At 39.3% G+C, this 288,358-nt stretch overlaps 4 protein-coding genes across 12 annotated transcripts; all 4 read left to right on the forward strand.

Annotated features, from left to right (window-relative positions):
• The first annotated feature begins 58,221 nt into the window (after positions 1 to 58,221).
• Positions 58,222 to 120,683, forward strand: ATP2B1 (ATPase plasma membrane Ca2+ transporting 1). Of its 8 annotated transcripts, none has more exons than XM_027732946.2 (22): positions 58,222 to 58,301; positions 84,650 to 85,059; positions 90,200 to 90,397; positions 91,255 to 91,509; positions 91,590 to 91,715; positions 92,084 to 92,227; positions 94,986 to 95,024; positions 95,347 to 95,508; positions 96,858 to 97,072; positions 98,229 to 98,471; positions 100,886 to 101,127; positions 104,683 to 104,920; positions 105,813 to 105,992; positions 106,076 to 106,163; positions 106,466 to 106,572; positions 108,331 to 108,522; positions 108,726 to 108,939; positions 109,069 to 109,280; positions 111,125 to 111,232; positions 113,031 to 113,213; positions 113,456 to 113,614; positions 117,775 to 120,683. In XM_027732946.2, the coding sequence occupies exons 2-22, from the start codon at positions 84,855 to 84,857 to the stop codon at positions 118,084 to 118,086; spliced, it is 3,822 nt and encodes a 1,273-aa protein (XP_027588747.1). In that variant the 5' UTR covers positions 58,222 to 58,301; positions 84,650 to 84,854; the 3' UTR covers positions 118,087 to 120,683. The 8 variants fall into 8 exon arrangements, with proteins under 8 accessions (XP_027588747.1, XP_027588750.1, XP_027588744.1 ...); XM_027732949.2 differs by lacking the exon at positions 58,222 to 58,301 and adding an exon at positions 58,466 to 58,608 and having other exon boundaries at positions 113,456 to 113,679; XM_027732943.2 differs by lacking the exon at positions 58,222 to 58,301 and adding an exon at positions 58,467 to 58,608.
• Positions 120,684 to 138,293: 17,610 nt separating this feature from the next.
• On the forward strand, positions 138,294 to 182,400 carry POC1B (POC1 centriolar protein B). 2 transcript variants are annotated; one of them, XM_027732925.2, is made up of 12 exons: positions 138,294 to 138,403; positions 138,625 to 138,709; positions 147,252 to 147,423; positions 148,207 to 148,386; positions 149,504 to 149,611; positions 150,493 to 150,608; positions 150,989 to 151,122; positions 151,876 to 151,944; positions 154,629 to 154,781; positions 161,960 to 162,046; positions 165,204 to 165,404; positions 180,871 to 180,953. In XM_027732925.2, the coding sequence occupies exons 1-11, from the start codon at positions 138,389 to 138,391 to the stop codon at positions 165,363 to 165,365; spliced, it is 1,281 nt and encodes a 426-aa protein (XP_027588726.1). In that variant the 5' UTR covers positions 138,294 to 138,388; the 3' UTR covers positions 165,366 to 165,404; positions 180,871 to 180,953. The 2 variants fall into 2 exon arrangements, with proteins under 2 accessions (XP_027588726.1, XP_027588725.1); XM_027732924.2 differs by lacking the exon at positions 165,204 to 165,404 and adding an exon at positions 182,280 to 182,400 and having other exon boundaries at positions 138,295 to 138,403; positions 180,871 to 181,053.
• Positions 138,805 to 141,202, forward strand: GALNT4 (polypeptide N-acetylgalactosaminyltransferase 4). The gene has a single exon (XM_027732923.2). The coding sequence runs from the start codon at positions 139,213 to 139,215 to the stop codon at positions 140,962 to 140,964; it is 1,752 nt and encodes a 583-aa protein (XP_027588724.1). The 5' UTR covers positions 138,805 to 139,212; the 3' UTR covers positions 140,965 to 141,202.
• A 39,766-nt stretch (positions 182,401 to 222,166) lies between the features above and the next one.
• DUSP6 (dual specificity phosphatase 6) lies at positions 222,167 to 227,008 on the forward strand. The gene is made up of 3 exons (XM_027732940.2): positions 222,167 to 223,045; positions 223,646 to 224,083; positions 225,493 to 227,008. The coding sequence occupies exons 1-3, from the start codon at positions 222,643 to 222,645 to the stop codon at positions 225,798 to 225,800; spliced, it is 1,149 nt and encodes a 382-aa protein (XP_027588741.1). The 5' UTR covers positions 222,167 to 222,642; the 3' UTR covers positions 225,801 to 227,008.
• The last annotated feature ends 61,350 nt before the right edge of the window (positions 227,009 to 288,358 follow it).

A 288,358-nucleotide genomic window follows, 5' to 3' on the forward strand; every position in this document is an offset into this window, starting at 1 on the left:
ATGAGCCTATGTGGTTTTAAAGAAAGACTACAGTTTATCATGAAAAGTAGTGTATAGCAAGTCCAGGGCTTCTTATTCTATGTACACAGACACTTGAATTCCTGTATTTGTGATGTAGGTGTCCATACATTGAAAATCATTCTCTCTGAATTTTGTATATATGTACACAATTTATAACACAACCTGAGCACTAAATCATGGAGATAGATACCCATTTTCTTCTTCACCCTGAGATCATCTAGTTGTCAGTCTAAGATGAGTTAACCTAAAGATTCCCAGATGCAGTTGCAGAAGATACTTCAGCCTTGGTCTTTCTGTTACAAAAACCAACGAATCACTCTTAGCTGAAGATCTGGAAACCTCTGGGCCTAAGTTTTTAATTTTTCTTTATGTGAAACTCCATCCTTCACTGTAACAGAAATAACAAGTTCATTCTTTATGTGCTTATCACAAGCATTAGGTGGGTCTCAGCAATACACTTTCCCTTCCTTGGCTTAGATTACTTTCTCCTTCCAAGTATTAGACATTCAGGAAGATTCCTAGTTTATTTTGTTCCAAGTCATAACTTGGAGTTAAATATATACTAAAATCACTGAGAGTTTTAGTATATATTCCTTGTGCACATATAATTCCTTATGTATGAAAATTACACATAGTCACAGAAGCCAAAATGAAGTCTTGCAGATGTAAACTCTTTAAGGAGGGCATTTTTGACCAAGTACACAAAACTCCAGCTCTTCTATAAACCACTCATATTAGTGAAAGTTCTGAAAAACGAGGAAATGTATGTATATATTATATATATATATAAGGCTAAAATTTTTGCTTCCCTCCCCCCCTCTCTAAAAATTATGTTTCTAAGCAGTTAAGGCTTGTTAGCCAGTTGTGGAAGAGCTGAATTTTGAATTGTCTTCTAGCAAGAAGCCAGTGAGCAGAGAAGTTCTGGAAAGACCACCTTAATTGGCCCAGCTCAGGACAGCCTTTGGTTCATTCTAAGTCCCGAGCTAACTGGAAAATTTTTCTCTTCCTATTTCAATTTCTGCAACAAGTACAATTCAGCAAATATGACAGTCTGGTCAAGGAAGATAAATAAAGGTTTTAAAAATAAAATTCCTCTGCCAAATTCCTTGTCAGAGAAAAATCTTTTTATATAAGAGACATTCCTAGATTGAAAATCAGCATCATGCTTAATCCAAGATTTCTAGATTTTTAAAAGCTGGAATAATATATAATAATGAGAAAGACTGTGGATCTCTGTGCAACATATAAAAATGTCAAAGCTGGTATTTCAGTTTTGAAATAACAGCATGATATCTTAGGATAAAGCTGGTGTGAGTCATCCACATGCTAAACATTTAGAAAGCCCAGATGCTCTTGGGAAATTCATTTTTAATAACAGGAAAGATTTTATTTCCTTTAATTTTTTTAGAAGTGGATATAAGAATGATTCCCTTGCCTCCAGGTTCTTAACCTGGTTCACTGAATTGCTAATTTTTTCCTGAGATATCCCAAGTACCTTCCACCAACGCTTGAGCAGGAACCGAAGCCATGATGAAGTCTGTCTACCAACTGGATTTTTTCACACTCACTTTGAGAAGAATAACATCAGCACTCAGTCTGAACTAAAACAACATAATTATTTTGCTGTTCTTTAGATAGTGTTCCCGCTTAATAATAGGGAGTCCTAAAGATCCAATTATTCACAGGGAATGGATCTTCTGGTGCTACCTGCAACACTGTCACTTCAGTAATCATGTTTATGACTTACCACACATCTTTCACACTGATAAAAATGTAATTGTAATATTGTAGGACTCATAGGTTTTGGATGATACTTACCCAATTCTTGATTTGGCAGTTTATCCAATTAATATCAGAGATGTACAGATGGTGAGAAATAAAATAAACTTGTTAACCTCGGTACCTATGCTGTGCTTCTGTTACATTCATCATTAATTATTTCAGCCTTCATTAATAAGTTACTCGAGACAGAAACATAACGTACAGTATTTCTGGTGCATAGGTTTAATACAAGCAGGTAGGCACAGCCTCACGGGGCTGTGCTCAAGAGGTTACGCAACCAGCGCATCGTTTTTTCAGGTGACTCCCATTCTGCTGCACAGCATGTCATTATATTATGTTACGTGGCTGGTGTGTGCCTGGCATTGCCAGAAAGATAAATAAGTTTTGAACTGAAACATTTTCTTATTGCATTTATCATGGAAAGTTTATTGCCTCTATGGTAAACTATTTCTTAGATTACAAGAAAGAGGAAAATAATCAAGGAAGAGATATATATTCAGTGGAATGGAAGCAGTACACAGGTTGTCTAAATTAAGGAGATATACTGGGTTGTCATTCAGGCACATTTTTCACTCACTCATAACTAAGCCTTGATTAACATGAACTTTTAAAATAGATGTTTTGCAACCATAACCCCAAGAAATGCTTCAAGTGGCATTTCAGGATTTACAGGCATTTTATACTATTTGTAGGACTAACAATCAGCATATGAAGAGTTTGCTCCAATCCATTTTGGAAAAAAAAAATGCACAAGTCTTTCAAACAACCTTTAGATTTTCTCAGATTACTCACAATTATTTTGGTTAACGGTCCAGGACTTCTCAGCCACCTATTCACCAAGAAATCTAGCCAACATTTTCTAATAACAGTAGATGAATTAACTACTTTCAGATGTTCATCACCATTTACTTTTTGCATTACCAAATTAGCATTTTGGAAATTAACACAGAAGGGATCACCATATTTATACAATGTCATTAGACTTAGTATCTTCAAACACCAAAGATTAAAATGAAACCTTATCTCTCCAAATACACTGTAAGTGATATCAGTGTCTCTCCTGTACCCTTAGGATACAGTTAGAGGGAATTGTTTTCCCTGTTAAGTATGAAACACAGTAAAGGTTAAATTGGTTAGTGGCTTGAGGTGACACATTTTTCAGATGTTCTGGATGAGATCGTCCCTGAAATTCTATTCTAGAGGTCAAAGTCCTTCTGTTTTCTCCTTATGGTAAATAGGCAGTGACTAAATGAAGCACAAGGATAACACTCCGGTTTATTAGATGTTCCACAACTATTTGGAAAATGTTTACAGCTTTATTTTACATGGGTTTGATGGTGACTGAAGCCAGTGATCAAGCAGAGGGTTTGGTAATGCAGAGTGCACTCTGAATGAAGGCACTGAATGAAGAACTGCAGTGGCTGGAACATAAGTGATCACTTGTGATTCTAGCAGAGGAACTGCAGTCATCATTTAGTCAATGATGTTTATTATTAACTGTGAAGAATGAGCCTTAGGCAGCAGAGTGGGAAACCACTGTGGGTGCAGTGGAAGTAAATGAAGATTTTTGTCCACTCAAGTTAGGTTCTTAGCTGTTTGAGTTAGACATCGATTTTTATCCTGAATAGAATAAATCATATTAAATTCACACTGGCTTCCCATAAATAACATAGCTGCTGTGCAGTTCTGTTCCTGTCCTCTATCAGCCCTTTATTGCTCACAAACTTATGTGCAAAATAGCATTGATACATGAAGTTTAGCAATTATGAAACGGTAAAAAAGGAAAAATTTTCCTGAATGTTACTGTTAACAAGAAAACATAAGATGGTCTCTGCTTTGGTGACACTGTCAGCTGTTTACCATATCAAAAATAAGTTTTGCAAAGATATCTTTTTTTTTTTTGCATCTTTCCTAAGCTGTATGCTATCCACATCTAGTTCACTGGAGTGCAATCCATGGGTCTTGGAGGGCTTCCAGACATTTCCAGAGAGCAAACACAAACCAACAAAGATGATGTTCCACACTTTCCTTGAGCCTCTGTCCTTAGGAAGCGTGAAAGTCGACTTGTGCCTGTGCCTCAGAATCATTTTTCTTTTATGCTCCATTGTACTCTAAACAATTTCAGTTATAATGTGATACATTTTCTCAAAGTCAAAGTGACATAAAACAGTAAGCTTGTTTCATAATAGATAAATCCTGTCCACTATAATGTCATATTAGCATTTTCATTATGTACCTGAAGTTCAGGGACCTATTTAAATTGAAATGAACCACCTAATGAGATATTAATCAGTGGAGAAAAGATATCAGGATCTCATACCATTCCAATTATTTTATGTTATAGCAGCTTTATTACAGGAAGTATTTTAACTGTAAAGGTGATGGTCTCAGCTAAAATTTTGTATAAAAGTTTTTCTGTTTATGTTTCAAATATAAATACATTTTACAACAAAGATGATTGATAGCATTACAGCTTCACAATTACTAAGCTGCCATGGTCGCAAACACTCTAAAGCCATATACAAGCTACATAAATATAAAAAAATTATAAGATTCAGCCTTAATATTTCTAAATTATTCATCAGAAAAACAAAATTACCTCTACTTCAGGTTTGTATAAAGAAATATTACCCTGAAAGGAATCACAGGGTTTGCCATGGAGTGCTATAAGTGGATCTTAAAGCAGATGGTTTCTTTAAGTTGCACCCAAAATCATATGAGTTCTCATGCTGGCATGTGATTCTCTCACAAAAGAACAAAGCTAGATATTTATAAAAAACTTGGGAATTACTTAAAGTCTACAGTCTCAGGACTTACAAATCTCAATCTTTATATGAAACACATGATCAGAATAAAAATATATCAGATGTTTCTCAAGCACGTGTTTGACAGGCACCATATGGGAAGTGGGCTTGCTCATGTTCCCATTAGCTTCAATGGGTGTTTTGTCCCTTGGTTTCAACTCAGCAGGAGGAGAGCCTGCTTGAATAAGAGCAAGAAGCAGAAACACAGCACTTGGGACACTTGTTGTTGCTGCCTGGAGTTAGGCAACAGTGATGTGAAAGTGATGTCTAAAGCAGGAGCCTGAGGTTTCTCAGTCATGGCATCTGCTAATGAAGAAGTACAGAGAAGCCAGCCACAGTAAGCCATGGTAGCCTTCAGCAGACCCTTCACACTTCACACACCACACAGGTTTTGTGACTGACTCCTGCCTAGCAGCGAGCATGATCTGCTGTGCCTCATTTATGCAGCACAAAGCCAAGGTCTCCATTCCATTCCAACATTCTGTGCCACGGCTGGTAAGTCTACTTTGTGCTTGCTGTCCAGCCACCGGTATCACTGACCAGAAGTAGACATGCTGCCCTGATCAGTACATGCATATTTATGAAATTCAACAAGGTCAAGTGCAAGGTCCTACATGTGATTTGGGGCAATTCCAAGAACAAATACAGACTGGACAGAGACTGAGAGCAACCCTGAGGAGAAGGACTTGAGGATGTCACAACCTGTCAATGTGTGTGTGCAGCTCAGAAAGCCAACCGTGTCCTGGGTTGCAGCAAAAAAAGTGTGACCAGCAGGCTGAGGGAGGTGATTTTCCCAGTCTACTCTGCTCCCATGAGTTCCTACCTGAAGTACTGAATCCAGTTCTGAGGTCTTCAATGTAAGAAGATAAGAAGGACATGGACCTGCTGGAGCAAGTCCAGAAGAGGGCCATAAGGATAATCAGAGGGCTGGAGCACCTCTCCTATGAGAGTTAGGGTTGTTCAGTCTGGAGAAGAGAAGGCTTTAGGGTGACCTCATAGCAGCCTTCTAGTACCTGGAGACCTACGGGAAGGCTGGAGAAGGACGAAGGGAAACAGCTTTAGATATTAGGAAAAAATTCTCTATTCTGAGGGTGATGAGGAACAGGTTTCCCAGAGAAATTGTGGATCCCCCATCCCTGGAAATGTTGAAGGACAAGTTGAATGGGGCTTTGAGCAACATGGGCGTATGGACAGCATCCCTGTCTATGGCAGGGGAGTTGGAACTAGGTGATCTTCAAGGTCACTTCCAAGGTCCTAAACCAATCTATGATTCTGTGCCTGGACACCTGCACAGAGTGCCTGGCAGGCAACTGTGTGGATGCCACCTTACCTGTGGCCACCCACTAAATAGAGCCGAGATTTTCCATACTATTAAGGCAGAATCTTTTTTTTTTTTTTTAGGATACACCAGTGTGCTTAGAACCCTTGATGCAAACTCTTGAAATGTGTCTTGAAATGCCAGCTTTCATTCCATTCATCAAAACAGTACCTATAAAAAATTTTATGTTTGTTCAAGATGTATAGCTGCAGTAAGCAAAACTTGCTTGGTTTGCCAGGAGACAGCTCAAAGCAATAAGAGCAAAAGTGACAAAATGTATTTCGTCAAAGACTAGAGACCCTAGTAGATCTACCTCTTTTTCTCAAAGAGATTGTAGAACACTTTGTCTTGTTTTATAAATTTATTCAATATCAGAATTGCTTTTCCTTTCCAGAAATAATACTGTTGAGCATATAGTTGCCAAGTATGTTTTTGCCTTCAGTTTGGTTTCTGAGAAATAATGCTTCAAATATGAGGGCTAGGCTAGAAAGGCAGGCATTTGTACAGGCAGCTATTGTTTCCCTCCCTCTTTTAAAGAATAGCCTATGGAAAATACATTTGGCTTCTATTTGCTTGGACCTTGAGTGCTTAATCATAGAGGAGGCTCAGGTTTTATTAGACAGCTTCCTGGAGGAAATGTGTTGGCACAACATAGGTAGAAGGGGATAGTAGGAAAGGGACAGATTTTATAGCATTTTAAGAGAACTGAGACAGTCATAGTGACTATCAGATACTTTCACTCAGGTTGTTAAAAGTCCTTCTGCAGCTGAATTCCTTTTGGTTTCTGATCTGCCCTTCTACTCTCCTTTCTTGATCTCATACACTTGTGATTCCTGCTGAGGGGACTTCTGGCCTTAAACAAGGTGTTTAAGTTCTGATGTATCTAACTGTGGTGAGCCAATGCATATGGCCTAGGTAGAAGCCACACCACTCTTCAACTTGGTCTGAGTTTTGTACAGTCTTGGAGTAGCATACTGAGGGCAAGGCACAGCAAACACAGTTTTTGCTCATCTATAGTCATCTGCATGTCATGCGGCTTCAAGCCTGCAGCAGAAGAAAAGAAGCTTATATAAACCTTTCTGGGTTTGTGTCCCTTCTTAAGGATGCTGAGGTAGGTACCGTTGTGGTCCATGGGAGGTGATCTCTTCAGCACAGGGAGATTCCTCAGGAGACTTACTGCAGTGATGCTTGCCAGCTCATTTTTCATTCATGTGATAGCTTCATAATACATACATGTACATCTCATGCTTCACTGTCTTAAATAATTTCTATCTTTTTCACCATTCGTCATTAATGTACAATGTCTACCCTCTGAAGTCCCTGTAGGGCTGGAAGAAAATCTTTAGCCGGATGGTAAACTCCGTGAGTAGCAGACAGGCAGTTACAGTGCAAAGGAGGTTTCTGGAAGGCTGCCAACAAAATAACACTGAGGCTTCTTCCTGTGCATATGCTTAGATTTGCTTCCCACAAGGCAGTACAAGCAGTGGTGGAGTGGGCTGGATTAAGAATGAGCAACGGTGAGTCACTAATCATTGTCAATTCACTGATAATCGCCAGAGCACCACTCCACAATGACAACCTGGCACTGCCATTGATGTCTTGCTGTCGAGGAGGGGATCCTTCACAGCATTGCAGGCAGCTTTACTGCAAAAATTGGGTAGCTGCATAGTAAGATTAAAAAAAAAAAAAAAGACTGGCACTTTTTCTAGCCAATTACTATTCAATTATAATGAGTTCACTTTGTGTGCCATTGCTAAAGGAAGGAACGGCCGGCAATGTGACACATGCTGTATCCTACTTAGCAGCCTAAGATTTCTGGTTAGTCGTCTCTTTTGGTTTTTTTGCTGTTGTCTACTGATTTTACAGTAAGTGCATCATGAATAGATCCTAATTAAGCACTTTTTAAATACCCCACAAAAAAAATTGACCACTCTTTGAAAAAGATTTTCCTAGGATCCTAGCCTTTACCCACTTTGAATTTAGCATAAACTCCAATCTCCCTGATGTCATCTACTAAACAGTGTCAGACTGGGGCAATGCTTTAGTGAGAAACTTCCAAGAAAAATGTAAGAACTGCAGTGACTCATTCTATTCCCTCTGACTCAGTACTAAATTGCTCTCCTAAGATGCTCTCCTGGAGGTGTTATCTTTCAGATGAGATAAAAAACTTAGGTCCTGACCACATAAAGGATTTTTTTTAAAGAAGGGGAGGATATGTATGCTGCTTTTTGCTATACATCCCCCATACCCCAACGGAAATTAACTCAGAAAGTGTCTGGAGTGGATATGACACTATCAGTCCCACCTCAGTTGTTTGTTCCCACTCCTCTGTTGGAGGGTTAGCGGACAGAGGGATAGCTCACATGCTTCTTAATCTGCTTCAGCCAGAAGCAGCTTTAAAAAACAAGAGTAGATGGTTATTAGCTATCACAGCTGACTTCGGGTGAGTCAGATAGGGAGAGCACTCACAATTCCTCTCACCAAGGAAGACGAGGGCAGGATGACACCAATGCTACTGAGCACTGATAATGGGGCAGAACAGTGCTGTGAGAGAGATGTGGGGATGAATGTTGCTCTGCAGTCTCCTGGCTGCATCCCAGAGAAGAGCTTCTACTATTTTTAATTAGTTTGTGATAGTGCATCACACTGTTAACATAATTTCTTTCCAGAGGCAATCTGTGAGTGAGGAGTTGCCTGATCAGCTAAATCATAATAACTAAATAGATTTAATTTTTACCTTCTCAACCCATCTTTTTTCCTTACCATTTCTAATTTGCTTTTCACCTAAGCCCTCATAAAGTGTTTTGCTACAAGCTTAAAGCTTCCAGAGCAGACTAAATGAGCAGGATCACAATACATCAATGAGCTAGAGTTCAGTGAAGATTCTATTTCATGTTCCCAGATATTTTCCTTAAAAAAAAAAAATAAAATAAATTTTAAAAAAAGCCACAAGCAACCTTTTCTCCACCATCCCAGAGATACTCAATAAACCTCCAGCCCTCAGAGTTATGGAAAAAAACTCATGGTCATTTTAGAAGTCAACTGATAAACTGATACCTTTAATTGTTGCTAATAGGTTGAAAAAAACCCCACCCTGAAAATGGATCGAACTACTCAAGCTGTGACAATAGGTGGTGATGATAATGTCTGGACTTTTCAACCTCTGTTTGCTAATCGTTGTTCATGCATGCGGGAAGAAAAAAAAAAAACAAACTCCACAAGTGCGCATAGTCTCTAGAACCTCCCAGAACTTTCTGTGCTTGAGCAAGCATTACCATTTTCCTTTACCGCCTAAAAATTTTACACAAGGCAGCAGTGCAAGTGGACAGCCAGGTTCATAGGGGCTGCAGCGCTCTAGAAAAGGGAACAATACTGATGAACTCCATTCCCTCTCAGTACCTCAGGGATCAGTCTCTGCCCTACTGAAAAGCAGCCAGAGTATCTGTTCACCTTGTTGCGTGTGACTTCTTAAGCAGGTAGAAAATAGAGAGCAAGCAGAGTTTGACAGGGTAACCTTGCCATTTGCACCTCTCCCAGTTCAAACTCGGTAATTATGGATGCTGCATTTCTGCAGTGAGTAATGGAGACTGTGCTGTACACAATGATTCATTCCTTAAGTCTGCTTGCAGCCTTGAATTCTTTCATTAACAATGCAATATGCATTCAACAGATTAGCTAAATTATCTAAATATTATACAATTAATCAGCAGAGTGCAGGGTATCCCATCTGACATTTAGTTGGGAGCATTTAGCTTGTACTTTATGGCCTTGTACAGGCAACTGAAAGCAAATATTCACTAAATGAATAAAATACCTTACGTAATTAAACAGCTCTGGTAGAACTCCTAATGTACCACATTGCATCAGCCTGATGTCAAACACAAGACTAATGTGATGTAATGGTACACCACAGAACACCATAGATGCAAAATAATTAATTGTATCCAAGGCAAATAATAGGAATGCATTCAGATAAATACAGCTATACCGTGTGGGTAGGCAGAGACCTTTTCCAGTTCTGCATTTAAGCAAGCTCCTAGCAGCTTCACTGGTCTCCAAGGAGCCTGGAAAAAAGTGTTTCTCTCATCTGCCTCCAGTTTTTCTAATTACAATTTTATGAATAATAGTCTTTTAGGTATGGAGGAAAAGATTGGTTCAGACTGGTTCAGAAACCAAATATATTGTTTATGTTTTTGCTTATGGAATCTCTTTTATTTGAATAAAAATATCTTTAAAATAATTGCAAAATAAGAGATCTTTACAGACTGGAAAGGTGGTATACATAATTCTTTAACTATTGAAACAAATATTTTGGACTTTTCTGCCACCTCTGAGACTATTCTGTGAATTTGACCCATAATTTAATTCTCACCAAAATTTCCATAGTGGTTTTTGTGTCACAGACACACAAAATAGTAATAATTAATTAATTAATCCCTAAAATATATAATCTTTAATATTGATCATTATATTAGATTCAGGCATCTTTGAGTGAGTGAGAGAGAGAGAGACATTGAGAAAGAGAGAACCATGAAGGATTTACTCTTCACAAGGAGCAAGTGACAGTCAGGAATTAACTGTTCCCATATCCCTCAAGCCACATCCCACCTCTGAGATTAGTTATTTAAATGACAAGAAGGTCCTTAAATAGAACTACGTTTCTGAAGGGAAGTAAATTCCTTCACAATATTTCATTTCCTTCATTCCTAAGGGAGGCAGATGCCTGCCTGTATTATCTTCCACTAATTAGCCACTTATCACAGTCTTTCAAGTAAATGGCAAATAAAAACTGCAGCTGGACAGAGGACAAAGGAAAGAGGACTTATCCATGAGAACACCTGATCTCGAAGCAGGTTTTCCTCTTATCTTCTCAGGCCAAAACTAGCTCATGTCAGAAACACCAAAAGCAGCAACCAACAGAGGTGTCAGAAAGGCCACGGGCTCAGAGCATCACTTCCAGGTGCCAGAGGGCTGGAGATTAGGCTGCCTGCTGCAGACAGGGGAAGTGTCAGAGCAAGTGGTGCTGCAAGGACAGCTGAGAGGAGTGAGATGGTGGGACCATTAAACCAAGTCCTCCAGATTTTCCATACTTGCCCTGTTCCTTCTTGTGCTGCACACCGTGCTCTGACTATCCTTCCCATTCCCAGAAAGTAATTCAGTTTTGCTTCAAACTCAGAAGCCATGACTCAGCTCTGCTCCAAGCCTGGCGTGCACAAAAGGAGCAATGTGTGCATATTGAGTGAGGCCTTTCAGAAGATGCATTTTCTTCACTCCTTACAGACCTGACACTAAAAAAAATTACTCGGTTGACAAAATGCAAATATCTATAATGTAAACATCCTCATCTGAGCTTGTAGGCTAAGTGGCCTTTATAGTCAAGAGGGAGAAATAGGCCCTTACAGAGTGTAATCTATCTCATCTGAAAGGAAATGGCTAAAATAAGGCAGTTCTTTCCATTGACTATAAAAGGAGTAGCATAACTTGCTCAAAGGAGATATCTACAGTGTGGGTATTTACCGTTAGGTGAGATGTCTCATATATCCATAAAATAAAGAAGGTAGTAGAGTTGCATCAAATTGAGTTGCAAAAATCATCCACACTTACATTCCCCTTCCATGTGAATAAGTACACTAGCATGCCACATTTATGTGGCTATTTTTTATTATATTGCCCAGGCTAAAGCTTTCCACAAAAAATTTGCAGTTGGGAGAACAGTAGCAGCCACTGTCATGAACATCAAGCAACAAAAATCTTCTGTGACATCTCACCACCCATATAAAATTCTGATAAAAAGCTGGTATTAGTGTATTAAAGTAGTATCCCATGTAAAGATAGAAAAATAGATGCTAACAAGAAAAACAAGAAAAAAAAATCAAAGCAAAACCAGAAAAATAAACTGTCTTGTCTCCAAAAAGTTACATTGTAAATTTGCATATTCTGTTTTTTAACTATTCCTTCATGTGATATGTTATTTTAAACACTAATTTCTTGACATGTTTCTCTTATCATTTCTGTCATCAGTCCTGCAAGGGCACACAACTTGCCACACTATAATAGTCCTTTTGCTTAGTTTCTTGATAATATTTAGCTGTTGTTAAAAAATATATATTTTGTAAGGAAAAAAAGTGGGTGGAATTGCAGAAGGCAATGAAATAGTAAGGTTGTGCTGAAGCATTATTCACAATGAGTATTCTGGTCTGTCGCTGCTTTATTTGTATTGGTAGGGGCTAGGAAAGACAATCTCATTAAGAACAGGCACATTTTTACAATACCACACTTAATTGAAATGCCTTTCTTATTATGGTAATGCCTGAGGACAGACCAAGTTTGGGTCTCTATTATTTGTACAGCACTTAGCTGAAAACAGTGCTCAGAGTTTACAGTCTAAGTAGACAATACAAAGAGGAAAAGTATGCAGTATGTAAGTGGAGTTAGCAGCAGTAGCAAAAATCAGGTGGGGTTTTTTTTGTCTTTTTTTTCTTTTTTTGTGATAATGATAAACAAAATGAAAATATGTTCAAGAACCGAAGGAAAGAAACCAACGAAATATAGCAGGTCAAGAAGGGAAAAATAAGGACTGTGAAGGCAATAGCAGGGGAAGTTTGGATCATAACATCATTCAGCACAGGGCACAGCAGGACAAGGTCTCAGCAAGCCCTCAGTTTTCTTCATCAGTTGCTCCTACAGCATGCTGCTGATATCTAGAATACTCTGCCTTCATATTTCCATCAGAGGCTTTACTGGAAGGGGAAAGGAACACTGGGACCCTAATGCCACTTTAGGGTCACTTTAACTCTTCCACATCTTATGGAGTGGTTATTGCTTTAATTGCTTCAGAGCAACTCCAGCAGGTTAAATATACCTATTTAACCAGGCGCTTGTTGGCAGGTTTGAGTACTTTAGCTAGCATAAATTAGCATAGCTTTACTGACATTAACAAGGTGGGACTGATTTACAGCCACTAAGGAGGCTTGGCTTTGTATCCAAGTAGCCAGTAACACTCTGGAACCTTTCCATAGGAAAAGAAGACTTCTCTGCAAGAACTCCTTCAGATAGCATTTGTCAGAAAAGAATTGTTTCAAATCTTAAAACATCTGGTTTGCATTCAGAGCTGCAGGGAGGAGTGATTAAGCAAATAGATGTACAGCATTTTTTTCTATCCTCAGTGTTCTGTTAGATCATTTTGTATGAAAGATGTAGGTGATGGGGTTACAATGTCCTCATGGTCATGCGGATTTGAATTAATGAGATTTCAACTTTCATCCTAACATATGGATGTTTTCATAGTTTTTGCAAGCACTCGAAAAACAATAGCAATTTCTCTCCCTTCATTTACCCGCTCACCCTACATTTAACACAGAGAAGAGCTTCAGCATCTCTCCGCCTGTGTGCTTATTCCAACAGATGAAGTGTCATAACAGGCTAATTGCATAGCAAATTTACAATTGCTAGGATAAGTACAATGCTTTAAGAAACATTGCATGGTGAGCCTCAAGGACCAGCTAGCCGTCTATTGGTACAATACAAATGAAGTTGTATAAACATCCCCATGCTAACTTGCAATAGCTGCCCCACGTGGACCAAGTAGCAAAGTCTCTGGAAGGAAACAAACATTATTGGGTAAGGATTCTCTTCTTGCATTTTGCACAGGTATGAAGGTGTCTTAACTCTGCATTAGGATAAAAACAAAGGAAGAATAAGACTTTATGGATTTAGAGATAAGACCATTAATTTATTGATTCCATTAACACTAGTGGGCAACATGTGCCAGTAAATAATGATCTTTGTTCTTCCATAGCAGCAAGAAAAAATATTCAGAGCAGTGCCATACAGATAGTATATTTCATAAACAAACATGGTAACTTACTAAAAAAAGACATTTAATCCATTACTGTTGGTACTATGAAACAAGAAAGAGCAATGTGTAGACACATTAAAGATTAAAACATCAGACACTCAAGGAGTTAGAAGGCAGAATAATGATTCCTGAGAGTGGATAGCAGAGAAGAGAGAGACAGGCTAGGGGAGCATGCAGCGTGTCTTTTGCTACTCAGTAGTTTGTGTGGGTGTCTGTGACACTCAATAATTTGCGAGTCCCAGAGATAAGCTAAGGCCAAGACATGTTAGAACCTATTGCTATTATTGTGTCATTCCTATTTATTTGACAGTCACAGCAGTTTCCTATCTCTTTGTAAATTAGCAGTTAGCATCTGAAAAACCCTTGAGCACAGTCTCAGTGCCTGTATGATTCTGAAGAGACAGGAACAGGATTGACAGGCTCCAATTCCTCTTTATCCATTCATGGGAGCCACTGGGTTCCCATGCTTATTGGATAGGAGAGGTTAGCATTAAACTTATGGCAGCCACTGAGTATATCAGAGCCCACGTCATGCGTTTGTACTGCCAGTTATCAGTCTAGCCCTTAATTTGGCACTTGTATCACAGCAGGCATGAGTTCCTCTGACTTTGGAGTCCATTCAAGTTATCTAAGGATGCTCAGTGCTATGAACGCACATGTGCTTCTTGGTCTCACATTGCTCTAGCTTTAACTCTGGTACTTGTAGACACATTTCACATGTGAGCACAAAATGGATCAGAGCAGCTCTGCAACTGAAGCACAAAATTCAGTGTTTCACACATACCTCAAACACATCGCTGCTTGGAGGTCTTGGCAGCCAGCCAGTTCCTTCCACGGCATTCACACATCACGCAACTGCCTACACTGCTGACACCTGCCATTCAGAAGTTGTCTTATCTCACTTGTGTGAGCTTGGCCAGTCACTGCAGAGTCTTAGCCAACAGTGCCGCTTGAGAAAAGGCATTCGTGTTAATAGGATATTGATACAGGAAGAAGTGAAATTCCTCTAACAGACCTTCATCATTAAATGAGTTCTATGCAAACACAACATTTCGTAGCCTGTAACAAAGTAGTTGCGTAACAGTTTTGTTTTGTGCTCAGTAGCCTAAAGTAATGTTGGAAAGCTCAGTCAGTTCACTGGATGGGTTTACAAAATACTCCCTTACTGATTTACTCACAAAAAAAAAGGGAGTTTCTTTTCAACCTATGTCCCTTTACCCTTGGCACTTTTTCTGTAATGCTATTATATACATTATACATATATAATTTCTTGTTTTCTGCATATAGAATAAACCATTTTTGCATGTTTGCACTTCCTAGAGGACAATTTAACATATTTAGGACACTTCTGCAACTAAGACTCCTGAATCATTATAGAACTGATTGCCAGGGAGCTGCAATTGGTCAGGCAGTACTCACCCATCTAGAATGCAAAGTGTTAGTGATTTCTTGCTTCAGTCATTGTATTATTTGAAATTTTTACAGCCCACATTAGTCAAACAAAACTGTGTACCTATAGAGTTTGAAATTAAAGAGGGGACTGTATTTAAGACTGCCATTACTTTTATCTGATTTGGATAAAAAATGGAAACTTTTTATCTCTATACATCAACCTTCTCCAAGTACAGTAGACTGATAGCATTATACAGCCACAACAAACTGCCAAGTAGCGGTAGAGGAGAAGACTGACAGTTTATATCAGCCCACAGCATTTCGCTTCGTTAGAGGATCTTTGACTGCACAGTCCTGAGTGATATATTTCAAAGAATTATTTTGTCCATCTGCTCATCACCTTTTTTTCAGGTGTTCATTCAGGGGAAAATAGCTTTCAGGGACCCAAAGCATTACAAGGCAAGGTCTCAGCTATCACTTTACTACGAGCAAATAGAAAGTATTTATCTCCCAGGACATCAAGGTGCAGTGTGATTATAGATCAGGCAATTTCATGACATTATCAACAATGATGTCTCTGAACCTAGTAGGCATCAGTCTTTCCATGTTGAGTCATCTACCCCAATGAAGTGTCGATCTATGATCTTCTCTACACTCCACATCCACCCTGCTTGGAAGACTGTTAGGGTTATCTGTACTCTATGTGAGAACCCAGAAAGCAGTTTTCTATTCTACTCTTTACCTCTTCCACTATAGAAAAATTCTAACTCCACATGGTTAGATCTTTACTATTTGCTACTGCAAGTGCTTGATGCCTGTGCATGAAGTGCAGTGTAGGATATAGGTTAAAATTTCAGAAAGATGACTTGAGTAAAATGTCTGAAAACTGCTTTCCTGCCAGCTTTCAGTGTCATAGGTTGTCATTTAGTCCCAGTAAGGACTAGGAAACACCTTGTTGCCAAAGCCAAGTTTGATTTGTTCATTCATTTTATAGCAGTGCCCATCAGTTTTTGGAAGAAGATGCACAGCATTGTAAACCTATAAAGCCAGCAACGATCTCTCAGTTAATGCAGGAAGAAAAGCATGGTTTAGAAAAGAACTTACTCTGCATAAATTCTAGGAAAGTTTTTAACCTTCTGTATCCACCATCTTCCTTAATGCTTGGCTTATCTTTTGACTTGATTACACATGGATCCATTATCAACAGGTTTTAGCTACCAGACTGACTGTCTGGTTTGCAGGCATTGAGGTAAAAGGTATGTTAATAATTTTGTCTTTCATAGCGTGTGCTTGCTTTATCAGAAACATACCTTGATTAACTGATTTCAATATTGTCATCACATGAAGCTCATGAAAATAAGGTTCCAAATTTCACTTCATGTCCTTATTTTTCTTCAGTAGTCTGTTAGTGGCCCAAAATCCAAGTCTATTTTGCATAAATTGGAGTAAACTGAAGATACTTTTCATACTGTTAAAATTATAAAAGTTATGTTTCTAAATCCAGCAAATGGTCTAACACTGATCCTTGATTACAAGTCTCATGTATGCAGCAGGTACTGAGAGCATTGGTATAGCATGAGTCTCACCTTGGAAGGAGAAATGAAAAGGACAAGTCAGTTTGTAGACATTCACAGGCAGCTTTTGGACCATTCCTCATGAAAGCATACCAACTAATGCTACTTAATCTTCAAATGGTACAAGAAAATTCTTCTAAACACTCAGTGTGTGTTAAACGGCTCCTCCTCTTTAGATGTACTTTATTTATGGAATAAGACAAAATCACCCTGGATCAGCATAGATGTTGAAACTCTGGGATGTCATTAAATATCTGCAATATTAAATGCTTTGAAGACAAGTTTATGTATCAGGTATTCTGTTGTTAGTAATAGACAATCTCTATAACAGGTAACCATACAAAACAAAATAAATTATTCTTTTCATTAAACCACCTTATTGAAAAATTTGACAAATCATATGTTGATGACACACTGATGTTCTAGTTGCTCAGTAGTGCTCACATTAAGTCACAGACTTTTTAATTTCCCATGCTCTGCTGTGGAGCAAGTGCATAAAAAAGCCAGGAGAGAGTACGGCCAAGGCAGCTGGCTTGAACTAGCCAGAGGGATATTCCATACCACAGAACACATACTCAGTATATAAACTGGAGGGAATTAGCAGGAGGGGCTGAACACTGCTCAGGGGATGGCTGGGCATCAATCAGCAGGCAGTGAGCAATTTTGCTGTGCATCATTTGATTTTCTTGGGTTTTATTCCTTTTGTTTTGTTATCTCCTTTTTCATTACTGTTATTATTCGTTTTACTATTATTATTTTTGGTTTTAATATCATTATTATTATTTTTTTAATATATATTTTGTTTTATTTAAATTATTAAACTGTTCTTAACTCACAGATTTTACCTTTTTCCAATTCTCCTCCCCATCCTACTGTGGGGGTGGGGAAGTGAGCAAGCAGCTGTATGGTACTTAGCTGCTAGCTGGAGTTAAACCATGACATCACATTTTATTGCTATGATTATAAGAAATACATACTTTTATTGCAAAAATAATTTATTTCATGATATCAACCATCTCAAAAAACGTAGGACTATTTAAATCATATAATCATCTTGTCATACTTTTCAAACTGAAGCATTAGTAGCTTGATCAAGGGTTTGAATGCAGCTGAGACTTTCAGCCTTGATTTAATCTGACTCCCTGCTGACATTGAATGGAAACACATAAATCTTATTAGGCTTATAGTGATTTCCTTCAATCATGAATTTAATAAAGCAGGTTGGATTCTTTTAGTGTGCCAAAAACCATAAAGCTCCAAAAGCTAAATACCTTTCTACTAGGTAAACAGAAAGTCAGTATGAAGGAGTATAAAAGTACAGAAAGTATAAAAATATATAACACTAGACAGAAACTTGAGGGATCATTTGCAAAACCTCTTATGAAATTAACTTCTTGAAGTGAAATACTTCTGCACTGGCAATAAAATCGTGTTATCATATTTGGAAAGACATGAATTTTTAATTAAAAGTGCAAAGTCAGTTTAACATTAGACTATAGTCTGGCCTATACAATTGCATGCACCATTAGGAGAACAGACACACAGATGCTACATCTGCAGATGTGATGCAGGAAGTAGTAGAAGAGGTTGTGCATTCAGTGATCCCAACTCACTCCACTACAATGTGGGACAGGTTTTTCCTTAGCTCTTGGCCCGTGCTATCAATGCCTCTGTAGCATAAAAGGTCTTGTAAACACACAAGAAGATGCTGACTTAAATTGAGCTGAAATTTCCTATTGAAAACCAAAGCCAACCTTCCTACAAGTGCAGCAGTGAGGAGGTAGAGAAATTATATTTAATGTATTTTCCCCTTTAACATGAGCAGAGAGTTGCTATGCGTGTACCTGTGACTACTATAGCAGGTGACAAAAGAGACCGATGCCTTTCTGCTGCTCAGTCTGTTACTATAAATCGTTCTGCATTTGAACTTTTAACTGGAACAATTTAAAGTTAACCTAAAAATCCTTACAATTAATTATTAGAGGACTCTTTTAGTCCTTAAGTACAACTTCATAAGCTCCACTGAAATCAGACAAAGTGGTATGTGTGTGTCCCAGAGGAAATCTGTGTCCTTAACTAAATACTGCTTTTATTTTCTAGAAGAGCAGACCTACTGACAGCCACAAGGAACAAATTCTTCACAGTTCATGACCTCAGAAAAAATGTATGGTAAATTTACCATTAAAACTTGTGACCTATTTGAATAGATAGCAGAAATTTTATCAAATCTGACATAAATGCCCTGTGCAGTTTTCTTCATCGTGAGTTGCTGGAGCCACTGTGGATTCAAGTGGGTGAATCCTATGATGTGTAGTCATACTAGAAGATTGCTTCCATAACCTGGGCTGCATAAAGTGTGGCCACCAGGCTGAGGAAGGTGATTCTGCCCCTCTGTTCTGCTCTTCTGAGACCGCACCTGGAGTATTGCATCCAGATCCAGGGTGCTAAGCACAGGAACAACACAGACCTGTTAGATGCACACAAATGATCAGAGGGATGGAGCACTTCTTCTGTGAGGAAACTCTGATAGAATTTGGGTTGTTCAGCCTGAAGAAGAGGAGGTTCCAGGGAGACCCCATTGCAGCCTGTCAATACTTAAAGGGAGCACATAAGAAAGATGGGTGCAGACATTTTAATAGGGTCTGTAGCAACAGGACAAGGGCTAATGATTTTAAAGTAAAAGAGGGTCGATTCAGACTAGATATAAGGAAGAAATTTTATATAATGAGGGAGGTGAAACACTGGAACAGGTTTCCCAGAGAGGTAGATCTGTCCTAAAATTTTGAATTTTTTCCTATCAGATATCTCAGAAGACATATTCATAACAAATATACGTGAAAACAGTCCTGTTATTAACAAAGCACTGCATAAAAATCCTTGTAGTCTCGAGTGAGAAGGCAGATTGGTGAGTGATGAAAACTTGAATTCAATAAAGAGTGCATTAGACACATTTAAAAAGACTGCATATATTGCATTGGAACATGATTTATAAAACATTGCAGACACTTTAAGTGTATATAAATTATGACTCCATTGTTAAAATGGGGTACATGCTTTTGATGACCAGTGAAGCTAGTATTATTTTTAATGGCATCTTCAGTGAAGGGAAGTGGCACATATTGCAGAAGCTATCTGTAAGTGTAGGTAGGACCTAATGAAAAATGCTAGATGAAAAAAAAATCAATACAATTTTTTGAAAGTCAAAATACTTTTACAATTTTCATTTTGGAAAGGCCAAAATCTTTCTTTTCTTTCTATGCTTTCAAGACAGAAGTATTGTTCACAGTACATTAAAATTAGGAAGGAAGTGTTATAAAACTTAAATAGCCCACAATCAAATAATATTTTATTTTATACTCAGCTTTTTTTTTTTACTTATGTGACAATGAAGCAGCATTGGATTTGCTTCTTCATTTTGCAGAAATCCTCTCTTATCATGCAAAATTTGTTTTGACTAGAACTGGTCTAATTTTTTTAGTGTTGAGGGTTCAATGGCTACATTTATTCATAACAGTAAGACATATCACAGCATTAGCATCACAAGACAACAGTAACTGAGTAGTAAATTCAATATCTTTGAGTCCAAAGATTAAGGAACTATATATTCTTCATTCTCTTTTCTACTGTTTTCCATGGACTACAGACTTTTTTTTGTTTTATTTGCTGTTTTATAATGTGAGAAATAAGTAGTTCAGACAGTTTTTGGATCCTAATCCTTTTTAAAATATATATGTATTAATTTTCATGAGATGCTAAGCCCACTGCCATCATCCAGAAATAGTTGAATGCTATTCCAAGATACTTACAATCAAACAGCCAAGAAGACAGAGAGGAGGGAGGGGAAAAGAAATGCTACTTTAAAAGGAAAATTAGTGGACATATTAGAAGTGAACATATGAGAAAGTTGCATTATATAAATATTTTCTCACTTTACATATGAATGGCCAAACATCTAGTGCCAGTGAACAGGTATCACTGAACACATAGGTATCAAAGAACTCAAGATGATACATAGACAAAACTGCTCTCAAGTTGGAGAAAAGAAAAATGAGAATAACCTCATTTATTCTTCTGCTGTGAGGATTATGCAAGTTATACTGTTAGAGAGCTAGAACCACACTCAGGCACACAGCTCCTCTGACACAGTACGGCTTGACAGAGTGAGGAAAAAAATAGCCAGTGACTTAAATGGGATATGTGTTTGTGAGCACGAGCAGATACAATGCCTCAGTGACTCACACACACACCATATGTGCATGCGCACACGTGCGCACACACACACACAGAGTGTGTAAGTCCCAGGCCAGATCCAACTGCAGTAGCTGTGTGCATGCCATCAGTCACCACACCATTTTAGTCCCAAGGCATTTCACAAACTGTGCCCATCAGATCTGTGTAGGTAGTCCATGTGGAGGAGGTTCTTTTTCTTCCTACTTATTGGTATGACAACAGTTAGCTATATCTTGGTTGCATTCAGAAAATGATAAAAATTCTTTGGCTGGATCATAAACAGGCAAAAAAATGTAACAAATGTTAAAAAGTGTTTTTATCAGATCATTTTTAATTGGATAATAGCCTACTGCATTATGGTAGGGAACTATGTTTTTTTCTTCCCAAATGGGTTTAACTGCTTGCTGAATAACGTCACCCCTGTGATAGAAAAAGAAATGTCAACCATGTACTGTCTTTAGAGCTCCTATTGCTAGATTAGGTTTACTTCATACAGACAGTTTCTTTCTAAGATTTACAAAAAAATAAAATTAGATAACTTTTCCCCTTTGAACTTTAGCACCTCTTGGAAACCATGGAAGAGAGCACCTTAGCAGAGTGAAAACTGAGTTTCAGCTTCTTCTCTTCCTCCTGCTAATGAACTGGAGCAAATCCAAAAGTTCCAAAGTTATAAGAAGCTGAGAACTTTTTTTTTAGGCCTGCAGTAACATAAAAATCTTCACAGTATCATAGCAGATATATGGTTTAGCAATAAGGTCTCGGAAAGAAGTGTGCTGTACATCGTTCTCCCTGAAGATTTGATATTTCTAAAACATCTCTGTTCAAGCAGTCTTTTGACCACCCCAGTCTGAGACAACAACTTAAAATACGTGATTGTCATCAGCTGTATTAAATTGAAACAAAACTGCCATGAACTCTCCCCGAAAGCCAGTACCCTAATTATTGCCCAGCCATGCACTGATGGCCACTCTACTGTAAACTGCAGAGCTTATGCAAGGCTACCTTCCCTTGCCTGTCAGGACATTTATCTACTTCCATCTTATAACACTTTGAGAAAGCTGCCTCTTTTCCACTGATTACATCCTGAATCTTGGGATACATCCAAGATGCATGGGCATGTATGTGTGTATAAGACATTTAATCTTAATCCCACAAGCTGTTCCAAAAATCCTTTCTTAAGACCATGTTCCATCTACAGGGAATGGTCTTGCTTTCTGATTCATTCTGTGAAACACAGATTGGCTAATCAAACTGTTGATTTTTATTATATGATTAATGAAACAGTTCCTTGTTATTTATGCCTAATAGCACTCTTTTAGATGATACTTAGAATGAATCAGGAAAGAATGAGAAATCTTCTGCAATTAAATTCTTGTTCTGAAACAAGATATCTTTAGCATTATATATCTTTTGAACTATATGGCCTTCAGAAACAAACATAGATTTATTTTCTTCTTCCATAGCATCCAGCATTACACCTCACTGGGTAAATTCCAGGCTTACTGATACTGTTTCTAGCATCACTTCCTTATTGGAAAATATATTTGTTAGATGTTATTTCCTAGACAAAATGGTGCTGATCTGCTACCATCAGTCAAAATCATGAACATTGACATAATTAGTTAGAATTCCCAACTTTCTTAATTAATCTTCCCAAAATACGTGAGAAGGATGTATTATTTTTGAGGAACATTTTTCAGCATATCTAGATACTCAAAATATCAGAGACTAAAACTCAAATAAAAAATAATCCCGTATTTCTGGGAGACAGATAGTGAAGTCTAGATAGGAGTGATCAGGACAAATAAAAGCTATGTTTAGAGAATGTTTTATTTTCTGTAGAACACTCAGTCATCTCTAGTTATAATAGTAATTTAACCAGTCATCTGCAATGGTCTTCAGTCATAGTTTGCAAAGTATTTGTTGAATAGATCATTGCTCATAGTATATGACAGAGCATGATTTTGGAAAGCTTGTGGTGAACAAAAGCTATTTACTGAGCAGAGTGGAAATCATAGAGAGGTGATTCCTCAGATATGATTTTTCAGATTATTAGGTCCTTAACTACACATACTGACAAATATAACTTCATGAGACAAGAAAACAAAATTAGACTTAAGGGCACTGATCATGGAGGATGGTGTTGTTTTGGTGACAAAAAGTGTTGGTGAGGTCTTTACATACTTCTCACATAGAAAAGTTGTCCCCAGTTCTCACAGACTTTAGTGACAGATCTAAGGAAGGTTTCTGAAGTGAGTAAAAACCAGATGTTTTCTGTGTAACCCAGACAAAGGAAAATCTAAAACAGCTTCACATGTGTAGTGTTGCTTATAAAGATATTCTGAGATACACACACTTTGATTTACATCACATCTGAAAATGACATTGTTTTGAAAACAGCTTGGGAGAATAGTCAGGTAACTGCAACTGATACGCATATGCTTATAAAGGATTTCTCTCTTATTCCTTTTGAAAATCTTCACTGATTGGTCTCTTGCAGACCTGGTTGGGAAACAAAATTTTGTTCCATGGGAAATTAGTTTCTACTTCAAAGTAGAATGAAAAATTGGACTATCAAAAAAATTAGGACAAAAAAACTATAAGAAGTTTCAAAATGGAAATGTCAAAGTGAAAAATTACCGCACCTGTGATTGCAATAAAAGTTCCTGAGTAAATTCAGCTGGGTTTTTTTGTTTGTTTTTTTCATTCAAACAATTATTTGGAACTGTAAAGTATCTTTGTTTCAAACTGTCACTTTGAAAATGTAGAGGGCTTTGTTTTGATTACCCCAATTGTAAAATAAAAAAATATACATTGAAACTGACATTTTCCCACAGAAAGTTCTTATTTCAGCAAAGCTACATTTTCCAAAAGGAAAACTTTTCAACTTGCTTTACTTGCTTGCCAGGAAATACGAAGTTGTCTAAAACCAGTATCTTACTAAAATTTTTCCAACATGAAAGCTGGTACAATTTTGCAGTCAAAATTTTTAAAATGTTCTGTTGATGAAGAGAATTTGGCCATGAAACAGAACAGTGCTTTTTATAGCACCAACGCACAGAAGTCAGTTAGCACACTTCATGGCTGTCACATGTTCAATTACAGTGGCAAATTCTAAGCATGGGTCAAATGCAAATAAACCTAAGAGTTTAAATTTCTGCTTCTTTAAACATTCCAGATGTAGGAGTTTTCCATTTACTTCACCTCAGCCAGCCGAGTTCAATGTGGTGTGATAATTAATCCCCTCAAGTGTTCTGCAAATATTTCAGTCCATATATAGCTTTACCTCTTTGTGGTGTAGATACACTTTCTAACAAAGGTATAAGAATAAAGTGATGTAAATCCAGTTAACAGATTAGAAACAATACAAATTTTTACCAAAAATCTGTACAAAAGCAGAATGTAAATAACATGCTTTAGAAATGTTTGCTGTTACTACAAAATACAATGATATATGAGCAAGATTGTTATGCAGTCTTATGTGCAATAATTTTCTGGGCACTAATTCTAATCAAACAGAAATTGATGCTTTGGGATATCTCAGTGTTTTGATATCCACACTGAAAAGTTTTACAGATGCTAGTTTTCTGCAAAGTCATGAAGATCTACTCTCAAAAAAATAGGCCTATGTAAGGATTTGAAAGTAGTCACTTTGAAATTACAAACAGCATCATTCTTCCCTTTTTAAAGCCTTGTTTCTTCCTTAGTACCTTAGCTCCGTAAAATTGACTGACCAATACTGGTGTAAAGGACTTAATTTTAAAAATTATGCTAGTATTGGAAAATTTAAATTTTGAATTAAACATTTCAGTAATTACTTAGGTACACTTAAATCCATCAGTCTCCTTTGTATCAAGGTTTATTATTCCACCACTATTCAAAAGTATATGAGTATCTTAATTTGCACATGCATATATTTACAAACAATTCAGCTAGTACGAATTACAAATCCAGCACTTAGGACACTGGTATAGGAAAGAAATATATATTTCAAAACCAAGCTATGATATTTCTGGATAGAAGCACAATTGTCTCCTACATAAAAAATCTGCCTTTATGCCATGTTAACATATAAAGTTAAACAAGGGCTTCTCACAGTCCTATAACACATTTCTTGTGGTCAAAGCATAATTAGATGGGCAATTCAATTGTATATTACTGGGAATACTATGTGTGATGAAGTGACATCCTGCCTTGGAAGAGATCTTAAAACAAGAATTCTATGCAGGATAGAATATGAAGAATCCTTTTTGTATACTGAGACTGCTCTGAACCAATTCTTTCCACACAGTTACCTCAATTCTCTCTCTCTCTCTCTCTCTCTCCTGTGAAGTCCTTAGAGTAACCTTTACAACATGAATAGAGGAAGGAGTGATCTTTGTTTGACAGCGATAATAAGCACAGACCTTTAATTTCAATTATGTGAAGAAAACCACAGAAAGGGAAGGCACAAAGCAACCTTAGTCTGGGTGATGTCAAGGTCAGTTGGTACCAAAAGCGTTCAATTTCTGCTTCTGTAAAATTAAGAACCTCACAAGGAAAAGTCTGGAAAAGCAACAGCAATGGAGTACAGCATACTAGAGGGATGCTGACTGGTCTCTCAACTGGTCTAGAATTACTTAAAGAATTAGAATATCTTCAATGGCACTACAGTTGGGGCAAGTTCTACATACAGGTAAAGGAGTAAGTTGTCCGCAGTAGTAGAGCCAGGGACAACAAATGGCTGCTCGAGTCCTAGAAAGCCAGGTCTGCAGCTGCCGCTGAGAAGGATGGAGAACCTGGGAAGAGAAGGGTTAGTAGCACCTTTTCCAGGCAGAAGCAGGCACCAGCAGAACTCAGATTTTATAATACTCCTTGCATTAAAAAAAGTGTGCTGACTTCAAAGCACTTCTCTGGCATCTTGCCTTCATATGAAAGAACTGTCGAAGCTTAAATGCTCCCAGGGAATACAACTCCGATATTTCCACATTGCTGAAGAATTTTGAGCTACTTGTGACTGTGGTTTACACAAGAATAAACTCCTAAATTTCCTTTTTGGGCTTCCTCAATCTGGGATCACCTTAGGAATAACGTTTCTCTGGTTGCCCAAGGCTCCACAGGCTTTTGGCTACAGCAGATTCATGAGGACCACTCCACCTGTCCAGAATAAGATGAATTCATAAGGTTTTCCTCATAGTCCAAGTCTCCAATTAAGACAGTTCACTTAGGCAGAACCATGTGGATGAGTGCTGTAAAAGCTGTCTGTTCCTGATTTAGCATCTTGTGGTCAGAAGGAGAAGGGACCAGAAGTCTCTAACAACAGGGGTTTGATCGTTGTAAGAGCAGATTCCTTGCTGTCTTGCATTGCTTAAAAACCTTAGGGCAACTGGACATGAGGCCAGGGACCTGACCTTTGAGCAAGATGGATATCATATAATTACTGCTCTGTGTAAGTCCACTGCTAATCTCCTCCCAACTTTTTCACAAGTTTGGCTGACTAAGGATCTACTTTGAGATTTAACATATTTTAAAAATATCGTACGGTATCTTACACAGAAGTTGATTAACTCACTTTGACTACTTTATGTTCATATTGTCAGTTTGAGGTCCCAAACTATCACCTATCTGCTAGCCAGACTTCTTTTTAGGGATCATGCATTTCCAGTTGGAGTACAAACTAGTTTGCAATTAATGACTAATGATTGTATATATATAAGTAATAGTACAAAATAAATTGTTCAGACTTTGCTAGCTCTGAGCAGCTGAGTATACCAAGATAGGTCCTGCCCACAACAGACAAGAATTTAAAAAAATCTACTCAAAAAAACAAGCACACAAATAACTTGAAAACATTAAGAAGAACATTCGGAAATTAACAACTCAGAAAACTAAAATTGAATTAAATTACTATTCATTGAAAAAAAATTATTTGAAATGTCTTTAAATTTTTAAATCTTATTTAATATCCAAAGATAATTAAGAGAAATAAAAAAGAAACATTATTTAAAATTGTAATTAAGAGTTAAAACTCAATGTATTGTCACCTCAATGAACTAAGATAAGGAATATTTTCTACATGAACAATAGCAAAGGACCAAGTAAGGTACTTGTGGTTCAAGTCTCATCCTTAGTTCATCTTGATTGCTAATAAACTCCATAGGTCTCTAACTCATCTGAGAAGCCCATATCCCTAAGAACTGGCTTCTTGTTGAATTACTAAACAGCCTTAGGAAGCCATTACCTTAGTTTATGAGTCCAGGTTGAAGCATAAGAAGCAAACATGCAGTGAAAATTTTTGGACTTATTCAGACTTAATGAGTGCTGTATGCAAGCTTTCTTGCAAGCCCTAGGTGAAAACACCATTAAGGACAGAAGGCAGTGGAAGGCAGCAGGCAGTGTTTGAAGGAGCCTAACCCTTCTGCTAGAATCCACCCTTTGCCTCCTGCTATATTGGCTGCTCATAGCCTCAACATGATTTAGAAACTTTGTCTAGAGCCTTTTTCTGTAGTTTGCAATTGAATGACACTCACAGACATTAAAAAAAAAAAAAAAGAACCCACCAGGAATCCTAAGTGATTTTAGGATTTAATGCTACTTTGTTGAGCCACAGCAATGTCCTGTTTATGTGATCTGAACTGGATGGCATCTGCTATTTTCCACGTTCTCCAAAGATGAAGCACAGGACATAGTGTCTAGAGTACTCAGATCAGTGTATTAATCTATTAATCAAGTGTATGAGTGATAGCACTACCAACCTAAAATATATAAAATTTATGAATCACTTACCTCAAAAAAAAAAGACTTTTTTTAATTATGTATATGCATGCTTTTATCTATCACTTTCTGAACCTTGTTTTCAAGTGTCTCTTTGAAAGGAGAAGGTTAGGAAGATACTGTTTTTTCTGTTTTAAGAAAAGTTGAAATGAGTCATTGGCTTTCAAGAATCATACTTCTAAGAAAAATACATCCAATGTCACTCAGGCCCATGATGAAATATTAATACTTGCCATTGCTTTTGTAGTAATAGCAATTAGTGGCTGACGCGTCTTCCTATTCTTTAGTTCCATCACCCCTGTGAGCTGAGTAAGGACAGGATTAAGATCCCTCTTTACCCCCACATTTCCCCTTAGTGTAATCAGAAATTATGCAGATTAGCAATTGTACAACAGTCAGTAAGTGTGATGACTGATATTTCTGATCTCTGCTGGGCAACAGGACTTTTCCCAAATTGCTCCTGTTTGAGCTACAGCATGTTTAAAAACAAAAACAAACAAAAAAAACCACAAACAATCCCTCTCAAAAACTATTTTATATTTAAGCATTTCTGACAAAGAATCCACCTTGGTAAATGATTCTGATGTCTAATTTTCTTTTGGGAAAAAAAAAAACCACAAACAAACACAAAAGGCAACAACAAAAAAAAAAGAAGAAGAACAAAAACCATATATTCCTTAGTTCAGGATTGAACTTCAAATGCAGACGATGTGTCTGCTGAAAACTGCTTTGTTAACACATCCTCCCAATAACTCTTCCTTTCACTTATTCTCACTTTTCAATACTTCTCTTAACCTCTGGACACACAGAATGGATACATTACTCCAGTAGACATTGCTTGCACATGCAGGGAGGTGATAGAGCCTCCATGTTTATGGGTTTTGTTTCTACTGTTAAAAGCTACACCAGAGCCTTTAGCTACACTGTCATATTGGGGGTTCATCTTCAATGCCTATAATTCCACATAAACAAAGTCCCCTGTCCCTCCTCTCCCTCCACCTCTGCCTCCACCCACGATATCAAAGTAATCTCCAGGACCATTCTAATAGTTTCTTATATTCATTAGTCTTCAAACACAATATGATTCTGTTACACATTATCTTTAATTTGAATTTCAAGGGTAGGTTTTCAATAACAAAATCAAGACAACAATACTGTTCCTGTCATGAAAAAGTGCCTTTGCACAAAAAGAAAACCTCTAAATTGTAAGTTTTATTTTGTCCAAAGAGTTGTTGCATGAGTGGCTAACATAATCAACCGGTTTGCACCTGAAATTGTAGCTTTGAAGTTATTTTGCAAAGTATATGGAGAAATTGTTTTGCATAGCTCCCCATAATTACTTTGTTAATTTCTAAGACAGAAGCCATGAAGTGTTGTAACAAAGGTAATTGTTATCATAGTTCTTTTCAGTTTGGGTAGGACTCATTCTTCAAATTGAAAAAGAAAAGAAAGATCACATCGGGTATTTTGGAAGTTGAATGACATAACATATATTAGCACAGCACCTCCATTGCACTGTAAAAACTTGTCTTTAAGCCAGCATTAACCTACTACCTATTTTAGTTGACAGTAGTCACCTCAATAGAGTAGCATGGGGCTCAACATGGGACTCTTGATAAGGTAATTAGATTATTCTGTGATAGGTTTTACAAGAATAGGAGCAAATACCTGATGAGGCAAATAGAAGAAAAGTCATTCTGTGGCAATATATAGGTCAACAGAATAGAAGATGTTGTGGATCAGCTGTAATAATAATAATAAGAAGAAGAAACACCAACAAACTAGGGTTTTCTCAATCTCAGCACTTGTGAGGAGGAGGTTCTACAGATTCTATGCAGAATAAAAATGATCAGCATGGTATCTGTGCTATCTGCTATTTCTCTGATGAAAATAAAATGGACAGGAATAGTTGTCAAGTAATCAGGCCCTGACATGAGGACAGCTGAAAGAGGAAACTAATTCCCTACTACAATGGGTAAATGACAAGACCTTGAGTATTATTGGAGCTCTAATGAAGCTCTAATAGAGCTCATATAATTGGAGAGAACTCAGTTAATAAACAAGAAACAATTGAAATTCTGTTTTGCTGCATTCTTTTACATATGGCTTTCAGATGATGTGAGGTGAAGAAAGGTTTTTTTCAGTGAATTTTGAAACTAAACAAAGGTTAACACATATGAACCCAAAGTCCTCTATGGAGAGTTACCTCTAAAGAATGTCAGCTGGTGAATTTAAAGGCTTGACTTGAAATATAAACATCATATGTCTCTAATAACCAGACATCTAGCTAATCATAAAAACTCTCCACAGGCAGAACGATCTTTTCTATTTGTTCGCACCTACATAGAAACAATCTTATTTGAAGTGCACATATTATTGTAATAACTAACCATAAATAAATACGATACTCACCCAGAGTAAGAATAAATTGCAAGCAATGTTTTGATGATATGGCTATCACAAATGAGATTACATGAATGATTGGCGGAAGGTAGCCCTTCTCTAAAAGAGAATGTGGTTTGATCCTATTGCTGAATCAGTCTATGTATTTTTTTAAAAAAGGAGTGAAAGCCTTTTCTATTAAAACAAAATATTTATTTAAAGATGGTTGTTTTTAGTGTGGCATTTTAAGCATAAGTGTGTGTATTACAGAATGAGAGAATTCAAAACCTGCGAGGCCCATGTCTTCACAGCTAAATTCAAAATAGGGTGGGGTCCAAGAGATCTGAGCTAACTCCTTGTGCCACAGATTCGTTGAGCAACCTTGAGCACTTAACATCACTCTGACCTGTTTAGTGATGCAAGTAGCATGCAAGTATAGATGTTTGTTCAGAAAGAAATCTCCTCCAAGAAACATCTGGAATCACAGACAAGAATAGTCTCACATTATTCCTTTGCTTAAATAAGGCTTAATTTAGAGTTCAAGATAGTAAATGTGTTCATCCATGTAGAATCAAAGAACCATAAAATCACAGAATAATTTCAGTTGGAAGGGATCTCAGGAAGTCTACTAGTACAAACTCTCACTCAAAGCAGATTCATCTTTGAGATCGGACTAGATTACTCAGAGCCCTATATCCAGTCAGCTCTTGGCACCCTCAAAGGATAGAGACTGCACAGCTTCTGTAGGCAACCACTGTTTGACTGTCCTCAGGGTAAAAAAAATATTTATCAGGTAGGAACCCTTGATAAATTCCCACTGTTTTTTGTCCACCCACCATACATCACTTGACTCTGTCTTCTTGATACCTTGTAGGTACTGGGCATTGTGGGGGTAAAGGGTAGCTATTAGGTCTCCCCGAAACCTTTTATTCGGCTGAGCCAGCCAAACTAGGTTCTTTTGTCTCTCCTCACAGGCCAGGTGCTCTAGCCCCAAACAACTTGATGGTCTTCTGCTGAACTTGCTTGACTCACTGAAGTCTTTCCTGTATTGGGAGGCCTAAAACTGAGTGAAATATCTAGATGTGGTCTCATGAGTAAAGGGGAAAAATCAGTTCCATCTATCTACTGCTTGTGCTTCTATTAGCACAACCCAGGGTGCTGATGACCTTCCTTGCAGGCAGGGCATTCTGCCTGCTTATGCTCAATCCTTAACGGTTTGATGCTGCTAAATGTTTTCATCTGTCAGCCTGATATATCTTCTCATATATGCAAGAATGTATATGCAAATATGAAAACAAGTATGCATCTATAGGTTTCCATCTTTCTGGTACTTCCAGTATTGACTCTCTTAGCAGCATCAGTAGTGCCAGTGGAGGTCCATGGGATTCTACAAAGATAATATGAAACAGTTTCTGTTTGCATATCTGAACTACCTAAGACAGGATAGAGCTAGTAAATATAATCAACTGCTCTTAGGCATGGAAAAGGAAAATCCTGCAGCAGCAACAGGATTTCATTATCCCTTTGGCTGGCTATAGGTATCATCAGCCAAACTAGAAGCAAATAAAACATGATTTGCTTGAGTCAGTGTCCATCTTCAGTTGGATGATGGTTTTGTTAAACTTCACTATTGACCATTTAACATCCAATTGCTCACTGTCAACCCAGTCCAGTGATAACCTATCACAATATTTCTTTGTTCCACTGGATTTATTCTTTAGGCATGAGTGGTTCAATTCCCTTTTAGCATAGTTTCAATGAACCCAGCTACTAATTGGGCTTGAGGAATTTATGTTCACATGTTTAAGGATTGTATACACTTCTGAATAGTTCAAGTTGCTGACCATTGCAAAAATAATAATAAAAAAGCCAGTAAGGGGAATTACAACTTTGCATGAAACTCCAGTGTTCATGCCTGTCTCGTCCATAGACAATGCTGTTAATGTTAGCAGAAAAAATAAACAGGGAAGTGAGGATGAAAATAAGAGGAAGAGAATGTTGGGTAAAAATGAGATAAGTATTGAACTACTGTGTTTATACATAGGCCATATGGTGCGGACATAAACAATGTGAGCTTACTTTATCAACATTATTCAGTCTGTAACCTCCCTTTCAGATAACTCCTCTCTGCCAAATGTTTTTCTTGTCTTTAATACTGCAGATTCTACAGACATGCATGCTTACATATACTAGAGCTAGATTCAGCAGACAAGCTTTTCCTAAATTACTTCCATTTTCTGCTAAGAGCACCAGTAACAGCTGGATTGCCTTAAAAAACCCCAACTAAACAAAAAATCCCAAGGAAAAAAAACCCTTTTACCACATTTTCAAAAACTAAAACATTAACTTTTACTGAACTTCAAGTGTAATATCTCTTAAAGGTGTAAATTTTGCAGGCCAAAAATATTTCCATTACCATATAACCATTGCCAGACCTGTAGTTTGAAATGGATTACAGCTGCAGGGACACATTAAGATTTTTATCTCTTTTTAGGATACCTATGAGTTTGAAAATCCATGCCCAGCTATTTGGCAGCCTATCTTTGATCTCTAAACTTTTGTTGCTAATTTGCTTTAATGGCTTCTGAAGACCCAAGGACTGCAGGAGAATACTTTCAGAAGCACATTACATGCCATCTCAGTCACTATGCTGATAAATATATGGATGATGATGATGAAATATCAAGTGTTCTTAATGTAGCAAGCACCTGGTTTTAATCTATCATCTAATATATCATTTTGCCGTCAGTCTATCTTTCACAACTCATTTTAGCAGTATGTATATTGATACTTTGTAAAATTAATGTAATAATCTTAAAATGTTTGGGCCTTTTTTTTCTATTGGCCTGCTTGCATTTTTTCCCATGAGTTTTAGCAGCAGTGCAGACTTCTGCAAGAATATTTTCTTTTTCAAATAACACCTTCTGCATAAATGAGCCTATTTCCATTTCAGTCAATGAATGTTGTGCCAGTTTGCATAAATGCTGCAAAAATGACCTTTTAGGATTGTCTGAGAAAAGTAGTATCCTCCATTTACTGTGCTTGTCCCTACTAAGAATGAGAGGACAGTTCTAGCTGAGTACCATGTTATTACTGTCTCTCTCCAGACAAGTTGAATAAATAGATGCCTTCATCCGAAGTCCACTAGCTGTATGGTTGAACAACACATTATGACAACTGGAAAACAAGTCAGCATTTTCCCTGCTAGGAAGCAAATTGTAGGGATCTAGCAAGGCTTTGTGCAGCTCAAAGCCTCACAAATTAAAGCCAAAGTAGAAGTAAAGTTCTGCTAGACGGGCTCAGTACTTGCACATTCAGATCGCTTCTATTTATCCTGAGAGCAACCAACAAAGTTATCAGTGACTGCAACGAGGGTAAAAACAATCTGGGAATACCATTAGGATTTACACAACAGCTCCTGCTCTGTTTGTTTCTAAATCCACAGCACATTGTTTGAAGGATTACTATATCATCTGTTTCCAGGAAACTTTCTGAATTTTACATTACTTTTTATTCCTGCAATGTACCCAGTAGGGAGCTGAAGCTGAGTAGCCCCTTCCCCCTCACAGGATATTGTGTTAATCACCAAACTGCCTGCATGGGACTTTTTCCAAGAAACTTAGGTTCATAAATAATTGGAGGACCCTGTCCAGGTCGTTCAGGTCTATTTCTATATTTGTTATTTTAATTTATTCTGTTTTAAAGACTGGATGCTTCTACTTCTTATATTGTTCTTTGTGCCTAATTTTTTTTTAAGGTGCTCAATCTATTTTCAGATTGTGAAACAATTGTAAGTGGAAGTAGCTGTATCATGTATACTGAATGCTAAGCACATCCAAATCAGGTTAGCCTAAGTGCAGGTATGCTCTAAAGATATGGTAACTCTGTCCTGCAAAGAAAGCTCAAGATACTTAGAATATTGTAGGACAGTTCTGCACAGTTTATGTTCTGTAATTGCTACTTTAAGACATCTTTCGTTCTCTTTTCCCCTAAAAAATGCAGAGCCAAATCCCATTGATACCCCAATGAAATTACAGTACGATGTAAATATTATTTTCAGTCATTCTTTTTCCTTTTTGACCAAACTCAGCAGTTTTTCATCAAAACACTAACTGTTGTTTAAGTTTGTTGACCTACACAACCGTTTCTAGAAAGTATACCTAGAAATAACCTCACAAAACACTGGGAGCTGATAACAATGTAAATCCATTTACCCTAACAGATATTGTATGCTTACAGCCTGTAACCATGCAACCAAACAAGTGTTGTCAGTTTCTAACCACAAGTCCTCGTTTATATTTTTAGGTTTTTTTAGAAGACAGGAAAGGTGTGGTCAACACTGATCAAACAGCATTTTGCAGAAAAGAGTTCACACATCTGTAAAATGAATTCTCAGTTGATCCATGTTTTCTCTATTCTTTCTAGCGCCAGTGCTCAGGACTAAAGAAACCATTAGAGCTCTTGAAGTCTTAGTAACTTGGATTTTTTTTGCTTATGATCATGCGGTGTAGTCTTATTTTAAACCCAGTTCCCCCTCCCCTCCTCCATGCTGCCCTGGAGAGGCCATAAACCACGGACTTTAGGTCTCATGGTAGAGATCACAGATCTTATTGCAATCAAGAAATTATACCAACTTGTATATGACTTAGTGTATACTGTTGTAGATGAAGCTGTATTGATCATTCAGAGGTCACTCAAACTCACGATTCTGTGTCAGCTGAAGTCTCACTTCTTTCTTCATAGCTTTTATTATGACATGTAAATTGTGCCAGAAACGAAGAGTGTTCCCCTTGAGCATCCATCAATTAGACAGACTATGCCAGTCAAACATAACGGCTATAAATATATAAATATCTCTTGACTCTAGTGCTGCTTTCTCACCACTCTTTTCTCTCAAGTCTAAACAAAATTATGTGATCTCTTCAGCAATGCACACAGTAATTGAAATTCCCATTGCCATCACATGGTTTAGGATGCATTTCTGAGAGTAGAGAAATACACAGACACTAAGATAATAGGGGAAAATGTGTCCTGCTACAACTTTTATACAATTATCTGATATATTGGTTTTTATCAAATCTAGCTTTATTTTATTTGGCAATATGAAGCAGTGTAAATCCAGATTAATCAACTGGGTTTGCATTATTGAGGAGTAGTGGTCAAGCTGACTTTGTATATTAATTTCCATACTTTGCTGCTATCAGGGTGGCACAATTCACATGCACATACAGAAAAATTATCTAATTCACTATTAAAGGTCATCAAAAACATAGTCGAGGTTTTTTCCATTCGGCTGAAAAGAAACTAGAACCACATCAATATCAAAACTCTCTTTTCAGACTAATTCCTGCCCTGTCATTGTACAGATCTGAATGATGCTGTGTGACATTTCAGGAAAGCATGAGAAGAAGAGAAGCTGAGCTGCTGAGTTTGCAGTTTACATGCAGTCAGGGGGGGATTCTCTCAGCACAAAACATTCAACTTAAGTAACAGATACAAGATATCTCCCAGAAGTGCTAAACAGAAGGGGGGGGTGGAGTACAGGGGGGAAATGACCTAATTAATGAACCTAGAGCCACAGGCTAACATGCAAACAAACCAAGCACACAGAATGTATGACAGGCAAGCTAGACTTGTCTGCACCGTGCATGATACTCCAGCTCTCATCCTGCCTTTGATTCTCCCCATCAGACACATATCAACAAGTGTAAGGGATGGTGGTGTTCTTCAGGGCATTAGCTGTATCAGTTATTTAGTCCAGTGGAAAGACACTCAACAACCAATTCCCTCTGTGTTTGGATGCCCAGATTTCTGTGACTCCTAGGAAGCTTAATTCATTTATTGCCCATTCTTCCTGGTACAGAAGATCCAGGCTTCACTCAGCATTCTTTCTCTTGCTTTTCTCAGATCTGCTGACTGACACAATTGGCATTCAAATGTTGGGCTTCTGTTTGCACCCATAAGATTTGGTGCATGTGATGGACACTAAGGCCCAATCTGGAGCCTTGGGCAGGAGTAACCCCCTGACAGCAGGGAGTAACCCCCTGGGATGCTTCCTCACATGGTGGCCCAGCAGAGCTCAGTTCCATGCAGTGGTAGGTACATATATCTACCTCTACCCTGAGCCTACCAGTGGCCTGCAATCTCAGAAGCCATTTTACAACTCATTGCATCTTTGATTGCTATGTGTGGGCATAAAACATACAAGGGAAAATCTTACTCATGAAAAACTATTAAATAATTTTTTCCCTCCCTAGCCAGTCATTGCTATGATAAAAAAAATGAGCTGGTGATAGTAACTCACCTTTACCCCTTGCTTTAGATATTAATATTCCATATATCTTCTTTCTTCTTGAAACAGTATTTATTACTTGCTTGTGATTCACTGCAAACCTGTGCCAGTTTACATCAGAATAGGTTTACTGACTTCAGGGCTGATTTTTCCCGTTTGCATTTACGCTTAGATTTACTTTCTTTCAATTATGTTGATGCCTGCCTATTCTTTGCAGCTAGATATAAGCAGATTATTGTGTGGACTCTGTTTACAAAACAAATATATTCACTGTGATAATCTAGGTCATCAGCTTTAATCCAACTAATTTCTGGATGGAGCCCATAACTTCTGACTGAACTACAGTATCTCTATGAAAGAGAAAAACAGTCTGTAAGAGTTGAACAGAGAATCCACTATCTCCTTTGATAAATTATTCTAATGTCCATCAAGCTTGCTTAACATGTAACTCTGTATCTTGCATACACTTAGTTTTGCCCTCTTAAGTTAGTTTACTTTACGTTTGTTTTGAGGGTCATCAATCCCAGTGTAGGGGGGAAAACTAGTGGATCCCGTCCAGCAGAGTGCAGAAAGTGGACAGTGGTTGGAGTAATCTGAGTGCCTTCTGAAAGGGGGTTGGTAGGGAGGCTGTGATTGTATAATCTGGGTGTTTCTCCATAACATGAGACAAGAAGATTCAACCAGCTTCCTTTTAGAAAGTGGATGATATCTGCCAGGATCTTTCATATATAAGAGGTGTTTATATGTGATATGACATAGGTGCCTCTAGTGCTACAGATTACAATTCGAGATTTGGAAAACCAAAATTACTTCATGCATAGAGTGGAAGCAAGAAGAGCTCTGAGCGGGTGACTATGGGAAGATGTAAAATGGAGTTACCCTATTCCTATACCTTCTAACATGCTTTTTGGTGTCATATTATTCTTGCAGTAGGTATTCATTATAGAGCTCCATGCTCTCATCTGCTCTGTGTGGCAGTAAGGACCACTTAAATCTAGGCTGATTTAGCAATATACAAACTTTATCACCATGACACATCCATCGTCTCTTGAATCGCTGACTGAGTAGGTATCCTGAACTTTCCATTCCCATGAACTCACAGGGTACTGATATCACTGAGAAGTTAAAAAGTGCTGAAACATGAGGAAGTGGAGGCAGCCCTTCCCCTTTCCACTGTACCCCAAGCAAATTCTGCTTTCAGTCACGTTATGAGTGATTTTGGTTGTGCGGTTGTGCAGTTCCTGCACATCCATCCACAGGGCGGCAATAGCCAACAGCAGCCAACTTACCCTATTGTAACCACCCCAAGGAAGGATCTGACCCTGATTTGGGAATCTAACATGTAAGCAGGACCTTGCTTATCTTCACAATAGTGAAGTACCAATAAAAATGGTACTTCTAAACAGCTTAAAATTGTTTCTTCTCAGCCTCCTTTATGCCTTTCCCTAGACCCTGATAGAAATACAAAAGAAAATATAGTAATTTACTGAAAACAGGAAAATCAAACTTAAGAACTGTACACACAGGCATTTTTTTCTTATTTAAATCATCAGAATATGTTTCACTAGAAAGCAAATACAATGCAAACAACTGGAACAAGACTGCAGATCAAATTGACTTCAAATGTTGATGTCCTAGATCTCACCCTAGTGCATAGACCAAACCTAGCATTACATTTACGCAGATTATTTATTAGACTATGACTGCTTTAATTAAAAGCATTCTCTAAGGTTGCTGGAGTCAGAAATCTGATATCACAAAACCTACAATTTTTAAGCATCATTCACAACACCTGAAAATATTCATATTGTTCAATATACACTGACAAACTCCTAAATAAGTAAAGTTGTTATGAACTTCTGACTTCAACACTATCTGCAAAAAATCCGCCTTGTTTAAAACCTAGAGGAAGCAGCATGCAGTGTGAACAAAGATGATGTTTGAGTATCAATATTTAATGAAAATGTAAAACCTGCCAAGCCAAGTCTCAGATCAGCGTATTTTTTTTTTCCAGCTAAAAAGGAGTTGCTATTCCAGTTCTCAGTCACAAGTCTCAGCACTCAACCTTGTTCATTTGGGCTTCACAAACAGACTTAAAATTGCCTTTAAGTTTCCTTCCGCTATCAGAATAGGGGAAAGAGGGAGTAGAATTGGTACTGCCTAGTGGCTTTAAACACAAACATATTGAAATTAATGTTTAGTACATAAATAATTCCAAAAGGAAAGGAAAGTGGAGAAAAACACTGAAAAGTTAGATGACTGAAGAGATGGAGATTCTGATAGGGTAAAAAAAAGTAAGTGTAACACAACTGTAAAACTTCAAGTGACCCTTTCTGTCCCTACGTTAAGCTTTGACTTCTTTCTTCATTTCTTTTATCCTTCTGCCTCTTTCAGCTTTTACATTCTTTAATGTTGCTTCCTATGTTTGGAAGCCACCCACTCATTGTCAGTCAAGCATCTTTCTTTGCTTTCAAGCCCTATTTAAAACTCAATACCTCACTGCACCTTTATTACCTTACCCAGTTTTTGTTCATGCCTTCCTCTCCTCGAACTTTTTCCATGCTCTGTGCTGTCCAAAGCTTACCTTTGGAAGATCTTCATGCTTGGAACCATGTTTTGGTTTGGTTTTTTTGGGGTTTTTTGTGGTTTTTGCATAGCATGGAAGAACAAAACAGTTATTCAACCTTCTGTGGTGCTTTAGGGTTTCTTGTGAAAGCATTCTGCTACTCACAGCATCTTCCTGAAGTTACTCTGTCAATAAAGGAGGAGGGGAAATCAACTGGTGCACATTTTTGGCAGGTAAAATAGTCATTCATCCAGACCAGCTAATGACCTTGTTTCCCATTTCTTTGTTGTTTTCATAATGAGCAAATTGACAGCAGCTACCCTGTGGTCTTACCAGAACCTTTACACAGGCTATAAAAGATATGTTGTTTGCTCCTTCCCCACCCTTGTCTGTCTTCTACAACCATGTAAGGAAGAGCAAGACTTGCCTCTTTCTCATCTTCCTTCCTCCTACCCATATTAAGTAGTTTTGAAACACAGTTGAGATAATACTTACAATATGTTGCCAGAAACTAAATACTGCTTTAGTACCCCACAGAGTATGCTTAGAACTTTTCTGTTTTCAATCATTCCACTAAATCTAGCCAGAATACAAAAGTACATAGAATAAGTGAAACAATGACACCATATACGGTGGTGGGAACTTAGCAACAAATTAAACTCAAAGGAAAAAAAAGAAAAGAAACAAAAAAAAAATAACAAAAAAGACAGCTCTGCAATACTTTGAATTTGGCAGAGTAGCAACACAAAAGGTCAGTGACAAATAATTTCTGTGTAGACTAAATCTCCATTTTTAGGAATGTTATCCTAAACTTGAAAGAAATGCCAGTTGAAATGAACATAGAGTCTCCCTAAGAATCTCACTTAACAAGAAAGAATGAAGTCCAATCAAGCCCTTAAAGTTTACAGTCTGATAAGTCTACGACAAAATATGGTTTGAAATATAAATTTTATAAAAATATAAAATTAACATAAAGGAAACTAAAGCTTAAAATAAAATTGGGACACTCATGAATGTTTAAAAAAAGTATGAAATATTCAGTAAAAGTGAAACAAAACCAAAGCAAGCAGAACAAAGCAGACAGTCAAGGTGTCACCAAAATAGCCAAGGGCCTTTACCAATCTTTCTGTCCTTATTACCCTATGATCAGATATATTTTTATGTTACGTAAGGCACAATAAAAGGCACAGTGCAGTTTTCCAGTTGTGCTGTATAACAGTAATTTTTCCTTATTTCTGACTCTTAAAAAGATGTTTTCTACTTTGCAGTACAATGCATATTGAAAAACATATGTGATTTGCAATGCAAAGCATCATATGTGAGGATTTACAAGATCATAATATGATTTATGTCTCAGAAGCTAAGAATTTGACCCATTGAACAGAAATAAAGAGTTTTAATAGAGCCATGTACTGTTTAAAACTGTGAAAGTGTGTTCTGATCCAACTGAAAGCCACAAGACTATATTTATGCAGTCTGGTTCATTATCTAGCTTAAGGTTAACAAGCACAGTTCATTTACTAACTTTAACTTGAATAAAAATGTAATCATTTTTTTTCTCCTATAACAGAAGATTTAGGTTACATCATTGATAACAATTGATGACAATTCTCAAATAGCAGCCTTCTGCTGCTATATGGACTAAGATTATGAGCAGGTTTTCTTCAGGACCCACCACATGACACTCCCTGCATTCCTTCCAAACTTTCTATGCTTTGCACCATCATCTCAGTTCTTAAGGAGTAGTTACTACGCTCTGCAATCTACAAAAGCTCTAAACCATGTCAAAACCTAATCTTGACTGATTCAACTACTCAGTAAAGCTGGGAGCTGTAGCACAAACAGAGCACAGACAGCCACTAATATTTTAAGGAGCATTGATTAGGTATACTCTAAATAGATAACAATGTTGAAAATGTTGGCAGCTTTGTTTACCCCAATGCTCTAAATGCTGCCAGCACCTGAGGAGCAAAACAGTATGGCCAACAGGGCTCGATGCTGTCCTTACCTACCCTAAAAATTACATTTAAAACAGATTTCATTATCTTTTCACTTTTCTATTGGCCCTTCTCAATGATCTCAGCTATTGTGTTCATTTCATTTTGTATCGAAGTTGTAAAGAAGAGTATGTCCTCCCCCTCCAATCTCTTATTTCAGTCAAACCTGTATTTCAGAGTTCTGTCTCAATTTCTTCTTCAGGATACAAATTTTAGGCTTTTTTTTTCCCATCAGTACATAAATATGTCACAGATATTCAATTGCACTGATCTAAAATAAATGTTACTAGATAGATGGACAAAACATTGAAGAAAAATATATAGATCTTTAAAATTATTTTTTATCAATACCACAAAGTTATCGTTATTTTATAATTGCATGTCCCATCTTACATCTCAAACTTTTTTCCATAATTTCATGTTCAAAAGAATATTAGATTTCTTTTACTATGATATGACTGGAGGAGGCTATGAAGTCTTGGTCTAGAACCCAAACTTCCTAAAGGCTTTGCTCATCTTTGAGTATTTACACATTTGAGTTGTGATTGTTTGCCTAATTTTCTGCAAGTTATTTTTTAAGGCACTTAAGCTGGTGACATGCTTCTTCTTGGGAGTGGTTCACAAACAGACATTGAGGAGCAGGTCCTTGCTAAAGAAGATACTACAGGAGCAAAACCTGTATTGTTCTCCAGTATAGCACCTGATAAAGCATTCAGTTATGGACACTCTCATGTAATTAAGGAAATTCACTTAGTGACTCCCATTTTGAGACCTCCACCATCTGTTTGGAATCCAAGCACTACTTTCCTAATGAAAGAACACAGATCAACATCTAACATTTCCCCTAAAAGCCAAACCCATGATTCAGCTATGTCTATATAAGATCCAGTTCCCACTACCACCATAAGCCTAAACATATCTTTTCTCAGAAAAAAAAATATGCACAATAACTATGATCAACTGTCCTTCTGCATGACCTTTCAAGAGTATAGTTTCACTTACCCAAAGGAGAAAATAAAGATAATCGGAGGTTCTGTATAAGTAGCAGGACTAAATACAGGACTTCCAAGCCCATTCATCTTGGGGTCTAGATGTCAGCAAAAACACAGGAATATTTCCTCTTCCTTCAAACTGATCTTGTAGACAATTTCTCCTTAAGTAGGATGACAAAAAAAGAAAAGGTGTATATATTTACTTTAGTTCCTTCTGTTCTAAGATTTCCAATCTGTCTGTCAGACAAGACCCATTACATGACCATAAAACCCTGCTGCACAAATCTGTTGACCAAGTGATCTGTACAGTTCTACTTCATTTCATAAAGATCGACTCCTTCCTCTATGACTATGATGTTTCAATTAGCTACACAGACTAACTATACAGATAATTCCACTGAAATTTATTTTCACTAAAAAAGTGAAGCACTGTGGAAAAACAAAGTATGACCATACAATCCCTATGGGCAAAACAGAGTTGTAGTCTGCAATCCAGTTGTGTATACCTTACAAGATCAACTAGTATCAATCAGCTACATATAGACACAAATCATCACAGATCTATGCTTATATATTTGTACTTGAAAATTAAATGCAGAAAAAAAGGAACCAAAAAAACCAAGGACATATATGACTATTGGAGGTACTAACATAAAACTGAGATCCCAAAGGGAATTTCATAAGCCCAGTGATAGAAGAAGCAGAATATATGGTACAGTGAGAGTTCTCACAAAGGACTGCTTATCCAATTTAAGTGCTTTATTGTACCTTGTAGAGGAACTGTCAATCAACCTTTATTTCTATAAAAATTGTAAGAAAGGTAAAAGAAGACATAGCTTTCTTGCAGTAGCAAAGATTGTGCAGATCCAAGCTGCTTGCTCTTTTCCAGGAAAATTGATCTTAGTATTGCTGTGAAATAGCAACAATACAGAAGAATTTGGGAAGTGGCAAGCAACCAAGCACACAATGTAGCCCACTTTGCTTTGTAATCACAGTATCTAGATGATTAAGAATAACTAACATCAGAATAGGCTTTAAAAAGCAGGTTGGCAAAGTTATCCTATTAAAGAATTAGTGATGCAGAACTCAGAACGAGGTATACTATCCTCCAGATGAAAAGTACAATGGTTTTGCCTGCCATGCTATCAATAAAAAATTGTCCAATTTTATGAAGTTATTTGTGAAGTTATTTTTAGCACATTGTGGTGAGAAGTATTTTTCATTGCCACAGAAGTATTGTTTCCATGGCAATTTTCTCACTAAACATCTGTTTTATTTGCCTTTACACAGAAGAACAATTCTTTTAATGTCTAGTTATATAGTTAAAATCAATTAAGAAATCTCACTGAATTCTTTAGTGGTTCTACAGACAGGGAAGGAGAGAAAGAAAAAAAAGAAGAGAGGAAGGATGGGACGGAAAGGGAGAAAGAAGAAGAAGAACAAGAACAAGAAGAAGAACAAGAAGAAGAACAAGAAGAAGAACAAGAACAAGAAAGGAAAGGAGGGAGGCCTTCTTCTTTTAGACACAATTGATTAAGTTCCAACACCTTTCTTCAATATCTACAAATGAAAAAAAAAGGCTACAACTTGTGGCTTTAGTTGTGGCTACAACTGAACAGTCTTCTCTGTCCTAATGGTCCCAATGCTACACTGGAGAATAACCCCATTGGAAAAAAACACAAGCAGGAAGCAGGTAGGTAGTGGCTGGAAGACAATGTTAAACCAAATAAGAAATAAGATCCTGAGACTCAAAAAATGCAGAAGTTAAAAATGAAACCTTAAAGACAGGAAGGTCACAGAACTAATATAAGGCTTATCAAGAAGATCATTACATAAAGACTTGAAGTCTTTCCTCCCTAATGTTGTTTTGTTTACTGAAACTATAAAAACTTGCAGGTCAACAAGTTCAGAGAACTATGGTTTCAAGTACCTGCTATGCAGTGAAGTACTGTAGGGAAAAGAGTGATAGTACCGGCATGGTTCAACAGCCTCTGTACAAGTTTAGGATTTTTTTGTCATACTCCTTTCCAAAAGCTGGGAAAATAAAACTCATTATCACAGCCAGACCTGAGTGGCAAGCATTCTTAACATGGGTGTGCACCAGCCTAGAAGAAGGGCTGAGTCTGTGACTTGCTAGGTGGGCAGCCCTGCACGAAAGATTTATGCCTGTATGGCTGTGGTGGGTTGACCCCATCTGGATGTCAGGTGCTCACCAAGCTGCTCTATCATCCGGGCAGAGAGAGGCGGGAAAAAAAAGAAAGCAGAAAAAAACCTCACAGGTCAGATAAAGGCAGTTTAACACAGAATATTCTGAGTGGGAAGGGACCCACAAGGATCACTGAGTCCAGCACCCAAGTGAATGGCCCATACAGGGGTCAAAGCCACAACCTGGGCATTATTAGCACCATGCTTTAACCAACTGAGCTAACCTCAGAGTTAATAACGCGAAAGTAAAGGCCATGCACAGAAGCAAGGGAAAACAAAATATTTCTTCTCTAATTCCCATTAGCAGGACATGTCCAGTCACTTCCTAGGAAGTAGGGCTTCTGTATGTGTAGTTGTTGCTCCAAAAGACAAACACCATACTTATGAATGCCACCCATCCCCTTTCTCTTAGCTTTCAGTGCTGAGCAGATGCCATAGGTTATGGAATGTCCCTTAGATCAGCTTGGGTCAGCTGTCCTGGCTATGTCCCCTCACAAGAACTTGCCCACTCTCAGTCTACTGGTGAGGGCAAAGTGTTGGAAAGACGGCCTTGCTACTGTGCCAGCACTGCTCAGTAGTAGCCAAACACTGGTGTGTTGTCAACATCTTTCTGTCACCAACACACAGCACGGCACCATGAGGGCTGCCATGGGGAAAAGTAACTCCATATCAGCCTGACCCCATACAGCGGTAGAGCCTGTTCCCTCATATGTACTGATCGGTCAGACTGCGTCTTGCACAGCTGAAACACTGTAGGCAAGAGTGGGAACTTTTGGCTGGGAACATATTTAATGCCTTAAAACACAAGAATGTTACATAAAGAACAATTGTATCAGGCCAAGGATACATAAGCACAGGTTATATTTCTACATTTCACTAGCTTCAAGTTCTTAAGGTTTCCTGTGTGTTAAAGTGTCTCAGTAGTTCAGACGTGCTTTTCATATTTCTTTTTTTTTACCTGCAGCCACCCATCACACAAGACAATTAATTTAAAAGTGATCTAAAAGGGTTTCCAACAAGACCTATTAGAACTTTGGCAATTCGGAAAAATTAGCAAGAACATCTGGATTTTGCTTTCCAAATTAACAAGGAAATGAAATGAGAATGAAATGAACCGAAGACGATATATTACAAAACAAGTAATTTGAGAAATGTTTAAATTAGAAGTAGTATTTCATGGGTAAATAGTAACTATCCTAAGCTGCATGTAACAAAAGTACAAAAATCTCATGAGTGAGACTTCTGTTTTTTTCACTGTCTATTTTAAATATATGATGAACAGTGACAGGGCCATGGTTTGTATGGAAATTTTGAGGTGTGCTGGTTAGTTAAGTATGTAATAAAGAGGTTATGAATTCCCAACAGGCTGACAGAAATTTAGGTGTCTGAAAAATACATTGCAGATCTGTGGCTATGAGAGAGTTTTCATTTCAGTTTTTTTTTTTTTTTTTTTTTTTTTTTTTTTCACTGTGTGATAACTGAACATATGGAGATTAATTTAAGTGTGGGAGTGACAGTGCAGATGTCTAATTAATTGCCCTAGAAAATAAAAAATGTTTCTGCCTTACCCATAGAGGCCATTTGGCTGAAGTAGTGTCTTACATTATCAAAATCTGGATGCAATATGCAATATTTGATGTAAAAACTGAACAGAAGGCAGGAAAACTTAGTCAAGAACCCATCTTAGCCATTAGCCAAGATTTCAAGTTGGAGTAGGTAAGCTGTGCTGACATGTATGTGTTCTGGTTATTGCTCGTCAGCCACCAAGGAACTACAAATATGAGTGGGTACAAGTAAAAGAATGATGAATTTATAAATAAACAAATGGTATGGTCAAATAGACAAGTTTTTCTTCTCACCTCTAGCAGAGAATGTTTTCAGAAGAGATATGGGTGAAACAGAATGTGGTTTGCTTCCCTCACATAGCTCAAGTAGAGACTGGATTTACATTTTCAGGATTTGGAGATTTATGCTTTGTTAATTCTCGCCTTATTCTTTCCTTACCATTTGTTTCCCCATAGCATAAACCATCTGGCAGATAATTTTTAGTAAAGAATTTCCTGAAACTCTTCAGTGCCATATTACTTACAGTATGGGGGGGAGGTGTTGTTTAGTTGTTTTTCTTTTTTTTTCTGAAGAAGAGCTGATGGATGTTGTCATCAGATTGTGTGCAAGTCCCCTCTTCTAATAGGAGTACGCTTTAAGGATTTTCAAGCTGCTAGGGGAGAGAAAGGTGTTTCAAGGATAAAGCAGCTCTGACAACAAACAAGAAGAGAGTGTCTGATGAAAATACATCAGAAATATGCAGTGGTCTCTGTCAGATAGGCTGTAATGCTGATGTAAAAACTCAGTTGTGCCACAGTGCTTCAGACCATTATACAAGTTGTGCCTGATTGCAGGTTTGATGAGTAGACTCCGGAATGACTACGTAAGTTAGCAGTGAGAGACTACAAAACTCAGTAGTAAAAGATCACATAATTTATTTTATGTCAGGTACAATTAAAGGAAGACAACCATCTAGCGAAAACAGAAACTCCAATTATTGTCCTTGTAAGCATCTCCATCATTATCCTGCAGAGGCATAGCCCTCATAGGTTTATATTGGCCATGAAAGACAATTTATATTCCATTAAAGTCTTCAGAGGCAACACTACTTTTACTTACGTGTTTTCTTCTGTGTTTTTCATTTCCAAACGGCAGTGCCTAACAAATCAAATGTTTTGAATCTTGCAAACCTGCCATCAAACATTCAAAGTTCATGAGAAAACTTAAGTGCAATAAATAAAGGTGTAAGAGAACGTGATGAAAAGGCAAATAGTTTCACCTAAGAACTGACAGCAATTCAGTGGACTGAAAAAAAAAAGATATATCATGGAAACCTTTTGTAAGGGTAAAGCAAATTGTTTAATTGCAAGGTTATACTATCATTAAATAGGGAGTAGCAATTATATCAAACTATATTCATAAAAATATAGCCCTGTTATTAACTTGTATAATTAAATTTAATGAGTGAACAATATATGAAATTTAAAGTCTAACAAAGGATAACAAATCTCGCTTTGTAGATTAGATTTATCTTTAAAAATAAGGATTGTAAACTTTATTAAGGACATTAGAATTTTATAATTTAGAGAACAATCTGATAGCATATATGGTTGATACATATTTTCTTTCACTATATCATTTTTTTCTCAATGCAGTATTAAACCCATCGTTAGAATAAATATTAACTATGGAGGACAGCAAATATCAGAGGAGACAAGAATAAAATGTGGATATTTTCCCTCAGCAGTTCTTTAGACAATTAGAAGCTTGACTTTGTCACGCTCATTTTGAGTGATAATTGCTTTTTCTATTTACTAACTAAACTGGTACTATCCAGCAATTAGTGAATTAGTTTTTTAAAAAGCTCTTGCATTGATAGTCCATCAGAAGGCTGTTCCCATTTTAACCACAATAAAAAGTAAGCATATTTTCTTATCAATGTACACAAACATTATTTTAGTTCATTTGAACTCTCATTAAACTTTGATATGTCTTCCACAATTTTCACAAATACCATCTTTAACATGAAACTCCTCCTTCTTCAGGGAAATCTGATTATGGTTTGAATATTTTTGCTTTTTAATCAGATTTATGCATAACATGTATCATAGTATAAGAACACTGTGGAAGAATAAAATGAAAGCAACAAATACTAAAAATTATTTCTCCCAAGACATTTAATATACAGCAAAATATGGCAACTATTCTGTAATCATTGTATTAATTAAACAGATCCTCTAGTCATCAACTAAATGTACATAATCTAGAAATAACAATGGAAAAGCAAGCCAAAAGTAGAGAACAGATAGCCACTGCCAGGAAGGAAGAAGTATTGTGTAAGCTGCATAGAGAAACCTCATAAGTCATGTTTGACAAAACAAAAAATAAACAACAACAACAACAAAACAACAATACCCCAAAACTGGTGTGACTAAAACCAAATGGAAACAGACCATACCACTGACGTTCATATAGATTATGGTATACAAATGCAATATTTGTCTTAACCACTAATAAAATATCCTTGAAATATTATTTAGATACATTTGCATTTGTTACACCTCATTTCATTCGTGGTTCAAAACACAGATTGAAGGAATTGGAACACAGGTGAATGCATTTTATATGATTAATTAATTGTATTTTTGTGCTCAGTTAGTTTTTAATTCCTATTGACTGACAGAATTCCTCTAAAGACAGCCCTGAAAAATAGGATGTGAATGGATTGCACCAATCCACTAATGAATATCTGATATACAATGACTCAGAGGCTTCTGCTTGAGATCTATTACCCCTTTAATTTCTCTTTATTCTGAACAATTAATAAATGTCTTTCTCAATCTCTATATTCTAATAGGTCAACATATACAAAGTGGAACCAGGACTTCGTTGTTTAATTTTCTTCCTTCCTCCCTCCCTCCTACCACTTCAGGAAAGAGGTGAACACTCAGCAATGTCATTCCTCCTTTTCACCCAGTGGGCCATAAAAAAAGCTGGGGAAATTTGAACAACAAAATAAATTGGACCTGCCTGGTGATTTCTATTTAAAAACTACTTTGCGATCCTTGTAACTCTGCTGAAAATGACACAGATTTTGAGGCTTCAGATCAGATGCTTCTTTGATGTACTTCAGGACTGAAATAAAGCTGAAACATACTAAGAAAAAAATTCTTTTTCTCACAATAATGGAAAATAAGTGCACTTGTTAAAGTTTTCAAAGGACAGACTGGACATCTGGCAAATACTTTTTAATATTGCACATAGAAAATAATGACTATACTGACACAATGCAAGTAACATATTTTCATGAGTTCCTTTAGACAGTTTATGTGCTAAACCTACAAAGGCATGCACAAGTTCAACTTAATATGCATACATATTCTATTTGGAGCTCGTGACAGAATGATTAAAAAAAAGCCCCATGTAACACAGGTATGAGATATATATTATATTCCTTGTTTTTTCTCACATCACTGTATTTACTTTAGTCAACTGTAAAACCAAAAATATAATAAGAATACATTCTAATGTGCAGAACACATTGAAGGAGAAAATAGAAATGTTGAAGTATGCTCTTTGAAAACTCCACCCCTCAACCAACCTCAAAAACAAAATTTTTGAGGAAAGGCAAAAAATTATCTGTATTCCTATCTATCTCAGTCAAAAATGAGAAACTCCATGCAGCAAAAGTACTGCAGTATGGGGTAAGAGTAATGTTGTAACTTCATCTCTGGATTTATGGATTTAAGAGAGGTGCTTTATCTTAGCTTTACTTGTCTGCCAATTTAATGTTTGATAGTTTTTTATTTAATTTAGGAAAGAGGAATAGACTATAGGGGGAAAAAACCCAAAACAAACAAACAGACCTTATCTGTACACACTATCTGTTTTCTGGCTATAAAGGTCTTAACTTTTGCTGGTTTCATTTCTTATTGTTAACATCCATTGCTTATCATAAAAGTTCTGGTTCTTTTTCTTAAAAAAAGAACGAACTTTTGTATGGTTCCCATATAAAACCATCAGACCTCCTAACTTATTCTCTAAAATGGATATTTTCGCTTGTCTTTGCAGCAAAGTTAAAACAGATAGCGATATGCCTGAGAAAATGACCAACAATAAGGAAAGGAAACATTTTTTTAGGTAACAAGGTGGACTTTCTAATACCAACAGAATTTATGGTCATTTTACTATTAGCTTATAATTTTTAAATTTTTATTAGTTTTGCTAATTATAGAACTGTTTTAGAGTTTTGGCTGGACGTATTTTTAGATTAGTTTCCTTTTAAAGTAAGTTCTCCTTATGAATATGCATATTTTTATATTTATTTATACACACAACAAAATTTTAGAGGGTATTTTTGACCCTTTTCTGAGTGCTTACATTTCCCTGTACTTTGACAGAGCATCACAAACGTCAACAGAACCACAAAAAGGTGGGAGGCAAATAAACATATAGTGATTAGAAAGGTCTAAGCTTAAGTCTCAATGTCATTTTCGAAACAGGTTGTGATAGCGCTGGCACTTCACCTCTGCAACTCAAACGTTATTCCTAAGAAACTCCATGCACTACATCCATTATGGGACCTGCAGTCATTTTCTTCCTACAGCTGGCTAGTCTAGCAACAAAGTATGCCATCTCAGAGGAGTTTAGTCTAAACTGAGTCTTCTATCAGGACATGATTGACCAGCTCAGTGGAATTCAAGCCAGGAATGTCCTGCAAGCGTTCTGTACACCAGTATCCCTTTCCTCACAGATAGCTCTACTGGACTCCAACTTATTTCATTCATGTCATTACTTAAGATCATGTCATTTATTTGATCAAGATTATTCATCTTAATTGGAGTTAATTACTAAAAGTCACTAACAAAAATTGCACTAGTTAAAAAAGTTTCATTCATTAAAAATCACTAGCAATGGATTGTTTTAAAACCTAGTTATCCTGGTGTATTTTCCTCCTTTTAACATCTTGGCATACATTCTCCAGATCAAGGGCCACTTAAAAGTAATGGCTGGTAGATGAAGAGAATCAAAAAAATCAGGCAGACTGAAATAGAAGTTCATCTCATGCACCCACTGTTATCCTTTTAAGAGACAGACATTTAAATTTAAACTGCATACCCTTCTTTACCTCCAGAATTAAAGAAGAAATAGGAACTACAGACTTATCTTAAACATTTAACTTAGAATACATACACTGTCTTCTAGAGCCTGTAGCTTCTCAGCACTGTCTATAAAAGTTTATCAGTACAGGTCTAGATTTGTTCCTTTTAGATGCCCATGTGAAAACAAACAATCCCATAGCACTGGCAAGGGAAGAAATAACACACATGAACAGTACAAACTGCAAATTCATCATCTGGTTCATTAATTCCACAGGATGTTCTTGGAGTTCAGTTCGGTTTGGTTTGATTTGGTTGGCAGGAAGCATGGAAGAGGTGCTACTTGGGAAACAAAGCTAAACAGAAGGCAAAGTGAAGGAAAGAGTACACAAAATGAAAAGAGACAACGGGAGTTGGGCAGAGAAACAAATAGAGTGGAAGAGTGTGGCTCATGAACTTAGTGCAGGGCTGGGCAAGTCCTAAAGGAAGATCTCCAGAAGATTCCAAATGACTACCTCAACTGTTTCTGAAAATGTGATTGAATTCTTCACTGGTCCACCTCTGCATTTTCCCTGCATACAGCAGGGAAGTATGAGCACTTGTGTCATCCCCATTATGCAATAAAAGTCTCCTCTCTACTACCTTAGTCTGGACCAGATGACAGGGAGAGGTGATTCTAGCTGAGCTTGATTTAAACCTCCCACCCTCCAGTGCCATTACAAGTCCTTCTGCAATGACCTGTAGAGCAAGTATTCCTGTAGAGTGATTCATTAACAGTAAGTAAATATGTGTTTTCAATGTAGATAGCAAAAAACTGCACAAATATGCTAGGATAGTGATTCTCAGATGCTTTCAACCAGTGGATTATCACTAGACCTTACATATGCTGTCAAAGACATCTCATACAATTATTCCTAACTATAGTCTCACAGACCAGCTGTGGGCCTTTTCTGGTCTCCTAGTGAACCATTCTCAGTGCATGGCTTGCAGTTTAAAAGTGTGGCCAGGACCGGGAGGCTTGAATGTGAAAGGCACTGAGAACTGGTTGAACAGTGAAACAAAGTGGTTGTTTTCAACATCAAGCTGAGTGAAACACAAAAGATAAACAAATCTAAGTTTTACTGTAAATCTAAAATTGAATAGATCTAAAAGCCTTTAATGTGTATTCATTTTGAAACCCCTTTTAGTAATCCAGTACATTTTTAGTAACATAGGTATCAGATTTAGTAATTATTAGGCATGTGCAGCTCTCACTGAATCCAATCAGAGCTGAAGATAACAGAACTGCTAATGTTTGGACTGCTGTCACGTACAAAATATTCTTCTATCTTTTAATCCACTTCCGTCCTAAAACAAACTGCCCTTACTGCTGCATAATATGTCATAGCCTGAAGAAAACCTGCAGCAGTACTATCACTAGATGTGCCCATAACATCATATATTCAAGCTCTGGTGGGTCAATACAAAGGTGCCATGGTATGAGATTGGCAAAAGGGAACTTAGGCAGAGGAAAATCCTATTTATATTTTCTACTAGTACATAATAGAAATACAGTTGATGTTACAAGGACTTAGTTATTTTTCCTTGGTTTTATGAGCTAACAAGCAACATTCTGAATTATTTTTAAAAGTTTGTTTCTACTCACCTTAATGACTGTGCTATTACCTGATAATACAGACAGTGCCTTAGTCAAGACTTTCTTCTTTTGGCTGCTCGTAGTCTATGCTTAAACATTATAAGCATATTTGATTTTATGTATACACAAATATCAACATTTTATGTAATACTTTTGCTATAATTTATATTACTATGGAGAGGTGTTTGTTTTGAAGCTTTGGTGCTAGATATTTTATTTCCACACTTTTTCATAGATATCCAAATTTTGATCTTGATAATTTTCAGATCCGTTATTTGTAATTTGAAAAGATTATTCCTGAATAAGGCTTGCAAAGCTGAGTTCAGAGTTTTAAATCATGCATGTGAAATAGGACATTAGTAATATTCTTTAAATGCAAATTTATATAGGTGGGATATTTTTCTTGGTATCTTAAAAACAGCCAAGATGATTTAGAGCAGTATCTGATCAACAAGAAGAAATAATTTATTTGGCTATGTTCTGGTCATCGTTTATCATTTTAATGATTAATTCTTGACTGAGGTAGTACGGTAGTACGGATAGGTAGTACGGACTGAGGTAGTGCATTTTTTCTGTTCGTCCTACCTGAAGGAAATGTAAAATGGGAACTATTAGCTCTGATGACTCTTAAATGTTTCAAAACCATCTTGAACAATCGCCAAGGGGCAGAAATGCTAATGTTTGCTGAAGGAACTAAGGCTTAACTGAATTATCTATTTTCTTATCCAAAGGACTTTGAAGTAGCATTGCTAAGAGATTTATTGTTCTCCTGAAGACAATTACCCAGCACTGATGAGAGAGGGAGGGGCTACATTCACTCTTCCTAAAACCAATTTTTTTTGAGTCAGGAGCATGAGTCTGACTGGCCAGCGATGTTGATGCTAGCCTCAGAGAGAGATAGCACGGTTACCCGTTGTTTCTTATCTTGGGGAGAAGAGGAAAAATAAACAAGGCCCTTGGCACTCAATCACAGAGGAGAGGATCACAACATCACAATTTACAAACCAGCTATTCAGTCAGCATTAATGGGAATAGGTTCACAAAAGGAGTGAAATCGTTGAAGCCCCACAAACATCAGCTGAGAAGAGGCTCTCAAAGATAAGGCCACAAGTTCAGCACACAAGTTCAGCAGAGAAGCCTTAAAAAGCAACACATCTAAACATACCCACAGTATCACAAACCAAGAACTAACACTTTTATTTCAGTCCAGAATTGTACATACCATGAAACCCCACAAAAGCACTTTTGCACTTTAGTAAGTATAATAGACACTGCCACATTTTGAGTTCTGAGATGATAGGTGAGTGCATGAGCAATACATATCCATACTGAGGACAGACACCAAGAGATGATGGCTAACAGCAGGTCCAGGGAGACAGCAACAGCAGTGTATTTTTAACAAACACTCCTAGTGAACTGGACCAAATTGCTTCCAGGACAGCCTTGCTTAAAACTTTGGCCACCCTTTAGGACTTCAAGAATTAATTGGCACGTGTCTGGCCACGGGGGGAAAGTATCAGCTCTAAACTGGGGAAGTGTTATGTAGGAAAAGTCACTTCCATGCAGGTCACTGGGTGTTCACTTTATGCATTTTTCAGTAGTTATTTACGGATTGATAGCATACATGCATTCACCAGTCATTTCTCAGAGGCAGCTATGGTCATACTGTCTCATCACCATCCATACTTGGTTTTATTATTTTTTTTTTGTTTTATCATGAAAAGCTTCCCAAACATGTTTTTTTCCCCCTGCTCTTAACAGTAATGTAAATTATTGCTATCCTACTCTACTCTGTTTTTTCCCTTCTACTCTCTCATGCCTGATCAAACTCTTTTAATTGGTCAGATTCTCCATCAATTCCAGGATTTATGTTTTGGGTTGTTTTTTCTTTGCATGTAGACATTGTGCCCTTGTTCATGAAACCTTTTCCGCTCTTTCATCTTGTCTAGGACTGTAATGGTGCTGGGCTGCAGTGGTACCTGAAAAGAACATGTAAAGAAAAAACAGTTAACATATTAAATTCAGCGCAATAACTATTACTTCTCACATATCTTTGGTTATTCTTTTAACCTTTAACCCTTCTGATCCTGCAGTATCACAAGACTATCACAGCAGAAGAACATAAAAGTAGAAGCAAAAAAAATAATAATTAAAAAATGTTGGGAGGGAAACTGAATAGAGAAAATAAAATCAGCTATTTTAAGTTATCATATGCATTCACAAGAGGAAACATATCATGCACAAATCCTGAGCTCCTGAACAATCAAGAAAAAGAATTTTGAGCTGATAAAAGTGCAAATGTTTACAGATAGGCCTCTTTCCTAAGGGTGGGGTGAACGATTTCAGGGTGAAATGGTGATATTGTTTTGTTTCACCAGGTCATTGCTAGGTTGCAGGGGTGGACAATAGAGCAACTTGGTCATTGTGGCACCTACAAGACAGTGAGTGGTCTATTGCTTGCTTATCTAGATGGCTGTTTAGTCTTTTAGGCAACAGATTGATCTTTTAGGATGTAGGATAGTGGAAACATCACAAGATGCAGCCTTCAGGGCCTGTCGGGAATCAGGGCAGGACCTCAGCCAGGAGCATGGAGAACAGCAATCTTCTCTAGGGCGGACTGCAGAACGTGGTCAAACAGTGGTCACAGCCGAGAAAGCCGACTGGGAAAAGTGTAGCTTGTATGGAAAACATTTGGTTCTGTAAAACCCGTGGAAACTTTAGGCACTCATCTCTCCCTGCTCAAACGCAAATATTTTCCTGACTTCTCACACTTTCTCTGTGCTCTCCACTTTCATCCAATTTAATAAATTGACTGAGTTTGAACGGGATCAGGACTAGCAGAATAGCCGAGAAAACAGTTTCCAAAAAGTTAAGATCTATACACAAAGTATGAAAAGTCTGTTTTCTACTTTCTCTTCTCAGATCACACCCATCATGAGATTTGGCCAAAAGGCCCCTAGTTGATATGGAATGGTGAGGTCGTCCCTCAGACCTTTCACCACCTTATTAATTTTTCACCAAATACTGTAACAGTCCAAATTCTCCAAATTCATAATCTCTATGTTAAAAGTCTCATAGTAAGTAGATCAGATACAGGTAACCCACTTAAATTCTCTGTGACACATTTTCTTCATCTGTTAAAATGTATGATGATTGTGTTTGTAGAGCGGTGGTCATGGAATAAGGTGAAGTGTTGGCACTGATTTGTCAAGCCTGGCCTTTTCAAAATGTCTGCAAAACCACCCTGAATCTTCCTGAAACGGTAATGTTTCCTCAAAAGTTAAATGAAAGACCTCCAGAAATATGCCTTTGTGCATCTTGGTTTTGCTTGTTTTATACCACTGGTGACCTATATTACATGGAATATTTTCTGTTAGTCAATTACACATATTAACCTTTAGAAATAGCAGGAACACCTATTTTCTCACAAAAAAACCCAAACAAACACATTAAGAGTGTGGGAGATGGAGTATTAATTTGGGAAACATTTTTAAATCCTCGGGAAGAAGATTCTGTGGAGATAGAAGAAATTTCTTACTTTCAGTCAAGGTGCTGCATGTTTTTATGCTAATCCTGTATAACAGTGAAAGGGGAGCATTAAGTAACTATTATGCCTTAAAAAATGTATCCACTTGGAGAATGCTAGTATAACAGTATCTCAAAAAGTTGATGTTGATATGTACCCTTCCCACCTTTCTTCCTTCCTGTGAAGAAAATAGGACAGTATTCCTATTTCATAGACAAAGAACTTAAGCACAATATACCTACCTTTTCTCGAGACAAGCAGAAGCAGGTACAGACACGTACCCAAACTGCAATGTGTTAAACACATCATCTCCTTTAGCTGTACCACAGCTAGTTTTATCTGCCTTAGAGCTAGGAGAGGACAGAACTGTGCAGAACACATCTGCCAGTCTTACAAAGCTGTCTCGAGAAATGCAATTTCCAAGTGCCTGGGGAAGCCTCCCTGAGCTACAGCCATCAGTGCAGAGGAGGGTGCTGAACTGCAGACAGAAGGAAAGAAAATTTCTTTTATATATGTTCAGATAGTTTTATATTCTCCTTTTGGGAAGAAATGCAAGAAATCTCAACAGAACAGTCACAGGATTGCTTACCTCATTATTTTGATTTTTCAATTGACCTCTGGATATGGAGAGGTAAGGTAGTATTTTTAGCAACATCCAAAATGGGCAGGAGCCATTTAGTGCTCACAGTCTCCTTTGATTACCTCTCTTGAACAAGGAGAAAAATGTAACAGAGATTCAGGTAAGAAAGAAAGAGACAATGAACCTCAGGCAAGTCATAATAATAACATAATTAGGATGATTTATTTATTTGCCAGTCTTTGTGGGCTGCTTTGTGCTGACTTCATCCTGTTGCTTTAACCCTCTAGGCTCTGCACCATCTCGGGTCTGCCACTGTAGTGATACATAAGCTTCTCCGTTTCCTTTGCAGCACTGTTTCTGACAGCGGTGGGATTTGAACGGTAACAAAAGCGAAGAAAGGTATTACTTATGCAGGCTCAAAGAACCTGACAGCCTGGGACACAGCTGGCCAGTCACTCCACCGAGATGCCCAACAGAGGGGTGCGGAATGTGTCAAAACACAGCTCAAAAAACCACACAAAGGGGTTATGGAATGACATACAGCTTATGCATGGCTATTTTTCTTCGCAGGGGCGGGGGAAGATCTACTGCACTGGAAGGGGAGAACTTAAATCAGGGTTTTCATTTCCAGTTTAATTCCCAGCCCTGTTATTCACTTCACGCATCTCCCCGGAGAACTGACTTGGGCTCAAACGTTGATAACCCCATTTGTTTTTCTCTCCCCAGTCGAAGAGCCTTCGTCTGGAGACTGGGAGGCGTTGAACACCTGCGGCCTCCACAACTTCCCCGTTCTCCCAAGGGAGCTGCCAGGGTTCCCCCAGAGGCGGGCACGCCTGACGGGAGGTTGGACCCGGAGGTCCCCAGTCCCCACCACGGGCAGCGAGCGACACGCTCGTTCCTGCCGCTCCAGACCCGCCCGGCGGCCCCACGCGCAGGAACCTCCCGCCGCAGCACACCCCGGCAGCTCCAGCAGAGTCTCGCCCAGGCTCCGCTGTGCCCCCCGCGCCCGCTGCTCAGCTGCCGCCAGCGTGGCTCCCACCGGCACCGCCCGGCGGCTCTCAGGAGGGGGAGGCCGTGGGGCGACACCATCCCAGGCCCCTGCGGTCCGGGCACGGCACGGCGGGCATAGAACAGCATTGCGGGCACAGCGCCCCCGCGCCCCCTGGGGCAGGGGAGGACCACGCCCCGGGCACCCGGCGGTCCCTTCGGGCGGCTCCGCCTCCCCCCCGGCCCCGGCCCCGCCCCCGCCCCCGGGACGAGCCCGGCCCCGCGCACGGCCCCCGCCCACCGGGGCAACCGGCGCGCCTCGGTCGGGCCCGGCGGCCGCCCCTCCATCACAGGCCCGCGGCCTCTCCCGCCGCCGGGGGATCCCCGCCCCCGCGAGGCAGCCCCGTCCCCGCTGGCGGCGGCCCCCGGCCCACGGGCGGAGGGGCGCGACGCCCCGTGTGGCCCCGCCCCCGCCCCGCCCCGCAGGAGCCGCTCGTGGCAAAGTCACCGACCCCCGAAGCCCGCCGGGCTCCATCAAACGACGCGGCCCCGCCCGCCGACGTCATGGAAACAACCGCGTCAGCCTCCCGCCCGCCAGTGGCGGCGGCGGCGGGCGGGCAACGCCGCGGGGCCCCGCCCCCGTGGGCGCCGTGCCTACCGGGGCCCCGCCTCCGCCTCCCCCATTGAAGACGCTGCACGCCGGGACCCCCCTTCCTCGGCCGGGCGAGGGGCCCCGGTCACGTGGCCGGCGCTCCGCGGGCGGTGAGGGGGGCGCCGCGAACCGGCGGGCGCGGCGCCGGGAGGGGAGGGGGCGGTGGGCGCGGGCAAGTGAGTGACCGCCGCGGGCGGAGGCGGGAGGCGGGCGGATCGCCGCGCTCCGCCCCGCCCCGCCCCGCCCTGCCCTGCCCGGTGGCGCCCGGCTCCTGTAGCGGGTGCTCTGCGGCGCAGGGGCTCGGCGGCGCGCTCGGCACTGCCCGGTGCGTGCGGGGGAAAGCAGGCGGGCGGTCGCCGGGGAGCGGCCGCGGCGGCGGGAGCGCCCGCGAAGAGGGCAAATCGCCGATTCCTGCCGGTGAGGCGACGGGGGCGGGGCGGGCGGTCCGCGCCCCCCCTCCTTCCTCCTCCTCCTCCTCCTCCTCCTCCTCCTCCTCCCCCTCCCCCGGCTCTCCCCGCGCCGGTGCCCCCTCCCTCCCTCCTTCCCTCCCCAATTCGGTCGCCGCTTCCCCCCCCGCCCCCTCTCCCGCCCTCCGCCCGCGGCCGCAGGGCGGGGGCGGCGCGGCGGGGCCGGCCAGGGCGGGGAGCGCGGGGACCTTGTGCGCTCGGCGAGCGAGCGAGCGAACGGCGGCAGGTTCACGGGCGCCTCGTCCCGGCCCCTGGCTGGCTGCTGGTCGGCCCCACGGCGCCGAGGTAAGCGCGGCGGCGGTGGCGGCGGCTCGGGACGGCTAAGCTCCCGGCTGGCCGGCCGGGGCGGACGGCAGCGTGGCGGCAGGTGCAGCGCTGCTCCGCTTCCCCCGCGGGGCTGCGGGCCGGGCTCGCCAGGGGGACGGCGCGACCGGAGGGGCTCCGTGCCGCGCTCCCAGGCTTTCGCCGCTTCTCCGCGCAGGTAACCGGAGCGCGCACCTGGACGCTGCCGTGCAGCCGGGGCACGGCGTGACCTTGAGGGCAGCAGATGCGGAGCTGAGCCTCCACGGGAGCGCAGCGCCGCGCCGTCGGGGACCCCGCGGCCGGACACGGCCGGCACGCCACGGCCCCGCAGCCCCCGGCGGGCGGGCGGGCGGGCGCGCTCACGCCGCGGATTAAGGTGGTGCTCAGCCCCCGCCGCCCGCCGGGTTAAGTAGCCGGGATTAGCCCGCTGCGGCAGCACGACACCGACATCCCTGGCGCTTCTTCGCCGCCCCGCGGGGGCTGGGAGCCCGGCACCCGCCCCCGCGCAGCCTCCCCCGCCGCCTCTCTACGTCCCTCGCCCGCCCGCCCGCCGCGCCCCCAGGGCGGTGTTTTTGGCCGTGGCTGAGTCGTACGCCGCTCTCCGTCGGAGCGGGCGGGCTGATTTGATTTATCGATGCCTGGCCGGGCTGCTCATCGACCGGTGTGCGTGGACGGGGAAGGGATGCGGCATCGCTTCGGGTGCTGGGAAAGAGAAGCCCTCGCGGGCGTTGCTCCGCGGGTGAGCCTGACCCCGCGCGGGGCCGCTTCGCGATGGGAAGCGCCTCTCACGGCGGTGTCATCCTCGTCCTGGCGGTGCGTGTAACCTTTGATGTAGCACCACGTGAGTTTGGGAGCTGGCTGGAGCCTCCGCCGGGGGATGGCTGGCCGCTGCCGAGCGCAGTCGGTGCTCGCCGCTCGAGGGGGAGCGGAGTGGGGCGAGTGTCCGAGCTTCCCCCCGAGCCCCTCGGTCTGTCGGTAAAGGCTGAGGTCGGAAGGATTTAGGATTTGGGGAGGAAGGTCTCATGGAAAGCTGACGGGCAGAGGTGGTCTGTGGTCCTGGGGAGCGTTTCCTTTAGTGTGGCGGTGCGAGCGGTGTTTACCGGGGGCAGGAGGGGGCTCGGCCTGAGCTCGGAGGCGCGTTTGGAAACCGAGAGCTGTGGGTGAGTCTGTCCCAGGGTTCGCAGCCTGAGGGGCAGCGTATTAGCACAGCTGTAACAGGAGTCTGTGCCGTGCTATGACTGTTCCATACTCCACATAAATCTTTTTTACGTTTGACTTTTTAAACTGTAGTGGGCGGGTGAAAAGAAAGATGCACAGTAGCAAAATGTCAGTGGCTTTTTTCTTGTCACTTTAAGATCCACATTAGAGAAATCTTTAACTATCCGTTATATACGGCATTCTTGAATTTGTAAATTCAGGCGCTGAGGCTTTCCTCTCAAGGTATGTTCAGAAGGAAGTGGCGGTAGTACCTTATGCTGTGTCCGAAACCGTCATTCTGAGAATGTGGTAGCTGGTAGCTGCCCTTACAGTGCTTGAGGGGTGACTAGCTAGGTGAATATTCAACTCATGTCCCTTCTTAGAAATCAAGTTTCAAGTCCACTGTACTTGTGAAATATCCTCCATCATTAGTGGTTGGCAGTCTTGATTTGCTGGGGAATGAAATGAGTGTGCCTTTGGAAAACCACTGCCTGTGGAAAAGCTTCTCCATCTTCAAAACATTCATGGGTCCTAATGAATTTGAGTTGAAATAGTGTTTTTTCAGGTGGTTGAAAAGGTGTTTGTTAGATAACTTGGCAACTCCTTGGTTCATGATACAATATTCAGAAGGTGGTAGCTGTAGCTACAGCCAGGGCCATGTTTTTTCCCTGTTTGTTGGAGCATTTCAAGGATTTGTTCCAAACACCACAAATAATGAATTCCAATAGAAGTCAACTTGTGTATCTTTAAACTGTTGGCTATTTTGGCAGGAATAGCTTCCAGTGTACTAGGACTTTAATACTTATGGCATAATGAATGGAAACTTTTGGTGTCAGTGGAAAAAGTGGTCACTGAATTCAGTGAGGAAAGAAAACTTGTACATTTGAATGTGAAATTTTTGGTCTGGAACAGCATCGTGGTGTGGTTCGGTTGATTGGTGTTCCTACTGTTGATTATGGTAACCCACCATGGTTGGATTATTTGATGGAAATGTGGATCCTGTGTTATATACAGCCACTTGCAGGTCTTCCCAATCAATGCTGCTCAGTGCTGAATTGCAACATTATTACTTCAATTCGTTCAAAGAAAAATGCTGCTTTCCGTGTAGGTTACTAAAATGATACCTGTCAAAACTAATTTTAAAGGGAATTGTGGCTGTGGTCTTTGTATGCGCACATATGGTGACTTACTCTTGCATATTAAACAGTTGTCTTTGGGAACTTAAGGCAGAAAACAAGACTTGTGTCACAATAGCATTGACTAAACTGTGTATTGGTTTCTTACACAAAGTTGCATTACATACAGATAACGATTTAAGGAAAGGATTTGTGAAGTGTACATTCAGCTAATAATCTGGGAGTGATCCTACCAATTAAAATGCACTACAGTCTAAAGGAGTTAGTCTCATTTAGAAGGTCACTCTTGTGGACCTCAATATAAAGAACTTCTGTTTGTTTTTGTTTTTTTTACTGTTTGAATTTATTCAGAAAAGAAGAATATGGTAAACAGGAGACAGTCATAAGATGAAGATACTAAGAAGGGAGGAACATAGACTGAATCTGCTGAAGCCACCTCAAAAACAGATGGTTTGGAAGAATTGACTTTGCCAATATTTAAGATTTTAGAGCTGGGAACTTAATATTAACTGACAAGTTCAAAATGGACCTGGCAAAACAAGTCTCCCTTGACATAAGGGTGGACAAGATAACCTAAAGTATCTTCTAACTCAAATTTCTTCCATTAAGGTAGACTAAATATTAATGGCACTGAGCATTCTTTACCGCTGAAATGTGACCTCAGAAATGTCTTTCAGTGTTTGGACTGTTTATTTCCGTATATGTTCTCTTCTGTTTTTAAAGAGAAAATAATACTAGTGCAGCAAGGGAAGGGATTTGCATTTTAGTCAGAGTTGAAGTCGGGTTTCAGTTAGCAAAATTTAATCTAATGCAGAATAACGAACAGCCATTATTAGTCCAGGGCATTTAAAACTGAATATATTTTGAGAAATAAGGAAGACTGCTTGAATCTGTAAGATTTTTGTTATAGAAATGCAGGCTTACTTTCTTCCAAAAGGATCAATAAAACTGCAATAATAGTCTTAAAATTGTATCATCTAGTGTTTGCAACTAGACTTAAAATTAATAATAATAATAATAAAACTTGTTAAAAGTTGCAGTTTGGGAGATAAGGATCTTTCTCTGTAGAGTATTTTAATTAAATATTAGATAAAATCTAGGGATTGCAGTATTTTGCTTAAAAAGCTAAGATTAGCTCTGTCTACTGGCTTGCTATAGTGTGTGCCACAGTCTCGAGTAGGTTTATCTGTTTTTTTAATTCAAACCTGTTAAATTTTCTTTGAAGGCATAATTTTTATTCCTCCTTACAAAATTAACATATTGAAGACAAGGAAGGCAGCAGACACGAAGTGATGTTGCTGATTAGGAAAAGTGAACCTGTGATGGTTTATGTAGAGAGTGGGTATTTCTCACAAGCATTAAGAATTACTAATCTAATTCAAAATAGATTGTCTTTATAAAGATTAGATTTCTTAACTTTTCAATAACTAATGTTAGTGTTCCCCTAGCTTAGGCTTCAATTAGGTGAAAAGACTGTGTTCACTAGTTGAAAAGCAGAGTGATAAAAAAATAAGGAAGAAAGGATTTTTGTTCATAAAACAGGGCAATTTCATAGAGGAGATGTAAGCAATGCTAATACACATTATAGAAGGATGATTTCCTGGAGGTAACATGCATCATGAAATCAACAGGCAAAATACTACACTAACCCATCTTGGAACAGTTATGCCTATTAATACTGAATGTAATTTCAGCACAAGTACATGATATTGTCCAATATGCCTTTTATTTCTAAATTATCAGGCTTTCAAGTAGAGTTCATAAAAATGACTTTCTAGTTTTCATGACAAATTTCTCTTTATGTGAGCAGTAACTTTGAAGGATCTGTCTGTTCAAGCTATTCATATTCTAATAAACATTATGAAGATTATTTCTGCTGCCATTTAAAAATCTTACTCTAAATGACAGATGGTGTTATGGGGGTGTTATTAGTTTAATTTTGGTGAATTGCAAAATAGGCATAAGGCTTTCTCCATTGGTATTTCAAAGGTCTGGTGGGAGAAGAAATGTAAAGAAAATGTAGGAGTCAGTTTGAAAAGTCCAGAAATAGCTCAGAAAATAAATACAAATTCTTTTTGTACCCTAAGACATAAAATGTAATATGCTATTACAAGACAGACAAATAACAAAGCTTTACCTTTGAAGGGGAGTGGACCGAGGAAGAGAGTATATCTACCTTGGCTGCTGTTTGCAATTGTACTGTGCAGTTAGAGTGCATGGATGCATTTTAAGGATGACAGTTGATAAACTTTGGTGCTGGCCACTCAGTCTGGCTGGTTTTGCCTTATAAAACATGACCAGTCTTAGCACTAGGGGTAGTGCTGGCTTATTGCTGGCAATTTTCTGATGCTGCTTTGGAGGAGAGAGTTAGGTAAGTACCTGCATGGCCTCCTACTTGTGATGGACTTCAGTGGTTCACATGTCTCCTTTTTTTCTTCATAGTGCAGATGAGCTGGATATTGCCTTAATTCCCAGTGAGCACAGGAAACACCATGTTCTTAAAACACACTTCTGGGAGCCTATCACTTGTAATCTGCTACCCTTACTTGTGCCCTTATATTCACAGAAAGATAAGGTGGCAGCAGGGAAAACAACACTATTGGGTTCTCACCACTTGGTGTACAGTGTCTGGTCAGAGGAGGCCTGGGATGTACCATACTCTGCATAGTTGATAGCAACAAACCCCATCTGGAGGAAGAAAAGATGATTCAGCCGCTCTGCTTTAAGCAACTAACTTCCTGGGACTCAACCTAAGGTTCACAGTGGTGTGCTCTTTTTCTACTGATGTCTTCATTGAAACTCAAACTTTAGTATTAATTTTAAGATTTTGAATCAAAGATGATCTTAATCACCTTTACATTACATACACCAGTGAAAGAAAAATCAAGTGCTCTTTTTGCTGGAGAGTTACAGAAGTGCCCTTACATAGAGATCGTACAACTTTTTTTTTTGCACTTGTTATTTCAACAGTGACTGGTGGCTTGTCCATGTGGTTCTTTCAGGGTTGCCTCTGTGTCTGCAAATATAAGGATGTCACTCTCCAAAAGCTTGGAAAACATTTGGTTTTGTATGGTAGGTGTTTTAAGAGATGAGAGTGTTTTAAGTCCTCATCAAAAGATTTTTTTTTCTGTTAATATGTTTGATGCTTTTTTAATATCCAAAGTTATGTCAGACTTTTATGATGACCTTCTGGAAATACTGGGTTTATCAGCATAATTCAGGAGACTGTGAGGACAGAATCAACTTCATTTGTAATTTCCTATTTGGCTTGTCACTCTGAGTGTGAAGTTTCATGGGTTGGTTGAGATGGCCTCATGGCTACTTGCATTTCCACCCTGTCTTAGACTACTCAGTAACTGCCCCCTCCTTTGTGCCATCTCTGCCCCTTTGCATCTACTCATTGCACCAGTAGGTGCTTTGTTACAAAATCCTTGGGCACAAACTTGGCTCTCCAAGGTGAGAAGCAAGGCTTGCATGAGGGAAGCAGCACAAGTCTTTGGATTGGTGGTGTGGAAATGGTCCTCCTTGTGCAGTTGTCATGTGAAACCATTCCCTAGAGAGTATTAACCTTTTGACATAGGAGAACTTGAAGCTATTATTCTGACTGTACACGGGGGAGAGGTTTGAGTGCCAGCCTTCAACTAAGGATGTTCCAGAAGAGTTAATGTCTATGCATATGCATCTCTGCACTAAGTATAATATTAAAAATGTTAGAACACGTGAGCTATATTCCTAGGTGGTTTCTGATACTACAGTGGAGAAAAATAAAATGTGCTTGTATTGTGTGTCTAGATTTGCTTCCTGAAGGTTTTACATAGATAAGACTGAGTAGATAGTAACAAGAAATGGGTGGAAAAGATTACAGGTATGGTTAGTCCTTAAACTATCTGAGAAAGGGTGGTGTTTTTTAATCTCTTTTGGTTATTTAGATACAGTAGAGACTAAATCAGGATCTTAATATGCATATTGAGCAGGAGTTTTTCACTTCCATCCAGGTGCTGCTGCAGTTAGCATTGATATGGCACTTCAAATTGCTTTACGTTGCTTGGGTCTGCCAATTTTTCTTCACTTAGGAATGAAGCTGGTGCAAAATTTCATGGAGCCTATTGAATACAGTGCAAATCAATACTTAAATTAGAGCAGTGTCTAGCAGCCTCATTCTGGTGAGGTTGTGTGAAACATGAAATGATTTAAACTGGCTGTCAGGATCTGTGCCAGATGGCTTTCAAATATACATAGTTGAGAGTGACAGCTGGGGAGGGTAGGAAAGGTGCTTTACCACTGCTTATACAACTACTTTACTTCTGCTTTATTAATAACGCAAATAGTTTCAGCTTGTGTTCACCTACTTCTGCTCTGAAATCCACATAGTTAACAGTGACGGTGATTTTTCACGTTCTAAAATGAGCTTGCTTTGCACAGTGAAACATCTTAACATCTTCACATCTTCGCAGAGTCTGATTTCAAATGTGTTTTGTTAATAGGTAGATCTGGCTGTGGTGACTGCAAATCTAAGGAATTGTTCCTAAATTAGAGCTGTATTTCTAAAGCGAGTTAAGATTTGGTAGTAAAGGGCTATATTCTCTAGGATTTGAGGAAAGCATGATCTCTTGCTTTCTGGATTTGTGTGTTGGTTACTATTAGTGGAGTTATCTTTCAGATAGGCAGCCACTCGCGTTGCATACCAGGTTATGGGAACCTTTTGAAAGAGCTTTAGTACGCATACACATCCAAAATGAAATACTAGCATATAAAGCAGTGGTACATGCTCAGTCTGCTTGTGAGCGAACAATTCACATATGGCATTCTTTTTCCTGTGTTGATCCTGGTGTTGCTGGGCACTGGACAGCAACTTCTCAAACTGTATTAGCAGAATTGTTTAGAAAAGATTTTCTTGGTTGTATGAAGTCTTGACACCCTAAAGCTGTGTTGTAAACTTAAGCAACCTCCTAGCACAGTAAATTGGTTTACCAGATGGAAAAATACAAGGAGTGGATGCTTGAGGGGAGTACTTTGTTTTCTGGGAAGATACAGTAGTAACATCTTTGGTAAAGTGGGCATCTCCAGAACTGCAATGGTGAATCTTCATAGGCTCCTTCTATTGTCAAATCTAAAGCTACAGAAATGAATATGGAGAATAAAGCTATGTAAATAACCATGGGCAAAATGCTTTGAACTGCATGAAGTAAATGTCACTTTGAGGCACTGATCATAAAACAGGCCAGTTTCATGCTTCTGTGAGGAGTTGCCAAAGGCTCCTCTGAGTACCATTGAGCTGGCAAAGTAAAAACCCTTCTGATGGACTTTCGTCTTTACTGCCGCAGTTGGCAGTAGCTGAAAATGGTGACATGGGGTTAGGACTGCTGTGTGGTCTAAATTCCTGGGTTGAGGGTGAAAAGGAGAGCTGGGGCTGCTTCTGCCACCTGGCACATCTACTGGTGGAGTGGAGTGGAGGAGTTCTGTAGGAAAGGTATTGGTCACCCTGTGGGGCAGGGAGCTTGAGCCAGCTGAAGGGCTCTCCTGTGCTGGCAAGGACTGGCCCATACTGGACTGCTTGAGCAAGAGTGTGACCAGTGGGTTATTGCCCTCAGTCATGCTCTTGAGGCCACATCCAAAATGGTGCCTGACAGAGAGAGGCTGGCAGAGACATAACTAAGTTGATAAGTGTGTGGTGTGTGGGGAGAGGTGAAGAGAGATGGCTTTGCTTGACCTGGAAGGGGGAAGGCTAAAGTGGGACCCTGGTGACGGCTCTGGAGTGGGGCCTTGCAGAGAAGGTACAGTTAGGCACTTCTGTTTCCCAGGATGAATGTGGGGGTGTGGAGAAGAGCTTCCGTGATTGACTTGAGCTGGTGAGGCCTGTGCTGGCTGGAAGGGGACAGTCCTCATCACCGTGTGACCTTCAGGAGGAACTGCAGGTGTTGCTACTGTCGTCTTCCTTGTCACTGGTTCTCATCTAGGGCTGTCCCCTGACCTTGAGGTCAGGTGAGCAGCAGTGCTGGCGTAGGGCTGTACTTTCTGGCTGGAGCACAGGCTTGGATATTCCTAAACTAACTGTAAAGCCACATCCTTCCTCTTGCATGTGCCTGCTCTGACATGGTAGTGCAGCTGCTTGATATGTGAGTTCAGCCCAGCCGACTGGCAGAGCAATTCTGGCCGCTTACATAAGCATCTTAAAAACTGAAGCTGGTCACTCTGGGCCTCTTCTGTTGCTGAAGTGACACAAGCACATCTAAGATGAGATTCATGTAACTATTTTAGATCTTGTCCTAAGTGGCTAAATTTAATGTTTTGGTATAGAAGTTATAATGTATCCATTGCCTATTTAAAAAAAAAAAGGGCTGAAGTGCCTGTCTTAAATGTAGGTGTTTCCATTTGGTCAGGTGAATCTTGCATATGATGGGAGGAATGTAAACTTGAACCATGGAATGCACACAGTCGTCAGAACTTCAGATAGGCCCTCCAGGTGGTGAAAGCAGGGCATGGAGAAGGGCACAATTTCAATATTGACTTCTAAAAAACTCTTGCATCTGCTGCATGCTGTCTGTTACTAACTGTTGAAGTACTAAATCTTGGGGAGTGATTAATACTGGAATCAGTAATTGTTCAGCTGTGTACTAAATGAAAGGTATTTAGCTTTTCAGGTTAAAAATGGAGATAACAACAAGCCTCTGTAGATCCATAAAGGCAGCTCTAGTAATTTTAAAGTGTAAAGTTCTGTGGAATTTGCTGTAGGCACTTAACTGAGAAGAAGGATTCTTCAAATATACTCAGATTTGAAGGGACTTTTCATCCCCTTTCCCCCCCACCCCACTTAGTCTATATAAATGGATCGTATGTTTTAACTTGCTGATTAGAAGCCTAATGTCAGCCTCTCAAATGTAAAGGGTGTTAAAAACATAATTATTTGGGAGATTAACAAGGCTCCAGTTGTAGGATGAATTAGAATTGTGGTATATTTCCTGTAAGTATGGTTTCGTATTTCTTTGTCTCAAGTAGGTTCAGTGCAGTTCTGTGCCATGTTTTGAGTTGGCACTTGTTTTGGATTATCTGTATGGTGAGTCTGGTTAGATAACCAGTCTGCTCAAAAACCAGCTTTTTTCCTATCTGGATAAGCTTCTCATATACCTGCAGAAACAGTCACAAGAGACTGCAATAACTTGGAGAAGGGACGGATGATCAGAGTGGTTTGGATGCATCTGGATACTTGATCATCACCATGTTTGTGATGAAAAAAGCATGGCTTTTCTTGCTGTGGTTGCTCTACATAAAATGTACTGAGCAGCCTGGCCAGAGTCCTGGGAACCAACCAAGCACAGCACACAGATAGAGAACACTGCTGGAAGGAACCCTGATATTCAACAGCAAAACTGTGAGGTGGTCTCATTGCATGCTAGGGGTAAAACAACTATAAAATATCATGTAAGCTCTGTAAGATGGGAACCAGTTCAGAATGGACTGACTTACTAATTTTGTGAATCTACTGTTTGAAAAGCTGAGAAGTGAACACCACTTTCCTGTAGATGGGGATTAGAAGCAGCCATCTAACTTGCTGAAGGGTGGTTCTTCTATTTTTAAAACTTAAAACAAGTGAAGGCTAAATTACGTAGCTCCAGGCACATTTTTTTTCTGGTAAGTAGTAATCAAAATCTAATGATTCAAGCTGTGAAAGCTTTTTAAAGTTCATATGAAGTTTAAGATGATGGAAATTTCTCTTTTCTTTAGGAAGAGGAGTGTTTTGCTGCTCTTCAAGAGGAAACTTTGAGACAAAGGCATTTATTTGACTTGTGTGTTTTTCATATGCAGACTTTTAAATAGTGAAACTTAGCCACCCAATAAAATGATTCCAAAAAAGCTGAAGATTTGCAAGAATTTTGTATTAGCCTAGCTTCTTACCAACAGGTTGGGATATGCTGATTTTATTTAAAAAAAAATCTCTGTAATTTTGCAGTCTAAAAAAGAAGGGAGTGTCTGTTTGTGGAGCTTTTGCCAGGAAGGTATGTTGTCTCATGTTGGCCTAGAGCTTTGCACTTACCTCCATGAGATGGCAAAAAGCTATCAGTCTGTCTGCTTAAAGCCTGTTCCTCTTGCAAAAACCATTTCCACAGCCGCCACTGTGTCAACACCATTCAGTCGTAAGTGCCAACTCCAAAGCAGGCTGATCAATGGAAATGCTAAATAAAGCACAGAGCTCTTGCCTCAGAGGATGTGTAAAACCAGCTTTGCCAGTAGATGTGTGCCTCTGTTAATGCCAGCAGAAAGGTTTGCTGTTTGTTACCTTCTAGTCCAACACTGCTCTGTGCCTTCCTGGCTCCTTTGCTTGTGGGTCATCTTAAACTCTGAGTTTCTCAGCTTGTCTTCTAGATGAAGCTGCTTTTTAAGAAATGAATAAGCGAAAGGGTTTAGCTTTTCTGAAACTGAGAGAAGAATCCATAGGAATAAAAACTTCATTGTCTTAAATTGTAACTAAATAACAGTTTTGGTTGTTGGTTTTTTTTAATGTGTTTTAGTTTGTTTGTTTTTCTTTTTACATATAAGGCATCAAGTTTATGGTACTTTTTAGTACTGTTAGAATTGCTCCTGCCTCAGGTATGAGATTTTGAGATGTGGAAGCTGGTTGAGGATCAGAAACAAAACGCCAAGTCTACTGCCCATTGACATACATGTCTGTGAAAGCCTGAGGAAGTTCTTGGCATGCCTTAAATTAAGCGCATTAGGTTTGCAGGCACAGCTCTTTTAGTGCTTTCTTACAAGGTATCTCTTTCACAGCTGATAAGTAAAATGATGTCTGTACTCCCTCTGCTGGCTCTGCAAAAGTAGCTTTCATGAGCCTAAATCATCAAGTATCACCTCTTACAAATATGCCTATGTGAAATTCTGAGTTAAGAACAGTTAAATGAATGGAGGAGGGATTTTCCTGAAAAATGGGTCAACAAATAGTTACTGAAAGCTAATCAGGTGTCTCAGATGCTATCTCCTGCTATAATGGTAAACACTGGTGTTGTATATACCTTTGTAATTGTAGTCTGGTCTGTTTTTGTGTATCAACAATTGGATGTGGCTATCCAAATTAAGATACCAAATACTTGTACATCTGGTCATACGTCTGAGCCCTGTTTTTGTAGGCATTGTATGCTAAATGTACGTAGAGGTATGATACCTGGAAGCCTCCCACGGGGGAAGAAAACTTATATACTTCCATAAATTACAGTGCTCCGTACATTTATTTGCTTATTCTGAGACTATTTGTTTTTTCTATGTGAAGAGAGAAAAATTCTGAGCCAGAATGGAAGAAGTTCGGGGCTTGAACAAAGTCTTGGTATAGATAGGTGTTATGTACGTAATCAAAACAATTGCTCTTGGAAGTCAGTAGACATCTTTACATGCCAATGTAGTTAATTCTGTTTTCTTGCTTTCTGATATGATTACTCTATTATACTACTGTTCTAGTTGATTTTGGTTTGTGAAATTCAGTGATGTTTAACAGCTTCAGTGGACTGAAAGGATAACCTACCCTGATATACTGGTTAGTAACTAGATAAGGGCAATAACAAGCCAAACTGCCTTTTTACCACCCCGAGCCTTGTGGAGAGTCTGGCTCCTTCCTGGTTGCAAAGTCTGATGACATTTTCTGGATTTTTGTTCCTTCAAGGTACATTTCCTGGAAAGCACAGCCTTTTGTCCAGATGTTTTACTTGTATAATTCATGACTATTAAATGTTCCAGAACAGTAGGACTACTGTGCAAACCCAATTTAAGAATTCAGTAAACACAATTTAAGAATTCAGTGCAGCCAAACACTGCGGTTCCTCCTGTTGAATTTCTCTTTGGGTATGCTTGTGGCTGTCTGCAGATGTCTTTAGGCACTGCTGTACTCAGATGGGACTTTTTAGCTGTATAAAAATAGGCCAGAGGTTAGAACAAGTCTTCCTCTCACAGCAAGTGTGTTCCTCCTACTGAATATCCTCTTCTTCCACATGCTATTGTGGATTAAGGTCTTGAAGTTTATCCCTATGACTTGGTTATCCTCCACTTAGTATTTTTTTAATTTCCAAAACTGTATTTTATAAATGTTCATCAAATAAATAAAAAATTGTGGACCTCTGTAATGTAGGCCAGAAAATATAGCTTAACAATGTCTGCCTTCGACCCTAGTCTTGTCAAGCAAGAACAACTGACGATTCTTAGTGCACAGGGAAATGCTTCCATTTTCTAGGAAAACCTAGTAGTGTATTTCAGAAACCTCCAAATTCAGGAGTCAGAGATTCCTGATCTTAATATATCTTAAAATAATAAAATAGCTTAAAATAGCTTGGTTTAGGCTTCCATTGGACAGGTTTGCCATGATGCAATTGTTTAAATACTTGAAAATATTTGCTCTGTGAAAAATACTTTGTGACAGCTAATGGCTTATTTTAATAATAGTTGCTCAACAACGTGGTGTTTTGGTAACTACACACTACTTCAGTTTTAAGGAAGAAAGCTGTCTTGAAAGCTGTTTAGCTTAATTATGTGCATAAAGCATTGCACATCAAACTTGATTGTGATTTTGACAGACAGCTGTTTAACTGCCTAAAATTGTTTGTCCTTTTACACTTTGATTCTGGATTCTGACTATATATTGCTTGATCACTTTGCTGAGCTCCTCTAATTAGATAACTGCTCTAAACTGTTCAAATACCGATAAAATGAGTTATTCCACACCCTCTGCCCCCAACCTCCCCCCCCCAAAAAAATGCCAACCCCCCCAAAAAAACAAGAAGAAAACCCAAACAAAACCAACCTCCACTCCAATTTCATGCTGTATTGGTTAGAGTGAAAGATTTCAAAGGGAATGGATACATACTGAAAAATCTCACCCCAGTAGCAAGGCTAGAGCAACTTGCTATTAATAATCTAGAGAAAGCTACTACTGGTATCAAGTATATGAGTACAACATACAAAAGTGCATATAAATATTAAGTGTAACGCATGTTTGTTCTGAAGGGGAACTGGGAGCATTGTTTATAAGATGTGCTGTTATATCTGTGAATAAACATGAAGGATAATTAGGATTCTGCTGGTGTAAATTTTTTTGTCTATTTTGAATCATCCCTTTTCTTTAGAAAAGGAAGAAACGTAAAATAATTGAAATAAAATAAAACTAAGAAGTTAATAGGTTAGAGAGCATGGTAGAACTTGGCTGTCAACCTGCTTGTCATGGTGTACAGACTTGAATATGTGTGTAACTTAAGGGAGCCACATTCATAACATAACTTTGAAATGAGGTGTATGGTTGGTTTTCAATGTGTAGAACTCCTCAGTAAGAGGTTTCACTTCATCTTCCTGACCAGTGTTTGGTACCATCAGGTCTGAAAGTGTGAAAAACAAGTCTGTTGTTACTAGCAGACTTCATTTTTGCACCAGTTTCTAAATCTTGTCTCTCTCAGGTAGGGTTTTTTTGGAAATGCTGCTAAAGTTATCCTCAATTATAAAGATTTTCAGATACTTCTTCCTGTATTTCCTGTGACAAACTAATTTAAGTAAATAATCCTTAATGGGACTGACAAGCAGGTTTTTGGAGAACAGTCCTAGCACAGCTGCTTCCTAGTAGTCTACTTTCTCTTCTCCATCAGAATTGGAGATAGAATGCTCCTTTAAGCTACAGAGTGTATTGAAAGTGCTGAGAAACCAGGTGATGGTATACTGTGAGAAAAACAAATACAGACTTTGCTTAGGAAAGTGGAGCACTGGGAACAGAGAAACTTCTATGCATCTTTCAAAATTTCCTCTAGAAAAACTAAATCCCTGTCTGTGGGAGTTTTGGTAATTCTTGCTATCTTTTGTTTCACGGTGCTGTGTTCACTTTCGTTTTTGTGATGTTCTTCTCAGTCACTTCCCTCCAGTGGGGAAACAGGTATTTCCCTGAGTCTTGCTAATCTCAGGCTAGCTGAAGCTCTTGTCTTCCATACTCTGCTTAAAACTGCATTCTACAATAAGAGAAACTTGTGAGTTGCAGGGTTTTGATTAAAAATGTAATTGGCTTCTGCCTTAACAAGGTGTGGTCTGTGAGCCCCTACTTGGCTCTAGGGGGAAAGTAAGTCATGCTGAGCTGAGGTGTGCTACAGTGAGATGTGCAATGGCACTGATCCTTTAAAGAAGTTCATTGGCAGCCATGAGCTGGCCATACAAATCTTGGTTATTTAAAGAGTTTGTTTCTTCAGCAGAGACCAGTTGGAATTAGTAAGACATGCATAAATGCAGCAGGATGCTTGAAGTTTGTCACTTGAGTGGAGAAGCTGATATTGCCCTTCCCAATTCCCTCTCTTCAGAGATACTGTATGCTATTGGTATTGCTAGAAACAATGTGATTGCAAATGGTGCACAATGTTACTATGTGCCACTGTAAAACAAACATTTGTGGGAAAAAGCTTTATGTAAAAGAAACAAAATAGGTCTGAATTTGCTGAGTCAGAATGATGATCTGTAGTCTTCATGGTTAGGTAGACGTGGCCCTGAGGCAATTAGTTCAGCTGCAGCTGAACTAATTGCATTAGGCTCCCCATTCAGAGGCCATTTTTGGAAGGAGGAGTATTAAGCTTATCGAACTAGCCGCTAGCAATTACTGCTGAGAATTCAGAGCTGCCTTAGCAGAAGACTGACGCCTTGCTATGTATGTCAGTGGTAGTTATGCTTCAGGTGCCTGCTGGTTTCCCATGTTAGTTCTGATAGCCTTGTGCTTTGATAGGCCAGGGGAGTTAGGGGAAACAAATATCCAGTCCTCAGCACTGGAGAAGTCCAGCTGGTTGGTATGAAGATTTTCAAGGCATGGCCTTTCCCTTCCTAGGGTAGCATTGTGCCAGAGCTAAATTAGACACCTAGTTCACCTCATAATTTTAATGCTTGCTGATTAAACTGGAAGCAGAGCTGTCTGCAAATTGCATTAGGATCCACTGAGGCTAGTGAAGACTTAAGACCTTTGGTTTATGGGAAACTGGAGAAAGGATTTCCTTTACTGGGTGGAATAGCAGTTTTAAATATTATCATGGAGCATTGTTTCGTTGGAATTTTTCCCCAGTCACTTTTTTCAAATTAACTAATCATGCAGCTGATGTCTTTGTAATCTCAAAAACCTAAAGAGTTATGCGCAATACAGTTCTTCACACCTGAAGACTTCAGAAATGAAGCTGCAATTGTTAATTGCACATAGCCAGTTTGTACAGCAATTTTAAATAGCCTACCAAAACTGAGAAAGGAATTAAACTTACTAAATCTGCTTGAGCCGTTATTTGACAGTCAGGTGAACTTGCTGTTCAGTTCAAATGGTGTTCACCCTTGACCAAAAAGTGTTGTATCGTGATACTTGTTAAGTGGCATGTCACTTTATGTGAAATAACAGAGAGAAGATGAACCTTTCCTTGAATGGAGATTAATGTTATCTTAAAGGAACTAGCAACATAGTTCCATGATGAAGGTGCTTCCAGCATTAGCTGAATGTGTGTTGCTTAAGTTGGCATATCCGAATTGTTTGTATAACTTCTACAAATAAATCAGCAATTCTGGCATCTTGTGAAAAAACTTCTTTAGACAGTAGAAATGCTGATACTTAAGGTTTTTTTGGCTGAAGGAAAGAGATCCTTTTTGGACAACTGCTTTCTGCACCAAGCTGCTGTGAGTAGCCTGCTCACAGATGAGATGTGAAATGCATAGCTACCATCACAGCTAGCAGAAGGGTGGAGACTTGGGAACATGCATGGTACGTATTTACTTCTTGGATCTGGAGGGGCAGGTTTCAGGGCTGAGAACAAAAATTGTTCTAAAGATCATGGAAGTGCAGGGAGAAGGCAAGAGCAGTGGAAAAAAAAAGTATTAGTAAAGGAAGAAGTGCTAAAACGGTTTAGAGTGTTGCATGTTCCATGAGAGATGGATTTAGAGCAGGACTGAAAATGAAATGCCATCTCTCAGTGACTGAGATGCTGTAAAGAAAAATAGAAAAGCACACGAGAAGTTACGGCTCTGAGCCTCGGGTTGCCTGTGTGACTGTTGTGACGACAGACTTTCCACAGTCTATTACTTCATTAACACAGTTGCCAATTAATGTAGGTGGCTTTTTCCAGTGCAAAAGGATAAGGGTGGCAGGTGTAAGCTGTAGTGTCAAATAATGAGAGCTGCTTCAGGACCTCTGTGGGCGGAAGTGTTATGCCTTTAAATGTAGTACAGCCATACCTTTGGTCACCTGAGGATGTGACAGACTTGCTGCTTTCATTGTTAGACTTACAAAGTACTATGATGAGAATCTCAGCTTTGTGCATCCTGTCTACTGACGCTGCTTTAGCATTCCCTATGTTAAAGAAACTACCCAGAGAAGTATTTATTACCTTATATTGAGTGGTGGATGTATACTGATCACAGAGCATTTAATTTAACATCATTCTACAGGCAGATAACAGTATCTATATTGCAGTAATGATAAAATGTGTGCAAAAAAACAACCCTGCATAAATGAGAAAGTTTGGAGTAGCTAAAAGTGTGTGACAGTGCAGGGAGCACGACAACTTAGTTTTTAAGTGGGTGTCAGACTTCAGAAAGATCGAAAAGTATAATTGTTCGGAAGGACCAGTTTTGAAACTGGAGATGTGCCTGAGGGATAAAGTCGTTTGTAACCTCACTAAATGGCAAAACACATCAGATAATACCATGAGGCATGACCTACTGAAGATACTTCTTATACTGTATAGGAGAGAAGGCCCAGTAGAATGGATTAGTGCACTAACGTCTCAAAATTTACCAAAAAGAACTAAAAGGAGGACCAGTATAATCATAATGAAAATTTTGCAAGAAATTCCACACTTGTGTTTCTGCAAATCTGTGCAGTGGTTCTCAAATTCAAATACTGAGGTAAAAAACCCAACCAACCAAAAACCCCACAAACAAAAAAGAACCCCTGAATCTCTTGCCACCACCAGCAGAAGCAGTAAACTTGTGCAGTAGTTCGGAAAGTGCTACTCAAGTGTATAGAGTCGTTATGATATTTGAATTGAAATCCCTCTGGTTTCTTATGAATAGAATATGGCAAAAATAACTACCATTTCTGAAAGGAGTTTTTTCAGAATGGCTCTTTAGCCAGTTTACTTGGTGTATTTCTGGCAGGCAGGGATTAATAACATGCAGGGAAAGCTAAGATAGTTTTCAAAATACAGATTTTTCAAGAAGTAAGGGTTTTTAAGGGTTTGAGGATAAGGATAAATTGTGTTCTTTTATTTCTGGAAGGCTTGTGAAAAATATGAATATGAAGGTTCTTAAACTGGCTTGTTACATGCCACGAGAGAAGCTTCTTAAACTTTGGCCACAAGAGGAGAAAACAGACATCCAGCTTAGCATCAGAGTGTGTGCTCACTGAGATGGGTGACCACAGCTGATGTTTGTTTTATTTTTTTTTTTTACATTCCAAACCATTGCTTGGTGGGGATGGTGATTTTGAGGATCATAAGGGGAACCTTTACCACACTATCACTATTTGTATATAGTCTGTTTACAGTTCAATGAGCATATAGGATATTTTGTGGTACTGTTTATATATAGCAGTAAATTAGTGCCAAGTAGCAAGAAAAGCCTTAACACTTACCTAAGTTAATTTCACTTACCTAATAGAAAGGAAATGGTCATGTTCAGCGTGACTTTATGGAAGTAATTAGGCTTAATCTCATAAGTATAAATATTTCCTAGTAGTTTTAAAACTACTTTTAAATTTCTCTTGCAGTTTTTTCAATACAAGAAGAGTCAGGTAGGGATGGACTTTTGCCCTTTGCTCTGGGGAGCTTTTGGCACCTCTGATATCAGGAGACATGGTCACAGTCAAAAGCATACTGCTCTGCTTATATGGATATTAGCATAAAAGAATAGTTTCTGGAAGAAAGAAAGGGGGAGTGTTCAAATCAGGAGGAAATGGTAAATGTCTAGTTCTGGATGAAGTGCCATATGCAATTTAGCTCAAAAGGTATTGGAAGCAAGGTTAAGAAGAAGTAGCAAAAATAAGAGGCTTTGTGAAAAAATGTGAAAAGATTTCTGAAGACTAGTAAAGTTTCTCAAGTAAGAGAAAGTAAGATTTCTCATGACCTGTAGGAATAACCGATGAAGTCAGCTGCTGTTCTGCTCTGAGTCATAATTATTGTCAGACCTGACCAGCTGGATGCATTGCTTTCAGACATGTACTAAGCTTTAAATGCAACAAGTAACTGAAATCCAGGAATCCAATTCCATCTCTGTTGGATGAAATTTGGTACCATCTCACTTTACCTTATCTTGAAACTTAGTTGTGTATAGTGATGTCGTATGCCTCATTTAACATGCACCTCTCAGATTTTGTGACCAGAACACATCTTGCAGTTTTTGGAATGCCAGTAAACTCTGCTGTAGTCTCATGATGCAAAATTTTAGTAAGTAGTTTGCTATGCTACCATCCTACCATCCTTTTTTTTTTTTTTTTTTGAAAAAGTTCAGCTTTTTGTCTTGTCATTTTTGCCAAAGTGGTTTTGATAAATATTGATGAGAAAAGTGTGGTAAGTTGTTCCTGAATTTATTAATGTGAATATTTGTCAATAGATAACTTACTGCACACTTTAAAAAAAATCCACTTTTAGGCTTATATATTAAACAGCGTTATTATCCTAAATAAACATCTTTATCCCAAACTGTGCAGGATTAAGTGACTTTAAATACTCAGTCATCTTATTTAGGACTCAGTGGATCTGAAGTAAAGGAAAGTATCAATGGGCATTGGGAAAACACTTTTTTTTTTTCTTTCACTTTAAACACCAGCAGGTTTGCCTTCAACCATCAGCTACCTTAGTGTAAATTTTGGCAAGTCTACTCACCTCAAGTTAGCTGAAGTAGCTGACACACCTAGTAAATGCATTTTAGGTACTTGAACACGTTTAAAATTATGCTGGATGGGACAGAGTCCTATCTAGAGGTTAAAACTTTTTTTCTCCTGGGATTATAGTCTTAACTTGGAATAACCTGTTATTGCAAGCAGTCCTGTCAAATTTAGCCTTAGTTTAGTTTGATGTCATCACAGAGCAAAAAGTAGATGAGCCTAGTAGAAGGAAGTTCCAGGGCCTATGGGTGGAGAAAGGAGAAACTGCCCGAGTGTTGATGAGAGCTGTGGACTGCGGAGACCCTTCGAGACATGGCTCTGTTAATGAATGTCTGGAATAAGTAATTCCAGTTTCCAGAAAAGTGTTTTAAGTAGTTAAAAACTTAGCTCTTTTGCATGATTTTGTGTCTTGAAATGTTTAGCTTCCTATGGACAACTCAGCATTGTAATATAAAATAGGAGATGATGAAAGCCTAGTATTTCAAATGCATGGGAGACTCAATGCTTTCTCTAATGATCACATTGGTTTTGTGCTCTTGGGTTTTCCAGTATCTCTCAAAGTCTGATGTTCCTTGAAAGCGTTCACAGGTTTTTCTGAAGCCCTTCTTGTTGGATCGATTTGTCTGTTGTTGGATCAGTAATATCTGTTTAGTTATCTCAGAAAGCTAATGATTAGTTTAAGCTTTTGATAAAATAGTTTTCCTACTCAGAGTATTCTATACAGCACATTCTGATCTTGTTTCTTAATCCAGCTGCCATTCAACTGGAGTTGAGTTGTGTTGTGAGTGTGGAAAGGCTGTGGCTTGGACAAGGCAGGGCAGTATGGACCTGTGCAGCTGGTTGACAGCATAACACAATGTCTGCTTGCTTGCTGGGCTCCTTGCAGAGGCTGTGGAGCAAGCCGCTGCATAAGAGGAGATCATTTTCTTCATGCCATAATAACTCACCTTCAATACTTAAATGATTTTTTTTTTTCTTACTGGTACCAAAATAGGAGGGAAATTATGCAGAAACCTGTGTGGGAACACTGCTGATTTGTATTACTACCAAACTGACTTCAGACTACTGAAGTCCTAATTTGTTAGCCATCATTTCAATAAGAAAAAAAATTTGGGGTCTTAAAGCCAGGAAACCACTGCTGGATGAAACTGCTACTACAAGTCTCAATCACAGTAGGCAGCAGCAATCCATAAGTGCCGTAAATCACAGAGTATTTTCGGTTGCAGGGGACCTTTGAGGGTCATCTGGTCCAACCTCCCTACAATGAGCAGGAACAATACCAGTGTTTACATCCACTGGAGAATCTAAGCCAATTTTTATTTCAGATAGGTAAGTGCATCTGCTCCCAAGAGATTAAGCTTCAGAATGAAGTCAGATTTCTCTTTGAAAACTAAGGAAAAGTCATGACCTTTGGTGAATTTACCATTTATAACACATAAGCTGTAATAAGGGAAACTTGTCATTACAACACATTGGGCACATTTGAGGCTGAAGATGATATGTTAAACTTTGTTTGTGCCCTCACCCTCTTAGCTCTTCAATCTACTTTTACTCGTCTCTTCATAAGCTGAGCTGTCTGAGATGCTTGCACTAAAACAACAGCATGCCACTTAAATGATTTAACTCCTAGTTGTTCAGTTAGGCACATTTTAACTTATGGGATAGTGACCTGTAAATGCATACTGTTTTGTATTAACATTTTGTTTTGTTAGCATTCATTCATATTTCTTGTGAAACAGGTGGTGAGTTTCTGTAGCCTGTCAAGTCAGTGTGAGGGTGTGTCTTCTACACTAAGACCCTCTAGAGCAGAAGACATCAGTCATTTTCAGTGTGATTCCCAGGTTACTTTCTAAGTTACAATTACTTTCCATTATAATACTATTCTATTTTAATAGTATTCCGTACAACTTCTTCCCCTTGTCTTTCCTCCCTCACCCACAACGTTATGTGATGGCTTGAAGCTGTGGAGCATACCTGCACTAAAGTCTGCCAAGGCATATTATATATTTTTGGTATCTTAAAAGCTGTATTTTGAAACAGGTTAAAAGGCATGACAACTGAAACATATGGGGCAGCTTTTATCACAGCAACCTTTTGGTATGCAGATCTGTCTGGTACTCATTGAACTAATTAGATTAAACAAAGGCTTTCCTGAGATAATCACTTTGCAAGCCCTTTCCTATATTACAGTGCCCAGCTTTTTTAGTGTGTTGTTGAGGGTCAAATGCTAGTAGCAGCTAATGCTTAATATCTGAATGCATAGTGTTTGAGCAGATGTATAAATTAAATTGAATTACACAAGATCTATAGCTACCCAAGCTTTGACTTTTGAGGTATAAGTTTGCCTTGTTTTAATATTGATTAAGAAAATTGCATTTCCTATAGGTTGGTGAAGTATTACATGTAAATTTAACTATAGGAAAGGCTTGGGTAGGGGTCCAAGGTATGCTAGGTCCTGTGCATCTGGGTAATAGTAATTGTGCCACTCTTAAACTCTACACTTGTCAGTGCATGGCCTCTGCGAACTGTCTCTTCAAGGCAGCCTTAATTTTAATGACTGTAAAACACATAGCTTTCTTTCAAATAGATGGAATGACTAAATACTAAATCACTAATTATTAAATACTTTTACCTGTTATGGACTCCTTTTTGAAGCCTAATTAATGTTCAAAACTGTCTTGATGGTAGCTGCTTTTTGGGGCAGGAGGTTAATGTTTAAAGTGTCATTACAGGAACGCTTTAAGAAACATGTTGCAGCTTCTAGCTTGATCAACACAGTGGAACTAAATAGGCTTGTAATCTATAGTCTCTTCATGCTTTGGTATGTTTAGAGCTTGTCCTTTCTCCAGTCCAACTACAGAGGCTTACGAGGTAGTCAAACTTCTAATATTGACAAAATTATCTAACCTTTGTTTCATGGGTTATGGTTTTGAATTATTATCTTTGTCTGGTAACAAAGCACACTCCCTTAGCAATAAATATTAATTTGATTTGGATAGGAAAGTTAAGCTGCAGTATTCCTCATAAGCAATTGCAATGACATGATATGTTGCGAAGTTATTACAGCCACAGAGCAGCAGGGTCTTTTCGGAGAGATTTGCATAAGTAGCCAAATCCTGCCTATGGGAGTAGGTGCTGCTGCTCAAAGGTGCCTCTGCAGCTTAAGTTTTTTAGTCACTTGAGTGCGAGAGACAATAGCTTTAAAGTTGTTCCTTGTCTCAGTGGTATATAGACAAAGGATTATCCAAAAGTTGATGTGTCTAATGAAAGACTCCTCTAAGTCATCCTGTGTGCAGCTTGTTAAAGCTGGACACTAACACATAATTTCAACTGAATTAAACTTTAAATAGACTGGAACTTCAGCTAAATGACTTTTAACTTGATAACTGTTCTTTGAATTTAAAATTTGAGATATTAGCAGATTGGAATTTAAGAGGTGAATTGCTTTGAACTCTAGTGCTCCAGAGCTCATGCTACTCAAATAATGTATTTCAAATGGCTGATGCAAGAATTGAGAACTGGAACAGTGGTCAAAACAAATAAAGTATTTCATTAGTTGATAAGGTAAATGCTATTAGATGATCTATGTATCTTAAAAACCACTTTCTTTTATGATACTTGAATTTCACTGTGATGGTTTCATTATGCATCGCCACTAATGTTACAAAAGTGGACTGTTGAAAGTTGCTTCACAGGAAGTGATTGGGTGTTGCAAGATTTTACATCAAACTGCTTTAAGAATATTTCTTAAATAAAGTTTCTTTGCTGTTTCCTACAGAAAAATGCATGTTAAACTAAGTCCATTCTGTACCTGTGTGACAAGAAGCTATTGTATTGTCTGCTGAAATGCTTGGTGAAAACGGGCTACCGAAGCAGATTTCTTCTGGAATTATTTCATGTAACAATTGATAATGTTTAAACAACTTTTATGATTTGGAGCAAAACTGCTCTTACTCAGTATTAAGAATTTGAAGAGTCTTCATGCTGTTCTTTTCAATTTTCCACAGCTCTTTCCTAATAATATGTGCCAAATAATCTGTAACACTGCTAGCACTGATCTGCAGAACCACACTTTTTTGTGGTGTTGATGTAAGCTTACTGAATTTGTCTGTGAACCTTAAGGGTTCATTGGTATGTTAGGGTGCTGTTGAGGTGCTTTGGAACATCTGAGAAGCCCTTTCAGTATAAACTTAGTAATAGCTAATCACTGTACTATAACTAATAAAAATGGATTTAGATGCATAGAGAGGCTAGAAATTGGAGTGCAAAGCAAATTGAGTTATGATTAGGCAGTGTTACTGCTCTCAAGTTTACTTGCATATGAAAGCAAGTCTTGTCCACTCGATATACATACAGAGAGTGAGAGAATAAGTCTCAGAACTTTTTGATGACATGTGAGCAGTGACTAGAGCTGTAGCTTTTCCTATCCTCATCTCTTGGATTTGGGTGTATTTGGGCATCAAGTGCAGGGCTCCTGCTAGAGGCTTGAACAGAGCTTTTCTTAATTGAAGTTGAATCAAATGTGATGTAATTGGTTGTGGGGCATTCTGCTTGGTCTATTTTTGCCTAATTAGCAGCTGCAGCATCTTCTCCATAGCTATACAAATTCATTTGCCTGATCTGCTTCTTGTACTGTCATAGCTTATGATCAGATGCAAGCTGATAAATCCTCCTAGGCTACCAGCTGGCCAACAGCATCCAGCTTTTGGGCATTAGATAACAATGTGGTACATCTTTAAAGAAAAATCTTTCATACATGATTCGCATGAATTTCTTCACTTGCAGGTTACTCTAATAGGACACATTAGAGTCAGCTACGTATTAATCAAAACTACATCCTAGCATGCAGGTTAACACCATCATCGTGGACTCTTCAGCTTGTTGTAATATTTTTTGGCAATTAACAGAGAAAACAATTAAGATTTAAAATTAATTTTTAAATTAGTTACTTTGATGTTATAGGATGTTGAAGTTTTTTGTGTATTAATATGGGTTGCTTTATCCTTTTTGTCACTCTTCAGAAAATGGCCATAGACAGTGCTTTTCTCAGAGTCTCCTGTGATGGGAAGAGAAGAGCAGTTTTAGTTCTGCTGGAGACGAGACTGTCACTTGTGGTCAGAGGACATCAGTTCAGGGTCTTCCAGCATCAGTGGTTGTCCTCAGTGAAAATGAAGTACTGTGATATGGTGCTTTAAATGGTAGATTTACTGTAGCTGAAACTGATTGTTTCCAGAGCACAGATCTGAGTTGTTCCTGGAACCAAGGCCTTAAATTTCAGGTAATTAGGTGCTTATACCTGGACTTAGCATAGACACAGTGGTTCAGCTGAACAGTCCCCTAACTCAGCAGGGCAATAGCTAGGAATTTTTTGTTTGACTCTTTACCTTTATAAAGCAATGCAGTCAGTGGTAACTATTTCCCTTTGCTAGGTATATGACACCTGAGGGTCTTGTTGACCTGGAAGTGTCTGAGTTATTGTTCATCTGAGCCTGTCACTCATAATGTTTTGCAGGGCAATATATTGTTACATGTGCTCATCATGCACCATTATGTCGATAAAGCTGACTTACACAATCAGATGTCTGTCTTTGGCACACAGCAGATCTTTATATAGGCATGAAGAGTTTGTGTGTGCATTGTACTACTGTACTATTGTGTAGATACATGTGTACATGTAAGGTGTGTCAGCCGAGCAGGAATTATATATAGAATGCCTGTGCAAGTTTCGAGTCCTGTGGGTAGATGTTAATTTCTCAGCTACAGTGCATTGATAATCAGACAGAAGAGCTGCTCTCAGTCTCCTTATCCCTTCTTTAGGAAGGTGGCAGATATTATGCAATTTCCCGCTCTGTTCAGAGAACTAAATGCGGATACTATGGGAAGCTTGACTTGGGATGAAATGGGCTGGAGCAAGGCTAAAACTGTCTGGACGTGAAAATGTATTAAGACTTAGGTCTGCCTGAAGATATAATCCTACTTATAATACAAGAGTACTGCATGGGCTAGCTTAGTGTTGAAATGGTTTTTCTTGAGGTTTGCACAAATGAATTAATGGGAACACACAAAAGCTTGCTCTTCCCAAACTATGAGGCGAAAGCCTCATTGAAAACTGGGGATTTTTAACTTGAGTATGTTCTTACCCTATGTGATATCAGTTGTGGATGCTACAAACTCTATTTCCATGGAAATGGATTTAATTTTAGGTGATTTTAAAGGCTTCCTCTTGATGATGGACTATATGGACATACCAAGGAAAATGCAAGTCTTAAAGACAACAGTTGTTCTAAGAAGTTAATGGTTTAAGGAAATAAAATAATGCAAGGTTGTTTTGGTATGGGAAACGTCCATTTTATACCTTGTCACTCTTGCCAGCTGAATGCAAACTAAAAATATTATAGGAAATTAAGAAATTTGTTCTGTATCCTCAATACAATGAGTAGGGTTGTTTTAGGTATTTCAGTATAGCTGTTATGTAACTGAATATGTGTTTATTCTTTCCCTAGATTGTACATGCCTTTTGGTTTTGGGGAACAGAACGCGCCATGGGACAACCTCAAAGATCTCTCCAGACGGAGTCTCTTACTTGGGTGATGTGTCTGCTCTCCTGACTGTCTTAATACCCAAAGGATTTATTTTCCTTTTGGAAATATTTTAAGTTGAAATCTTGTTCCTTACTGGAAATCGTCTACACTAAAGACTGCATGCATCATGGGTGACATGGCAAACAACTCGGTTGCATATAGTGGTGTAAAAAATGCTGTAAAAGAAGCTAATCATGGAGATTTTGGAGTTACTCTTACAGAGCTCCGTTCTCTTATGGAACTTCGAGCTGCAGATGCACTGCATAAAATACAGGAATGCTATGGAGATGTACATGGCATCTGCACAAAGTTGAAAACTTCACCAAATGAAGGTAAGCCAATTTTAACACTATTATTGAGGAAACTCCATTTAGGAAAAACCTTAGTCAGCAAACTACTTGTTTTAATATAACCAAGTTTAGTTACCATAAGAAAATATTACTTCTTATTCCTCTAAGGCAGAGGTATTCCACAGTAATAAATGAGAGTTTTTTTCGATTGGTCTAAATGCATGTGAGATGCTGTATTAGTGGTGAAGTTGCACTTTGGAACAAAGTTCATTGGTGTAGGCATCCACGTATGAAGTAGCAATGCAACATAGCGATGTTCATCTTACTGTGAAAGCATAAATTTTGTGAATAGCTCGTATGACCTATAGTTCACAATTCAGATCATGCTGTTATAGAGGCCAAGGTTTTAATAGTCTAATGCAGGACTTATTAATACTTTGGTGTTGCCACCTAGTTCTTGCATTCCCTATTGCAACAATTTTTAAAACTGGTGGCATCTGTTTTCTATTTGTGCTACACTGAGTTCTTAATAGCAGGATCTAGTTTTTAAATCTATAGTATTTCTGTAACTTTCATTTGAGCTGTCCGAAATAACTATCAATACAGCTTTAAGCATTAACATGTACTGTCACTCTTAGTTGAAGGCTTACAAAGTGATTACACAATCTTATTCTCTAGAAATAAGCATCTTTAAAGTCTTTGCCGTGTTTGACTGAAGTAGCCTTCTGTTGTGTGGCTACCTGATGCTTTTGCTCTCTAGAGTTACTACTCCAAGACAGACTGTACAAATGTGAATAAATTAATAAATATATCAAGTCTCCTTCCTGAGAACCTTCCAGAAGTTTTCCTTAAGGACCTGACCATCTCTTACTACTTTCTTCCAAGTTCTAAGTGTCAACTTGTGAAAAATGCAAGTCACACTTCATAAAATATTTAAACTGTAATATCTACAGTAAACTGTAGATAGATAAAAGTACTTAAAAGTAACTGGAACTTATTGTGAAGTCCTGCTGTTGGGAGCGATTGAGAATTACCAAAATCAAGATGTCAGCAGATTGTGGTGTCTCTGCATTTAAGCACTCACATAGCTTTTAACCAATGTATTGTCATGTTGGTGGCAATAAAATACCTGCTGTCTTAATCCTGGAGAGCCATTGCTTTCTGTTCTTCACAAATGCTATGGAAAGATTTGTCTCCTTGGACCAAGAACAGCCTACTAATGCCGTAAGGTACCTCTGGGTACATTTGCATTTAGCATGTTTTGTCTTGATCTGCTTCTGAAACCAGATTTCCAGACTCCTGAAATTATATCAGTACATGAACTGGGTTTCTCTTACCAAACTGAAAGTAGCCAGCTGACATGGCTGACCTACCAGTGAATGGGAGTAGACCAATTTCAGGATGAGGAAGTTTGTAAAATATAAGATAAGGAGTGCAAAATTCTGTTCCTTGGCATCGGTGGAGTTGTGAAGTATGTGTGTGAAGCACTGCAGTGTACAAGCAGCGTAACACGTTAGATAGGACCAGTAGTCTCCTGTTACCCTGTCGACCTGCTGCATAATACTGAAAGGCGGTTTCTTTTCTCAGTGGAAAGGGATATAGTTTTCTATAATCAGGATTTTAACCGAGAGTTGAATCCTGTTTTACAGTGATCTGCAAGGTTTAAGATTCATTATTACTAGGCGGGCATACAATTTTAGATAGTCATGATGCACTAAGCACTAAATACCTTGTAAACTGCAGGTTTCACTTTGTCTCTTAATGTAACTAACAAGTTGACACATGGGAATGATGAGTCTCAGCGTACTAAAACTAGAAAGGGTTAGATGACCTTTCCTGCAGATTGATTGGGCAGTACCAAGGACTGCGTGATCAAGGCCTTTCCCTTTCAAAAGGATTTGACATTTAGATGTACGCTGCAATCAGTTAAATACAACAACTGACTTGATAAAAGGGCACCATCTTTTTAAGTGTGAGAGAAGTTCATAAACACACCGAGGCCTCAGCAGTTGAATATGTTAATTAGCTCCGAAAAGGTTAAGTAAGATGAGTTAGAGCAGTGTCCTCTACAGAGGTGTCATTTTGACTCTGAATCACTGCATGAATCTTTGGAGAACCAGCCTCTCTGTCAGGTAAGCTGCTATAAATTTCTCAGGGAGAGTACTGGAGAGATCTTGTAAAGGTAGAACTAGGTCTCCACTTTGTCAAATTCAAGTTGTAAGTATAGAAAGGGAGACATTTCTAATGGAAAAAAATCTAGGCAAGATCTGTGCAGAAAACTGCTATGTGTTATATTAGTGTTACACTAGAACTGTGTTACACTAGTTCTAACTCTTTGTAATCTTCAAGGCCCTGTGACACTTCTTCCTACTTAGATGCTTTCCTTATGATATGAAACACTGACCACTATGCAATTACTAGTGGCTTCATAGGAAAAATACAGGTAGTTCTGATGTGCTACACAGTGGATGAGTTCATCTTGTTGCTATGAAGTTGTTGACAATGTGAGGCAATATCTGTTTTCAGACAAAATTTGGGTCAGACCAATCTGATTTGAAATGAGAAATGGGAGCAGTCCTTTACCAGTATTACTTAAAAAAAGGACACTGAGCAGACTTTACTGCTTACATGTATACTAATGTGCAAAGTGAATGTTTGACATATCTTTAATGGCAAAAGCCCGTCTTATATTCTGGACAGATAAACCACCATCAGTATTTCCACAGGTCTACATAGTTTTGATTGTCTAGTAACTTCTAGATTTCTAATAAAAATTGTATATAAATATTGTATATTAACTAGTCCCTTGCCTACACCATCTATAACGCTGCTGATGCTTTTGAGAAAGCACGCAGGATCACCCTTGAGGAGAAAAGGCAACGCAGAAAGAATTGTGTCTTGCAGAATATACCATCTAAGGAGTCTTTCTGTTGTGCCTTTTGCAACCGGACATGCCTGTCTCGTATTGGCCTTTTCAGCCACCAACGCGCTTGTAACAAACGTGGGTAGAGCCCTTCCCAAATCTTCGTTCGCGAAGCCCAGCCATGAGTCCCTTGCCTAATATTTTTCACACTTGACATCAAATAGCATAAATTGCCGTAGTTAAGACACATAATGAACAATATAATGGCAGTAGTTTTGACCTCAGGACTGTAGAGCGTTAATTGTGAAATTGCCAACTGTGTGTTAAATGCAGCAAGTTCATTAATGGTGCATGGTGTATTATGGTGTATACTAAAATTACAAATGATTTTTGTCTTTGCTAGACTTACTAATATTTGCTAAGTGGTTCTGATAGTAGCCTAGACGTTATATGGCCTTGTTGAGAAATGCTTTTCATTCTTCATAGACCAGTGCTGTATTTCCAATGTTCTACACTGTGGTACCCTGCAAAGGGAGGAGGAAAGTGATGCTGCTGACACTATGTAAATAATCTTCCAAACTTTGCCATGTTAAAAGGAATAGAGAAGTGATATCTATTGCAAAATCACAATATGGCCCAGCCTTTTGGAATGGCCAAACTGTCCTGAGTTTCTGTAACATATAGCTTGATTTTGAAAATAGTCTTGTGGTGCTCTTTGAGCTGAAAGTATGCACCTTAAAGCTTGAATTGCAAGAAGTGTAGTGTTATGGCTGATGAGGACAATTGCTCCTTTGTATTAAACCTTCAAAGGCATGAATGCAGGGTGAATCGAAGAGTGTTAGAATAAATCTAATGTATTATACACACAAAGAGTATGATTAATACATTTCACTTTTGAAAAGATCTGCCCATAATATTTTGCTTTTCAGTTAAGTGATTACATAGCAGTTGTTAGCTTTTAAAAGTGAGTTTTGCAATTCAGTAGTCTTATCAAGGTGTCTTCACAGAATCACAGAATATACCAAGTTAAAAGGGACCCACAAGGATCTTTGAATCCCGCTCCTTGAAATATCTTGTGATGTCATGAAATATCGTGTGATGATTCTAGTAAATGTCCATTACAGATGTTAAGTACACCACTTATTGTTGAGAGCAAGTTGCAGTGGCTACTGTTCTTATTGACTACCTAGTACATTTGCAATGCCTGTATCAATAAGCAGTTGGGTTAACTATTAAAAAAATTGTTTCTAAGAGAATAGTTGCCTTTAAGCAGGTACTGATAATCTTGGGGGCAATATGGTTGAAGTATTGAGATCTTTGGTCTGAAAAGCATGGCTGGATGTTTGACCATTTTGCTTTGAAAAATATGCCAGTGGCTTCATTCTGAATGGTGAGCGAGACAACTGTTACAGAAGTAAACAGGAGGGGTACTTACAGAAGACCTTGAGTGCATGACCTTGCACTGAATATTCTTGGTATTCCTTTATTTTTAAGGTCTTGGCATGCAGTACCCTTTAGTGAAAGACCCTTACTCTTGCCTGCTAGTGTCTCTTAAGGTTGGTACAAGAATTGAGATAGAAGAGGACTCAAAGAAGTATGCTATATAAGAAAGAGGATAGGTACAGAACTGAGGTGACAGACCCTGCACAGTGCTAAATATAGTGCTCTCTGTGTGAGAGAAGATAGAAAGTGAAGCTTCAGAAGAGCAAAAAACTACTGTCCAGGTGAGAGTAGCATCATAAAATAGTTGCCTCTTTCCACATGATGCCTGGAGAGCTTCAACAACTGTTAATAGTATTTTATATAATAAATAATACACTAATATAATAGTATATTATTATAATATGTGATTATAAATGTTACATTAATTTTAGGATCCTAGGATGCTGTCTCCTAATACAGAATCCCTGTAGTGGGAAACAGTACTACCTTCACAGGCTGTGGTCTTGCTAAAGCTTTATGGTGCTACTCAGTCTCAATAGTTGTAACTACTAATGATCTTGTCTTGCAAACTTTTTTACTTTGAACAAAGGTATGAGTGTTACTATTACTCTGTTACTGTGTCATATTAAGTGACATACTAAGCAGGTAGACCATCAACTTTGTTTTGGCAAGGTGAGAATTATAAAATATAGCTGTTTTTCTAAAGTGACTGACTTAAAGGTAATACATACATAATTATATTTGAGATATGGCTTTTTGGTATTGTTACTGAAATATGGAGTGGGACTTGATTCCATGAATGGGAACCATCAGTCACTTCTAGTGGGAGGGAGAAATGCATAAAGTGTCAACTAACTTTGTCTTATTGTTAAATAGGTTTAAGTGGAAATCCAGCAGATATAGAAAGGAGAGAAGCAGTTTTTGGGAAGAACTTTATACCTCCTAAAAAGCCAAAAACATTTCTTCAGTTAGTATGGGAAGCACTACAGGATGTTACATTAATTATATTAGAAATTGCAGCCGTAGTATCCTTGGGCCTTTCTTTTTACCAGCCTCCAGGAGGAAATGAATCATGTAAGTAAACTTTTTTTTAAAAGTAGGTATCTACTTTATTATACTACTGACTTTCCTGGTCCAATGTGCCTGTACTGTAAATCTGATGGGAGACAGTAAGTCAGTGGAAAAGCAGCTTATTGTTCCTTATTTGAGAGCATACTGCTAAAACTCTAGCTTGCCTTAAAAGGGCTACATGAGATTTCCCTGGTCATGATCTGATATCATTCTGACCAGAATAATGCCAGAGGTAAATTGCAAGCAGCAGGAGCAAGGACTTTTCTTAAATCCAGCAATGTTTCTGTGCAAGTGGGTTTTTTTTAGCTTTGCCTCAAATATTTAAGGAATTTATAATTTGCAGTCATGGGCTTTCTCTGAGGAGTCAGCAAGTCTTAAATTTTCCTTGATTTGCAATATGACACTGGTAACTTTCTAATTTAAGAAATGAAGATATATTTATGCTTCTAAACAGAAAATAAAGGGATCAGGCCTTCATTGAACTGAATTTTTGCAATGATATCTGACTTGTTAAGACAAAGATAAAGTGGGATATGTTAAGAAAGCAGAAGGTGATTAACTAGTCTGGCATTCTTATGCATCACTTAACAAGATAATAAGGACAGGTAACTTTCTATATTGACTTCTCTTGTGTTCAGATAAGCAGGGTGGTTTAAATTCCTCAAGTTGCTCTAGCTTTCAGGTTCTTTAGCTTCTTTATGTGTTACCCTTATGGAAAATAAAGGTAAAATCGTGAAGAAGGCTAGCACAGAAAATGTTTAGCAACTATTAGTAGTTTCTTTGTTTTGGCAATTTTTTTTTTTATTGTTGAAATAACTATCCATTTGGACTTTGTTAAATCTAAAACCTCTTTTCTGCAGTATGTGGATCAGTAAATGTTGGTGAAGAAGAGGAGGAATCTGAAGCAGGTTGGATTGAAGGAGCAGCAATCCTCCTATCTGTAGTTTGTGTGGTATTAGTAACAGCTTTCAATGACTGGAGCAAGGAGAAACAATTTCGGGGATTGCAGAGCCGTATTGAACAAGAACAGAAATTCACAGTCATCAGAGGTGGTCAAGTCATCCAAATACCAGTAGCTGACATAATTGTTGGAGATATTGCACAAGTGAAATATGGTAAACATATTTTTAAAGTTGAACTTTCTTTTAGTTTTAAAAAAGGAACAGCAGTCAACATACCCAGTGATCTTTTGTAGGTGACCTTTTGCCAGCTGATGGTGTACTCATTCAAGGAAATGACCTCAAAATTGATGAAAGCTCACTGACTGGAGAATCTGATCATGTTAAGAAATCGCTGGACAGAGATCCTATGCTGCTATCAGGTGTGTAGCATATGACAATGCTTGAAGAAAGTGGCTTTTTTCTAGGGTAAACTAGTTTTTTAAAATGTTGAGGTTAAAATCTAGCGAACTGTACCTTGTTGACTCCTAAAAGTATCCCAACCCAGTGTTACTGCTACAAAACTGTCAGAGGGAACAGACTCTTAAAACTGACAAACATTTTGTGTAGCTGCTAATGATTTTCCTTTTCAGATAGCTTTGGCGATTAAAGCTTTAGAGGAGCACAGTGGTGTATATACACATTTTCATTTTGTTAATGTGAAGTTTGAATACTTATTTCCTTAAAGTACTTATGTGGTCTGCCATATAACTGCTGAAGTCATGGTGGAAAACCTGATTTAATCTTTCAGGTACACATGTGATGGAAGGCTCTGGAAGAATGGTGGTAACTGCTGTAGGTGTTAACTCTCAGACTGGAATCATCTTCACCTTACTTGGGGCTGGAGGAGATGAAGAGGAGAAGGAGAAGGAAAAAGAGAAGAAGGACAAGAAAAGTAGGCATCATAATCTCAAATTCCTTGGGAAGGAGGGGTGAACTCTTGAATGTTACTAGATAAAAACTATTTTTTTAGTTATCTGGAGCCAGAAATCATTTTTTAAAATTCATACTTTCCGTAGGTTTCACAGGAAAAAAGACCAACTCGAGTCCAGTACCTAAGAGTGCTACTTCGAACTCTTGTCACGTGGATTTTTAATTAAACTTCAAATCTCATTGATCAAATAGAGTTTGGAAAGTTTACAACTCCTAATCAGCCATGCTATTTATAAATAGTTAAACTGTCATCTTTTGTAACTTCAAAGTACATTCATGTTTAATGGCAAATATTTGTTTATGGCAAACAGGTTATTATATAATTCAACCTAGTAAGGATCTAGTTCTGCATTTGACAGATAGAAAATGCCCCTTTTAGGGCATTCTTCTGGGACACTTGAAGGGAAAAATGTATCTTTTATACTGCTGTGGATAGTTTAAGCATATATGAGACTGATTTTAATAAAAGATGAGCAGATGGCTTCTCCTGCTGCTCCTTTTCTTCCAGAGGTGAAGTTTTGAATGCTCAGAGGCAAATCCCTGGTGGCACTTTTCTTTAATCCTTATTTTCGGAGCGATGAGGGGCTTATAACTGAGTGTATTTTGGAGCCCTTCCGTGAAGAGTGGAGTGGGCTGTCTTCCTTATTATAAGCTTACTTATCTAAACTGTAGCCTTTACCCTTAGAATCAAAGCTTAGAAATGTTAAGCTTTTAAGTAATGTTTTGATAATAATGCTGACAAGGCATGTTCAGGACTGAGTTTCACCACGGTACAAATTTTTCAAGAAACTGCTATGAGGTCTACTGGATGGGACTGAGTCTGAGGGTTCTTGACAGCAGAACCAAAAACCATAAATATAAATCAAAATATACTTTTTCATCAAAGGAATATGAAACAATAATGGAAATTATACAGAAATGTGATTAAGAATCTCAAGGGTCTTCAAACTAAGGAGTCAATTGTTGAAGTGTGTGCTCTGTGCAAGAATTGGGATTGAACTCTTGTTATCTTGACCTAACACACAAATACTTTTCAAGTTTCTAGAAGGATCAGAATTGTAAAAAGTAGTAAATTTCTTCAGAAGGTAGGAAAATGGTTACAAGAAGAATTGTAAGTTCTAAATGAGTTTCAAGCATGATAGTGAAGACCTGCAACACTTCCAGGGATTAGTGTGAAACAGTTGCCCTCCTTTGCTCTTCCCCTTACAGAGGGGACAAAGCGAATGACGGTACTGGCTGCTATGTCTGATATGGAGAGGATTATAATTTTTATTAATATTCTGTCAGTGTTTATTATTCTATAAGCAGAAGTCTCTTTGACAAGTGGTGTTTTGGTGTATCCTAAGGCCTCAACGCTTGCAGGTTTTTTTTTTTTTGTTTCCCAAGATAGATAGCTTCCTCTTTCCCTTAAGTTAGGTGCATAATAAGATTCTCCTTGGTAAAATTCAGGTTAAACTAAATTAGCCTCTCTGTGAATGTTAAGGAGATTAAAGGGACTATATTTAGTTGGCTGTGTATGGCTTGGTGCAGAGTGAAAGCAAATGTACAAGGAGATAATGTATGAACAAGGAGCTACAAGTAACTCAAGTGTAGAACTTTGCTCTTGTAAGAGAGAGAGGGTACCTAGGAAGGAAAAAATACTAAATTAGGAAACAATGACAAGTTCTTTAGAAGTCTGAAGTGGCATCTTCTGGAGAAAATGAACATGCTATTTTTTTTTCCTCGGCAGTTGAGGGAATGCTTGGGGGGAAGTCTTAGTTATAGAAATCAGACTATGTGTCTACAGTAATAGTGTAATGGAGGTGTTCAAAGTCATGCCACACACACTTGATAACTTGATTTTCTTCTACCTGAGTACTCTTGTAAATTTCAGTCTACATAACCTAGGGCCAAAATTTGGTGAGTTATCAAAGCTACTGAAAATTTCTGGGTTTTGTTCTAAGTTCCTCAATTAGCCTTAAAAGTAAAGTTTGTCACTTGCCAAGCCCCCCAAACAACATAAGATGTGTTGGTCTTCCAGTTACCTTTAATGTTTCACTTGTTAAATTCTTTCATTATTTTGCCGTCCTTCTTTATGATCTCTTGTTGAACTCAGTTTCTGAACACAGGTAGGAGTGATATTTTATTATGAACTCAAGCTAGTCTTATAGTGGTGTATCATATTTGCTTACAGATTATGTTCATGTAAATAGGGTTAGCATAGATCAGTAATCCAGTGATATGCCTCTGTTAAACTTGGCTGTAGATTTATAAATATTTTATACTATGGTAGCTTCTGCAATGTTGTACAAAAAAAAGCACTGATTCTGGAAGTGAGATCCTGCAGTTCATTTGCAGTAGTAATCAGATACTGGTGGCAAGTGTTAGAAGAACAGAGCAAGATGGAGGCAACCAGAATCACTTTAATATAACAAATATATTTCATAGAAAAACGTGTCAACAATCTTTTGAAAGCTTTCCTCACAAGCAATAAGTGTCTGTGTCAGTAATTTGTGCAAACTTAACCATGGTAGATTAACATTGCAGCAGTTTTGTATGGGAAAAGTAAAGTCCAGAAAACTGATGTGAGCTGTTTCTCTGAGCTGACTTATGTTTTACTTTTTTTTTTAAATGCAGTTGCTTGTTTCAGCAGATTAATGTAGTCATTATATATAAACATAAACTTTAAAATGAATTCTGCGCAGCCAATTTAAAACACAACTTGTTCCTCTCTCTGACAGGTAAAAAGCAAGATGGAGCTGTTGAAAACCGTAACAAAGGTAAATGCAGGTTCTCTGATCCTTTCTTGCAAGTCTCTATTTTCTGAGTGTGTATGTAATGAATACAGACTTTCCTATAAAAATACATATTGAATCCTTAGATCCAGAGTGCTTATGCTAAGGATGGCATTAAGTTAAACTGCCCAAAACAAATGCTTAACTGAACTTTGGATTCCAGCACCTACACCCAATACACTTCTTTAAACATTCACATGTAGTATGGCCTGTCTGGATACAAGAATACACAATACTGGTGTTAAACTCTTTAAGTACCACTGATTTGGGGGACTCCTCAATGGCTAATTTTTTTCCTACCTTCTAGCTAAAGCTCAAGATGGTGCAGCCATGGAAATGCAACCACTGAAGAGTGAGGATGGTGGGGATGGAGATGAGAAAGACAAGAAGAAAGCAAACTTGCCAAAGAAAGAAAAGTCAGTTCTCCAAGGCAAACTCACAAAGCTTGCAGTTCAGATTGGCAAAGCAGGTATGATGTCTCAGTACCCTCCTTATGCTGATGCTATGTTGGAATTAAGTTTGAACATGCATAGTTTGTGAGGAGATAAAATAATCAAAGCACTCGGGGCTAGCTACTTACCTTAAGTGCAAAGTTCTAATGCATGGAAGTATTCTGTTCTGCCTGAGTATGCTTATGGCCTCTCAAACTGTGTCATGTGGATGGCTTTTATTTTTCCTTGATTTAAATAGATTCAGGCTTTCAAGTGCCAGCTTCCAGGAGAGAAAATTCCAGCTTCATAACATTAGACAACTGTTAGGAGTGATCTTTTTCGATAGGATATGGCAATTAGCAATGTATCTAGAGAATTATAGATTGAGTGAAATCTAGGAAATGTGGTAGGGTCAACTAGGTTATCTCTGGTACTTTCAGAGGCTTAGGAATTTCCACTTAACATACGCCTTGCTGATATGTAACTTTTTTTTTCTATGAGATAATATTCAGCTGTCTTGTCAAAATATTTGGTAGATTGTTGCTGCTTGAAAGTAGACTAAAAGAACAGTGAAGTTCAGTGTAAATTTTAGGCTATATTATCTAGTGTGTGGTAGTTTCATTCAAATATTTCAGGATTTATTTTTGTTCAGTAGAATTATTGAATGATTCAGGCCAGAAGCAACTTTTAGAACCTCAAGAAGGGCTGACTTCAGCATCTGTGTCATTAAACTGCTACAGTCTGTGGACGAAGCAATTAAACTTACAGCTGTAGCACTCCATAGTTATGTATAGCAATGTTAATTTTTCAGAGGAACTTGTACTAACAAATGGTGAATAAAGCTTCCATGGTATGTTTAGTATAAACTACTGTTCTTGTCAAATGTGTTTTTTTCATATATTTCAAAAGCTCTTGTTTTCCTTTATGTACCTTTTGACCCATTGTAATTACCATGTACCCTTAATACCCATATACTTCATGCATGGATTTTTCTATCCTGCTGCTTTGAGACAGTGCATGCACTGAAGCGCTCTTCTGAATCAATTAGCAGTACAATCGTTGAAGGCCTGCTGAATTTTTTCACTTCTTATTTCTGCTTAGTCAATTGACTTTATGTATCCTGCTCATAATTAGCTGTATGCTTTTCAATTAAATGGAAGAAAAAATGATTTTAGAAATTGCTAGGTGAAATGCATGAGGAAATACATGCTTTGGAAGTTGGAACATCCATGAGAACTACCTCAATGTTTTGACTTGACTGTTTAAAATCTTAGTTATAAACTAGCTTCTATAAAGGTAGAAGTATTTTGTACTTGACTTACCTACAGTCTGTCTTGCCAAATATTTGAGATAATTTCTGAAAAATTTTTATTCTCTTTTTAACAAGGTTTGTTGATGTCTGCAATCACAGTCATTATCCTTGTGTTATATTTTGTAATTGATACCTTCTGGGTTCAGAAGAGACCTTGGCTTGCTGAATGTACACCAATTTATATTCAGTATTTTGTGAAGTTCTTCATTATTGGAGTTACAGTCTTGGTGGTGGCAGTACCAGAAGGTCTTCCACTTGCAGTCACTATATCTCTGGCTTACTCTGTTAAGGTAAGTGGATAGAGGGGGAATAGATATTAAAGGTAGATCGGTGTATTCATCAGCTCTTAAATCTAAACTGACTTATGCTGCATCACACAGATATAATAGACTGGGAAGAAGCTTTTCTTGTTGCCATAAACTACAAAGAATTCTACTGCAGTACTTCTCATCTCTGAATACAGGCTAACTTGAACAGTGAGGATTGCCAGCCTATTGTCACCAACTAAAGATGAATGGGTTCAGTACATAGCATTGTACCATTTATTTACAATAAATAGATGTTTAAGAGTTTGCAAATAACATTCTTCTGTAAGCTTGAACTTCTACCTAGCTGAACTGTTAAGCAGCTGCTACAAAAGCTTCCAGATAGATTCTCCGTGAAGATGGAATATTGTAAAACACTTAGCTTTCTGTTTATTATACAGCATGTTTTTTAACTTAAGGTCTTTGTTTTCTTAATTTTCTTACTGTTTCAGCATGCTGAGACTATTTGAAAATCTAATTATAAAGACAATCAGTGCTTAGGGTATGTCCTAAAACTTAACTTATATCACTGACTAGTAGCGGCCTTGTTGTATCACTTGAACTTAATCTGCCTCTTGGAACTGAAAATACTATACAAGCCTGTTAAGTAAAGAATTTAAAGCAATATTTAACCTATGAAACTTGTGTAGTCCTCACTGTTTTAGTTGAAACGTTAGGCTCCTGGTTTGTATTTTGGTTTAAGTCTGAACCTAGTATCTCGGTAGTCTATTATCTGTGGTTCACATAAGTCTAACACAGCTTATTTGATCTTTCTTGTAAGCAGAAAGACTTTTTAAACATTGTATCTGGTAAAGCTCAAACTTTACCTCTCTTTCTAAATGTCATCATAAACTATTTGCTCGTAACAGTTGGAATAGTATCAGTAGTCTGTGTGACATGCAGATACGTGAGATTAAGACTGTCTTTATGTACTTTGTTCAAAATGAAGTTTACTGCGACCTAATAGACTTAAAGGAATCTGTAGTGAATGTGGCAGCTGCAAATTCTTCCTCTGAAAGATGCCAGATAACTTACTGAGTGTTTTCTGAAACTGCTGTGTAAGACTGGACTTCTTAAATGAGAATTTCTGAAGTGTGAAGTAATGGTTATGAATCGCTGCTAACTGCTTTTATTTCCTTAGAAAATGATGAAAGATAATAACTTGGTGAGACATCTGGATGCATGTGAAACAATGGGCAATGCAACAGCGATTTGCTCAGATAAAACAGGAACATTGACCATGAACAGAATGACAGTGGTCCAAGCCTACATCAATGAAAAACATTATAAAAAAATTCCAGAACCAGAAGCTATTCCAGAGAAAACCATGGCTTACCTTGTGACAGGAATTTCTGTTAATTGTGCTTATACTTCCAAAATACTGGTAAGTGGATTTCTTCATTCCAGTCAAGATAACTAAACTTCCTCAAAAGATGCAAATTGTCTGGGGGCCACGTGGTAGGCAGTTAAGTTGTGGCACAATGCAGCATAAGGTGTTTTGTACCTGCTGTAAATTTCTGAACTCTTCATTTGAGACTAAATGGAAGAAAAATAGCTTATTAAAAAATATTAAAAAATAGTTAGAATTGGTAATTCAAAGATACAGTCTCAGGAAGATAACTTCCTCTAAGTTCACAGTTGTGTCTAAGTTTGTTTTTATAAATGAGACTCTTTTTACCTTACTTGAAGAGTGTCTTGGCTGGATTTGAGTGCTACTTCAAAATAAATATATAAGAGTAGTACAACATTAAGCAGACTGTAATGAAAAAAAGTAAGTATAGTTGAGGATCTACATGGATTTTTTTTTTTCCAGATACCATTGTATAAGTTTGTAGGCTTTAGAATTGTACTGTATTTGCTCAAATCTTGAAACTTGCAAAATATTTGGAAATTTAAAAAAATTTTTGAAAATTTTTGAAATTTAAATACTGGACTATTTAGCATTTTTGTGTGCATTATTTTCTGAAACTTTGAACATAGCTTTATTGCTGTAAATATTCCAATATATTACCTAACATTTTTTAAGGCAGTAAAAAGTAAAAGTAGTAATTAGGATTTAGTAAATAAATTAGTACTTCAAGATTTAGTAGAAGCCTCCACTATGAATGCTTTGTATACAAACTGCAGCAAAAACTCTGCCCAAAAGCTGCTTTTCAGCCAATAAAAATGGTACTTCTGTAAGAATTTCCTCAATAGCTGTACTTGAGATAGCAAGTCAAGTTTAACAGCACTGATTTTTCTGAAACAAGATGGAAATACTACTGATGAGTTTATAGCATGTGAAGAGTTTCACAATCTGTTTTCTAAAGCCAGGGAAAAAAAAAAAGGTAGCTGCATGTAAACTGACCGAGTCCCTTACTGCTATCATTTTAACCAAATTATGTCCAATGCAGTCAGAGTTAGTCTGCTTTACAAAATAAGAGAGGACTAAAAGAGACTGCTTGAGATCCTCTGTTCCAGTCCCCCTGATCAAAGCAGGATCACCCAGGGCATGTTGCTCAGGGCTATGCTTAGTCAGGCTCTAAGAATCTCAAAGGATGGAGACTCTGCAATCTTTGGGCAGCCTGGTCAAGTACTTGACTACTCTTAGAGTAAAAAAGTATTTCCTTATGTTAAAATGGAATTTCAAGAGCTTCGGTTTGTAACCATTGCCTGTTGTCCTCTCACTGGGCACTACTAGGAAGTCTAGCTTGGCTGTCTTTACATTGTTTCACCCACCTGCCTTATTCAGGCATTTAATACATTCTCATACGTTTCTTCCCCAGAGTCTTCTTCAGACTGAACAGTCTTGGCCCTTTCAGGTTCTCCTCATATGCCAGGTGCCCTAGTCCCTCCCTGTATTATCTTTGTGTGCCATGGGTGTACTTGTGCCTGGATGTTGATACCTCTCATACTGGGGAGCCCAGAACTGGATACTTTAAACTGCATGTTAAAGTGAAAATTTTGAAAGTGCAAGTATTCAGTATTGCCAAATTCAAAATCTTGCAGCTCTGAACAATGCAAATGAATCACTGACTTACGATTAATATAGTTCAGCTCTAGCTGCCTGAGGCATGTCAAACTGAGTAAGCGCTTCTCCCTTTTTTGCTGCAAACTATACTGCAGTGTTATAGCTATATAAGCTCAAATATCTCAAAAGAAATACTCCTTTACTTATAGGACTAGTATGTGCATATCCCACATTGTTGAGATAAGAAACTTGTTCTGGTATTAAAGGGTTGGAAACTTGATTCTGAACTCTTTCCAGTTAAGTAGGCCATGGCCTGGAAAACAGAACTTGTAGTGAGACTTAAGAAGCTTAAAGACTTAGTTTGTTCAGAAGAAGGCTAACCGGTGATGTGATCGTAGTCTAAGTCATTGAGGAAGAATTATTACAGGAGAGGATACTTTAATTTAGCAGAAATAATGCAATTTAACTTGCTTAAATTAGTTCATGTGAACTTACCTGTATTTTTAGAATTGAAAATAATTGTTCAGGGCCTACAGTTGATCCGATAAGTATTTCAAGTAATAGAAAATGCCTTTTAGAAAGATTGTGTTGATTGATACAAATTTAATGGGTGATTTTTGAGTCTGAGAAACAGACTGAAGGATCCTAAACAGGTATGGAAGTTACTTTTAAAAAAGCAGCAGTACAACTTTGGATCATGACTCATAGAAATTTATAAAGTAATCATTGAAAAAGTAAAACTTCTCCATCCCAGAGCTGAACTTGGCCTTCCTTGTTTTCTGAATCCTGTGCTTCAGTGGTTTATAAGTTAACTTCCTATTCAATGATGGCTCTTGTTCTTCTCACAGCCTCCTGAAAAAGAAGGTGGCCTACCACGTCATGTTGGAAATAAAACTGAATGTGCCTTGCTGGGATTGCTCTTGGATTTAAAACGTGATTATCAGGACGTAAGAAATGAGATACCAGAAGAGGATTTGTACAAAGTGTACACCTTCAACTCTGTTAGAAAATCTATGAGTACTGTGTTAAAAAATTCTGATGGCAGTTTCCGGATATTCAGTAAAGGTGCCTCTGAGATAGTTCTTAAAAAGTAAGAACAACTACTACTGTGATTCAGCACTTAAATTTGGCTAAATGTTGTGATAGGTGAGGAGACTGACCTGACGTGCTAAACAACATTGTGCCATAGTCTGTGAAATATTTATCTCCCTAATCACAAACAAGTGCAGCAGTCCTATACCCTTAGGGTTGCAGCCAGCATCATAGCTTGTCTCCTTCGATTGTTTGACTTGCTACAGTAAGGTGGGCAATTAGCACTTCAAAACCCAAAAAAAACCTGGTGGTGATTAATTTGAACTTGTAAACTCTTCTCTGATAGCATCTATGAATTGATCTATTCTTTTGTTAACCTATTTTACTTTTAGGTGTGGTTGGTCAAAATGCTCACCTGTCTTCTAGTAAAATCCCAACAGCTGATTCTAACAGTCCTAAATTCCAGGAAGGACTTGTACCTTTGAACAGTGATTACTTTTAGCATACTATTAGTTAGACTGTGCAAGTTGATGTCCAAGTTGATAATTTTAATGGGAGGTTGAACATGAATGAAGAAACTTGAGGGGCTTTAATGTGACAAAGCAAATTGCTTCCTTATCCATCTGCCCATCTATGGAGGATTTATTAGAATGAGATTAGACTTAGTGAGTGATTAGACAGCACTGAGACAAACCTGTATAGATGTGAAGGCAGCTGTGGTAACTCCTAACTAGGTGAAGAGAGACATCAAACATGTATGCCTCATGTCTCTAGGAACAGCAGTTTGTAAGGAGGCTGGTTTTGGTTCTAAGGTCGAACTATTTCTAGTCTGAGTAGCACATTGATTATGTTATCAGTTCAATGTACCTTTTTGCTTGCTAGTAACTCTCCAAATCTTTATCTAGGAAAGTTGTAATGCACTTAAGAGAAAAGATTAATTCTTCCTTCTCCTCAAATTAGTGCTCAGAATAAAATGTCAATCTGGAAAGGACTCTTGTTCCTTTTGATGTGGAACTTAAAGTCCATGCATTTTTTTGCATAGCTAGGTTTTAAGCCAGATCTCATTGGTGAATAAGCATGCCTATATTTGCATTACTTCTACCTTCAGAACTATTTTGTAAGTTATTATATTGAGCAGTTGAACTGTAGAAGTTGCTAGATGTCATTCATCCCAGACTCACGTGGCCCACTAAACTTCATAACTGAGTTAAAAAATAAATAATAAGGGCATTTGTCAAAGAACAAGAAAACCTAGACTGATTTGAATACTATTGGAATAGTATCCAAACTACTTCAGAGTATGTATCAAATAGGAAAAAGTCTTGTCATCATAAGCCACTTGCTATGTGGTGCTTGTAGCCTGGTTTGTCAGTTGTGCTGGTCCATCTTTATTATAACAAGTATGACTTCTTGAACACTGAAACTTAAACATGAGCATTTATAAGATGTAAATTAGTTACTAGTGAGAGTAGAAGAAATGCAGAAATTCTTTCAAGTAGAGCACTTTTCTTTTTTCTTTCCTTAACATGAAGTCAAATGTTTCATAGAATATCCTGAGTTGGAAGAGACCCACAAGGATCATCAAGTCCAACTCCTGTCCCCTCACAGGACAACCCTAAGAATTACACCATGTGCTTAAGAATGTTGTCCAAATGCTTATTGGGCAGGTTTGGTGCTGTGACCACTTCCTTGGGCAGCCTGTTCCAGTGCCTAACCACTCTCTGGGTGAAAAACCTTTTTCTGATATCCAGCCTAAACCTCCCCTGACTCAGCTTCAGGCCATTTTCTCGAGTCCTGTCACTAGTCACCACAGAGAAGAGATTAGTGCCTACCCTTCCGGCTTCCCATCAGGGGGAAGCTGTAGACCATGATGAAGGCTCTCCTCTCTTCCCCAGGCTGAACAAAAGCAATGTCCTCAGCCACTCTTTGTACGGCTTCCAAACTTTCACTTCAACATATCCAGTTTATGGCTGCTTTTTCACATAGCTAATGAACAGTAGTTCTCTGATATAAAACTGTTTACTTAAGCCTCTGATTCTGCAAAAGGTTTCACTAGATGCTTTAGTTAACTACTGAACTACTAGACTACTACTGGCACCTGTTTCTGTAAGTGCTGTGCTAATTAGGGCCTAATTGCTCATTTCTACATGATCTGAAGACACAAAGACATCTCTGTCTCCATCTCAACCTGTAACATCAGATAATAGTTTTCTAAAAACTGAGCCAGACACCTACTGAAGAAAAATTTGGCCCAAGAAAGTTTTTTTTCTGAACAAAACCACTTCCTTCTTAGAAAGCCAAGAACTGAAGGCATCTTACCAGGCCAGAAGAATTTGTGGCACACGGAGTTTATAGTGAGGATGTGATTCAGGTGAACATAGCAGTAATCAATGGGTGCTTCTGGCTCAGCCTTCCACTTAAAATCATTCTTATGTTGAATATGCCCGTGTTTCTTCCAGCAGCCTGAGTTTTGGGGACTTTGTCTCATAATTACGCCTGATGTAAGGTTTCAGGACCACTACATTTGAACAGATAACCAAAATCAGGAAATTCAGATGGACTTCAAATTTCAGTTATAATGGATATTTTAAAACTCTAAGGGACTGCTTCATTTTAATTTCCTGTATGAGGTGGAAACATTCTAGGGAATTCCCTAACTCCTTGGACTAAACACTTAAATGTAATTGTAGTCATCTTTGCAGATCTGCCAGGTCTGAACTTTTTTTTGTTCAGTGCTGCATTAGTACTAATTTGTAAAACAAATATGTATTGTGTTGCTTTATGGCAAAACTTTGCAAAGGGCGCATGAACAAGACTAATTTTCTTGTTCAAAATATTTGATAGTGTTATATTCATGGCACCAATATAGATAAAGTATATATGCTGTCTATGAAAGCAGTGGCATCTTTGGCATGAAGAAGCGTAACTTAAAGAACATGTGCTGAAATGCTAGAGTCCATAGTGTTAAATCTAGTCTCTTATACAAACATTTAAATCAGTTTAAATATTTGTTTTTAATTTAATGTTTCACATTACCACATATGCCAGATGCTTTCTGAATTCTCTGCATTTAAACAGGGGGGAGGAGGGGTGCAAACCTTTCTACTCTTAAAGGTTAGCAGTACCAGAGTTTGCTTTTAGTGCTGTAAGTTTAGTGTTTACAGCTGTTAAGCAGCATGTGCATGTTCTAGAATCGTGCTGTACTTCTGAGACTTGCATAGCTGTTAACAAGGTGAGATTATTTTGTTGAACTGGATTGCCTGACTCAACCAGCGCAAACACCGCTCTGTTTATATGCAATACAGAAGTGGATACTTCTGGGAGGTAACTAATGTTTGTATCCTGAAGTCATTAGCTTTACTTTCATCCTAGGATGACTGGCTCAGTTCACTTTCTACAGAAAGTACGTTTTGCATTTGGGAAGAAATTACGTGCGTATGAAGAAGATTACCTTACAGATGCCACTACTGGCTTTTTTTTTCTGTGTATGTGTGTGTGTGTGTGTCTTAATGAAAACAAAGCTTATGGAGACTTACTGGACTTGAGTAATAAGCCATTGAATAGGCTGAACTTCTGGTTAAAATTTGATAACTCTTTAAATCTTTCTTTCCAGGTGCTTCAAAATACTGAGTGCTAATGGAGAACCAAAGGTATTTAGACCTAGGGACCGTGATGATATTGTGAAAACTGTAATTGAGCCAATGGCTTCTGAAGGTCTCAGAACCATCTGCCTGGCATTCAGAGACTTCCCAGCAGGGGAACCTGAGCCAGAGTGGGACAACGAAAATGATATTGTTACTGGTCTGACATGCATTGCTGTTGTTGGGATTGAAGATCCTGTGAGACCTGAGGTAGGGTCACTAACTAAGCTGGAGTAGTTCTGTTACAAGAGATTCATGTTTTTCATCATGCGGAGAGTACAAGAAAATGAACTGCTATTGTATGCCTTAAGCATAGTTAATAAATGAAAATCTAATTTCTTGAGGGGAAAGTTAATGGAGCTATAAAAGCAGATTAAAACTACTTAATGTCACTTATGCTGTGTTACTGAAGCTCTGTAGAAACTAATAACTTAAGGTGCTTACTATGCAGGGTCTCAGTAAATGGAACAACTTGACATTTTTTTTACCTCTTGGAATATTAGGACTATTTGGTTAGGATAATACTGGTCTTTGTGCTGGTTGCCAGCTTCTCATGGGAGATGATGGAGAGAGGTGAGTTTGTCGCCTGAGAACTGTGGGTAAGGAGTTTGGCTTGTGGTTGAGGTCTAAGGAGGTTTTTCAATAGTGAAAGCTTTTATGCCACATATAAGTGGAACTCCAGGCTGATCTGCACTGTTGTCACTTTACAGTACAAGTCGCGCGTGAAGTAGTGGAGTATGAGCTGTAGTTTATTTCACAGAATCGTAAATGAAATGCCAATACTCAGTACAGCTTAACATATTGTGAAGATTTTTGTAGTATTTCTGAATACTGCAGTATTTGAAAAATTGCAGGGGGGAAGGGGAACTGACATGATAGAAACACAAAACCTCTTTGCCAGAATTGCTATTTGTGTGTTTTCAGGAAAAGAATTGTGATGTGCTACTTAATTTTTTAAAAAATTTCCATAACTACAGTCTTCATTTTAAAATAAGAGTTATCCTGGCCTGAACCATAAACATTTTTTTCACTCACATGTCTAGATTTATTCAGCTAATGTACAATCTCTGAGCCTGTGGGTTTTTTTTTTTATTTTTTACAGGTACCTGATGCAATAAAGAAGTGTCAACGTGCAGGCATAACTGTACGTATGGTCACAGGCGATAACATTAACACTGCTCGTGCTATTGCATTAAAATGTGGTATTCTGAATCCTGGTGAAGACTTCCTGTGTTTAGAGGGCAAAGACTTTAACAGGAGAATACGCAATGAAAAAGGAGAGGTAAGCATACTGACTATGTCAAGTACATCAACAGATATTTTAAGTGTCCTAACTGTAAAATATAACCAATGCTTTTTTTGCAGATAGAGCAAGAGCGAATAGATAAAATTTGGCCAAAGCTTCGTGTTCTTGCAAGATCTTCTCCCACTGACAAACACACTCTAGTAAAAGGCAAGTAAAAACTCTGAGCTTCTAAGTAAAGCTAGACTTTTTTTTTTCCTGCTTCTAGGGGAAAAAGATAGGACTAAGTGGTGGGAAACACCTGTTAAGGTGTTGCCAACTGATTTTTTTTCTGCTTGAGAAATATAGCCAAGTATAGAACTATCTTTTGTGATTGTTATTTTTTTGTTAGGGGTTTTGATGTGTTTGTTTTTTTTGAGACTGAAGAAGACAAAAACTGGCTTTCTCTTTCAGGTTTAATCTTTGCTGTGTTGTCAATTTAGAGCTGTAACACTGCTGTCATTTTACTTCAGGTATAATTGACAGCACTGTCTTTGACCAGAGGCAAGTTGTAGCAGTAACTGGTGATGGTACCAATGATGGTCCAGCTCTGAAGAAGGCAGATGTTGGATTTGCTATGGTATGATTTTTTAAAAATCTTCAATATTTTATCAGTAACTTACCAAATCCACTTAAGATTAAGAGCTTAACATACAACGAAGTTAATGGAGTCAACTTCTCTCTCACCTAATATTAATTAGTTTTTCTTCCAACTTTAACATGTTTTTAGTTGATGGAAAATGTCCTTGTGGCATTTGCCATTGAATAAAATTTTAAAAATGCAGATTTGCAGTTACTTGCAAATCAAAAACCTTTTACACCAAAGCTTGTTACAAAGTGTCGGAACAGAATTACAGATACTGAAGATATCTGAAATGAGATATGTTCAACATAAAGGGACTTCCAGCAGTAAATAGCATACTGTGTTGACTTTAAGTTAAGCTTATATGCAATATGGAATGAGCTTAATCATCTTTCCCATGAAATGATACATAGGAACAGGGAGACTACCAGCTGATGTTTAAACTGGCTTTGGAGGCCATATCGAGTACATCTGAAGCTGCAGCATTTTATGACAATTTAGGATCTACATTTGTCTGGATGATTCCTTAGATTACGTGGCTTTCTCAGTTTAAATTCTCAACTACCCTTTTACGTGGTTGCTAAACCATGTCTTGGCTTTTAAGTGCTGATACTAGATAGACTCATGCCTTAAGTATGTAGGTTTCATCTTTCTTGTGCTTCTTTCAAGATACAGTAAGATAGATTCCTCAACCTTCCCTTTGCCACAAGATTCCGTCTCAGTCTTAAACTGAAGACGTGCAGTTTGGTGCTAGCAGGTTACTGTAGTCTTTAAAAAGGCATTATTAAGCATTTGAAGGGAAACAAAATGAAGACCACACTCCTCCTACACCACATGCAGATGCACTGACTCAGATTCTAATCTTGAGAGAAAAAAAATGGGAAGAGGAAGAGCTTCACATCATTCTCAAGGAGCATTTTTCAAAAGCATGACTTAGAAATTTGACAACTGCATCTGAAATTTTCTCTAAACTGTAACAGTGTTGTCTTAATGAGTGTTCTGCAACTGTATAGCTGTTGTATTTGCCACTGTCAGGGGCCAATTTGTTTTCCTCTTCTAGAACTTAAATGTTTCCTGCAGTTGCTGTCTGTGTTCATCTGTGTAAGAAACTGTTTTCCATAACTGCTTATCTAAATAGCACTTAAAGTATACCATCCACTGTATGAAAGCAACATAAAGATCTTTGAAGTAGGTGTTACACAGAAGTCATCTTAATTGTTTGGATACTGTAGGAGACTACAGGTGCTTAAAATTTAAGAATGTCATATTGCATTGCAATGCATATGCAATAACATTGTATATTCCACTGTTTAATGCTAATGTTCTTCTGCAAAAGGTTTTTTGTAATGTTTATCATTCTACTGTGTTCCGAGCACATGTGTTGCCTGCTGCTGGAATCCATACGGGAAACCGTTTAGGGCAGAGCCTGAACTGTGTAGCACTGCACCATCTGGTGGCGTTCAGCTTGAACAGGGTTCAGCAGTATTTCTTTGGGGAATGGGTGTTTCTTTATCATCAACTTGGGGATTTCTATTAAGGTCTTTATTTTAAAGACATGACTTCTTTTGTTTGTTTGTTCAGATTTTCCCATGCTTGAGTAGAACTTAATTCAGTAGGCCTTTAGATACTTACGTTAAAGGGATCCTTCCAACATGGTGCATCAAAGTGAATGCTGACCAAGGATGTAATAATAGCTTTTATCACATAGGTCAGTGCATCTCGTTATATTTCATGGTGTTTTTCTTTTTCTACCAGGGTATTGCTGGAACAGACGTAGCTAAAGAAGCTTCTGATATTATCCTTACGGACGACAACTTCACAAGTATTGTTAAAGCAGTTATGTGGGGACGAAATGTCTATGACAGCATCTCCAAATTTCTTCAGTTCCAGCTTACTGTCAATGTAGTAGCAGTAATTGTTGCTTTTACAGGAGCATGCATAACACAAGTACGTACCAGTAGTGGATTGTTTCGGCTAATAAATATTGAAAATGTCATGACTGATTAACTCTTGTCAAACTTTCAGTTTGACAATTTTGTAGTCCAAAGAACATAATGCTTTCCAGATCATGCCAATGTTGTATAATAAATGCCTTTAATGGTTGAAACTTGTGCACTTCTACTGGAGGGTTTATGTATCTATCTTTATAGGATTCTCCTCTCAAAGCTGTGCAGATGCTGTGGGTAAATCTCATAATGGACACATTAGCTTCGCTTGCCCTGGCAACAGAACCGCCCACTGAAGCTCTTCTGTTGCGAAAGCCTTATGGTAGAAACAAACCTTTGATTTCTCGTACAATGATGAAGAACATTTTGGGTCATGCATTCTACCAACTTGTTGTGGTATTCACACTCCTGTTTGCTGGTAAGAATACTGAGGCTTTATGAAGTTATTCTCAATGTTGTAGAGAGATGTGATTTTTTAAAACTATTTTTTGTTGTAGTGTGTGTAAAGACACTAATTAAGCTGCTGATAAATGCCTTTTATACACAGGTGAGAAAATTTTTGATATCGATAGTGGAAGAAATGCACCTCTGCATGCTCCTCCTTCAGAGCATTATACTATAGTATTTAATACATTTGTGATGATGCAGCTTTTTAATGAAATTAATGCCCGAAAAATTCATGGTGAAAGAAACGTTTTTGAAGGAATCTTTAACAACGCTATCTTCTGTTCTATTGTTCTGGGGACATTTGTTGTGCAGGTAAGTAAATTCTTGGAGGGCCGGGGAAAATGCATCTAGTACACTGATGTACTTGCTTACCTGAAATGCCAGTCAGCTAGTGCCAGGGATTTAATTTCTGCAATGTGAAAAAACTTCGGTGTTACACTTGCTGTAAGTCACTTGCAGCTTCATGGTGTTTTCAGGTAAGACCTCTTTGAAATTGGTAAAACCAGAATGTAAAAGTACTTGTACCTTTTGAATTTTCTAGTCCTTCAATTTGACTTTAGGGTTCTAGTCTCTTGGCAAAATATGAAGTTGTGTGTGTCATCTATCCGTTCATCCCCTGCCCCCAAATCTTCCTTATAGTATCTGCCTGTGCATCTGAATGAGAGTCCATTTAAACAAGCATAGAAAAGGTACAACTTATATTTTCTTAATGAGATTAGGACATGAATAAGCTTTAGAAACTTAAATATCAGTCTTTATCTTACTAGTGCAAAAATCAGTTATATGTATTGGTATATATTTTAGAGTTATCTGTAGAGGTGCTGTTTTAGGTGAAGAAAACTGATGTCCAGGTGCATGTAGGGGGATTTGTAAAAGCTAAATAGTTAACTCAGTATATGCTAACAAATGAAATGAAATTATCTTAAATTGATTTGGTTAACAAGCTGGTGTTGAGAAACACCAAGTTAAAATTCAATCTAAAGAAAATAGTTTACAAGAAATAGTTTCACCTTCTAAAGGGCCTTAACTTTAATTAATCAGAAGAAATTCTAACAAATCAGTATACTACTTTATTTCAGAACGCTTTCATTTTAAATTAACTTATTGCAGATGTAAGATTTAACCTACCCATTACGCTTCTCCGTAGATGTGGGATTCCATGAAGTTGATGGAATTCATAGCAGTCCAAGCATTGCAAATGTATGCACTGTTGCTTCATGTAAAGTTAGGGCACTTACTCTCTCAGGTTTAGGTTTTTTTAGATGACACTTCTACAGAAGCTACTCTTATTTTTAGGGTTGCATATGCAGCAGATTGACTGTTGTTGTGCAACAAAGCCAAACATTTAGAAATTGCTCATACAACTGTGTTTCCTTTATAAACTTGGTGGCCTTCCCAAGTCCTGAGTTTTTGTCTGTGTTTTATTCTGTGTTAATAAAAGAAGATACTCTTTGGCTGTCATGTGTCCTACTTAATGGTCAATACTGTCTCCTTTTCATGCCTGCCCTGTTACTTTAAATTGTTGATTCTCCAGGGCAGACTTTCATGCATATAGTTCCTATACAGAGGGATACCTTGCTTATTAGAGTTCATACAGCTTGTTATAATAGGTAAGTCAGTAGGAACTCAATTAAACTTTTGAGATCTCTGCCCCCTTCCCCCACAATTCCTATGTAGTTGTCACACTGTGGTGATTTAAATCTGACATTTAACACTGATGGGATACATAGTAATATCCTGTAGATTTACTTCTGAAATATTTCATGTCTTACACATCTGTGATTTCTATTAATACAAGTTTATTAATCAAATTAGTTCTGAGATGGGTGTTTATAGGAGAAATAATCACTGTAAATTTGTAGCATCAAATACATGCTGTAATTGTGAAATGAAAAAACTGCAAGCAATATGAAGGACTCAACAGGTTTCTGTGAGTGTGACGTTTGAAGAATGAGTAGTTCTTGAAAGACTGAAAAGCCTAAAAGATGGCTTAGGTTTGGAAACCTGCTCAAACTGCTGAGATAGTGGAAGAGTATGCTTAATAAGATGAGAAATCTTACGTTCTAATGCAGAGTTGCCTGTAGTGATCTTGCCACATTAGGGAATTTTTTAGTAACAGGTCACTGATACATGTTTAATGATGTTGCTCTTCACAGATAGTTATTGTGCAGTTTGGTGGGAAGCCTTTCAGTTGCTCAGAACTCTCAATTGAACAGTGGCTGTGGTCCATTTTCCTGGGCATGGGCACACTACTCTGGGGCCAGGTAAATTAGCATTTTTCAAAATGCCAAATATCTGCTTGTATTAGTATACTTTACATAGAAAATACAAATACACTAGCATTCAGATCTTTCAAGTGTACTGTATGTGGGTATATGGGATTAATGGTAAATGCTGATGAAAACTGACTAGTTCAATAGCTAGAAATTCCTTAGTTTAAATACATTTCATAACTAGGTTCTGTGGCTGATTTGTTGAGTATTTTTAAACTAGAATCAGCTGTAGTTACCTTTTAGATATGAAATTATATCTTCAGCCAGATTAGTACCAGAAAGTTTTGTAAGAATACAAGATGGAATGAACATGTTAATGTTGAAATATGTTTAACTTGGTGTTAAATTTTTTTTTTTTGAAAAATCAGAGTTGTTAAACTTGCTAATATTTTCTTGATTTCAAAATGTCCTGGAGTAGCAAGAAAGGCAGCAAAACTCAAAACAACTTTCTCTTTAATCTTCATTTGCATAATTGTGAAATAATTGGAAAGTCTTTCTATCTATTAAGCTATTACATATTGACTTACCCCCTCTTCCCCAGGGTTTCATTACTATTGCATGTATGACAGTGCTTGTAAGCAGCAAGCTTATTTACATGAAACTTTAGAGCTATGGAGTTTTCTGTTATTTAATGACAGTTGTTTAAACTTTTCATACCACATGAAGAGTTTTTCATTACAGTTTATTTCCTTCTGTTATGTAAAAGAGACTCCATGTTTCAACATAATATTGGTAGGGTGTGTTTTAGTTGTAAATACATACATAGATGCATATTCTAAAAGTGGGTACGCTTTTTAAGAAGGTTCTCTGGAAAATTAATTATTTAAAAAATCAAATAGAGTCACTCTGAGGTTTAAAAGTAGCCTAGAAGAGAATTGAGACGGCTTGAAATACCTTTGACCCAAAATGTCTTGCGAGGGCAGAGCTTCCCTACTGCAGTTCATTCTGCTCTAGCATCTCATTAAAGTCAAAGAGCTGAGAGCATTCATAGTAGCAGTTTCAGCATGAAGGGCTGTTTATCTTGCTTTTGGAGCAGTCTTTTTTCCTCTGCAGCTGTGGAAATGGTCCTAAGTTTGCGATGATCAAGGAAAGCAGACTTGGAATTCCTGTGAAGCTGCTAGATGGGATGTATGAAAAGATGACGCCCCCTAACTACATAGTTCACCAGATTAGCCCTGAAGGTGGGGATGAAAAGGAAAGCTGGAACAGCCAGATGCAGCTTTTGATTAGCTTAAGATAAATAAAGTGCTATACCCCAAGTAGCAAAGTAACAGTTTGGGATACATACAATTTTGAAAACATCACTCGCCTTGAAAATGGATTCATAACTTCCAGGTCACAAATGAATGAATGTCTGTTCTGTATTTCTGAATTAATTGTGGCTACTTTAGGTGATGTAGGTCTCATTTGAGGTAACACATCATGCTCGTTAAACTGGTGGAGCTCTGAAAGCTCTAGATACAAGTATAAGCTACAGAATTAATGACTTTTTAGCTTCAGTATTGTTCCTTCCTGGCATTGTCAGGTAACGTTAACATGGAATTCTTTGTCCCTGGCAAGGTTTTTTTGTAGTCCAAGTTTAATTTCACACCTCATTTGAGTTGGTAAAGATATTCACAGCTTTGCAGCTATTCAGCTGGAGTGATCGCTCTACGTTGATGCATTTATGTAATTGCTGTTTTCAACTTTGCTAATTGTATGCAGGATATCATGCTAAGCCTTTTTTTGTTGTTGTTGTTGTTAAAAAAAAAAAGAACAATCCTGATTTATATATTTCATTCACTGTTAGTTGATTTCAACAATTCCAACCAGCCGTCTGAAATTCCTCAAAGAAGCTGGTCATGGAACACAAAAGGAAGAGATTCCTGAAGAAGAACTAGCAGAAGATGTAGAGGAGATTGATCATGCTGAGAGAGAATTGCGTCGTGGTCAGATCTTGTGGTTTAGAGGCCTAAACAGAATACAAACTCAGGTATGGTCTTGAAAAAGGTAGGACACAGTGGGTTTTATGAGGGAAATCTCTCCATCTCCAGCCCTTTTGACTAAGGTGGCAGTTCTAAGTGGTGTGACTGAGACTGTCAAAAGGGGGTATGGGTGGATGCGTAATCCCTCAGGGTCCTCTGTTTTCTTCAGCTTTAAATGCAACTCTTGCCTATATATCTGCTCTATTTTTAAAAAAGTGCCTTTTTTTCTTTACTTTTTTGTGTGTTATAGATGGGATGGTCCTTTCTCTTGTTCTCTCTCTCTCTTGCTGAGCAAGCTGTCACAATCTCTGATTCCTTGCAGATGGATGTAGTGAATGCTTTCCAGAGTGGAAGTACCATTCAGGGGGCTCTAAGGCGGCAACCCTCCATCGCCAGCCAGCACCATGATGTAACAAATATTTCTACCCCTACACATGTAGTGTTTTCCTCTACTACTGCTTCTACTACTGTGGGGTGTGAGTGTGTGTTCCTAAAGTGCATGAAATTAACATTTCCTAATCCACGTACCTAACGTTTCTCATTTTCTCCTTAGTACTTAAAATCATCGTTCAGGCTTTTATAGAGCTCTTCCACAAAGTGGAGTCCTCGAGACTTTTTTTTTCTTAGAGGGCTGAGAACAGGTGGAACAATTTCAACAAGACTTTAATGTGAAAGCTGTGAGCCTGCGCATCCTGTGCCTTCATCCATTCGTGTACAGAGGGATTTTTAAGATAAACAGGGAAAACTGTTGTAAATTTTCGAGTATATGCCTCATAGGGTGACTTACATTGTATAAGTGAATTAACTGTATAATCGTGGACCCAGGCCAACAAAAATAGATCTCTTGCACTGCAGTACAATACTTAAATAAGCAAGCTGATTTGGAAGCAAATGATATGTTGAAAATATGAATGTAGTTAGAGCATGGAGCACTAAATGCATTTTCGTTGTAGCGTGTGAGGAACTTTATGAATCTCTGCTTTCGTTGGACCTTATTTACTGAATAACAGCTTTCTCAACATCAGGATTCAGGTGGCAAAACAAGGCTTCTAAAATACATACAAATCAGAAGAAATATGTAATTAGCTAATATAAGAAGAAAAAAATGTTTAAGCATTAAATGGGGAAACTTCCATTCAAATCTGAAGGGTTTTTTTTCCTCTCTAGGTTCTTCGGGGAGCAGTTCATAAGCCATCAGTGAAAGAGAAGTTTGTGTCACCTTAATTCTGCCCTCTCTATATTGTGCTATTAAGTGGCGTTTCAGTTTCAGCCTTCCTCTCTGTAGAGGCTAGAGATTTAATTACTCTTGGATGTAGGCCTAAACTCTGGAGCCTGAAGATGCATAGCAGTTGTAGTTAAATACTGATAGCCAATATCTTTGCTGAAAGAATTTTCCATCTTAATTATATCTCACATTTAACTTCCTTCTTTTAACTTCCTTCTCTAACTTCCTAGAGATCTGGTAAATAATTGTTTTTTAAAATAGCTCTGAGAGGGCTTCTTCTCCCTCTTCCCCTACCCACTTAATCTTTCAGATTACCAGGTGGATGAAGACCCTTAATTTCAGGAGCTGTCTCAAATGAAATAGTCTTTTCAGATTTTTTTTTTAATTTGTTGGTTTTTATGTTTGGGCTTGGCCAGAATTTGCGTGTGAGCTTGCACAAGTGTTTAACACTGTATTTGTTCTCCATTGGTGAGACAGCTATTTCCCTACCTTGCAGTATTATTGAGAAGCTCTGCTCACAAATTTGCATGCCTCAAGAACACAAAATGAAGCACAGGATTGCATCTCCTAGTTAAAATGCTAATTAGTAACCTGTATCCCTAACTACACTCCAGAACATTAATTAGACATTCAGAATTCTCTAGAGAGCAATGTCATTCCATGCTGCTATTTGAGCAGAATCTATTGGGCACTGCAGCATCTCATTGCATCAAATGACCAATGCAGATACAGAGCTACCATAGGAGAGAACTAGTTTTTTATCCTCACGAAGTAGTACAGCCTTCTGCTACGCTCTCTAGAAGGACAACTTTTGATAGCTAATATATGTATTAATGGGAAGCAGATGTGTTACTGTCTCTCTTTTGGAACTGTTTGTTGGAAGAAAGTTCAGCTTTTCCTATGAAGGTTGCAACTCTTAAGCAGCTGTCTGGCTAGGACGACTTGGAGTGCTTACTGCATTCCATGCTATTCTGGTACTTAAATGAGCAAGGCCTGATGACAGTATAAATTACACTTAACAAATTGTCTTGTTTGCTCCTCACTTATGCAATTTATTTATAGTTATCCCTCTAGTCTAATTATTGTGAGTAGTTGAAAAGAAAGCCTTAAAAATGCTAGATTTACCCTTTTAAAATATAGCTTAAAATGCTGATAGTTTGATTTCTGCCTTTACGGCTGGACTCTTTGATGGTCCTAGGTTTGCTATAGTGTCTAGTCCACTTAGGTAGTATGCATTTTGCATGGAAACTGAACTTTTATTGTGGGTATGTTTATATTCTATGATAATTACAGCTGTCCTGTTAAGCCAAAAATTGTTTTCCATTATTGCTGATGTTCTAACTTCTCGTCTGTTAGCAATAAAAAACCGTCCCAGGAGACATTCATATTTCATGTTGCCATATAAATGGCACAGTGGGATGCAACATGCCAAATAAAGGCATTGCAAACTTTCAGTCTGACACTGTCACTGCTAATTTTCTTGGTAAGTGCCAAGACAGTTTTGCAGCTGGCTGGACTTGTTTAAACCTCATGTAACGCGCCAACTCCTTGACAGCGTGCTCAATTTTTTCATGGGATGAACAGTTAAGTACTAGCTGCTCTTGTAATCTTTTCTCTAGCACATTCAGCCTATTACCTGTCATCCCTTTAGTGATAGTTATGTCCTCCCCCTTGCGTGCGTGCCCCACCCCTGTATTGTCCCCGCACCCCCTGTGCTCTCTTCCCCGTCTCCATGGTGAATTGGGCTCAGCGTGTACCTGTAGTATAAAAATGGGGACACGATAGCTTTTGAGTAAAATTCTTTGTGCAAGTGGTCTGAGGGAGGAGCCGTGGGGAAACAATGCTATTTCTAGAGGTCAGGACATAAGACTTTATCATGTGCAGTGATTCTGTTTAACAAATTTGATTTAATGCATTGCTTTTGAGGATCCCTTCTCTGTTTACAGTGAACTTCCTTGTTTTATCTTAGCTGCTTTGAAGTCTGTGCTCTTGATCTGCTTGACCTTCCAGTCTCATTCCTTCGCCTGGAAGTCACTTTATTTTTACTATCACGGAACAGTATGGAAGTACTAGTCATGACATATTTCTCAGCTTGAAACAGGTCATCTTGGATGTGCTAAAAAAAGCTTTAAATTTGACTTGCTGTTTGTAACAGTAAGTTCTTATTTACTACGGAGTTGCTCTGCTGCTTACTGTTTAACACTATTTGACACTGCTTTGCTGGAGACTTAAGGATGTTGAGATTGAATGGGGAGTTAACAGAAGGCGGAAACTGTATATTGGCAGAAGTGTTGGACAAAGAGGTCACGGACTTGGTTTATCAGTTCAAGAATGAATCCTGAATTCCTGTAGTTGGTCAGGGAGATGTGGGACTTTAGAGAAGGGGGGTGTGGGCAGCTGGTTTGATCATTCAAATTACAGTTTGAAATTCAAGTCAACCTAGACGTGCACAATTAGTAAAATGAAGCTGTTCTTTTAACTATGAAAGGTTTAGCTATGAATCTGTAAGCTTTCGGATTTGAAAACTATTAAACAATATAAAGATACAAAACAATACTCAGCCTGGGAATTTCATCCATGAATTCAAGGTAAATTGAAGACTCGAGCAAAGGCTGATCACCCTGCTTTTCTCATACTTGTTGGCACTTAAGTAGTCTCTTCAAAGTTACAACCTGTCCTGCCTACTAAACTGTACAATACACTGTTCAATTTCATAGTGCTGGTCTTAAGTTTCCAAAGCACTATTCACTAAGGAACTTTCTATAGTGTGGTAAATGGGTATATACTCGAATTTTTACAGCTGTTATAGTGGTATCCTTTTTTGCATGACTTCGTTAATGTTCAGTCATTGTGACATTGGCTTACACTTGCTTGGCTTTTTCATAGTCAGTTGACATCCTAATTCCTAGCATGAGAATTAGTAACCCTTTTTATCCCCTAACTTATTTTCAGCATATCCCTCCTTCTGTCCCTCCAATCTCCCCCAAGTATTCAATAAAACACTCATTAAGATTTATGTAATTTGTAAAGAAGTAAATAATTGTTGGCCTCACTTCTGAAAAATGCTTAGCCCATGTTAAATAATTGAACAATTCTAGTGCCACGTCTGAATTTTTAGGGCCCTTCAGCTTTTTGCAATACTTTCACAATTTTTATTCCTACTGTGTAGACTGGCAGTGCTCTACTGAAATGCTCTTCATTTTTTACAGTTTATTGCAAGTTCCACTGCATCATACAAATTCGATTCACTCATGTCTAGCTGTTTGTGGATTCAAACTCATAAGAACCATGCCATTACCAGTAAATCTGCAGCATTTTAACAAGCTTTTTTTCTTTGTTTACAGATCCGAGTGGTGAATGCATTTCGTAGCTCCTTGTACGAGGGGCTAGAGAAACCTGAGACACGAAGTTCAATTCACAATTTTATGACGCATCCTGAGTTTAGAATAGAAGACTCCGAACCTCATATTCCCCTTATTGATGATACTGATGCTGAAGATGATGCGCCAACAAAACGCAATTCTACTCCCCCACCCTCTCCCAATAAAAATAACAATGCGGTTGACAGTGGAATTCACCTTACAACAGACATGAACAAGTCTGCTACCTCTTCATCCCCAGGAAGCCCACTACATAGTTTGGAAACATCACTCTGATTGTAAGCTGAATGTTAACACACTAGCTGCTTTGTAAAGAAATTGAAACTGGGTCTCTTCACACATTATGATGGACAAGATGATATTCTTGTCTTGGACTTCAACAGAAGACACACTTGTACGAATGTAGATTTATTTTTTTAAAAAAAGCTTTCTGCCAGACTGGAGGGTGCTTTTCTGGGGGTGGGAGTAATAATGAACTCTGACAGATAAACAGTAACTCGGCATAAGTGACCTGTGGATCATCTGTTGTACTTAAGAATGATCCTGAAGAGTGTGTTAGCAGAGCTTTAGTTTATCATGATCCTTTTCTGAGGGGAAGGCTGGGAAGGTCAAGGAGGCCCTGGATCATTGAATTGATACTTTAATTTCTGCTGTTGGCTGTTAATAATTTGGATTATTTATGTTTATAAATGATACAGATCTGTTTACAAGGTTTGTAGATACTTTTTTGTTCCTGTTCATAGATGGGAAGCTTCCTTATAAATGATGCAGAGAAGAAAACAAAAGAAAACAAAAAAATAAAAAAACAACAAAAAAAAAACTAGTCCTTCAAATACTGCTGTATTTTCAGGAAAAGGGTGTTTCTATTGAAACTGTACTAAATTTTGCCTGCAATTTACCTTGTTAAATATTGTAGATAAATTGCTACTACTAATAGCCAAATAGATAACACTAATGCTTTGTAAAAACATGAGCAGTGGTGTTCTAATGAAGTTATGGCCTCTGTCCTAATTAGTTTCTTAAATACATTTACTACTTAATGGTTTTGAAACAACTGTTTAATTTTTAAAAATTTTGAGAAACTTAATGAATAACTTTTGTTCAGAACTTAGGATTGTTTAATGCAGGACATCAATATGTGATGGAACTTGCTTGAAATATTTCTGTTATCTCGGGCAAAATGGATTAAATCAAAATACATCAGAATCTTAGTCCTTTGTTTTTGTCTAATCATGTTAGTTTAGTGCTGTCTTGGTGAACTGTGAGTGGAACTGTGATTTTTTTCTAATCTATAGAATCCTTCATGCAGCATGAGGGCTGTTGGCATTTTGAAAGGTTGTTAGTGGGTAGCATACATGTTCTCCTTTTTGTTTTTGAAACTTGTTTGTAAACATGAATAAATCTGCCCTTTTGTTAAAATAAAATTGCAGCAATGGTTTCTTACAGATCTTTTTTTCTCAGCTCCTTCACTGGAAGTATGGAAAAGTACTCTTCTGTATTACTGGTTAACTTTAAACTGCAATTTCAAGATGGTAACAGCCCCACTCCAGATAGTGCTTTGGGTAAATGGAATCATGGCGGCTGCTTCCAGAATGAATGTGTAAGCTAAGATACTCAAAAGTCTTCACTGAACAAAAGGACACTCCTTGAGAATGAATAGGTCTGCCTGAAATTCCGAGACTTCCTGTGAGTACTGTGTAATAAATGTATCCCTGACAATTTAAGTGAGGGGAAACTGAGAACTGACATATAGCATGCGTGAAATGCACCAGAACTGACAGACTAGAGATTGACTGAAGAAGTTACGGTCTGCCTCAACTGTGTTGTTCAAAGACCAAAAGATGATCGAACAGGACTTGATCTGGCACTTTCTCATGCTTTCTAGGTCTAATACTGCTTAGAAGAGCAACAGAAGGGAGGAGTCGTAAACTTTTTTTCCCAGTTCTGTATTCTTTGAAATAGCGAGTGAATTTTTTTTGTCAAATAATCCAGAATTTTTAAAGGAGTCCCTTCAAAGGAGTGCAGGAATTAAGTTGGTAATGAGGAAGGCGATAATAGCAGAGCAATCTGCAGAAATTAGCAGATTGGGAAGCTCAAGCAAATCTTTCCCTTGTGGTGGGATACATTCATGCTTGAGTTTGTCCTTTAGAGGCTAATGTTCAACCTGTAGCACTGTATCTGACTGTCAACCACTCCTGAATTCAGTCTTTTCTATTGTACTTCAGTAAATACACTGAATTTTAGGCAATGGGTGGGGGGGTTTGCACTTGACACTTTGTATAGTAATTTTTCCCATGTGTTTCTAGCACTTTTCTTACATCATAGTTCTTATCTAGAGTGCTTGGTAGGGGGATCAGTTTTTATATAAGCTGTTCACTCTCTACTACAAAAGTTGGATAAGCACTGGTTTAAAATGAGAATTTTCTTTAGCCATGAAATACACTGCCATGTGAAAAAGTATCTTCATTTAACTTCATTAATGAGTAATAATTTGACTTCATTTGAAAAACAGACTTAAATTTTTCCCTCTCTAGATGTGGTCATGACTGCATGTTATCTTTTTTGGAATAAAATTTACACTTAAGCCTTTTGCTGGGGGCTGGGAGGGTGAATGTAGGCTTTGTACATCAGTAGTCCCTCTTGATTCTGTTAACATCAGTGTGCTGTTCCTACAGGAAAATTTCCTTATAGAAATGAGGAAAAGTTGTTTTAAGAGGGGGTATGTTTTCTTCGTCATCTCAAGAAATCATAACGTTGCCTAGATTATTAAGTGGTTTTCACTAAGGTCATGAGGCCTTCATTGCCTTTCTGGTTGTAAGGTTTACTTGTCTTTCTTCTTGTAATTGAAATAAATAAAAGTGCTGTTCATCTCAGTCTGTATGGGGACTGAAATTCTTGAATGTCAGTATAGTACTGATTTAAACCTGAAATGCATGCCAATTCTATAAAATAGCTCTTGCTACAACTTTAAGCTCATTCGCTTTCAAGAGGTCATGGTATATATGGTATACATGGTCAAGTAATAGCAACTTTGAACATAAGCTCAGTTCTAGACTGACTGCTGTTTTAAGTGGCTGAAAATGCTGTTTCCTGGGTAGGATGTCTGTTATAGTTGTGTATAAGGCAAATGTTAGGACACCTCATCTTGGCTTTGAAGGAGAGATGAAACTTGTCATATAAGAGCACTCATTTTTTCCATATTGGTCTTAACAGGAAGAGGAAAATGCTGCATCATAGAGTAGTCTGTAGAGAATAATGCAAACAAATGCCTTAATGCCAAACCAATGGGTAAATGCAGAGTTTGCAGCAAGTATAAGCAGACAAAAAATATAAACTAACATACTCAGTGACTTTCTAAGAATAACAGGAAGTTTTCCAATGGGTTTTGAAGTAAGGAAGCAAGTGTAATATTCATGGAAGGATAATTTGTGTATGGCTGACTGTATTGGGAAGTTATTCCAAAGGCCTGATAAGTTCACTTGCTACTGCTAGTAGTTTCAGCCTCTGCAGAGCTCTAGAATAATCCAGATCATACTAAGAATTACATGAATTAAAGCAGAACAATTGTACAATTATTAGGCTGAAAAGGGTTCCTTGGCTTGCCCCTACTAGAAGACAGTGGAAATTAACCCTTGGAAAAATAACTAGCAGGAGTATTTCTGGGAATTAACAGCTTTTGGTGGAAGTGGACATTCTGGAATACTGGAAGATCACCGGACATCTCATATTCTGGTGTAGTGACAAATGTCAATCCATATGTGAAGCAGTAGTTGCTCACTGAAATGGAAGTATGCATCCTGTATCCCTCTGCGTCATTGTAAAGCTAGTAGTAGCATCTAACTATTCGGAATATCTTCATTGGCTTTCCTAGGCTGCCTCTCTTGCAGGGCATGAAGCTGAAGTAAGCTGGAAGACTATGACCATACAGAAAACTTACAATGTCTTCCTCCTTGGCAAAGGCACAATCTTGGCATTGCCCTATGACAACTGCTAAGGCACAGAATGAATATGGCTTTTCATATTTTAAAGTTTTCAGTCTCTTGCAGAGAATCAGAGTGTATAGTTCAAATGCTTTGTGTGAAAAGCCTCCTAAAACTTCTGATTTAGAGTACAACAAAAATCCAAAGCCACCCTACAAGTAAACCCTAGAAGACTTGTTTGTTATCTTTGACAATTTCGGTTGTACAAATACGGGATTTAACTTGATCTTCTCAGTCTACCACAAGTTGTTTGCTCTGATAGCTGAAGGTATGAAGCCTCTTCAGTTATGACCTAAGGTAGTCTCAAGATCTCAGGAAGGTAAGCCTCTATTTGGCTGATGTTTGTGGGGAAATCCATAGCTTATTTTGTATACTGTGCTGGCAGCTACTGCATAGTGTTTTGTGCTATGTACTTCAGGAGAGAATCTGCAAAATGAACTTTACAACATTCTATCCTTGTCATAGGACCTGTCGAAGGATACATGAGTCAGGCACAGATTACATGAAATAGGAAATTCTCTGAACTGATATTTTGGTAGGAAACAATAGGATTTGCTTTTGGACAACACTGCTTTAAAGATGGAAGGTATATCTTTACTCACTTGCCATGTATTTCTCATTAATATTCTGATCAGGGCAACGATTTAATTAATTGAGAACCATCATCTAAAAAGCACTCAAATTAATGTTTTTAAATAAAAAAAAATACTCTGGAAAAGGTAGTTTCTGTCAAACTTAAATTAAAAAAAAATGGGTTATTACTAGCTTTTTTTCCTTTTGCCAAATCAATTAGGCTCTGTTCTAATAAACCTAGCAGTATATAGACATGACCTAAAATATCTCCTTCCTTTCTTCTCCCTTCCATTCTGACAAGGGCGATTATAGGGAATCAGTGAAGGTGCAACTGTGGATTTGTCTCCTTTTTCATCTTTCTGTCCTGACTTTTGATCTTCTCTTCTACTTTCTACTTCAAGATCTCACCCACTGTCAGTAAACACATTGGAAAATTGCTGTGCAATGTGGCCTTTGCTGTTTTTAGTGAAGGGTCCTTAATCTGCTTCTTCCACTCTTTAGTTGGTGTGAAGGCTTGAAGGATTAGGTTTTAGACTAAGAATGAACATAGAAGGAGCAGTAGAGAATGAACATTTAAGACCGAATGATTCCCCCAGATAGTTTGTAAAAAACCCTTTACCTAGCTGGGACCTTGATGTTCATTCATAACTCTGAGCCTGCTTATATGAAAGCACTTTGGTATATAGACATGGTTCTGCTCTACATTGTGGTACTTTTGTCATGTTTCAAGATGTACAGAATGCTGAGAATTGGGGTAACACTTTCAATTTTAAGCCTTGGGTAGGAAATCATTTTGTCTTGCCAGGTATATCTTGAAGATCCACTTCTAAAGACCTAAAGGCAGGGCTTTTGAAAATATGCATAAAAGGCCTACGAGGACTTAATAGGCAAAATACATGTGAAGGCCTTGTATGGTAGCCAGCTGATATAACTTCTGTTTGAACAAGCATAGTGATCCTGACCTGCAGCCCCTGTACACAGAGGAGTGATCAATCCACAACTGAATTAACATAAGCAGTCACAGGCTGTGCTGCACTGCACAGATTCCCCTGCTCAACAGCCCCTCTTGCTCTCCACCACCCTACCCCAAGAACAAGCCTTAAGCTCTTCAGTGGTATAGGGCTCTATTTGGCCACAATTGTGCATGTGTGATGGGTGGAATCACAGGAGGGAGCAAAACTCTTCTCAGTGGTGCCCACTGACAGGAGAAGAGGCAACAGGCACAAGTGACAGCATGTGAAACTGCCTGAACACGGGAAAATACACAGAGAGGTTATGGAGTCTCCATCCTTGGAGATGCTCAGAACCCAACTAGACACAGCTCTGAGCAACCTGCAGTAGCTGATGCTGCTTTTAGCGGGGCTTGCAGAGGCCCCTGCCAGCCTTGGCCATTCTGTAATCCTGAAATTCTTGAGGAGGAGGTGTAATTCTATAGGGTTTTTCCATTAGCTTCATGGATATTATTTGTATACTTAAATGGAATTCAACAAAGAAATCAGTCACTGGAATGATCAAACCTGAGCCAAAGCAAGAAAGAAACTGACAGTTTCCTTTCACTTACCTTAAACTGACCTTACCAATGGGCTTGCTGATACCTGCCTGCTGTAATGCTTCATGTGACAGCTAGTTCTTTCCATACATCTTGTCAAAAGAGCTCTTCTATGAGTTGCTCTGATCTACAGCACTGAAAGATGCTACCATTTAAAAAGTACTCCCAAAATTATATGATTAAATATAAGCAAGCTTACCTGTCTTGTTTTTTATCTAAAATGCTACAACTTTCAGGCTTTAAGTTACTGCATGCAAGATGATGTCCTGTGCGTGCTGGCCCATAGGGTTACAAGACAGGGACTTGTTATCTGAAATGTCACTAGTGCCTTTGATCTTTTTTTGAAAGATGGGGCCATTAAGGGCAAAAGAAATGGGATAGCATAAGTGCATGGAAGAAAACTTGCTGTGCCCATTCCTCTGTAGAAGCATCTTTTATTAAACAGAAGCGTGCATTTTTGTTTATTCTAGCAGCTCTTTTTCATATCATCTTCTTACAAGTTGAAAAGAAACTAAAAATAATTAAAATTTTGCCCTATGATTAATGTAAGTAACACAAAGCTTGGTGCAAATAGTGCTCTTTACAGTTCATACAGTTGTTCTCTAGTGAGTTGAACTTAAGCTAACATCTAATCTTGAAGCCTTCAGTGGTGATATTTTTAAATTTCAGAGATGGTCAGGATTAAGTTACTGGTCATGAATAAAAAACTCATTGTAGGAAGCTTCAGATGCCTTGGCATTTTGGTTTCTTACTTCCAGTGAATCTTAGTAAAGATCAGTGAAGCTTAAACTGTACTTGAGCTTTTCTCATCTCCTGTTACATGAGAAACCTGCAGGAGAAATAACACAGAGCTTAGGTTTTACTGTTCAGTGCTGAACTGCATAGATTTTGTGAGGCTTCTAATCCCTGCCATTCCCCTCCTTCCTGAGTTTATCCCATCACAGTGCAATGCAGTTCTGCAGGCAGCTGTCTGAGGAGATTTCTGAGCTGTGAAGAGGAATACTGGGTAAAATCAGTATTCAAATGTTACATGTAACAGCTTATTCAGTTATTCTTTTGTGCAGATGGGAGACTATTCAGCAGAAAATAACTCTTTAGTGAGGAAAATTCACAGCCTTTTTGTCTTTGCAGGCATTAAAGGAATGATACTTCATGAAATAATATGAAACTCCATGAAGTTCTACTGCTTTGAGCAGGAGTTTGTGTTAGGTGACTTCCTGAGCCTTTTTCCAACCTGAATCATCCTGTGATCCTATTTTTAAACTGCCTTCAATGGGTAACTAAATTTTGCTTATGCCTTGTAACATTTGTGTTTTATACTACAAGCCAGGCATGCTTAGCCACTGCCAAGTAATAGTCTGTAATTCATAGGGAAGCCTGAAGATTTTAACATGATCTCCAGAAAGCTATGCTGCAGACGTGTGGAAAGCAGCTGCTCCTTAAGGAAGAAGAGGATTTCTCATCATTCTGTTATTTGTCTCTTTCAGGTCTATAAAGAATAAAAGTTGTAGCTATTCCTAAGGAAAATTAAAAACTAGCTTATTTGGAGATTTGTGTGGTTTCACTGCCCTGCTCTCTACTTAGGAATCTGCTTCTTCTTCTCAAAGTTACTGTGGGTTTTTTTCTGGTTTTATGAATTTAAGATCAGTTACTAAAAAACGATTCTCTTGCAGCTGTATGAAGTTAATGAAATCTATATTATTGTTCTAGTGGATCAAGAACAAAGAGCACTGAAAACATACTTTTCAGTCATAGAAGACTATAATTTACATGGAATTGATAAACTGACTTTTCTTCTTACCTTAGTTCATGGAGCAGTGGTGTTACAGGCTTCTACCTAAGTTTTAGAATTGCGTAAAGTATCAGTGAGATTAAATGAAATGCAGTGCCAGTTCTGCTGTTACATACAAATGCTCCCTCTTTTGCCTTGAGTTCCAGAAATACTTTGCTATACTTAGAGAACTCAGTGTTATATCAGGTTTGGATTCTCTTTTTAATGGTTCTCTCATAATTGCCTATAAAACTTTTAATGCTAATGTAGGAAGCCTAACATTATGAAACTGTCATTCTGATCTTAAAAACTGTGTAACAGGAAAAAGCTTCTGTCAAAGAGTCCACGTATAAGCTGTATAGTAAAACTAGCTGGCTCACTGACCAAATGTTAATGTGAGATGATTCAAACAGAAATTCAATATTCTAACTATTGAAAAAACAGCTAGATTTATGCAAAACAGTTGTCACGGCCTTTTTTTGTTAGATAAAGCACATTGCTTTTGAAACTAAAACAGATTTAAAATAATGATATTTAGAGGATGTGAGGGAGTGCCTACAACACTAAGTTTCAATATGCTGTGTTTTAGCTCCCTACCTTAAAGGTGCAGAATTTTTTTTTAATTTTCTTCTGTAGAACCAGTATATTGCAGCATGTTTAATTTCAAATGCATTAACGTTTCAATAAAAAATAAACAAAACTCAACAGCAGGAGGTTAAAAGTACTTGGAGCTGCCATTTTTAAAGAGCTTGGGATAGCAGGAGTGCCTAAGCAATTCTGCAGGCATGTCAGTACTTCAATATAGTTGTTATAGTTTTAAATCTTACTGACTTCAGTCTTTTTCAAAAGGGCCACAAACAGTCCAAGTCTGAATATCAACTAAATGATCAAGTGTCATTTTGATACCAATGAAGAAGTGCTACAGGCTTTTTGATCACTGGATGAGGAGTTGAGCTGATAAAATGCTACTTCAGAACACTACTTTACATTGCTTTCCTCGTTACTGTCCCTGAAGGCAGTCAGCATAACCAATAGACCCCTCATGTTTGTTTTCCAAACTCATGCTTCATCTCTGACAATCATTGTCAAAAAGATTGGAATGCTGGAACATACTCATGCATACTATCATAAAACCAATGTGAAACATTGCACTTGGAATTGATCCAAGTCCAACAGTTAAGCCATAGATAGCTATTTCCAAACTGACTATGTTTGGGATATTGCCAAATACAACAGAAGTGCTCTTGTGGCTTCCTTGCATTGCTTCAATCTTGGAAGGTTTGATGGTTGTAGTGTAGCTCAGAAATCAGGCCTTTGAGGAAACTTCATGGAAAAATATATTTAAGTACTAACCACCTTAATAAAATTATACAGCTCAAGAGGTTTGCTTTTGTGTTATGAAGAATGATTTGTTATTTTTCTGTTCATGCTTGTTGTTGCTGATACTCTACCATCTCCAGGCTTTTGAACAAGCTTTGACACCTGCCAAGGAGGATCAGCTGGTGTTGGGGATCTCTTTTGCTATCCCAGTGGAAAGCATGGACAAGTTGCAACTTGTTAAATATCTATACAGTCAGCCTTAGCTTTCCAGCAAAACTGTTCCTGTTCTGAGCAAACTGCTTGGTCTAGTTGCAGGGGGATGTGATCAGTTTGCAACTGAGCTTTTCACACAGTGGGATTGTAGTGCCTGATGCTGGCTCAGGTTACCTCCTCTGCTCTGCTCCTCTCTTCTTGCACAATCCCTTCTCTTATGCCATGTCAACAGCTTCTGTGACAGCCTTGTCAACCACACCAGAACTGCTTCTGGGTAAACTGCTGCTGCAAGCTGATGCTTATGGAATGCTATGGCTGCATTAGCTGTTCTCTGCATAGCAAAACTCTAGCAGAAAGGTGCTCCCCCTGTGACTTCTAGTGCCTTAGTCTAGAGGTGGAGGAAAGAACAGCTAAAGAACTGCAGATGAAGGGAGTTAAGGAGGAGTTAAAAGGGGAGAGTGGAAAGAAAAGCGTGAGCAGCAAGGAGGTTGCTGAAAACTTTTAGGGAAGAAAAGCAGGGTAACAGGGTAGGAGTGAAAGGAGGAAAAAGAATGAATATGCAGGTTGAAAAGCTCATCTCTCAAAGCAGATTCATCCAGCTTGAGGCACTAATGTCAAGAGTGCTACAAACTATGCCCTCTATCACTTCATACTATTGCTTGAGTATTTCAGTTACCTTCTTGTTTTGGTTGGGAGGAGATTCACTGTGCTGTGAATCTGAATACCAAAATTTGACACACACTATGGATTCTAGGATTTCACATTAAGTGATGATAGGTTTGAGGGAGTGTAACAAGACTAGAACACCAAATATTCTTGGTAAACTGATGTAAGAAACCTAATCTAGTGGTTTTTTTATTTAAAATACCAAAGTTAAATGTGGATAACATAATTAGGTGGTGTATCACAGTAGAGTGTGCCTTTTTGCAAGCGTTCATATATTTTTGGTGAAGACATAAGTTTCACGATCATATTGAATACTAAGGCAGAAAAACTTCCTTGCAGCAGGAGTGATCTTGAAGGCAGCTTTTGTAGCAAGCATGTAGGACCCTTTTCTGATAACTGTGAAAATCAAAAAACAGTGTCTGTTTTATGGTTGCAAGAACAAGCTTTTTATACTAACAACAGGCTATGTTCTTCATAATGAAAATCTGGTTAAAGATGAATTTTCTTAAACTAGACTGAAAGTAGCCAGCAAACAATTTCTAAGTAAGAATTAGGGCAAAAATATAAGGATTACACAGAGTAAATTAGGTGCGATCATCTGCCTTCTGATTATTTTAGCATGAGTTTAATATTTTGTCTCCATCAGAAAGATTGTGTGGTGTGAAAATACTTGTTAGGTTGCAGCCTCATAGCATACTGAAGGAAAACTGCCTGGGTTAGTTCTGAATGGGCAGAAGCCATCAGAGTATGCTTCCTGGGCAATTCCTGTTACTGCATCTGCAAAAGCTGTGGTGCCCAGGTATTCCTACTATCTCTGAAAGGCAATTGCAGTGATGTGCTGCATATCTTGTCTGCTATGTGGCCCTGTTGACTCTCCCCGCAGCTGGGACCAGTCTCCACAGTACCTGAATTGCTAATTGCCACTGTAAAACACCCTGGGGAATTGCAACTGGATTGTGATGGATATTCCCAATATAGTGTGTCCATATGCTTGCAATTAGTAGTGTGAAAGATGATAAAAACAAGTAATGTTCTGTGATACAAGAGAATGCTACAGGGAACCTTAGCAGTGTTCCTGTAAACTTGTTCTAATGAGGAAATCAGGGACACTCTTCCCAGCTTCATATTGTGATATTAAGCAGATGCCTCCTTCTGCCTCACTCCACTCTACTGTACATGGCTTTTTCAGCTATTCAGAAGTTGTCTTTCTCTGAAATAAAACCTGTCATTATGCTCAGATTAGCATAAAATTTCAAAATATTAGAGCCCCTGCAAGAAGGGGCTGACACAATCTGACACTCATCTAGCTATGCATGTATACAGCCTTCCTGCAGGAGAGGGAGTTTTAAAAAAGGAGGTGCAGAACAGGGAAAGTATTTTCAGTTTGGACTCTCTACCCCCAAAATGACCCACTACGTTCGCATGCCTCATCAGTGGAACAGGGCCCATTGAATAGATTTTTACCATTTTACAAGCATCATTTGACAAGATGGAACTGCACCGCTTTTTGAATCAGACCACCAGTGTCTAGCTGTCTCATTTATAGTGGCAGCTTTTGTACTCCATACAGGCACACAAACAGAACAATGCATTTAATAATAAAACTTCTGAGAGTCTGAAACAACTACCACCCCCTTTATTTTTCTGTTTGCATCAGCCACACAAATAATATTCAAGAGAAAATCTATACAGTAGCAGCAGGAACCATCTGTGGTACTCTGTCATGTTGTGGGTTTACTAACTGTCATGCTGGAAAGCACTCTTCCTGCCCAAGCAGCCAGTGCTACAACAGAAAAAAACAAATAAACAAACAAAAACTCCCACAAACAAACAAACCAACCAAACAAACCACCAAAATTGAGTACAGATGCAGGCTTTCCTTGTCCAGACACAGAAGTCTGTGCCCTGCTCTGGTACAACAATGATGAACACAGATCAATCTAGGGCTGCCTATGAAGTGGCAAAAATGTAATCTGTAATGTTGTCTCTCTCTCATGTGACCCTGTCGTTTTTGAAACAATCCTGAATCTGAGCAGCTCCCACTGCTGGCCAGAAACCACTGGACAGGTAGTTACCCTAAGGGAAGAGTGGAATCCAGTTCTACTAATGCTAACAAAAAACATGCTAACAAAAATCTAGTTCAGCCCTAGTAAAATAACCTGGTGGCTCAGTCCTTAGATACATGCCACAAAGGGGCAGCAGAGGAGAGAGCAGTGGCATTTCTAATTCAGTGCCTACGAAATTTCCAGATCAGTCATGAGATACAGAACGAAGGATCCTTTTTAGAGGATGCATGGTTGCTGTAAGCTGGAAGACTTGCATTATGACATTACCAAGCAAATGCATATAGCACAGCCCTGTGCTAAGCACCTGAAGTTTCTGGTGGGTCAGACTTAGGTTTTCAGCAAGCACTTAGCAGAAGAAACTAACATCACAGATCAAATGTGGTATGTGCACCAGGCTGTTCAGCCAAAACCATTCCTGCTCCACTGACTGCACTCTTCTGCTTTGTTCTCCATCTCTCTGGATACTATTTTGCCCCTCCTTTGCCACTATAAACAGAGTTGTTAAACTGGACATCATAGTGGAGTTCCCAGAAGATAATTGGCCCACTGACTTCCCCTTGAGATGTTTTAACAGCTACATACTCCCTTCCTTCTCTTGTTAGCTGCAGATGTTCAAGAACCATCAGGTTCCTTATTTTCTGATAATAATGGCATATTATTTTTCCTCACTTGTTTTTTTAATTACATTTGTTACCATTTCTCTTACTTTGTACATGGCAGTCCTGGTCATTGCTTTCAAGCACTTGCTTTAGTTTTTCTGTTGTATCTTCACTGTTCTCTCATATTTGATATATTTATATGTGTTTTCCCTTAGTCCTCCTTGGGTAAGTGCAGACAAGCAAGCTTATGGAAGACAGCAAGTAAGGTAATCTCCATTTTCCCCTCCCATCAGCAGCAGAAAAAATAAATTAGTATAGGAATTGTCATGGTGGTTGTTACTGGTTGAGCATGAGGTAGCTGTATGCTAACAAAACCAGGAAAACTAGTCATCTAAGTGTGTAGTTTCACAGCTTCTCTAAGACAATGTGTTGGCTATACATTACCAAAAGAGCAGTCCCTCACTTAGCAGCAAGCTGCAACCACTTAATGTGTGCCAGGTACCACTGATCTGATCCTGAGAAGAACCAATTCAATGCACTAAACTGGCAGAGCACTAAACCAACAATAAATAAGCAACCCCACACTAATATTCATGCTGGTTTAGCTTTCTAAACCACTTCACTCTTAGGTCAGATGACCACTAATGCCAACACAAAAAGAAGGTGTGATGATGCCCCTTTTGGTAGCAGCTCACCACTAGATTTGTGTCTGTTTCAGTATTATATCTAAGTCTAAATATGGGACACAGACACAAGAAATTCAAAATTAACACAGCAACTTGATTTTAAAAACACTTGAGATGAGCTATTTTTAAATTGGTATATACAGACATACTGTTAATGCACAAACCTTGACACTCCTTGCTGATACTGGACTGCCTGTTAAGCTTCAGTGTGAGCTAGGAGACACCTAAACCAAATTTAGAATTTATCAACACAAGCAAGAGGTATTTAAAAAACCCTATAAGTTCTGACTTAGGCCCAAACCACACTGTGAATCCAGATACTGCCTACATACCTACATATCTCTTGCTATAAATCACCATATCAAAGGCAATGCAAGAAACACAGAAATGGCCATTCCCTTGTTCTTCCATATGTCTCTGATACCACCAAAAAAATCCCCAACAAATAGCTAGTGGAAAACAAGATTTTCAGATGTATGTTGGAACTGGATGACTTTTAAGGTTGATTTCAACCCAAACTATTCTATGATTCCATGACATACACAAATACAATACTACCGATGTGAATTTAACCAGCTAAGATGACAGAAGTGACTACTTCTGTTTTAAAGTTAACATAATGAAAAAGTACAATAAGAAATAGGATCTGAACAAGTCATGACACAAAACAAAACACTGGTTGAATCTGGAATGATATCAGGATTATTGAACAGAAAATGTAACTAGCCAAGTGGGACTGTGTTATGCACTTTTATAGGCAATTTTCACAAGCGGCCTTTTTGACAAAAATTCTTATAACTCTGAATTTTATTAATACATAATTTTGGGGTAAGTATTCCTTGGAAGCACACTAGTAATTTCTTGGAACCCTGAAATGAGTATTGTGAGTCAGACATTAATACTCTTTCTGATTTTTCTATAATCCATAAAATTAGTTTCTTTAGAGTGCACATTTTCAACAGCAGTCCTCCAATAGCCTTCACCACCATGTATGCTTTTATGGAAATGTGAAAGCAAGTACAGAAAAAATTGTAACATTCTTTTCCTTGGTCTTCACTGGTGTATCATCAATTACCTAGCCTCCCTGATACACTTTGGATTATTACACAGTCTCCAGTTCATGCTTCTGTCTCATACCCTGTCTGTCTATCTACGTACAAAGGAAAATTTGAGTTTTTTTTCTGAGTGTTGCTAACAGCTTTTTGGGTTCCTGATCAATTGTAACTGAAGCTGATGAAAACAAGTGCTCCTCTTCTACATTGTCATACTAAACTGAATTCCACTATGTACAAATACCAAGTTCCTTGTTAACACCCAGGAAACAGACTTATTGCCACCTTTTATTCATAAATTTCTCAGCTAAGCCAGAGTTTGGTTTCACAGAATTTGGACTCCAATAAGCTGCAATTTTTTCTCAAAAACTAAGTGAGCCCTGATATCAAGAGTTTGTTTTTCTAGTTAGATTTCTTATTTTAGATTCCTTGTTCATGTTTATTCTATTCTCTATTTCATTCTCCTTTAAGTGAAATGTTGCCTTGTAATACATACCTAAACAGATACTTCACCAAACTAGGCATCTCCATACAAGGCCATCAATTTTTATCTACTCACTCTTGCAATTAATATCCACATTACAATAGATGATGCTGTTGTCAAGCAGTACTAAATGAAGATACTCTATAAACATCATTCTATGTGGCATCTGCTGAAGCATTAATAAACTTGTACTAACCTTTGCTACTAAATGTAGCTACCTTAGTGTACTAAATTCTCCCAATCTTCTTCTAGCTCTCATGAATCAGGTAAGACACATGAATATTTCTTTATTTTTAAACACACATTACCAAATATTTTTGCTAAAGTAACTTGATTCCAATACATTCAATTTTGCAACATGACAAAATTTTGGGTATTGCAGACAGTGGCAAAGAGCCACCATACCACATATCTATTTAGAAAACAACTGCTTTATTTATTTTTAGAAAACCTGAATGCAAGTGCATTGAAATAAAAGTACTTACACACATACCCATCTTACTGGCAACACAGCAAGTATTACTGGTATCTATCATCCATTAAAACTTTAGGAAAAAAAAAAAAGAAAGAGAAAGATGTTCTTTAAATTTGGAATTGCACGTGGGTATTCAACTATGTAGTGACGCCACTGCTATAAAACACCATAATAGGATTATTCCAGAAAATTTCATAGTAAAACCTCTCTCATCATCAGAAAACAATCAGTGACTGCAAGTTTTCTCGGATTGGAATAACACACATCCATTATAAATAATAAGAGTTGTCTGTCATTGAAGGTAACACGAGAGGTTTAAATGCAGCTCAGCTCGTGCTTCAGCTCAGTATTTTTACTGAGCTGTTTGGGTACTTAAGGAGGAACATTAAGGGATTTTATCCCCATAGTCATTAAAAAGATATGTATCTTTTATACAAAAGCTTCTAACTGAAAGGAACAAACAGAAAAAAAATCCTAGGATAACACACCCACTTTTATACAAATTCTAATTACTTTAAGGCAAGTTCTTTGGCAGAGTAATTGTCACTCTCAGCTTCTAATCCAGATGGTTATTTTTTTTAAAGTGCTGGTTTTAAATTATGCATTTTTCTTTCACATGTGTTTCCCTTCAGGCACTTTGAGTTCTCTTATTTATTCTTCAATACAAATGTAACCCCTACACTGAATAAGAGAAAATCTCAAACATCCATCAGCTACAACAGCTCACTGGTCATTTTTGTGGCTCTCCTCTGGATCTGCACCAACAGGTCCACATCCTTCTTGGGGGTCGCAAAGCTGGATGCAGCACTCCAGGTGGGGTGTCACGAGAGCAGAGCAGGGTAGAGGGGCAGAATCACCTCCCTCGATCTGGTAGTCATGTTACTTTTGATGCAGCCCAGGATATGGTTGGCTTTCTGTGCTGTGAGCACACATTGCAGGGCCATGTCCAGCTTTTCATCCACCAGTATTCCCTTCTCCACAGGACTGTTGTCAATTCATTCATCTCCCAGTCTATATTGGTACAGGGCGTTGCCTCAAGCCAGGTGCAGGACCTTGCACTTGGTGTTATTAAACTTTATGATGTTTCTACAGGCCAATCCTCAAGCCTGTTAAGGGCCTCTGGATGGCATTCCTTCCCTCATTCCACCACTCAGCTTGGTGTCATCCAAAAACTTGCTGAAGGTGCACTCAATCCCACTATCCATTTCATTAATAAAGATATTAAATATTATTGGTCCAAAAACAGACCCCTGGAGGAACACCACTCAGCACTGGTATCTTTTTGGTTGTGGCCATACAATTCCCTATTCATTTAATAGTCCATCCACCAAATCTATGTCAATTTAGCAGCAAAAGCGTTAGGGGGGCAGCATTAAAGGCTTTACAGAAGCTGTAGGTAAGTAACATCAGTTACTCTTCCTTTGTCCACTGATGCAGTCACTCCATCACAGATCACTAGATTAGCCGGGCATGATTTGCCCGTGGTGAAGCTGTGTTGGCTGTTTTTAATCTCCTTCATATAATCATCTTCCATATGCTTTGACATAACTTCCAGGAAGACCTGCTCCATGATCTCATTGGGCACAAAAAGTGAGGCTGACTGGTCAGCAGTTCCCAGCATCTGGATGTGATACTCCCTCTCCTCCAGTCACTGAGGTAGTTACTGGTAATACTGGTATTCACACTGTGAATGGTAGTCACAGCTTGACTATCATGACTTTTCAAATATGGTGGAGGATGGTTTAGCAGCTATACCTGCCAATTCCCTCAGAACCCTGGGATGTTTCTTAGACCAAAAGTAACATCATATATATTCCAAATCATCCTTGCATTTCAAATCTTTATGCTTGATACTCATTTCTTTTCCATTTTCTTGCTGCTGTTGGTAAAGAGCCTTTAATGGGATTTTGATAAGAAAATTTAAAAAGAACAAAAAACCCAACACTGCTCCACAAGTTATTTTATAGGTTTAATATTTGTTTTATTTTCATAACCATTTTGATGGAGAAGGAAAAAAAATGTAGGATCAGAGGTTGGAAAGATCCAGAGGGCATATGGTATAATGGTTCTACAACAGTAAGACAGCCTGTAAATCTTTGTGCCCTGAGACTATATTCTTTTCCTGCCTGTAGGTGGATGAATAATCAACACGGTGCTGGCAAAGCATATCTCACACTCCCCTCTAGTGCCCATGGAGCACCACCACCTGCCAACAGCCCAAGGGCCAAAGGCCTCTTGGCGGTCTGGACAGCTCTGTTGCTAACACAGCTGTTCCCAGTGTGATCCCACATAATTAAAGCTGAGGTTCTTAGTTTTATTGTAAAGTAGGATTAACATTAAGTTAAAAGCCCTCATTTTAGACAGGAGAGAATTTTTGAAGGACTAGTATATTATTTTCCCCTTGTGCACATGCACTGTATTACATCACATATTTAATTATGAAATCATATGTGATTAGTGTTACTAATATGTGCATTGCAACAAACATGCACCAAGGTTAACAAATTTGTCCATGTGTCCTTGAATTCTAAACATCCTTTTACTAGGTCCTTTCCTACAGTGGCCATGCAGCCTTCATGAACTTGGAATTACAATCTTAAAGTGTTCTTCTGTAGACATAATTTCTGTCTGGACATGTACTACCTTAACACAGAGCCTGAGAGAAAAAACTCCATAGCTGCTGAAACAGCAGCCTACTGAGACACAACACTTGGAACATATTTTCTGAGGCACCATTTATCATTGTCATCACAGTGCCCAAAAACTTATTACAATAAATTGCACTTGCATATCACAGAACAGTTATTCTCAACCTTAAAATAACAATACCAACTCATAATTGTATTAAGAGTCGCAATAATCTTAAAATAATTCTAAAAATAAAACCTATACATGCTAATGAGGAAACATAATCAGCATAAAAACTATCACCTGCCAGCTTTATAACTACAGTCATTATAGATAATTAAATGGCTGCAGCAAGGGAATACTTTGTTTTCTACAAGCATTTGGGAGTCTTCAAAGCACTCTCAGGTGAAGAGAAACAGCAAGGAAGAGACTAACTTTGTAAGTCCTACAATATGAGAAACACTCTTCCATCAATTTGTAGAAAGAGGGATGCCATGCTCTCTCTCTCTCTGTAATTGCAGCCCTTCCTTTGCTTTATGTCTATCACCTGATATTTTATAATTCAGGACTTTCATGGGCAGGTAGAAACTCCAGTTTATTACTAATACCTCAAAATTAGTAAAATATACTGAGCTGCTGCAAGCATAGCAAATGTGAAGAAGGCAAAAGAAAAGTATTCAGTGTGGCTGTGAATTGTCATTTAGTTCAATGTCTAAATAAAATAACATGTCGACTGGGTTTTAAGCAGCTTCCAGAACAGATCTGAACCTGAAAACATAAGGTACCAGAAATACTGAAATACCACAACACACAACTAAAGCAGCACAGAAAGTAGTTTCTCTCATCCAGGAGACGACAAAGAGACAAGAAGACACGGAATAACTTAAGAGCACATGAAGTTTGGTATTAAACCTGTTTCCCTGGGTGATAAGATGTAAATGTAGCTTGGCTGTCTCCCTGACAAGACACATCATTCACAGCTGATAAAACCTGGGAGAAAGAGGACAGTTGGGAAAAATGTTGAGAAAGGCTGGAAGACTTCAATAGTGGTGAAGAGGCCAAGTGAATCTATCTAGTTAACTTACTGTTCCTGCAATAGGGTAGAAAGTGAAACATTTAAGTCTTATCATTACCAACTTTTAAAATGCTATATCTTACTTTGTGATAACTAAAACAAAAGGATGGGAGGATGAGCTGTGTAGGAAAAAAAAAAAAACAACAAAAAAACCCCAACCAAACCTCTACCAACAAGCCAAACCAAGAACAAGTAATGGCATAAAACTGTAGCTTTTGCTTGTTCCAAGTTAAAGTCAATGTGTCCTGTCCCACACTTATGTTTTTAAAAAACTTTCATGTTGAGAAGCTATAATGGCAAATTATCAGCCTGTATAATGTCAATGTAAGGAGTGGCTAGTAGATTTTCACGGAAACCTCCTTATATACTGGTAGTGATAATCCTGCTCTTTTCACCACTTTTAAAATTATTATTTTAAATGTCCATTTCATGGTTAAACAAAATTGATTTGGAACTGTCCTATAAGTGACAATTCTTATACGTTGACCTAATTACTGACCTGATTCTGTAGATGTAAGAGTTTAATGTCAGAAGAAACTATGAAATGCAGACTGGATTTAAAAAAGAAAACAGGGTAATTGCAATATGAGTTACTTCTTCAGGAACGCTTGTGTATCCAATGACAGCTTTGCTATCACAGTCCTCCGTTTTGCTAATTTACGTCATCCCTCTTTTTACTAGCATAGCTATTGGAGCAGTACTTTTCCAGTGAGGTTAGTTCCCTTATCTAGCTTACCACGAGGCTGCATAAAAAATCACAGCACTACTAACACCAACCAGACCTTTCGCTACTCTTGAAGATTTTGCTTCTTCAGGTTTGCTGGCAGCTGCCCCGACAGTCCCCAGGGAGCGGCAGGTGGGAGCGGTTCCGCCCGGCACCCGGCCGGGACAGCGCCTCGTGCCCCGGGCTCAACACCGACGGCCACCACCTGGCTGGGGAACCACCAGCACTGGGGGTTCCCTCACAGGCTGGGAGGAAAAACCGTGGTTTAGGCAGACTTTTTTTGTTGTTGTTTGGTTGTTTGGTTGGTTTTGGTTTGGTTTGGTTGGGTAACCCCCCAGGTAGAGTGCCCCACCCTATAGCTGCGGCGCCCCGCCGGCTACAACACCCGCCGAACCGCGCCCTTGGGCGGAAGCTCAGCCTCCCGCAACCACAAGCCGCTCTGTCCAGACCACCGGACAAACTCGGACTCTCTAATTCGCCCGGCCTGACCAGCGGAGCCGCTCCGCGGCCCGGCCGGGCGCGCGGGGGCGCTGCGGCTTTACGAGAGACCCGCGCACCGGCACCGCGCTGCGGCCCCGCCCCGCCCGCGCAGCGCAGCGCGGGGCGGCCGCGCAGGGGCGGGTCGGGAGCCGCGCTGGTGGCGCGGCGGATGAACCGGGGGCCCGGCCGCGCCCGGAGCGCGGGCGCTCTGACGGGCCGCAGGGCCCCGCTCCGCCCATGGCCTCCCTGCTGGTAAGGGCTCGGCCCCGAGCTCCAATCGCCGGCGAGGGCAGCCGAGCCGCGGCCGGCGGGTGTCGCCCGGCGCCGAGGGCTGCACGGCCGTGACCGCCGCCCCCGCCGGTGGGAGCGCTCAAGGCGCCGGGACTGCTGGGCTCCCGCCGCGCGCGGGGCGTTAGCGGCCCCTTCGGGGGCCGCCCCCGCCCGCAGCCTGACGGTGCGCACCCTCTCCCCAGGAGGACCCCGTCCTGATCCGGCCTTTCCGAGGCCACACGGCGGCGGTGACAGGCGTCGCCTTCAACGCGGACGGAGCAGGGCTGGGTGAGTGCGGGGCCGGGCGCCGTTTGCCTTCCGGGCGGGGCAGCCCACTTCTTCCTCCCTCCCTCCCTCCCTTCCCGGCAGCTGGCGGAGCCGCTCGGCTGTTCCGGGCGCAGGTCCGGCCGCGGAGGCGGGGCGGGCTCCCGCGCCGGCCGGGCGGGCCGAAGAGTCTCTGCCCCTTCCTTAAGCGACAACTTTTTGAGCAAACCACAGGGCGGGAGGAGGGGTTTGTCCCGCGGAGAGAGAGGAGGAGGAGGAGGAGGAAGTAAGGGGAGCGCCGAGGCCGGAGGGGCAGGGGGCTGCTCCGTGCCTCCGCTGCTGCCCCGCTCCCCCCGCGGTCCCTGTGGAATCTGCTGGGCCCGCCGCGGCCGGACTGCTGCAAACTGCCGGCGGCCCGAGCCCACAGCTGGGACTGCCTGCGGTCCCCTCCGCCCCGGGGGCGCGGAGGGAGCCGACAGGACTTCGCGGAGCCCCTCTCTGTTACTAGCTGCTTTTAACCACCTACGATGAGGATCCGTCTGGCGAGAAGATGGACGTGGGTCCGTAAAAGCTGCATGTTCCTCGGCTTCTTGACGATCGCTTACTTTGTGGTCGAGCTGTCGGTTTCTTCCTTCGGTGCCTCCCTCGCCGGAGAGAGCATCACTAAAGGGAAATGGGAGAGGCGCTTTTCTGACAGAGCAGAAGAAGCTGTAGATTTGGCTCGTCCAGTTTATGACAAACCCCCGCCTGATCCTCATGCCCCAGGAGAATGGGGTAAACCCTCTCGCCCGCAGCTGAGTCCCGAGGAGAAGAAACAGGAAGAAGAGCTGATCGAGAAGTATGCAATTAATATTTATTTGAGTGATAAAATCTCTCTCCACCGGCACATTGAAGATAATCGACTGAGTGGTTGTAAGACTAAATCTTATGACTACAGAAGACTGCCCACTACATCTGTTATAATTGCTTTTTACAATGAAGCCTGGTCAACATTGCTGCGGACGATACATAGTGTTCTTGAAACATCACCTTCAGTGCTTCTGAAAGAAATTATACTGGTGGATGACCTGAGCGATAAAACGTATTTGAAGGCTGAACTTGAAAAATACATAAGCAGTCTGAAAAGAGTTCGCTTGATAAGAACCAACAAACGAGAAGGATTAGTTCGTGCACGTTTAATTGGCGCTACCTTTGCTACTGGTGATGTCCTCACATTCCTAGATTGTCACTGTGAATGTGTCTCTGGCTGGCTGGAACCATTGCTCGAGAGGATTGCTGAGAATGAGACTGTTATTGTTTGTCCTGTCATTGACACCATTGACTGGAAAACATTTGAGTACTACATGCAAACAGCAGAGCCCATGATTGGGGGCTTTGACTGGCGTCTGACATTCCAGTGGCACTCGGTGCCTAAACATGAACGTCTCAGGCGCAAATATGAAACCGACCCAATCAGATCCCCAACTATGGCTGGTGGCTTGTTTGCTGTCAGCAAGAAATATTTTGAGTACCTGGGTACCTATGATACAGGAATGGATGTTTGGGGAGGGGAGAACTTAGAATTATCATTTAGGGTTTGGCAGTGTGGAGGCATGTTGGAAATTCATCCGTGCTCCCATGTGGGTCATGTGTTTCCAAAGCGTGCACCCTATGCTAGACCAAATTTCCTTCAGAACACGGCACGTGCTGCTGAGGTGTGGATGGATGAGTTCAAAGATCACTTTTACAACAGAAATCCATCAGCAAGAAAAGAAAACTATGGAGATATTTCTGAGAGAAAGATACTTAGAGAGCGTTTGAAATGCAAGAGTTTTAACTGGTATTTAAAAAATGTATTTGCTGAGTTGCACGTACCAGAAGATCGTCCTGGCTGGCATGGTGCTATCCGCAGCACAGGAATATCTTCAGAGTGCCTTGACTATGTCTTACAAGAACATAATCCTACTGGGTCTCACCTTTCTCTCTTTGGCTGTCATGGTCAGGGAGGCAACCAGTTTTTTGAATATACATCAAATCAGGAGATTAGATTTAACTCTGTAACTGAGCTATGTGCTGAAGTTCCTGAACATGAAGACTTCATTGGTATGAGGAGCTGCCCAAAAGATGGTTCTCCTGTGCCAGAAATTATTATCTGGCATTTCAAAGAAGATGGGACTATTTATCATCCTCATTCAGGGAAGTGCCTTACTGCTTATCGTACAACTGGGGGGCGTGCAGATGTGCAGATGAGAACTTGTAATGCTGCAGATAAAAACCAGATGTGGAAATTTGAGAAATAATCACTGCTGGTAGTATGAATTGAATGGACTCTCCAAGGTTTTTGGAGTAATCTCCAAAGTTTTTACGTGCATGAACAGATAGCAACATTTGATTGAATACTTTGGAATGTTTTCAGATGTGTCTGTAGTGGTGTAGAAACTATCTCTTGTGGTCAACTGTATAGAAAGCAAAAGTAAATCCTGGAGTTTGGTTTCTAAAACATGGAATACAGATCTAACGCCTTTTATTTTTGTAAAATTTTGATTCATTATTTTCTTACTTTGGCCTGTCTTGCCTATGGTAAAACAAAGGCTTTTGAGTGGACTAAGACGGGGTTTTTTTGGCTTAATAAAAAAAACAATTATGCAATAATCCTGCAAGATCACGTTACATGAAAGTAACGAATCTTTACTTACAGAAGTAAAAGTTAGGGTTCTTGCAGTGGTATTAGCTGACCTGTGTTGCAGATACGTTATAACATATGTGTCTAACACCATAAGTAAGGCATGTGATTGAATGGACATTGATGTGGAAAATTGAATCTAAGCCTTGTAATATTCTGCATTTTTCTAGGAACGTACCTGTTGTTAGGGGTAACAACTAGCTTATTACATAGAAGAACAGGAAGTTTATTTAGTAGATGGGCTTTGGCACTGCTTTGCGATGTTGTACCTGTTGTAAAAATCTTACCTCATGGGTGTTAGTCAGGAGCCCTCATGCATTTAGAGAAGAGTGTGGTGGCAGAGAAACCAAGGACATGCTAATGGTACCACAAATGGGACAAAATAGGGATGGCAACAACTAAGAATTCTGTTTAAAGGTAGTGGAGAAGGAAAGAAAGCACAGAATTGCATTAGGTACTATGTTTTGTTAGCTGTATATTTAATATTTACATTGCCTCTATGTAAGCTTTTCCATGTTCAGCCTCACATCCTAGGAACACAAAACTTGTGTTCTAGACCATGTATCCCTTTTTTTTTTTCATTTGATCTGTCAGTGGAGGAGAGGAAGGTAACAGAGGAAAACTCGGGCTGTTTTGTGTTATGGCAACAGCTGGCATGGATCAGTCCTAGACAGAGTTTTGAAATAATGCAGCATAAGCTGCCTCTTTCTAGTTACAACAGTAGCACAGGAGACCTTGGATGAGGTTAAGAAGCTGGCATTGCTGACATGAGGGGAGTTGAAAAGGCAAAAGACAGCTTGGAGGAAAACAAGATTTGTGGGGAAGCTGTTTAAGCCACAGAATGGCTTATTCAGAATGTTTTGTCTATCCTGTTATGCTGAGTTCTGAAGAATATTGATTCTTGAATCGTGTCATTAATCTGTTTTGAGCGTGATTATAGATGGTAGATGTGATAGATATATTGTGTGTTTGAAGAAAAATCTTGTGTTAGTATCTGTTTTTTAGATTTATGTGATTTATATGATTTAAGTTGAACACTTTTCTTAATATTTTGGGCATTCCAACTTTTTTGATTGCTTTCACTGAAGTGATAAATATTCTTCAGTAGCCACAGTGTAGTAATTCTTGACATGGGGCTGGTAGGTAGGAACTCAAGCTAGTGAGAAAGTAGGTGTGCATTTGCTGCAGGTGTTAGTAGGTAGAAAGGTTAAAAAGGGGTGAGACCTGATGTAGTTGAAGTTTTGCCAAGAATAAAGCAAGAGTAAATTAAGACGTATTTTTAAATCTTAGTGGTTTGAAAGCATTGAGAGGTTTGGGTGGAAGCAGGCGGAACGGAAGAAGAAAATGTGGAGCTTGGGATGTAGAATTGAATCATGCTAAAAATGCTTGCCACTGTGTGGCATGGGTTCTTTTAAGTCCTTAACTTATTTTTAGTCAGTTACTTGCAGTTTAATATTTTTTTATTTTTTTTCACTAAACTTTTTTTCTGTTTTTGTTTTTTTTTTTTTAAAGGAACTTTTTGCTACATAAGGGAAACGTTCCTGAAAAATTCCATTCCACTCTGCAGTAAGGAATTCTTTTGTGAACCTGCAAGTTATGAATCATTTATCAAATTTTAAAAGGCAGCCAGTCATTATGTACTGGAGCAGTTAATTAAATAAAGTATGTGCTTTTCTGAAAAGCTTGCTGTAGATTCTTATATTCAATAGAAATGACAGGAAAAAGGCCTAGGTTCTCCTGTATGGCAGGATGAGTTGAGTTGAGGTATGAGTTGTATATGCAATGCATGTTTCCTCAGATGAAAGCAATTAAATGGTGTGAATGTAGACTATGCAACTTTTATACAGTTAACTTTTTTAGCACTTGGCGAAAACTGCATTTCCTATAAACTACCTTCATGTTAGAACTGACATTCGAAGTGTTCCTTATCTATTTAAGCAATAATTTTAAGTGAATCTGCCTCTTAGTTTGAAAGTTATTCTCTCTGCATATATCTAAACCCTCCTTCCTCCCCATGACCTCCCATTCTATTTTTGGAGTTATTTATAAACTAATTGGAAAAAAAAAGTGGAAGCCCTCAAAAAAAAATCTTCCTGATGGGAGTAAAAAATATGGGAATAAAAGGAGGAGGGACTAGAGAAGGAGAGAAAAAGAAAGAAGAGAAAGAAAACCTACCTTGCCATTTCATTCAACTAGTTTTGAATTGAGTTGCGGCAACTCTACAGAAATACTCCAGTTATATTTCAGTATGTATAGATTTCTGGAAAATCTGAAACTCTGAATGGTTTTCTATTCTTTTAGACTTTGAAAATTTGGGAAACGCTTGTACATATTTTAAACTACTGATTCTAAGTGACTTAAAAAAATTGAATGTAAACGTAACACTGAATAAATGTGGAGGGCCTTGGGGTTTCTATTAAAAAATAAAATCCAGAATGACAATTAAATGTTTACTAGTGTGCTGACTCTTCAGTTCTCTTTCTCTTGTGTAATGTATACAGTGTGCGATAAAAATTGTCATGAACTTGAACTTATGTGAGTTATTAGAAGTTCCTTGTGTTTTACCCACTGTGCTTAGAGTTCCAGATTGGCTTTCTTGACTGAAGTTCAATTAATAATTGTTTTTTGCCAAGTAGGAAATCTTGCAATTCACAAACATGTTTGTATTGTGATGTTGCACCTTATGACACTGAGAGTTGCAAAGTTTCTGTAAAGTGTGGGGGTTTGTTGGTAGTGGTGATATTTGAATGTTCACACACCCATCATGTGCACAACCCTGTATTCCATCTACCCTGTAACTCTTGCATTGAGCAATTAATTATATTAGAGATGCTTACTTTGAGAGAGGTACATCTAGGTGTTAAAACCTGCTGAGTTTCTCTTCTGATCTTTGCACAATTTTCTTTGTCACCACTGTGGTACTGTGTGAGTGAAATGGTAATTCTGTATTACAGTAACTTGTGTCTTCATATATATGTGGGTATATATGAAAATGTATACCATAGTATACAGTCACAATTTATAAATTGAACTTTGTTTCATTGCAAATACCACACAATTTTTTCGTGGCATACCTGAAGCTCAGATATCTGTTTAGAGATCTGCACCAAAGTGGTGTGTAAACTTGGCCTTTGCCTAAGGCCAAGTCTTTATTCTTGGGTGTTCAATTCTGTTATGACTCATCAGCAGAAAATCAAATTACCCAGTGACTTATCAGCTATACTTGCATGTGTACAGAAGCACTGATGTTTAAAAAAAAAAAAGGCACTTGGGCTAGAAACTGGACTAAGTTGCATATTGGATTCAGCTCAGTGTGAATTTTCAGCTTTCTACTTTTTAGTTGTATTTTGCAATTGATCAAATATTTTCATAGCAAGGACATGTCTCTGGTTGTGTCATGTGTTCTCTGAGGAGCAATAGACCTGTTTGTGCTATGGCACATCCTAAAAAATTCTTATGGACCTTCTGTATTTCTTTTGTTTCAGATCCAGTACTTTAAATTAGCCTTGGAGATCTGTTCTGGACTATTTAGTGGTGATTTGGTGACTGAAAGTCACCAAAATAAAGGGTGCTGATATAATCAGTAAATGCTGTCAGAATGTATCATCTGTGCAGCCTTAAAGTACTGTGCTTGAGTAAATTGGAGAAGCAGCATTCTTATAAAGTAGGCAAAAGCCCTTAGAATGGAATAAAGAGAAATAGTGACGTTTACTTGACCAAAGTACATTTTCATGGATAAAACTGGTTTTAAAATTAGTATTGCTGTCAACATACTATGTACTCTTGTATTTTCTGCTTGTGGTTAGTTAAGGTAAAACGTTTACCATTACAGTGAAATGTTTGGGTGTTAGCCATATGCACCAAAATCTTTTTCAGCCCGCTTGAACAGGGAATAGTTTGGCTTGGCTGAGCCTCATTAATGTTAAAGGGACTGATTTCTCTGGCAGGATAGGGGCCAAAGTTCAGTATAGATGTAGAGTTTTGGCTTAGAGTTTCTTTGTCTCTCCCATGGTGTTCAAATATAGAATGACATCAGCCCGTGTGCCTTAGGAAAATATTTCCGTAACGGGTCTGTCAGTTACTCACCCTTTTCTGTGCAAATCCTGAACCTTCTTCCCTCCATCACCTCTGGGGTGGTGTTGGCTGGGCTGGAACTGCTTATTAGAGATAGTAATAGTCTTTGTGTGTCATGGTAATGGGCAGGTGGTTTCAAAAGAGACATATACATAAGGATGGAGAGAGGATGCTGTGCAAGCATAGGCAGCATAGTCCAGAGGGAAAACAAGGAAGATGATGGTGGATGTACCCCAGAAAGAACTTCAGGTCACTGCTTGTGTCTCATTAACCTTGGGATAACGCATCTGTGAGCAAGCAAGCTACAAGAAACCAGGCTTTGAATGTATTGTACTGTCATCTTTCAAAGAATATTTTCTTCAGTTTTTAGAACTGAAAGCAGAAACAGCTGGTATTGCACAGCCTTCGTACAGTTCATAAGGTACCATAGGTATTTGGTAGTTCCTTAATTATTTGTTTTAGAAACCATCAATCTTGTCTGTTTCACATTTCCAACTTGATGCCTTTGAATTCTATTTTAGCTTACATTTCACTTTTTCCTTTTATATTTATGCCACTCTAGATTCCATTTTTCTGAATCAAAGTGAAAAAGAAATTCTTTCAATTAGAAAGAACCTGCTGTAAAATAGAGTTCTGAAAAATTGAAGCAGGGGGAAAATATCCTGTATTTATTTGTCAAATATAGGCCTATTGATATGGGCATAGAGATAGTCTGGTCTCATGTCTTTTAGCAGAGGCTAGTCTTTGGGGAATAAAAATAATATTTCTGTATCAAATTCATAAAGAGAATTTAATATCTAATATTTTATATTTTAGCATTTTGTTTGAGGATTGCCTTGACACCCATGATAAGAAACTCAATTCCTTTGTGCTGCGTTGGTGCTTGAAAGAGGCTAGGAAGAGAAGAACCATTCTCTTCATGTCCTCTTCAACTTCTAGGAGGTCTTCTTCCTCTCCCTCCTTTTCTCTACTAGGGGTAGGAATTTATAGATGAGGGATGGGTGTGTGAATACCTTGTTTATTTATGTCCTGCATACTAGCAGCAGAGATGAAGATAATAGGGACGTAAGAATATCACACATGCCAGTTTAATTCAGCTGCTTATTCCCTTTACTGCATATAGTTTCCTGAAAATGATCAAACTCTGGTAGAAGTTATGCTTGCCTTTTCAAATGTAGATGGTACGATCCACCTGTAAAGTGACTGCAAAGAAAAAAAAGTTCTTTCTATTATCAGACTGACAACTTTACGTTGTGTTTTGAACTAGGCAAATATTAGTATTATAAAATCAGTACTTAAATAGGATTATAGAATTATCATATATGGATATCTTTAGTGTAGATATCTGAAGTGTTAGAAATCATGTCTTGAGTTCAAGTTGGCTTGTTTTTTCAGAATTAAACACTTGATCCTTGAAACAAATTTCATCTCAGAGATCAAAATGACATTACTGAAGAGTTTGTCTATTCGTCTTAGTATTTGGTAACACCAATCTGGATTCATACTTAATGATGTGCGTGGTGTTTGGCTTTGGATTTTTTGTTCTGTATCTTCCAAGTACTTGCAAGGTGGTTTGCTTAGTATGTGAGAGAGCTGCCTGTTAGGTATTATCCTTTACTCCTCCCAGTCTTGTGATAACCTTTGAAAAGCCTGATTTTGGCATTGTTTGCTGCCAGGCTTCTGCTCAGGTCAAGTATCCATTAAAACCCAACAACTCCTCCTTCCCCCTAAGACTCAGTAAATTCACTGTTGAATCCTAATCCATAGCCATTAGCTCTGATTTTTATAAGAACAGTGAAGAGACTCCTAATATCTTTTACTTCTTGCCAGCTACTTGCTCTTTGGATAGGTTTCTTATGGTGTGGAAGCTGAAGACACGATGCAGAGCTTACAGATTTGTAGGCCATGTGGAAGCAGTGACCAGTGTAGAGTTCTCACCAGATGGGCAGCTACTGGCTTCATCTTCTCAAGATCGTACTGTCAGACTATGGGTTCCTTGCATGTGAGTATAACCTGGCAATGTTACGGTATGTGTTTCATTGAAGTGCAATGTGAATACTGGAGTCTGCTCAAGAGAAGTTTCTTTTTCCTTCCCACATGCCTGGGCTTTGACAGAAACAGAGATCAGGGAGCACAAATAGCACAGTTCTTTACTGTGTTACTTTGTTCTTTACTGAATATGCTGTAGTTTCAAAAGAAAAATGTAGCAATTCAAAGGTCACAATTTCATGTGTGTAGGACTATGCCTGGTAGTATTTGTCTGGATTAAAGATTATATTTTAGTAAGGATTGCATGGCTGCACTTCATTTTGGGGAGAGAAGTGATGAAGGAAGCAAAACGGCTTTTTGGAAAAAAACTGTTTTTAATCTACTTGCCTTATTACACTGTTCTTAAATAGTAGTGATTATAAGCAATTCGAAATGATCGTAGAAAAACAGATGTTACTTTAACTTTTAAGCATTTTGTAGATTACTGTATAAAAAATTCTCTTTTAAATATTAATGCTAATGGTACTAAAGGTTAATGCTTCTAGTTATTTGCACAGTTCTCTAAAATTGTGTCATATTAAATGCAATTTAAGGAATGTTATTCTAATAATTAATATTGGAATAAGTAAAAAAATAATGGTGACACTAAGATTTAGCCTCTATATGCTGCTTTTTCATTTGGGTGAGATTCTAAATATGTTAACATTGAGTTTTATGGGGTTTTAAACTCTTTAATATAATTGTGATTCATGACTTGGTGTTTGGGGTTTTGTTTCTTTTCCCCCTACCCCCTTAGTCATGGAGAATCATCAGTATTGAAAGGTCATACAGCATCTGTTCGTAGTGTGAGCTTCTCCCATGATGGCTGCTCTCTAGTTTCAGCATCCAATGATAAATCAATAAAAATATGGAGTGTTTGCAGTCAGCGCCTTTTGTTTACCCTATTCCAACACACTCATTGGGTTCTCTGTGCCAAGTAAGTGTTATTTTTATTCTCTTGGTAAAGTAGAAGAACTCCTAACAAGGTGTTTTTATGTCCCAAGGTAGAACTAAGGGAAGAAAAATCTGTGAAAGACAAATGATTATCTATCAGTAATAATTAAATTTTAATCAAGCAATCTTATTTACACAAGTTTTGTATATATGTCCTAGTTGAAGTATGAAAGCTTGCTCTGTGTTAATGTGTACATATTAAATCTGTTGCTGTATATTAATTCTTTTACTTTAAAGGACCAACATGGTCTTCTGTATCCCGTCTTTCCCCAGTCATGTTTGTTTTCATGCTGTATTAACTTATTTCACAGCATTCACTTGTTTTTAGATTTATTATGCGTGGTAAGGGTTTTCTCAACTATTCTTGTTCTTTGCTGGTTTTCCTTTTCCTTTTTACCATATTGATGGGCAGTTTGCAGCTAAGAGATGCCTGATTTAAACCTCTTGAGAAAAAAACCCTGGTGAAGTGCAGAGCCCTACAAAGTTTCAAAGTATCCGATTGTTGAAAAGAAAAAGAAAAGCTCTAGGAAATCACATGTGGAAGTTCTTGAACAGTTTTCTAATGTCCTTGTGCAGTTGCTCAAGATGTGAAAAAATAATGCTTGAGGAAATTCTACACAAATCAGTTTTACTATTTAAAAACCTAGTCTACTAGTCTAGGAGTAATTGTGAATGCTTTGCTAACAATTTGTAAGTCTAGGGGGAACTCAGAGGAGAACATATATGTAGGTTAAAATGGAACACAAGGTTCTACTGTGTCCTCTTTGTCTTTTGCCTATAGTTTTCTATAGTAATATCCTCGGCATCTAAAGTGACATCCTTGGGCTGCTGCTACCTTCCTCCCCTATCCCTCTCTTTCTCTTGTTTATGGCTCTGTTTTTAATTGTAGTTGATTGTGAAATGAAGGGGGGAAGAGTAAGGGGAGAAGCTTTTCAGTTTTATTACTCCCTGAGAAATATGAGACATTCAAATGTCCTTTAAATGTTACACATCTTTATTTCAAATGGGCTTTCTTGGCTCTGGTATTTTGCGACTTATGTCTCTAATGCTCATCTAGGTAGTATCAGCTGTTTAATAATGTATTCACTTGCATGTTCCAGATTTTCACCTGATGGAAGAATAATAGCATCTTGCAGTGAGGATAAATCTGTTAAGATCTGGGATACAAGAAATAAAACTTGTATTAATAGCTTCTCAGATTATGAAGGGTAAGTGTTACTAGAAAAAAAGGAGGAATGTAAATGTGTCATTTTAATGAGATTAAATGCACCTTCTGTGGTATTAACATCTGTATATGTTAAATCTGAAAATAGATCAAACTTCTACCATCCACGTGAAGTAAAATAATTCATATAGAGTCCTTCTAAAGAGGTTAACTGGCTGCACTTATCCAGCTCTTTTCCAGCAATCAAGAAATAGTCCGGGCAGAAGTGGGGTTATTCTTGGATTTTTGGAATGTTTTCATGTTTTCCCTCCATTTTAATAATGCTATTTGATATTGGATGCTTCAACAAGAAGAAAAGTTGGAGAATTTTCCATTTGTTGATGAAAACAATATTCTATTAGCTTCAGTGATCTGCCTTCTTTAAATATAAAAAATACTTGCTTTTACTTATATGCAGTTTTCTTAAACATCTTGGAAACAGAGCTTTAACAAGTCAGTGGAATATATATCTTGTATATGTGCTTTGCTGGTTTCATGGCTGCCTTCATCCTTTTTACTAATTTAAAATATTGTTATAGCTAGATATTCAGTTTTTAGACATAATTATTTTACTTGTTGCTTACAAACTCTTTGCAGCACTATCTTCTAGGGACTTTATACTCCAGCACAAACTCTGAAGATTTGAGTTGGGTCAATTATACTATATTTTCAACAAAAGCCACATTATACAGTCTGATTTATCAAGCACGTCTTGTTTTCTTATGCTTATTTCAGTTACTTGAAATACCTTGAGTTTCCATACATGTGGATTTCACACAAGTTTTTGGCGACTTAATGTTAATATTGTGGGGTTTATATATATATATAGACCTAAATATTTCTATGGAAACACATAATCAATCTGTTTTCATTAATTATATTTAGATTTGTAAATTTTGTGGATTTCAACCCAAGTGGAACGTGTATAGTTTCTGCAGGTTCCAATCATACAGTGAAACTGTGGGATATTCGAATAAACAAGCTACTGCAGCATTTCAAAGGTAAAAGCAATGTAGTTAGTTTCACTTTCTTTATAAGAGAGCTCTTTGCAATGAAATGTGATTTATTAAGAGTATATTATTTCGTTCCTTACTGGGAAAAGTGGACAAACAAGTCATATTGGCATATTGTAAGTATCTTCTTGTAGTCTCACAACCCTAAAAATCCAATCTGAATCCTTTTTATTTCTTTGCATCTCTTAATTTTTCGAACAGAACTAAGAAAATACTTTGGAGAGTCTGCTATGCCCCAGCACTTTGGTTGTTTTTTCCTTGAATGAAGAGGGCTGTTCTTCGGGAAGTAGAAAAGAGCAAAGAAATAAAGTGTACATTTCTTCTTAGTAGATATCTACAGCCTTTGAATATTGTCTTCTGTAAATTAGTTCACAGAGCAGGGGTTAACTGTGTATCATTCCATCCTTCTGGTAACTACCTCATCACTGCTTCTACTGATGGTACCCTTAAGATTCTGGACCTCTTAGAAGAAAGACTTATTTACACTCTCCATGGACACAAGGTATACACAATAATCCCCTTTAAGTGGAGATCTTAACAGATTGTTCAGTATCTTTTCAAAGAGAAAGTAACGTTTATGCTGTTGTGTCTGGTATCTTACAACTTGTGGATGAACTTTAGTGGACAGCAAGATGTTGTATTAATGCACCTTATTACAAGTGGTTAAGGATATGCATCGGTTTTACCTGTAGCCATGCTTTTTATCTGTCAGTGTTACATGCTTAATGTTAAGTAATAACTCATGTTCTGAATTAATTAAAAATCCACTCTTGATTTTCATAATCATGTTATTTGGCACTTAGTCTTTTTGTCTGTTGAAAAACAGTGCTTTCTAAGGAGGGGGAAGCTTACAGAAGCCAACTTTGGTGAAGAATGGCAGGCATTTCCTCCCTTTCCTCTTATGCAAAACAAACCGTATTTTTGATAATGAATTAAACACATAGCCTTGAGCAATATAATATATATTTTGTAATTTTTTGTTGCAGAGTTGAAGTATAAAATCTAATGAAAATGCCACTATTTTCCTAGTATTGATTATAGTAATTGTAATGCAGCATCTAACTAAAAAGTGCAATATTAACTCTTCAATGAAATTGTTTGGCAAAAATTTCACTTCAGTAAAATTGTTCCTTATTTTATTAAAATTGAAAAGTATGTTATAGTAGGTAATGGCATCAATGTTTTTCTCTTTGCATTAAAGTACCATGATTACAGTAATAATGTAATTTTACTGTATGCCTTTTTTTTTCCCCAGGGACCTGTACTTTCTGTGGCTTTTTCAAAAGGTGGTGAAAAATTTGCCTCAGGTGGAGCAGATGCTCAGGTTTGTGACATTGTCTCTTTAAATTGAATATCTTAATGTTTGTTGCAGTGGATGGGCGTTATATATAGTATGTCACAGTAACATGCTAATTACAGTGTGCTCACATGCATTCTGCCTACTAGTGTGTTATATAGACTTTCCACTGGATGTTATGATGAGGAGTAGACGACAATATTGGCCACTTCTATTTTGAATATTAAAATAAAGGAATGATTTTTAAATAAAAATACTTTAAGTGTTGCAATTCAGTGTCAACAAAGTAGTTGTGTTGCAGTTAGTATTAAGGCCTAGCTGCTCCGTTAGGTTTTGGCTTCTTTTAAAGTCCGTACTCTGTAATTGTAAGAATTAAGTTGTATTACTGGGAAAACTTTGACTAGAATTGGGGAAAAATAGTCCTGTGTTAGCTTTGCTAATTTGCTTCAGTGAAACAGTGAAGTAATGGATTTTACATAGGGAAGAGTTGTTTGAGCATTTAAAATAAAAAAGATAAATTAAACAGCAAGTCAGATAATGAATCTTCATCTGCTGTGATGAATCTCACAATTAAAAAAATATTATCAAGCTTGGAATCATCTCTATCAGGTCTTTATATTTTCCAAATGAAAGAACTTTTGTAGCACTAGGCTTAAATTTTCAGTGTGAAATGTTCCCTAATATTAGTTGTCTTTTCCATTGTTTCCTGTTACAAAAAGCTAAAAGCTCAATGTAGATACAGAAAGCCATGATGTAGAAATTAAGAACTTTTGAATTTACCATGATTCATGCTTATATTCTGTTTCGTGGAGCTTGAAATAAATTTCAGCTATTGAAATAATAAATATTTCCAATTAAAAACTTCCGTAACATTAGAAAAAATGCAGTCTGTTTCTTGTTTTTACTTATTGCTTCCAGTAGCACACTTTTCTGGAATGACTTGAAAGCACTCAAAGAAAAAGAAAAAAAAATTTGCTTTCTGTCACAAGGTGTTTATTAAGAAGCACTGCCAAGATTTGCAGTCACTGGAAAAGTGAAAATGTTGTCAAACTTCTAACAGTAATTTTACAAGTGGAAAAAAACCCCAAACAAAACAGAAAACCCCAAACAGCTAAAAACTGCCCAAACAACCAAAAGAAAAAACAAACCCAAGAACCAGGGAAAGAGATTTATTTCTTCACTCACTAATAGAATCTTTTCTTTTCCATACTAAAGTTTTTAATAAGATTTTTTTTTTAAATTACAAAATGCAACTTAGATTCCCAAGTAATTCTGAATTGTTGACCTTACCTTTCATGAGTACTTCATTTGAGTTTTATGATGATTTGTATATTATACGTAACTTGAGAGGAAACAAAGTGCATGTATTAAACTCGGTCACATAACTGAAGAGTTATCTGGAAGCTCTGATGATGGAAAGGACCTATTGCGTTAAGCCTAACACAACCTCCCAGTTGGATGCCAGCATGCCCTGGGAGTGCCTGTCTTATTTCAAACTTCCTTTGAATTTGGGGCACCCTGAATGAACAGGCATGTTCAGTGCAGTCATGTCATTGCCTTTCTCCTGCCCTGGTTCCATGCTGTAGAGCTGGTGGTGCACAGAATCATGGAGAGAGTAGGTAAAAATTTATAAGATGCTCATGTTTCTCAGCAGTTTGATGTAGTGGTTTCATGCTGAATGCAAGAGAAGGAAGATCCAGTTTCACCAGGAAGCACTTTCTTAGTTAAATGTTGAATTAAAAAAGTAGTCTTAGTAGTCTGATAATGAATCCTGGGTTTAGTTACCTTAAAAAGAGGCATTCCTGCATTTGTTGAAGTTTTTCCCTTTGTTTTATGCAAGGTTTGGTGGGAGAGGGCTACTTATTTTGGTGTAGTTTTTACTTTTCTAAGTTTAAAATGTTCATTGCTAACCACTGAGGTAACTACCAGTGTGTATATCTTTATCTATAAAGTAAACATAAGAACTTTATTCTTTGGTGTTCATTTTCTGTTGGTGTATACGCACATGTATTCCACAAACATCCTATTTTGCTGATCTGTCCACAACCCTTTTCCAGGTCTGCCAGGAGAATAGTTGTGGGACTTCTTGACTCACTCTGTTGGTTTACTGTAAATATAGGATGTGTTATGGTTTGGTTTCCTGGAATATCTATAAGACTGAACGGATAGAACATCTTTGGACTACCTCTCCATTCCGTGACCTCACTTCTGCTTTTGGCCGTTGTGTGACTGTTGTATATTGTTTCTGCCTAGAGTATAATTGGACAAGGTTCAGAAAACAGATTCCTGATGCTAAAACACTGGAACCAGGTGTTTTAGTGTTCTGTGGAACTCTGTCATTTCTCTTATGCCCTCAAACTTTCTTATTAGACTTGCAAGCCTTTATATGGGGCAGAAACTTAACGGTGTATGACCACTTGATTTGTCAGAAAAATAACTTGGTCCAGTGGGACAGAAGTTTCCTTTGGTTTATGATTATGGACATATTTTAGAATTGTTTGTTTTTTTTTTTAATACACTGAACCACATCTTTTAGACTTGAAGTACAAGATACTCTGGGGAAGTGCCTGTGTTGTAGAGATCAGACTAAGTGATCACTGCAGGCTTATTCTGATGTAGTGCTCTATTAGTAATAACAGACTTCACTCAATAGTTATGTTTTGAGCACTGAATAGGCTTCTAGTAGTTACTGATATGATGGTTTCTTACAGGTATTACTATGGAAAACCAACTTTGATTCTTTTGATTATAAAGAAGTTCTTAAACACAATTTTAGAAGAACACATATTGATGAACCTCCTCATCTTCTTGATATTTACCCGAGATCACCTCATCTCCATGATGAAAAACTTCAGTCAGTTGAGGTGAGTGCAATAAGTTATCTAATATAGGAAGCCAGAAGCTTTTGTACAGGCTGTCTGGCATTTATAGTTAAATGTGTTCTATGTATACCAGAGAGCTTTTTATTGTTACGTATAATACTTTGGGAGCAACCATAATTTATGAATCCACATTAAGTTTACTAGACTAGCTGATGCTGTCAGATTTATGCTGAAATTCCTTTCATGCTTCTAATATAAGTCTGTACATCTGATTTAGAAAAAACATAGATGATGATCTGGTTTGTGAAGTAACTTGGCAAGTGTTGCAGAAGGTATCTAAATCTGCATTGAGCTTTAGAATACTAATCAAAATACATCATTATAAGCAGGACAAAGTGACATTATTACTGAAAGTCAAATATTTGATTGTAACAAGTTGTTCCTCTTTCCAAGACCATTAGGTATCATGAGAAGATCTTGATATCTATCTAAAAGTTTAGAAAGACTTTATAGGTTAGTGGTTTGTTTTATGTCACTATGTAGTCTGATTTCATGATAACTTCATTATTGAACTACTCAAAGCATCTACTGGCATCCCTTGGAAGTACTGGAAATTTGGGAACCAAAGTGAAATATCAAATATTCTGTTTCATTATCTGGAAAAATCCTGTTTGTCACATTGTCTAAAAGCAGATTGGTAAAAAGTACTATGCCTTCAATGAGGCCATTGTTTATGCTATACTTGTGACTGTCCTTGATAGAGCTGGCTAGCTTCTGCATGGTGATTACCTGTACTTTTATCTCTTTTTTTTATTTTGTCTGGGTGCCTCTAGTGTGGAAGAAGTGTCTCACAGATAAATCTTGGGACTTTTTGGTTGCTGTCATATACTATCATAGGACTATAGAAATTCACCATTACCTGGTTGTGTTCATATAAAATGTAGATACTGCTGCCATGGCATTTGTTTCTTGCTCAGAGTTTTAAAACATTGACATTTGGGGATACTGAGCTTTTTTTTTGGTGGGCGGGTACGTATGCAATATAAATATATGTAATATGAATAGTATAACGATGGCAAACACTTTGGTGGAGGAGGAGAACTCTGATAGAATTCATCACTGAGATTTCTCATGTGCCTGGTTCTATTGTCATGTTGGATGTGGAGCTTTCTAATGCTTAGCATTTTGGTCAGAACAAGAACAGGATGACTGCATGTATGACAAGCTTCATAAACAAGCTTCTGTGCTGGACTTTGATATTCATTGAAATTCAGTGGATGAAGTTAAGTTTGCTGGTACCAACCTTCAGTATAGTTGGTCAGTGCCAGAACAAACTCTATCACAGCATTTACCAGCAGATTTAAGCCACTCTTGCTGTATCAACAGTTTGCTTCAAGACCCATTCAAATTGCACCCAGTTATAACATGTGCTAAGTAAACAGTAGCTTATAGCTGCAGGGTTCGGTTGCTTTCTGTTCAGGTCAGTGTTTCCAGACCTCTGCTGCTCAGATGCCTGGCAAAGATGTGAATGTACTCTAAAGCAATTTTTGAGGTTTTTTTCCTATTCCTGATCCCAGGTAATTGAGAAGCTCTGAAAAAGCTTTAATGAGTTCAGGCTAAAGTTAAACTAAGGCTAGGAAGCACCTCTTTGTCAATACTGAAAGGGCACATCAGGGAAATTTGATAGTTGAATGTCAAGAAATTATTTATCAGTTAGTTTTGACAGATTCACTTAACCTAATGTCTGCATTTATTCATAGGTGCTCCATAGTAGTGAAGGGCTCTATGGCTTTGACATTTGTCATAGCAAAGTTTTGGGCTCTTTGTGGTTTATTTTCTGGCCTGATTTCAGGATTTTAGGAATAGGGTTGTTGTGTTTAGTTTTCTATTAACATCACTGTCAGTGATGTTAATAGAAAACATCACAGTCAGTAGAATATCTTTCTCTCAAATAAACATGAAGTATATTATATTCTTTGAGACAAAACAGTGTCTGATAGTTCCACAAAACTCATATTATTGTAATGTACTATATTCTTATATATGTAAATTAAATATTATAGTAGTAGTGATTAGGATCTCTCTTACAGCTAATTTTCAGAATTAATGTAATAATACAGTAATTTAGACAAAGTTAAGGTGAAGTTACTAAGTTCTGTTTCTCCGTATGTCTTTTCCTGTTTTTTTAATTGCCTCTCCTGTCTACGAAGGGGATATTTGTTATGGTGAGGAAGAATAGACCTTACCAACTGGACAGAAACATAATTTATCCGGACAAAACTAGCATCAGGTTACTACCAGCAGTAATATGCTTTAGTGGCACTAACTGTGCTTGAAATTTTTCGGTGTTCCATCATCTTAAATATTTCCTCTTGTAAATGAGAAAAAGCATCATGTCTAGCCCCACTGTGCTATGCTGTACTCTGGATAAGAAAAGAAAAATTTGTCCTTCTTTGGTTAAAACTTGTTACTTTTTTAATACCTCAACCTCTTTCTAAGGTTGAGGCAATAGACAGAATTTTGACATTAGGCAGTTCCACCACAGTATCACCCTCATCTTTCAGTGGCTCATCGTGTTTCTCATATATAAGGGAAAGGAGGGATTGAATCACAGATGTGTCAGAGTGAGTTTTTGGAGGTCAACTGTTCTTCTTGTTAATGGTACATAAAGTCAGCTGTGTCTAGTTAGAAGGCCTTGAAGAAAGATGGAGATTCCCCAGTCTTTTTGGGTGATCTATTCCACTACAGTACAGCAATTGTAATGACACAGTTTTTCCTGGTATCTGCACCTCAGATAATATGCAGAACTGTTTCCTTTCTCTTTATTTTCTTCCTTTCTCTTCATATTTCTGTGAATGGGGTAAGATAATCGATCTTAACTAAATGGAAGTAACAGTTTTCTAAGAGACTTGGTAACATATGCAAGAATTACAGGCAGGCAGAAGAGGCAGTTCAGATATGGGATATTTAAAAGCATCGATGACCATTTAAGGTTTGCTACAAGACACTACGTTATCTAGACATTTGAGATGTGTTATAATGCATTGCCCTGAGTTATGCTTTGATGGTTTCTTTGGCTGGCATCAGAGACACAGTGCAGTGTTTTCCCACATCACCTGTTGGAAATGCTGTTTTGAATAAAGCAGCTTGCACAAGGGCGTTAAGAATTACAGGTATCACCTGGTGTCTTGCCTTTCAGGATAGTGACAGAAACGTGGAGCAAGTGTGTACTTTCACCTTTTCTCAAAACTTTTATTCACTCTTCCAAACTATACATGGAGCCATTAGTATTTGAGTCACCTTCCCTAGTTTGTTTTTTTTTGTTGCTTTGTTTTGTTTTGTTTTGTTTTTCTCTCTCTCTACATACCTGGGGTTTTTTGACACATAATTAACTTTTACAAGAACTCCTCCTCCTCAGACCTGCAGTAGCCTGAATTTTAATGAAGTGTTGAATTTCCTGTTCTTGACTTATAAATCTTTACAACTCTTCTCCAACTGCACTGATCAATGTGATTTCTTGAATATTTGAGTAAGTAGAGATTTAATGCTTATAATCATTACAATTATTCAGACTACTTGGAAATGTAAGTAAATTACTTGTTCTCTGAAGGCACCTACTTTTTTTTTCTGTTGACCACAGAGGTAATCTTGGGTGACCAGCTCAAATATAGATGTCCAGCAGTATGTCAAATTTAGCTGAGATAAATCCCAGTCATTGTATCTCTTTGACATAAGGATCTTTTGGAGTTATTTGAAAACAGTATGTTTAAACAGTAATGCAGTTTTAGTGAAAAATACTAAAAAATGCATTCCACTAGGTGACAGTTCTATTTATGAATTTGTCATATTTGTACATAATTTACCTTTTATAATCTAGAGACCTCTTTAAAATAAATGGAAGGTAGAAAAAAAGAGTTTCCTTTCAAAACATAGCTTTGAGATTTGAACAGTATTAAGGTACATGGAGTTTATATCTTGAGCATAAATAGCTTCTGTTGATTTAGTTCGTGGTTTTTTTTTAATCTTAAAATCTTCAGTTAGAGCCTTCCCAAATCTTCGTTCGCGAAGCCTAGCCATGAAAAATCTTCAGTGTAATTTCAGTTGTAAATATTTTCCTAGGTGAAGGAAATCCAAATATACGCTAGGTGGCAGTAGAAAAAAGAACATATGGCTCGCTTGGCTTGAGGGCTCCAGTCTAGAACAAAAACGGTGTTTAATGAAATTGAATGCTAATTTGCTCTTGGTATGTTTGGAGAGACTATTTCACATCACTTTCCTAGGAAATACTTTGTGTGAGAACTTCCTCTTTTAATTTTATTGACTTCATTTTTCTAATGCATGGAAGGATTTATAGAAACCTTCCTTCAAATATATTTTCTTGTGCTATGGATCAAAATGTGATAATTGTATTATCATATTAAAAGATGATAATGAAAATACTTATATATCAGTCTACCAAGTAATTAAAGCATTTAAATATAAATTAAATTTAAATTGAAAACCTTTAATACATGACAGTTCTCCCTACCTTGCTTTTTAGTGTTCTGGTTTTTCTGTCTTGTTTCTTAAAGTTAAATCTTTCCAAATATGTTTGGTAGGATTATTTTACAGCTAACTACATCACCTTGTTAGGAAATGTCAAGTCATTTGAAACTTTCACGTTTAGAGTAATTCCATTATCTCATTAATTTTTAGTGCAACATTAAACACTAATATTTGTAAGAAGGGTTCATCTACAGCCTTCATGTTTTTGTGCTCATTTCTTTAGACACTTTTTAGATGCTCTGGCTAGTTGCTTAATAGTTTCATATTTAATTTTTTCAAATATTGTTTATGATAGTTCCTGCACCCCTAGTCAGTGTTTACAGTGCTCCTCATCATCCCCTTATCTCTGATAAAGCAGTAAGCAGAACTGTATGAAGAGGAACTTTCATTCCAAGTCCAGGATATGACACTTCCACATAAAGACCACATTTAGTAATACCATATATTTATTTAGCAACCTGTATCAAGAAAAGCATTTAACTCATTCTACAATATCTTTCACGTATATAAGAAGGAGATACCTCAAAGAGGATGTTTCAAGAGCTATTAGTAATAATACTACAGTAGCTCCTCCACATTAGAGTATTGATAAGTGGTAGGCATCTGTTATCCCTCTTCTGCAGAATCCGGCAGATGCATTGTCCTCTCTTCAGCACCCAAATGATTCATGCCAGAAAACTACTTTAGTCTTAGCTGCTCATAGTAGGATTGATACTCTGATAATGCATTAATTATATTTATTGCAGGACTGACTGAATGTCAGAAGCAAATGACCCTAGGCACTGAATAAATGTAAGCTCTTTGGGACAGTTGCTTGTTTAATCTCAATAGGCATGTCACGTATGGAGGGGAAAAAAGTAAAATTTGTGGTTCCTCTCTGCTTTGCTTTAGCACTGATAAAGTGGTAATCAATACCATATTCAGAGGAGACTATGTCTGATCATATTTCTGTTGAGAAGATGCTTTCATTCTCCTTTATCCCTTTATTTCTTCCAAATCTATTTGAGAAAATTGGAAGAAAGCAGGACTTGATCCTAATATCTGTATATGAGGGAGAAGATCCTAATATCTACAAATGAGGGAGAATTTTAAGTATGCAGCTTGTGATGGCCCTGTAGCAGTATGGGTTTTCTTGATTGTCCCTGAGTCCCTGCTCATTCTTGATTGATGCAAATATAATCTGAAGACAGAAAAAAAGAGTTCATGAATGAAGAATGGCTTGTTGAAACTGAATGAGAGAAAAAGCTAGTCAGAAAAGTGAACAAGCTTAAAAACAGAATTAAGATCTCCCCTTAAGGAAAGCTTGTCATCTCTGATTTGTAAGTGCTGCAAAGCGTGATAATCTCTCTCACCTTGAGTAATCTGATAATATCTGTATTTAAATGTTTCTTTACCTTCTAACTTGCTAGTAAACTTTGTTTGTCTTCTTCCTCCATGTACACTTACTGAGGAATATCTTGCTTCTATTAATTTTAAGCTAAATTCTGCGTGTAACCTATGGAAATCCAAATGAACTGAATGAAAAGTCTTCAGGCACTACAAGATGTTATTGCCCTCCTTCCCTGGCTACTAATTCTGGATTTAAGATTGCATTCTAGTTACTTAACAAACATGTATCTGACCTAAAGGTCTGTATGCCAATGTGTGGACCCTAGCATCAGGGATTCTAACTTGTGGAAATAGCACTGAAGCAGTTACTGAGGGAGCAGCTCTGGCTGAGACAGAATTTTGACCGTCTTCAGGTGAAATGGTAGGATCTCCCACTTGAAAAGGCAAAATAAAATGACCCTTGTATCTAAGAAACTTTCAGTGACTAAAATACAACCTGTCACTAGGACAGTGTGAGTTTTGAGGGGTTTGTTTATTTTTTTCCACTTTCAGTATGTTGTTTGGAATTAATGCTCTTTCTGATAAGGCTGCTGTTGGATAGCTGATAAAAAGTTGAAAAGAAAAAAGTTCATTTCTCGTTATTACATTAGGCTTCTTGACAATTTGAAAGTCATCTAGTCTTTCTGTGAAATTTGCCAGTTTATAAAATAATGAGAATAGTACTTCTATAAGTCATACTGTGAAGGCAAACATCTTAGGCTGTGATACACCTAGATAATATAATGGTAGGGAAAATGTGCACAAATTTTTATAGGGAGGTTATTCTGATCCTTAGGTGAAACTGTAAGATAAATGAAAGCAGCAGCTTTCTCAAACTTTATATTATCTGATATTTTGTCAATGCTTCACTTTCAGGAAAGGACATTAGTAAAATATTTCTAAAGCTACAGAGTAAGTCCTATAACCAACAATGAGCAAGTAGTCCAACTGTGATATTAAAAGCAAAATTGCAGATGTTGTGATGAGATGTCTGATCAATCAGCCTCTGACATTGTCTCAGTATTTTCAGTAAGAGTGTGATTTGTATTTGGGTAGTTAACTTATCAGAGATTTCAGTGTGATCTCCTACCTGGTTTCCACAACGGTGTTTTTCAAGTTATTTTGGTAATCAAAGTTGGGACACAACAAGTAAGCATGTCAACAGTCTGTTTGTTGTAGATGACTTGAGGAACCTGAATGTGAGAACTGACTGACCTGGATTGTTAACTGTGTGCTCACTTTTTATTTCATTCTTATTTCCCTTTCTCTGCTGATGCTGAAATAATAGCATAATTCATTTTCAACAGGTTGACCCTACATATGATGTAACTGATATGCAAACACCTGATCCACCTGTCATAGAGATTAGAACCTCTTCATCTTTCAGTACTCTGGTAAGTTGCTTTAAAAAAAAAAAGATATGATATAGCTGTTATCAGAAATGTGCTCTTTCTGTCCATACGAATAAAATATTTCTTTTAACAATTGTCGAGTGCTCAGAGCTCAGTATCCTAAGCTTTCTGTCACAGTTCCCAAGCCTAACCAGAAGATGGTGTAATAGCAAAGCTTTCATGTTATTCTGTAATTTTACCCCATATAGACAGAAATTCTATTTGTAAGCCCATGCTAATTACATCTAAATATTACTGTTAAAATTTGTGGTTTATTCTCAAACACTTTTTGTAACTCTGTTTTTATCTGCAAATAACGGGAAATCTGAAGAATAACTGTCTCACTGATACAATTCCAGAAGTGCTGCTGTAATTTTTTTCCTTTTAAGGCATTTAATAGTTCTCTAGGAGGAAAAAAAGTAAGACATTTTAAGACAGAATATGATTAGAGCCTTCTGATGTTAGCTGTACGTATGACATTGGTATGGCACGTGGGAGGAAAGGAAGGCAATGTTTTAGCGGTGGTTTCGTAGGAGGACAAATATGCTCTCCTGGTATGAAATCTAAAAGACATGCTGTTCTAGAATTAGGTTAAAATGAGAATTTTTCTTTTAGCTCTGAATCTGGACCTGTGAAGGTATAAACTGTATCTTAAGCAATTTTAGTTACCATAAAAAGAGTTTGTGTGGTTGAAGGGTTAATACGTATGAATAGGCAGCAGGTGTGTTTTCTGCTGTTCTGTTTTGTCATGAATGCTTTGTGAAAGGTATGTTGTGAAGGTACTATATAAAATTCTTTAGGTTCAAGATAGAGAGGTTGATGACAAACCTTTACTTCAAAACAACTAATCATATAATAATTTATATTTGAGAAGTGATAATTTAATGTATTTTAATTAGCATTTGTTTTGTTGTGTTTTCACAATGGACATGAGGTTCTTTAAGATAATGTATGTCAAAAGTAATTTGTAGACTTACAGACATCTAGTAGGCTTGACTGGTAGTGGATTGTGGTGCATATAATTTATTGACTACCTATCACTTTTAAATACTCTGTTCATTACTTACTGCTCATCACAAAATTCAAATGTATAGTTATACTGTAATTCTTTATTACATAAATATAAAATCCGTCAATTACTTAGTCTCCATTAATTCTTTTAATATGAAAGCAGTTTACAAAATTTTGCCCAGAACTCATTGTAGGAATATGTTGACCAAATAGATACATTGTTTTGACTGCTATCTATCTGGCTTTACAATCTTCATTATAAAAATGTTGCTTCTAAATGCATGCCTTTTGACTGTGTCAATAATCATTACCTTTTTTTTTTCCCAATATCTTAATCTACTGTTCGTCATTGATTCTCACCTTTCTTCATTTCAACATCACCGTCTGCATCTTTTTCCATCTAGAAATATTTCTGTATCTTTGTTACATGGACTGCAGCCTTAAAGACAACTGTCCTGTTCCACACCACTATTGACACAAATTCAGGAATCATTTGCATGTTTTCCTTGCCACTAGTATCCTTCCTCTCCCATAGTCATTAACACTTTCTCCAACTTTGCCAGCCTACCTGGTCCTCCCTGCTTTCTAATGCCAACTCATCTTTTAGTGTCATCTTTCTGTCCATTGTCTGTCTGCTGCATTACCAGTGTCTGCTGTTTGTGGAATAATCACCTGTTTTTTAATCAGACCAGCCATCTAGACCTCTGTGTCTTGTTTCTAAAGGGTTCTGGATCTCAGTGACTTGGACCTTTTCATCTGAAGCTGGTTCAATTTTCCTAATGTATGGAGGCCCCATCTATAGAGGCTTGATGTGTTCTTCATAAGAAACAAGGGGGAAGGACAGATGCTGGATTTCGTCCAATCACACCTTCACTGCCAGATTTCCTCTTGATACAGTTTGTCCTCACTTGAATGATATTGCTTTTGTGCATTATTTGTGTATTTTTTTTAATCCTTCTCTAACCTGAGGTTGCCAGATGGTAGTCTAATTCACCATCTTCCCTAATTCATGCCTCTCTCTGATTCCAACCCCAGTGGGTTGCTCTTTTTCTACTGATTATCAAAGGCAATCATTCTGCAGGGTTTTTTTTTCCCAGCAAACATACCAAGACCCATTTTAAAGCTGTTTATGGCTTTTTGGTCCTACTTCTACTGAAAGAACACTGTTCAAATGACTAAAAGCCTTTGATCAGGTTGACAGGTTAATTTATAAATGTTCTGTCTATACCTACTTATTCTTTTTGAAGTGTTTTGCTCTAGCTTAAGGAGTTCTTCTGCCCTTCTAGTATTTGCAGTGAGAAAAATGCACTCTGCACTTAGATATCTTTAGGGGTTCTTGTTCAATGTATTTATCATGCATGTAATGCAGCAGGGTCTTAAAAATACATTGGCAAGTCTCTAGACCACTGGAAATAGCTAATCAACATATTTAATTTTTCTACTGAAGAAGAGAGAGACAGCCTTTATTAGATCATAGTCTCGAAGTATTTAAAGACTCACAGTTTCTCTGGAATAAGTAACAACACTGAAGCTTTTGTAGGTTCTTTGTTGATCTCCCTGAGATGTCTTCAGGAAGATTGGAAGCCTATGCAAAACCTTGCAGTGTTTCATTGAATAGCTATCAAAATTTCTGCCAGTAAGCGGGCAAGTGTCCATACGTCTCAATCTAGTCTCAATCCAGGAAATAAGAGAAAGTGCTCTTCTTATTGAGAATCTTTTCTTCAGCTGGAATTATGTTCTGTCCTACCGCTTTATGGGAAATATGCTGTTACTGCCCCTGAGATGACTTGTGACAGAGCAAAAAGGTATTACTTTTCTTCCCTTCAGTAAAGATTTGTTAATGAAAATGATAGAGTAGTATAAATTGAGAGGTATGCCTGGAGTCCTTTCATCTAACCTTTCCCTTGAAGCAAGGCCAACTTGGATCAAGTTCTTGAAAGCCTTGTCCAGTTCATATGTTAATAATGTGCAAGAATGGAGATTCCACCATCTTTCTGGGCAGCTTGCTCTAGTGTTTGATTGATGACAATATTTTTTTTTTCATAATATGTAACTAGAATATCCTATTTTCCAACATGTCTGTTACGTGTAATTCACAGTGGTCCTCTAATAAGTATCTATATCTGTCTTCTTTCTATCCACCCATTAGATATTTGGGATGGCAGCAAGATCTCCATGTATCCTTTCTTCCTTGAGGCTGAACAAACCTGGTTATCTGCCTCTGCTTGTATATCATGTGTTCCAGCCCCTTCACCATCTTGTTCACCCTCCACTGGACTTGCTCCAGGATGACAATGTCTATCTGGGATGAAGAAGACCAAAACAGGACGCACAACTCCATACGTTTAAGGTGCAGTGAAGTATCACTGTCATCTATTCTTTACAATAGTCTGCCTGGAGAAGACTTGTAAAACAAGTATTTAAAAATTTAACACTCTCGATTCTTTATTATGAATTTAAAATATATGTTTAGATATTTTCTTAGCAGTCCATTTATATTTTTGAGCTGTAGCTGTATGAAAAAATTACTGGTATTTATCTCTTCCTCCCACTCCTCCTCCTCTTTTTAAGGAATTTTAATTTCTTGCTTCATCAAAACCAACAATTCATCACAGCTTCCCCACTTGAAATGCCTACTTACATGTTTTTTTAAATTTAGTTGTATTTTCTTGCTTCAAAGATTAAGCTAAGATATGCAGATACGAATGTTCTCATAGAGATTTTGCTAGAAAACAATTAAATTATTGAACTACCTGAATTGTAAACAGCTTATCTTTTCAGCTTGTGTTCTAGCTTAGTTCTAAGGCCAAATCTTTTTGAACATGATGAAAAAACCTTTTTTCATCTCAGATTTACACTTGATGCAAATGCCTTTTTAAACTTAGTGAAGGGAATGTGGTCGTTGTGTCAGTGGAAAAAAACTTCAATGTGATCTTCATATGGAGTTGCTTTCTTTTGGGCTACAATTAGAAAAGCATTAAGAACCTCCTGTATATTATTATGGTTAGGAAATAGCTTTGAATTTGATGATTCATTTATTCACTTCTCCTGTGTATTCCTGAAACCAGTGTAAAAATGAGCCATGGATGCTTAGGTAACTAGTATGTGTGCAATGCCCTGACTTCTCCTGTGGTAAGACTCTTAATATGTTGCAGTTACTAGAAATCATGCATATTCTAGCCTTTTGCACTCTGAAAATGTTCACTGAATTGGAGTCAAGGTTTGGGGTCTGGGGGTGGTGTTTCATTCTCCTTTCTGTTTCACTGAAGACTGAAAGCATTACTGCCTCTCTCCCACCCCTTCTTCTTTGTGTTTCAAGCAACTTAAGCTTAATTTCGGAACTATTGAAAAGGAAAAATTGGAAGTTTTGTTTCCCTTTGGGACTGTTTCCTCCTGTTTCATCCTCCAATTTTAGTTTTAGTCTTGAAGGAGCTTGGGTTTTTTCAGTTCTGTAAGGCGATACATTGGTAACCTCCAGTCCCTGATAAGCTGTTGGGAACAAGGGAAAGTTGATGGTGTCTGTAGTTTTTACTGACAGCAGCAGGAAATCACTGTAGAGGCTCTTTAATCTTCCATCCCCTGACCTTGCTCATGTAAACAGGATTTGGAGGAAGCAAAGCAATGTACTGTAATCTGGAAGTCAGAATGTCTGCGCTGGCTGGGAGATGTTTGCTGTTCTTTCTCTTCCAGTGCTGTTTAACACTGAAAACATGACATGCTTATTTTTTGTTTACAGTACAACTTCTACAAAGTTAAGACTGGATTAATTACTGAGTGAAGAAAGATAAGGATTGTTTCTGTTTGGATCAAAAAGAACATACTAAATTTTAGAATAAAAGGTTTATCTGTACTGTATTTGTAGTAGGTGTCTTGATGCAAAAAGTAGAAGTATCTGTACTCTCCATTTGTCCTGTACATGTTGCTTTTGCAGTATGTATTTCAGGGTTTAGGGTTTTTTTGACACACTGTTCTCTGTGTTTATTTTAAATACAGAAAAACCCAAACCCCACAACCTAAAAGATACCCTCTATATTTGGAAAGACAGCAATTATTAATGCAAAATTTGCATCTATTCTTCCATGTATACAATGAAGGCTTAGTTAACTGTTCTGCCTCATGGAAACTTACTTTGAAAAGATCTTGGAGTAATGTCTCTTCCTTGCATGGCTTATTACAGCTCCAGAATCCTGTAGGAGAGGATGACAATAGAAATTATATCTTAAATGCTATTTTTAAAAGCTAAAAATGCTGAATATTCTCCTTATTATGCAATGTCAAATTTATTCTGATTTACATCCTTTCCTGGCTTCAGACTTACATGAAAATAAACACCAACTGTCTTCAGTGAGGTTAAGAGGAGGAGAAAAGGAAGAAAGGAAATAATAGCAATTTTATACATAAATCATCTCCTCCCAAATCCAGTTCAGAAGGGAACAGCCAGTAGAACAAAACCCATATGTCACTTCACAGTGCAGAGTAGATGCCTTTACTGCTTGTTATAGTTCATCTGAAAGCCCAACAACTTTCTGTAGTCCGTGGATATCAAGTTTTCTTGGGACCTCAGACATTTAGCCTTTCACTTAAACTCTGATCATTGCATGATATTCGTACATTTTTCTCTACATAAGAAAAATTCCAGCACTGTTCCCTTTGAAAGGGTGACTGGAATCATTGCCATTGAAGAAAAAGAGAAATGTCCTGGTTTTGTTCCTTATCCAGAACTCAATTGCCAATTAGAATGAGCTCTGCATTGATTATTGATCCCAGCGGCAAAGGGGCTTTGATAAAAATTGACAGTTCCCAACCTCTTCCATCACCTTACATTCCTTGCTCCCAGAGAGGGAAATAAGAAAGGCCACTCCCTTAATAGCTGTGGATTTTTTCATATGCTGCCATTCTTCTGGTTACTGGTAAATCTGTATTTGAACAAACTGTCAACTCCCTGAACTCCCAATCACAAACCAGAATGAAATTTGGAGAAACAGGATCTTTTCACACTGTTTCCTAAGTTTTGAAGTCAAGTGGTCTGCACCTTCTCCATAGATGAGCATACCAGAAAACTCTCAAACCAGCTCTGAATCTTTCATGTGAAGTCTTATACAAACATAGAATAAATACTCAGAAGTGTTTGGTGCAGCAGAATAAAAATAAGAATTGTGCTTTTGTGTCTTTGCAAATGAATCTTTCTCTCTGTCCCATCTTGCTTTTAGACAGGCAATTTTTAGTGTTATCTTGGCTTACAGCACACTCTAGACAGACCTTTCTACTCTTTGCATGCTACACAGGTACAGTGTGTGGGACTGGTGGGGGAGGATAGGCTACCTGCTCCCCACAACTGTGCAGCTGAACATGTTCAGCTGCTCTCAGGGAAGTCTCCCATTCCTCCCAAAGGCTGCACCTAATCCATCTGGAACAACCATGAGGCAGTAGAGGCAGCTCAGCTTTTTCTGTTGCCCAGCGAAGAGCCTTCCAAAGAAGGTATGGTGTATGTGAGCAAAATGACTCATCTTCTGTCATAAGTGCCAAAAAGACAAAGTGTTTTGGATATTGAACAGTGAACTTCTAAACTTGCATTTTGAGCCACTGTAGAGGCACAGGCATTTTTAAAAAGATTTGTTTACTTAATCTTAAAAGCAATCTTTGATACCACTAACATCAAATAAAGCTTAAAGATCAGATACTTGAAGGTGAACTCAACATACGTAATAAAAGAGGAGTATGATCCAAATGGTCCTTGCATTTTGCAGTGATGCTATTCCAACACAGCATGTAATTGCTGGTTTACAAGGAGAGAGCAGGAAATATGTTGTACCTCTACATAATTAACTAATAATACATATCCTGATGTTCCTTAATAGGCTTCATTATATTCTCTGAGTGAACTGGAGCTTGAGAGAAAGTCAAGTTTTCGTTGGAGACTGAATTCTGAATTTGGGCACTAGAGAGTGCAAGAATATTTCCTATACTATTTTTAACCTGCTTTCCTGAGGAAATGTACCTTATGAGATTGTACTGGTTTTTTGTATGTCACTGTTCTGTCTCCCTAATAATTTTAGAATCAAATAGTTGGTGGATTGGTTTTTTAATGAACTTTGGAAATAAGCAGTTAGAATAATATATTATCGCTGTAACTTAAGAAAAAGCCAGTGGAATGTGACCCTGAATTTGGTGATACTGGAATAGGCATGGACTAGCTACTGGTGACCTGCCCTGTAAAAATGTCACAGCGCATACGGAGACAGCTTAAGTTGCTATAGAACAGGAAGTGGAGGAGAGGGACATAACAGGAAGATATTACACACACACACACACACACACACACACACACACACACACACAGTTTTTGTGAGGTAACTGCCTTTTCAGAGCTTGCAAAATTTTACTTCGTATAGGATCTTACTCATGGCAACAGTGCAGTACTTCAGGAATGCTTTTCAGATTGATCCATGTCTGTATATTGTTCTTTTAGTAAATTAGCAGATTTCTGGGAACTAAAGAGATGGAAGTTTCAGGTATTATTTCTCTTTCAGTTTCCTGAGATACTTCATGTGTACATTCTGACCTTGTCTGCTCAAAGCAGTGTTCTCCTCCGCTCTGACTGGAAATCTAAGCTGTATTCGTGGTTCTCACAGCTGATTCTGCGGCATGCAGAAAATGCCCGACAGCTATCAGCCCACACATCCAATAACAACTGGTTCCTTCCTCTTCCTGGGGAAGAGTAACATCCTCTGAGAAGAAGTGTCCCCTGAGGAATGCAGGAACAGCAACAAGCCTTTCACACAGGAAATTACTACTATAGCACTTGTAAAAAAGTGTTTCTGTCACTTGGATTGTCAGTCTGTAACAAGTTTCCTGCTGACCAAGATGATGATTTAGTACTGATCTAAATGCCATTTTTGAGTCGTTTAGCATAATGGAAGTTAATGAAATCATTCAGTAGCTCTGTTACCCTGTAAGCACCTGTTTTAATTTTTTTTTTATGCAGTAACACAAGTTAAGTTTTGAACTTCTTAGTGTTCATGGGACTTTAATAATTCCAAGATTGCACATTTTGTATTACTAAGAAACAAGGTAATGCTTAGTTCATAATGCATGACTTTTTTAGAGAAGGTTCAAGGTTTTATTTTTCTTTATAATAAAGAAATAAAGCATAATAAAGCTGAGCTACAGATGAAGTATGTCAGAAAACAAGATATTAAAGCTAAACTACTGCCCTTGAATTATCCTTTGTTCTTAAATGCTGCTGGAGTCTTAAGTTGAGCGCAGCATGCTTACAACTGTGTGGTAGAAACTTGACTATAAAATGAAATTTATGTATATATAAAACCCATGTGTTATTCAAAATTGTTAATGCAAGTTTTTTACAAAAGCAAGCACTTTAATACTGGTTAAATATTTTCTTATTTTTTCCTAAATGAAAATGCTTGAACAAGTGCTAGCAGATTCTGTTTATCACTTAGAGTACAGTAATATCTAAACCCAGAGGGTGCTTTCTGCCTAAAAGCTTGTTTGAGTGTTTTCCAAATATATCAGTTGTTCCAATACAACACATCTCTCTTTGAAGCCATGCTGCATTACTATCTAGTTTGCAGTAAGAAAGGTAGTTACTTGCTTGATGTGAGATAATGGAAACACTGAGTCAGATTCAAAAATTACATAGGACTGAGAGACTGAGACTTTTCAAATAATATTCAGCAACAAGAGCAAAAATGTTCCTTCATCAGATAGGTGTTTGATATAGAAAAACTCTAGAAGTATCTTGGCTTGCATCTTCCATCAAAACACTTTTGGGGTCAGAAATTAAGTAGGACAATGCTAAAGTCATTTTAACTTAACAACTGTTTTTATTTGGTTAATTCCATCCAAGTCAATTCCCTGGTCTGCTCAGCTATCTGAACACAAATATTGCACACAAAGGAAATAATGAGAAAAAATATTTAGAGATTAAGGAGAAGATTAGTGCTGGCTGTAACCTGACTGAATTGGATGATGTCCATGGAGCCACGTATCCAATGTGGTTGTGCAGTAACACATACAGGTGCGTTACAGGCTTGACACAGCTGAACATCATCTTTCTTAAGATGCAATGGAAAAAATACGAACAAATGAGGTGGTAGTAATGACTTCCTTTTGTTCAGGCAGTAGGTGTGTTGTATTCAGTTTTGAGTTTTTTCAGCCTAAGAGGTTTCAGCTTGCTTTCTTCTGTCTGCATGGCTGTAACCTTAACAGCAGGTATCAGAGGCAGAGGCTGAATGAAGGCAGTTCCATTCTTTTGCTTGAATTAGAAGCATTGTAAAGTAAAAATTGAAAGTATATGACATCAGAGGAAAGCAAATGAGAAACAGCCTATGGTTAGTGATTAGGGTCTTCTGGAAGAGACACTGGATTCTATTGCCCTTATGCATTTTGCAATAAATAGTATTTGGGGAAAAAGAAAGAAGAGGAGCTCTCTGAGTGATACCACCAGTGAAGATACATGGCATTACTGTTCTGAAAAGCTGGTTGGTTGATTTGGATTTTGTTCTTTTTTTCTCTGTATACCCTCACAGTATGGTACTCTGGTTGTAGCAGTTTGGGTTGGTGCGAAGAAGGGAGGTAGGGATAGAGAGATGCTATCTTCTGGCATGTTCTAGCTGCATGGAGATTGTACTTTCTGAGCGCCAAGATGCAAGTTCCACACTGCATGTCAGATACTTCACCCAAAGGCATAGCAGCGCAACTCCAAGTTAACTATTGCGTATTATTTGTAAAGAAATACAAATCTTGCCGTGGAGATTTAAAAGAATTACTTTATCCTTAACCAATTCTAAGATAAACCAATATCAAATGTTCCTCACTGAAAAGATTACTCTTCCAAGACATGTTTCATTCTTATAGGTGTTTCCTCATTTCTTACATAACTCATAGGACAGGAATTCGGTGCCCATACTAGTGTAGTGGAACAGTTCAGTACTATTTGCTTAGTAGTTTCAGCTAGTTGCATGTAAGAAGATACTGTAATTCTTCACTCAATAACCTGATCACATCAAAGTTTTATCATTTTGCTCAGTTATATATTATGTAATTGCAGATATTTTCAACACCTCTGCTTTTTATAGCGCGTTACTCTGTAGTGTCTTCTTCTCTGATGTCTTGTATGAGTACATCAGGTTGCATTTTGACAGCTGAATGAAGTCAGATTGCCAAGTAACCCTGACTGTGTCAGTGGTTTCCAGGATGCCTTTTTGTGTTGCCTGTAAACTTGATTTTCCAGATTGCTGATATGTTTTCTATGGCACTAAAACAAGACGAGATATCAGTGGAATCACTAAAGCCAGCATAATTCTGCAGTTAGTTTCTGATTTAACTATTTTTAAAGAAACTAGCTAGATAATTGACTTCATACTACATTAAAACCTAAAATGTGTTAACAAAATTATAGCGTGCATATTATGGATTTAAAAAAAAAAGGTACTTTTTCAGGAAGAGTTTGACTAAATATTTCACTAGAGAGGTCTTCAGTTTGACAGACAATTTCTTTTTATTTTTTTTTCCTCGAACCATACTGACTTGTTTGACATTAGGCCTTAAATACTTGCTATATGTGTCCCAAATCAACTTTTCAGGTTTTTTTCCCTGACACAGTTCTCAAGGTGACTGTGACCTGTGACCACACAATTATCCTGTTTATCCTTTCTGATTACTGATGGAATTTCAGCTTCCCCACTCCCCTGGTATTTTCTCCATTTTTACAGGATGTATTAAAAATCAGTATCATTACCTGACTTGTTATTTCAAAGCCATTGAGTTCAAACTGCATAATCCAGGATATAAAAGTATTTACCTACAGTGTAAATTGTTTAATAGTATTTTTTCTACAGTTGGAATAGAAAGTACTTTGCCAGAAATACAATTACAGCATTTATTATCTTCTGAAATGGAAGATAAAAATACTTCATTAACCACTGTAAAAAAATTATGCATATTTCTTTAATGCCTCTAGCTAATAAGTATGCCATTGTTGGGGCTTCTTTTGTTTCTGATATTTGTAAAGTACAAAAAATCCTTGAGTTATAGAAATTGTGTTTACCTTGCTTCCTATAAATCTGTTTCATAGCTGACTGTAAGGTTTTATTTGAAACTTTTCTCTGACTTTGAAGTATTTATAAGTTCTATTTCTCTCATGCCATCTCTGGTCTCCAGTAGTGTGCAAACTTATGCCAGAGCCTTTCTCCCCATGGCATTACTTACTGATTTCTCTCCTTTAGCCAGCAGTCTGTTCTCGGGGACCTTATGTGAAATCAGCTCCCTCTAGGATTTCTCTTCCTCCACCAGACCCTCTTACATCTGCAACAAGTTCAAAACCTGTAAGTGAGGTCTGGGGACAAGCAGACAGAAATGATAGCCTCAGCATTGTTTCCTTAGGAAAGCGAGCTAAAATGTCCTTTTTATTGCTCCTAATTCTAAGGACTGTAGAGTTTTTGCTAAGACCTTCAATTATCCAAACCAGCTGTGTTTCATCACTTCTAATTTATGGTCATTTGTATTACTCTGCCTTTTACAGTTGAAAAAGCAACAGTATATTTTATCTGTGAAGTCTCTAAATCCCCAACAGGAATTTGACATTTAGGACTGGAATGCCAGCTGTTGATCTGGGATTATAGTGCCAACTGCTTCCCTTTTACTGTCATTTTCACATCAAGTATGGAGTGCAGCACACCGTCAGGTTGTATATTCTTCCATATCCCACTGAGTGTGGCATCTCCACATCTTGACTAGACCACTGCCTCTCACAACTGATACTGTACAGTTGATCATTTGTCATTTAGCTCTTCTATCCTGTTGCAAGCACAGTCAGCCTTAGTCAAATGAATTGACAAAGGGGATGTAACAGTATGATATTCTGTTTTATAGGTCTTTTAGCATAGTAGGCTTTGTATTTCTTACCTGTACCCTAGCGGATAGTACTTAATGCAGTGTTTCGTTAATGACTTCATTAAACTTTAGTGAAGTATTTATTATTTATATCCGTACATATCTTTCTTTCAATTCAGTTATATCCCTTATCCAACCCTAACCCATGCAACCAAGCTCTTTAGAGAAACGTGCTTTTCTTTCCAACAAAGTGCCCTGTGGGAATGAGCACAGGGGAGCACAAGCATATTTTGAAATCTGAGGTGCCGTTCTTAGCAGGAGTATCTTATCTGTAGGCGTTACACGCTTAGCTTGATTGATCTCTAGAAAATACTTACATTAGTGTTGTCCATTATTATTATCAGTTATTTTCCTTAAGATGCAGGGACGTAGAAGACTGAGAGAACCCCCTCTAGAGAGTTTTCACTAGAGTATGGGAAATAATACATCCTCTTGTATCTTGCATGGACACACAGTTCCATGGATTCTTGCTGTCACCAGGCTGCTGCAATAAAATACCAAAGTAATCTTCCTTTCAGAAGTTTAAAAAGATCATAATATTAACAGGAATAAGGGAATTTTTTCTAAGAACATAAAAGAGGTAGAGAGACTGCAACTTTAAGAGGACTTCAGTTTGAAATTCATGGTGCATTTTAAGAATCTTAAAATTTCTGTTCTGTTGCTCAATAAAGCGTCAGACCTCAGTGCCAAAGAAATGGCAAGCAGGAATAGAATAAAAGTTTCTTGTTTCTCTTTGTCCCAGTCTAACCAGAGGACTTTCCACAAGGTGGACATGTGGTAGTTTATTGAGATACAATGACATGAGCAAGTTCTACCCTTGTGCTTCAGCTCCAAGTTGTATATGTACTGTGGCTTTCAGTCCTGTCTGTGTAACACACTGATGCTCCTTGTTTGGTCTGCCAATGTGATTAGTCACGTTAACCGATGTTCCTTGACATCAAAAAGAAATAGCTGACGATGCAGATTCGTTTGTTTTTTTGGTCAGGACTTTCATACAGCATTCATACATGAATATGCTGAATTATTAGACCTATATAAAGACAATTGATACTGAATGTTGTTTTAGATTGTGATGGTTTTGATCTGGATGTCACTAATACAAATAGAATTCAAAGACATGTTTTGTATGCTAGACCAATAGGAAGATAAGTTAAACAATGACTTAGTATATATATATGTATGTGTGTTGTCATATGTTTCCCATTTTGAATACATGGAGGATACTAATGTTAATCAATGTTTTGTGTGGCTGTTAAAAACAAACAAAAAAATGCCAAACACACCACAAGTACTAATAATGTAGCAGCAAACATAATTAAATATGGAATGTATGCAGAAGAGTTACATGGGTGTTACATCTGGATGGATATATTACTAAAGTAATGCACTGTGACCAGTGAAATTTAGTATTTATCTTCAAGTGGTAAACCCTTTATTTAGTGTTTTCCATTTTCCTTATATATATATATATATATACACACACACACACAGTTTGTGAACTTTTCATATTATAGGGGACAGAGCTGTAATTTATTACACACATGGAAAAAATTTAGATATATATAAAATACATATAAAAATAATATATAATCTTTTATGTATAGCCTTATATTCTAAGGAGATATTTCTTTGTGTATATATCCTTTTTTTACTGCCCTATGAGATGTTATGCTCTGTTTTTTAAAAGTCATAAATTACATTATTATTTTCTACTTTTCTACATTAAATGGAGAGATGTGGCAGTCCACAGTGAACCTTTTCTGCAGAACCTCTTCTGTGCAAGAGGTGCTGCACCTTGCTGAATGAAGGAGCAAGCATCGCTCTTGTTTGAGTTTTATGTCTGCTTGTACCTCAGCTTTTCTGGTCACATAAGTATCACTAAAGAGAATGGAACATGTAAGTGGAGTTTTCTCTTGTTTCAAGAAAGAGTAAAAAGGTGTGACAGCAATTGGATCTGGAACATGAAGTTTTGAATTGTTATGGACACTAGACCAGGTTGTTCTCCTTCAGCTGCATTCGTCAACTGCTGCTCTGCAGCTCAGTGGCAAAGGAGTTCTATAAGAATCATGAGGCAGGGCTTCCTCAAGTTGTTGGCCTTGTAACACTTTGCTGCTGAGAGAGGCAGGATTTTGTACTAGATTTCCCCACCACCACCTTCTTTTGGGTTGACAGGAATGAAAGCTGGCTGCAAAATAACCAGTTGTATCACATCACTAACAATATGAAGATGTTCTCACATAAAAAACTAAGGAAAAAAGGGATTTTCTCCCAGCATAATTTGCAGAAATGAAGAACAAAGACCAACATTTTAGCTGACTGCTTCTGTTATTTATCTGTCTATCCATATTTATTTTAACAAAAGTCAACAGGATTGTAGATGAGATCACTGTGATATTAAGAGCATCTGTTGATGCAGAAATGGGAATGTTTTATCCTTTCACTTGGCTAGAACATAATCTGTATAAACTAGGTTTTGTCTGTATTTGTGGACATTCATCATTAAAATTTAAATAATAATAGAAGAAATTCACCATGGGAGATGTTGTCAGTTCCACAATAAGAGCTTGTTCAATGAGAATGGTGTAGATGCAAATTCCTCTTCGTCCCTGAGGATCAGATTCAGTGATCAAGACCTCTTCTACTAGTGTGTTCCTGTGAAATTTAAGAATACCAGATGTTCTTGGAATTGTAACTCTGAGTCAGCCACCGTCCTGTTCTTCCTCCTGCCCTGACCACCCAAATTCAGTCAGAGCGGTGTTGCCATTTATCCCATGCTGACAGTTAGTCACCTCCAGTGGCTTGTTAATATTTGTCACTTGAGGTAAGAAGAAATTGGCTAAAATACAAATATCAAGTGTCAAACAGGGAGAATATAAATCTTTAGATCCTGGTAGCTTGAGCAATGAAACTCACTCTCTCAGCTGATCACAGAGAGATTTTTAGTTTGTTTGTTTTCTTTTTATATATAATTCTGATTTTAATGGACTGGCAGAATTACAGATCATATTCCTAAATCAGTAAGATGTTTATTTTGGTTTCCTCAAAGTTCCAACTGTCGCAGCGCAGCGGGGGGAGAAAGTTATGAACCATTTCAAAATAAAACTATTATTGGCAACCTTAATGCTTTAACTGTAATTTTTATCGTTGTTGAATTCCTTATTTAATACAGCCAAGCACAACCTATCTACCAGTCTTATGTGCCAACACATTTAGCATTTTTAATTGGTGCTGACATAAGAAAACCATGTAGCCAGTTTCTCATTATACGTGTGAAAGAGCTGTTGTAAACTATGATATAATTTCTTTGCATAAAACTATCTGTCAGGCTGAATTTGTTGTTTTCAAGACTTGAAGTGCTATTCCCTTTTAGGTGAAAATGCCTGTTTTGCTAAAGATTACAGTCTGATAGTCTGGCTTGGTTTGTTGGCTGTGAGTTTGTATCCTGATACCGCTCCTGGTGGTCAGGTTCTAAACTGAAGGGTGTGCTACCTTCAGTGGTGCCTCATGGTATTTCCGAGTCAGATTGGATGTGATGCACTTACATTAAGTGCTTTAAATTTTTGGGTTTAGCTTAGGCATTCTTTTAAGAGCTGGAGAAGACTCAGGTGCATAAGATGACACGAAAGACTTTTAATTAAGTGCAAAATTCCGTGTTACAAGTTCTGAAAGAGGACTGCTCAAGCTAGAAATGGTTAGTAGAACTTTGTTTTAGATGCACCAAGTAGTTTATCTGTATTTTACTGCTTGAATGCAAAACTTCAATTAAAATTTGCAAATAAATGATACCAGGACTACCTCATCAGATAGCAGGAGCAGAAAGCCACAGTTGGCACATGGCAGGTTGTTGCTGTGCTGATTAATGTGCATGCAAGAGGAGAAGAAATGAGGAGTGCTGTCATCAGCTGAAACTACAGGGAAGTTTTCTTCAGTAGGGAACTGATGAAACAAATAGTGGTTTAACATATTTACTGTTAACCTAATAGACCAGAGACTCTGTTTTATGTGAGCCACTCATTGACTGAAAAAAATAATTTCAAAGCAATAGACATGATCTGTGAATAATTATGGCCTACAAAAACAACAATAAAACAAACAAACAAGCAAAAACAGAGAAAAAACCAAATCCCAAACAGTTAAATTTAGCATATCCACAGTGAACCATTTTTGCTCAAGGGGAGGTTCACAAGAGGAGGAAAAAAGCAGTGATAATGATAGTACTATTACTTCTGAGAAACTTCTCATGATTTCTAATAACCAAAAGACACAGGAAATCAAGGTCTGATAAGGTGGGAGACTACTCTGTTATACCTTTGCTCTTTGGTCTGTTTGAGCTTCATGCCCTACTTACGACTAATTGTTTGTGGTTGTTTTAATCACAGTATCAGAAATGTTTCAGTATTGGTAGACAAATGTACCATGTGTTCACAATTTAAAAGATTATTTTTAAAAAGTAGACCACGCCAGTTTTTGTGATTCATTTGGAAGCTTACCAATGTCACTTTTTCATATAAGCCCATCTTAATTATGAGATCATTTAGATATGCATTTGGAAGCTGTTGTCTGTATTTTCCAAATTTGTAGCTCTTACAAGATTGAAGACTGTTGATATCCAGTTGAGTGACAGAGGCTTGTATTTTTTTTTTTTCACTTGAGGGAATTTTTTATCTCTATAAATAAAACTGCTCAGGCATCTTTATGTAAATGGATGCAATTTACTCAGATTCTATTCTTAACCACCATGAAGCAAAGGAAGACTGGGATGCAGTGTTTATTTCTATCTGCTCTGTGAATGTTTCATGGGAAAACATTTGGGAACAGGCAGAGGTGATAAGGTTATGTGTAAGGATTTTTCACAAATTGATCAAGTACCACCCACAGAGTTTTGGCTATTTTGCTTGACAGAAAACAAAGATGAGCAATTATGACTTGCTGTTTGTGACATCATTTATAAGCTAAATTTAATTTTCTGCTGAACATCCGCTGGTAATGTCATGGTAATGACTTCCTATTGATTTATTAAATCTGTTCCTTCTCCTTATTTGTAACTTGCATGAAGTTACCCAAATGTGATTTCATGTTATTACTAATGGGCTGTGAATGGAAACACTATGCACATTTTAATTTTCTTCTTAGTTTTGCTCAGAAGTAACAGTTTAAAATTGATTGCCTTATAAAAATTTATTCTCTCAAAATAAGCTATAGCTCTGATGTCTCTCAGAATAGTTTATTTTTTTGAATTATGAGACTTTTTACTACATTGCTGGCGACATATAGAATTGTTGTTTATAAATTGTATTCAGAGTATTTAAAGTACTTTAGAAGGGGGGTATTTGAAGGAAAGGCAAAATCTAGTTCTTGAAACACTTCATGTGAATAGGCTGTGGGTAAAAAAAACTTTCTATAAATAGAACTTTTTAAAAATAAAATATTATGCTGAATGAAAGTGTTGGACGTGAACTGATTGGTATCCAAAAGTAAAGGAAATCTGTTCGGACACAAGTTAGATAAGTTGAAAATTTGAAGTGGTCTCATTTCATTTCCCCTCTTACAAATTTTGAAAGTTTAGAATTCAGTTCATTATTTGCTTGTCTGTGTTTGATACTTTGAGTTTTGACAAACATCAAGGTCTTTGCCTTACTTCTGTAAGTATTTTCATGTTGCATACTGCTCATAAGTCTTTGAGAATGTAACAGAAGAATCTCAAGAAGACTTTTACAAGAAGACTTTTCTACTACTCTGACTTGCAATGTTAGTGGCAGTTTACCAAGATACAAAGCATTCTTTCACAGCCTATTTGTCCAATACATTGAATTTTTGATCAATTTTACTGTAAGAAAAAAGTGTTTGGTGAGATTTTTACTAGCTTAGCATTTACTCTGTTTACTGAATTGACAGCTTTCCTCCTTGTCAAAGTGATGGTTGCAGTTTGGATCTGTTGAGGGAAGCCCAAAGTGATGAGGGAAGAAGCATTTAAAAGATTTATTTTGTAAATGTGGATATTTGTAATATAATTAGAAATAAATATTAACTAGCTCAATTTACTTCAGTGTAAAAATAAACTAAAATTATCTGAAGGTAGAAGAAGTTTTCGAAGAAGTCTCAGAAAGTCATTAATAAATCAAGTAAAGTTGTTGTGAGGGAGCTTCTAATGAATTAGTGATGATTTAATCTTTTATGACTCAAAAATGCCATTAAGAACTTCAAGGCACAGACAAAACCAAAGTGATTGGAAAGTTCATGCTCTGTCACCCTGGAGTAATGTTTATACATCAAAGTTATTTCTCTCAACTTTACATTGTGTAGGTCTTTTCTGTTGTTTCCTTCTCCCATTTTCTGAAGGAATCAGTTTCTCAACAAGTAATGTCACTGAATAAACAACTAAAAACTACCTTTTATGCTGAAGTAAGAGGTTAATTCATACTAAACAAAGGTTTCATACCATGAAGTTGGAAGGAACCCTTGTGGTCTTCTAATCACATACAAATTTTTCATCCATATGACTGCTCTGAGTGAATTCCTTTGTCAACCTGGGCTATCTTTTTGAAGAAGACACCCCTCAGCGATTATATTAATTTGAGCTTTAATTCAAACTCTAGTGGTATAGCATGTAGTTCCTCAATCATATGTACCTGAAATATGTACCTAAAGACTGCTGAAATTACCCTTATTGCCTCATCCATCACAGCTGGAATTCTCTCTTAGGTCAGAGCAATTTGAAGTGTTATGAATTGGACCTCGTACAAAAAGCAAATCTGAAGGCCCTTGTGTGTGTGCATATATGTGTAAATAGATGTTTGGTTTTTTAAATTAAAAGCCAGACTTTTCTACCTATCTTATTGGATGATTCTACTTAAATGAGGATAAAGCCAGCTGAATCTTCAAATGGTGTTTCTGTATTAAAGGGTGATGGCAAAACTGAAGCGCTGCACCAGCCCCCTGCTTCGGTCTTGGCAAGAAGTTCAAAAAGGAAATCAGAGAATGAGAGCAGATCAGCTGTGCATAATGAAGACAAGCAAACAGGCATCTCCCCCTCCCTGGACAGTGCTTTGGAGCACATTGTGGGACAGCTGGATGTGTTAACTCTAGTAAGTATGCAATAACGGATAACACTTGCAGTGGAAAATGACAACACTGTCAATGGGCAAAAAGCCCCAGGAACTATGTTAATAAATCAGAACAGTAAAGACTGTGAGGTTATTTTGAACAGTTGTATAGTCAAGTGACTGTTTTGGTGTTTTCCTTTCAGCAAATATCGATCGCACGTATTGTGTTTGCTAAAGTGAAAGCTTCCTGATACAGAATCATAAAGATTGTTGCACTTTTAACTCTGGAGGGACAGAATCACTATTTTTCAGTAGTGAAATCTAGCATAGATTTGTCAGAAGCCAGTCGTTTAGCAGACATTGTCAGATTCCAACCTGAACAATCATGTACTAGCAGGGGATGAACAAAGTAAATTACCAATGTACCATTAAATCCCTTTTCAAATGCAGTGCTCAAGGTGTTGGCTTAGGTAGGAATCTAAGCAGTGGAATAATTCCTAGTGTCAGTGAAACTGCACAAATACTAGTCTCAGTGACTCTGAGTCACTTGTTTGCAAATGCTCAATACTTTTTAGTAATGACAGATTTAGTCAGCCCATGTTTTAAGATACTACTCTGTAGTCTGTAATATATTAACATTAAGCCAACTAAAAAGGGAGCAGCTAAGAGTTTTTTTTTTGTTCTGTATTCTTTTGCAATACATATGTTAATTGAAAAAATAGGTTTTTGGAAGTATGGAGTCAAGTCATCAGTTGAAAATTATTTGTGTGCTAAATTGGATTAAAAAGAAACTGCCAGCCTGCGTCCAAAAAACTACCTTTTCTGATGAAGATAGTCTCTTAGAGAATGCCTTTTAATAGTATATTTTTTTCTCACTTCCTTTTTTTGGGGATGCCTTAAAAGTTTCTTTTAGGTTTTTGGAAAAAATCATTTGAGGTCATCAGTGATGACTGTTTTTCTACTGAAATATGGATGCAACTTTTACATAGTATTTCAGAGTAATTTATATTATGCATGTATGTATTTCTCTCTCTCAGTGAAAATATTTTGTGAAACAATTGGAAACCTTTAGACAATCTCCGTGGATACCAAGCCATAATTTTTAAATACAGTTATAAATAGTGGAATAGCTAAGGAGAAGCCATTTTATGATTTTTTTTTTTCCCTACTGAGTTAAAGTTACTTTTCTTATGTTATTATGTTGCACACTTTTATAATACTGTGTGAGTAATAGAAAACCAGTTGAAATTACTGTCCTCTTCATGCAGACAGTTTCAGTCTTGGAACACCGTCTGACTTCAGCTGAAGATAAATTGAAAGAATGCTTAGAAGATCAGCAAGTATTACTTCAGGGAAGCCAGGACAAATAAAAGCTGAAAATTAACTATATTGGTGAATATGTTTCTGCATTGGATTTTGCTATAAGCAAAAACATCAAATCAATGTAATAAAAACTGAAGAAATTAAAAAAAGAAAATTTTAAACAGTCGTGGCAAGCAGATATTCTGCTTATATATTTAATGAAGTGTAGCACAATCAAAATGTAATATTTTCTAAAATCATTTCCATTGACTGTTACAGGACTCTTATTTCAACCTAACAAGATCTTTGAATATAACTAAGCCACTAACTACATATTTTTAGATGAATAGCAGTTGTTATGGAAGTCCACTATGCAGGTTTTTAAACTTGGGCAAGGGTTGTGAAAATAATGTTCTTTGTGCTAAGGCAACATTACCCAAACACCTAAATTAAATAAGACCTAACTCAAAAAATGCCAGAGGTTTTGTTTTCTTTGTCCCATTACATACTCTCAAGTATTTTACAAAAAAATAGTGAGTTATTCTGTATCTTCTAAACATTTTAGTAATGATTGCAAGAAGAGGTAGTATGAAGACTTCTAGTCACAAATATGAAAATTCAGTCACTTAAACTCTGAAGCATCTGTGTGAATTCAGCTGCAAAACTGATGCATTCTGCTTATCTCATTCCCATCAAAAGTAATTTTTCATATTTAGAAAAATCAAAATCATACTTCTGAAGAATCTATTTGAATCATACACAAAATCATAAAAAATCTAGGTCATAACTACAAAAGATTCTTGCCCTACAAGAAAGTCCACATATGCTCAAGCTTTGCATGCTATGAGTGTCCCCCATCAGGTAATGCATTATGAACGCAGATATAAGTCAGGAAAGACTTCTCAGTGTATGTTGATTTGGGTTTTATTTTTAATAAAAATGCAAATCTTAGATGATTCTAGGTTTATTTTTTAATGGAAAACATCTAATTTTTTCATGTCTATGTATTTTTTTTTTAAAATGTCAATTGCAGAACACGTGTTGTAAATCCGTAGTCAAAACTAGGTAGTCATCCAATTTCTGCACCTTCACATGTATGTTGAAAAATGGGACAGTTTAAATGGGGGGAATATTTTAATCCAATTCTGCAACTGACTGTATATAGATAAAGCTCATTTCCCTGGCTGAACCTCATTAACATCAATGGAGTTCAGCTTAGGTACAGAAGCTCCCTGTGCAAATACTATTGCAGTTCACGCCACGGAAATGTGCAGTCAATTTTTCTTGTATAACTTTTCATTTTTTTTCTTAGTAACCACCTTCAGATAGCCGGACATCACCTTGCTTTCTTGGTAAACTCTGAATTTTACCAACAGGTGCTACATATTTTCAGCTCAGTCATAAGTACTACTGTTTATGGCAAACAAGCAGTTTCTTATAAAAATTTTGGGTGCAATTATTTTTATGCAGCATTCTAGCCACAGATTATTTGTGAAAGAATGATCTTATATATTTCAGCCTGACCTTTGATTATGCAATTGTTTATAATACTGTATAACACACAGTTATGTAAATGCTGTCTTTTAGATCAAATGTACTTTGCATTTTGCATTTGCAAATACTCTTGTAGTCTTTTCCTGTTCTTGTCTCCATTAGAAGACACAAAACCATGTAGCTATTAAATTCTTTTGCTTGTTTCTTTTTCTTTCTTAGTGGACTATGTATATGTTTTAAATCTGTAGAGGGTTTTTTTTAAGGTTTTTCAGGATTATTTATCAACCAGATTTGGATATTTGTTTTACTTCTGTATTTTTTAATAAAATCTCTGCTGAAATTTTCTTTTCTGCCTTAGCTCCTATCACTGTTCGTTCTTCCTTTTCAGTACCTGGAATGTTCTCTGGAGCATTCAGTACCTGAATGTTCTCTGGAGCATTCACTGCTTAATCCAGTTTATTCCTCTGCTGTTTGTGAATCTGGTGAACTAACAACAGTTCAAAATTAAGACATATTCTTGTCATTCTATCAGACAGTCTGTTGATTTTGGAACTCAACATGCATGACACTTGTGATTTGTGTATAACTAGTCATGGTTGGTTGAGAACAGGACAGATATATTTTCCTCAAGCTATGATGGCTCTCCTAAAACACAGCCACAAACAGCAAACATGACGTTTCTTTTAAAGAAACACTGATGTGGGCTAGTTACCTTGTTCTCTTGATCCATATAATTTCAAATAAAGTTACAGAATAGAAAAGCTTCCTTTAAAAGCACCTAAAGAGGCTGGTTGAACTCTCAGAAGCACTTACTCTGGGGTTTGTACTCTGTCAAATAACTGGTGACTTGACTAATTTGAATTATAAAACCAGAAGAAAATGACTGCTATTTAGCCTTGGTTGTTCTTTTGCCCCATGGGGAAAAATAATTTCATGGGTCTATAAATTATGAAAATTATATATGTATATTGTATAGATACAATACACTGTATTGTATCTATGTCTGCAGTGAAGTACTGAGAACCCATGTGTATTCTAAACAAGCTGAACCATGTACCTGATGTAGTACAGCTTTCCTGAAACTTAAATTATGCCTCTGATAGTAAATGTAAATAGGCCACACTTGGAGAAAGACTGCTTCCAGCATTCAGGCCAGCTACTGCAGAAATGGCTCAATTACTTATTAAAAAGAATAACCACCCGTGTGTGAATGATCCCCAAGGTTTGTGTGGTGACAGAGAGAAGGTGGCAGCAGGAATAACCTCTCCTGCCGTGGTTGCTGGGAGACTGTCTCTGGAGGAACCCAACTTCAAATTCCTTTAGTGTCAAAGCACTATGCAGTAACTCAGCAAATCTTTGCAATGCACTTCTGCAGACATTTTGAACCAAAAATGCTCTTCCAAATTGAAAGAAATTACGCCAGTTATTATGGTGTCTTAAATTTTATTTGTAATTCCCATCAAAATTTAGTGGAGTTTAATGGAATTTTTTCTTGGCTATTGCATAAATTATGATGTTGAGGCAATAAAGGTATTTTTCTCAGTTTTTCGTTTTGGATGGCAATAGGTATTTCCTTTGTGAGCACATTTAGAGGTTCCTAAGTATAACTGTGGGGGTGAACACCAAATGGCAAAATGTTGCAATGCTATACCTTAAGGCATTTCACTTTTTCTTTTGATCTGAATATAGTTTCTCAAATACCAGGGGGAAATCAGACAGAGACATCAGTTATGCCAGTTGTGCTTTATGGTCCATTGTGCTTTATGGACCAACATGACAACTCAAACTGTATTCTGGGTTTTCTTTATTATTATTTTTTTGGAGGTTGTTTAATTTCTTAATTGACTTTTTTTTTTTTAAACACACCACTACATTCTCCACAAATCTTCACTATTCAGTATTCACTTTTTACTATTGTTGACATATTTTTTATAAACTTAGGGTTTTGGAAAACCAGTTCCTGGACGTGAACGTATCTGAACAACTCCCTTGTCTTCGGGGGATTGTTGTTTCTTGCTTTTACAGGTGTAATATAATAGCTCATTGTTTCATTATCACCTTTATGGTGAGAAACTTAACCTGTAGTTTTGAATTTTGATTAAATTAATTTCAGGGAGGAAAAATTGTGGTAGAATAGGTTCTCACTGCCATTTTTTGATGTCCGGAGCAGATCTTTGTAGCATGAGGAATTTGAAACATACCACTTCCCATCTTTATTTATATTTATTTGAATAAATAAATATGCGGTCATATTTTTAGGGTAAACAATGTTCTTTTTTCTTTCTAGAAGTCTTATTACAGTGTTTCTGAATTATTTTCATTGCCATTTCATAGCTTATTGTCACTCTTAATTTTTCTATTAAATACGCAGCTGGGATGTGACTATTTCCTGGGACATAGCTTTATGTAACCTGTTTACCTTGTAAGACTTGTAAGAATCAGAAATTCTATACTGATTGCCCCAAACAATTAATGAATATGTATGTTCACATTGGATCCAGGAACAGAGTGTTTTTTCAGAGTACCCCCTCAGGGACTTTTGCACGCTTCGGGTAGATAATACAATTGAAGCTGTTTCTTTGTGAGAAAATAGGTTAATGACTTGCCAAAAGGCAGATGTTAATTGGAAAAAGTGCATACAAGTCCTTTCCTTTACAATGTATATGGGTTGCATCCAAGAACAGGTGCAATTTCAATTGACTCAACTAGCAGAATGTGCTGAGTACACTCCTCACCAATTTCACCAAAAATTTTAAATCTTCCGGAAAAAAAAAGAGTTTCTAAACTAATCAGGGAGTGACAAGCTGCACTTATTATCTGTTACAGAGCATATTTATAACTTAATATTGTACCTATAGTTAAACATCTTAATAATATGATAGTAAGATCTTTGATTGTTTATTAGTGTTGTCAAATTTTACTAATGAGCACCGAGGAACCTTATATTAGACAAAATGTGTTAGCTCTTCCAAATTATTTCCTTTTAAGACAGTCAGCAGTGCTAGACAAGGTACCACCAGTGTATTTGTAAACACAACTTAAAGCAGAAAAACTGTCTTTTTCACTGACACATTTTCTGCCACAAAGCTACACAATCCGGCTAAGGTCTTTGCTTTGCCTCGCTTCATTTTCTCTCTGTTCAGAAACAAAAATTAACGAGACAGGTGGAAAAAACCCATGTGGGTATGTCAGGGTCAGAAGAGCTGCTGTTTGATAGTTTAATAGTTTTATTCAAGAATCCCTGGGAATTTCTAGGCTACTCGTACAAGTCCACTGCAATAGGAACTTTGGTGTGGATCCATGTGCCTAGCCTAACCTTGTCCTTCAAAAGTCACTCACCTGAGGAGGGCTGAATGTAAAATTCCTCTCTTTAGGATGCAGCAATGATCTACCCCAGTGCAGGAATCCCCTGTTCAAGAATCCCCTGGGAGCATTGGCATTAGTGGGGGTACCAAGACTGCTGGTGACTGGGGTCATATGATTTTCCCATGCCTGTAGCAAAGACCTGAGCATCAGAGTGCTCAGTGCACTTGCAGAAGCAGGAGTGGACTGAGGAGAAATACTGAGAGTCTCAATGCCATCTAAATGTAGAATTCTGCAGCTCCAAGTAGTAGGTTTGTAAGTCCCTTTATGGCCTGTGCCCTTACAGACGCGGCTAAACCAGAGGGACAGCTTTTCTTCAGGGCTGCTGAAGAGGAAGCAGTTGCCAGAAGAGAAGACCACTCTTGGTTATCTTTTTCATCCTTTGTGCTTTTTACTGTAAAGAAATAGTATCTCTGTCTTGAGTTTTTTTCTTCCTCCTAATTCACAGGGGAAATCCCTGCTCCTTTGAGAGAGATAAAACCTTAGGACCCAGAGAAAGTAGCAAGAGCTGGGAGTCTCTGTGCTAAAGGGTGTCGCTGAACCCTCTTCTGGCCACAGTGGTGGAAGCCAAAGGCTTACAGTGTTTATTCCAACACCTGTATCAAATGTCAATTCTCTCAGAAGATTCAGAAAAAGATTCATAACATTCATAAACAAAGCATATTTGTGTGAGTCTGCTGTTTATTGGGACTTCATGAACAAGTGTCAGAGAAACAGAAGTCTGGGAAGGTCAAAGCAGTAAAATCTTTTCTCTGATTTCTTCTAAGAAAGATTCAGGTGAGCCATATGCAAAGGGTCCTTCTGCTTTGTACTACCTGCATCTTGCACATCTCAAATAGAAAAATTTAAGATGCAATGGACTTGGATGCTAAAAAGAACATGAGTACACTCGTCAAACATTTTTTTAATCATCCTTTAATTAATATTTTTGCCCTATGATACATGCTGGGACCACAAGACCCAAAATGTTTGCTAAAGCCTAAAAAGAGCAATTTAAAAAAGAAAGATTAGATGATTAATGATGGTCTCTATGTCCAAGTTCTGTACTGATTACTGGGGGTATTCTGTTAAACCTCGGTGATGCTACACGTAGAATTTGAGGTTGTGAGCAAGAGCAGGGCTTAGCCCTTAGTAAGACTTGAAAATTCATGTACTTCACAAAAACAGCTTTCACTTCTAAGAAAATTTTGTAAATGTAATAAGATGTGATTAACTTTTCAGTTAAGCAGGGAATCTAATCATGCAAAACATAGCAGATTATAATTGATTGTGTGTAACCATGCTAAGTAGTTTTGGTCTGCTGTGATGTCTCTCTACAGCTTCATTGCTGAAACACTGCGAGCTTTTGTGCAGCTTCTGCAATCTATTCAGTATAGACCTAGCCTATAAATAGCTGCATTATTGAAAGACTGAGAGGTTCATTAGAGAAGTTGTGAAAGTCTCATTCAAGCCAGGCTGATACAGTACCACTCCAAGTTACCAAAGAGTTTCAGCATGTGGGTAACACTAGGCATGAAGCTGGGCTTTTGGCCATGCAGCACCATCGATACCCCCCCCAGTCATCCCCTCAATCGGCCCGGCTGCAGTCTGTCACAAAGTACACTGCACTTCTTACTGGCTCTGGGCACAGGAACGAAAGCACAGCATGTGGGAACTCGTGGTCAGACCAGTCTTGTCCCATACCAGAGCCTGGACGTAGCCAGGGCGTATGCTGGGGGCCAGGGCCACAGGACGTCCTGCCCGATGTACCTACCGGCCTGTGCGGGCACAGCCAGGGAGAGTAGTCATCTTAAAACCACACGCAGGCATAAGTACTTTGCTGACTCAATAGGAAGCCCCTGGCTGAAATCAGTGGGACTTCTCACATGATTGAATTTCCATGCTGGAAATGTCTTAATGTTATGCTCTGTGTTCACATAACTCGGGGGCAAAGAAAGAAAATTTGAATAGCAGCTGATGTCTGTTTTCTTTCAAAGGTACATGAAAAACAAATACAGCCATTATAAACTTCTGGTTAATTTAAATGGGTACTTTGCAATTTATTTCACAGCTATCTGAATCAGAACCTCCCATGTCTGGCTCTGGTGCTCAGATAAATGAGGAGTATTCAGGACTAGGTCCCCAGTTTGTATGCAGACCTTATCCTACAGCCTTTTGGGTACTCCTTTGGAAGAGATGCTAGAACAAAAGAGGTTTTCAGTATCATTCAAACCCATAAAAGAAGAAATATCCGTCATGTTATCTTTTTTTTTTCATTTTATAAAGTAAAATGCTCTCAGCTATTCAAGTATTCCAAGTTGTGTATATGTTTTCTACGTTTCTCTTTCTCTAAATGCTTAACTTAGTAATTTCAAAGTGAGAGAGTTATGCCCTTGTTATGTAAGCTGAGTACTGCAGAGAAATTATCCATATTTTTCTGTTTAATGGATTCAGTAGGAACAAGGAGGAATTCAAAACTAACAGCCTGTAATATCTGAAAAATGCTATCCAGAATGAAGAGATGATGGATACAATAAAATTGCTCTGTCTTCGCCCAAAATCTCACCATTACTTTTATGTTCGTGTACATTGTAGGGTAAAAAATCTGAGCCTTCAGCACTTGTGAAAAATCAAACTGAAATGCCTGAGGTCTCATTTTTAAGATTTTCTCCTTTAAGGAGTAACTTACAAAACTCTATATAATATAGCCCACTATTATTAGCAATGACATAGTCAGGGATTTTTTTGTCTTGTTTTTGGGGGGGGGGGAGTTTGTTTGGCTTTTTTTGGATTTTTTGGTCGATTGGTTGGTTGGTGTGGGGTTTTTTTGGTTATTATTACGTAAGGAATGATTATGCCGTAAGGAACACTGGCTTGGAGGGTTCCAACAGCACAGGTTTTTGTCAGAGAATGCCGATTTGTCATAAGCAAAACGTTTCGCAGAAGCATCTCTGTTTGAATGAACTTCCGATGAAATACAGGGCAAGTTTCCATCACAAACCCGCCTGACTTCCTGCCAGCTTTCCTGGCAACTCTCCAGGCTCCATGGCTCCGGGATGGCTTTGGACTGAACCTGTGATTCTTCCTGACTTCTTTTTTGATTTTTTTTTTTTTTTAGATTAGAGGGAAAAGGTCTTAACATAAATAAAGGTCTTAACATAAAGCCAAGCTCTGCTTGGCTTTTTCTGATTGTTCTGAATTAAGTATTTTGATAGTAAGGATCTTGCATAGCTCAGCCTCATGTTTTGTTATGTGGAAGACCCAGAGCAACTTTCCTCCCTTCCAAAGGAGCTGCTCCAGTTAAACTGCCCTGGAAGTGAAATATTTTTCATACCATGTTGAGCTTCATTTCTGAGCATTTTCAGGAGACCTCCTGGGGCCAGTATTGTCTCTTCTGTTTTCTAAAATGCCTGGTTGCATTGCAGTTTCTCAGTACTAGCAGTGCCCTTCAACACTGTCTCCTTCACTCAGTTCTCCCAAGCCAATTTCTGGGACAGAGGCTGCATCAACCTCTCTGCTGTCTTCTGGTCTCTCATGGCTGCTAGAATTGTGGAAGTGAGGTGGTTTCTTGGGACCCTAGGCACAGAGATATGTTCCAGAAAGCCACCTTGGTGGCTGGCTGCTGGTGCTTTGGCTGCTGCTCCCTGGTTTATCTGCTCCATTTTCCCTTGGAACCAGAGATGTTTCTCTGCACTTCAGTCTGAATCACCTGGGGGGTGCTGGTTGTTTCATTTCTTCTCTTTAATGTGGGGTTATCTGAGGGCTGGGCCTTGTGCAGGCGTGTGTCTGGATGCTGGGGGCTCAGTAGGTGAAGCAAGCTGAGGAAGACAGATAGTTTCTCCTTCTCCTCAGGGCTCACACTGTAAGCAGTCATCTTTATCTGCCTTTGTACTCCAAACTCTTAACCTCTAACAACCTTCTATACATTTTTTTTTAACTTCAGCCCATGAGCATCAGTATGTTAATTGTGTCTGTGCACTTGGGTTAACCTGGCTTTGAAAATATCTGACTGAGAAGAAGCATTTGGCTAACATCAAGATCTGATGATTTAAACTGTGGAGTTGATTTGGTCTTGTTGTTACCAAACAACATAATCCAGCTGTAAGCATGATTTTATACTCTCTTTAAGCATTAGAGTATGTCATTTTTTCCAGACCTCTCAGTATTAGTATTTTCTCAATCAGGGACCCGTTACATCTGAAAATGATTGCTCAAGAGGCTAGCACAGCCAACAAGATCAGCCTGTATTGCCTGTCACAGCATAACCCGGAGCTATAGAAAGAATTGGGAAAGTGATGTGCCCCAGTGTAATTTTCTTGGCAATGTTGTAAGTCCTGCCAGACCCTGAAACCTCCAAGGAGAAGAGGCTTTAAGTCTTAGAGGTGTGAGAGGAAGAGACAACGCCAGCAGAAGCTGAATGCAGGCAGAGAGAGAGGTAGGGAGAGGACAAACATGAACCCCATTCAGCTGAAGTACAGCCTCTAATAATTAGGTTGTTCAGTCTTCACAAATGTACCCACAATCGCTGCCTCCTTCTGCACTAATACTTTGTCCTGCCTATATTGTCCGTCCCACTGTAGCCCATCAGTTCTTCGCTTCTCTCTTCCGCTCTGTGTTTTCACCCTCTCTTCTCTCCCATCATTTTCCTCTGAAAAATTATTTTGCAACCTACGATTAGTGCACTTGGCTGAAGTCTTGTTGGGCATATCAGGAAGTTTTCCGGATCACTCATAGGTGGAGTTTCCCAAAAGCATCAATTTGGTGTTAATGCTGTGCAAACAATGGGCCTGCCAAACCCTGAATAGTGAGGCAACCTCAAAATGTGCCTCCTCACAGATTTTTCTCATGGTTCCTTCACATGACAGAGACACAATGGTCTCCACAGTCAGACAGCAAAAAATTACCATCAGCATATGCCAGGAGAAATCTGCCTCGTTCACATGTTTCTTTCAATTTGCCTGAAGTATCAGTACCAATCCTGTTCGGTAGAAGCCTGTCCAAGTGGCCATTAAAAAGTCATGGTGGGTGACAGGGTTAGAAGTGTAGGTGCATTTTCGAAGTTGCATGTGAATTACAAAGCTCATTTCTACCAGCTGTCATGGGATAACAAACCATATAATAATGACATTGTTTGCAACAGCTATGGGATTGAGTTTAAATCAGGACATTGTCTGTAAGAGGATTTTAAGTAAATATTACAGTTCATACAGCACTAATGTGGCTTGACATAGAGAATTACTTAGCTCGTTTGGGAGCTCTTACTCCTGGTTAGGAGTGGGCAAGAGGTCCTATAGTTATTTCAGTCACAGACTTGGGGTGCCACAAATAGCCCTCCTTTTCCCACATTTCTTTTTGTAAGAGGCTGTTCACACAATTCCCCAACATTTGAATGAAATTTTCCATGCTAGATATCCTTTTCAGGATGAAGTTTTCTAGAAATTTTCTGCCTTTTTGAAGAGTGAGATAATATATGACCTCCCCCTTTGGACCTTTGCTGGAGACCTTCTGGCATCAGAATGCATACAGACAGCTGATGGGAACTAACTGGTGCAGGCAACATTTCTTCTGAGGACAGTCAGGCAGCTAGCTGAAAGCTATCACAGCAAATGACCCAGGCCAGATCAAATGGGAATACAGTGTGACTGAGACTAGCTCGGCATGGAGATTGAGCCTGGGGTAAGGAGACAAAAGAGAATATCTGAAAAATGCATAGAGTAGCTGGGGTCTGTAGAAGATGCTGAGAAGTTTGGAGAAGGACTGAGGAGCTTTGTAGTATTGGGAGAAGTCAAGCTTGGGGCAAAAGGAAGAAATGACCCTGGTCCATTAGATCCTGTTTCCTACCAGTTTGCAGAGCAGCCTCTAGCTCAACTAAACATCTATGGAGCTTGGTATTTTGCCCAGCTGTTCACTTGCCCTGTGGCAGGAGTGAGCATGGAGGTTAACACCCTGCTTCTGCTATTGGTTGCTTCACCTGTTCAAGAGGCAAAGGTTGATATGGTGAACCTAAAAGCATAAAGAAAATGCATACAAAAGAAACTATCTGAAACTGCATGTTAAAATCCTTTTACTGAGGCAGCTCTTGAGAATTGAATTTTGTCTCTGCATCTGTATCATCAGCCTGGCAGCTGTACTCTGTGTAGGAAGCAGTGGGATGGAGATCTGAAAAGGCTGATAAAGAGGGGGATGTAGAACCCAAAACCTGGAGACTGCGAAGTTATAAGCAAGTGGTTTGAATTCTTGATTGACATCTGAGAGACCCTGCAAGAGAGAAAGCAACAGAGTTTAAATCAAGAGACAGTGAAAAGCAATGTTGTGATTATAGGTCCAGTCAATAGCTTTTATGTCAATAGGAAGATGAGGAGGACAGGGAAGGACCTTTAGAGGGAAGTAATTACTTCTGCATTAAAACTGTGAAAAGTGGAAATGTGAAAAGCTGCAGAGGAAGTTGCCTGTTCTACCTGAGAAAAGGGTTCTGCTATCTATCTAACCAGAGTTTTATAAACCATAGACCATGTTTATTTGTTGCTCTTCCTATTTGATTTTATAATGGTGAGTACATGCTTTTGAATTTCTTAAAATCAGTGTGGTGCTTGCACCACATCCTCTCCCTCTATTTATTCAGCCTCTAATAAACAGCCCATGCTGCCTTCCTCTCATGTGTTCATGACCTCATTAACTCCAAGGTATTTTCCAGTCTCCTAAGCACCCTGCAGCATTTTTCCCCTGCCCCCTTCTTGCCAGTGGCACTGAGAAGGTATCACCTTGGCTCCTGTGGCTGCTTCTGTACACCTGTTGAAGACAGAAGGTCCCACTCATCTGCTAGATGCTTCCCCTCAAGCACAGGAAGCTCCATGCCTGGGAAAGGTGCTGAGCTAAGCACAGCATCCTCAGGGAGCCTAAAAGGTTTGATTTCCTGCAAAGCCCACCATTGCCACTGAGAAGGCTTTACCTCAAGCTGTGTCTGCTGCTTCCCATTTAGGAAGCTCCCTTGGAGTCCCTGGCACGGTGTGCAACGCCTGGCTGTGTGGCGAGGGGAGACAGGGCTTGCTTTAAAATGCATGGCGAGGGTTTGGAGCAGCAGCCTCAGGTAGATGCAGGGGGAAAGAGAAAGGAAACCTGCTCAGTGAACTAGAAATTCCCACACTCTGTTGTCAAACATGCTTGTTCACTGGTGTGGAAAAGGGAAGCTGCGGAGAAGAGAAATGAATTTGAATGCATTTTAATTGGGATTATGGGCATATGGTGTGGTGCCATTTGTTTTCCTCTTCCTGCTCTGCACTGGGCCTCTAATACCTTCACACATTTGCCTTTATTTGCCACGTCAAAAGAGAAAACAGCAAGCGGCTTTTTTCTCCCCTCTCTTTGGGGCCACACTAAAAGCTCTCACTTTGCCCTGAACTTTGCCAAAGGAACAATCATGATTTTCAGAAAAAGTGCAGCCACATTGCAAAAACAGATTAAGCAGCTCTGACTTACTTTTATTAAACTTTTCAGCTGCTCCTTGGAGGACCTTTGCTATTTTCCAGCAGCAGAAAGGGATGGATTCAATGGAGGAGAGGAGACGTGATGTCCACAGGACCACATGTACATAATTCACCAGCAGCTGGATAGTTATGTTTTATTGTTATGATAGTATATTTAGTGTTTTGTTAAAAGCTACTTAGGGAGCTGTTTCCCTTGTTGTGCAGCAGTTTGTTAGCTCTAAGATTCAGACATAAGCCTTTAATTATGCGTAGCATCACCGCAAAAACAATTTCAGTTCTCTCCCCTGCCTCATGCATCATCTTGGGATGCTCTGCATTTGAATGTGAACAAGCTATTGTTTAACATAGCTTTAAATCATTACAGAAATGTTCTGTAGCATCCATTGGGAAAGGCTCCTTCCATCTGCCCTGTTCATTTCTCAGTCATGTTGGGAACCAGGGCCAGTAATCACAGAAATTTTGTTTAAAGGTTAAGCACAGAGTAGCTTGATCTTCATACACTGTGCAGGCTAATAACAGGTGAAGGTGTTACTCAGAAACATTTAAATAGGAATACAAAGCTTAAGATTAAGCATCTTTTCCAACCTTCACATAAGTGTCTTTCCATTGATTTTTCAAAACTGTGTATGACACAGTATAGGCCGTACAGGGGACTTTAAAGCTAAAGCCCACTTAAAATAAGTCTCTAGCAGAGTTGTAGACAGTTGGCATCTCCTCCTGGCACTACTGACACAAACCCTCTGCAGCAGACTTTGGCCAGCTCAGTTCCATGGCATTGCAACCTGATCCAAACTCTAAGTCTGTAGATCCTGAAAAGAAAGTCAAAACTTATTTTTCTTCTGAGAAATATATATTTTTTATTATGACTTAGATTTGCATAAAAAGTATAAAACACTGCCTAATGTTTTTCCATACATCCTATATTTGATGCTCCTATTGTCCCATAGTTTCTGTTTCAAATAATGATGAAAAAAGTTGTATTAAATTTATATCAAAGGAAACTGGGGAAGCAGAAACATGAATAACAAACACATGCATAATGTGATTCTGAACAAAGAAACCTATGCCGACAGTGCAGGGATGGGCCATGTGTGTACACATGTATGTCCTTTCAGTGTATTGCTAACAGATTTTGGGGTTCTGTCTGACCAACTTGATCTCCTTTTATGATCAGGTGACCCGCCTGGTGGATGAGGGGAAGATTGTGCATGTGGTCTATCCGGACTTCAGCAAAGCCTTTGACACTGTCTCCCACAGCATACTCCTGGAAAAGCTGGCAGCCCACGGCTTGGACAGGGGCACTCTGTGCTGGGTTAGGAACTGGCTGGAGGGCCGGGCCCAGAGAGTGGTGGTGAACGGTGCTGCATCCAGTTGGTGGCCGGTCACTAATGGTGTCCCTCAGGGATCAGTGTTGGGCCCAGTCCTGATTAATATCTTTACTGATGATCTGAATGAGGGGATTGGGTCCACCATCAGCAAATTTGCAGATGACACCAAGTTCGGGGGGGAGTGTCGATCAGCTAGAAGGCCAGAGGGCTCTGAAGAGGGACCTGGACAGACTAGAGTGATGATCTGATTCCAACAGGATGACATTTACAAGGCCAAGTGCCGGGTCCTGCACTTTGGCCACAACAACCCCATGCAGCGCTACAGGCTGGGGACAGAGTGGCTGGAGAGCAGCCAGGCAGAAAGGGACCTGGGAGTTTGGATTGACAGGAAGCTCAACATGAGCCAGCAGTGTGCCCAGGTGGCCAAGAAGGCCAATGGCATCCTGGCCTGGATCAGGAACAGTGTGGCCAGCAGGACCAGGGAGGTGATTCTTCCCCTGTACTCAGTGCTGGTGAGGCCACACCTGGAGTATTGTGTCCAGTTCTGGGCCCCTCAGTTCAGGAAGGATATTGAGGTGCTGGAGCAGGTCCAGAGAAGAGCAACGAGGCTGGTGAGGGGACTTGAACACAAGTTCTATGAGGAGAGGCTGAGGGAGCTGGGGTTGTTCAGCCTGGAGAAGAGGAGGCTCAGGGGAGACCTCATCACTCTTTACAACTCCCTGAAAGGAGGTTGTAGGCAGGTGGGGGTTGGTCTCTTCTCCCAGGCAACCAGCAGTAGGACACGAGGGCACAGTCTTTAGCTGTACCAGGGGAGGTTTAGGTTGGATATTAGGAAGAAATTCTTTACAGAGAGGGTAATCAAACATTGGAATGGGCTGCCCAGGGAAGTGGTGGATTCTCCATCCCTGGAAGTTTTTAAGATGAGACTGGATGTGGCATTTAGTGCCATGGTCTAGTAACCACAGTGGTATCGGATCAAGGGTTGGACTTGATGATCTCAGAGGTCTTTTCAAACCAGTTGATTCTATGATTCTATGATTCAATGATATTAAAAAAAATTATGGGTGATAATCATATCAAATAATTTATAATCAAATTAAATTCTGAAAGTAGTTCCTACACATCTTTAAAATGAATGGAAAAAAAATTAATTAAATTGTAATGAATTTCACCCAGTCAGAGCTCCAGAGCAGTTCAGCGGGTTTTTTTTCTTCATCAGCATGCAATATTACCAGCTTTTTCAGTGAAATTCAGGTCATGGCCGAGGCACCACAGCTCTCCATGGAAGTGAGGGTGCATTTGCCCAGAGTAACTGGAAGGTTCTTGGTTCAGAGCTCTTCCACAGGAACCGAGGACATGCTAATCCTAAAGGTAATTCAGACTGTTTGTTCTGGAAGTGATTTAGCACTTTATACTCGTTACACAGAATTAGGTGTGCTTGACATTTTTTAGTAATACTCCTGCTTTGGTTTGGTTTTGACAGGCATTTGGAATCTTGAACAAACACTGTCTGTTACTCTGAACACATTTCTTCTTTCCTTTACAAGCAGCTCTGGCCCTTGTTCTGCTGTCCTTCATGTCACCCTTAAACTGAGACAGCGTTCCACTGACTGGCTGGCCTTTAACTCTAGATTTCCGAATGTTCGGCACCCGTAACATTGCAGATTTTCAGAATTGGGCAGCCATCAGTCATGGTAACTACAGTTTAGGCCAGATTCTCAAAAGAACTTGGCACAATGCCCCAGATCTGATCCCAGATGTGTACATAGTTCTTTCCTGCAGGAATCACAGCTCTGATTTTGGGAGTCACCTAATTCTGTGCTCCACAGAGCTGGGCAGTGTGCAGTCAGGATGAAGGTGGCAAGTAAGTGCCTGTCACAAGTGATGATGCTGGTTTGTGATACTTGTTGGTGCCAGAGAAGGACAGAAAACAAATGAGAATCCATCTATTACAAAATTATTTTTATGAAGAGGAGGAATCCATAAATTCTATGGTCATTTTCTGCTAATAAAATCAGGTGGCTAGTCCACGGCCTGCAGGGGTTGAGATGAAAATAGCCACTTAAGTTAAGTTTTGGCACATTACAGGTAAACATACTAGAGCAGGTCTTTAAACCTTGGGCCCCTAAATTACTTTTAATGCATCTCCAAATGGTACCTAAGGAAACTAAGATTTATGTTCATTATTCTAGGATCTTAAATTTCCATCTAAATTATCATTTAGAGCTGATATGATTGCTTAGAGCTGCAAAAATTCAAAAGCTGAAAAAAATTAACCGGAATAAAATTATAATCAACCTTAAATTAGTAGTTTTCGAGACAGTAACCACTAAAGTCAATTGTAGAAGTACATTTCTTGAATTTCTGCCTCACCAAAGGCAGAGCCAAGGGTAAAATAAACTAGATGAAATCAGTGAATGTAGTATCAGGGTTATTCAAGGGCCAGTTGGCTCTTCTGATTGACCCTCAAACGCTATTCTACCTATTTTGGGAGCAGACTAAATGAGGGCAGTTCACCAACTTTTAGATTAATCCAAACAAATGTTAAAAAGACAAACAACAAAGGGGAAAAAAAAGAACCCAAAGAAAAAGTCCCCAAGCCAAAACCAAAGACCCCTGCCAGCCCCTTAAGGTGGGCAAGGTCACTCCCTGGCAATACTCTCGTGAGTTGCAGGCAGGCAAAGCTGCTCCAGCCCAAATGTGAGGCAGAAAGCCGTGACAGCACAGCGATGCAGCATGAAGCTTGGCTTGGGGACAAGCCCTCACGCCCCAGCTGTATTTCAGTGCTCTGCCAGCATGGCCCAGGCTGCCCTCCCCAGTACTACAATGAGTAAATGTGCTCACAGTGTGCCTGAGTGCTTGCACAAGGTCCAAACAGGCACAGAGAGTTGCTGAAGCTCTGCTCTGCCAAAGGGAGTTTGTTCACTGACTTTGGTGCAGGCAGGATTTCCCCTCAGAGACACACACCTCCTCCGGGATGCATGTGCACGTGAGTGTTTGTGTATATACATACACTATACAGTACAGAGTACTTACAGGAAAGCATCTTCTCTCTTTAAATATCTTTCTTCAGCTTCATATTGCGTGAAGGCAGACCCTCACTGTCAGTTTCTCACAGCTTAATGGTGTTAAAGAGCCCTTCTTGCTCCTGACTGCTGTAATAACAATCAGGCTGGAAGGAAGGGGAAATGAGCAGCGCAGCACACGCTGTACCTTCCAGCCACCAGCTATTGTTAAGAGCATGTTGCTCCAGACAGAGTGGCAGCAAGGCACGAGGTGGGAAGCAGGTGTAACCTGCCAGGAACAACCAGTCTAGCAAAAGTTTATTTTTAATTTAGATGAGTACCCCTACTTCTCAGATACCTCTTGTCACCAAACTGAAAGAGATTTTGCATTTCTGTTGCTCAGCACTTCAAAGCTTAACAAATGCCTTTATGGCAAATCAAGAGCTCATTTTCTCATGTTGATGCTTTGGTCATTCATCTGCAAAGTCACCAATAATTTTTTCTTCAACTCCCTATCATAGCACAGCATTTCATGTGAAACAGTTTGTTCTCATGAAGTACATTTCCAGGCACTTTGCTATAGTTTGGGTTCCTTACAGAATAGTCTTCAGTCTCTCCTCCTTGCTTGCCCTGCTTGTCCAACTTGGTATTTTTCTGATCTCTTCAAAAAGTCCCACCAGTAAAGGCTGACCAGGCTGTGGTAGCCCCAGTGCAGGACTACACAGATCTGCACAGGTGTGTAGCCTGGCACAACTGACGGGATTTTGACTGCTGTTGGGTGGCCCAAGCCCAATTCAGATGCCTCACCCCCTAAATTCAACTGCAATGTGTTGGAGAACTAGGCAGCCCTTGCTGAATCCCCGTGCTATTCACAGACACCCTTCAAGATGGTTTATAAACATCAGTGTGAAGGTCCTTGCCAGAGTGCATGAAGCCAGCAACCCGCATGCTCAAAATGACTCTTTATTTGCTTTACTGCAGGAGTTACTGTCTTGCAATGCAATATTAAAGCCTACTTGTGATCACATTTAGGTCACTCTGCTCCTGATTTGCAGCCTTTATTAATACCTTGTTTTCAGATACCTGCCTATGTTCACTGAGCACTGACACACCGTGCAGTGCAATGCAATACAAATGAACATGTTCAGCCCAGCTGCCACACTATAAAAAAGCATGATGAAAGAACATCACATCTATGCCTGCTATTACCCATCAGGACACTACCTTTGCTTCCTTTCCTCCACCAAGTCCTGGAGATGAAGTACTGGCATTGTGTACATCCTGCTCTTGAAATGCCTTCTGAGGCTGGCTGTTCCTTGTCCAGGATTATCTGTCAGCAGCAGGACGCAGCTCCTTGGCAAGGGAATCAGTGGACCATAAGAAGGCCTGGCACTCTGTGTCCCTTACTAAGCATTTTCTCCACTTGTCCCTTATATACCTTTTTTCCTCATAGTTATTGGTCCTCTTTTACCACAGGATCATTTTCGGGAAAGAGAATTCACCCCGTCTCCTCCTTCCCTTCCTGTAGCAGCTCTCAACATTGGACATTGCTTGGTTTTCTTCAGGAGTTAGCTCAATAGCCCTGCCAAAAAGCCCCAGCAACTGATTCCTGATTATCTTCCTCTCCTTCCCTAACTGCTTTTGCAACACTCAGGTGATATTGCCCTGTTTCTGTTTTTTCCAAGTAGCTTGGCTTACTTGGCTGGCTGAAAAACAATGGAAAAAAACCATCAGAAATGGTCTTTCCTCCAGGGAAAATCCTCCTCTTTAAAAAGTCCCCTTGCATTTGGGAGAAAAAATACAGTTTTAATCTCATGAACATATGGCTCTCCAGTCATCTGCACTTCTAAGCTCTATACCTAATTTGTGTTCATTCCTAACACATATGATTTAACCTGGAGCTATGATATACAGATTCAGACTATGAGAAAAGGACTGGAGATTCAGTGTTAGTAATCAGTTTATCTTTATTTCACTCAGTTGTGACTCTGGACAACAAAGAATTACAAGCAATTTTGGACTAAACAAGATACATCTGTCCCTGCACTGCAGTGGAGATGCATCTGTCCATGCTCCAAGACCTGTTGTCTCCTCATATATCCCTTCCCACTTGTGGCATCACTTCATCTAGTCAATAGTAACTTGTCACCTGCACTGCCAAGAAACTTTGAAAATGTTCTGAATTTCATACCAGGAAAGACCATAATGTGCACTTTGTATGTCAAATGCCTCAGGAACTCTTTCTGTGCTACAGTAAACTCCATCCTATACGTGGGACTACAGTTCTATGCTGTTTGTAGGGGGGGGAGCTGCTGCATTGTTTTTAAGCACTGGTATAATATATTCTAATAAATCATTTTACATTTTGCCTTGCACCTTTCAGCATTGCATTGCTTGTGTCTGATTAAGAAATGAAGATGGGAAGGGGCAAGAAGACATCCCCATGTGGGACTGTGCAGGTACAGTACAGGCCACAGCATGTAAACACAGTGATGCAAAGTCCCATCTCCCCCAAATTGTAAGTGCTCCTGTAAGAATAACAAACTTGTCTAATCCTCACAGAGTTGTAGTGATGACAGCTGGTGTCAAATCTGTTTCTATCCCAGTGTCCAGGCTGCTGAGCTATCTGAGGGACAAACAGTGCCATTGGGATGATGCCTCAAACCAGCTGGGATTCCTGGCTTGTGGCAAGCACCATGCCATGCCTGTACTGCTTCCAGAGTCAGATGAGGCAAAAAGTAGAATAACTGTGTTTCTCTATAGGGCTAAGCCCAAACCCATCAGCCCTACACAGAGCTGGCTGGGACACTCGTACACCACCTCCTGAGACAGAAGAGAGAGACCCAGAATGTCTCCAGTGTAGCTCCACTGTAGTATGAATCCTATGCCCAGGCCAGCTCTTCTTCAAGCCACTGAAGTGCCATCTCTTCAGAAATCAGAATGCTGAATGATGCCTAAGCCCTCTGTGAGAATTAGGAGCAGTTGTACCTATATTATTTCTATTATCAGGAGTAGCCAACCTTCAGCAAAGGAAATCCATATGTCATTTTATAACGTTAGGAAAACATGCACTTATCATAGTAACCCTTGCACTGGCTCCTCCATCATCACACCTCACAATTCAGGTATAACTGATCATAGAATCATAGAATCACTTAGGTTGGAAAAGACCTCTAAGATCATCCAAACATTAACCCACCATCACTGTATTCACCACTAAACCATATCACAGGTGATACATATCACTGGAGAGAAGCTTACCCACAGCTCTCATCTTCACAGTATTTCTTTTTTAAGTCTTTGTGCTGAATAGCATCCTTCAACGGTGGATTTGCTAAAAGCATTCATGTTTTTATCATATTCCATTCCCAGAAGTCAATGAGGACTTCAGAGGGAGCAGCTATGCTGGCTCTTAGAGTCCTTCCTAACTGAACAGTTTAAGCATCTAAATGGCCAAAACCCTCAAATTTGAGTTTTATAAATCAAAGTATCTAGAATGATAAAAGGAAGTTATCAATTAACATCTTACTTTGAAGCACTTTTTATAAAGATTAATAAAATATTTACATATTTTGCAAATTCATTTCTAATGAGATTTCTAATTTGTAAGAAACCTTGATGCTACTGTAGCTTGCTGGATTGAAAAGAAAATGAATTTCAACCTGTTGAAAATTGTCCTAAATTGGAAGTTCCCAGTTTCAATCTACTCTGAAGATCACACTAACAACTTTTCATATTTTTATGGCAGCAGATCAGAACGGAACCATTCCTTTCTTCCATATGGCAAGGATAATGCAAAACAATATCTGAAGCAAGAAGATAGTTGAAATATAAAGAAAAAGAACTTCATCAAAATTATCTTTTCAGAGCATCACAGAATCACGGAATATGCTGAGTTGGAGGGGACCCATAAGGATCGTTTAGTCCAGCTCCTGGCCCTGCACAGGACAATCCCCAAGAGTATCATCCAAACACTTCTTGAACTCTGTCAGGCTTGGTGCTGTGAACGCTTCCCTGGGGAGCCTGTTCCAGTGACCAACCACCCTCTGGGTGAAGAACCTCTTTCTATTATCTAGCCTAAACCTCTCCTGACACAACTTCAGGCCATTCCCTTGGGTCCCATCACTGGTCACCACAGAGAAGAGATCAGTGCCTGCCCCTCCTCTTCCCCTCACGAGGAAGCTGTAGACTGCATTGAGGTCTCCCCTCAGTCTCCTACAGGCTGAACAGACCAAGTGACCCCAGCCACTCTTCATATGGCTTCCCCTCAAAGCTCTTCACTGTCTTCATTGCCCTCCTTTGGACTCTCTCTAATAGCTTAATATCTTTCTTATTGGTGCCCAAAACTGCACACAATATCCAAGATGAGGCTGCACCAGTGCAGAGCAGAGCAGTACAATCACCTCCCTCAACTGGCATAATACCAGATAGCTCAGAACTTCTCAGCACAGGTCTGGTATAAGCTGTGCTAAACCAAACTTCTGGCTTCAAGGCTTCCATCTTCAGACTTACAGCTAAAGGTGCAGAATCTGGCCCTGGGCATCCTGCTCTGACTGATCCCGCTCTGAACAGGGGCCTTGGACTGGATGGTGTCCAGAGATCTGTTCCTGCCAGCCTTGTCCTATTGCTCAAATAGCCCCTTTATCTCCAAACCTCAGTCACAGACTGCCTCCCATTTGCTCTCTCCCCCACTGTCTTCTTTCCAGAAGCCATCTCCCCACAGCCAGCTTAGGTGACGGTAGTAGTACCACTGTCCTCTGCTACAGATGTCAGCATTGGGTTGCACCTCTCCATGACCAGCATGATCCTTCTGCTGCCTGGCAGGCTCTTGCCAATGGCATTGTCCCCTGAGGGAAAGTGTGGTATTATGTCAAGGCTTTATTTTCACTACCCAAAACACTGAGCTTTTTTGCTGCAAAATGGCTGGTTTGAATGGCTTTTTTTTTTCAGTGAAGAAGGTCTGTGCTTCCAAACATTTCTGGGGTGCAGGCATGGCAGCCACTGAGAGAGCAATACTGGACCAAGCCAAATACCCTGCTGGGCAGCACCAAAATAGCCGATTACTTCATAGCCCATTAAACAGTGAATAGCCTAAAAGTTATCCTGCACTAATGGCATCAGTCGTCCATGACTCCCTTCCAAGAGGGTGAGAAGAACCATTCATTCGCAAGAGTTAGAATGTCCTCAGATGCAAATAAAAAAAAAAAAGGGCTCATAAGATCCCCTGTTCAAACAAAAAGTGACAAACAGAACCTACTACCTCTTACTTAGGACAGAGCTATGGAAAAAAAATATGCAGACATCTAAGCAGCTGCCCTGAACTCATCATTTTTTAACAGAAATTAAACATCTTTGCCATTTTAGATGCTGCTTCTGCTGTTCTCCTTCAGCAATTTGTGATTTGAATTTGGGACCTGGGACATCCCAACCAATTTGGATTCATTTTAAGGCAGAGCTTAAAGTATCTCTTGCTTATGGAGAAGGAATGAATTTATTTTTTTCTCTAATGATGTATTCATGCATCTTGCACACTTATTTTACAATCTCTTGTAAATCAAGCTGTCACCACCTTGGCATGTCTAGTTAGAATTATTTTTTCTTAGACCAGTATAATGATATCATGTCTTTGCTTGTCCAAGGAGGACAAAAACATCTTGTAAGAATAAAATTCTGAAAATCCTTCCACAGACATTCTTATCTACACCCTGCAAGTAGGTTTTTGTATTCTGTGTTCATTGTGAGTTTGGAAGTTAGAGTGACAAACCAAAGTGTGCTGCTATAGCTGTGTCCCTGTGATCATGTGTGTGAGTATCAAATAATTAGGTAACCAGTGGACTAAGCAGATGGTATTTCTATCCACCTTGATGAGATAAAATATTTATTTAGCTTTAATTTCATTTCTCAAAAATAGTTTCTACTATGTAACTCAGTCTCAGTGCTGAAAGGTGCAGGATAAGTGTTTGATCTGTGGGCAGCCACATACATTAACAGTAGCAAATCACCTTTCATTTATACTAAATCAAACAACAAAACCCAAGTCCACTCTGTAATAAAAAGGTGAATGGACAAAACCCCCTGCCCAAGGTACTGGGCTACCTGAGAAACCTGGTGCAAAACTAAAAGCTGCAGTTGAACTGACAGCAAATTCAAACCAAACAGATCCAGAGCAGGAAGTGTTTGGCATCAGATGCAGGGGATGAAGAAGTATGCAGGGGTGGCTGTCACCCCTGTGACTGGCTGCAGAGCAGTCCCCAGTCCGAAATGCCCAGCTTCAGGGCAGCCCCTGCGTCAAGCACTTCCAGCACTTGTCCTCCTTCTGGGCAAGGAGAAGCTGTTCTTTGTCTGCCTTGAAGCAATACCCAGAAAAGGGTGGAGACTAGTGTATTTTCCATTATCAGAAGAGCTCACAAACAAGTCTTCATTCTTTGCTCCCCACCACTGAAAAATACTGGAGGCTGTCTGGAAGGCAGCCTCCTTCAGAGGGGCACAGAGACACTCCCAGGCCAGGCTGGTAAACACCTGCAGGGAGACGAAAGAGCACTGGGGCACCTGATATACATCACCAGGGATTTAGGGCTGCATCCAGGGTAGGTGATCCAAAAGCCTTTCTGTAACTCCCATTAGTGCATGTAGGGCCACAGTCCTGAAATTAGCTCAGTTGGTTAAACTTGATGCTCACAACACCAGGGTCATGGGTTCAATCCCCTGTATGGGCCATTCACTTCACAGGTGGACTTGATGATCCTTGTGGGTCCTTAATCACTCAATTAAGAAAATTCTGTGGTTTGTCTGAACTGCAGTGCTTTCCACAGGACCCATCAAAACAGAAAAACTGTATTCTTTTGGCGAGGGCAGGAGCGTGTCTGTTCCAGCTGAACTGACTGTGTCATGCACTCTGGTGCCCAAAGGGGAGCAACTTCCATCCCAACATGAAGCCAAACCTTGGACACCAGCCCAAACCACTCACCTGCATTTTGGTAGGGAGTGGGTCCTACCTTTGAGAGGAAAAATCTTTTACTGTCAGCAGATTTTATGTCCCCCTGAATCCACTCCTGGCCACCAAGGTGTTATTTCAATTCTGAGGAAGGGTTTGACCTGTTGCAAAGGATTTTGGCATTCATTGTGACCATCCAGTATAGGAGGCTTATAAAAAAGAGGGAGAGTGACTTTTTATATGGGCAGATAGTGATAGGACAAGGAGAAACAGTTTTAAACTAAAGGAGGAGAGATTTAGATTAGATATTAGGAAGAAATTCTTTACTCAATGGGTGGCGATGCACTGGAACAAGTTGCCCGGAGAAGTTGTGGATATCCCATCCCTGGAAATGTCCAAGGCCAAGTTGAACGGGGCCCTGAGCAACCTGATCTAGTGGGTGGCATCCCTGCCCTTGGCAGGGGTATTGGAACTAGGTCATCTTTAAGGTCACTTCAAACCCAAACCATTCCATGATTCCATTATACCTGGGCCTGATGCTGCATACCTATCCCATCACCTTTATTGATACAGGTGTCTCACTGACGTTATGCAGGTTCCAATGGGAAGCCTGCTTAGTATTGAGTCTGAAAATTCTGTCAACAAGCAGAAGTCATAGCATGATCAAACCCAAAAATATCAATATTCTAATTCCTCAAAATAGTATTTGATTTTAAAAGTCACCATCCAAAACATATCAGTAATAGGGATTTTGTTCTACACATTATGCTCCACTGTCTTTACGATTTCAAGATTTTTCTTTCTTAGGCAGGAAGATTGGATTCAGATTCATGAAAATTGAAACCATCATGAAACTGCAAAACTTGAGGAGCTAGGGCTTAGTGGAAAATAACGTACATCATGAGATTCACACTAAAATTGGAAAAGTATAACTGCAGTATAACTGCACAGGTGTGCAAAGCTGTGGTAACTTCATTGTCAGGAAATACAGTTGTGCAGTAGAACTGTCTCTTAAGCCTGTATTTCAAGCGAGTCAGACCTGACACTTCTTTACAGTCATGGAATCCAGCCAACAAAGCCTGCAGGGCTTGTGCTACCCTCCCACACCCTCCATAGTATCAGAACAAAGGCATATAAGAACTGGTGGGCAGCTGCCACTCAAAGCTGCATTGAGGCTGTGTTTTTACAGGGAGTTTGTCCTGGGGAATGTTAAGAAATCTTTCCCTTTAGTTTCCATATCAGGTTTTCAGATCAGCGCTCTTCCCAGCCTCTCCTCCTCTGGGCTGCTCGCAGTGTGGAGTACTCTTTTCCTGTTTACCCTCACATCCCTTTTTATTACTAGGCAGGATTTTTTTTTAAAAGCACACTCAGGCGCCTGCTTGTTTTTTCGAAAGCTCTACGGGGATTTGTCGGCGTCTTTTGCAGCAGGTCATCCTGTTTTCAGACAAAGTTCCTGTCTTGTTAAAAACAATAATTTCTGGATGTCTCTGTAGGGCTCCTGCTTTTAATCATCCTGAGTCCTTGAGCCATGCAATCTGCACTCCAAATATTTAGTGTTTGTCTGTTTGTAGCTAAAAAAAAAAAAGGAAAATAATGGAAAAGCCCAGAAAACATTTTCAAACTGCTGCCCTTCTGCAGAACAGGAGAGCTCTGAGTACTCCAGTAACACAGGTCAGCTGTGCACAGGCTGTGGCACACTCAGGACAAAGGCTGTGACTATCAGACAGAACAGTGGCAGCAGCAAGCCTCTTTGCCATCAATCAAAATGCTCTTGCTGCTCTGGAAGCAAGTCGCCTGCAGGCACCTGAGTCACAGATAAGTGCCAGCCAGCACAGCTCTGACAGCCACACAGCCCTGGAGCAGACCTCATGGCACAGCTAGAGAATGTGTTGGGCCAAAGTAGGGCTAGCCCATCTTTTGGGCCCAGTCTGCACCTTGAGCCCCTAGAGGAAACAAAGGAGTAACATTGTCTTATACAGCAGCAATAGTTTTTGGACCAGATCAGAGCTCTGCATGGCTTTGAAACTTGCTGATAAAGAGTAATAGGGCCAGTATAATGCTATATTATTTATTGGGGTTAAATTTTATGATTAGAGAAAAATTCAGACAACCATCTGTCATATTTCATCTATTTTAATTCTGTATGTGCCCCCTACTACTGCAATAAGGACAACTATTCAAAGAGTACATCCACGCTGACAACACCTCTTTTGGTGAGGGGATTGCTATTGTTTTATTTATATTTAGGCTGGGACGGATATTTTGCATGGCTTCATTTGAGACAGAGGCTGGAGATTACTCTCCATGGATCCCTTTGTAGCCAACAGTAAGAAGGTATTCTCTATTAGGGGGCAGATAGCACCTCTAAATTAGGATGCCCTGCTGAGCTCCTCCCCGTACAGTTTCTCCTCATTACCATTACCGTAGTGAAGGAGGACAGTATCTTGCCTTTTAAAAGTTGGAGTATGTGAACAAGCCCTCAGTAATTGGAGATATAAGATGTCAAAGTGTTTAACAACTGTATTTAGTACTATTCACATGTAAATAGATGGGGGAAGTTGGTTCACAGATGATATGTCTCACCTTAAGCCAGGACAAGAAGTCAAGTCCCCTTTATCTAGCCTCAAAGGCAGGATTGAATCTATCTACCAGGCTGTGCTGTTGCCTGCAGTGCTGCAAGGCGGACACAGGACTGAACCTCTGAGCTCCTGAGCAAGCACTTTCCAGGCTCTTACCTATTGGGAAATGCTGTTATTACAATGGCAGAGGGCAAGAAAATAAAAAAAAAAAGAAAGAAAAAAAAAAAAAGAAAAAAATTAAACCCAAAACACAAATAACTTATTCTACCTACTGGCTCCAAATCTGCACTACACCAAGCTGCATCTTAAAGAATCTTGGGTCACCTCCTTGGAGCTGAGGGAAAGCTCACTTTCAAGTGCACCTCCAGGGTTTCGTGTACTGCTATGTTCAAGGAGGTGATGAAATGTGTTTCAAAATATGTATGTTTAAAGAGGCCACAGCCTGTAGCTCCATTAAGAGAAAGGGTTTATTGTGTGCTTCCTGATGCTGAACACTCCTGCAAAATGATCATCAATCAAAGTTTCAGGCTTTGGTAAATTTATCCCTGACAGTTCTTATAGGAAGATGTTACAAAATCCCTAACCAAAATGCTTTGGTCTCCTAAGTCAAAGTCAATATGCCCAGCTGGATAAATAGCATTAAGCCCAGCACTGCTTCCTGTGTAAGTGATAAAAAATTGATGAAATCCTGACTTTCAGAAGCACAGGTGCTTTAAATCAATGCAGCACAGTTCAACAAAGTTATTAATACCACCTCTGGAAGTCTCTACTGGAAGCAAAGAGCTTTGAAATTTTCATGCTCCTTAGTTCAGAAATGGAGTTTAAATTAGATGGGTTTTAGGTGGCCACAACCACTCAGCCATACTCTGTGCCAGTATCAGTCAGAACCATGCCATTTGCTTAACTGGATCAGAGTCCCAGAGCTGTGATTCAGCCTCCTGTACTGTTGAGCTCCCTGCTGGGCAGCTGGATTAGCTTTCAAGGATGTGCTCACAGAAACAGTTTTACATCCTTGTTCCTAGTCCCTGTCCAAACCAGTCTTTTCTTTACACACATTACAAGTGTCGCCATCCCCCTTCCTTTCAGGGTCCTACCATTTTTCGAACCCCACTTAGTCTCCTTGAACTCCTAATTGACCATGGTGAGAATGTTTCTTCCTCCTCCTCCTCCTTGTATTATCATGGGCCCACAGCCCCTCTTTCTAGGCAATAGCAGGGCTGGTAGGGTTCACGCAGGTTTTCTGCCCTCTGACTTATCTGCTTCCCAGCATCAATAATCTGTAACAGATCCTGTCTTACTGCCCATTCCCCTCATCCCCCAATAATAATGACATTCTTGAAAGCTTGAGATAAATATCCTGTTACAAAACAGATGATCAGGATGAATATTACTTTCATCCTCTAAGTCACTACTTGTGGGGGAGTGCAGATAGTCTGTTTAGCCATATGGATGATTTTCCATCATTCACAAATGTCACTGACAGAGGGGCAAAAATTTTTTCTTTACATGATCTTTGGGTTGCTTCAGCTGAAGTTGATTTTTGGAGGGTAAAATTCACCCCGATCCAAGGGCAACTCCATAGCAAATATAGCCCACATGTTCTTATGGGAGTCCCGAAAACATATGTGAAATTTCAGAAGAACATGGACCTTGTGCTAAGAAAACCCTTGTAGGAAATCTTTGACATACAGATCGTAGAAATTCATTTTGAATGAATGAAATGATACACCAATCTTCTGAAATACCTGTATGATATACCCATCTTCTCTCTTCCAAGTATACAGTGACTGCAGCTTCCTAGAAGTGCTATGTCTTCTAAAACAAACCCCAATAAATTGCTTCCTAGAAACCCTTATTTGGACCTAAGGGGATGAAAGAAGTCAGAAAACAAAGTCCTCCCTGCCACTTCTAAAGAAGTGTTTTGTATTTCCTCCAGATGACCATGCCCATGAAGAAGTGTGGGGTACCCTCTCACCTAACAGCAGAAACAAAAACAGACACCTTGAGTTTCCACAAATGGCCTGGCTGGGCAGATTACAGAACTAAAAAAATAGTCTTTATCTAAGAATTTGTCGGCTAGGGTGTTTTCTCCCCATGCTGGTAAGAAGAGTTCAAACCAGACTAGATGGGCATCCTGTTTTCAGAGAGAGCAGGTTTCATGGGGGCTATTATCTCAGCTTCAGCAGCTCCATTTTGTCTAGATCTTGCTCCTTCCTCCTTGACCTCAGCCACAGTTCATACCACCACCCAAGTGAGCAGAAAGTCTCCTGACTGTTCCCAAACAAGTTCTTGCTCTAAGGGGTGGCCTTAGGCAAAAGCAACCTCAGCAAATTCTTAGCTCCTTCCTTGCCAGCCTCTGTAACCCTCCCATGTGTGCCTCACAACAGGGCACGTAGGACACACATCAGATGCCCAGGAATTGCTCGCAGACAAACTCTTCAACCCATAGTGAATGGAGGCAGGTTCACATTTTGGAGGCCTGAGTATGAAGGTCAGGTGGAAATCTGGGAGGAAAGGAGACAGGGGACACAGGCCCGAATCTGCACAGATTCACAGGATAGCCATTGAGATAGGGGAGATTTTGGGATCACCTTTACCTTACTTGTAATCCCTGGTTGGACCCCACCTTGCCACAGCTGGACCTGATCCCTCTGGCTTGTTTTTCCCATATTATCTGTGCTGTCTCTGTGGTCAGAAGTTCATCTTCCCCTTCTTTCTAAAGGCAATGTTCTGAGTCCGTCATAATGGGTGATCAGAGCAACTGATCAATTTCAAACCCTGAGAATAAAAAACCCTTGGTTAATTTTTCTGCAATTTTGGCCCCATTTGCCTTCTAAAGTAATATGCAATGTATTTTTTTCAGGGACTCAGTTGCAAAATCAATATAGGCTTTGCCTTTAAGAGCAAAGAGACAATCAACACCTACCATAGGTCCTATTCCAGGCACTGCTTTTTCCTCACTATGTCAGCTAAACCTAGCTTGAAAAACTGCAGCAACACCACTCACAGGGAGGTGAGCCACTACATCTAAAATGGTTTTCACAGCACAAACTTCTGTTTTTCTAATGGCTGTGCATTTTTCTACTGTATCTTGCTACTATTTTAATGTTACAATTACTATTCGTTGTGAAATATATCAATGAAGAGAAATTGGGTCAATTTACCTGCAGTTGCCTCATCACTAAAACCATAATACCTTCCGCTCTATTTGTTTCCAGTCCAATCTGTAGCTGATCATCTTACTCAGATGAGATCAACAATATCAAAGTGACTGAATCAAGAGATATCCCCTCAATAGAGAGGGACAATTAACAGGTAGTAATAAGTATTTTCCCATAACAATATATCTCTTAGCTTTACAAATGAATAATGCAGTATTCGTGCATTTACTTTTGTGGGTTTTCAGTAAATAAAAAAGTCCAACTAATAAAACCCTTCAAAGGAGATACCCTGTGGTACATTTCTGAGTTGGCCTGAAGCTGACTGATGTGGGTAGGTGACCTCTCTCCTTACCTGTATGTAACTGTTCTATTCCATCTGACATAGCAGAGGCATCACATGTGTTGTTAATGAATTTAAAGGAGCAGGAGGAGTTGTTTTTAAATAATTAGTCTGTTTCTGAATCTAAGAGAGATATTAATTTTATCACTGAGCGTAGAGAGCTCTTGGAATGAAAGAACTTATGCGTATTTGCCTCCAGATTTCTCTGAGTAACTACATGAATCAACATGGGTAGCACTTGAAAGTACTGGGGTAGAGTAAAGAGCGCTCTCATCTCAAGCTCTCAATGCAGAAGACTTGGTTCCTTTATTTACTTTGCATAAATCCTGAGGAAGAAATATGAGGCACTGAGAGTCCCTTTGTTTTTGCTCATTGGATTTAAGCAATTTCTCCTGCACACATCAGAACAATGAATCCCTTCAGTCTACCAGACTACAAGTAATATAAGGCCATGGGTTCATGCTGCAGAACTCCAGAATTTTCTAAGTTTGGGGGAAGCAATTGGATGATTGCAGAAACTTCAGATTCAAACTGTGATTCTGCTGTTTTCAGAGAGAAGTAATAAACAACACATACACTCACGCACACGCAGCCTCCCCCCCTCTGTATCCAGTTATCACAGAATATACATCACAGAATATTCTGAGCTGGAAGGGACCCACAAGGATCATCAAATCCAACTGTTAAGTGAATGGCCCATACAGAGATTGAACCCACAACCTTGGTGTTATTAGCACCAGGCTCTAACCAACTGAGCTCATCTCATTTATTACAGCTCTTATAATGAACACATCATTAAGAGAGAACATCCAGTCTGAAGTTGTCCTCACTAATTAGAAAAATTTCTGGCCAAAACTATATTGGTTTGAGCCCAAAGAACACAGGTAACCCAGTGATTCCTCAGCATATACTCTCATTGGTAGAGTCCTCATCTTCCAGTCTCAGTAAGGGCTTGCTAACACAGCCAGGGTACTGTGTGTGGACAAGCATCAACACAGCTGGTAGGCTGTTCTCCCTCTGAACCCACAGACCATATAACAGAGCCCTTCTCTCTGACTGACCTCAGAAAATATACCATTTTAGATGAAAAACATCCTACAGCCATTAGTTGACTTTCCAAAATCCACTGACAAATACTGTTTTGCTAGATGTTCAGGCATGTCAGTGGGATGCTCAGCACCATTTAGAGTTGTGATCTGCTCATTAATTGTTCCATGTAGAAGAAGAGGCAGCCAAGGCCATGGACATTGGAAATATTTCATATTTATCCAGATTAAAAAAAACAAAATCCATTGGCTAGTTTGACTACAGGGTTTTTGTACCAAAGGCACAACTTGGATTAAATAAGAAAGGAAACAGTTACCAGTTTTTATTTATTTCATATTTAATCTCTAGAGAGAAATAATTTTTGAAGGTGCCATTTGGACACTGACCTGGTCTGACTAATTTTGATATCTTGTTCTTGGCAGACAAACCAGTTCTCCTTTTTCTGTAATACATGTGGAAAAGCAGTTGCCCTTGCAATGTAATCCATCATTTGTCGATTGAACCTACTCACCCTGAATATAGGAGATAAAGTATTTCAAGCATTAGTTTGGAGGTTGCATTATCATTCTCCAGACCAAAAACTATATAAGCAAAAAAGTCTGACAAACTAAAACTTAAAAGAAAAGAAAGGGAAGGGAAGGGAAGGGAAGGGAAGGGAAGGGAAGGGAAGGGAAGGGAAGGGAAGGGAAGGGAAGGGAAGGGAAGAAAAAAGAAAAGAAAAGAAAAGAAAAGAAAAGAAAAGAAAAGAAAAGAAAAGAAAGAAAAAAAGAAAGAAAAGAAAAGAAAAGAAAAGAAAAGAAAAGAAAAGAAAAGAAAAGAAAAGAAAAGAAAAGAAAAGAAAAGAAAAGAAAAGAAAAGAAAAGAAAAGAAAAGAAAAGAAAAGAAAAGAAAAGAAAAGAAAAGAAGAAAGAAGAAAAGGTGTTGAGGGTGGGTGTGATTAGGAAAATGCTGACGTGCCCTTGCATTCAGTGGCAGTAATTAGCTTTACCATAGTAAATTCCAGGCATATGGCATATCAACTTTCACACCCTCTTATATGATTTAAAATGGTTCTCACAAATGTTCGTCTCACTGTAACTGTGAAAAATCTCCTCTTTTCTCAGGAATAAAACTGCTCCAATATCTTTCCCTGACAACTGACGCTTAAAAAATGCCTCCCAAATCCAGTTAAGGCAATGATGTGTGTTTAATGCAAGAGAACAACAATTAGTGTATTTTTGACTGAAAAGAACTCAGTTAAGCTGCCAGAAATGTCAAAAGTTCCTCGTTACCCTGACACTTACGTAATTGTTCTGAGAACACCCACATGCCAGAATAGACCTGCTCCACCAAAAATTGCAGGGCTGACTCACTGAGTGTTCCTCTACGTATCTGAAGATCTAACCATCTAGGATACATCATGCATAGCATAATTCTAATGTGACTTCCCTGATTCAAAAAAGTTACACTTCACTCAGGGGAAAAAAAATAAATCTGTATCTTTGGGATCCTGTCCACCCATCATGGAAGAAGCAGCAAAAAATGACAGCAGTGCAGGTGGTATCTGCTCTCCAAAGATCTGCCTGAGCCCCATACAAAGGCGAGGCTGGGGTCAGATGGGGCTGGCCATGGTCTTCTGGATTGCTGAAACATGATACAGGAGCAATTGTACCTACAACCCACTCATTTTGACCTCTGTGCTGTGTAATGTTCACCTTTCTCAATCCAATTATTACAGCTGGTCATGAACTTTCTTATCCGCAGGAAAGTGTTCTCCTCCATGCAGCTCATCCTAACCCTGTGCTAAGACACTAATCTGGTGCAGACTGGAAAGGGAGCAGGGAACTCTTGAATCCTGGTCCTTGCTTCCTGCACATTTCTTATTCCCATTCAAATCTTGTTGAGGTCCAGAAATGCCTAACCTCTCTGATCTGATGGGACTGCCATGGAAAATAAAGGAGATTGTTGCAAACTGGGACTAGAAGCAAAACCAAAAAAAACAAACAATATTTTAAAGATTACTAGACAAAAACCTCTAAGAGAAAGCAGGAAGGCTCCAGTATATCCCTGGAAAGCATAGGGCGCAGGCATCTCTACAACAACCTCTTGTGAACCCTTGAACAGAGATTTATGTGCATAATTTAGGCAGAATAATTTGTGAAAATGGTTTATACTTTACAATTCTACTACAAAACTGCACAGAGAAAGTAATATTTTAATATAATTTACCTCTGTGGTATGTTGGTTATACCAATGTGCCAAATGTGCCAAATGAGTAACAAAAACTGTGACCATGAACAGTACTGTAATCATCACATCATTGTGCTCTGACATAACAAGCAATGACCTGGTATTTGGATGTGACAGTTCTACTATTAAGTTCTCATAAATACGTAAGCATACTAAAACCAGGATAAACTTAACAACAGTAACTGTCTTGTCAACATTTGCAGAGACTACACTTATACACACTCAGTCTTCAAGGCATATTTTACACTGTAAAGCTCTTAAATGCTGAATCAAAGATGATGAAAGAACTACCATACCCATTTATGGCTATACCTTGAGACGTATGCCTTTCAAAAGGACTCTGCGCCCTAAATATATGCCTTCCTAGTAATGGTCACAACCCAATACCACTCCAGACATTTTTAATACTGCTCCATGTTTAGGGCATTATCCTTTCCCCACTTGTTTTATTTACATCAAATTCTTTCTGCTGGTTCCCCTCTCCTACCAACCAAAGTCTCTCAAGCTTCCAGATGAAATTACTAGGTTTATCTGTGTGACTTAGGAGTTGTGCTGACTGACCTCTTAAGACCACTGCAGTTTGGTAGCTTTATTTTTATGTTCTAGTTTGTTTGTTTGTTTGCTTGCTTGGTTTTGGGGGGTGGCAGTACAAAATGTAGCAAATAAACCACAAAGGTTTAGTGACTTATGTCACATTCCATTCCCTGGAAGCCAATACCACTGGTGCTTCAAATTCAACATGTGATTGCAACCTATTTTTTTTTAAACAAAGTAGAACATTTTAGCAGCTACATCTGGCTGCTTCCCCCTCAACAAGTTTTTACCAGCCTTTTTTGACAGCAGCAGGTCACCAGGGAAAGCCTCAGACTCAGTAATAAGGAAACTCTTGCTTCTGTCATTGCATTTACCCCATTTGGTGCAGGTCCTGCCTAGCCTTGGAGAAGTCTCTATAAGGAACTTTTCATTTGTGAAAAGTGAAACAGATGTGCTAAATGGGAGTTGCAGAGGCCAGGACATATATTTGTCCATGTGTCTCCCCCTGTGATGTCCTGCAGCCAAACTGTGCGCTTGACTCCATGGGGTCCCCAGGACACATTCCAGTGGCCATATAAAAAACAAACAGCGGAAATTGAATTGTTCATGCCTGGGTTGGACCACTAATTGCCTCTCTTTGGAACCAGAATATAAGATAGCTCTACAGCATTTCTTTTCCTGAATATGCCTGTCCCAGGATGATGATCTTTTTCTTACGTAATTTGCTGTCCCTGCTCTGCTCTCTGCACAGCTGATTTACCCTGCACTGTGCAAATGCAGCCCTTGTTTACTCTTTTTATGGTTTAGAACAAGCCTTCAGTCATCCCAGGGGCAGGGTTTATTTCCATGGTCAGAACAAGAGAGAGATTTGGTAGCAAGGGATTTTGTAAACACAGAGGAAAATAAATCTTTAGCAGTGAGAAGAGAGAGCTGCTTTCTAGACTTCCTTGATGCTGTCAGGTTTCTTCCTCATAGGATGAGTGAATGGGACGAAAATGGGACCGTGCTATTGAAGGAAAATACTTTAGTGGCAGCACTAATGCCTCCCCAGGTAAGCCCACATGTTAGTGCCTAGTAAGCCAAAATGGGCAGTACTAAAGAGATTATAGTATTTTCTCAGCAGCCTCATCTGGTGTGATGTATGTGCCCAGTATACTGCGATACACACTGTCACTGAATAGCAGGCAACAGCAGGGAGGAACACATCAGCCTGCACAACATGAAAACACACTCTGGACACTACTGAACTCTTTGGTATTGGCAAAGAAATAACATAAGCACACTGTTGTCCCTATACAAATAGCAAAATATTCCTGCACCATGGATCATGACTTTTGAATGGAAATTACTCTCTTCCTTAGCTAAGGTAATAGAACCATATAAATCTGCATCCTAACCAGTAAGTGAATTTATTAATTTAATCACTGCCACCAATTTAATGGTGTGTCTGTATTTTTATGCAATCACAGTCGCCGTAGCACTTTTATATTTTAGCATGCTTCTCTTTTTTGCCTCTATTATACAGTCCATTTTTTATTTGAAAGCTATCAAATTAACATGTAATTAATTATAAGGAAAGCATGCAGACACACAGCCTTCTGTTCTCTTCATGTTTATTATTTTTAAGAGAGAGCTGCCCACCTGTGCTACATTTCTTTTGCCAGCAGAATGTAAGCCACTGTGAAGTGATACACGGGTCAGTGCCACCAAAACTGTCACTACAAATGGCAGCATGTGGTGGGAAGAAAAAAAGAAGAAGAAAAAAATGTTAGAGTGCTTGCCTCTGTGCTTGCCCAATATGAGGCTTGCTATATGTGTGCCTCATGCTGCCCTCCTACAAGCTTAGTTTTATCCTCTAAGTAGAGAATCCAACAGCCAGCAGTGAGCTGCTGTCAAACAAAGCTGCTCACCTTTGCCCACCCTAAGGAACAATTTGAAGAACTCACATGTGAGCTGCATTCAGAATGGAACTTTGTTTATGCCATGAGAAGTCAAAAGAAAATAAAACCTCTTAAATAAATGCATGTCTGTAGTAGCTATTAAGTATTTTAAAGCATCATTCCTAAGTAATTGCTAATTACATTACTTTATTACAAGGCACAATTAAACATATTCTTGAAGTCATCCAGCTATTTGCCGTTTAAAGGAAAGCACTTGAGTCAAAAGGATTTCCTAAATGGTGTCATTCAAGTGTTTTATTTCTCCAACTTCAGGAATTATTTTAGGCATGAATAATTGGACATTGAATAACCAGTTAAATGTAATTTCCATAAATTGTTTGCGTTTTACATAAAATAAATAAAATGCTTTATATGGTGCTTTTGTTCTCTCTTTGAGACATCTTGCACTAATGAGTTTTGCACCAGTGGCACTGTACTTTATTAGCAGTTTGGTCTAGGAGGACTTGTGTCTTTCTATTTTCAAGTAGACCATTCACACAAACCAACACAGACATAAGCTGATTCTTACTTTCAGTGAAATTAAAAGGAACTGTATAAAGGACTTACAGATAAACCTGAAGGTGAGAATCTCACAGACTGTAAGGTAAGCATGTAAAAGTAAGGGCTGGTTCCACTAGGTACCATTTAGAGACAGTGGAAGGAACTGAATGGTTCGAGTGCAGTTTGTCCTCTCTGATGACCCTCTAAAAATGGTAAATAAGAGAAATAAATAAATAAATAGGTAAAATGTGAACCTCTAACTTCCAATATCTAAAGCTGAATGACCATTTAGCTGCATCACAGGCATTTGTTGTTCCAGTCAAAGCTGACAGTCATGATCCTCAAAATTCATGCCTAAGTATGACCTGTCAGTGGAGAAACCTGTCCTCACTACATTTCCAAGCTCTTGCATTTACAGAGTTGAGCTGAGTTGGCATCTCAACCAAAATCCTGATGCCAGCACATTTCACACTCCTTGGCCTTCTTCAGCAGACAATCCCAGAAAATACTGTACTTGCCCAACTTCAGGCAGCGCAGATACAGACGACGTCTCTGCCTTTTTGATTCAGGTCATCAGTGGGACGTGGAAAACCAAGGCTAGAGTCCCTGCTCTCATAAATATTGATTGATGCAACATGGGAAAAGTCTGACCAAGAAAGCAGAAAAACCTTTCCTATTAATTTTATGCCCCATCTTCTCATAGAGAGACAGACTCCTGTCAAATTCTTCTCCAAATCAAGTAGAAGAGAGGCATGAACTTGTACCTTTAGAAGAAGAAAGCATTTGCACGACAAAAAAATTCTCATCCCTGATGTCTAAGGCAAGAAGAAACTTCATCAGTACTTAGCCTTGTGAGGATGCCTCCGCATCGCTGCCTTAATATCCCAGACTGTGAAGCATCTCAGAGAGGCCCAGTTGGCCTGGTTTCAAAATGTCATAGACACCTGCCTTTTGGGTACTTCTCTCTCCCATTACACTATGTAGATAGCCAGAGCTTCTATTACAGGGACACACGAAGGAATTGGGCAAAGCAACACTAAACTCTAATTGCCATCATCCATGCAATGCTTTTGTCCTCTGTGTCTGCATCTCTGTCCAAGACAAGCTCATGTCATAGGCAGAGATCTATTGGAGTCTCTACATATGCTAAGATTTATGGTCCAAAAGCCAGGAAAATTGGCTATTTGTGATGAGTCAGCTTTGAGCTGGACTGAAGAAGTCTTATTCACCAACAAGGAAGTAAAAAAAACCCCAACAAAATAAAAATAAATAAACACCCCCTCCCCATCCAGAAATTAACATTTCAGGGTTCAAAAGCTAACTGCTAACAACTGGATGAATGAAGGGATTATGGCTGACAGGAATAGGCTTTTCTTACTGCCCAGGTACTATAAAAACTTCTGGAAGTTGAAGGATAAGTGATCTCCTGGGGAAGCTTGTGTGGTGTGTCTGGTCTCTGACAAAGCATCAAATGGTAGCATGGTTAAGTGAATCTGCTCCAGCATCCCTCAGTGACTGACAGAACAGACAGAAAAACGAAAAGTGAGTGCATACATGCATGCAAACACAAAGACAACAAGGTGGCACATAGTTTTCTTTCTCCTTTAGAGTTCTTCGGCTGATGTGTGCTGAGGGAGATATTACTACAAATTCAAAGGGTTCTATTTTTATTTGACTTGTTTAACTCTGCTGCAAAATCTCCTGCCTGGATCCCAGCTCACCAAATGCCACCCTTAAACTGCTGCCATGCAATGAGCTGGCTGTAGCCACCAACATTACAAGTCTCTGTCTCTAGCTCCACTGCGAAAATACAACTCTCTGGAATGTACTTCATCTTATTGCCTTCGTATACTTAACCTTTAATTCTCATAGTATTTCAATCGGATCTGAGAGTACTAAAGATAAAAATGTCTTTAAATTATATCATTACTTATTGTTGCATTACCACTAGGCAGGTCGTCATCATCATCATCATTATCATCATCATGGCTGGGCTTCGCTATTACTACTAGGCGGGTATCCCCCCAAAAAATCCCCAACCTAAAACCTACCAAACTTAAATAAATAAAATCAAAGCCTCCTGCTTTCTGCTTTGATCTGTCGCTGTTCTGCTGCTCTGGACATTTAAACACCATACACTGAACAGCAAGTGAAGCACCTGGTAAGAACAGCCTGCAAACTCTTTAACAAGAGGGGGCAGGTCCATAGTGGGCAAGATGGACCGGACCATTTGTCCCCACCGAGCCGTGGAAAAGATGTGTGGTGTGTGTCCAGTGAACTGAATATCAGTTCGAGGAAATCTCCTGGCTTAAAAGAGACAGAGCAAGGTTTGTGTAATACTTCAGTCCCACTTTCAAGCCTCTGAAAAAGGTAGCAAGCAAGGATCCTCTCAAAATCCCTGCTGGGGAGGATGTCGTTAATGCCATCTGGGTGATAGCCTTGCTTCAAACTGCAGGGACTGATGTGCCAACTTTAATTATCATCACGGATGTTTCCTGTGTGGAATACACAGGATTGTCCATGCCACTATCTGTTCCCAGGGTCACACTCTCCAGCCACTCACTACCTAAAGAACCTCCTTCAGCTGCAGTTAAAAATAGTGAGCCCTGAAGCGCAGCAGCAGTGGAAGAGAGATTAGCCTCTCCTGAACAATTTTACTTCCAAGCAGATGTTGGCGGCGGGATTAGCATTTAGGCCAGGCTTCTCTCGATTTATTGCCGCTTCTCGCTTTTCCCTTATCCACTTGGTAACACGCACTTTGGAATAACCGCTCCCAGCTCAGCTCCCGGCCCCGCGGTGCCCCCGGCCCTCCGGCCCCTCTCAGTCCCTTCCCGCCCCCTGCTACCCCGGCGCCGCTCCGACGGGCCCCTAGCGCAGCCACCTCCCCTCCGACCCCCGGTACGGCGGGCCCCGCAGTGCCCTTCCGCCCGCCCGGGACGAAGCACAGGACGGCGGCGGCGACGGAGGGGCCCCGCCCGGAGGAGCCGGTGCGGCGGCCGGGGCCGCCAGGGCGGACGCTGCCAGGTGCGAGGGGGCCCCACGGACCGGGCCGGGCCGGACCGCGCTGTGCCGGCGGCGGTGCCGGCGTTCCCCGCGCCCCGAGGGCGGCTGCGGGCTCGGCGCTGGCGAAGGGCTCACGCCGAAGCCGGGCGAGCGCAACTCGATTACAGGCTACCTGGAGGAGCCGGCCGAGCCGAGGCGGGCCACTTTCCCCGGTCACGTTTTTGGGGTGGCCCGCCCGAGCTGCAGCATCGGTGCCTACAGGCAGCTCCTGCGGCGGCGGCGGCGCCGGCTCCCCGGCTGTGCTGCGTGCAGCGAATAAAGCCGGCCCGCGTAGGAAGAGATTAGCTCGGGGTTTACCCTTCACCCGCGTAGAGATCAGCCGAGGACAGAGCCCACCCGCCTCCCTAAAAATGGGATTCCCGGAATGCCCTAATGAAAAGCCGGGCCACGATCAGCGCGGGGAAATTAGGGGAGACACGGCCGGCCCCCGCGGGGTCTGACTTAGGGAGCGAAAATATGGAGGAAGAGAAAAGAAAAAGTGCCATTTGTTCTGCCGGCTGCGGCGGCCACCCCGCGGCTGGTGCTGGCGGAGGGAAGGGGGAGCGCCGGGCCGCGCCCCCTCACCTGCCCCCGCCGCCCCCGCCCGCCGCGCCGCGGCTGCCGCTTGTTTGCACTCGGCTTATCCGGAGCGGAAATTCCTTTCCGTTTTTGTGAATGACAAACTCATTAACGATTCATCAACACAACCTGTTCCAGCCGGCCCGTCGCCGCGGCAACAGCCCCTTCCGCGCGCCCCCATTGGCTGCGCCGGAGAATGTATCCATTGAGCGGGGCCGCGGTTGTGCCCATTGAGAGCCGAGCGCTGCGCGGGGCCGCGGCCGAGGGCCTGGCGGGCGGCAGCCGGCGAGGGGAGGGGAGGGGAGCAGAGCAAGGGAAGGGGCACCGGCACCGCCGCGGTGTTTCCGTGCTGGACCGGGGAGCCCCGCTCGGCGGCACGTTAATTGGATTTCATTCACTCGTGGCGGAGGAAAAGCCCAAGGGCTCGGGCTGCAGGGGCGATTAGGCAGGTTCATTCAGGGCTTCATTGACAGAAAAAAGAGGAGACAGGGCAGGCTGGCTGCGGGCACGCAAGCACACACACGCTCACACACACACACACGCTCACACACACACACACGCTCACACACACACACGCCGGAGCCAGCGCTGCTTCTCTCTCCCCGTAGCTCCACCGCCGCCCGGCGCGGGGGAGGCGGCGCGGGGGGGCTGCGTGATTCATTTTCCTGGGGCGGAGGGAGATAAGTTGTGCAGAGTTGGTGGGGTGCAGCCCGCCCGCCGAGCCAGCCGCATGCCTCTGTGAGAGAGAGGGGCGCTTCCAGAGCACGGTCCGCTCCCCCCGTCCTTCCTCATGCTAGATACGTTCAGACCCGTCCCTTTCGCGTCGGAAATGGCGATTAGTAAATCGGTGGCGTGGCTGAACGAGCAGCTGGAGATGGGCAACGACCGGCTACTGCTGATGGACTGTCGGCCGCAGGAGTTATACGAGTCGTCCCACATCGAGTCGGCCATCAACGTGGCCATTCCTGGCATCATGCTGCGGCGGCTGCAGAAGGGCAACCTGCCCCTGCGGTCCCTCGTCGCCAGCAGCGAGGAGGACCGGGAGCGCTTCGCCCGCCGGTGCGGCACCGACACGGTAGTGCTGTACGATGAGCACAGCCGCGACTGGAACGAGAACACGGGCGGCGAGTCTGTACTGGGGCTGCTCCTCAAGCGCCTCAAAGATGAAGGCTGCAAGGCATTTTATCTGGAAGGTGAGAAAGGCCGCGCGGGGTTGGGGGAGAGATCTCTGCCTAGGGCCCGAGGCTGTGGGGGACGGGGACCGAGCCTCGAGGCTCTCTACCCGGGGAAGAGAGTGGAGGATGAGTCTGCAGCGTCCTCCGGGCAGTGCACTGACGCTCCAAGAGGGCACTGATCTGTATAGGGGGCTTTTCCGCCCGCTTCATCCCCCCCGCCTCCCCCCGCCATCCCTGTACTCGCTTCGATTTAGGGAGACCTCGAGATCTGGAATCACTCTGGCAGCGTGGGGAAGACAGGACTAACAGGGATCCCAGCTTGAGCCCGGCAGAAGGAATTGCCGAGACATCTCTTCAGAGGTCCCCGCAGGGCGAAGCGGCACAGAGCTTTAATCTTGAATGTGCTGAGCCCTCCGCCGCAGCGGGCGATTTTCTTAGCCTTTCCTTTAAGTTAGAATGTCTCCGTGAGTGTGTGACATTTTTTTTCTTCTTTTTCCCGGAGCTCGAGAGGGTGCGAAACAGACGTCCCTTTGCAGACAGGGCTGTACCAGGGAAGTAAGTTGACTTGCCTTCTTATATCAGGCTGCATTTTTTTTTCCTCTTTGCTTTTTATTCCAGGTGGTTTTAGCAAGTTCCAGGCCGAGTTCGCCTTGCACTGCGAAACTAACCTAGACAGTTCGTGTAGCAGCAGCTCTCCTCCTTTGCCAGTCCTGGGCTTGGGAGGCCTCCGAATCAGCTCCGATTCATCATCAGACGTTGAATCTGACATTGACAGAGACCCCAATAGTGCCACCGACTCCGATGGCAGCCCTCTCTCCAACAACCAGCCTTCCTTCCCGGTGGAAATTTTACCCTACCTCTACTTAGGCTGTGCCAAGGACTCCACTAATTTGGACGTTTTAGAAGAGTTCGGCATTAAGTACATCTTGAATGTTACCCCTAACCTACCCAATCTCTTTGAAAATGCCGGTGAATTCAAGTACAAACAGATTCCGATCTCTGACCACTGGAGCCAAAATCTGTCTCAGTTCTTTCCTGAGGCCATCTCCTTTATAGGTGAGACTTCGTTATTTGCTAACAGTTTTATGTCAGGAGGCAGAAATTTGGGAGATTTCGGGCGAGAAGCGGTAGCAGCGTTTATGGCAGTCTCTGGAGAATGCCCTCTTTTCTGTTTTTAAAGCTGGCTTAATTTGGGGGGCGGTTGGGGACTGTTTGGGATTATTGAGGAGCCCCGGTGAATTGTAAGCGACTTTTGCAGGTTGCAAAAGCATACCTGGTTTGTCTGGCTGTGGAATTCCTCCCTGAGCCGTTTGTGGTGGAGCTGGAGAGACTGAGCACTCGAAGGATGGGGGATCTTCTTAAATCAGTTCCTGGCTGGGTGGAGGTGGGGGGAAAATGAGCCTAGTTGATGGCTATTTGCCCTTTTTTGTTATTTTTATTGATTGGTTTTGTCGGGGTTGTTTTTTTTTTTTTTTTTTTTTTTTTTCCTTCTTGAGGTTACTGAAGAGCAGTATAACAAAAAGAAACTATCTGGGAAGCTAACTTTAGCTTTTAAATGCAAATTATTCATAAGCGGTATCTCTGACAAGTGTATAGTCAGAGCTTTAATTAAATCTCGTGGTAATAATAATATACCCTTCGGGCCCGGTGCCTCAGTCAGCCGGCCCTTAAACATCACCCATCAGCTCTGGAAACCCGTCCCCTTGAGCCTAAAGAGTTCTGGTTGAAATGTACACTCTCCTTAATTTCGGGGAGGACTAAAACCATCCATCGGGGTGCGGTGAGGTGGGCATCGCATCTGTTGGGAAGCTGTGCTGTGATCCGGTTGAATGATACCGGTAATAGTGGAGAATGTAGGTAATCTGAGCCCAGCAGGAAGAAATGTGGGCTGGAAGCCACAAAGAAACTAATCTCCAGGCATTGTAATGCATTTCCTATTACAAAGGAACCCATTTTCAACCAATGTTGACATCCTGTTCCTCCTAATGGGTTGTCCCCTGTGACTTCCCTCATTCTTTTAAAATGCCTGAATACCTCCATTGTTAGCTGCACAACAGTTGGAGAATAATTTAATAGACCTTTGCAGTCTGCTAGTCTGTATAAAAGCCATTCAGTGACATATTGCAGGATTTCCATGTTGGGGCAAGGGGACTGTAAGAATTTAAAGACAAATCTACAGGCAAAAGCGTGTCTTTTAAAACTGACTTTTAAAACAGTGTCATGCAGCGTGTCCTGCTCCCTTTGTCTCATTCTTAGCTTTCTCAGCTCTTGGACTCGGGTACTAGAGGGAGTGGATTCTCCTCTTGTCCTGGTTTTAAGCCACTAAAGTTAACTCTTAAGTTGCACTGCTGACCACTGGGATCAGATTCACCCTTTCTTCCTACTTGATACTAATCTCATTTGTGTTGGGAGATCAGTTACCAAGCCCCTGTTTTACGTGTCCTTCTCTGCCTCTGTCTGTACAGATGAAGCACGGGGGAAGAACTGCGGAGTCCTGGTGCATTGCTTAGCAGGGATCAGCCGCTCGGTCACAGTGACGGTGGCCTACCTCATGCAGAAGCTGAACTTATCCATGAATGATGCCTATGATATTGTCAAGATGAAGAAGTCCAACATTTCGCCCAACTTCAACTTCATGGGCCAGCTGCTGGACTTTGAGAGGACTCTGGGACTGAGCAGCCCCTGTGACAACAGAGTGCCGAACCAGCAGCTGTACTTCACCACCCCTTCCAACCAGAACGTCTTCCAGGTGGATTCCCTGCAGTCCACGTGAGCTCCTACAGCCTCCCTTCTCCTGTCCGTTTCATGGGATCACTCCTCAACGGTTTCTCTTTGGCAGTGATAAAGGAATGCAGCTTTCTCTTTTTCTGGCCTCTGCTGTCAAAAGCAGCTGCAAGGCAAGGAAAGGTTACACAGTATGGAATTGGCTATTGGAAAGGGAGGGAATGTGGCAAGCTCTCTGGGCAGGACCACAGCGAGCAGGCAGCAGGTGGGCAGTGTGCTCATCCCTGCTTGTGCAGTGGCTTGGGTCTGAGGACTTCCAGGGAGATAGGGTGAGGCTGAACAGGCTGGGCACATGTTCTCTAGAGACTGGAACTCTCCTGCCCTCTCTGCTCTCAGATCTGTGACGTACATCTTTGTCTTCAGTGAAGACTGGTTATTTTTGTTTGTTTGTTTTAATTTAGAGGAGCCAAAGAAAGAGATTTCAGCTTAGTGTATTTGGAGTACTTGTTTGCTGGGAGTTTGGTAGTATTCTACTTGATCAATGTAAATATTTAACATTAAATCAATTTGCAATTTTTTTTTTTTAAATTCACATATATTTGAAAAATCCATCCAAGGGACACCTGTGTTTTTGTTCTTTCCATAAATCCTGCTTTATTTGTTGTTGTTGGGTTTTTTTTATGGAAAAGAATATATTTGCAGCATGCTGGATTTTATTCTTCAATTGAAGCAAGCTTTCCATGAGGGAGAAATGGCAATGGTGAGAAGTTTGCAAATTATGTTTTGTGAGCAAGTAGAGTCTCTTCTTTCATATATCTTTTCCTTGTGGTGATTTTTTTTTTCTCATGCTTTTGATGTAGGTTCCACATGATACATATATATATATATTTTTAAATTAAATTAATTTTTTGCCTTACCTTTTGTAAATAGATCATCTGGGTGGTGGTTTGTCTTTGAATGCGAAAGATTTTTGATCACTTTTTAAAACTTTCAGATGTGCTAAACAGTGCATTACCTCTGTACAAATTCTTCAGGGAGCTTCACCTCAAATGCAATATTTTGCGTCTTTTCTTTTTTTTTAAACAAAACTGGAAGTATGTGCGAACATTTGTACCTGCGTGTACGCACAGTGAACCTGCACATGGTTGCCAATAAGGGAGAGTCTAATTCACAGTGTAAAAGTTTTAAGATGGAATTTATTATAAGAATGTAAAACCTTAAATTATTAATAAATAAATAACTATTTTTGGCTATGGAGAACCTGGCTGGTTTATTCCCCTTTTCGCCTCTGTGTGGGTGTGGTTAATTGCACATACACATATGGTTATGTTTAAAGATAATGATTGCTTTCAGTAGCTTTTGTACAGCCCCTAAGACAATAAAGCCTTGATTGCCCCTTAGGTCCACTGGTGCCTAAATGGTGCATGTGCTGGATTCTCATCTTGCTTTTGTGAAGGGAATGCTTTTGAAGGACTTAATGCTAGTTGCAAAATATTCCAGCATCTCTTTACTACCCTGAGGATGCACCTGGGCCATGAGAGTTTTTTCTCATTATTTTTAAGAATAAGGAGCTGCTGTTTTCTGGGTTTGTTTATGATTTTTGGTCACTCTACTACAGATGTCAGGAGACGGGACTGTGCTCTCCTTAGCTGTCTGGCAGAACTCATTTCACAGAGATCCATCAACAGTCTGCAGCCTGTAAATTATTTTTCTGTTGCCATTCAGCCACCTTGCAACTTAATGAAGGCATGGAGGAAAAGTCTCTAGTCTTTAGTCTTAGTCAACTCATTTCCTTTTTGGACCCTTCAAGTAGTTCTGTCTACAGAAGGAAAAAGGGGGATTATAGCAATTGCAAAACTTCCTGCTGCAACTTATATTCATTAACATCCTTCCTGATGAAAAGTGGCCCAAGGTAGGGTGGTGCCAAAATCTGTGTGCAGTTCCATGGTGAGGGGCTGATGCTACAGCTGGGGCTGTCGGCTGAGGTTCTGCAGAATTCCTGGCAGCCAGAGCACATTTCAAGTAATTTTAGAAACTGCAAGTGTGTGAAATGAAATGCAAACAAGACATGGGAAAAAAGTGAGTCAGTGTCTCATGCAGTAGTGGCCTAGATTGAGTGCATAAACTGTAAAAGTAGAAGTGGGTTGCAGTTGAACTTGGCTTGTGCTAATCCAGTTTTGAACGGTTTCCGCTCTTGGCATTCCCTATGCTGCTCTGTTCAAAGTGGAGATTTGCAAGCAGCTCTAGCAATTTCCTGTCCAGCTGCAGCTCAAGTGACTCCCTTGGTTTTTTTCTTTTTTCTTTTTTTTTTTTTTTTTTTAATATGGTCTGTGGATAATTTTAGCCAGTTTCCTCTTTGTGGATTATTAATCTGCTTTCCTTGTAGAACCTACATAGCTGTGTCCCTACTGTTCTGCTGAAGTTAACAGATGGCCTCCCTGCCACTTCCTCTCGTTTCGCTGTGGGTTTGTTGTCAGGCCACTTCTGAAATTAATAGTGTTTTCTGGCCGGCTGCCACAGGCCATTACCACAAAGGGGAAGTAACACATCTGAATAGCAGGAAGCCGGGCAGGGTCACAGCGTGAACTGAACCTGTTGAGTGCAATCAGGCCTCTCCCGTTTGGCAAGTGTATGGCTCCTCTTCCCTCCCCCTTTTTTAACACGCCTTGAACAGAGAAAGGACTGACACCAAATGCCTCAGCTGTTTGCACTGGGCAAATATTTCCGGCTGCAGGGGTTGTGAATGTTAATTGTGACTAGGTGCCCGTTAAGGTGATGGCATAAAGAGCAGTGAGTGGCTATGGAGCCTAAGGGAGGAGGGCCTTGGCTTTCTTTGCAAACTGCTTTGAAAAGTTAATGCTCAGAAGGGCTTCCTGTTTCCTTCCTGCTGCACCGAATGACTAACACCAAATGGGTACTTCTGCAATTCATCATTTTTCATGACAAGCAAGCACAGAAGACCAGCTTTGCTCAGATGCACACACATACAGCAGTCAGGCTGAAAACTTCTTCCAGACCTTTTCTCTAGCAAGGCCTGAACCAAGGCTGTTTTAGACCATTGGCTGAACTTGAACCAGGACTAGGTGAGGGCAACTTTGGTTACAGACAACCCCAAAACAGAGCTGGAGCCAACCCAAAACCTGGTTCAACCTCTGGTTTTGCTGGCGGTGTTCACAATCATGTGCTGGCTCCGAGTTACAAGTGGTTTGGAGGGAAGAGTGGTGAGGGCTCTCACCAGCAATGTTCACCATCCCCACACAGGCTCCTGAGTAACTCTCTCCCAGCATGCTGCAGGGAATGGTTCATCCTACATAAGAACTTACCAGCTTTTCTCTGCTTGCTCCTGCAGTGTGTGTCCTGTTCCCCTGCCCCGTCACACCACCTCTGCCTCTGCAGCACTTATTTCAAAATAAATCACTTCCTCTCTCCCCTGCCTCATTTCAGCCTTGCTGGGATGGGGCAGAGGTCTCAGGCTTCTGGGGGGTTTGGCAGCTATTGCAGTTCCTCAGCTGGTGAAGTAATTTGTAAAGGGAAGAATAAATCCTTTGTGCCTGTAGGGACGGGCCTGATGTGTACAGGGGGGAAGGAAATATCCCCCCTTTGCAGCTAACAAAATTCCAACCTGCTTCATATTATAATGCGGTAATGTGAGTTACGGAAATCTTTCAGAAGCTATGGAAATACTAGGAAGGAAAACTGTACCCTTAGGAGTCAGCAGGGCTTTCTCACATGACCCATCTCTACCTTAATTACAAAGGATGAAATTGTGTCCTGTGGCATCCATGTCCCCTTTGCTCTGGTAAGGCCAGGGTTTCCTAAAGGAAATTTTTGGGTGCACACTAGATGCTAGCACTTCACTTTTCATTTTCTGTGCATCAGTGAAGTGTAACTCATTGTGGTGGTTTCCCTTCTTGCATTCCTCTTTCCCACTCACGCTCTTTCAAAACATTCAATGGCCACCTTCAAAGTGTTTTCTAAGTCTTTCTGGTTTTTGTTGTTGTAGCCATAATTTTCTCTTTCTCCATACTCATTCTTGTGCTTTTTAATGCTTCTCTTCCCCTTATGCCTTGTATTCTTCCGCTGATCTTTTCTTAAGCTCCATAGTTGTGACTTCTCATTCTTTTTCTTACCCTTTCTCTTTTCTCTGTTGCTCTCTTTCTGTTTTCCTCGTATTTCCTAAATCAACTTTTCTTTCTCCCAGCCTTAAGCCTTCCTGCTCCTCTTTGTTTTCAAAGTGAAGAGCAGGATGAGTCTCGTGGACTCGGTCAGTTATAGTGAGCTATAAGAATTAAAGGATTTAAACAACAATTAAAGTTGAGAATTAAGTTATATGAGAGGAAGAAGTAAGAAAATACCTCTGCTGTCCTCTTTCCACTTCCTAGCAGATGGCCTTATTCCCCATCTCTGTTCCCTGTCTCTGTGTAGATTTGGTTCTGTGTGGCTTCACTGGGTTCTTTCTGTAGCACCCAGGACTCTGCTGCTGCTAATAGGGAAGGCAGGTGTGAGGAAGCAGCCATTCCTTTGGGCCCATCCAGTGTCATAGGGCACTGACTGCCCCTTTGAAGAGAGGGGAGGGGTAAGGAAAGGGGTGAGATAGAAAGTGTGTTGGATCAAGGCAGATCTTTTACCAAAACTGAAGCAGGGTTTAACAGTCATGTGCCTGGAGGACATTTCTTCAGCTTCTCTGAATAGCTTATCCAAAAATTTTTCCCTGTTGAGAAGTGTGATGACACTTTATTCAGAACTCCAGGAAAAACAATTGCATGTGAACATTTAAAGAAAGCTACAGCTGAAGCCCTCTCTCCACACTGCTATAAATCACTGAAAGCTTTGCCTGAGTGAAGATGTTGGAACAAATTGCTAAACTCAGTTCAGTACCCCCCTAGACCTTGGGTGTGGGTGCTCAGCATTGCTCAGTTACCTCACAAACACAAGTATGGGGCCAGACCTCTCCATTGTGTAGTAGTGCATACGAGTGACTCCTGGGACTCCAGTGAGATGCTGCATTCAAGCAAAGTGTCTGAGTTTGCTCCAAACACCCCATAATCATAAGGAAATAAGGGCTACCCACCTGTGTTCTCCTATGGTGTGTGCTGACTTTGGGTTACACAAACCCTGCCCTTTCTTCCACCTGCAACAGCCAGAAAGGGATAGTGCTGCATCATGCGTCTCCTTTCTTCATTGCCAAATTTGAGAGATAAGCATGTGCTGTAGCTTCGTAGATAGTACAGACAGAAAGCTGGCGTGAACTGCTTGTCTCTGTAAGGAAAGGAAAAAAGCACGTTAGATGCTTTCTGTTGTTTGTTATCATAGGGATCTGCAAGCACTAAGGGAATTTTGAAGTGCTTACAGCCATAGCTTTTCCTCATAAGGCAAAGATGAAGGATGTTGACTTACCACAAACACAAGGAGACGATTATCAGATGGAAAATAGGGGTATGGAGTCTGCTTAGGAAATATTTCTTAATGACAGAAGTTGCATTCAGAACTATATTTGAGAGATACAAGAGAAAGTGTGCCTTGCTCTACTGCACAGCTGCCATCCCCAGGATGCAGGAAGCATGCAAAAATGCTGGCACTCTCCCATCCCTAAGCTGTTCCAGAAATGTAGATACTAGTACATAAAATGATACTACGTGGGAGGTCTGTTTACCATAATGTGGAGACCATTGTGAAGCACTTTCCTGATTTTGTTGGACACACAAGTGTTTTGCAAAGTCCTGCTACCAAGATCTTTCACCTTCTCAAATGGGCAATGTCCTTGCTTAACTCCTAGAATTTTATTTTAATGAACTTTGTTTTTCTGTTAAAGCCATGTTCTGGGGCATTACAGAAGTCTATTTTTTTTAACTTTTTTTACCTGCTTACCTCAAATCTGTAGGAAATAAATTCCCATTTGCACGTAAAGCCATTTGAAAAACATGGATGGCTGACACTAGGTTTAGTCAGGGCAAAAGTTCTTTATAGTTTGAAGGTCGCAATTTTTACCTTTGCTGTGAAATGATGTCCTACCAAAACCAGACTGAAAGCACTAGTATTTAGTATTTGTGAAAACGCATTAGTTGTTCAGTTGGTAGATTGGACACTCAAATGATGTAAATCAGTATAGAAGTAGAGACTGCCAGTGGAATCTCTGCCACAGACTGGTGGTCATAATGCTCTTGAAACCCTTGAAGACATTATCTGCCTCTACACAGACTATTAAGGACATATGTGGGTTTTTTAGTTCCTTTTTTCCTGCATACACTAATGTTATAGTATTCTGAACTAAACATAGAGCTAGAAAGTCAAATTGTCTCAATTTAAGTGTCCTGGGGACCAACTAACATAAAAAAAAAATAAAATCATGGTCAGTGAGGCTTTAGCTATGGCTTGATTGATTAGGATTTCCTGTGTTATCAGTGATCTAAACTGCATTTTTTGTGTCAATATTTCTACCAAATTAATTTGTTTGATGGGTTTCTAGGCCAACTTGACTCTTTGTGAAGAAACATAACACAGCACCTCTCATCTAGGCTGAAATTCAGCCCAGCACTGAGCTGATATTCCATTTTTAACATTAGGAGCTGAGTAATACTCAGATTCTGTACAGGATGTTTTTGTTATAAATAAATACAAAATATGTCTGATTTCTTGAATAAAACCAGGAAGAACAAATTAGACTTTCACACACAAACTTTACAATCCTTCACTCATGTTTTTTGTTTTAAGTGAAATTTTGCAGGCTACTGTATGTGAAGGAAATATTTTTTATATTTGCAAATTACTATCAGAGTAGACAGTAGACAATGCCTGTTATTAATGTGGACCAATTCTTCCCCTTAAAAAAGACTTTTCAGATGTTTACAGCTTTACTAGACTTTGTTTGGACTCAAATATAAATGCCTCAGGCTGGTCTATAAAGATGAAAAGAAATGAATATCCCTCTGAAAATGTCTTCCTAAAAGGCTTGGCTCTTTTTTTTCTGAAGAAAATCCCTTTCTTTTTTTTTTCTGTATAACAAAATCTGTTACTGTTTCCTTGAACATCCTCAGCATTCTGTGCCTGGAGGAAGGAACTTGAAATCTGGCAGGGTGTGTCGAAAACGCAACTAGTGCTTCTTCCCTGAATAGCTCATTTTGCCCAAGATTTGACATGTTGGGAGATGGTGATTCGAACAGACCAAGCAATTGCATCTTTATAAGCAACTTTTTTTATAGATTTGCAGCAATAAAATTTAGCTGAGCAGGCTCTTGATGTTGACCTGCCAGCCCTACGAGCAGTGATGGCAGCCCTTGGAGGAGGCAGGGGATTTGTGATGCTGTGTCAGTGAGGTAGAGGATTATGCAGTAAGTCTGCCCCAAAATTAGTAAATTTGATTGGAGAGCTGTACCATTTCTGTATCTGAGCAGCTGCCTCAAGTATCCCTGTACTGTGCAGTACAAATACTCTTTTCCATGTTTCCTCTGGACAAGATATTACTGGGGCCAGTCACCTAAGAACAATTTTGGTATTAAGCAGAGGAGAAAATACACGCCAACTGACAGAAATCAGGGCACCTTGGTGATGTCACTGGAAAGGGCAGAGATGAGAAAATGTAGTTGTTTCTGGGGTTCATCAGCAGTCTGTTTGTGTTGAAGTCATCAGGTGTCATCTAGGTGTACAAGTTCTTCTATAAGATTCAAAATCCTTGACATTGCAACCTTAAGAATATTCTTCTAATAGCATTTTTACTTCATGCCAGCAATATGCATTTCAACCTCTCTGTCGAGGTCTAAATGAATGACATTCCTATGGCTTTACACAGAAGTAGCAAAGATCACACTCAAGTCCCATTTGTTATTACAGTATTAAGATTTTAAAAGACCGTCAATTATGGTGAAATAAAATTAACAAGTTCCTCATTTTTTATGTTTCAAAATGTATGTAAACTTCCTTTAGCAGGGATTTAATAGTCTGGTGTGTTTATACAGTACCTTGGCTAATGAGAGCTGGTTACAGCTATGGGACATTATTGTGATGTTAAGAATAAATATAATAAATATAATAATTATCTGAGGTCAAAAGAAAAATTCCTTTTTCCCTGAGTCCTTCACAGCCAGATATATTGATGTGCATGTTGTTACATTCCAGAATTACAGTTCTTATCTATATCCTTACATTGCTCAGTCTTACTACAGAGTTTAGTGAGCTAATCCCTGTCAGTAAAATTATTCCAGTGCTTAACTATTTGCAAAATCAGACACTTTCAGGGGCGTTACTTTGGCTATGAAAACACACTACATGTTGCTGGCTGCAAAATAATTGATAATATCCACTGATGATTGAAGAAGCTAGGAATTCTTGAGCAGGGCATTTTCTCACATTACTAGAAATTTCTGAACTAACTAAGGAGCTAAATGATCTTTTGTTTTGGCTGCTCAGCATAAGGGAGGAAGAAACAATTTTTTGGGAATGGCAGGGTGCTCACATCCTGGGGAGTTCGTCTCACAGAGGAGCATCAAACAGGGAATTGGGCAACTGAGTCCTAAGTCAGGAGCCCCCTAAAAGGCCATCCTACCCTTTTACTTTTGCGAGCATCACAGACAGGATTCACAGTTCATGTAGTTGCTGCACTATAAATGGAGTCCCTGAAATAAAGCTGAAGTAATGCAGTGATGAATCAAGCCCAAGAGCTGTGTGTGTGAGTGCCATTACTTTGGGAGAACAAAGAAAAATAGGTTTTCTAATGTATTCCTGTAAATGTGAGTTACTCTTAGTCAAAAAACATAGAAATGAACCTGTATTATTCCAAAGTGAATGTCAGATGATTCTGTTCCCTGCACTTTCTACCTACAGTGATGATGAGGATTGATTCATTCTCTATAGAAGTTTCTAGCTGATTTTGAGTGTCTGCCTAGAATTTACAATTTTTGTCAGGCAAGTCTTTTAATCTGTTGATAATCACAGAGCTGGATAAAGACAATGGTTTTACCTCTTTTGGGCTCAGTACTGGAGAGTTTAATAAATGTTTTTTTATACAACGATGGTAAGAAGCAGACATGGGTTACGGCCCAAGGCAAGGAGTGCATGACAAAGCTTGAGCAGTACTGGAATACTTGGTCTGTGCATACAAAAACAAGAATATGATGTACAAACTGTTGTTTGTACAGAAAAGAAAAAAGTCACCAGTCATGGTGATCACATTGAGATGGAACAGTCAGTGAGGGTGCAGTGCACAGTCTGATGCTAGGCCAGGCAATCAGATGATCAGCTGCCTCTGAAAAGGCAGTCTATTCCCTTTCTCCTTCTTCTCTCTTTTCATTTGTGTGCTTTTGTTTCTTCCTTTGCTGTCATAAGCGCTTGCATGTCTGCAAAGCTCTGCAAAACTTATCTATACTTTTTTTTGTGATCTAGACCTGATGTAGTACACCATGAGGTCAGAAAAATATCAGACACAGTGCAGTGCTGGGAATAGGAGTATGCAATTAAAGGCAATAGAAGGACAGACAGAACTGAATCTTTTGGCATTAGCTTGAGCTGAGATTGACTTAGCTATAAAATCCAACCATGTCCCCAATGTCTGGGCATAGAATTGATTGGAAAGACAGGCTGGGGGGAATCTGGGCGAGGAAAGTGCTTCCTGATTTCTGTTTCTTTTGGGTTCATGGAAAAAATCTTTAAGAATTAAAATAGGATGGTAAAAGAGGGTATGAGAGACTCACATACTTGATTTCTTTCTTAGGGCAACAAGCCTTCAAGATCCCCAACGTGGCTTGTCAGCTGTCCAAAAGGGTAATGTCCAGATGTGAAACTACAAGTTCCTTAAAGAAAATGGCCAGTTTTTTATTCTGCACTGTAATTTTCTGTCTACTTTTTCTTCCCATTTTGAACAGACCTTTGTGTAACAGCCACAATGTTCTTATAAATGATATTCTAAAACCAAAAGCTGACCTAATTGGAGCAGTATTGCGTGGTATTTTGAAGGACAATTTTCACCAGTAACCACAAAATTCCATTTTGCATACTTAAAACAGAAAAGAGTATGGATGAAGGTATTTGAATTAGGAGACAGGCTTGCATTTTAGTATGAGAAGTATTTGACTAAAGACCAATTTGTTATATTCACACAGATACAGGATTGCTTAATGGTACAGTTACACTGGTTAGTTTAATATGTGAAGCATTTAAACCAGGCAAAGATTAACTAGTTCTGGTGTTGCCAGTGCAGCAGAGAAAAGTTACTCCAAATCTGAACCTTGAAGAAATATATTCCAATGGCTGTTGCACCATGGACACTGCTCTTGTGCTAGGTTTCAGAAAAAAAGTCAGACTTCACTTTGGTGAATTTTAACATTGTTGTTGTGCCGCCTATCTGGGATAACTCACATGGACATAATCAACATAAAAGTACATCGTCATGCTCTCCCTCCATGTCAGAAGAATGCTTCAAAAGAAAGAAACAAATACTTTATGCCGTCATTAGTCATTACCACTAGCTTATTTTACTCTGATATAATTAAAAGAAAATATATGCAATCCCTACCCATCATGACAGAAAGCTAATATTGATGAGCCTGTTTTATATAGCTCATGTATGGAGAAATTTTATATTTTCATGAAGGTAATGGCAACCTGGGGTCCCTAAAACCCTGGGAAATGCCAACAAAATGATAGGGAAATAAAGAACACTGATTATTGCCCTTTTTTCTGGAGAGGCTAAAAACTCTCCTTCTGCCCGTAGCTCAGGAGGGAGCTCTAGGATACTACCTCCTTGGGAGGAAGATGTGGGGCTGGAGATGTCTTTCCCTGTGCACTCAAGTGTCCCACCACAGAGCTGAGGGTTCGTTTTGCTACCATTGGTCTTGTACAAAACACTTTTTCTTCCCATGGTAGTACCTGTACCAGCTACTCTGGGAGCTTTGAAGAAGTCTCATGAGAGGATTCTTCTGATAGCTCAGCTTGGAAGCAGAAATCTGTTTCCACTTTACTTAGCTTAATCCAGTTGGAAATTGCAGCACCATTAAATGCATCTTGTCCTGAGAATTGAACTATGAGGTAATTCCACTGCTGTGCTAATTGCCATCATGTTTCCAAACATACCCCTTGCCTGTGTCAGCTGAAGTATTTCCATCAATTTCCCAAAAGTGAGAGAGGTACCAGGGTGCTGTAGCAGAGCCCAGCAGGACCTGGCATGGGAAATAGCTGGCCTCAACATTTCTCCTCTTCCACTCTCATATAGGGACTTAAAAGCCACTGGCAGCAACAGGCAAAGACCTGCTCACAGCAATGGGGGAGAACAAAGTGCTACCAATCCTGTTGGATCTGTCAGCATTGATACTAGAGAGGGGATAGCGACATATTCGTTGTCCTTGATGGCAGTGAGTGAAATTAATTTTTGAGTGACTCCATTTGTTGGAATGATGGCTGCCCTGCTCTGTGATGAATTTCCAGGCAAAATCTGTGATTTTATTTTGAATGTTTGAAGATTTTCACTGTTTGGGCTCTAATCCCTTAAAAAACTGGAATCTCTCCCTGACCTCTGCTGTGTGCAAGTAGCAGAGGCACAAAATGCAGTATCGTGACATATCCAGGGCACTGCATGGACACCACTCTCTTCCGAGCACATTTCCTCCATGTCTGTGTGAGTCTGAGCTTTTTTATCCTTCCTGCCACCCAGCAAGTCTCATTTGTCCCCAGGACTCTTAAGTCTAGAGCAGAAACCTCTCAATTTCTAATTAATTTTTTGCTCAGGCTTTTGGAAGAGAGAGAGAAGATATTTAAGAAATAACTTATTCAATTTAGTAAATCAAATAGCTTTAGGAAACAGGGTGGCCCAAATACAATGTGGCATAAAAATTATTTTACTTTGTCTTATTGCATATAGGGGCTGAAAATGAATTCCAAATAAAAGAAAGACAATAAATTCTTTATTGCTATGTTTTCACCTTTTCAAAGAACTGCTCTAGCCTTCCCTTCATGTCTTTCATTCAGGTAGTTTCCAGAGTGAAAGCAGTCAATTCTGCATTATCTCAGTAGGACAGTTTTAATATTAACACTATCTACCCTGATCTCTCTTTGTCCAGTTAACATTTCCGTGACCTAGAGTTCAACCTCTTTTACAAAAGTAGCCTCGGGCTTTGATGGCAGTAATTCTACCTTCACCCCATCAGATTCTGAATATACAACCTCCAGGCCCAAAGGAGATTAGCAGACTTTACCCTAATTACTTGTTATTGGGTAGTTGTTAAAAAAGATTTTGGCTCCAGAAAATGAGGCTGTAGCCAGACAGAAGTTAGCCTGGGGTTCAAAAGTCTAGCAATCTTTGGCTCCACAGGCCTATAAAAGCAAAGTGTTGACTGAATGCAAACAGCCTTCATGGTGAGATTCCCCCTCATAGTGGGTGACAGCAAGCCATTCCTCACGGGAGGTAGTGGAGGTCGCTTGCTTGTTAATGGGTAGCTCCATTTGATTCTTCTGTCTGTGGGAGTGCCAGGCTTTTTGATAGCTGCAATGTGCAGACCTTCCTGTGCACATTCTGTTCTTGGGCATTTTTTAAAGGATGAGCTATGTTTGATGGAAAAGTACCCCTGGTACGGTAGGTACCTGCAGCTTACTGACCTGCTGCTTCTCCAAGTACTCCTTTTAGCTTGGTGTAATGAACACCTATCAACAAATAATGATGGTTGTTGCATAGGGGGAAGGATTTTGGTGCCTTTAGTGAAGTGAGAAGCAGTCAGTCAACTCCTCACCTTCAAGCATTAAATGTCATGAGAGGTCAAAAGGTTTTGCGAGGAATGCAAAGTTTGGAATATTTTTAATTAAGCTACATCCTTTGAAATTCTTTCAAGTCAATCTTCAAACAAATCAGGTCTTAAATCAACACCCTTTAAAAGCACATTCACCTCTGGTACGTGCCTTCATGCAAGCTCTACTGGGTATCACAGAAAGCAGTTAATTTAATTTTGAGTCATTAAAAACCTCCACTTATTTTTGTGTTCATTCACTATAGGATATATTAATATTCCTTTTCCCTGAATACCCAAATTCCTTATCCTATGTAAAGGTAATTTGTTTGTGTTTGAATGGGTTTACTATCTGAATATACAAATGTCTTAAATATATGGGTTATGAGGAAGAGTTTGGAATATCAATGTTTTGATTAACCTAAAACATGCCTTCATCTTTGTTTGTTTTCTATAATCTATTTTTATGAACTGCCTGTCTCTTGGAGAGTTACTGATTGGGGGATATTTTCATCATCCTATAAATAGAAGCTGCAATTGACATACAAACAACTGTATTCTGTCACTAGAGTTTAAGGCCCTTTTGGAAAGTTTTACTTGTACAAAAAGATTCAGCAGCTGGTGAAATACTACAACAGACTACATAAACTAGCAAGATCAAACTTGACCCAAACATTTAAAAGACACTAAATGCCAAGAGAAAGTAGTGGCTGATTTGTTTTCCATCCTGGCTGTCATTTTCAGGTCTGTACACTTTCTGTGTTATTTTTGTGACCAGCACACATGGGATTCAAAAGACTCTGCTAACAAAGACCTTTGATCCCTGGATTAACTCTTCTAACACTCTCCTTAAGCAACTAGGAAAATAAAATTATTACCTCATTATCTATTTTGAGAGAATACTTTAACTGGCCCCTGAGGAGAAGGGCTGGAGGGGCCACCCCAGTCTCCTGGGCAGAGCTGATGGTGATGGGTGGCACCTATCAGTGTGAATAGTTCAAATTCCAGCTGTAAGCCTGGAAGCAAAATCCTTGTTTGGAGCTTTGGCCTCTGCCCTGGCTTCTCAAGGGTGATGACTGCTACCAGAGCAGATGCCCCAAGGGTGATCTCTGACCCAGACCAAGTGGTCCAAGATGGCTTCTGTCCACCTTGCTCAGGAGTAACTACTCTCTTTGGGGCAGCATGACCAGACTTGGTGTAGTATTTGGCCCAGGTCTCCTCTGGCCCCATATTGCCCTGAGAGCTAATTATTAAGCATTTGTGATTTACTAATTCAAAGCTTGTATTGCCACTTGTGCTATGCCATGACAGCGTGTAGGGCATTTGAGGACAGGAGGCCTATTGGAGTAACATCAGACAACTGTCATGGGCCGAGGGAGTTAAACTTTCTGCAGTCCAAGTCCATTTTGTCTGTCTGGAGTGGAGCCTGGAGCAAACTATTCTGTTAACTGTGTCCAGGCTTCCTGTCCAAGGAAACCAGTAATTTTGCTTCAGAAGGGATCCTGGGAGTGAGTGAGCATATATACAGCATGAATGGTGAGAGGATCAGATGCTGCCAGTAAACAGGGAGCTGAAGTATGTGACTGTGGAGATGTCAGTTGATCTTTGACAGGAGCCTGTTTCAACTGTGGCAAGGGTATCACTTTATGCTTGAAAATAACCCGCATTCAGTATTTGATGTCAATGTTTCCTTAGTTTAAACTCAGTACTCAGTTTTCAGCAGTAAGCCACTCAGCAAGGGCCTTTATTGGAAGCTTAGCTGCATGTTCCTTTCACTTTGAATATGGTTATTGCACAGGTGCAGCTACATCCATTGTCAAATTTGGCCTAATCTGGAATGAAGATACTAATGAAATCACAGTTTGGCTGTACTCTGAAGGTCTGCATTTTTGCCATTTTGAGCTATTTCAGCTCTAAATACGCACCATATTCTGTTTTATGAGAAGCAGAACAAGGAAGTCCATCTTCCTATGGATTTTCATCTGACCTTTCCGTGATAATCACAGTTTCTCTCAAAAGTCTGTAAGACTTCCCCAGTCATGTCTCCTACATATCCTCACATTAATCCTAACTTACTCCCAGTTTCTCCATTTCCCTATTTTTTCTTCACCTCATTTCACCCCGATGTCCCTTAACTATATAGGCTGAAGTAACACAGTGCTGCAGATGTTATGGCCAATCTGCATGCAGAAACATACAAAGTGATTGTCCAGCCAGAAGGTCTTGTGGTGCTCATATTAAAACATTTCTCTGGTTCTTTTTTCTCTAATTTGCGTTAGTTGCTTTCCTCTACCCACCTGTTGGCTTTCACAAGGCTTGTAGGAATTCATTTCCTATTGGAAATTCTCCCTTTTTGCCTGATGTGACTGAGCTGTTGTCAGATTTAAAAGCTGCTAGGGTAGGAAGCAAATGACAGGCAAACTGAAATACAAACGGAAAGACAGCATGACTAGAGAAGCTCAAGTTCCTCAGGAAAAGAGGCTAAAGAGAAGGTGATGGTGAGATCACCTTGGAGATCTGCTGGCAGTTGGCACAGATAACACAGGTGCCAAGCAGGGCAAAGCTGTTCCTCAAAACTGTTTTCTGCCATTTTTTTCTCAAAACTGTAGTGTGATCAGGGTGAAATGGAAGTTCCTCTAAGCGTGATTGTTTATGCCTTCTTATCAGGTTTGTGTATTCACAGCGAAAGTCATTGCAGTGTCTAGGAGACATTGATACCATGACATCACCAGTACCAATGGGCACAGTTGAAACAATTAAGCCAAGAGGCTTTTTGTGTATGAAACAATGAAGTGTTACACATTATTTACCACTTTAGATCCACTTACACCTTAAATACTTAAATCAGCTGAGGTGAGTTAACTGGTGATAATGCATATAAAACAAAGCCATTTATATGCCTGTGGTGATGGTCTGGTGTCAGCTACATGCCTCTGAAGTTAACAGAGTCCAAAATCTGACACAGTGTATATCCGGAGTAACAGCCTCCAGAGACCATTTGTGTTCACACTTTTGATGAGTGTTTCTCTGTGTACAAAGCCAACAATTCATGCTTATTTTTGACTTTGAACATTTCAGCTAATGCATGTGACTGGACCACAGAGGGTTTTAATCCTAAAGAGGCAACAAAGTTTCTCTGAGGAGATTAACTTAAAATCATGATAGAAAACCCCGCTGGTAGAAAAAGCTGCTAATAACTGAAATTTTCTTGGTGCTAGAGTTATATGCCTGTGCTTTTTCATAGAGGTCTCATTTGAACAAATGGCCATGCAGGTCTCATCTGAGACCAGCAGTAGCTGTTCCATCATCTAAGTTCCTTGGGAGACTTCTCATGCTCCTTAATATACTCTGGTAGCATAAAGCCTCTCAGAAAAGCAGCACTTTCTTTTGAAAACCTAGCGAATGAGAAGTCCAGCTTTTCTGTAATGGCTTATATGTCTTCCCTAGAAGATCTGGAGCCCTTCTCAGCATTAGAGATTTCAAATCCAACTCACAAGAAGACCGATCTGTTCTGTCAGTGATGCCACTGTTCAGCAAGGGACCAGCACTGCAATGGCTTGGAAACAGTCACTTTGCAGAGCTCCCTTATAAGGACTACTAAGACCATGGAGTCATTCCTTCTCCTTTTCACCAGTCTTTACTTCTTTGCTTCATAGTTTAGCATGACACATAGAAGTGTCTCCTCAGCTCCAGGCTAATCGCTAATGTGCTTATCCATGTAATCTCACTTTGCAGGGGAGATATGGCTCTAATCCCATGCAGGCAAAAGAAAGGCGCTAGAACCACTAGGCAGTAATAGAAAAGATTGGTTCCTTCTCTAGGGATACCATGTAAGAAAAAAGTGCATATTCATCCTGTCCACAGGTGAGAATCTGGGGATTTGAACCTCCAGGATATCGCAAGACCTTTCTCTGAAGATGTTCAGGCACAAGTCAAAGAAAAAGTGATTTCAAACACAAGTCTAATCTTGATGTTTCCTGCTGATTAACTTTGAATGAGTGACTCAGTAAGTGGGCTGTTTAGATTCTCTATCAGAAGTGTGTAACTCCAGCAGCTGGTCCTGGACATTTGAGCATCTTACAGATTCATGTCCCAAAAAATAGTGTGAATATAACTTTATCCTGTATTTCTAATAGGTGTTTAGGCCTGATCAGAGGACAAAAGCCAGAACTTGAGAAGTCACAGAGAGTATCTCATGGAAAAAACTATTGGTGATTTCTACTAGGCAATTAGGCAAAGCAGATAACTTAAAAACATAGACCATTCATTCTATAAAACAACACATTGCCATGGACAAGTAAAATCATTGATAAAGATCTGAAACACATAGTGTGTCAGAGGTTTCCTTCTTTAAGCTCTCTTGTGTATTTGCCTGTCTCCTTTCTTGCTTGGTCCCTTGTACAACAGAAACAGGATGCCTTTTATTATAGGACAAGCCTTTATTCAGAGAGCCAAAATTAACGGGCTTGAGTGCCAAGAGTCCTTCTGTAGCCACATCTCTTCTATGTTGTAGGAAGTATTGATGGCTTTTTGTTTGTCACTTCAGCTGCACAGGCTAGAAATGTATGTGGCTTCACTGTGTCCTTTCTCTTCCAGGCATGAATCCCACTGGCATCTTACACTCAGGAACCCTGGCAGCCTCAGCTGAAGTTTTCCAGGGTGAAAGTGAAGGTTTATTCTGTGGCTGGAATGCTACTCCAGGCCTTGGGAGATCTTGCTTACAATCTCTCCACAGTATTTCTATACTTTTTTTCACTAAGTCATGTAACCTTTTTTTCAATTAATCTATGTGTAAAACAAAGACAACAGCCCTTCACACAACACTAGGAACGTTTGCACATGACATAAAGGTCAGCAAAAGAGAAGACTGTTAATGAATGTAAACTGTACAAAAATTACTGCTGGTATCTGAATCTTTCCAACAACCTGTGAGATTTTTTCTTTTACAAGTAAACCATGCAAATGCCTAACAAGACTATAGAGCTAAACAGAAATGTTGGCAATACCAAGAATGATTTATTGAAGAAACATCTTCATCACTATAGTTTCTACCTTTGTAAAGGTTTTTTAGTATTCACAGAAGTTAATCCTAGGTTTGACTGTTAGCAGGAATAAGTCAAGAATATTGATTAGTCTGTTTCTCTCCTTTGGGAATATCTGTGTATTAGTCAGTGTAATAGGTTACATTTATAAAGGTAAATATGGGGTAAAGGAGAAGGGAATGAGAAAAGAATTTGTTTCATCTCTTCAATGCAGTTCATAATGTGTGGTGCTGCAGCAAGTGAAAATATTCTGGCAAGGACTACATCCATCCTACCTCTGGCTCACAGTCTCATTTCTAATCTGTTCTTGGACTTACTGTAGCCAGTCATCAGTCTCAAGGCCTGGTAGAAAAACTACAGCTGGGCCCATGATTCACCTATCTACTCATGAAAATCATCCCAGGAGATTTTAAGTGAAGTGAAGACTGACATGAGTGTATATAAGAGTTCAGCAGGTAAGTGTAAACCTCTGCTACCTCAGGTGGCCACATTATATTCTCTTCTTTACAAACTCTTTAAGCTCTACGGCAAAAGTATGATTCTACACTTGTAGGAAAAAAGCTGTTCCAGGTCATAACATTCTGATAGTTACAAAATTTTTCCTAATTTCTAGGCTATGTTCACCCATGGCCAGTTTATACTTGGCCTTAATCATACCGATATCATCCAGCTCTACTACTTTCCTCTCTTTCCTTTGCTGCTGAGATGCAGCAAACATATCACCTCACAGTTCTTGTTTTATTGGAAAAGTTAAGCGCTTTCAGTGGCTTGCCATTACTTTGTTCACTATATTTCTTTCATCTTGCATTCATCTTTCTTGAACACAACCAATCAGTACTATATACACAGGTTTCACAAGTACAATGACATTAATGGTTTTTCATCTCTCCTGGAAAAAAAAGATTTATGGGGATTGTGCTTGCCTTCTTCACAATCAGATCACATTGATGGATCATAATCATCCTGTGAGCAACTGATACTCTCAGTTATTTTTCTCTCTCACTTATTTCCAAGTAGTGTGTTTAAGAAAAAAAAAATTTCATTAGTATATTGAAGAGCTTAACAATAATAATGTTGCATTTTATGTGATTTCTAATACTGTAGCCCTCAAAGTTGTCCAGTTCTTCCTTTAAAGTAGCTTATTCCCTTACTGCAATGACAAATACTTTCAAATAAGAATTATCACCACCTTTCAATAGCTCATTTCTATTTCTGTGCTGAATTCTCTGATGACAGTATTGAACAAGATAGGCCCTAAATGATCTTTTAGAAATTCCTTTCCTAGTCTTCCTTTAGCCAGAAGTTCCCCTTTCAACACTATCCATGATCTCTTTGCTGAAATAATAATTTTCCAGTGGCAGTCCTCTAATGATTTACCGAACTTTCATTCATCCTGAAAGACAGTTGTCAAGAACAGACATCTGGATAGCTTGGCGTGGTAAACACATGTTACTTGATTTCTTCATTTTTCCCCACATCTCTTACTAATGTTTCTTCAAAATGCTATTTAGATACTATTACTGATTCAATGAAAACCATGAAAAGTGTTGGTATTTGATTCTAGAGAAAAGTGGATTATCTAGGAGTTGGAATCTGTTTTTAACTCCCTAAGCTGGGAGGCAATGCAAAAGAGTAAGGTAAGCCTTTTCCCTGCTTTGGTTTCCCCACATCCACTCTCTTTGGGTGACTTTATTTTACTATCTATGTAAATGTCACCCTTAGAAAAATATTTCTTTCAAAAAGAAAGACATTACTCTCTTTGGCTGTAATAATTAAACAGTACTCTAAAGATCAGAATATGATACTGTGTTGGCTTTCTGCTCTGATCCAGTGTGTCTCAGTGACACTTATTTTAGGTACTTATCATTAAGAATTTATGGGATGTTCTTTTCAAGAGCCCTGACGGCATCGAATAAATGAGATATTTGTCTATATATTGGTGCTCACATTAGCACTCATCATGCATTCTACTACATTACCCAATGGGGCTATGAATTACAGGAAACAAATGTCCAGTCTCTGGGTGGCTCCAACAAAATAGTTGTAAAATCCATCCTTAGCAGAGCTTCACATATAACTAAACAATGATCTGCTAATTGATCTTTAGGGATCACTTTAGTTCCCACTGAAATTAATGGAAAGGTTCCCATCTATTTTGCCGAGAGCTGGGTCATGCCCTGAGTGAGAAAGGTTAGACCAGAAATGTTCATGGGAATGAATAGCAATTAAAACTAACTAAAAAAAATAATATAAGAAACGCTCATGCTAAAAGACTGTGCAACTCACCTTGCTTTAGAGGTACTGTGTTTGATCGAAGTGATCTCATCGTCTGGGGAGAAACTAATTTAATTAAAGAAAGCCTCTAATTTCCCTGTTTAGCAATTACTAAAGTGGATATTTTGAGAATCAAATGAGCAAAAACATATCAAATATTATCCACTGGCTGAATGTTGTGTGTAAGCATGGACGATGATTCTTTCTTCACCGTCACACTAGGACCTTGAGCTGCTACAGTTTGAATTAAAGAGCCAAATGTCTATGGCAAGAGTCTGCAATGCATTTAACTTCTGGGTTTTGTCACAAAGAGGGATTTGTACCACTCATTCACCAGAAAGTTAAACAATCTGATCAGAAGTTTGTAGAACTGCCCAGTTTGCATAATCCCACAGAAATTTAAAATAAATATTACATACGTGGAAAGGAGCAGGAAGTAGAATATCCTTTAGAAGCCAGCTGTCTGTTTACTGCCCAGTTTATAATGAAGCTGTTTGTTTTTAACTTGAATGTTACTTGTAATCTCAGCTACTCAGGTAATATTGTATACATATGATATAACCTTTGAGATAAAGGTGGTGTTTTATGTCTTCAGTGTTTCTATGTTAAGACACATCTCTATTTGCGGTCATTCTCTCCTTCCTGAGAAATAATTGAGATAAAGAACCATAATAAGCCAGCTACTGTGAAGTTTGGAAAGGCATCAAGATCAGGGATCAGTTGTTCTGGCTGGGTGAACAGATGAGGAGCAGAGGTAAGTGTATGATAATCAATAGGAAGTGAAAATATTTAATTTCAGATGAACCAAGTGATGAAGACAAAAATAAAGATTGTTTTAGCTTGTTCATACTCTTTATAAACTAAAAAAGCAATTTATCCCACATGAGAGATCTCTGGATTTGGCACTCATACAAGAGACTGCATGCCAATGAAGTCCCACACCGTTATATCCTTGAAGGATATATTCATCTGGGGAGGCTGTGGTCTTTATCAGGAGAGTTTACCTGCAGTGTTTAACTCCTGACTCAGAGAGCTTGTTTTACAACTTTGCTGAGAACATATGAGGAGTGCCTGGGTGCGGGGTTGCCCTTCTGTCAAGAAAACAACCAAACCAAAATTTATAGCAAGGAGTGTTCAACACAGGTATCCTGTGTGAATGAATATCCTGTATGGGCTACAGGCCAGTTACGTTCTCAGCTTGTTATTTCCTAAGGTTCTGCGGTGCAGTGTGCTCATGTGTTTATTTTGCATTTCTACAAACAGAAAGTGGAAGTCCAACCTAGTTGACCCAGTTTGATAGGCAGTTCACTAGTTCAGTAAGTCTGGCCATGAATTTTTTTCCACAGAAATATGCATATCTACTTGACCAAATTCCACCTGTCCACCTGCGGCTGGTTACAACTGGTCACAGGTCAGGCTGGCAGGCTTTGAAGCAATGCTGCTGTTTCTGAGGCTACTTGGACCTTCGATGGACCAACTGAAAGAAACAATGTAAAGGGCTGTAAATGGTCCCAGTGGTGTACACAACAGGCTCCTGGTTCAGACCATTTTGTGCATCCTAACAATTTTAATGAAAATTGTGGCATCAACATCCACACACTGCAAGAGGGAAGAGTGGCTGGGTAGTCTGGATTCAGTGAAAACTTGCTCATTTGTCTTACCACAAAGCTATATTCAATTTCTTGGGTCAGAAGGTATGCTGAAGTGTAGGGAGCTGCGTGCTGTGTGGTTACACAGATTCCTGGGAAGATGCTTGCTGAGCAAATGGCTACCAGGCTTTCCAGGTTAGGCTCTGCCAGGCTGGACATTTGGTCTTTTCAGCAGGTCGGCATGTCCATGGGCCAATGGTGCTTGAACAGGGTGAATGGGTACAGTGGCACAAAACCAGAAGCAAAGCCACGGGGCTCAAGGTCTTTCTTCCTACCATGTAAAAAAGGAAGAATTGAAGGTATGAGAGGAAGAAAGATATGAATGTTAGGCTGCAGTCACTGCTTTTCTGTTTTGCTCCAGGAAGATGACAGTGCACCACACGCCAAATAGCCCCACCATCTGACCCTTGAACACAGACAGCAGGGATATGGCTTTAGCCTATAACATCCCTGATGTGGCAGGGACTCAGGAAGAATGTCGCCCTCAGAATCAGACAGAATTTGCAGAATTTACATAAACCTTTCCCAATACTGGGTGGAAACCCAGGCTGAAATCTGTGGTGGTTCAGCTCTCCCAGGTTCAGGACAGTGGCGTCCATCAGGAGGATGGTACGTTTATGCAGCTGGGGAGTAGCTGTGTCAGCCATCTGTGATTTACTCCCTGGAACAAATGTGTCATGGCCCTCATTTTCACCTTTTAATTAAAGAGCCTTTTAAGATTTTGGATTTTTTACTGATATTTTAATGTATTTTAAAACTTATAATAAACTGTTGGTATTATTGTGTCAATTGGATTATTTGGGTAAGAAGCTTAACACAATGTCAGAAACAGAATGCATTTGTTGAGTCTATTTTTAATCTTTAAACATGAAATCTAACTATGTTTCTAGACAGTCAGAAAGGTGATCATCTCTGTTCTCTCCTTCTAAGGTAATGTGCTTTCCTAATAACGTTATTTATAGCTAGAGGCTGTTAAAGTGTAGCACAGACAGTCTGCCTACATATCATGTAAAACTGCTTTCTGGAGTAATTACACATTTTCCTTAAACAACGTGGCAACAGAGAGATGGCTGAGTAATACGTAAGTGCTTGCTTGTCTGCTTACTTGCTTGTCCCTAAAGCTCAGTTCAGCTCCAGATGTACTGTATCGGAAGGATCTTGCCATATTGTGTGCTGCTCTTCCTTTACAAATTTTTGCTAAATGGTTCTGATTCACAGCTTAAAGCTGCAGGTCTCCTCTGATAAGGTAACCTGAAAAGCAGCCCCACTCTTCCGAGATATTAAAGATGTTGTAAAAAGTCCAGAAGTGTGCCACACAGATGGCTGGAAAGTGATGCAGAGCACCACTATGTGTCTTGTAGCTGAGAAGTTGTGTTTGGAAACCGAGTATTGATCCCCAAATCAACTACTCTTAGGTTCACTTGAGGTGTCCCTGGGTGCCTTTTGGAAATGATTATTCACCTCCTTCCAGATAAAGAAAGATTAAATATATGAGCATTTGAGTTTAAAAAGGAGCTGAGGCTAAGGGAAGCAGTTAAAATATCATATATGGCAAAGGGAAGACAAATTTGGAACCATAATTCACTATTTGTAGTGATTTGGAAATGAGAGCATATCCAAATAAGTGACTGAGTTTAAAACACACACAAAAAAGGAATTGTTTTCTCACAACACATTCGTGCATAGTGGAACTCGTTGCCACAGGATGTTCTGGAAGCCAAAATCTTACATATGTTCAAAAATGGATCAGGCAAATTCTTACAAGAACACCCTTGCCTACTAGAAGGACTCTCTGGCTCAGGAAGTCCATGAGCTGAGTGTCAGAAGCAGGCTGAATACCTTGAGAATGATCACTGAATTAATTGCATGTGATTCTACTATTCCTTAAACAACTTTTGCCATGCATTATCAAGATTGGTAAATTGAGCTCGATTGAATTTTGATCAGCCAAAGTACATCAGTTCTTATACTGTGATATTCTGCTGTTTGTCTGCCAAAGAAACAACTTCACCCAGATAATGTTTCTATAGCTAGCAAAGAAAATGTAGAAAAATGGTAGACTGAAAACTGAAAGATGCAGAGTCTCAACACAAAATAACTTATGACAAACTAGGAAATAATTGTCATTCAAACTGACACCATGATGAATTGCTACTAAAGAGTTAGATAAAGGGATATTAGAAAAGTCAGCAGGAAAGTTAAAATATGGACTTTAACCTAGAGTATGCCAGTAAACAAGACTACAGTGGATAATCATACCTAAGCAAATCTCTAATTTAATACCGTTAACCATTTTGTTCAAGGGGAAATAAAGATGAAAGAGAATTCTAAAAGCAACAAAACTGGCCAGGGGAAGAATGAAATAAGAGAAGACCCATTTCCATCAACTGGGAGAGAAAAGGATGAATAATTTGAGATAAATTTTAAAAAGCTAGCAAGATTAAAAAAACAAAAAAGGGAAGAATAAAGCCCAAGAATACTTGTCTTTCTTGTTTTCACTCCGTGTTCTATGTGCTTGGTACCTTTGCTGAAAATTATTAATGATGGTAGGTTTGAAAGTTGTTTTTCAGATTGCTGTAATCACAATTCAGGGACGAAATGTCAAAGAATACAGGAACAATGAAAAAGAAATGAAGCAATAGTACAATGAAAGCATGATCTAGGGGTTAAGGTACTGAGTATGCTCCGAGTGACTTTCCTGAGTAGTCACAGTCAAGTTTGTTCTGTATTTGCCCTTCAGTACCCTGTGTGTGTGGTCTGTTTGTACTTCCTGAGGTAGGACCACCAGTCAGCCTAAGCAGACTGTCACTTTAGCAGTGACATGGTGGCATAGCTGTAAACCAGGTGGTGCTAACAGAAAACAAGACTGCACAGGAATCAAAACCACATCACGTCATTTTTATTATAGGAAAACAGGAAACATCTGAAAGAGTCTGTCAGGCTTCTGTCTTTGTTTGCAAAGACATTGCTAAAACATTACAGTAATTTTTACTATATAAGGCAAAATAAACAAATAGATATAGGAAAGGTTATTTTTTTTTCTCCATAGGAAGAAGAATTACTCAAAGAAATTGAAATTGAGATGTTACCAGAAGAAAGCTGAAAAAAAGCAAAATAATAAAGCTCTTGTGCCAGAAAAATTTCCTGCTGTCCCTAGGCAAAGAAACAAGTTTAAGTACTTTAACCATCCTTTCAAGGGAGGGATGTTTCATCACTCTCCAGAAGTTAATCTGTCTTTTACCATGTGATTTGCTTCTATGGAATAACCAGGAAACTATTGACTGGTGTAACTATCCTATCCAGGGAAAGTTAGGTTGTTCATGTAGATCACAGTTAAAGCGCAGGATAAATTATGATTTAATTATAACTATTAAATATGAAATCACATGTGACTAATTGGACGACTTGCCAGAAAAAATTTTAAAAGGAAGCTAAGAACTTCATAATCCTGGATTTCTAAGAAGTTTTCTATGGAGTGCAAGTGAAAAAAAAATACACTACAGGTTTGTCTAGGCAGCACTGGTACACGAGCTAGCTCTGCATGTGATTTATCTGGGGACCCCGGCAACGGCACAGCTGTTAGCACAGTGTAGTGCCCCTGAACCAGGGCTAACTAGCCCAAGGGGAGTATTGCAGTACCATAACAGCACAATGCTACTTCCAGTTTGGTGAGTGTGTTTAGCCCACTCTGGACATCTCTGACACTACAATGAAATCAATGACCCTCTGAGGTTAGAAATTAAATATGTTTACATAGTGTGAAGAATTGTTTGGATAATCTCTATTAAAGAACTTAATGTAGAAAATATCCCAAAGATATATAAAGATGAAGTCTCTAAAAGTTGAAGTCTCTAAAAGTTGAAAAAGGTATGATTATAGGGCATTTTTAGCTGAATATGCTCTTGCTACAAGTATCAAGTATCTACTACAAGTATCTACTACAAGTATCTACTACAAGCATCTTGCTACATATGTCGAAGTCTATGCAAAGGAAATTAATCACTGGCATGGGGTAGACAGGATTTTTTTGGTGCACTTAGAAGATACTTCTAAAGCCTTGCCAATTCTAGATTGAGCTTTAGAGATTTTTTCAGACTAGGGTGAATTAAGGGCATTTTTCCAACTAACTTAGCTCAAGCTACCTATCACAATTTAATGGACAATTACCATCACTTTTGCTATAACTCAGTATCTCCTGCTCAGCTCTAGTCATTTGGGCAGATAGTAAGAAAAGTTTGATTTTTTAAATCAAACCTTGCTAATGTTCCAGTGCTGACCACTTGCCGGACTTGTAGTTCATCAAGTTGATCAGATTATTCTGAGGTAGAGTCAGGCTGGTGTGGCAATCATGGAGTATAGCTGTATAAATGGATAAATGGCCTCAGTGTTTGAAACAAGGAGAATTGCTTTTATGGGAGGTACCAAGAGAATTGAAGGAAGGAAGGAATGGCTGTACTAGGTTAACTAGCTGAAAAAGTAAAGAGAAAAACAGTAGCTATGTAGTAGTCTTAGGGAGTCTGAGATACTGGTCAAAATTAAGTTTGGGCCATTAGTTCCTGTGTTTCCATCTTGGAAGAACTGAAAATGTTGAAAGCAAAATTGTATCTGGAGTACGTGATGAGACTCAGTTTTTAGTAACTAAAATTAAGTCACACTGCTCTGTTCATGACCAGTATGCATGGGTATATGTAAGGAGAGTGTGTGTATTTTACCTCAGTGTGACTCGTCTTTTACAGCTGTGAATATATCTGTTAAATTGTTCCTCCAAATTTCCCAAATGGATATAAACCTTCACAGGTTTAAAATTAAAGGGCTAACCAACTTATTAAAGCTGAGGCAGTTATTGTCTATCTGTGGCAACAGAGAAAATTCAGTAGACTGCTCCAAGAGGAATACAGAAAAACCAACCTAATAAAAAAGACTAGGGAAAGCAGTTGTCTAGGAAAAGTAAAAGGATAGGAGGTCAATGTTTCTACGTGAAGAGCAAAGGAGACATTACAAGGCTGTTGGGAGTCATGTTAGAGGGAAGTAAGGAAGAGGAGTTATACTGTTCAGATTATTTCTTTAAACAAGGATTTAAAAAATATGTACTATAAATATAGTGTTCTCTGGAGACAAGGAACTGGTATCTGGCCACAATTCTCAATAGAAAATGAAAAAATCTTGGAATATAAAAACAGAATTGGAGAAAAAAGCCACCCTAGGTCAGGCTTGCTGACATACCATCACAAAATGTGCTGTAACCTTCTAGATCACAATAACAAATAAAATGTAAGTAGCTGTGTGAGGGAGGCAAAGTCCCAAATATGTCTGGGACATTAACAACGTTAACAAGTTATGGTAACACATTAACCTGTGGTTTAATGAGCTATCATGAAATATTTCCATAAGCCAGTACCAAAACTAATTTCTGTTTTTGTGCTGAACCAATAGCTACAAACCAGTACAAACATTCCGATTGATAGCTTAGGGATATTTGTTGCAAAGCTGCACACCAAGAAACATAGCTGGGGAAATGGCAGGTGTTACTTTTCAGTTTGTGTCATCATTTGGAGCTTGTCTGATGTTAGTTTCCTGGCACCTCATGTCTTGGAATTGCTATAACAAAATATTTGTCCTGAGATATCACTACACTGATTATTTCTCATCACATCATATAGCAGAGAAGAAAAAGGGAATCTCAGGTTTTGCTTCTCTTTTTGTTTCCATGGACACAGTTTTCTAATTCTGTAAGGCATCAAGATCTGCTGCCTTCATTAACTTCAGTCTTGGAAAGAACTTCCCTATCAGCTTTTACAAGTCCTTGAAATAATTTGGAAAAAAAGAAATAGAAAGGAAAATAAACACAAAATTGGAAATAAATTATATACTACAATTCCAAGTAAACAGGAAGTTGTAGGTTGAGACAGAATAGAAAATATCATTTAATAAATTGTCTTAGAGGGAATTTTATGAGGATATAACACTGCAATTTAATATAAAAGCTCTCTTCCTATGTTTTTTGAGGAATGGTTTTAGTTTGTTTTTTTTTTTACTTGCTAGCCCAACTTGTTGCATATACTCTTGTGTGCCTTGCTTGTCAGCAATCTGTGGCAATAGGATAGCTGTGTTTAATAAAAAAAAAAAAAAAAAGATTTTCAGACATTTTCGTCTGGAATGCTTTCCTACCTGATAACTTTTTAAAGTAACTCTTAGCAATTTCACATTATTTTATTGCTTCTAAAGGTTACTTTTTCATATATGCAGAAGCTATTTTTCCTCATTATAGATTAAACCTGTGTCTGGACTGACATTTAAGAAAACAAACTTTTAGTGTCCAGTTGTACAATGAGATGTTGACTATCTTTGGGTCTGCAGCAGCCGCAGAAAGATCTGGTAGGGCTAAGGAAAGGATTTGCTCATTGAATGGCAGGGCCACGTGAACACAATAGGGTCAGACTCCATCTGCATCATTTGCTGCAAAATTTCCTTCCTTCCCTGCACTGTGCATCTGCTGGGAGCTGCTGTTTGCCAGCTGCCAGTTCCCACTGCCTCCCTTCTGCCAAAAACCAGCTGAGGTAGATGAGATGCATTGGAAAACTGAGCTCTGGGAAAGAACAGGCTCTGGGCAGTGAGCCAGAAATAACAGGGATCAGGGAGAGGTGAATGAAAAGGTGTGGGATTTGGTGTGCAACAGAGAGTCCAAGCTCACTTTTGCAAGGAGTGTCTTGGCTGAGAAAAGAGGACAGGAAGCTGAAGGATTTAGTGATGGGAACAAATAGTATTTAGAACAATGACACGTATTAAGTGCATTTTGAATTTTACAAATGAATTGACAATATATTTCTGTCTAGTGCTACAGTTCAGTTACAAGAGTAAATACTAGACAGTGTTTGAAAAAATTTTATGCTGCATTGCCACTGCTGCTTGTTTGGCTGCTGGAAGATTTCTATGTAAGGAAACTCCAAAACATACCTCTAAACAGACACATTGGCCACAAGTCTTGTGGCTACCCAGTGTGCTAATCATTGTTGTTTCTTTTACTGTTAACTTTATAAACAGATGATTAAATCTAAAATTTAAATGTCTTTCGAGACTAGAAAATATTTCAGAAAATAGAAATTCTGAAAACAGAATTCTGCCTGTTCTTTGTGCTTCTTAAAGTAGACTTTATCAAACTTCCAGAAGTACAAAACTGAGAGGAGCTACTGACTTCCTCAAAGGCAGGAAGGCCCTGCAGAAAGATCATGACAAATTGCAGGACTGGGCAATCACCAGCTTTATGAAGTTCAACAAAGACAAGTGCCAGATTCTGCACCTGGGATGGGGCAACCCCAAACGTACAGACATACTGGGGAATGACATGCTGGAAAGAAGTGCCGCTGAAAGGGACCTGGGGCTCCTTGTCAGTGGCAAGTTGAATTTGAGTCAGCAGTGCCTTGGCAGCCAGGAGGGCCAGCTGTGTCCTGGTGGGCATCAGGTAAAGCATCACCAGCCAGTTGAGGGAGGGGATTGTCCCGCTCTGCTCTTACCTGGTGTGGCCTCGCCTTGACTATTGTGTGCAGTTTTGGGCATCGCAATGTAAGAAAGATATTAAGCTCTTAGAGACCGTCCAAAGGAGGGCAATGAAGATGACGAAGAACCCTAAGGTGAAGCTGTATGAGGAACAGCTGAGGTCACTTCATTTGTTCAGCCTGGAGAAGAGGAGACTGAGGGGAGACCTCATTGCAGTCTACAGCTTCCTCATGAGGGGAAGAGGAGGGGCAGACACTGATCTCTTCTCTGTGGTGACCCGTGACAGGACCCAAGGAAATGGTCTGAAGTTGTGACCCGAGGAAAGGTTTGGGTTGGATATTAAAAAGAGGTCCTTTCATGCAGAGGGTGATTGGGTACTGGAACAGGCTCCCCAGGGAAGTGTTCACAGCACCAAGCCTGACAGAGTTCAAGTAGTGTTTGGATGATACTCTCAAGCACAGGGTGTGACTGTTGGGGATGGTCCTGTGCAGGGCCAGGAGCTGGACTCAAAGTTCCTTATAGGTCCCTTCCAACTTGGCATATTCTGTGATTTAATATTTGTTTTTGACTAAAGAACAAGAAGTAGTGACCCAAAGGTTAATTTTTTTGCAAGTGGCATTACAGTGTCTGAGAGACTTAAACTATCTCTTCAATTAAAATTGTTATTTCTTCCCACCAAAATGTGCACTACAAATTAGCATCAACCCACCACAGAAAAATTCATTTAATGGAAGATTTTTTTGTTCCACAGAGGCTTAGTCTCCTTCTCATTGCATTCCAGATACCCGAAGATTTATTGATATTGTTCAAAGGAGCTGCTCCTTTTTGAATATTCTTTACTCACAGCCTGGTCTCGTTGCCAAAAGCAGCTACACTTGTGGAGGGGGGCTTGGAGTCCAGTGCTAATAAATATATCCAATGCATCTAAACTCAGAAGTTTTGTATTGCAAAGGGTACCTCTCAAACCTCTAGAAAATGTAACACACTTTTATCCCATCTTTATACCATCTCCCAAAACAGCAGATGTTGAGCTCCTCCTGGACAGGAGAGTAAGAACCAGTTAAAATGTGTGCTGCAACTGCTTATGCTCATGCCTCCACCCTGGAGGACCTGAGGTGCTGGTGACAGCTGCACTCTGTATTTTGCAATCCCCCCTTCCCTGAATCATCTTGCAAACCTCAGCAGAGGCCACAACCACAGTTTGAGCAAAACTAATACACACACAAACGTCAAATGGATATTTAGAAATCCTGTTTTGGGACCTACTGGTCTGCAGAGGTTAAAATTAAACTGCATGCATATTTACTGTTCTTAAAAGTACAGGTTGCATTTCTACTTGGAATTTTTGTATGTGTATGCATATGTATGTGAATGTATAGCGTTTTGTGAATGTACAGGAATAGTAAACTTACAGCATCCAATTCATACAATAGGGTGTCTTAAGTTTAAAAAACAAAAAGAAACCATTGAAATGTTGCTTAGAAGAGGCCTTGGTGGTCAATGTGTACTGCTTCCCATAAAAAATGGTTGAGCCATTGGTTTGCCACTGCCAAATCAGGTGAGCCATGACTGTTTAGTCAACTCCTGAAAACCTGCAGGGTTGAAGAACCCACATTCCTGTGGGCAGCCTTTCTCTAGTTCTTCTTCACTGTTCTCCTTGTGAAGAAGTTTTTCCTAAAATTCAGTCTCAGCTTGTGTGCATTGCCTGTGATATTTCCAGGGAAAATAATTAGATATGAAGTAGGACTTGTAAAACCTTTTGTGCTCCAGGTTGATGGGAATCTGTACTTTAACACAAGTAACACTACTGAGCCAGGTACTAAATCTTGCCTGAGCATGTGCTTGTATGCACAAATCAGGCATCAGCCTCCCTACCAGCTGCTCCACAAACGCCTGAAATAATCGTAGATGCTCTAATTGTGTATGTGCTACTCTAACCACCTGGGATTTTGAAAAAACAGGCTTGAAAGTGTGAACATGCGATATCTGTTTCCTTTAAAATCATAATTGTTCCTGGCTTGACTTTATTGTGCCAAATGCAGCAGGAAGTAAATGTCAATAAAGGGGTTTTAACTGAATGTAGAGACTGCTGAGGTATACAAACATTTATTAGAGGTAGTCATGGTAACTAGAACAATGTATCACACAGACTTAACATGCAATCTTTATAAATGTAGCGAGTATTCCACCGCTCCAAAAGCAGAGACTTTTGACTATTCCAGGTTCTGACCTGGCTATGCAAAATTGATGTCAAATACATTACTGGGAATAAACATTTAAAATTCAAAGAAGAGTTAAAACTAGTTGCAGGATTACTTAAATTCAAGAATTAATTTGAAGTTTACACTTCAGAGAGTGGGAACTATCTCATTCTTCATCAGAAAATGATAACCCGAGTTAAAACCTCACAAGCAAGTTATGAAAATAATTCCAGGAACAGATTATCTTGGATTTATAAGTTTTCTCTTCCTTCAAGCCAGAAATTTCTCTCTGTTGGCAACAATAGTCTGACTTAAATTTTTTAGTTCACTGGTTGGTGCATTCATATTGCAATTGACATCAACACTTGCTGTGACAACTACCTGCAGATGCAGAGCTGGGTGTTCGTCCCTGAACTTACACCAACAGACTGTAAGAATATTTCCATGTTGAAGAATTTCTCCTATGTGACAAATAACAGCACCATTCTAGTGACAGGGCTTTAATTAAGTCTCTCTTCTCTGATCAGCAGAACCTACCCTTCCTGACATAAGAATCTTCTGTCATCTGCTTTTGCCTCTGGTCAGCATTAGGAGAATGAAAGTCACATAATCAGTCAAAGCAAATGAAAAGTAAAAGGTAAAAGTACCTTCCAGAATGTTTAAAATAATTTTTCCCTTAGGAACATGAAACCCCCTCTGGTTTCTCACTGAATTTTATTTTGCTCGGTTTCACATTTGAATGCTGACCTGTTACTACTAGGTCCTTAAGAAGTCAAGTTGACAGATTTGTCACTAATCACAGAAAAAACAGTAGTGTAAGCACATTGTCTTAGAGGAAAATCTCCATCCCAATTACACTCACTCATTTTTTCACGACCTTATGCATATACTAGAAACAGAGGCCAACTTTGCATCTCTCAAGCTAAAGACTGCCCTTTTCATCTCTTAAATCTCAAATTAGAGCAATGAGATGTGTGATGTGTGGGTGTGAAAGTGTATATCACATAACCCTGAAATTCCCATCATCTTTCTTCAGAGTTGAACACTGAATTATGCACAGCTTCTAATCTTCAAGTGATTCAGGTGTTCGAATCCTTACTAGTTATCACTCTCTCAGACTGCTTTTAGAAAGGACTAGATTAGCAGAGCAGGTGTAGAGCACTCTGCACATCTCCACAATGATTCACAAGTGTGATGTCTCTGTTTGCTATTGTTGGGTGACCCAAGAGAGGAACTGATGTATTACAGAAAATTGAACTGGAGTTGAAATTTAAGTGAGAGATTGAAGGATTAGATGGGGAGAAGGGGAAAAGGGGACAGTAGGGAGGTACTAAGAAGAAATGCAATGGATAGAAGGGTTGTATGAAGACAAGGAAGATCTGTAAAGAGGAAGTCTGGCAGGCATAGACTTGGCTTTGCTTTAGTGGCTCCAAACTGTGGGTGTAATATTCCTTGTGATGAGCTCTATTGCAGCTCTGTGTTCTGTACTTGTAAAGGGCTTTTTAGGGAAGATTTTATTTTTTTGGGGATGTTTTTATAGTTTTGGGGGGTGCATAGCAATTTTGTGCTTCCTCTTAGCTCCATAGTCATCTGATGTCACTCCACTACAGCCCTGTCTTCTAAGATCAAAGCACACCAAAGCATGCACGTAAAAGTGGTGCTTGTAAAGTAGAAAAATTTTCATTCTTTCTGGTCACAGCCACATGAATAAAGTTTAATTGCTTTTGCCCTCATTTCTTTCCCATTTCAACTAAGAACCCGAGAGCTGACAGAGCAGTTTGACTGAGTGTGGTGGAGTAGGTAATTGGGGTTTCTTAAATGGTAACCAACAAAAACCTCCATGGTGATTGACATAAAATTCTAGGTTACAATCAGGGGACTATGCCAGAACTCATGTTTTGGCATGCAACTTGCCTCACAGGACTGGTTTGGTGCCCTTGACAGTAGTGCACTGTGAAAGACCCATCTTCTGAAAAGCCTCTGTGATGGAGGCTGCTTCCAGGTCACAGAATAATAGAATCATAAAATGTTAAGGGGTTGGAATGGACCTTAAAGATCATCTAGTCCTAACCCTTCCTGCTACGGGCAGGGACACCTCACCCTAGATCAGGTTGCTCAAGGCCTTATCCAACCTGACCTTGAGCACTGCCAGGGTTGGGACATCCACAACGTCCCTAGGTGACCTGTTCCAGTGTCTCCCTACCCTCACAGTAAAGAATTTTTTCCTAATATTTAACTTAAATTTCCCCTCTTTCAATTTGTACCCATTATTCCTTGCCCTACCACTGCAGTTCCAGGTGAAGGGTCCCTCTCTGGTTTCCCTGTAGGCCCCCTTAGATACTGAAAGGTTGCAATGAGCTCTCCATGCAACCTTCTCTTCTCCAGGCTGAACAGCCCCACCTTCCTCAGTCCGTCTTCATAGGAGAGGTGCTCCAGTCCTCTTATCAACTTTGTGGCCCTCCTCTGGACTTACTCCAACAGTTCCACACCCTTCTTATGTTGAGGACACCAGAACTGCATGCTGTACTGCAGGTGGAAGTGTACCTCCCCTCATGAGGAGGGCAGCTTACGGTTGCACCGAAGCATTTCAGGTCATAACAGAAGCCTTTCTGAATTAATTCAGGAAAGAATCTAGTCCTTTCAAGTAATGGTAAAATACTAGCATCAATTAGAGTGTAGTACCTACCACGATCCACTAACCTACAATGCAGGAACTAACTCTTCCTAAGGGAGCTCTTCTGTGATGAACATCACTCAGCATGTTGGTCAGTATGATGCTCACTAACCGACTCTTGAGCTGCTTCACAAAATGCTGCCTTCTATAAAATGACTTTTTTTTCACTCATGTCCCTGTTGTAACTCCTGCATGACAGCCTAACCTACACCGGGACTCTCCTAGGCCCAGAAAAAGAAGGTGTAAGATTTTAAGAGCAAACCTTAAAGGAAATTTATCACTGTTGTTTTCTTTGGCCTGGAAGAAAAATGAGGACAAGTATTGAATGCTTATAAAAGTGCAAAATCAGAAAACAAGATTTAGACCCAGGAAAAAGAGTGCAGAAAGTTTCCTAATTATTACAAAAAGAAGATAAATTACTGCATTTTTGATAGCAACTACTGTGAACAGAGGTTTGAATAACTTGGTTCAGCAGGCCCTTAGAATGATGCATCAGCTAGCGCTGGTGGGCTCCTATGACACTGTGACAAATAAAAATTGCTTAACAACTTCATCAGGGTAAGAAGCGCCCAATCTCCTGCGAAATGAGGGCAAGATATAAGCAGGCCAGTCTGTGTGTCACTGTGTGTATTTGCACCAGATAGTATGAATAATTATTAGTAACAATAAAACCACCAAGTTACAGCTATTGTTAAAAAGTGGCAAATATTTTTGATAAATCATTTCAAATGAAAAGTTAAGTAAAAAATTATAAGTAAATGTTTTGGTGACATGCTGTCACCATGACTTCATAAGCTTGAAATGATGAATAGATTCCAGAGAACAAGGTTTCTGATGTTTACTCTGAATGTTTGAGAAGATATGTGTGGTTCAGGCCTTCTTCAAGACAGACACATGTACATGCCATCCTGTAAATGCTGTGGCTATTTATCTATGTACAGATGGATACTAGATAGATATATTTGTATATCTGGGCAGATGCATAGGTCAGTGTACATATTTATAAAATTAAAGGATTACAGTGACTGTATTACTCAAATGTATTGCAGATCTAAATGGGAAATCATCATTGAAACAAGAGAAATGTAGTATGAAAGTCATCTTTTGAAACATGTTACAGGAGTATACTTTCTCCTATACTACACTTAAAAAACACCTGGACCCTTAAATACGCAATTTCTTTCAGATCCAGATGATGCAAGATGACATCCTTATTGCTCATTACAACTCTTGTCCAATCAGCAGCTGCAGTCATGGAGATAGTATATGTTTCGCAATATCATAATGGGCATAACAAGCAAAATCCTTTCCATGTTCTTCATTCTACCGAAAGCCCAACGTCTTTGGCTTTTCACGTTGAACAATCATTCTCCACCAGCCAAGCACAAAGAACTCGGACTATGGTTTCAGTCACCTTCATTTTACATCGTTTGCAGTGTACAGTGGAGAATCACACTGAATGGCTCTATGCAGCTGGTTGAATCATTCAGGAACCTACTCCATATCATTCTGATTGCCTAAAGAAAATATGTATGTGTTTGGGCACTATCTTTATATAAAAGAAAATAATAGTCCCAAAAGGAAGATATATTTATGACTGGACAAAAAGTACAACTCTCTGTACAATTATTCATCTAGTTGCTGGGACAACATGTGCATAAAAATGTAATATCAATCAAATAGAGCAGAATCTGCTCCATCTTTTCTACTGATAGAGTATAACATGATACACATAGGAAATCTTACACTGAGTTTCCTTTTATGTTAATCTAGGAAAAAATGAAAAACTTGAAATTATTTTTTATAAACTTCTGAGTATTTTTAACTTGATATGGAAATAATAAAGATGTATTCCTAATTTCTTACAGTATTTGGATTTTATGACAACTTATTCAGGTTTATTCAAATTCTCCCAAGCCCACAATACCTAACAGATGCAAAACAAAGAGCCAAATTCAGTGGTTACCCTATGATTGGTTAGAGTGTAGGCAGATGTTAATTAAACCCTGAATTGCCATCCTGCTGTCAGGAGGTTAAGTGACCTGGGTGAACACTTGAGTTTAAGTTACAGGACAAAGCCCTTGGATTTTGAACTCTGATGGTGTTTTGGTACCCACAGAGCTGCCTCCAAGAAAGAGCTTTGGCAGTGGCAGCCCTACATCTGCTTTCTTCTTCAGACACCTGGACCATCCAGCCTTGGAGATACATCCCCAGCAATGCTCTGACTGCACCTCCTGGAAAGCCCAGGTGCACAGCTGTTTTTACGTTTTCAATGGACTTTTTTGGGGTCTAGAGCAGAAGGAGCCGAGGAGAGTGGTGAGGTTTCAGCTGTGGCAGAGTAGGAGAGACTGATGTCTGGCTTCCCACTTCTTAGGTGAAAGCCTGTGGGATGAGGGATCTTCATTACACATTCCTATGCAGAGACAAAGTGTAGTTTTTCTCTAGCTCTTGTCCTGGTTTAGGAATGGTACTCCCCAATTTAGTGCTTCCACTGAGAGTCTCCAAAACCTGTGCCGCTCACTTGTTTGCTGCTCTCTGTCTTCCTGCTGCAGTCTAGAGAGGAGAATTAGAGGCACAAAAGGTAAAGATCATGATTTGAGATAAGTACAACTTACTGGAAACAGCAATGAGATGAGAAAACAAACAGAAACACCAATTATACTAATGACAGAGGGTACAAGAAAGAGGCAAATGATTCACACAAAACCCCCCTGGCAATATCTGACCACTCCCTCTGCCACACTACACCGACCTGGAAGACAGCCCCTCCATCCCCAGAAATGATGTGAGGTGGTATAGAATAACCTCTGGGTTCTGGCCATGCCCCCTCCTGGCTACTGCAAAAATTAACCCTGTCCTGGCTGGAACCAGGACAGCTCTTTAAAAGAGAGTTGTAGGAGAAAAAAATGTGAGCTCCAGATCCTAAGGAGCTGGAGGTACTTGCTGTTAGCTCTGAAGTGAGATCTCAATTTCTGAAAAGGAAGTGAGTTGAGAGAGTTTCCTGTGCAGTTTCTACTTGGTTGTATTTATGTCACTGCCTAATCGAAGCTGGGATTACTCTTAATGGATGTCAGCTGCTTAGGAAAGGTAAATACCTAAGTCTGGGTTTGGGATTTCCCTCTGGGAACCAGACGTGTAAAACACAGCACAGGCATTGCAATACCTGTACTTTATGAATTACATCCTCTAGGTATTTAGCTAAGGTTCTCTGCAAATATTATATGAATACAAATATAAAATATTTAGCTTCAGTCCCCCCTTCCCCTTTTCTTTTGTTTACTTGTAAATGGGCATGAATCCTCACATACAGGACATTATAAAAAAATAATGATCTAATTCTTCTTACCTGAATTAGAAAAATCTTTGTAACTGTAGTGTAATTCTTAGAGTCACATTGCTATGTCTGTGGAACAAAAATGATACACGTAGCTTTTGTACCCACCTACGAGGACACAATGGAGTTCACATTTCAGTGAACTGTTCAGAGATGGCCTTAGTCTGGTACCTTTGTTGATGTCTCTTTGCAAGTTAAGTAGTGAAATGTCTGCTGAAATCAGTTTGCCTTTCTTTGTGGAAACCTTTGTATACCACGTGAACAAGGGGCAGAATCAACATCAATCAGCAATCAACAGAAGTAGAGATAGCCCCCAAAATACTGTGTTTATCCCTTAACCTGTGAAAGATATTTGCTCTTTGCCAGCTGAAAGCTGAGATTTGTCAAGTAAAGCATTCGTTATCCTTGTTCCAACATAGCAGGTGTGTGACAGATACATCGGAGCTGTGAGCAGAAGGGGAGAGAAATGCAAAAACTATTAGATAATAATTCTTATTGTTACAAGAATAATACAGTTGTTGTGAGTGCTACAAACCATTAATCTTAGTAGCAAAGCACTGAAAGATGAAATCTATCTTTGTTTTCCTTTCCTAAGGCACTAAAAGAAATGAACTCAGAGCTCTACAGACCCCACAGAGACATGTCTCATTTTCATTTCCTCTGTCTCCTTTAGAGATAACAAAGGGTCCCTGCAGGCTGTTCCTCTTGTCTAGTTAAGGCTAATGACTTTTGCTTGATGATATTAAAACCCACTTCTGCCACTGTTTTGTCTCCTTTGATGGGTGACTGACAGGCCACCAGAGCATGGGGGATAAAGAAACCTCCCCTGCTGTCTTCCTCACCTGTAAATCTCAAAGATAAGCTCTGACAGCTGGATACTAGGGAGCAAAACTGCAGCTGTGCCACCTGATCTTGGCGCTCTTCTCCACCGTCAAGGGAGGGGAGGAACTGAGCTTGTGGTAACAGCTGCGGGCAAGTGGGACAAGGTCCTTTGGATTAGGAAGGCAGCTGGAAGAAAGACAGGGCACCAGGAGACCAGTGCCCACTACAAAGGGATAAACAGGAGAGTTGTTTGCCTTTGTGCTGGTTTCAGTTCCTTTTAAGAAATGTGAGAAAAGAACTTGATTCTTTCAGTGACTTCAATTGATGTTAAAACTTTATCAGAGGGGACCAGGCAGAGGTCTCCAAGAACTGTTAAAAGTGTGTTCTCCTGGCTTCTTTTTTTCCTAGAGCGGGGCTGAGAAATGAGCAATCATTCACACAAACCTTTGTTGGATAAAATTTTCTTTCATCTCGATCCTTAAAGATTATCATGTCACAGGCATCTCTGTTACCTAGCAACTATGATAAAGCCAAGAAAAAGGCCTAAATATCAATTCCTTAGGAGTAATATAAACACTAATACACTAAGCTTTAAAGGCTTAGGGAGTCTTTCTTTTATTACTAATGAAACTGCCATGCTTTTCCTAACACAATAAAGAAATTGTCTTAATGAACTCTGCCACTATTGATTCATGTCTATTTTTGAAGCAGACCTTGTGCTCTTCAAATGTTTTGTTGTCACAGTATAAGTCTTTCAAGTTAGCCACTGAACATCAAAATTACTTTGGAGTGTTGAAAGTACACAAGATAATTCCTTATCTAGAGGTGTCTAAAAGAAAACCTCGTCTTTGAACAATCCCAGATCCTATGACAACTTACAAACCTGATCTGTAACTTGCATTTTGCCTCCAACCTTCCTCCTTTTGTAAAGGATAACACTATTCTGCGATTCTGCAGAAGAGAAGTGGTATCACAGGTCTTTTTCACTGTTTTCATTCATAAAGCTATTCAACGCAGTTAACAAAGTTTCTATTCTAGCTGCTCCAAGAGTAACCACATATGGGAAAGGACTGCTCATTAAAATGGTGGTAGGAGTCAAGACTCTAGAAAAAATACAGTCCCTTGGGGACTGCAAAAACACCAGCAGAACTTGTAGCAGGCTTCACAGTAATAAATAAAAAGTTCCCATAGGCCAAACACGATCTTCTGATTCAGTTAGCTTTCAGGCAGAGCTTGTGAGTAACAGTTTTATACAGATCCAGTTAAAACCAGAATTTGACACAAGATTCTTCTGTACTTGTATTCATAGAATCATTTAGGTTGGAAAAGATCCTTCAGATCATGAAGTCCAACCATTAACCTAACACTGTCAAGTCCACGACTAAACCATGTCCCTAAGCACCATTTTTTTAAAGACCTACAGGAATGGTGACTCAATCTCTTCCTTGGGCAGCCCATTCCAGTGCTTGACAGTGAAGAAATTTTTCTTAATTTCCAATCTGAACCTGCCCTGGTGTATCCTGAGGCTTTTTTCTCTTGTCCTGTCATTTATAAATATGAAGTAAGTTGCTAGTGCACTCTTGGTCTAGACAGGTGCTTGTTTTTAGTTTGGTTGGTAACTCTATTAACAGTCTTGTTTTGTTTGATTGGATTAGTTCATTGGTCTCATGGAGCACTCATTCAACTTCTGGGTCAGGCCAAGATGATTAAGACTTGATACCATGGTATGTCAGGGCTTAGTTCTTGCATTTGCAAAATGTTCTGTGGGAACACTTGCACAAAGGGGGTTTCCACTGGTAGTGCATGATGTATCTGCAGGAAAACTAATTTTCCTATCCCCACAGCCCCCTTCCCAACAGATCTCAAATCAAGGGAGATAGCAGGAATGTCGCAAGGACTAGGTTGATCACTTTTGGCTTCAGCTTAATGCAATGTTGTGTCTTAAACCAGCACACAGCCACTTCTAACATTCTCTCTGCAATTCATCTGGACCCCGCCAAGATAACACAGATTCCGCACCCCACTCTTGGTATTGGATCCCTCTTGCCCATTTAATAGATAGAGTTCAAAATGTTAGAGCAACATACTCTTGGGGGGTGAGGAAATTTGCAAGGCCTAGGTCTAAATCTTCTGCTTCTCTCACCAATAGACGCTCTTTCTGCCCAATCATACTTAAGTTGGTACAAACATTCAAGTATTGATTCCCCAGGTTGTCCTTGACAGGTTAACTGAATTTGTCACAGAGCATCTGTATTAAAAACATGAGCTTTAGTGGTATCTTGTCTCTGTGGTTCACCTACGAGTGTACCATCACTAATGATTTCTTGTTTGATCAGGTGTTATATCGACACAGAGTTACTTACTCTATTGGCTTCCTCATGAGACCTATCTGGTCTATTCCAGGTGTTTCCATCTCAGTTGCTATCATACATAACTGTACAGACTTTTATGGGGTCTAGATCACTACCTTGTAATAGCATTTCACGGTGTTTTCTTGCTTTCTCTATAACATGTGACATTAATTGTATTTGGTGGTGGTTTTTTTTTTTGAGATGTACCCTTTTCCTATACTTGCTGTCAGCCTTTAATTCACCTTTAGTTCTCAATTCTTTGTTGAAAATTCACTCTTTCCCTTTCTAATTTCTTTTTCTAACTTCTCAGTCTGTTCTCAATTTTCCATAGTGCAACTAACAGCCAGCACAACCCTTCCTCTCTTCTGTATTTTTTTTACTAATATTGTTCCAATTACTGAATTCATTCCATAAGGCTTCCAGATTGTGGCTTATTGCCTTTAGCCACTCCTTATCCCACTTAGGAACTTGCCGTCCATTTTCCATGAAAACCTTTTGTAACAGATGTCATTTAGGAGGGGGACTCAGTCATCATTCTAAGCCAAGGATCTTGCTGACTATGCCAGTTGATTCTGTCACCCAATGCTATGGGGACAGGCAGGTTTTTTTGGGGCTCCTTGGTAGAACAATTACACAAAAAGTTGTTAGAATTAAAACTTTATCCTGGAGCCTCTGTGGATTGCGTCCTTTTACAAAACTGATATCGGAGATCCTCTGAAAATCAGATAATTTTAACAAATTAGCTATAATTTGAGCTCAAAGTGCACATAAAAAAATCACTCAAGCCTCAGAGGAAGCAGCCTATGGTGAAGGCAGCACTAGCCGGGGGATAGCAGGCTTGGCATCCAGCAGCAGCAGCTCTGGCCTAATCCCATCTTAGTTCCCAGATACCCAGGACCCCTTTAAAGGAAAAGTGGGTACACGACAAGCTTGCCCACATATAATGGCCACCTGCCCAACAATACGGCATGCTAAGAGTAAGGAGCAGGGAGCACAGTTCACAGAACCTGATGCAATTGCCCACTGGCACAGAGTGCCAGACTTCCAACACTGCCCTTGGCATGACTGTGAGGTGCACTGAGGATTCCTATGTCCCAAGAGAAACAGCCTACAGCCGGACAGGTGAAGTGAGGTAGCAGTGACTGGTGCATGCCTAAGACCTTATGGGTCATGTCCCTTCAGGGGTTCTTCTAGACAAATCACGTTCCTAATTCTCAGTGGTTAAGAATTTTGTCAATCCAAGAGTGAAATTTTGTTTTTCCTCTGAACGTGGACTGCCACTTGCCATCAAGAGAATTTTGGGCAGAACAATGTAATGGCTGCCCAACTGGGGCACAACACTGAGCGCAGCATGGATGGAGCTCTGGACATATCTCTTTCTCACTGAGATGTCCAGTCCAGGTACAGCCCAAAACCCATAGATAATCAATAAAATGTTTGAATACTGTGCTGGTTTAAAGGTGAACCAGCAGAAGAAATGAACTCAACTCAAAAGAGATTATAAGTCAGAGTTACAATTTAATAAAAATAATACAATAAATATAATTATATGGACAAATAATTGGTTTTAACCCACAAAACCCAGATGTATAACACAGCACCCTGGGGCACAAACAGAGCGGTGTTCGTTGACCCCCATGCTGAGCCCCACGTGATCCCCCTGAGTCTAACGTAAAAGGAGAGGGAAAACCTGTTGGTGAGAGTGCTGGTTACAGTCTGGTTGAGGGTGGTGGTTACAGTCTGGTCAAGGTTCTGGTCGTCCTCTGGATCCGACGAATGGGGCCAGAAGTCCCAAGACCCCAAGATTATATACACTCAGGTTTGAGTGGGAATGCCCAGTACCTCCCCCAGGATGGAGAGTTCCACAATGAGTGATGTGAGTTGTGAGATGTTTTTGGAATCCTTGATGGCCCGTTAGCAGACATGACCCATCAGGCTGGGTGTGGAGGTGCTAATGACTCCCTGGAGGGGAGTTAACATCACCCATAACTATAGCCTGAGGGGCCAGGTTCACTCCGGGCAGCTGCTGCAAATGGTCTATTGTTAACAGTTCCTGGGAAATGACATAGAGGGTGTAGAATACACAGTTTGGGTTACATCCGCACAGTGATGAAACTGGTCCCTGCTGCTCTAACTAGGACAGATACAAGTAGATTTTTAAGTCCCTTTGAAATTAATCACTATTTGCAACAACTTATTTAATTGTTATCTTCTTATTCTTGATTTTGTTTAATTACTTGGGACATAAGGGAAAAAACTGACCTAGTAGCACTTGCATGGAAAAGGAAAAACAGTTCTCCACAAACCCCTCAGTACCTTCCCTATACAACTCTCTTCTGTTTATTTGTTTGATCAGTACATTTGGTTTACTGTAGTGAGTCAATAACTATGATGATCCCAGGGAGGCGAGAAAACTGGAATGTTTTATTTGGATTTACAGCTTGGCATTTAAGGTTTTCAGGATCTACATATTCAACAGGGGGCATGCATAGTCATTCTATTACAATTGGGGGGGTTTCACAAGGATGAGGTAAGGGAAAAACCTAGGTTGACAAATCTTGAGGATCTTACAACTACATCGTAGTAAAAACCCATTTTATCTGGGGGCATTTCATGGGGGGAGAAAGATATTCAGGATTGCAAAATACACAGGATACATAGAACATAAAAGGAGAGATAAAACACAATACATCTCCTGCACGGGTTGATGAAATCAAGATGGGACACTCTTGGCTTGGGCAGGTGTGGTAGTTTAGTCTGGGCCTTCCTTGGTGACCAGTTTGTAACCAAGGAAGTGCCCAGATTTACCTGGTATTCCCTACGATTTTTACGTAAGCTGGGGTATAAGAAGAAAGGAGGAAAGGCCTTCAGCTCTCTTTCCTTTCAGTGGCTTTGGAGGTGCGGGTTTCCCTGCTGTTGAGTCTGTCGTGTTGGGGAGCGAGGCCTGGTAAGGCCTTGCCGACCTTGGGAGACGGAGGTTGCTGACGATCGTTCCAGCGCGACTTTCTGTTGTCCCAAAGGGAGTAGTAAGATAGTCTTTTACTAATTCTTTTAGTTGCTAGATCTTGGGCTACTGATCGTGTATATTTTATTTTGGTTTTTGTTCCTTTTTTTCCCCTTCCCCCTTCCCTTTCCCTTTTCCTTTTGAAATTGTACATATATTTCAATTGTATATAAATGTAATATAAGTGTAAATATATTTATATATATTGCTTTAGCTGTCTCTCTCTTGTTTCAGTTCTCTTGTTTTTTTTTCTTTTCCCTTGGTTCCGGAGGCGGGGGGAGTTTTCATGGTGAGGTTTGGAGACTTGGCAGAGAGCCAGCTTCAAACCATATCAGCAGGGCATGTCACACTGATGGTATCTTGTTTGCTTCTTGCATTGAGGTTTTTTTCCCCAACTCTCGTAGCTCTTGGCTTTTTGCAGAGACTGCTCAAATCCCTCTCTGCAGATATTATATTTTGGAATCCAACACTTTACCTGATAATTTATCTGGGAAATTTGAGCTTTAACTAGTTTTGAACTTCTCTGTGAAAACAAAGAAAGTAGGACTTGGTGGTTGTGGATAATTATTTCAGGTCATCATTCTAAACATTTTTCAAGGGAACATCTTCTGGGAGTTGAAGCTAAGTCCTCCTACAGTTTTGAAACTACTGTTTCACTTCGTGAAGGGAGGGAGGGTTTCCTGCAGAATATAGCTCAGGGTAGAATCCACACTTTTTTCCCCACATGTATGTAGGAAGTTATGAATCAGCAAGCATAAATCCAGAATGCCTTCTTAGGGCTGGCTGTTTCTCATCCTTATGAGTCAGTAGCACCTTTTCCATCCAACTTGACTGTCTCCCCACTTATCCTTTTGGAAAATAAAAATAAGGTGGAAAAAAAAGGAATTAATACAATTTAATTCAAAGCCCCCACAATACTCCCACACAAAGACTATCCTTGCCAATTTTGATGTACAATCACACAAGATAAAACTCTGAATAAGGCAAAGACTTGCATACTGTTTTTATAATGGACTTAATGGCTATTTTGGCTAAGTCTGTGTAGTGGGTTTCTGTGGCTGGGTTTTGGTAGCGAGGGGGGGGCTACAGGAGTGGCTTCTGTTAGAAGCTGCTAGAATGTTCCCCTGTTCCATGGAGCCAGTGCCAGACAGCTCCAGGATGGATTTCCTACCGCTGGCCAAGGCTGAGCCAATTAGAAGTAATAGTAATGCCTCTGTGATAGTATATTTAAGAACAAAAAGATTGTTGCGCAGAAGAAATTTCAGCCAGGGAAGAGTGGAGTGAGAACATGGGCATAACAATGTAGACACCAAGGTCAGTGCAGAAGGAGGGGCAGGAGGTGCTCCAGGTGCCAGAGCTGAGGCCCCTGCAGCCTGTGGTGCAGCTGCACTATGGCAAAGCAGGCTGTCCCCCTGCAGTCCATGGAGGACCATTGGGGTGCAGAGACCCACCTGCAGCCCATGGAGGAATCCACGCTGGAGCAGGTGGATGCATGAAGGAGGTTGTGACCCCGTGGAAGGCCCAGGATGGAGCAGGGTCCTGCCGGGGACCTGTGACCCGTGGAGAGGGAAGGCCACGCTGGAGCAGGTTTTTCCCGGGTAGGACTTGTGGCCCCTGTGGGGGACCCACATTGGTACAGCTCATTCATGAAGGACTGCACTCCATGGAGGAGTGACTCACGGGACAGCGGTTTGGGAAGAGCTGCTGCCCCACGGATGGACTCACGCTGGAGAGATCCATCAAGGACTGTCTCCCATGGGAGGGACCTCATGGGAGCAGGGGAAGGACTCCTCTCCCTGAGCAGCGGCAGAAACAACAACTGACCGCAACCCCTATTCCTCATCCCCCTGCACCACTGGGGGGCAGGAGGGAAAACATGGAAGGAAGGAGAAGTGGGGGGAAGGTGTTTTTAAGACTGTTTTATTTCTCACTCTTTTGCTCTTATCCTGTTAGCAATAAATATAAGTACTATCCCCACTTTGAGTCTTATTTTGCTCGTGAAGGTAATCAGTCACTGACCTCTCCCAGCTCTTATCTCTACTCATGAATTCTTAGCTGCTTTTTTTCTCTCTCCTCTGTCCAGTTACAGAGGGAGAGAGAGAGAGCGGCTTTAGTGGGTACCTGGTATCTGGCCAGGGTCAACACACTACAGTCTGGTATTGCAACAGTTGCATGTAGGCTTTTTCCTGCAGTATAGTGTCATTCCTCTAGCTCAACAATGAGACCTTCACCTATTCTCAGATCTGGAAACTGTAACAGAGGAGAGGGGATCAAGCAGGATACAGAACAAGAAGGCTTGAGTAAATTGCAAAAATGGTAAAGACACTACTCCTAAGCTCCACATGTACTGCCACTGCAGAGGCAAGTCACATCTACACAGAACTGTTTACACGAGCCAATGATGTGAAAGTCTGCTGGGCCATGAGGAGGTAAAACATCTGTAGTGCCCATTGCAAACCTTCTCAGCATCCCTTCAGATGCAATTATCCTATAGTGCTTGATGCAAATGAAAGTGGATTATTTATGTGACTGGAGAAATATATACACAACATTCTGCTACACACAGAATATGGTCAAGAGAAAACTTTGTCACCAAAGGTACACGAACAGATAAATTAAGAGGGACAGATAAAATGGGGCCAGATATCAATATGAAAGTTAGGATGAAAAGAACCTCTAAAGTTTAGGGATGCAGAATATTTTTTTTCCCTCTGTGCAGGCCTAGCATACATTGGCATATGCGTAAAAAATGGTATAAGGAGAGTAGTAGGACAAATCAAAATCTATAATCATCTTTGCTATTAGCTCTACGTTTTAGGGGCATAGATGGCTCTTCTGAGAGCCAAAAATTGGCACATAGAATGTCAGAGTGGAAACCTTTGCTCCATAAAAGATGTAAATCTAAACACGCTTCCTAAAATTTAGCCTGTGAAGAAAAATATTAATGTTGAAGACACTGCAGAAAAGTTTCAGTCTCGGACAACTCCTGTCATTCACCCCATAACTGTTAGCAGTAAGGATTTACTTATATCCCCTTAGAGGGAAAAGACCTGTTGTATGTACAAGGTAATTAAGACTGAGTTAATGAAGTGTGGGTATTACTCTTTCTTTTGTGAACTGGTAAATTCACCTTGGAACAAATGTGCTTTCTCTGACTAGTAAGAGATCAAAATGTCCTGCTAGCTGTCATGGGAAATAAAATGAGATCCTGTGATAATTAGTATGGATTTCACAGTTCTCTTCTAGAGGATGTAAAATATATGTATAATACTCATAGGTATGCTAGCCTGTACCTTATAATAAAACAACTAAACAAAGTCTTCCTTCCTTAGAAAAAATAGTATTCAAAAATGGCTGCAGCCACTGTCGAGAACAATTTCTCAATGAGTCTTTCATCACCATAAAAAATGAGTTTAGCTTACTGAGAAAATGTTTTGTTTCCTGCTATAATAAGAATGCAGTAAATCGGCAAGGAAATTGAATCATCTCACTTGACTGTAATAAACAGCCAAATTATACTGAAATTATAACCAAGTACAGCAATCAAGTACCTTGAGAAACTAAAAGTGTTGTTTAAGCTGAGCAACTGAAACTATTAACTCCTGAATGAAAAATGAATTTGATTTAACCAAAAGCAAACAGCAGTGACCACAACAAAAATTTTCCTAGCTACAGTGTGGGTAATACACCAGGTGATGACCTAGAAAAAACAGACCCATGAGCAACTCACAGGAGCTGAACATAAGCTCTACTGTATTACAACCAGTGCTTCTGTAATTGGATGATACCTAAATCAACAGGTGTTATCCAAGTCATGTTAAGCTCTTAGGATCAAAGCTGACCAAAGAGCAAAAAAGCAACGCCTACACAGAATGCAAGAGGATAAAAATATATAGGAACACAGAGTGTCACGAATCTATTGTTGCTCTTTGAAGCACCCATTCCTCACACTTGTAGCCTAAGCACTAAATGAAAAAAAAAATAAAAAAAACAACAACACCCCAAACCAACCAACCAAAAAACCAAAACAAAAGACAAAGGCAAAAATGTGGGGGACTGGAATGCCAGTACCTGATATTAGTTTCTCTTCTTGTGATGACCTTTTCCGGTAAGCTTGTCATCAACAGTAAAAGCAAGAAAAGGACTACCTGTGTGAACAGAAGTGGCAGGCAGAGAGAAACATTACTGAAATAAAATAAAATCAGGATGCAGCAGCAGGTGAAAGTGCCTGAAACAAAATAGATGTAGATGACTTTTCTTACAGTATTTGTGAGCTTCCTTAGGTCATAGAAATGATCTGGAGGGCATTATTAGAACAGACAAGAATGAATGCTTTAAAAAAAACCCTCCTGCTACCTCCCCTCTTTCCAAAAGAGAGGGAGTGCTCAGATGTGGTAGTGCTGTATACAGGATAAATGTCTGTGTAAGGACGGGACAAACAGTAGGCAAGAGCAAGTCAGCATGAGACTAACTTAGGGGTTTGGCAGTAGAGGCGTGTCTATGTGTTGCTGTATGATCTTCCCAGGGCAGAGACTTGTACTACGCAGTTGGGTGCTTCCAGTTTTTTATCTAGGTTAACAGCACACAGCACATCAAAACATGTAATATTGTACTAACCTGAATAATGCAACTGCATCTTCAAGGAAAAAGAGGTAGTTGGATGCCAAATGGGTGGTGAGGACCTACTCTGACATGGAAGAAATAGAGGCCAGGTCTCTACTTTTCAATCTGTCTCTGTGAAACTGGATAATTAAAAACTTTGCTTTTTCTGAACTGACTGGAAAAAATTCCTTTAACAACCCTCTTTGCCCAACACAGACCTTCCTTGAGGTGTGTGTAGAGACTTGTTGGCTTGGGGGAGCTCTTTCATCTTCCTCTGCTGTTCAGACTTGGTCCTGATACTCTTTGTACTTTGTCCTACCCAGTGCTCCAGCTCTGTGGGCTGTGAGCAATTTGACAGCCTACCCAGCCAGCATCCATGGTGGAAGTAAAATCTGGAGGGACTGGAAAGAGAAATACAGAAGTATAATTGGAAATATGGGGATAAGAATAAATCATCACAGGCAAGACTGTTTGGAAGAGGGAATAAGTGTGGACTTGTAGCGGAATTATTAGAATGGAGAAAAGTTGGGCAATATACAGGTCAGTAACAGAAAAAGGCCAGTTCTTGGTGTTTGCATGAAGACATCATTATTCTCTTGTTATGTCTTCTCTTGGGAGGGACCAAGAAATTCTCCATCCTCTCTATAGCAAGACTTGCAAAATCTCAGTTAGCAGAAGTCTTCCAGACAGCAGAGTGACTAATCCCCCCACACCGCCTCAAATCTGTCTCCTACCAAGTTCCTCTCTTTGAAGAGCGTTCTCATCTCGCCACATGGAAAAGCTCACCCACGTCTGTGTTGCTTTTCCTGGAACAACAAAAACAGTAACAAAGGATGACAAACTGGACAGAGCCTAACCCAAATGTGTAATCAGTTGTTCTGTAAGCACAGGGGTAAATCTGAATCACTCACATAAAATATTAACCTCCAGCCCTTCAACATTAGACAGTGACTATTGCCACAACACTGAGACCATAAATTCTCTTCTTAAGGACAGATAGCTGTTATCAGAGTGGAGTACATTACAGTCCAGTAAGTGTTAAGAATCTTATTTAATTCCAAAACATCACAGTTGGTTTTATTTTTTCCTTAAGCTTCCCTTTCTGATCAATATTACTTAAAATCAGTAGTGGTTCACCTTTAGCAGTACCTAGGCTGTTACACAGTTGTTTGGCTTACTCCAAACAACAGTCAGGCCAGAATGTGAAAAACCAGATTTGATGACAATATTCTTTGGAGAAGGAAAGTGTTCACCGTGGAACAGACAAACATGCAGGTGAACAATTAATTTCCGGTCTCTTTAATACTCCAAAAAAGTAACACCACATGGCTTGCCACATGAAGGACACTCCTGCTCACACTGATTTCCACAAGAATGATTTTTTCATCTTGAATATTAGGTGTGGCAGTGGAGGACAGGATAAGAAGACACTGAAATCTATACTTTATCACATCTGTCCCTGGCCACCAGTGTGTTAGTGACTAGGAAAATAAGGACTTATAAAGTAATTTCAGCTCGGGACTTTGAGGAAAGCAGATTGGAAAATGTGAATGTTTTTGTCATATTGCTCAACAAATACTGCTGGTTGATCATTTGCTTGTCTGGGCCAAACATTTTCCTTTGTTTTTTTAACTGATTAGAAGGTTTTTTTAAAATAGATGTAGATTTGTTACCACTGCTGTTATATTACTTGTAGAGTAATATAAATATCCCTGTAATGGTATCTAATAGCAGATACCTGAACTGATTTGAACTCCAGAAGGAAAACATGGAGGATGGCAGAGTTTGCCCGTCCAACCAAGGTAGCTTGAATGCATAGGCTGTTTCACCATATGAAAATGGCTACATCAGCCTCCTCTGTGCTGTACCATGTGTGCTCATTGGCTTCCCCAGAACTACCTCAGGGGTCTATGTCTGACATGAACTAGACCGTTCCTGTATGATGAGAATGTTTTAATGCTCTTGCCAGCTATAACAGGACAAATGAAGTTGAAATGATGGTGAAGGTTAAGAAGGTTTAGAGGCAGTGTTGGATGTTTAAACAGGCCATTCAATGCCAAGACTCATGCTTTAAAATGTCGACCATTGAGAAATTATGCAAACGTGAATATTTGTAGCAGCAGTATTCTCTCCGAGAAATATATCTCTGGGTGTATCTTACTACAACCACAATATCCAGTCATGCTATAAAAAATAGTCACATTTCAGACAGTGATGAAAATAAATTAAGAATAAGGAGTGCTGAGCCCTGATTTTGTGAAGTCATTTTTACTTTTTAATAGGGAGTGTATAACCTTACAAAACCTGAAATGCTAAGCCACTGCCAGGCAATTGCATTTGACAACCACTCAGCATAGGTATGACTAAAAATGCCCGTTGTTACTGACCTATAGTCAAATTTTCTTTGAGTTATGCATAAAGAGCCATGAGCTTTTAGTTTTGGTGTGTCCTACCAGGGTATGTTTTACAGCAACATTATATAAGACAAGTTCTAAAGTGAGCTAACAGCATGTGACACTTTAGTTGACTTAACATAACTTGAAAAAATGCCCTAAATTCTTGGGATTGTTAATTAATTGTGGAACTTGAAAGAAGCTGGAACCCTTCACATTTTAATAACTGTGTTCTTTGGTGGTGACAAATTCCTTGGTGAACAATGTCAACTAAATACAAAATGCATTACAGTCTTGTTGGGGATTTAACTGGGACCCCATGTTTGTCTCCATGTCCCATCTTAGATAGATAGGTATATATATATCTATATCTATATCTATATATATATATATATATTTTCAGGAAACTTTGCTTTTATGGAAAAGAAAGTAAATCTAAGGTTTTACCTTCCTTCACTGTAGTTATGCGAACAAAATTTACAGAATTTATTGCAGGCAATTCTCTCTAGATGCTGCAATTTTTACCTTTGGAGAGCACAGAAGTGGAAGGGACCTCATGGCTATTCTCTTCCAGTCTCCTTCCTATTTTCAGTCACCCTCGTCTCCTGCCTCATACACTGTAAGACTTTGCTCTGAGTGACTGTGGGAAGCGAATTCTGCCCCGTGCTCTAGAAAGGTGAACAACACTTGAGCTCTTGGAGAAGGTTGCTTCTCTCTCTATGGACCATCAGTGAAATGGGAGAAGGCACATGTTTTGCCAGTAACTTCTGTGAATATTTGGTGGGACAGGGACACTGAATTTGAAAATGTGTGTTTCCTTCACACCCTGCTGAGGCAGGCCCCTGATGCTTGCTTCTGCTGCGTCAAAAATGAGGGTCAGTGGGAGCAGCCGATGTTTACTCTCAGCTCCTCCTTCCTTCATGGGAGCAGTTACTTTGTTGGCTTTGTAGAGGATGGATTACACACAGCTTGGGCATGCAAACTTGGAGTTTGTTCATAATTTTCCTACAGTTTTTTTCTGAAACTACTAAGTAAGTCAACTGGTGATACCTAAAATTGATTTAGTCAGTCTTAAAATGCAACTAAATTTTGGAAAAAGAGGTGTTACAAGGATGTATTTGCCACAGTTTTGTCTCACATTATTAAAAATCCCTTTTCCTAGACACTCATAACCTAGAGCCATTGTTAAGGGAGTAGGGGAAAGTAGTAAGATAGTAAAAGAAAGGCACTTGGTGACTGAAAAGTAGGTGCATCAGCTTCAGGCATTTAGAAATATATACATGACCAGAAAAGATGATGCAGCCCAGGACACAATTGGTTTTCTGGGCTGTAAGTGCACATATGCTGGTTCATGTCCAGCCTCTCATCCATCAGCATCCCCAAGTCCTTCTGAGCAGAACTGTTCTCCATCTGTCATACCCCAGCCTGTATTGATACTGGGGGTTGCCCTGACCCAGGTGCAGCATCTTGCACTTGGTCTTGTTAAACCTCATGAGATTCCCATGGGCCCACTTCTCAAGCTTGTCCAGGTCCCTCTGGTGGCATCCTATTCTTTAGGAGTGTCAATGGCACCACTCAGCTTGATGTCATCTGCAAGTTTGCTGAGGGAGCACTTGATCCCTTCATCTACAAAGATAATAAATAACACTAGTCCCAGTACGGATCCCTGAGGGACACCACTCGTCACTGATGCCCACTGGGACTCTGAGCCACTGAACACTACCCTCTGGATGTGACCATCCAACCTTCCGTTAGATAATTTATAAGGAAGACATGCTACAAAGAAAAGCAAGGTTCCTGCCTGACCCAGAAAAAAATGACATTCTGACTCCAGATTGGTTTGCAGGTTAGATCCTGAACATAATACCCTTATGAGTAAAATAGGAACTGAATGCTACCATGTTTCATCACTCCTTGCCTATGTCCTATCTTCATCTGTAGCAAACCTAGAATGCTCAGAGGAAGCTATCTTCTCCTTCACCCTGCCAAGATGGGTACAAAATATATGCAAGACTGCAATTTCTTCTCTGTCCCTTCCAAGCTACCAGAGGACCCCTGAAACATGGCATTAAACACAACAGAAATCTGGTGCAAACAAGTAGCACAAACATCCTTTGAAATAGAAGAACACTGGATGCTCACAGGCTCAGAACACAAGCACTAAATTTCCGGGAGTCATGAGACTGTTCTTTGTGTGTTTTCTAGCTTGATTGCTCTCTTAAATTTAGAAATGCTTAATAATATTCTGGATCCTGACAGTGCCTTAACAGAAATTTAACAAAGACAAGATATCTATCTCAACTTCAGAATCTGTCAGGAGGACTGCACTGCCCCATGACCATCTGGTTGTCTATCAGTATCTTGTATTTCTTTTCATTGATATACATGGTCTTTTCTTTGGCTTGAAGTTAGACTTCCCTTTTTCCTCTGGATTTTTTTTTTTAACTTCAGACATATTTTTAAAAAATTCTGTCTTGCTGTAAGCTTGCTATTCTCTTCCTCTTTGAAATTGAGTCTGGCTTTGTATTTCTATTTCTTTTTTGCTTTGCTTGGGGATCCCTTGTGAGGGAATAGATCACAAATACAAGCTTGTAAACCATGGTTACTGCTCCAACTGTAATTTTCCATGATAGGATAATGGTTGTGAATAATAATCTTACAGCTTCTTTTACAACCCAGTGGAAAGTACTAAATAAGGAACTAAACCTTCTGGCCACTCAGAAAGTTAAATTAGTGCGGTGGATGAAGATGCCAGTCTTTTGACTGGGCATATTAGTTAAGAATCCTTAACACCATTGCACTGTAATGACCAACTCACCTTCAGGTTAAATTGCAAACACCTTCAAGACATAGATCTCCCAGGTCTTATCAATGGCTGCTTGTGTTTCATCCCCAGTGTTTCATTCACTGACATTGATTTGTCTGTTTTCCTAAAAGTGAAGGTCAGGGGAGCCAGGGACAGGTCATGCCTTAGCTGTGAATCTTCAGAACTGGAAAGGCAATTAAGCTTGCACACATTTATAACTTGTATGAGACACTTTTTTTTTTGGCGGGCTTCTCTAAAACTGCAAGCTCTGAAAATCTTTACAACTGGCCTTAAAGTGTAGGTTTTTCCCCTCTATTTTTTTAATAAGGCCTTATGATAGTGAAAAGAGTACTGCTGCTGTCAGTATTTCCATAACCAAAACCAGTTTCCAAACCCCCTATCTCATCAGTAAATGTCTTAATAAGTATCCCATGCAACATATCCATGGTTATATATATTCATAGCAGTTAATGGCTTCCTGTTTTGTAGGAGTTGCTTACAGAATTCAGGAGAAACTGCTTAGTCTGCAGATACTAATATTTTTAATGCATTCGGGTAATACTTCTATTTCTATAAAATCCTCAAAGGAAATGAAAGTTCACAAAGCTACATTAAAGTAACATGAGGGATAAACTTATACCCACAGGAGCTAGGAAATTGAGTGGTAAGTCATCTGAAAACCTAGGCTGACAATATATGGTTGGAGTGTTGAGATATTGCCAAATAATGGAATACGCTGCCTTCATAATTCTACAGGGAACAGTTGTCAGACAGTACATACACTGATTATTGTTCTTAGCATTAAAAATCACTGACAATCATGGTTTACCATCTCTGTGAGGCACAAGATTCTGGGGCAAGGTTTAACTAAAAATGAGTAGCATATATATATTTTCATTCTAGAGATTGTGTCTATGTATTTCTTGGGTCATAGGAAGCAAAATATTAAATAAATAATGAAAACATTTTTTCTTATGCACTGCATTCTTCCAGATAGAACTACCAGACTTCATTAATGTTTTAAATAATAAATTCAACAGTTTGTGACAATCTGATATATTGGATAAGTTTACACAGCACTCTGATTATAGAGTTTATAAGGTCAAGATTGTGCCCCAGTCCAGACCTGTCTCATGCCTCATGTTTATGTAGATCTCTGCTCTCAGTGATTTCCTGCTTTATGCTGGAAGTATCAATCTTTCACCACTAACTAGAAGAGAATTTAATAGCAAATACAATCCTAATTTAGCACTCCTCTCAAGTGCTTATAGGTAAGTAGCCTGTGTCTTGTTTGTAGAACCAGCTTTATACAATCTTTTCTTGATTTGAGTAACCACAATGCAAGATTTCATTTATTTTCATATAAAGTTTTAGACTTTGTTTAGCCTGGCTGTTTTATATTTACTAGTCATTAGACAATGTACAGAACTGGACTGGGAATGAACTAAGAGTCCAGGATACACAGGCAGAGTGCTCATGTCAGAGTCACAGAATCACATCCCAGCTGGCTTCTCTCATATGTTGACCCCATATGCTTCAGATTCTGTGCTGCACACAGTGCTCTCAGTCAGTGACCCTCTAGTCCTGTGTTCAACAATTATGCTGGGAATGATGTATATTAAAAAGAAAACTTCAGTGTCAGAATATCTGGATTTCAGGTGCATAGCCTTAAATTGTACAAATTATATTGACATATAGAGATAGTTTGGTGCCCCAGAGGATGACTCAGATCATCTATGTACTGGGCTGCTAGAGTTTGGGACATAAGCTCAGGGACGTTGGTACTTCACATAAGGTTGCAGGAGCCTTTCTAGGCACCAGCTAAACCACTGGTAGTGAGGCTTAAAACAAGGATTTTTTTTCTTTCCAGAGAAATGATAATGAGATTGAGTTCATGTCATTGATGACTTATTCAAGTAAGATAATTTCCTTTGTTTACTATGTCTGCTTTTGTGCATTAAATCTACCTTTAGTGCAGATATATACTGCCTAGTTACAAACTGTTCTCAGGGACAGAGAATTTGTTTGGACTGCAAATGTAGTTCACATGATATTTGGGAACTCATGAGATGTTAACTTCCTGAAAATGATATCTACATATCAAAACACAAAACCCAAAAAACCAAAGTGAAGAAACTCAGAGACAAGACTGCAAGAATGTCCAAGAAGCAGTTCTAACTAGGAATCAAAAAATCTTTATCTTGATGCCGGGGGAGGGCTTCTTTATACTTGAAGCACTCAATCTTGATATGACTGCAAGGACATTTTCCCTACTACTTTATGAACTCATTTCCAGTTCTCCAGATGCTCCCAACATCAATGGGACATATAGAGCTAAGCAGTCATGATTGCTCTTTAATGCCTGCAACTAAGGCAGATTATCTTGATAGGATGGCCTTAAGGAAAGACAAAAACTGTAAGTTACTCGTGTCTCATGAATCCATCCACAGGGAGTAGCTCAGAGAGATTTTGGCAGCTAATATTCAATAATTCAAGTCCTACCATTTAGGGGAAAGGAGGACTAGATTAGTTGGATTTGCATTTTAATTTTCCTTGGAGTGGAAAAGCAAATAAAAAAAATCAAAGAAGAAGCACATGGTTTCATATAGAGTAATTGAAAACATCTGTAAGTAGTTCTGCTTTACTAGTCCTTCCAAGGGCATATGTCTGGTTAATTTAGTATGGCAGCCTCAATGAAACAATCCCTGGTAGCGTGTTGTGGCTAATTGCTTACTGTTTACCAGATCCTTTGAAAAAGGATCCTTCCTTTCTCCCAAGCATGTCTGTTTTAGATTGAAGCCAGTATTTTTAATCTGATTATTTAAATTTAAGATGCCCAAAGCAATAAAAAAAAGAAAGTCAAACAAATGAATTTACAGTCCTTGCCATTTGTTTAGCAGGTGAGGAAAGAACATATGTTATTTCCTTAGTTTATTAGAGACTTATAACATATTACAGATTTAAAGTGTGCTATAACAACGTTAGTGATCATTACCAGTAGCTCATAGAGGTTGTATGCAGGATAGTAAAAAGAAATTCGTCTCCCTGGAGCATTCACAATAGACTTTGGATTTGACATACTTTATTACTTCAGGAAAAAAATTCTATTTTTTCCCTTTCCCTCTGCTCCCCTGAAACAGCCAATTTATGTTGCACTCCTAATGTGTCTAGTTCAACAACAATGAATGTCTTATATTCGTTTTAATTTATTTCAAAAAAACCCAAAAATTTATTGAAAACAGAAAATATTTTTTTAAAAATTTTTTATGTACAGACTATTCTGCAGTCTGTTGCATCTAGTGGAAGAATTTTAGATCTTTAATGCAAATCCTGAAGTCTGAATCTGGAGTTTAACACAGGCAAATTGTTTCGACACTTCCAAGAACCATTCCACATCTGCAGAGAAAACCTTGTTTTTCAACCTAGTCCGCTCATTGAGGACACTGAAAACAGGATGAATTGCTTCAGTTTGGGCACTATTGAACATTTAACTACTTCACTGAAATACCTTGAAGAAAGCCTAAAGAAAACTTACTGAAAATCTAAAAAGCATTTATTTTCACAGATCAAGGTAAAGGAGAAAGTGGTAGTCTCATCTCACAACGCTTCCCACTACCACAAGCACATTCTTGCTCTCTGCACTGCCTGTCTTCTCCAGGCTTAGTGTGCAGATTACACCTGCATTCAATCCTCATGGCCAGCATTTCTTGAAAACCCGTTTTCAGATGCTTTCCACAGCCGTGGTTGAGCTCCGTCAGGAGTTACACAGTTCCTGAATTGAGCTGTCATAGCTACTCTAAGCACAACAAATTTCTAGAAATTTCCTATCTCTGGAGATTTGAAGCCATGCCTGTTAGATGTGACAGAGAGCTGGACCTCTGCTTCACAACCCAAGGCCGAAAGCTTTAAAAATCCCATAAAACTAAAAGATCTGTTTGCAGAGTTGTCAGTTCTTCTAATTTTATACTTCAATATATTTAAAGAAATTTCAAAATCACAGTTTGAAAAAGATTTTCAATGTTTCATTCTGAAAAAAAACAAACCCAAGAGGTAGAGTTGTTGGACTTAAAGTGGTTTGAAGAGCATCACATGGGTTTACAGATTGTTTCTTTCAACTTGAAAATGCATTTTTCAAGAAAAGATTTACCTGTGAAATTTTGCTAATGCCTCATATATGATATCTGAGTAATAAAATACCACATACTCCTTACCATACTGTTCGACGTCTGTGCGGATATAATGGATCGGCATGTTTTCTTTGCCCGCCAATCATCAATTCTTGCCAAAGAATCAAGGTTGTCATATGTTACAGGCTTTGAAATTAGCATTCAGTTAAGGATTTTTAGAGGTAGACAGTGAGCCTGTTCTGACAGAGGCATATTCCAAAAATATACCAACCTTCTATTTCCCCTGTGAAGAATTGGAGATGGTATGGAATGACATTTATCACATGGCCACAGTGAAAAGAATCCATAAGAAATGCCAACTTTATTAGCTCACCAGCTGTGCTTGCTGCCAAGCCAAATCCAGGTGCCATTTCAGTTGCTCTATCACTCACAACTTCCCTTTTCCCAGGAGAGATCTTTCATTATCCTTCAAAGAACTGAAATATGCTTGAGAGATACAACAGAGGAAAAGGGCAGCAAATGCTAAGCAATGTCTGAACTATAAGCATTTTTACCAAAACAGAGTATTCAACATATTTGATGAACTAAGAGATCATTAATCCTTTACTTCTTGAGCTATAGGAATGCAAATTCAGAAAAAAAAAACACTCCACAGTCATTTCTCAGATTCCAATCTTCCTGTTTCCTGATGAATTTGTTCTCTTTCAAGATTGGGTGATTGCACAAGTCACCCTGGTGTCCTGCCTTGCCACAAGTGCCTAGGTTTTTGTTGACTCTTCTCCCTATTTAATTTACTCTGCTGCCAAATCGTAAGGCAGTTATGAAGCCAGGGGTCCACAACCATTAGAGCTTTCTGGGCTTGCTTGCATTAAGAAACTCTATAGAAAGAGTGATGCTTTTTCCATCATAAACACTGTTCACTCCTTTGTCGTCTGTTGGAAAGAAATGAACAGTTTATCAATACTTACAGCTTTTTTTCTTATTATTTTTCCAAAGACTGGAGGATTCCATTTCTTCCCACTGATTTTTGAGTGAGGCCCAGAGTGGTTAATTAGTTATATTAAATTTCTGCAGTTGATGACGCATGAGTTCCTTCTAGCAAGATCCTACAGTCTGGGAGGAGAAGCAATGGTTTCTCCATTGTATTATTTTAAAAACTATAAAGCCGCCTTCTATTTTACAAAGAGAATATACTGAAAACTTTCTATACTATTTCACTCTGAATATCGTTGTTTTCCCTGGGAAGGATTCAAATTTCACAATGAGTGTTGTCAACCTGAATTAACCTTGGAATGGAAAGAAAATATAGCGGAATGAAGTATAGAGAAACCAGGATGAAAGACAAAACTAGATGTTACAGCAGAGCTGAAAAAGTCTTGTATTTTCAATGCCAACATCTTTAGGGTCAAACAATGTGATTATTTCACTATATTTAGCATTTCGTAAGCCTAACCTGGAATGATGTGTCTACTTGTAGTCTGTCCAGTTCAAGAGACAGATATAAAAAATTTAGATAGTCCAGTACTCCAGTGAAAGGCCACCAAGATGATCAGAGAGCTGGAGAAATGAAGAAAAATTAAGCTAATTTGGATTGTTCAGGATAGAGAAGAGAGGGCATAAGAGGGACATAGTAACAGTCTTCCAAAATCCAAAAGATAGTTACAGAGAAGACAGAGGTACTCTCACCACACAGATGCATGGTGACGGGACAGGAGGCAATGAGTGAATTGCTAGAGGAAAAGTTCCATCTGGTGTTAAGAAAATGTTATTCACGAAGAGAAACCCCAAACATTGCAAGAGGTTGCCTTGAGAAGACGTGAAAATGCTCAAGATCTGGTCTAGAAGGGTCCTAGATAACCTCGTCTAAGGATCTGTTTTCAACTAAAGTTTGGATTGGAAGATTTCAAGAGGTCCCTTCCAGCCTTGTTTCTTAGGGTTATTTTAGTGATACTTATTTTATACATTAGAAAGTAGAGTAAGATGGAAAAGAATCCTGATCCTTGATTTCCAGGGAAAGAAGACCAGTGCTTGGTAACATTAGAGGATTTTTCAGATTGTGTTGGTTTTCCAAGCATCCTCTTAACCAGCATTTCAAGTTTTCTGTAGCACTAGTCACTAAATCTGTTCTACATTTTTTCTATCTCTGCATCTCTTTTCTCTGCTATTATGTGTTAACAGCTTCAATGCTGATGCTTCTTTAGATGTCTGCTAGCCCAGTCAAAGCTGTAGCTTTGTCTGGGCTTTGGGAAAACAGAATATTTGTTACATACAACCTGAGGCACAAGTAGATCAGCTCTGTGTACATGGTGCAGCCCACTGTAGCATCAAGATACCAAAGCAAGTTCTGGTTAACCTAACAAGGGTGATGGAAGCAATGACCACACATGACTTCTTGGCTCAGCAGAAGAGTCTAGGCAAAAACCCATTTTATGCCACTTAAATTCCTGGTGCCTGAACTTAGATAATTCAAAGTGTACCTTGTTTACTTTTGAGAAGTAAAACCAGACTAAAATAATGTGAAAATATTGAGTTTGTCTTGACCAAGATTTTACAGTGGATGCAAGCTAGGATTGGAGCCCAACATCACTGGTCCTCAATCCTGTGACCTTTAAGACAGAAGTAATTTCAGTCTGTCATGTAAAGAATCTACCAGGACTAGTGGAATGTTTTAAATTAAAAAAATATTGATTCCCTTACCCCCAGTAAAAGCCCTTATGCCAAAATACTATATATACCCTTTTGCTGTTTCTGAGACAAAAGTTAGAAACTGAAATCCACCTACTAAAAACACATGTGCATAAACTCTTTATCTTACTACATGACCACCTACTACAGATATAAGTTCCAGTTTGAAACTGAGACTAGCTTTGCAAGTCCTGGTTTCATGTTGATTCAAAATGTAACAGGTGTACTTATTTCATTATAAGAAGCTTGGGGTTGTACAGTGTGTGCCAAAGAGAAGTAATTATATATTTAATGTTTTATGGCTATGATGTAGTCCCTCTTTTCTTGTTTCAAATGTGTTACATTTAGACAGAGGTGAGAAGTATTTCTGAGCCATCAGTAAATATTCTGTAGCTGGTTTTGATGTGATATCATACTCCTTCAAAAACAAGCTTTCTGCCAGAGTGTTGGTTCTGTTTGCTGGTTTATCACTCTTGCGCAACTGAGATGGAGTCATTACACAAATATTAAAAGCACTATCAGTACTCTGCCTGTTGCTTTTATAAGTTCTTGGTAGGGAAGGAAACTGGTCTGACATTCAGGCAACAGCTGAAATGTGTGAGTTTTCTAACAGATCAGATATTGATAAAAACCCTAGCAAAGTAAGAAATTAGTTGATTTATGAAAAAAAAAAAAGGAAAAAACCTCAGGAGAAGTAATCAGTAGGGTCCTATAAGACCCTGATTACAGAGCAAAGTGTGTATAGCCCATGCTCAAGTCTGCTTAGTGAAGTTTTAATTTGGTCGTTAACAAAGCAAGAAAATGCTATTAAAATCATCAAAATACATGTAAAAGGGTTTATTTCTACTGACTGTCAGCAATCACTGGTAGATACTAATAAGAACACTAAACATTTTAATAGTAAGGTTTAAAATATATTTCAAATTTCTGTTGAAAGTTCACATCAAATTGGCAACATTATGGCAGGTTTCTTGATGCTGTTTTTCTGTAATCAAGATTTTTCAGGAGGAGAACAGAAGGAAATGTAAGAAACTCATGCCTGGGTGATGAAAATTAGCGAGGGTATAATGATACAGCATTGGCTACCTCTTAATTATCAAGAGATTTGTAACTAGAGGAGTGGATTGTTAAAAAGAAACAGGTGGCACTGAGGCCATTACACCTTCGTGTTGTGGTTCAGGGAATTTAACTGGGATTGGATTTTGTCTTGTCTACTGGGTCATACATCCCCTGAATATGTGATTCAAAGCTGCCCGAAGAAGTGGGTTTCGGCTTGGTCCCTTTTGCCTGATTTAGTGCTTGCAGCACATGAAAGGGTATGTATTTAGCCTTCCCAACAGGAATTTGGAAAAGGTGCACCAGAAACTCTCTGGTCCCCAATCAATATGTGCTAAGTGCAGTACATTTGAGAAATTGCTTCAACGCTGCGCTAATGACCCAAACCAAAGTGCTAGTATAGGCACAGCAACATGTGCTACTATGAGCTCAGCCTTGCCTCAGTACAGCATGCTAATTTGGGGTGCAGCAATGCCGTGGGCTCTTCATAAACACAAAGAAACTGATCTGTACTCACCTCTCCCCAGAAGACAGAAAGGAAACAGATTACTGTACACCTCTACGAGCTTCACAGCCATCTTCTCTTGGTGTCACTCATGCTTGTAATTTCTGTGGTTATTTGGCAATGAGGTGAGACTGCACAAGCAAGGCAGTAGGAAGGTAGGTGAGAGAAGACAGAAAACAAGCCAGGGAGAGGGTGGTTCTGGAAGCATCATTCCCAGGGAGTGAGGAAGTCCTGTTGAAGAGTGTCTGTGCTGATTTTACAGATCACTTTCTTGTCCCGGGAATCTTTCCCGGGAACTACAAGACCTGCAGAGACTCTGTTCCCCTCATCAGGAAGCAAGAGAGTAGAGCATACTGAAGATACTAGAGGTGCCTCATGTTACGCAGGATTTCCATCTGATCTTTGTGCTTCCTCTGCTGTTATTTCAGCCAGAAAACTCCCTTCACTCCTGCCATGGCCACATATAAGTGCTTCTAGATACTATTTCACTTTCTGGATGTTCAAAGCCTCAGGCAGCTGAGAGACAACAGCTGAGGGGAAGCAAGAAAAGAAGTTGCTTTACTAAAGCCCTTTCAGGAACATTTCAGACTGGTGGATTCTGTGGCTGTGGAAAAGGACTTTTCAAGGCAGCAAGATTGGTCTGTCTCTCTCAGAAGGATAACATTCTGTCTCAGAAGAATTACTACTGGTAACTCCTAAAAAAAGTTAGAAAAAAGTTCTGCAAGAGGGATATGTTACAACAGCTCTGAACTGTTAGGAACTTTTCTTTTTGGGGAAGGAATATCTGATTCTTATTTTTTTTTCAGTTTGCAACAAGATATATCTATGCTTAAAAGAACCCATGAATCAGAATTCTTGCTTTGTGAGAAAAAAGATTAAAAGAT

This window comes from Pipra filicauda, unplaced genomic scaffold, assembly GCF_003945595.2.
Source record: "Pipra filicauda isolate LSUMZ 115617 unplaced genomic scaffold, ASM394559v2 scaffold54_size4384275_pilon, whole genome shotgun sequence".
In the NCBI taxonomy this organism is placed as follows: Eukaryota; Metazoa; Chordata; class Aves; order Passeriformes; family Pipridae; genus Pipra; species Pipra filicauda.

Coding starts and splice junctions, on each gene's coding strand:
- POC1B (XM_027732924.2), top strand. Junction 150,609..150,988: donor GCTACTGCAGCATTTCAAAG/GTAAAAGCAATG, acceptor TCTGTAAATTAG/TTCACAGAGCAGGGGTTAAC. Junction 151,123..151,875: donor ACACTCTCCATGGACACAAG/GTATACACAATA, acceptor TTTTTTCCCCAG/GGACCTGTACTTTCTGTGGC.
- DUSP6 (XM_027732940.2), top strand. CDS start 222,643: ATGCTAGATACGTTCAGACCCGTCCCTTTCGCGTCGGAAATGGCGATT. Junction 223,046..223,645: donor CAAGGCATTTTATCTGGAAG/GTGAGAAAGGCC, acceptor TTTTTATTCCAG/GTGGTTTTAGCAAGTTCCAG. Junction 224,084..225,492: donor TGAGGCCATCTCCTTTATAG/GTGAGACTTCGT, acceptor CTGTCTGTACAG/ATGAAGCACGGGGGAAGAAC.
- GALNT4 (XM_027732923.2), top strand. CDS start 139,213: ATGAGGATCCGTCTGGCGAGAAGATGGACGTGGGTCCGTAAAAGCTGC.
- ATP2B1 (XM_027732946.2), top strand. CDS start 84,855: ATGGGTGACATGGCAAACAACTCGGTTGCATATAGTGGTGTAAAAAAT. Junction 85,060..90,199: donor GAAAACTTCACCAAATGAAG/GTAAGCCAATTT, acceptor ATTGTTAAATAG/GTTTAAGTGGAAATCCAGCA. Junction 104,921..105,812: donor AAGATCCTGTGAGACCTGAG/GTAGGGTCACTA, acceptor TATTTTTTACAG/GTACCTGATGCAATAAAGAA.